Consider the following 288,358-nt stretch of genomic DNA (forward strand, 5'->3'; position numbering starts at 1 on the left):
CCCTCAGCATTCCTTCTAAAATATTTTGTCTTTATCTCCAGTTTAGCACTTAGCATATTTCAGCATGTTTATTTCCAGAATTCTAGGTATTTGTGTTTGTGTGCATGTCATTTCCTTTCTTATGTCCTTAGAAAGTTGACGGCAGGGGCTGCTCTATATTCATCTTGATGTTGCTCTGCCTTCACAGAACCCAATGTGATGATTCACACATAGGAGGCATTAAATGATATTTATTAAATGAGAGAGTAAAGAGAGGAATACATGGAAGGAGGGTCAGATGATGTCAAAAAGGAGGAGCAAGAGAACACCATTACTATCAGCCAAGGGAGTGTGGGTGAGAGTATTATGGGTGAGATTGAGGAATTGCAGTTCAGTCGTGAACAAGATGTTGACACTAAGAGAAAGTGGAACTAAGGTATGTGTGAAACTGAAGAGACAGCTATTTGCTTAGATATTTGGTCACACCCTCTTCTCCTCCTGTTCACTCCTCCCATCAACTTATTCATAAATCAATGGTCATATGCTTTGCTTTTTTTGAATTTAATACTTGGGAAATCCATGAGAAATAATGTCTTACTATAATGTAAAGTAGTGCTCTTATCTGTGAGAAAGCTAAGAGGACAAATATATGTCCTGGGTAACCATCACAATAAAGAATTTAGGAGAATGATCTACTGACTGGTCTCTGTAACTTGTTTCTCTTCATTTCCATTACCCCTCCCAGGGTATCTCTAGATTTTTCACCCATTCCTGATGGTGTTTGAGGATGAGATGGGGAGAATGCAGCTTCTGAATTCCTTGTTTTATTTGCATACCTCCCCCCTACTTAATAGTATACACTTAGCACACATAATGTCCTTCCATGTGTAAAATCTTCTCTGCCTCCCACCCCCAGGAACAGATGCCTCCAGCATCCAGTCACTTTATTTGCCATGTTGCTCATCACACTGAACTGTGAGAGTGTGCTTATCACACATTAGCCTGTATGAAGGTACAGATATTGTTTTAAATCATTAAATCTGACCCAACATCAGAGTGTCTGGCTCATATGGGCTCATTAAAGAGTTGTTGAGTGAATATATACAAGCATGAAGGAATGAATAATATAGTAAAATAATCACTTCTCTTTAGCTTGCTTGAAATTACTTGGCTTCTCTTACCTTTGGGTTTTTACTTTTTGAGAATTGTCAAGGACTTTGGGATGTTATGACTCTCTTAAGTAACAGGCAAAAATGTAATTGTATGAAGATTTAATGATATAATATCATTGCCAGCTGGCTTTAGCACTCAGGGAATTTAATAGAAAATTTGTAACATTGTCTTTAATTTGTTTAAATATTTATGAACATCACTTTTGAGAAAACATATCTGGGGTTATTGTTTTATAGAATTCATTTTGGTGTGGTTTCAATGGTTTGGTAGTTCAATGTGTTTTAATAAATTCTGCTAGAACTATCTGTAAATTCTCTGGAATCTGAGTGGGTGTCTTTTTGGATCTCATTTCTGCTTGTCCCACCTTCCACGGCCCCAGATTAAATCAGTGTGTCTGCCACAAGGATCTTGGGACATTCAGACCAGCAGTCCTCATCAGAGCTCATCATCTTCTGATATGGAGTCTAGATAATCTGTGTCAACATATAGGAGAAATCCAGAGAACAAACTGTCTGCCCAACCTGGATCCGAGAAGAGGCCATTCTGGTCAGCGAAGAAGATCTCCAGCCAGACTTCATCTTCTGGCTGCAGATAGATGACTGTGGACCCTGAAGCCACGTCATGGTTTCCTGTGTTGGCATCAAAGGTCTTTATCCGGTACTGCCCATTGTGTACTAGCCCAATTGCCAGATGCTTATTTGCCAATGTGATATCATAAGAAAAGTAATAGATTCCTGGGAAAGCACAGATGAACTTCCCTGTTGCAGGGTTGTAGTGCTCTCCTTCATTGAAGAGGACCTTGTTAAATATAATTGGTAATCTTTCTTCTGGGTAGCTGGTTGTGATGCCAACAGAAAAGGCAGATTTGAGCACGATGCTTCCACATCTACAAACACCAGGCAGCCCTGGGTCCCCTTGCTCTCCTCTGTCTCCCTTTGGTCCAGGAGGCCCAACAGGACCTACTTCTCCTTTTTCTCCCTCAGGTCCCATGGGTCCTTTCTTCCCAGTCTCTCCTTGGTCCCCTTTCTCTCCAGCAAGGCCCAGTGGTCCAGTCTTACCTCTCAAACCTTCAAAAAGAGTTTATAGTTTAATTAACAGTTTCTGTAAATATAGAGTCACAAACAACATGCCCACATACCCTAAATTGTTTTTCTCAGTCAACTTTCAACAGTATACTACTACATAATTAATATTTAAATAAATCACTGATGCACTAAAATGGAAATAGAAAAATTTCATCAAAATGTCAAGAAAATTTTCCTGAATATGTAAGAAATCATTTAAAACCTGATTAATTTAAAATAAGTAACCGTCATTTTGATGACAGATTACCTGCTGCTAAATTAGACACATATAGATAGTTATCTCTATAGGAGGAATTCAAGGAGCATGATATTATTCCCCAGAGTGAGGTCATGGGGGAAGACAGAACAAGATGAATCCTTAGAGGCTACTTAGTCTTATGTACCATTCTACTTCTATCAGGATTATTAATATTGGGTTGGCCAGAAAGTTTTGTTTGGGTTTGGAAAAACCCGAACGAACTTTTTGGCCAACCCAATAAAAAGTTAAAGTGAGATTAGCTCATATTTATTGAACATTTACAATGTATCAGGGTCAATGCTTTAGGTGCATGTATTATCTTCTTTAAGCCCTGCACAACTTTATGAACTAAGAATTATTATTACTTCCGCTGTAGATGAGAAAACTGAGCCATGGAGAAATTAGTTTGCTCAAGGAAACAGAGCTAGGGAGTGATGGAGCTGTGATCTGAACTCATGCCTGCCTGACTCTGGCATCTGAACATCTGGGGCAGTGGCCAGAGTGTCATTTGTAAAGTGCACCACAGTAAGGGCTCTTCAATATGTCATGATAACCAAACAACAGTGACTGCCACCACTGTGCAGGAGTTCATTTTTGAAGGAGAAAACTGAATCCCAGAAGGGTGAAGAAACTTGCTTCAGTAGCAAGACTAGGACTGGAATCCAAGTCTTAGCCTAATGATGTTTTTCCTTCATCAAAATGCCTCTTACTTTTGGGGCTGAAATAAAAAACCTTTCATTCTTTTTGGCTCTGCAGCTAAATGGTTGTATTATTTTAGGCAAGTCCTTTACTTTCTCTGAGTCTCCATATTTGTAGAAAATACATAAGGGCTGTGAAAGGATTTCAACAAATTCAAAATCATAATACTGGAATATTTTCTGTTTGTTCAGATATTTATATCTACAGGTCAACCATAGGCTAAATGTAGAGAAATTGTGACCATGGGTTGAAAGTGATAAGCAAAATCTATTTAATTTTTAAACCTTATATGTAATAACAGTGACTTAAAAGCATAAAAAATGTCATTCAGTTTTATGGCCAAATCCATTCCATAAATATTTTCTTGAAAAGTATCCAAATGATTGGTAATTTGTAATGCACTTTTGTAGTCAGGGAAAGCATATTGTTGTTATATTGTGTACTTTTACTCTTAACTATGTATTTGTTCTCAGGAACTTTTATTAAGCTAAACCTTTTATCTTGATAGTGCTTTGATATCATTTATTTGAATATTACACATACATCAATGTATGAATTTGATCATTTTTCAGTTATTTGGCAAATTTAGCAATGAAGTGTTCTGGATAATACAAGTTTCAGGAGAATTAAAGCTTTACCCTTAAAACATCAAGTATTTTGTTTCAGTAATTTTAGAAAGAGGTTGTGTAATAATTTATGATGCATAGAAAATGCTAATAATAAATGTAACCCGTTTTTGGTGACTAAGATCAGCATTGTTACTGGTCACAGGACCATCCTCCAGCTCTAGATGACTTTTGTTATTAAGTCGAAATTCCACTAGCCCCAGCCAAAACAAACTGGTATTTATTTCTGGAAATAAGGACATAATAGTCTAATCTTTCAGTGTTTGTTTCTTTTTGGTAGAAATGAACTATGAATACTATTTTACTATTAAATTAACTTTTGAATCAAGGACTACAACTTATACATTGTTATTTTATTTTCAATAGGAGCTAACTTTTGCTGTCTTCACCAGTGACTGATGTATCAATAAAAAAACATTTTGGCATCAGTAACAATTTCTGCCATTAAATTTCATTATGCACTGAAATTTCTTTGCCTCTATAACTTTGGGCAAGTCACTTATTGTCTTAGTTTCAAATGCCCCGTTTGTACTATGAAGAAATTGGATCTAAGCTCACTCTAAAGCCATTGGGAAAGTAGTAAACAGTGACTCAGTAGACTTGACAAGCCCTAATTCAGCCATGGATTAGTTAGGTGACTGTGAAGAAGGGGCTTTACCTCTCTGACTTTAGTTTCCCAGTTCTTGAAATGAAGGTGTTGGACTAGATTGCTTGAGGTTTCATCCTCTTGAAAATTCTTTGAGACCAAACCGTAAATACTAAGATGCAATTTTACAATGCTAGCCATGAAAAGATCTTTATAATCTCAACACTTGGATCTCTATAGCTATTTAATATTTTGAACTGCTGAGAGTTAGATAATCAGGGACTAGTGGTAATAATTTACAGTAATTCTTTCTGTTTGCATGAAGGATTTACCCTTGTGATAAAAGCCAATTAATGAAGAATGGAATGAAGGGATAAATCATTCCCCCTCCCTATTCAGTCAGACATATGCTGGGTAGAGAGGAGAATTATGGAGTGTTAGTCTATGCTTAGATACTGAAGCTTAGAGAGAAAGAATTTCTTCTTAGTTCTCCACAAAACAAGCTTACAAGGATTTTTTTCTTCAGTGCCATTTCTTTTCTCCATCCATCCATCCATCCATCATTTATGTATGTGTGCATGCATACATTTATCTAAACCATCTAATACTGATTGGTCATCCACTACATACCAGGCACTGTTCCAAGGGCTGAATGCCATTGACATGAATGACACCTGTCCTACCCTCAAGTTAGCTGTGATGACATATTATGTTGTGATCTGCAAATATGGGCCATAGCTAAGTTCATGAATATCCAAAGCCATATAATGAAGTAGAATAATCTGTTCATGAGGTGGTTCTAGTGTTATTTGAAGATATTTATATGGATGTGCATTCGCATTAAATTTTAAAAATATGCTACCACAATAATTGCTATAGACCCGTGAGGGAGACAGATATTTTTACAGAAAATTGATAATTCAGTATAATAAACTCTGTATTTGTAATTTAGAGGAGGGAAGTTGGAGAAGACATATACTTGACCTTGCCAGGGGGTTGAGGTGGATGTGGTAGGGATGAATGAGAAGACATATATGGTATTAAAGGGGAACAGGAAGCAGAAGCTTCCAACCAAGTTGTGTCCAGTTCCAGCCACATTAAAAGCTAATTCTCAAAGCCACAGGACTCTGTTATTGTTTGTAAATGAGGTGTGCTTCTCTTCATTGACCACAAAGGCATTCTTACCTTTCTTAGCTGTCATATATCCTTACTTGTGTATATGTATCAATATATATTGGATTTAAATAACTAAGGTTGGGAAAGTCTTTTTTACTTTTGAATCTCAATTTTGTCATTTGTAACATTATTATTATTATTGATTATAATTTTAGCTAATAAGGTTATGGCTGAAATTAAGTACTAAATGTAAAATTGCTGACACACAGTAAGTTCTTAATGGTGATGATGGTGATGATGTTGATAGTGACATATTGTAATCATGTGTTTCCATATTGGCCTCCCCCACCCAAATGTTTGCTTATCAAGTCAGGGACAATGTTTTGTTCATGTTTGCATTCCCTAGAACAGTGTTCTCAACTGGGGGCAATTAAACACTGCCCACCAAGGGAAAGTTGGCAATGCCATAAGACATTTTGGTTGTCACAATTGGTGGGGGATGTCACTGACATCAAATGGGATGCTGCTAAATGTCATTCAATGCACCAGATAGCCATCCCACAGTTAATAATTATTTGGACCCAAATATTATCAGTGTGGAGGTTGAGAAACACTGGTTTAGAACAATACTGGAGAGCAAGAGGTGCACAAAAATATTTGTTGAATGAAAAATGCATGAATGGATGGATGAATGAATGGATTGATGAATATGGGGGATAGCTGATCTCATATATGGTTAAAATTGTAGCAGTTACAAACATTCAATTTGCTCTGAATACATATCCATATACATATCTTTAAATAACACTAGAACTACCTCATGAAATGGATAGCTCATTTCTAGTTTATTATATGGCTTTGGATATTCACAAACTTAGCTGAGACTAATATTTGCAGATCACAGTGTAATAAATAATAACAGCAAACATTTACGGAATGCTTACTACATGGCACTTATTCTGTTGAGTACTTTGCATGTATTATCTTCCTTAATTTCACAATGACACTTACTACCCCCAACTTACAAATAAGGAAACCGAGGCTCAAAGAGGTTTTCTTCTCAAGGATGCTGTTAGTAATTGAAGATGTCATGTCTTTCTGACTCCAGTGAATGTTTCTGTGACTCCTACATTATTGCTTCTAGACACAATAAACTGAAACGGCCAGTAATATCTAACTATGATCCTGGTGTTATTATTATAGGATTTCAAACGTATTCATGATCATGATACAGCAGTAAGAGTGTTCATATGTGCTACCAAGTAGAGCCTTTGAAAGATGAAATGTAAACTCCAAATGAAAAGTTCCTTATCTGATGTTGAAAATTTACCTAAAGATACTTTATCTAGTGTTGATTAAGGGTCATAGATTCAGTAGCTTCTTATTTGCCAAATATTTTCTGCATGATAAATTCAGCAATGAATTGGTATCTAATCTTCTGAATATATATTATGATATTGTTTCATATAATACCAGTAAATCACGTGCAATGACTAGAGATGTATTTCTTAGATCTACTGACTTTTTCTTCCTGTCTTTTGTTCCACATTTTACACTCAGAAACTTGTTTTCAAAGATTGATTCCACCCAAATTTTCCTCTTTTAGGGTTAACACAGCCTTACTAGAGTTTCAATTCAGTTTACTTTGAAGGATTGCAGAATCTGGCAAGCTTCATGGGCCAATTTATTTGTGGGGAAAAAAGTGAAAATTACTGAAAGAGTAGGACACAATTGTGTTGCTGTAAAGAGCAATATGACATCTATATTTCAGCTGCTACAGGACAGATGGGAGAGTGTTGAACTAGGAAAGGTAGGCTATACAGTATTATTGTCATTTCCTTTGTGACAAGTAAGCCTTTTGTGTCTTTGTTAAGGATATGAGTGCAGAGCAGGATGGCCCCTGTGCTTTTGGCTCCTAGTTCCTGCCTCTCCTTCATCTCTCTGTCTCCTCCCCATCCATCTGTCTGTCTATCCATCTATGCTGTCTCACATGCAGCCATTGCCCGCTGGCTGTACCAGCCCAGAGGTCACGGACATCAGATGTTCTAGATGACTCCAGCTCTGCCAGTCACTAGACATGCACTTCCATCTTCAGTAATTCATTTAATCATGCTACCGCTCTGTGTTCTCATGTATAAAACGTGATCACGTCCCCTTGAAAGAGTTGTCACTACGATGCAATGAGAATGCAGGTAGAGGGTTTAGAGCAGTATCTGAAGCATAGTGAGGACTCAGTAAATTGTTACGATTAATGAAGGTGAAGTTGAGAAGGGATTTAAAGGGCAATTCTCATTAGAAAAAGCAACAAAACAAGGGAGTGATTTTCAGGTGGGGGTGACAGAGGGTTTTTTTTATGGAACTTCATTCATTACCTGCAGCCCCCTTTTCACCTTTCTCTCCTTTCCTGCCGTCTCTACCATCTCGTCCTGGAAGGCCGATCCGACCATGGGGCCCAGGGGAACCATTTGCTCCAGGGGGGCCTGGAGGTCCAGGTAAGCCAGGAATGCTACAGATATATCTTGGGGAGTAGCTGTCTCCTTTGAACTGATTACCCCGAGGTTGTCCACTCGCACAAATGGCAAAACTTGTAACATAGAGCAAGACAAACATCTTTGGCTCTGGAAGAGAAACACACGGACATAAATGCACCCTCTTAGGTGGGGTTTTTGGCATAACTGAACATGAGAATGGACATTTGCAAAAATTCACCCCAGGGCTCACCTCTCCATGTGTGTCTAAATACACTGTTTGCCCTAATAATTCCATTGAAAATTATTAGCACTTTATTGATAGAGAGTTCTCAGTGCCCCACACAAGGGTTGGTGGAGATGAAGTCAGTGAAGATTTTAAAAAATCCAGAATAAATCACTTTGTTGCATTTGCATTTTCTTTTCTGCAGGAATCAATGGTGGACTTTGAAAAACAATGTTTTGCTTTTGCAAAAGTACACATTTTTAAAAGGAAAATTAGAGATGCAAATGAATAAGATAAACATTAAAGTTATTCTCACCACTCACAGATAATTACTCTTTACATTTTGACGTATACATCCTTCTGGTGTTTTCTTCCTATGCTACAAAGAAAAGTGATGTTATGACGTTCCTGCAAGTCTTTAACTTTTTTTCACTTAACAATATATCGTGAGCATCTTTCCATGTCAAAAATTATTCATAACATTAAAAAATTGTTGCATTTGCCTCTACTATCCTTTATGTACAACATTCCCCATTATAGACATTTGCTTCCAGTTTTCTGCTAGCATAAACACCATGATAGATAGACATCTTTATATCTAATCTTTGCATGCTTCCACAGTCGTTTTCTTAGAATTTATAGGCTTTTTAAAGCAAGAGAAAGGAAGTGACATTTCCAGGAAAATCATGTTTTTCATTTGAAAATCATGTGTAATGCCAATTAGTGTTAATTGGAGTACTGTGCATGTCCTGAGTGGAGTTGTCTCAAACTTTAATTTAAAATCTGCAGGATATAATGCCCTACTGTCCCATTAAGCTGTTAGCACTGGGGCTCAATTAAAGAGCTGAGTGAAATTAAATCACACATGTTGCCACATGGTCTGAGTGAAGCAGGCAACAGATCTCTTCAGCTCTGATCTAATGGGATTTGGTTTTTCCCTCCACAAAGCCTGGCCACTGAGGATGATGGATCATTTATTAGCATCACATTTGGCATATAGGCTGAGAGGTGTGTAGTGTAGGCTTGGGACACTTGATTTTCTAGGCTAATGTCTTAGAGCTATCAGCATCTTGGGTGGGAGTATACATGTGATTCTGGGGTGGTATAAATGAGCAGTTATTGCATGGTTGGACCTATGCTTTAATAAAAAATCTGTGGAAACAACCTAAAAGTCTATCGACAGATGAATGGATAAAGAATATGTGGTATATATATATATATATATATATATATATGCATACACACACACACATACACAGTGAAATATTAGCCATAAAAAAGAATGAAATAATGCCATTTGCAGCAACATGGATGGACCTAGAGATTATCATACTATGCAAAGTAAGTCAGAAAGAGAAAGATATGATACCATATCAAATACCATATGATATCACTTATATGTGGAATCTAAAATATTTTACAAATCAACATATCTACAGAATGAAAACAGACTCACAGACATAGAGGACAGACTTGTGACTGCCAAGGGAGAGGGTGTAGGGGAGGGAAGGGTTGGGAGTTTGGGATTAACAGAGGCAAACTATTATATATAGGATGGATAAATAACAAGGTCCTACTGTATAGCACAGGGAACTATACTTAATATCCTTTGACAAACCATTATGGAAAAGAATGTGAAGAAAAATGTATATATATGTCACTTTGTTGTATAGAAGACATTAACACAACATTGTAAATCAACTATACATCAATAAAATAAAAAAAGAAATCTGTACAATGCTTAATGTATATGCCTTGTGTACACTTGCCAAAAGGAGATAATCATAACATGTGGGAAAAGCAATTGGATAGAGTTTCTTTTTTTTTTGACAGCCACATCAGAAAATTAACCAGCACACTGTACCACTTTTATAGCACCCATGAGGAAATTGTAACATCTTGGAATTAGATCCAGAAATTTGCCAGAGCATAGGAATGACAAACTGAGAAAAACATAGTGTGCACATGTAGTTCAAAATAAGTCTGATTCCTAGAAATCTAATTAGTGAAAAACTGAAGCAACTTATCCAAATATAGGCTCTGTATCCTTGACCACATCTCCATGTTACCAGTGCCCTTACCCCCCCACCAAAAAAAATCAAAGAGAACATTTTTCTATGCCCTGTCTGCTTATAGAACACAAACTCAAAATTATTTATCTTATTACTCATCTGGGATTAAGGCACGTTCTGAAAAGCCCAGCAGATCTGATAAACATTCCAGCCCTTCCAAAGGTGCCTCAGATGAAAGAAAATGGAAAGAATCTTTTATTCAAACCCTTGTCAGTTAAAACAAGACAGAATGATTAAATTGCTAGATCTTCCACCTTGCAAAAAACTGATTAGAGGAAGCTTTGAGAAGGGATTTAAAAGAGGAGAACAGATACTTATAAGGAGGCTTTTAACCAGACATGGAATGCGATGCTGTAGCTGAAGCCAGGAGCTGGTCCTAAGAGGGACTTGAAACGATCTGGTGAGAAGGTGCTTCAGGCAGTGGCATCTCAGACACTGGCGGAGTTGCTGAGAACACACATGACAATAGTTGGGGATCAGTCTATGAAGGAGCGTGTGGTCAGAGTTGAGGTTATGATGGATAGAGGATGCAAAAATTTTAAAGATGTGCTTGGGAGAAGGATGTTAATATTTCCAAGAGCCAGGCAAAGGTACTCAAAGAAAGAATAAATTAAAACAACTGAAACAAAGATATTCATTGAACAAATGGTTTGCAATTCTTTGACAAATGCACTAGAATATTGTCTGCACAGTAGTTTAAATGCTGAAAGCATTCCTAGTTAGAATACTTTGAAAGGCACTCAGAATGGTTATCCATTAATAATCCTCATCAGAATTGAGGGACGAGGTGTTGTGGCACCTGACCTGTGATGATGACATGATGGTGAGTGGCTTGGGTTGAGGCTTGGGACTCAAATCATCAGGATGACAAAGGGGTGTGGGTTATAATGGAAAACTACAGTGGCATTATCTTGTAATGGTTCTTCATTTCATTTAAAAGTCAAAAGCCTCATGGTACATGGTCTACAAGGCCCTACTTGATTGGTTGCCCACCTTTCTTACCTCCCTGACTTCATCTTCTACTCTCTTCTCACTTCCTCATCATCTGTCACACTGGATTCCTTGATGTTTCTCGAAGATGCCAGATACGCTCTGCCTTAGGGCCTTCACACTGTCTCTTCCCTCTGTCTGGAGCTCTCTTCTCCAAGATGCCTACATGTCTCCCTCCCTCATCTGCTTCTGCCTTTGTTCAAACGCTACCATTTCATTAAAGCCAACCTTCACCTCTTCATCTAACATTGCAAACGACCTTCTCCTATCCATGACGTGCCCTCTTTCTGTTCTATTTTTTTCTATTCTCCATTGTACTCATCATCCTCTAATTTACTAAATTATTCTTAATTTTATTACGCTTTTAAATTTGTAAATATCTCTATCTGATAGAATATAAGCTTCATGAGGACAGGGATCTTTGTGTTAGCCATTGATGTCTCCAACCACGTAGAATAGTGTTTAGCACAAAAAACTCAGGCTGAGGGCAAAGGAGATTTTGGGGGCGGGGAAGGTGTGATTTTTGTGGGAAAAAGACTAGATAGAAATTATGGAATATGAGAATATTACAAAAGAAAGAGGAAAGAGAGAATTTAAAGAAATATTCCTGGGGTCTATGGGTCCCTTTTGCAGTATCTGTTTGAGAAATACAGATAAAGGATTTAAGTTGTTTTAACTTTGTATAGTCTAAAGTGTTTAAAATATTTATTTTTATATAGATAAAACATGCACCTTCATAAAATTTAAAAAAGATGTGCAATGAAAAGGAAAGCTCTTCTCTTTCCTCTCAGTCTCCCAGACATGTAGGTTCCTTCTCTAGAGGCAATCACTGTTGCTAGTTTCTTGTGGGTCCTTCCGCCTGTAGGCATACTGTATGCAAATTCCTGCACCTTGCTTTTCCACTTAGCTTGGAGATATCAGTATATAGATAGAGCTGCCTCATTCATTTTTTGGTCGCTGTGGAATATCCATCGTAAGAATCTATTATATTTAACAAGTCACTTATTGATGGATACTTGGGACATTTTTATTCTTGTGATATTACAAACAATAGTGCGATAGATATTTATATGTATATTCTTTGCATGTGGTTTATGACATGAGCAGCAAATAGCTTTTCCCAGTTTGTTTTTTCACTTCATTCATGTATTTTAAAAAATCTTTTTATCTTGAAGACACTTTTGGAGGTTCAATTTCTTGTGTTTAGAAGGTCTTCCCCACTTCAAGATAATAAAAAGAATTCTCCCACTTTTCTTTCAATTTTATTTTCATTTTTTCACCTTTAAAATTTGAGCCATTGGAGTCTTTCTGATTAAAATGTGTGAGGTAGGGATCCAACTTTATCTTTTCAACACCTTGTATTAAAAAATCCATCCTTCAACCACTGCCCCACTCGTTTGTGATGAATTTGGTTATTCTGACTGGGAATGAACTATGTGAGTCATGGCTCTATACACATTACAATACTTTTAAACAGCTTTTTGAGATTTAATTTACACACCATAAAACTGACCAATTTAAGTATACAATTCAATGTACACCATAATCTAATTTTAGAACATTTTTAAAACTACAAAAAGAAACATACACATTAGCAGTCACTCCTCATACAAAATACTTTGAAATATTACATTGAATTATGTAAATTTATGCAGAATATGTGCTAAAATGTATTATTTTTTTCCACTAGTGTGCTCCTTTGGAGTTAGAAAATCAAAGCTCTGGAAATATTGTTAATTTGAACAGATCTGTCCTGGATGTTAGTTGTAAATGACTCTCTATCCTATTTTTCTGTAAGGATTATAAAGTAACAGATCTTTAATTTTTTTAAATACCCATTTTAAAAATTATAATACTTTGTGGTACTATAGATTTCAAAGCCTTCATGTTAATGTATATTTTGAATCTGTAAGGCAGGGATGTAGTATATAGTGTTTTGTAAATATTTTAAGTCATAAAACCCTTAGTTTTTGCTAAACTAGCTATGGAAAATACTTGGAGAAATACTGAATAAATCAGTGCAAAGATTCAACTTCTAGAAAATGTGCCCACAGTTTGAGAGCTTTCAGTAAATAACTTGTTTTTTCTTTATTATAAAATAAAATAAGCCCATGCATACATGGTCAACTAATACTTGACAAGGGAGCCAAGAATACTCACCAGGCAAAATATAGTCTCTTCAATAAATAAATGGTGTTGGAAAAAACTAGATATTCACATGCAAAAAAAAAAAAAAAAAAGAAATTGGAACCCTATCTCACACCACTCAAAAATATAACTCAAAATGGGTTAAGGACTTAAATGTAAGCCCTAAAATCATAAAACCTCTGGAAGAACACACAGGGAGAAAGCACTTGACACTGGTCTTGGCAACAGTTTTTTGAATATGACACCAAAAGCGTAAGCAACAAAAGCAAAAATAAACAAGTGGGACTACACCAAACTAAAAAGCTGCACAGCAAAAAAAATGATCAACAAAATGAATAGGCAACCTATGGGGGATAAAATTTGCCACTCATGTATCTGAGAAGAGGTTAATATCCAAAATACATAAAGAACTCATATAACTCAAGACTAAAAACCAAATAATCCAATTAAAAATGGGTAAAGAATCTGAATAGACATTTTTCCAAAGAGGACATATGAATGGACAGCAGGTACATGAAAAGATGCTCAACATCACTTATTATCAGGAAATTGAAAATGAAAAAAACCCCAATAAGCTATCATTTCACACCTGTTAGAATGGCCATCTAAAAAGACCAGAGATAACAAGTGTTGATGGGAACATGGAGAAAAGGAATACTGTACACTGTTGGTGAGAATATAAACTGGTACCGCCACTAGGGAAAACAATATGGAGATTCCTCAAGAAATTAAAAATAGAACTACCATATGATCCAGCAATATCACTTTTGGGTAGTATCTATCTGAAGGAAATGAAAATCATTACCTTGAAGAGATGTCTGTATTCCCATGAAAACTCTAATTCGAAAAGGTACATGCACCCCAATGTTCATAGCAGCATTTTTCACAATAGCCAAGACATGGGAGAAACCTAAATTTCCAACAACAGATGAATGGATAAAGAAAATGTGATATATATGTGTGTGTGTGTGTGTGCGTGCGCGCGCGTGCATGCGCGTGTGTGTGTCTGTGTGTGTATAAAATATACAATGGAATATTATTCAGCCACAAAAAAGAAGGAAATTCTGTCATTTGTGACAACATGGATGAACCTTGAAGGCATTATGCTAAGTGAAATAAATCAGACAGAGAAAGACAAATTATCTTGCTTATACGTGAAATCTTAAAAGCTTAACTCACAGAAACAAAGTAGAATTGTGGTTACCGGGGGCTGAAGTGTGGAGGAAACAAGGAACTGTTGGCCAAAGGGTACAAACAAAGGACCTTCCAGCTATGAGATGAATACGTTTTGAGGATCTAATGTATAACGTGGTGTCTATAATTAACAATACTGTATCATACACTTGAAAGTTGCTGAGAGAGTTGATCTCAAATGTTCTCACTACACACAAAAAATAATTACCTGAGGTGATGGATGTGTCAACTAATCTTATTGTGTTAATCATTTTGCAATACATATGTGTACCAAATCTTCATGTCATATACCCTAAACTTACACAATGTTATATGTTAGTTATATCACAATAAAGCTGGAAAAAAATTTAAAATGTAGGTGGTAGACATGTAAAATTGTCCAGCTGCTATACACAACAGTATGGTGATTACTCAAAAAATTTAATATAGAATTATCATATAATCCAGTAATTCCATTTCTGGGTATACCCAAAAGAAGTGAAAGCAGGGGCTCAAACATGTTTGTATACCCATATTCACAGCAGCATTATTCACAATAGCCAAAAGGTGGAAGCAACTCAAGTGTCCATCAACAGATGAATGGTTAAACAAAATGTGGCACATACACACAATGGAATATTATTCAGCTTTTAAAGGAAGAAATTTTTGACACGTATTACAACATGGGTGAATCTTGAAGACTTTGATGCCAAGTGAAATAACCCAGTCACAAAAGGACAAATATTGTATGATTCTACTTATATGATGTGTCTAGAATAATCAAAATTGTAAAGACAGAAAATAGAATGGTGATTACCAAGGGCTGGAGGGAGGGAGAAATGACGAGTGAGTGTTTAATGAAGACAGAGTTTCAGTTGGGGAAGATGAAGAGTTCTGGAGATGGATGGTGGTGATGGTTGTACAGCGTTGTGAATGTACTTAATGCCGTAGAACTGTATACTCTGGCAAATTTTATGTTGTGTATATTTTACCACAAAAAAACTAAGTAAAAAAAGATTAGGGGCTTCCCTGGTGGCGCAGTGGTTGAGAGTCCGCCTGCCGATGCAGGGGACATGGGTTCGTGCCCCAGTCCGGGAAGATCCCACATGCCGCGGAGCGGCTAGGCCCATGAGCCATGGCCGCTGAGCCTGCACGTCCGGAGCCTGTGCTCCGCAATGCGAGAGGCCACAACAGTGAGAGGCCCGCGTACCGCAAAAAAAAAAAAAAAAAAAAAAAAAAAAATAGATTAATTGGGATGTATGGAACCTACTAGTATTCTTATTACTGTGCTTTCAAGACACCATTTACTCAGTCCCCACACCACTTTTATGAAGTTGGTGCTATTATCTTCACTTTATAAATAATAAAATGGAGAGTCTGAGGGTTCAAGTCCACACAGCCCTAAAAATGGCCCAGGCAGGATTTGAACTGAGCTCTTTTGTCTCTAAACACTTGGGTTTTCCCTGACATCATGTGAAGGAAACTGTAACATTACTTCATGGCAAAGGGCTCAATTACTAATTCAAGTTGAAAACGTGTTTTGCTTGGAATTCATTAGGAGGAGGATAGGTAACCATGGAGGCCAAAACAAGACATATCCTTGGCCTGCAGGGGAAGGGATTTCACAACAGCACGGTTTGTCCTCCTCTGGCTGCACTAGGAGTGCACTGTGAGCAAGACGGGATCAGACCTGAGCTGCTCACACCCCAGTGCCTTCTGTTTGTTCTTCCTCAGCTCTCCCTTTGGGGCCCTGGTTTTCCTCCTCAGAACAGCTTCTTCTGTTGGCCATGAAGTCCCTTCCTTCTCCTGTCTCTACTCCACCCAGCATAGCCATACAACCACATTGTGTTATGGCTAACTATTGCTTTTTCTCCACCAAAATGCAAACTCTATCACAAACATTTAGGACAAAGACTGATCTACAGTAGAGGCTCAACAAAAGTTGAATGAAGGAAAATATTCACCAATATTTATTCTTATAAACAGTTCCTAATTTATAAAGCTCCATCTGCTGTATGTAAAAGGCTATGATGGCACAACAGTAATCTGTTCTAACATCTGTCAAATATTTTATCATCTACAGAGCAATGTTAAGCCTGTATCATCTTCCCAAGGACCCTTTTGTGGTAGGTTGGACAGGGAACCAATGTCCAGAGAAGTCAGGTAACTTGTTTATGGTCACAAAGCTAGTGTCAGACCAGAGATTTGAAACCAGGTCTTCAGTTTCATGGATTCTTCTTCCAGAGCCATCTGTTTAATAAACTCAAAAGCTACCATAATGAAATAGGACATTGCAGCCACATCTGCCAAAATTCTAAAAAAAGAGTAAACACCATACCTTGCTCTGGGATGGTGGGTTGCTCCAGAATTCTAAATCCACAAGAGACTGAGGATCTTTCATGGGAGCGCAGAGAAAATCTTGCTTTGGTACCAGACAGAAAAACAGATCCAAGTTCTCAGAGGTTTCCAAATAGTTGTGCTAAAAATAATTCTCTCCATTAGTCCCAAAGAGCCAGAGGCACTGAAAGTCATTCATTGGGTGATGCTCAATCAGGGCCAGTTAAAAACCTCGATTTTGTTTGAGTTAAACCTGAAGGTGCCTGCTTTTCTTGACCGTTAACTGTAGAGGTGCCTCCATCTCTGTGTGTTGTGGCCTCGTTTTCAGATTTGTTTACTTAATTTTTTCCCCTCTTCATTTGTTTTCCACTGAGTGGATGTTTCAGGAAAAAAATTACTCACTGACTGGAAATTAGTTGTTAACTTAGAGAAAAAAGTTATGTCCTTTTTGAGCATTTTCAATGTAGAATCTTCAGATTCTGGCAGTAGGATTGTGTCTCATGAGATAACAAGGAAAGATGTCCCTATTCTGGGTAAATACGGCAGGAAAATGGTCCCTCATCCTATGTGCTACAAAATGAAAGAGGGTGATGAATACTGTACTGCTGTTTTCTTTGTTCTCTGAATAGATAAATGATTGGATATTTTCAGAAGACTAATAGGTCTTTGTTCATATAGAGAATGGATCACAACTCAAAAGGCAGAATGGTTCTCCAGACCCTATGACAACTCATCTTCAGTGCTATCAATTTCTTTTTGTCCTTTTGATATGAACTTCATGTATATCCTTACAAGAGCAGTATGTAATTCATGATGGTGTTTATGGAAACTGAGTGACTGAAAAATTTTGTTTTTATTTTGCTTTCCCCACCATTCTTCTCAAGCTATTAAGAATGCAAATTGAAAGAAATACTTCCAGTTGGGGAAATGGGCACGAATCACAAATTTGACCAAGAATATTCATGGGCTTTATTTTGCCTTAGCTATCACCCTCCCATCTGGAGGACATAGTCTTCTGAATTTATTGGCTGTCAAAAATCTGAGTTCGAACATAGAGTCATAAAAATAATGCCTTGAGCATAGAAGTTGAGGCACAGCTTTTGCTAAAGTAGAGTAGGACCTTAATCAGAGAGAGTTTCCTCATCCTCAAAATAAAATGGCTGTCCTTATATTACTCAGCTATAAAAAGGAATGAAATTGAGTTATTTGTAAAGAGGTGGATGGATCTAGAGTCTGTCATAGAGAGTAAAAAGTTAGAAAGAGAAAAACAAATACTGTATGCTAACACACATATATGGAATCTAAAAAAACAGTACTGATGAACCTAGTGGCAGGGCAGGAATAAAGACGCAGAGGTAGAGAACAGACTTGAGGACACGGGGGTGAGGGAAGAGGAAGCTAGGACAAAGTGAGAGAGTAGCACTGACAATTATACACTACCGAATGTAAAATGGATGGCTAGTGGGAACCTGCTGCATAGCACAGGGAGATCAGCTCGATGCTTTGTGATGACCTAGAGGGGTAGGATAGGGAGGGTGGGAGAGAGGCTCAAGAGGGAGAGGATATGGGGATATATGTATACATATAGTTGATTCACTTTGTTGTACAGCAGAAACTAACACAACATTGTAAAGCAATTATACTCCAATAAAGATATAAAAAAATAAATTGGTTGTCCTTGATTATTTCTAAGTTTTCTCACTGTTCTTAATATTCTCTCATCTTGTGCCTCATGAGGTGGAGCTTAAAAAGTAATGTCAGCCACTCTATACCTTACATACAAGTAGAGATACAAGTCACCTGGAAGGGGATACTTGATATTGAGAGAGGTTACTCAGGTGACTCTCTGCATAAAGGGAAGCACTTGGTAGTGGTTTGATGAAGGTTTTCCTCTCAGGGACCCTTGGCTGGAGAGGGGTTGAGACTATTTACTTAAAACATCCAGGGCCTTCTGGAAAGGAAGGAACCAAGGACCCAGCCCCTTCTTTCCATGATGTAAACTTAAAGAAATTAGTCATGGACGACAGGGTTGGTTTGGTCCAAAGCCTGCTGTGAAGAACGGATACTGTGGACCCCAGAATGGAATTGAGAGGGAGGTACTTGGGAGTCTGGGCCAAAAGCATTAAAGGATTTGGGGGTGGCTGGTTTTGGTGGAGCACATGGATGAAGCTGAAAGTTCGTCTGTCTTCAGTGATTCTGTCATCACAGCTCTCCTTTGGGGAACAGTGGAGAATTAAGAGGGTCATTATATTAAAACTTAGTAAGGCGGTAGTACCGGGGTTAGTGGGAGCATCTCCTACAAATGGACAAGCATCTACTAGATTCTGCACAATTAGAGTGTGGCAATTTGGTGGCAGCTAAAGCAACAAGACTAGGGGACAAAACTTTTGTTTTTCACTTTCTGCCTGGGATAGAAGTAGACATGACCCCATTTGAACCAAGAATGCCCCTAGAATTCTTAGATCATTCATGGAGGGGAGGATTTAGATCTTGACTAGTCTACCTGATAATAAAAAAAATGGGATCCTGAGAACTAATTGGAAGAAAGAAAAATGGCATGACTATATTTGAACTTGAACTGGCACATAGGTCATAGAGGCTGAATTCTTTCATTAGTTCACTCCTAGCCTAACACCACAGAACAACCCACTGTCTTGTGTAAGAAGGCCCTGACTATCTGACTTGAAGGTGATCTTCCCACACTCCCCTCTGAGGTCTTCTAAAAGGCTGGACTAGAATAGCAGTCCTTATAATCTTAATTTCTGGGATGTCAGCCTGTGGATATGTTCATTTATTTGTATACAAGGGATGACTTTATTTTTACTGAAGTATAGTTGATTTACAATGTTGTGTTAGTTTCTGGTGTACAGCAAATTGATTCAGTTATATATATACATATATTCTTTTCTCAGAATTTTTCCATTATAGTTTATTACAAGATATTGAATATAGTTCCCTGTGCTATATAGTAGGACCTTATTGTTTATCTATTTTATGTATAGTAGTGTGTATCTGCTAATCCCAAACTTCTAATTTATCCCTCCCCTCCCTTTCCCTTTTGGTAACCATAAGTTTATTTTCTATATCTGTGAGTCTGTTTCTGTTTTGTAAATAACTTCATTTGTATCTTTTTTTAGATTTCACATATAAGTGATATTGTATGACGTTTATCTTTCTCTGACTTACTTCACTTAGTATGATAATCTGTAGGTCCATCCATGTTGCTATAAATGGCATTATTTCATTCTTTTTTTATGGCTGAGTACTATTCCATTGTATATATATACCACATATTCTTTATCTATTCATCTGTCAATGGACACTTAGGTTGTTTCCATTTCTTGGCTATTGTAAATAATGCTGTTATGAATATTGGGGTGCATGTAAGTGATGACTTCTTAATATTCTCTCATCTTGTGCCTCATGAGAGCTTTTCTCATTCATTTTTCTTTGCATTGGTACAATCTCCATCAAAGAGCTTAGAAATGGGTAAATTTTTCGACCTCCAAAAGAGGTAGATGTGTTCTTATTTTTCTGTCTTAACTTGACCAAGTGTTGACACAATTTACGGGTGTTCATATTTGCTTTTTCTGTGTCATTCATAACTTCCTTAAATTCCCTTTAGTGTTCGATGGCAAGGCTTCTTATATTATTAAAGTATCACTTTATTTTTTCTGTTCTGCAATATTTGAGTTTTTCTTCATTATTTTTCATCTTAGCTAACTTATTATAGTCTATATATTCCTGGATTTACTCTTCTTCACAGAGAGAATAAAATCTTTGAAATTGTCTCCTAGAGCATTCAGACCTCAGATGTTACTAAAGCTTGTTATTGCTTATTTCACTCATCATTTTCACACTTATTTTAGAGACAATAGCAAAAAAAAAAGTGGGTAGAAAAATATGCTGAAGGAAGTATTGGCTTAAAGTGAAAAAGTCGGGTTCCATTTACACCTGCCACTCATGCTGAGGCCAAGGTCTTATTCTGTCTTTTCTAGGCAGACGTTTTTTTCTCCTCTCAGCTTGTGCTTATTTTCCTGTAGCCTTAACTCACTTTTCAACTGAATTCAGTTCAATCTAGATCAATCCAATCAACGCTCATGGAGCGTCTCACAGTGTGCTGGTGAACCAGTTCTCAAGAAACAGGTACAGATTGATAGCTTTGTTAGTTTCCTTGGTGTAAGTACTTCCATCATGGCCAATTTCAAGCTACCAACCTGATATTCACTAAATGCAAAGTTGTGTGGAGTTGGCCCTTGCTAGCTGGTCTAAGCCGAATCAGCACAGCACTGGGAATATATATAAGCCAATTCTCGGTACTAGAATTATTTTTAAAAGAAGGTTCTAGCTTATGTGCTAAGACATTACATCATTTTCTCCTTTAATCCTCACCATAACCTCTTGAGGTGAGTAATTTTATCATCCTCCCTTCATAGATGAGGAATTTGGGCAGGCTGATCCTCAGTTGGCCCCCCTAACCACTGTACCATGTATCCCCATAGGGTGTTTCTAACTTTACAAGACAAGGTTCCTGCATCCACACAACTTGCAGGTGGGTGGATTGCATGCCTGACTCCTCTTCTTCCTTCCCATAGCACTGGGTGCGGGTGGGAATCTAACCTTGTCTTTCTAGCCTCAGTGCCTTGCTTATATCATCTCCTCTTGCTTACAAGTCCCTGTTGGCCATGTCCTTCCCATGCCCTTTTCTTCATATGCTCACTTTTGTCCTCCTTATGCATTGCTTTCTCCAGAAAACCTCCCTGATACTCTCAGCAGGTACAGCCTTCCCTTCCTTCGAACCCTCCTAGCACATTATTTGGATCTCTCTTATGCACCTTAACTCATGGATTCTTAACTAGATCTATTGTATCAGCACACCAGTGGATTAGTTCTAGGTACTGATATTTTTCAAAAGCTCTATGGGTAATTCTGATAAGCAGTCAGAAATTGGGAATCTTTACCTTATCTACTTTTCCTCAAATGATGCCTCCTCTGTTAGTCCTTCCAAGCCAGGGAGTGTCAGTGATATAAATCTGATCTGGTCTTCTCACTCTTTTATTCTGTTCTTTTATTAATCACCTCATTACATACTTATTGAGCTCCTACTATATGCCAGATACTGAGTGATTGATCTTGGTATTCAATGGGGAGCAAACATGGAGCCCTTACCCTTAGAGAGAAAAAGTCTAGTAGGGAAGACAGACATTCATCAAATAAGCATAAGACTATGTTTAGCAGATGTTAATTGGGACTTTCCATCATCTTGGAGTTTCAGTTGAGCACTCAAGGCAGAGAATAATGGGCAATCAGTTCCCATACATCCATTTAAGACTTGCCAAAAACCAGCTATATCTGATACTAGCTATAGTCCACTTTTACCCACATAAGAGAAAACTAGAAATTCAAAAAGGATGAATAGTTGAAGGGAGCCATCAAGGTAGAGAGTCATTAGCTGATAAGGGAGTGCCAAGGACCTCTCCTCTCCCTTCCTATGAGGGAGGAGATGGAGGAATAATACCCCCTCCCCAACTCCCAGACTAGTGGCAAGGACCCCAAGAGATTACTGTTAGTATCAGAGGTGCCTGCAAGAAAGAAACCACCTTGTTCTCCAGTTGCATATTAACTGAACTGTGAAACTGAAAGCCTTGCAGTTCTCATGGGATCAGAGAAATGTGGGGGAGCTTGACCTACCCCTAAAGTTTGATGTCTTATGTGATCATAGAAATTAGAGAATTCTGAAGGCAGAAGGCTGTCTGGAGAAGAGAGAGCAGTATAGAAGCAGCTATTGGAGAGGCAAGGATGTATGAATTTCCCAAGAGGCAGATGACACTGAGGATGGCAACTGGGATTGGGCCATTTAGGTGGGACCTCTTGAGCCAGGAGGGAGTCCTTCTAGGATGAGGAATCCAGTAAGAAGCCATCTAGCATACCACTGACTGCAGAAGCTGAGGATGGTATGGGGGCAAAGCAGGGTATCACCCAAGGACTTTATCACCCATATTAGGAAATTGTAAAGCATGGAGGTCCCTCAGAAAGCCTCTAATGGCCACGGGAAATGTTCAACCAGAAAGAGCCAGCATTTGAATACCTGGAGCACCAAGCAGGTATCGGCAGCCAGAAAAGAACCATACCAGTACCTATTAAGTAAACATACTTTGGTCACATTTTTCTAATTCTCCTCCCTTCTGATCTGACTCTGGACATGCCCAAAGTAGAAGGAGAGGTAGGAGATGGGGGAAGAGTGAAAAGCATAACATATTCTGAGCTGAAGACTTGGAAAAGAACAAGCTTTCTATTGGATGTGATATTGAGGTGTTGATTTAGATTTGTCTTTTGAATGTCTGAAAATGAGTCACAATTGACCAACGAGATTGTTCATGTCACTCAAAGTGACCAGAAAGCTAAGGAATTTGCCTGAGTTGTCACGAAAGGGCAGAGAAAAAGATCCAACAGGATTTGACTAGAAAAAGTGATGGGAGAAAAATGAAGTTATTTCTTATTTATATCATATTTAAGACATAGGCGATCATTTAATAAATTCAGGAAACTCTGGAAAGTGTTTTCTGAAGGGAAAGTACAGGGTGTTATGGGAGTGTTTAAGCAGGGCAACCTAATTGAGACCTAGGGCTTGTCTAAAGAAATGACATGTGACCTGAAATATAAAAGAGGAACAGTCATTAATTAGGAAGAGAAATTAGAAAACACTTCCAGGCTGAGGAAATGCCATGTGCAAAGGCCCTGAGGTGGAATAGGATGATTTTGAAAGGTCATTGAAAAGAGCAAAGGAGAGCATATGCCTGGAGGATATGCCTGGAACTAGCAGGGCTCTGCTGGGCTTGGAAGGTTCTGGTCTTTATCCTGAAAGGCTGTGAGCAGGGTTTTATGGGGCAGGCTGCCAACTCCCCCTCAACCCCAGTCTGTTACAATAATGAAGTTGATACAAATAGAGGTGATGCTTGCTGCCATTTTCCTGCCTCTCATTGAGGTGACTTCAATAAGCTATACAGACTTCATTTGGCTTATGAACTGAATCTGCTTTCATTGTTGAGAAAGATGTAAGCTCTTGTGAGAAAAGTGGTTTGCATATTTTAAAAAAGGTAATTCACACACTCATTGAATGAACAAATGTCATGACCTCTACCTGTGCCAGGTACCACCACAGGCCCTGGAGATGAGGAGCTGAAAGAGGAAGACAGGATTCTAATGCCTTGGAACTCACTCCAGTGAGAATTTCAAGTCATTAGGGAAGGAAGATGCCCTCTGAGGGCATCTGCCTGATTTTTCCATTTTATAGAGAAGAAAATACCTTCAGTGAAAAGTGACTCTTCCAAAGGCCCTATTTATGGATAAGACCAGAGTTAGAACTCAGGTCCCCTGTAAGATTCTCTCCTCTGTACAGCACATCTAGTTACCAGGACCTGATTCCTGACTTCACACAGAGAAGACACTGCAGTATTTTTCATACACGTAAATACCTATTACTGTGGATAATTGAGAGTTAACATGGTAGTATTATCCCAGATCATAATACTTGATTCTCATCTTTCTACCGCAAATATCACTTCTTATATTTTAAATCATAAGAACATTCTTAAAAATTACAGAAAATTTTGAGCATACACAAAAGTAGAGACCAAATGGAAGATGAGTTGCTGTGTACCCACCACCAGCTCAATAGTTACTGAGAGGAATATAATTTCATTGATACCCCTACTCAACTAATCCCTTACCCCTGCATTTTGGTATGTTTAGAAGCAAATTCCACACATCATATGATCTATTTCATAACTATTTCAGGAAAACCTAGGAATTATTATCATCTTGAATAATAAATAACAGAGTGATTGACACCGTGCAGCTTCATCAGCCCTTGAGACTTTTAATCAAAAATAGGCTTACTTTAGAGTAGCTTAAAATGTCTTAAAAGCACTTTACTCACAAACTGCTACACTGTGCACTAAAAGTTGCAAAATGTAATTTTATGTAGTCTCAAGCTTTCTCAGTGAAGTTTTCAGAGTCCACAGGGGAGCTCTCTGATGTCTTGTTACAGAAATTCCAAGAAGTTTTGAGCCCAGTAAAGGCCTGTCTGTGGGTCCGTGTGTTCCAGGAAAGACTACAGTGCAGAGCTGGCCTTTAGTCCTGCCACGTGTCAAGGATGGGTGATACTGCTGCCACGTGTAATTTTTGGCTTTTACTAACATAGCCTATCATACCATACTAAGATTATTTAGGAAACACGAGAGAACTAGCATCATCTTTATTTTTTATTTATGTTTTTATTGGGGTATAGTTGTTTTACAATGTTGTATTAGTTTCTACTGTACAGGGAAGTGGAGCTCCCTGTGCTATACAGCAGGTTCTCATTAGGTATCTATCTTATACACATTAGTTAGTGTATATATGTCAATCCCAATCTCCCAATTCATCCCACCCCTCCTTTCCCCCGCTTGGCGTCCATTCGTTTTTAAAATGTTAGAGAGTCCTGGAATCTTGGGATGCGAAGGCTAACAGAGTGATCTGCGTTGTCTTGGGCACTTAAGAATCAACAGGCACAGAATGAAGCCTGTCAGCCCTGGGGAAGGATCTCAGTGCAGCTGGGCATGGCCACCTCCATCCCCACCATGGTGCAGACGGAAAGGTGAGGTCAGGGGAAAACCTAACCTGGAAGGCAAACCACAGGAACCAAAACTTTGTGTGTTTGCTTTACCACTTCTATGCTTCTTGTAACAGTGACTTCAATTTGCACATTTCCCTGAGAAATATTTGGCATATGAGAGATTCTGTATCTCTGTTTTTTTAAATTTTTATTTTCTGATGTTGTGTGTGTGTTCTTAAAATTGACATATAACGGACACATAACATTTCATTAGCTCCAGATGTACAATATAATGGTTTCATATAGGCATATATTGCAAAATGATCAACACAGTAAGTCTAGTTGACATCTAGCACCATCCATAGTTATAAATTTTTTTTCTTGTGATGAGAACTTTCAAGATCTACTCTCTTAGCAACTTTCAAATATACAATACAGTATTATTAACTATAGTTTCCATGCTGTATATTTCATTCCAGCTTTATTTATCTTATAGCTGAAAGTTTGTGCCTTTTGACCCCCTTCACCCATTTCACCTACCTCCCATCCCTGCCTCTGGCAACCATCAATCTGATCTCTGCATCTCTGAGTTCATTTTAATTTTTTTTTAAGATTCTATGTAGAAGTGTGATCATACTGTATTTGTTTTTCTTTGTCTGACTTATTTCATTTAGCATAATGCCTTCAAGGTCCATACATGTTGTTGCAAATGGTAAGATTTCCTTCATTTTTATATGGCTAAACAGTATTCCATTGTGTGTGTGTGTATATATATATATATATATATATATATATATATATATATATATATAAAATATATATATATATAAAACATTTTCTTTATCCATTAATCCATTGATGGACACTTAAAGTTGTTTCTGAGATGCCATATCATTGAATAATAGAAAATAAATAATAGTTACCATTTATCAAGAGTTTTATTATGGCAGAGCACTGTCCTAAGTGCTTTATATGCATTTCTTACTTATTCTTTACCAAGAGCACATGAGGTAGCTGGTATGATTTTCCCATGATAAGTGAGGGGGCTGAGGTTAGAGAAAGAAGAGCAAGGCTGGTAAGTGGCAGAGATGGACTCCAAAACCTTCACCTTCACTAGTGATCACATTACCCATATGGGTAAAATCCAAGGCCTGTTCAAATTTTGGCTTAGGGGTCTGTCTCCATGACATTCAACACACTTGACGGCAATGAGAATGGGAAACTTCTATTAAAATGTGCTACTTCACTTTTCTTCTCTGTACCTACTCTACAGTTCCTCTCTATTTTTATTGTTAGTATAACATGGTATCTAAGAATTACACTGGGAACAGTTCAATTGACATCATGCAGAGGCAACCAGCTACTCCTGGAGGGGAAAAAGGGAAATGGGCACTCTGATCTGAAGTGCTGAGTGTGAGGTCTCTGAATGAAGCACCCTGAGAACAAGTGAAACTAGATAAGGCACAAAGGAAAAGAGAAAAAAAAAGCAAACTACAAACCCTCTGAAAAAAAATGCCTCTGCATCTCTAGCTATTGCAGATGTTGGCATCTTCAGTGGAGTCTCCTATTGCATGGGGACCTTCAAGATGGCAGAGGAGTGAGACGTAGAGATCACCTTCTTCCCCACAAATACATCAAAAATACATCTATATGTGGAACAACTCCTACTGAACACCTACTGAATGCTGGCAGAAGACCTCAGATTCCCAAAAGGCAAGAAAATACCCATGTACATGGCCATGTGGCTGACAGGGTCTTGGTGATCCAGCCTTTTGTCAGGTCTGAGCCTCCGAAGTGGGAGAGCCGCGTTCAGGACATTGGACCACCAGAGACCTCCCAGCCCCACATAATATTAATTGGCAAGAGCTCTCCCTGAGATCTTCATCTCAATTCTAAGACCCAGCTCCACTCAATGACCAGCAAGCTACAGTGCTGGATGCCCCATGCCAAACACCTAGCAAGACAGGAACACAAACCAACCCATTAGCAGAGAGGCAGCCTAAAATCATAATAACTTCACAGACACCCCAAAACACACCACTGGACGTGGCCCTGCCCCCCAGAAAGACAAGATCCAGTGCCACCCACGAGAACACAGGTACCAGTACCCTCCACCAGGAAGCCTACACAAGCTACAAAACCAACCTCACCCACCGATGGCAGACACCAAAAATAATGGGAACTATGTTCCTGCAGCTGCAAAAAGGAGACCCCAAACAAAGTAAGTTACACAAAATGAGAAGACACAGAAATAGGCAGCAGATGAAGGAGCAAGGTAAAAGCCCACCAGACCAAACAAACGAAGAAGTAATAGGCAGTCTACCTGAAAAATAATTCAGGTAATGATAGTAAAGATGATCCAAAATATTGGAAATAGAATGGAGAAAATACAAGAAACGTTTAACAAGGACCAAGAAGAACTAAAGACCAAACAAACAATGATGAACAACACAATAAATGAAATTAAAAATTCTCTAGAAGGAATCAATAGCATAATAACTGAGGGAGAATGGATAAGTGACCTGGAAGATAAAAGAGTGGAAATAACTACTGCAGAGCAGAATAAAGAAAAAAGAATGAAAAGAATTGAGGACAGTCTCAGAGACTTGTGGGACAATATTAAACACACCAACATTCAAATTATAGGGGTCCCAGAAGAAGAAGAGAAAAAGAAAGGGACTGAGAAAATATTAGAAGTGATTATAATTGAAAACTTCCCTAATATGGGTAAGGAACGAGTCACCCAAGTCCAGGAAGTGCAGAGAGTTCCATACAGGATAAATCCAAGGAGAAACACACCAAGACACATATTAATCAAACTATCAAAACTTAAATACAAAGAAAACATATTAAAAGCAGCAAGGGAAAAGCAACAATTAACATAAAAGAGAATCCCTATAAGGTTAACTGCTGATTTTTCAGCAGAAACGCTAGAAGCCAAAAGGGAGTGGCAGGACGTATTTAAGGTGATGAAAGGGAAAAACCTACAACTAAGATTACTCTACCCAGCAAGGATCTCATTCAGATTTGATGGAGAAAGTGAAACCTTTACAGACAAGCAAAAGTTAAGAGAATTCAACACCGCCAAATCAGCTTTACAACAAATGCTAAAGGAACTTCACTAGGCAAGAAACACAAGAGAAGGAAAAGACCTACAAAAACAAACCCAAAACAATTAAGAAAATGGTAATGGGAACATACATATTGATAATTACCTTAAGTGTAAATGGATTAAATGCTCCAACAAAAAGACATAGACTGGCTGAATGGATACAAAAAGAAGAACTGTATATATGCTGTCTACAAGAGACCAAATTCAGACCTAGGGACACATACAGACTGAAAGTGAGGGGAGGGAAAAAGGTATTCCATGCAAATGAAAATCAAAAGAAAGCTGGAGCAACAATTCTCATATCAGACAAAATAGACTTTAAGACTATTACAAGAGCCAAAGAAGGACACTACATAATGATCAAGGGATAAATCCAAGAAGAAGATATAACAATTGTAAATATTTATGCACCCAACATAGGAGCACCTCAATACATAAGGCAAATGCTAACAGCCATAAAAGGGAAAATTGGCAGTAACACAATAATAGTAGGGGAGTTTAACACCCCACTTTCACCAATGGAAAGATCATCCAAAATGAAAATAAATAAGGAAACACAAGCTTTAAGTGACACATTAGACCAGATAGACTCAATTGATATTTATAGGATATTCCATCCAAAAACAGCAGATTACACTTTCTTCTCAAGTGCTCATGGAACATTCTCCAGGATAGATCATATCTTGGGTCACATATCAAGCCTTGGTAAATTTAAGAAAATTGAAATCATATCAAGTATCTTTTCTGACCACAATGCTATGAGACTGGATGTCAATTCCAGGAAAAAAAGGTAAAAAATACAAACAAATGGAGGTTAAACAATACAGTACTAAATAACCAAGAGATCACTGAAGAAATCAAAGAGGAGATAAAAAAATACCTAGAAACAAATGACAATGAAAACACGACAGCCCAAAAACTATGGGATGCAGCAAAAGCAGTTCTTAGAGGGAAGTTTATAGCAATACAATCCTACCTCAAGAAATAAAAAACATCTCAAATAAGCAACCTAACATTACATCTAAAGCAATCAGAGAACAAAGAACCAAAGAATCCCCAAAGTTTGCAGAAGGAAAGAAATCATAAAGATCAGATGAGAAATAAATGAAAAAGAAATGAAGGAAACAATAACAAATATCAATAAAACTAAAAGCTGGTTCTTTGAGAAGATAAACAAAATTTATAAACCTGTAGCCAGACTCATCAAGGAAAAAAGGGAGGGGACTCAAATCAACAGAATTAAGAATGAAAAAGGAGAAGTAACAACTGACATTGCAGAAATACCAAGGATCATGAGAGATTACTACAAGCAACTATATGTCAATCAAATGGACAACCTGGAAGAAAAGGACAAATACTTAGAAAAGTACAACTTTGCAAGACTAAACCAGGAAGAAATAGAAAATATAAACAGACCAATCACGAACACTGAAATTGAAACTGATTAAAAATCTTCCAACAAACAAAAGCCCAGGACCAAATGGCTTCATAGGTGAATTATAGCACACATTTAGAGAAGAGCTAACACCCATCCTTCTCAAACTCTTCCAAAATATAGTAGAGGGAAGAACACTCCCGAACTCATTCTATGAGGCCACCATTACCCTGATACCAAAAGCAGACAAAGATGCCACGATAAAAGAAAACTACAGGCCAATATCACTGATGAACCTAGATGTAAAAATCCTCAACAAAATACTGGTAAACAGAATCCAACAGCACATTAAAGGGATCATACACCATGTTCACGTGGGGTTTATCCCAGGAATGCAAGGATTCTTCAAAATTCTTGAGACACAGACACAGATGTAGAGAACAGACATATGGACACCAAGTGGGGAAAACCGCGGTGGGGTGGGGATAGTGGTGTGCTGAATTGGGCGATTGGGATTGACATGTATACACTGATGGGTATAAAATTGATGACTAATAAGAACCTGCAGTATAAAAAAAGAAACAAACAAACAAAACAACTAATACTAAACTTTCTTTGGGTTATGTGTATGGAAATATGTTAATATAAATGTTTCAGACATTACAAAAAATACACAAATCAATCAATGTGATATACCATATTAACAAATTGAAGGAGAAAAAAAATATGATCATCTCAATAGATGCAGAAAAAGCTTTCAACAAAATTCAACATCTACTTATAATAAAAACTCTCCAGAAAATAAGCATAGAGGGAACCTACCTCAACATAATAAAGGCCATATATGACAAACCCACAGCCAACATTGTTCTCAATGGTGAAAAATTGAAAACATTTCCTCTAAGATCAGAAACAAGACAAGCTTGCCCACTCGCACCACTATTATTGAACAGAGTTTTGGAAGTTTTAGCCACAGTAATCAGAGAAGAAAAAGAAATAAAAGGAATCCACATTGGAAAAGAAGAAGTAAAACTGTCACTGTTTGTAGATGACATGATACTATACATAGAAAATCCTAAAGACTCTACCAGAAAACTACTAGAGCTAATCAATGAATTTGGTAAAGTAGTAGGATAAAAATTAATGCACTGAAATCTCTTGTATTCCTATACACTAACGATGAAAAATCTGAAAGTGTGCTTCCCTGGTGGCGCAGTGGTTGAGAGTCCGCCTGCCGATGCAGGGGGTATGGGTTTGTGCCCCAGTCCGGGAAGATCCCACATGGTGCAGAGCAGCTGGGCCCATGAGCCATGGCCGCTGAGCCTGCGTGTCCGGAGCCTGTGCTCCACAACGGGAGAGGCCACAACAGTGAGAGACCTGCATACTGCAAAAAAAAAAAAAAAAGAAAAATCTGAAAGGGAAATTAAGGAAACACTCCCATTTCCATTGCAACAAAAAGAATAAAATACCTAGGAATAAATCTACCTAAGGAGACAAAAGACCTGTATGCAGAAAACTATAAGACACTGATGAAAGAAATTAAAGATGATACAAACAGATGGAGAGATATACCATGTTCTTGAATTGAAAGAAGCAACAATGTGAAAATGACTATAATACCCACAGCAATCTACAGATTCAATGCAATCCCTATCAAACTAGCAATGGCATTTTTTCACAGAACTAGAACAAAAAAATTTCACAATTAGTAGGGAAACACAAAAGACCCCAAATAGCCAAAGCAATCTTGAGAAAGAAAAATGCAGCTGCAGGAATCAGGCTCCCTCACTTCAGACAATACTACAAAGCTACAGTAATCAAGAAAATAGGGTACTGGCACAAAAGCAGAAATAGAGATCAATGGAACAGGATAGAAAGCCCAGAGATAAACCCACGCACATATGGTCACCTAATCTTTGATAAAGGAGGCAAGAATATACAATGGAGAAATGACACCCTCTTCAGTAAGTGGTGCTGGGAAAACTGGACAGCTACATGTAAAAGAATGAAATTAGAACACTCCCTAACACCATACACAAAAATAAACTCAAAATGGATTAAAGACCTGAGTGTAATGCCAGACACCATCAAACTCTTAGAGGAAAACATAGGCAGAACACTGTATGATATAAATCACAGCAAGATCCTTTTTGACCCATCTCCTAAAGAAATGGAAATAAAACCAAAAGTAAACTAATTGGACCTAATGGAACTTAAACACTTTTGTGCAGCAAAGGAAACCATAAGAAAGATGAAAATACAACCCTCAGAATGGGAGAAAATATTTGCAAATGAAGCAACTGACAAAGGATTAATCTCCAAAATATAAAAATAGCACATGCAGCTCAATATTAAAAAAACAAACAACCCAATCTGAAAATGGGCAGAAGACCTAAATAGACATATTTCTGGAGAAGATCTACAGATTGCCAACAAAGACATGAAAGGATGCTCATAACTAATCATTAGAGAAATACAAATCAAAACTTCAATGAGGTATCACCTCACAATGGTCAGAATGGCAATCATCAAATAATCTACAAACAATAAATCCTGGAGAGAGTGTGGAGAAAAGGGAACCCTCTTACACTGTTTGTGGGAATGTAAATTGATACAGCCACTATGGAGAACAGTGTGGAGGTTCCTTAAAAAACTAAAGATAGAACTACCATACGACCCAGCAATCCCACTACTGGGCATATACCCTGAGAAAACCATAATTCGAAAAGACACATGCACCCAATATTCATTGCAGCTCTATTTACAATAGCCAGGACGTGGAAGCAACCTAAGTGTCCATCAACAGATGAATGGATAAAGAAGTTGTAGTACATATATACAATGGAATATTACTCAGCCATAAATAGATATGAAATTGAACTATTTGTAGTGAGGTTGATGGACCCAGAGTCTGTCATAGAGAGTAAAGTAAGTTAGAAAGGGAAAAACAAATACCATATGCTAACAAATATATATAGAATCTAAATTTTAAAAAAAAGGTTCTGATGAACCTAGGGGCAGAACAGGATTAAAGACACAGACATAGAGAATGGACTTGAGGACACAGGGAGGGGGAAGGATAAGCTGGGACAAAGTGAGAGGGTAGTATTGACGTATATACACTACCAAAATGTAAAATAGCTAGTGGGAAGGAGCTGCATTGCATAGGGAGATCAGGTCGGTGCTTTGTGACCACCTAGAGGGGTGGGATAAGGAGGGTGAGAGGGAGATGCAAGAGATAGGGGATATTGGGATATATGTATACATATACCTGATTCACTTTATTATACAGCAGAAACTAAGACAATGTTGTAAAGCAGTTATACTCCAATAAAGATGTTTAAAAAAAAAGAGGGACACAATGCATTTGCAGGAAAAAAATTGTGCTACTTCAAAGTTTAACACTAAAGGAACAGGGAATGGTGGTAGAGGAGACTGCATTATCCCTGTTCCTTTCATTTTCATGGAGTAGGGATTTCCCCAAGCACTCTACCTCTTTATTTATTCTTCCCCAGAGAAAGTAGAATGGATGAATTTGGGATATATGGGAAGAACTAGGTATGTTCAGCTCTGTTGACTGGGGATGAAATTCTGCCCAGTTTCAGGGAATCTGGTTTAAGAAGCTCCTTTACCATCACACCAAAGCAATATTCTTAAAAAAGGTATAATTTATAAAGAGTAAAAGTCATTCTTTTTTATGTGTACGGTCGAATGAGTTTTGACCAATGTAGTATAACCATCACACACTAGAGACAGAACATTTCCATTCCCTCTTAAATGTTTCCTCATGCCCCTTTGTGGTAAAAACTCTCCCCCATTCTAGCCACTGGCAGCCACTGATTTATTTCTGTCCCTATAATTTTGCCTTTTCCAGAATCTCATATAAGTGGAGTCACACAACATGTGGGCTCTTGAATCTGTCTTCTTTTATGGAGCGTAAGCTTTTGAGAGTCACCCATGTTCCTTTCTCTGCTAAGCACTATTCCACTGTATAGGCGTACCACAGCTGGTTTGTCCATGTACAAGCTGAGGGACATTAAACTTGTTTCCAGTGGTTGGCTCTTCTGAATTAAAGTTGTAATAAACATTCATGCACAGGTCTTTGTGTAAACGTGTTTCTATTTCTCTTGGCTGAATAGCTAGGAGACAGATTGTTGGTGAATATGTTACATGTATATTTAACTTATAGGAAGTTGCCAAACTGTTTTCCAAAGAGGATATGCCATTTGTATTTTCAGCAGCAATGGATGAAAGTTCTAGGTGCTCCAGATCCTTGCCAGCACTTCGTATTCCTGATTTTGCTTTCAAATTTTCGCCATTCTAATTGGTGTGTGGTGGTATTGTGTTGTGGTTTTAATTGAATTTCCCTAATGATGTTGAGTATCTCTTCATGTACTTATTTGCCATCCATATATCTTCCTTGTTGAAGAATCAGTTCAAATCTTTTGTTCACTTTGGGTTATCTGCTTATCATTTGTTGTAAGAATTTATATATTCTAGATATATATCAGATGTGTGTTTTACAAATAGTTTCTCCAGTCTATGATTTGACTATTTTTTAATTAGTTATGTCTTTTGAAGAGAAGCATTTCATTTTAAGTGCAGTTTATTAAATTTTTTCTTTTATATTTAGTGTTTTTATATCTTATTTAAGAAATCTTTGCTCAACTCAAGGTTACAAATATTTCCTCCTAGAAATTGTATAGTTTTAGGTTTTATATTTAGGTTTATGATAGCTTTTAATTTTTTATATGGGGTGAAGTAAAAGTCAAGATTTTTGGGGGGGGTTTGGGAATTGAGAGACTGAATATACAGACAATGGCCAGACCATATTTACAATAGACTCTGACCTACAACCTTAGGCAACCTACCCAGGAAACCAACCTTACCTATCATAACAGCCAAGGAGGCCAACTTGTTGTTATAAGCTAGATGTGCAGGAAGTCAGACTACTGTCTCTAGTAATAATCCTGGAAGCCAAACAATAACCCCTGCAACAATCAGCCCCACATAGCCAGGACTTGAATAATAACTGACAGCTTTCCTAATTTTTATCTCCACTTCCAGTGTAAGTCCAACCAAAGAAAGCCAAATATACACCCCAATCAATCACATAGGATGACCCTTGTCTGGTTATCCCACCTACAGCTTTCCTATGAAAATTCCCTCCAGTCAGGGCATACCTGAAACCTTCTCTGTCTTCCACTATAAAGCTTTCCCACTCCTCTGCCTGTTTTTGAATCTCTGCCAAAATGCAAGTGTTGGTGGCTGACTCCCTTGCTATAGCCAGCTCTGAATAAATAGCCTTTTCTTGTTCTCATTTAGTTGGTCTTCATTTATTTCCACAATACGGATGCAAACTGCTTCGTTTTATTTCTCAATTTGCATAAAATCTGGCAGAGAAGCAGGGGTATTGTTTATTGAGGCCCCCAATAAGTGTGGGAAAGCCAACTCCTACTTTTAAGGGGTTGCAGTCTGTAGGGGGAAGCTAGTCTTTTATACCTGAGTTACACTTGATATAAACTCAGGGATAAGAATGTGCACCTTACAGTGTGCTCCTTTGGGGCAAGAACCCTGTCTTATTCATCTTTGTATCACTCACTTATAGCCAAGGCCTAAAATCTAGAATTTCTTAATATATGCCAGTTGATATAATGACTAATTCTAATTAGATGCCCAAATAAGACCATGAAAAGCAGTCGACAACGAGGATCGGGTTCTGGAAGTAAACACAACGGGTGTGTATGAACAGCCAAGTAAATAACTCTCCTACTTTCCTACTTTCCTCGGTTTAGGCCTGGATGTCTCATACCTGACCTCTTGCAACAGCCTTTTAATGGCTCTCTCTGCCATTGTGGTTTTTTGCCTTCAAGTCCAACGTCTAGTCTGCTGCTAAAGTGAATTCAAACAATGAGCATTTGATAAATAAATATTGATTAAATGAAAGAAGAATAGCATTCTCCTATTTAAAACTATTCCAATAATTCAAACTACTCTGTGATTTTATGACCTAAAGAAAACAAAAATCTACAAAGGCAGGAAATACACAGTAAACAAACATGTGTTGAACGTCTACTATTTTCCAGGATGGGTAAATAAATAAACCAATATTAATTGAACTCAGACCTCATTCATTGGTAGTTCCCATGTTAAAGTGTTGATGAGAGCTAGATGCCTGGTTTGAAAACGTTTTGAGTGTCTGAATCTTGAACTGGATTGTAAAAGAATGAAAGCATTCACAGCAATGCTGATAATCATAATAATGCTGATAACAAAGACGAGAGCTAACTGGTATTTCACGCTTACTACATGCCCAGCACTGTCCCAGCACCTAACGTTTATTTTATCTTCCTAACAGTTGCATGAGGTTGGTATGCCACATTCTAAGCTCCCTGAGGACAACAATCACGGACTTGTTCCTTCCCAGAAAAGTGCATGGATCAGAGGAGGACCTGAACGCTGAATGGATATTATTATTCCCACTGCGTATCTACATAAGCTACAGCTTTAGGTGGGTAAGGGACTTGTCTGAAGTCACCCAGTTGGTAATTGTTGGAATCAAGGTATGAAGTGTTTGGTTTCAAGCAGAGTGTTCTTAGGTCCCAAGTTTCCACAATAACTGCTTCTCTTAAGATATCCAGCTAGACCATGGATGGAACTTGAGGAATCAAGAAATCCTGTGTGGAGTTTCACTTTGCTGGAGCCCAGCAGGCTGATTTGAGGCAAAGCAAAAAGGAAGGAGGGCCCTCTGAGGTCAGCTGGTCAACTCTGGCTTTAGAGTGGCTCATTGGGGTTATATCCCTGGCCCTGGGAGCAGTTCTCCTTGGACCCTCACAAGACAGGAAAGAGAGGAGTTAAAAGGGAAGGGGGACCTGAGATCTCATCTCCTTGCCTGGAGAGGAAGTAGGCAGCATTTGCGGCCAGCTAACAATATCCTCCAGTTTGTTAAGAGTAATAAAGGATGAGCTCAAAGGCATCCATTATGCAGAACTTGGCCATGTGACAAATACCAAGGAAAATCATAGAAGGTGCAAATGGAAAGTGGGATTATTTGCTAGTACATCAGTGCCATTGGTTGAAATGGTGAGATCCACCTTGCTCTTGGATTCTGGGGCAACTTGGAAGCCAAAAACACCTGCTGTCCTGTGCAGCTGGTTACACAGGGGTGCTCTTTTTCTATGGGCAGTTGTGGTCACTGAGACGTACATATCTGGCCTCTCAGGACATTAACCAGTGGTCAGGACAAGGGACCTACCTGAAGGGTTTCCCCTGGCAGCCCAGAGGAAGTTCCTCAAGGGGCCAAGAGTCAACACCATTTATTGGGATTCCTAACTTGAAGGCAGCAAATAATAGCATCCATTTATTAAGCACCTACTCTATGCTAGCCACAGTAATCCTGACCACCTAGTGAAGTAGGTATTATTACCTACTTATTAAAAATGTTTATTTTTTTATTGTTCTATATGTGTGTCTGTTCATAGATCTTTTCGTTCAAAGATTTGTAATATTGCCCATATGCTGTTGCTGTTTGCTTTTTTTTATTCTCTCATTGATCTATTTTACAGCAGATTTCTTGCATGTTTGTATTCTAACATTTCTTTTTTGTTTTTAACATCTTCATTGGCCTATAATTGCTTTACACTGGTGTGTTAGTTTCTCATGTATAACAAAGTGAAACAGCTATACATATACATACATCCCCATATCTCCTCCCTCTTGCATTTCCCTCCCACCCTCCTTATCCCACCCCTCTAGGTGGACAAAAAGCACTGAGCTGATCTCCCTGTGCTATGCGGCTGCTTCCCACTAGCTATCTATCTTACATTTAGTAGTGTATATATGTCCATGCCACTCTCACTTCATCCCAGCTTACCCTTCCCCCTCCCCATATCCTCAAGTCCATTCCCTACGTCTGCGTCTTTATTCCTGTCCTGCCTTTAGGTTCTTCAGAACCATTTTCTTTCTTTTTTAGATTCCATATATATGTGTTAGCATACGGTATTTGTTTTTCTCTTTCTGACTTACTTCACTCTGTATGACAGTCTCTAGCTCAATCCACCTCACTACAAATAGCTCAATTTCATTTCTTTTCATGGCTGAGTAATATTCCATTGTATATATGTGCCATATATTCTTTGTCCATTCATCTCTTGATGGTCACGTAGGTTGCTTCCATGTCCTGGCTATTGTAAATAGAGCTGCAATGAACATTGTGGTACATGACTCTTTTCGAATTATGGTTTTCTGAGGGTATATGCCCAGGAGTGGGATTGCTGGGTCATGTGGTAGTGCTATTTTTAGCTTTTTGAGGAACTTCTGTACTGTTCTCCATAGTGGCTGTATCAATTTACATTTCCACCAAGAGTGCAAGAGGGTTCCCTTTTCTCCACACCCTCTCCAGCATTTATTGTTTGTACATTTTTTGATGATGGCCATTCTGACTAATGCGAGGTGATACCTCATTGTAGTTTTGATTTGCATTTCTCTAATGATTACTCACGTTGAGCATCCTTTCATGTGTTTGTTGGCAACCTGTAGATCTTCTTTGGAGAAATGTCTACTTAGATCTTCTGCCCATTTTTGGATTGGGTCGTTTGTTTTTCTGATATTGAGCTGCATGAGCTGCTTGTACATTTTGGAGATTAATTCTTTGTCAGTTGCTTCGTTTGCAAATATTTTCTCCCATTGTGAGGGTTGTTTTTTCGTCTTGTTTATGGTTTCCTTTGCTGTACAAAAGTTTTTAAGTATCATTAGGTTCCATTTGTTTATTTTTGTTTTTATTTCTATTTTTCTAGGAGGTGGGTCATAAAGAATCTTGCCATGATTAATGCCATGGAGTGTTCTACCTCTGTTTTCCTCTAAGAGTTTTATAGAGTCTGGCCTTACCTTTAGGTCTTTAATCCATTTTGAGTTTATTTTTGTATATAGTGTTAACGAGTGTTCTAATTTCATTCTTTTACATGTAGCTGTCCAGTATTCCCAGCACCATTTATTGAAGAGTCTGTCTTTTTCCCATTGTATATTCTTGCTTCCTTTATCAAAGATAAGGTGACGATATGCGAATGGGTTTATCTCTGGGCTTTCTATCCTGTTCCATGATCTATATTGCTGTTTTTGTGCCAGTACCATACTGTCTTGATTACTGTAGCTTTGTAGTGTAGTGTGAAGTCAGGGAACCTGATTCCTCCAGCTCCATTTTTCTTTCCCAAGATTGCTTTGGCTATTTGGGGTCTTTTGTGTTTCCATACAAATTGTGAAATTTTTTGTTCTAGTTCTGTGAAAAATTCCAGTGGTAGTTTGATAGGGATTGCATTGATTCTGTAGATTGCTCTGGGTAGTATAGTCATTTTCACAATGTTGATTCTTCCAATCCAAGAACATGGTATATCTCTCCATCTGTTTGTATCATCTTTGATTTCTTTCATCAATGTCTTATAGTTTTCTGCATACACGGCTTTTGTCTCCTTAGGTGGGTTTTTCCTAGGTATTTTATTCTTTTGGTTGCAATGGTAAATGGGAGCGTTTGCTTAATTTCTGTTTCATATTTTTCATCATTATTGTATAGGAATACAAGAGATTTCTGTGCATTAACTTTGTATCCTGCTACTTTACCAAATTCATTGATTGGCTCTAGTAGTTTTCTCATAGCATCTTTAGGATTCTCTATGTATATATATATCATGTCATCTGCAAACAGTGACAGCTTTACTGCTTCTTTTCTGATTTGGATTCTTTTATTTCTTTTTCTTCTGATTGCTGTGGCTAAAACTTCCAAAATTACATTGAATAATAGTGGTGAGAGTGGGCATCCTTGTCTTGTTCCTGATCTTATGGGAAATGGTTTCAATTATTCCCCATTGAGAATGATGTTGGCTGTGGGTTTGTCATATATGGCCTTTATTATGTTGAGGTAAGTATTATCCTCCCTGCCTACTTTCTGGAGGGTTTTTTTTTTTTTTTTTATCATAAATGGGTATTGAATTTTGTCAAAAGCTTTTTCTGCAACTAATGAGATCATCATATGGTTTTTCTCCTTCAGTTTTTATTTTTATTGTTTTGCGGTATGCAGAACTCTCACTGTTGTGGCCTCTCCCATTGCAGAGCACAGACTCAGGATGCGCAGGCTCAGTGGCCATGGCTCATGGGCCTAGCCACTCCATGGCATGTGGGATCTTCCCGGGCCAGGGCATGAACCCATTTCCCCTGCATCGGCAGGTGGACTCTCAGCCACTGCACCACCAGGCAAGCCCTCTCATTCAGTTTTTTAATATGGTTTATCACATTGATTGATTTGCATATATTGAAGAATCCTTTCATTCCTGGCATAAACCTCGCATGATTATGGTGTATGATCCTTTTAATATGCTGTTGGATTCTGTTTGCTAGTATTTTGTTGAGAATTTCTGCATCTATGTTCATTAGGGATATTAGCTTGTAGTTTTCTTTTTTGACATCTTTGTCTGGTTTTGGTATCAGGGAGATGGTGGCCTGGTAGTATGAGTTTGGGAGTGTTCCTGCCTCTGTTATATTTTGGAAGAGTTTGAAAACGATAATGTTTTCAAACTTCTCTAAATGTTTGATAGAATTCGCCTGTGAAGGCATCTGGTCCTGGGCTTTTGTTTGTTAGAAGATTTTTAATCACAGTTTCAATTTCAGTTTTTGTGATTGGTCTGTTTATATTTTCTATTTCTTCCTGGTTCAGTCTCAGAAGGTTGTGTTTTTCTGAGAATTTGTCCATTTTTCCAGGTTGTCCATTTTATTGGCATATAGTTGCTTGTAGTAATCTCTCATGATTCTTTGTATTTCTGCAATGTCAGTTGTTACTTCTGTTTCATTTCTTATTCTGTTGATTTGAGTCTTCTCCTTTTTTCCTTGATGAGTCTGGCTAATGGTTTATCAATTTTTTTACTTTCTTAAAGAACCAGCTTTTAGTTTTTTGATCTATGCTATCGTTTCCTTCATTTCTTTTTCATTTATTTCTGATCTGATCTTTATGATTTCTTTCCTTCTCCTAACTTTGGGGTTTATTTAATTCTTCTTTCTTTAACTGCTTTAGGTGTAAGGTTAGGCTTTTTATTTGAGAATTTTCTTGTTTCTTGAGGTATGATTGTATTGCTATAAACTTCCCTCTTAGAACTGCTTTTGCCACATCCCATAGGTTTTGGGTTGTCGTGTTTTCTTTGTCATTTGTTTCTAGGTAATTTTTGGTTTCCTCTTTGATTTCTTCAGTGATCTCTTGGTTATTTAGTAGTGTACTGTTGGGCCTCCATGTGTTTGTATATTTTACAGATGTTTTTCCTGCTAATTGATACCTAGTCTCATAGTGTTGTGGTTGGAAAGGATACTTGATATGATTTCAGTTTTCTTAAATTTACCAAGGCTTCACTTGTGACCCAAGATATTATCTATCCTGGAGAATATTCCATGAGAACTTGAGAAGAAATTGTAATCTGCTGTTTTTTGTTGAAATGTCCTAAAAATATCAATTAAGTCTGTCTTGTTTAATGTATCATTTAAAGCTTGTGTTTCCTCATTTATTTTCATTTTGGATGATCTTTCCATTGGTGAAAGTGGGGTTTTAAACTCCCCTACTATTATTATGTTACTGCCAATTTCCCCTTTTATGGCTGTTAGCATTTGCCTTATGTATTGAGGTGCTCCTATGTTGGGTGCATAAGTATTTACAATTTTTATATCTTCTTCTTGGATTGATCCCTTGATCATTATGTACTGTCCTTCTTTGGCTCTTGTAGTCGTCTTTATTTTAAAGTCTATTTTGTCTGATATGAGGATAGCTACTCCAGGCTTCCTTTGATTTCCATTTGCATGGAATACTTTTTCCATCCCCTCACTTTCAGTCTGTATGTGTCCCAGACAGCATATATACAGGTCTTGTTTTTGTAACCATTCAGCCAGTCTATGTCTTTTGGTTGGAGCATCTAATCCATTTACACTTAAGGTAATTATTGATATGTATGTTCCTATTACCATTTTCTTAATTGTTTTGTTTTTGTTTTTGTAGATCTTTTCCTTCTCTTGTGTTTCCTGCCTAGAGAAGTTCCTTTAACATTTGTTGTAAAGCTGATTTGGTGGTGCTGAATTCTCTTAACTTTTGCTTGTCTGTAAAGGTTTCACTTTCTCCATTAAATCTGAATGAGATCCTTGGTGGGTAGAGTTATCTTAGTTGTGGGTTTTTCCCTTTCATCACTTTAAATATGTACTGCCACTCCCTTCTGGCTTCTAGCATTTCTACTGAAAGATCAGCTGTTAACCTTATGGGGATTCCCTTGTGTGTTATTTTTTCCTTGCTGCTTTTAATATTTTTTCTTTGTATTTAATTTTTGATAGTTTAATTAATATGTGTCTTGGCTTGTTTCTCATTGGATTTATCCTGTATGGGATTCTCTGTGCTTCCTGGACTTGATTGACTATTTCCTTACCCATATTAGGGAAGTTTTCAACTACAATCTCTTCAAATATTTTCTCAGTCCCTTTCTTTTTCTCTTTTTCTTCTGGGACCCCTATAATTCAAATATTGGTGTATTTAATGTTGTACCAGAGGTCTCTGAGATTTTCCTCAATTCTTTTCATTCTTTTTTCTTTATTCTTCTCTGCAGTAGTTATTTCCCCTATCTTATCTTCCAGGTCACTTATCTGTTCTTGTACCTCAGTTATTCTGCTATTTATTCCTTCTAGAGAATTTTTCATTTCATTTATTGTGTTGTTCATCATTGTTTGTTTGCTCTTCAGTTCTTCTAGGTCCTTGTTAAGAGTTTCCTTTATTTTCTCCATTCTATTTCCATGATTTTGGATCATCTTTACTATCATTATTATGAATTCTTTTTCAGGTAGACTTCCTATTTCTTCTTCAATTTTTTGGTCTGGTGGGTTTTTACCTTGCTCCTTCATCTGCTGTGTGTTTCTCTGTCATCTTATTTTGCTTAACTTACTGTGTTTGGGGTCTCTGTTTTGCAGGGTGCAGGTTTGTAGTTCCCATTGTTTTTGGTGTCTGCTCCCAGTGGGTACTTTTCTTTCAGTGTGTGTAGGATTCCTGGTGGAGGGGACTGATGCCTGTGTTCTGGTGTATGAGGCTGGATCTTGTCTTTCTGGTGGGCAGGACCATGTCCAGTGGTGTGTTTTCAGGTTTCTGTGAACTTATTATGATTTTTGGCAGCCTCTCTGCTAATGGGTGGATTTGTGTTCCTCTCTTGCTAGTTGTTTTGCATGGGGTGTCCAGCAGTGTAGCTTGCTGGTCGTTGAGTGGACCTGGGTCTTAGTGTTGAGATGGAGATCTCTGGGAGAGCTTTCTACATTTGATGTTACATGGGGCCGGGAGGTCTCTGGTGGACCAATGTGCTGAACTTGGCTCTCCCACCTCAGAGGCTCAGGTCTGACACCTGACCAGAGCACCAAGACCCTTTCAGCCACACAGGTCAGAAGAAAGTGGAGAAAAAGAAAGAAAGAAGGAAGGCAAATATAAATAAATAAAATAACATAATTAAAATAGAAAAAAAGTATTAAAAATAAAATAGTAATACAAAAAAAGAAAGAGGGAAAGAAAGAAGAGAGCAACCAAACTGAAAAACAAATCCTCCAATGATAACAGGCACTAAATCCTATACTAAAACAACAACAACAACAACAACAAAATGGACAGTCAGAACCCTAGGACAAATGGCAAAAGCAATGCTATACAGAAAATATCACACAAAGAAGCATATGTATACACACTCATAGAAAGAGAAAAAGGAATAAATAAATAAATAAATAAAAATAAGAAAGGGAAGAGAGCAACCCATTCAATGAACAAATCTACCAATGATAATAAGCTCTAAATACTAATCTTAGTTAAACATAAAACCAGAAACAAATTAGATGCAGAAAGCAAACCCCAAGTCTACGTTGCTCCCAAAGTCCCCTGCCTCAATTTTGGGATGATTTGTTATCTATTTAGGTATTCCACCGATGCCAGGTACATCAAGTTGATTGTGGAGATTTAATCCACTGCTCCTGAGGCTGCTGGGAGAAATTTCCCTTTCTCTTCTTTGTTAGCACATCTCCTGGGGTTCAGCTTTGATTCAGCCCCGCCTCTGCTTGTAGGTCACCTGAGGGCATCTTTTGGGAAGTCTGAGGTTTTCTGCTAGTGTTCATTAGGTGTTCTGTAGGAGTTGTTCCACATGTAGTTGTAGTTTTGATGTATTTGTGGGGAGGAAGTTGATCTCCACATCTTACTCCTCTGCCATCTTGAAGGAGCCTTTTTCTCTTTGCTTTCAATTTTACTCTTTAATTGAAATATATTTGTCATATAACATTGGGTAAATTTAAGGTGTACAGCATGTTGATTTGATATATTTATACATTGTAATATGATTTCCATTGTAGTGATAATTAGCCCCTCTATTATGTAACATAATTTTCATTTCTTTTTTTGTGGTGGGAATAATTAAGATCTAGTCTCTTAGCAATTTTGATAATTATATTACAGTATTGTTGTCTGTATTCACTATACTGTGCAATAGCTCTTCAGGACCTACATTTGTCCACTGGTTGCAGGTTTATACACTTAAACAACCTCTTTCCTCTTCTGCCACCCCTAGACCCTGAGAACCACCATTTTACTCTCTGTGTTTATGGTTTAGCTTTTTTGGATTCCACATATAAGTGATATCACACAGTATTTTTCTTTTTCTGACTTATTTCACTTAGCATAACACCCTCAAGTTCCATCCTTGTTATCTCAATTTGCAGGATTTTCTTCTTTCTCATGGCTGAATAATATCTCATTATGTATATGATATCATCTTTATCCATTCAACTGTTGTTGGGCACTTAGGTTGTTTCCATATTTTGGCTGTTGTGAGTAGTGCTGCAATGAACATGGGAGTGCAGATATCTCTTTGAGATTCTGTTTTCATTTCCTTTGGATATACACCCAGAAGTGGGAATCCTGGATCATCTGTTTGCTTTTTCTTTAACCTAATATAATATCATAAGCATTTCTCTTCTGTTATTCTTTGGAAGAAGCAATTGCCAAACAATATCTGTCAAGAAATTATACCATAATTTATTTAATCTCTACCCCATCTTTATTGGACAATGAAGCTGTTTCCATTTTTTTCCTATTATAAATGAGATTATATTGAAAACTTTTGTGCATAAGCCTTCATCTTTATTTAGGATTATTTCCTTAGGATAGATTCCCAGAAATGGAATTACTGGGTCAAAAGACTTGTATGTTTTATGTCTCTCTTGGTACTTGCTGCCAAACTACTTTCCAAAATGCTGTGTGAATTTATACTGCCCCATCCTTTTATGAAAATAAATGCAAGGGAATGTAAGCCCCTTAACAGTCAGGCACTCCTAGTCCCTGGAACACAGACAGAGCCAAGAAACTCCAATTTGGAGGTGACCTTAAAGGTCAGCAAAGCTGACCCCCACTGATGCTCGATCACAGAGGTGTGTTTTGTGGAGAGCACATCAAATCTTGTTCCACAGTGGTGTTGATAATTGTACACTCTCTGGGTTGGGTGGCCCCAGATTCTCTACACAACCTCAGCCAGGGGCTAAGCCTTGTTCATTTGTAATTTCACAGAAATTTTGCAGCCCTGTCCCATGCTGGACACATAGTGGGTGCTCAGTCCAGCTTGACAGATTGGATATAGGTGATGAGACACACTGCCCAGATTGAAGCCCTCTCATTGTTTCCCTAGGTAGACAGCTCTGGCAGGACACCAGAGGCAGCTTTGTGTTGGGACAGAACAGTTGGTCCCTGGTATGGCCAGAGCTCAAGGGCACCAGAGACCCTCAGTCTCCAAGACTCCTCTTCTATAGGGTCTTTGAAGTGTGGGATGCTCTTACAAAGCTTCCTAGAGACCCTTGCTCAAAGAGTCACATGACCAGGGAGGAATCATGTGACCAGGGAGGTAGAATCCATTTCTATCTCTTCTGCACCCAAGGTGTCAAGCCCTCCTGGCCCTCCCTTCAAGGTACTACCCTGACTCAGACCTACCTGTGACATTTGCCCTGGTCATGTCCTTCAACCTAGCCTTCCCTTGCCCTTCAGGCTATATAGAACTCACCACTTTTCAAGATCCAGCTGAAAGCTGGCTCTGCTAACTCCAGACAGTTTATTCATTCCATGCAGATTTATCCAGCATCCCCTAGGTACCAGCCCCTGGCCATGTGCTCAGGGTGGCAGTTAGACAAACCTGCTCTAGTCCTTGCACACACTTGATTCTCTTAGATCTCTACAACTTTGCATGTTGTTCCTCTCTTTCAACCTTCAAGACCTTTCTCTCTGCTTCTTTACCTGGTTCACCCCCACACTCATTCAAAATATCTTCATTAATATTCAACTCTGCCCAGGCACTGGCCAACATTGAGTCACTTCCTCTTCTTACAACCTTAGAAGGTAGTTACAGTGACCATTATTTTCATTTTATACATGGCAAAACTGAGGCACAAGAGGTAAGTCTCCTGTCTGAGGCCGCACAGTCTTAGACTCTTAACCACTGTATTTTACTGCCTCTTTTAGTAACTGCATACACTAAAGACAGCAAGGGCTACAAAGTAAAAGAAGAGAGGCTGGTGATAGACATTAAAAAGGGGGGACCTACTTTAGTTCAAGGAGTCTAGGAAGACCACTGTAAGGAAGGGACATTTAACAGGATTCCTGAGGGTGAAATAGCTGGGTAAAGATAGGAGAAGAGCCTCCCAGGAAGGAAGAACAGCATGTGTAAAGGTCCTGTGGCAGGAGAGGGCTTTGGGAACTTTAGGAAATGAAAGGTCAGTGGGCTGGAGCTCACAGGACAAGGCAGCCTGTAAGAGAGGAGGTCAGAGAAATAGGCAAGGTCACGTCATTTCAGAGCTTGAAAAATTTGGCTTTTATCCTAAGAGCAATGGGAGCCATCAGTCAGGGGAAACAATGTTCTTTGTTATGCTGAAAGTGATGCTCTGGCTACTCTGTGCAGAATGAGTCAGAGAGGGCTGGGCAGGGGAGGTTGCTGACCAGTTGGGAGGCTGATGCAGCCAAGCGGGCAAGAGATCATCATGGTTGGTCACTATAGTGGCAGGAGATAAAGAGATGGAGATATTTTGAACATATTTTTGTTTAAGTCCTGATGGTGTTCTATGGGACTCTCCTTCCACACTTGTCAACACCAGCTAGCTCCAGCACCTTCTCTCTGCTCCCATGGGACCTCACCCTCTTCTCAGCCTCTTGTCACATGGGCAATGATCTCTACCTTGTCTCCTCTGCTTCCTCTCTGGACTGCGAGGTATCTGTTGTTCATTGTTTTTCTTGCTGCTGCACCCCTACTTCTAGAACAGTGCCTTTCAGTTGGTAGGTGCTTGATAAATGCTTTTAAAATGTGTCAAATGGGTCATTTACTGTGTACCAGTCTCTGAGCAAAGTTTTATGTACATCATCTTGTGTGCTATGCTCAGCAATCCCATATGAGATGGTTACTATTTCATCCTCATTTTACAGATGAAACAAAGTCATAAAGTGTTAATTTCCTTTTTCACACTCATGTAACTATGAAGGATAGAGCCGAGGCTGGAATCCAGGTCTGCTGGTGACAAAGACCATGTGTGGGTCACCTAGCTATGCTTCCTGCCTGCACCTCCCTCCAGATGTGCCTCTTAGGAGAGCAGGATTCTTGCTTGGATCATCACTGCATTAGACATCCTGGCCCAGTGCAAGAGGCAGCAAGTAGGTGTGAATGAAACTCAACCAAATTTAGTATAGACATACAATGTAATATTGTTCAGCCATAAAAAGGAATGGAGTACTGATATGTATTACAAAACGGATGAACTTTGAGAACAGTATTCTGATTGAAAGAAGCTAGACACAAAAGAACACGTATTGTATGAGCCTATTTGTATGATATATCCAGGATAAGTAAACCCGTAGAGACAGAAAGCAGATTGGCAATTGCCAGTGGTTGGAGTTGGGGTTCAGGAATGGGAAGTGACTGCTTAATGGGTCCAGAGATTTCTCTGGGGGGTGATGAAAATGTTTCGGTACCTAGATAGAGGTCATGGCTGTACAACATTGTTATTATACTAGTTGTCACTGAACTGTTTAAGATGGTAAATTTTATGTTATATAAGTTTCACCTTGATAAAAAAATAATACATGGGAATGAAATGTATTGATACTAGCTTCAGGGTAGTAGTTAACTGAGGAGCAAGAAAAGGATCAAAAATGGGGCTTTAGCTAACCTATAATTTTTTATTTCTTTATAAATAATTTTTTTATTTCTTTATAAAAGATCTGAAGCAAAAAAAAAAAACCCAATCTGCTATTACTTGAGTTGTCGCTGGAAATTCTTTTATATAGAGAAATGGAGCTAAGACAAAACAGAGAGTAATAGCCGAGCAAGAGGCAGGGTTGGTCAAATTTCAGCATAATTCTCTTTCCACCAAAGCCTCTGACTTTAATGTACAGGAGGGACTTCAAGCAGTGTGTTGTGGCCACAGTCCCTGTTGCAGAATGAATGCAATGTCAAAGTGAGACCTAACCACAGAGATCAGCTTCCCATAATTAGTCTCTCTTCCCTCCAATGGCAGAGGAGTTTTCTGAGACAGCAGGGCACATCAGAGTGGAGGGCTGGATCTCCCCAGTGGAAGCTAAATCCAATGTCATGAAAAGAGCTGGTAGTGCTCAGGCTTGTAGGGGAGTGGGGTTCAGGCACCAACACTTACTGAGGGGTCCATGGACACTGCCTGGGCCCCACCACCGTGCAAGTGCCAACATGGACTACTTTCAGAGTCACCTCTTGGGTGGGTTGCATTTGCCTCTGTTTTGCAGCTGAGAAAATGGAGGCTCAAATGAGGAACATGCTCAAGATCACAGGGGAATAAGACAGGGCTGGGATTCCAACCCTGTCTGCCTGGTGCCAGTAACCTGTGTTCACTGCAGTGATTCCAGCCTGAGAGCAGACCCTGGCACAGAGAAGGTGTTGGATCAGCACTTGCTCAATGAATAAATGAATGGTAGCAAAACAAGACAAATTTTTAATAGCCTGGTGGTTTGGTAAAGATGCAAAGAATTCAAACCGGCTAAGGGGCAGTTGTGCTCATAGGTTATTTGTGCAAATATTAAGCGGTACAGTCATTCAGTGGTACCACATTTATATTAACAAATATATATGAAGAGTCTGAAAATTTTGCAACCCTTTGTCTCAACAGTTCTATTCTTAGGATTTAATTTGAAGAAAATTAAAAAAATGTAGGCAAAGCTATATGTACAATGATGATGATCACAGCATAATATGCCTTTTTATTTTGGTCTTATCTGTTCTACAGTTATAGATTGATTAAGTCAATGACACATCAACAAAAGGACTACTTTGTAGCCATTAAAATCTATGTTCTGTAAAAACATTTAATGACAAAGACAAGTGTTTATAATATGTTACTTAAACGAAGAAAGTAGGCTACCAAGTACTGTCTCTAGAGTTGGAACATTCATTTTGGCTTACAAAATAATATATTATCAGAAGATGAGACACTTCAATTCTAAAATACTAATGTGGCTATATTGCCTTGTGAGGAGGTTATGGGTGATTTGTACTTTCTACTTTAATTTCTAGTGCATTTTCTAAGTTTTCCATGAGGGACAATAAGCATATTCCTTTTGGTTTTAAAAAGTCAATAAACACTAACCCGCTCTACCTATGCAATGGACAGTATCCTGTGTGGATGAAAAGAATGTCCTTTTTCTAAAAGAAATAAAACATTGATAATATAAAAGATTATTTGTGCATATTTATCTCAGTGTATTTTCTCTTCCTCCTCTCTTTTTTTTTTTTGTTTTTTGGTTCTTTAATGTATAATTTTAGCTCCTTCTCTTCCTGGTACCAGATTTAAACATTTGGTTAAAGTCCCAAATTCTCTTCTTCTACACTTTCTCATTGATGAATTTGACAGCAAAGAGTCTTGAATTTTAGGCATCTGGGAATGGCTGTGATTTTGGATTTGTTTTGTGAAAAGATGTATTTGTTCAGTTGAGCAAGTGTGAAGCAAATGCTTTCAGCATGTTTATTAATCTTAGTGGCCAGAGTGATGTAAGGGTATGCTCACTCATGTTTTATGGTGTTTGATTTCATAAAAATATGTTTGGTTTCAAGGCATTGGCCCCTGTTCTCTGTTTACTAGGAATGAGTTTGGAGTATGGAAGGCATCTTGAATTTTTTCCCAAACTTAGTTTGTTTTTTAATCATCGACTGGAACTTTGTGATGGTTATGACTAACACATTTTGTGAGTTCATGAAAACGTTTGTTTTAATAGGAAAAACCCCGATAAAATAGCACTAGAAATGAACCAGAAATGCCAGACACCATGTTTTACCAAAAAACTCCTACTGGAGGGTTTAGGGATAGATCTGAATGGCTGCTTCTGCTTACCATACCAATAAGACATGGAGCCATCTTCATTTTGGTCATGGATTCTAAAAGGTAAAGAGGAAAAACAAAGGGAGTTTCCAGCAGAGCTGAGGAACTGAAGCCTGATTTATAATAGTTGGGACATAGCTGAAATTCTCTTTGGCTCACACCAGAGCTGAGGTTAATAATGTGCCCAATGGCATAAAATTAGTTTGTGTCTTCAAGAATCATTAGAACATTCTTTATCTTCATCAAGCTTCAGAAGTATGAGACGGCATGCAGCATTGGCTATGTTAATACTTAGTAAGAAGGTCCCAACACAGAAATGTGTGCATAGGATTTTGTAAGGAGAAAATAAAAAGAAAGAAAAAAACACTCTACATTAAAAAAAAAAAGGTCAGAGAGAACTATAAGAAAATGTTTCTTGTTTTTCCTTTTTTTTTTATGATCATGGAACTATATTTGTTGCTCTCTACCTTTCACTATTTCTGAAATTCTTAATGGTCAGACATTATATTTATAATAAGAGACTCATTCATTTATCCAACAGAGAGGTGCCAATCACTAACGTTAGAGATTCAAAGATAATTAAACCACATATCTGCCATGAAGAATCTTATAGCATCCCAGGGGAGAGAGACAAATAGATTTGAAGTGAACAGTTGCCATGAGGGAGATGTGTTTGAGGTCAAAGTGTGAATCAAAAGAGCAGTGGCCAATAAAACTCTTAGAGGAAAACATAGGAAGAACACTCTTCGATATAAATCACAGCAAGATCTTTTTTGATCCACCTCCTAGAGTAATGGAAATAAAAACAAAAATAAACAAATGGGACCTAATAAAACTTCAAAGCTTTTGCACAGCAAAGGAAACCATAAACAAGATGAAAAGACAACCCTCAGAATGGGAGAAAATATTTGCAAATGAATCAATGGACAAAGGATTAATTTCCAAATTATATAAACAGCTCATGCAGCTCAATATTAAAGAAACAAACAACCCAATCCAAAAATAGATAGAAGACCTAAATAGACATTTCTCCAAAGAAGACATACAGATGGCCAAGGGGCACATGAAAAGGTGCTCAACATCACTAATTATTAGAGAAATGCAAATCAAAACTACAATGAGGTATCACCTCACACCAGTTAGAATGGGCATCATCATAAAATCTATGAACAACAAATGCTGGAGAGGGTGTGGAGAAAAGGGAACCCTCTTGCACTGTTAGTGGGAATGTAAACTGATACAGCCACTATGGAGAACAGTATGGAGGTTCCTTAAAAAACTAAAAATAGAATTACTGTATGACCCAGCAATCCCACTACTGGGCATATACCCAGAGAAAACCATAATTCAAAAAGACACATGCAACCCAATGTTCATTGCAGCACTATTTACAATAGCCAGGTCATGGAAGCAACCTAAATGTCCATCGACAGACGAATGGATAAAGAAGTTGTGGTACGTATATAGAATGGAATATTACTCAGTCATAAAAAGGAATGAAATTGAGTCATTTGTTGAGATATGGATGGATCTAGAGACTGTCATACAGAGTGAAGGAAGTCAGAAAGAGAAAAGCAAATATCCTATATTAACACATGTATGTGGAACCTAGAAAAATGATACAGATGAACTAGTTTGCAGAGCAGAAGTTGAGACACAGGTGTAGAGAACAAACGTATGGACACCAAGGGGGGAAAACCGCAGTGGGGTGGGGATGGTGGTGTGCTGAATTGGGCGATTGGGATTCACATGTATACATTGATGTGTATAAAATGGATGACTAATAAGAACCTGCAGTATAAACAAATAAACAAACAAAAAAACAACTAATACTAAACTTTCTTTGGGTAATTTGTATGGAAATATGTTAATATAAATGTTTCAGACATTACATGAAATTTCTAAAAATCTTATATGTTCTGGTATAATGTTATAAGTCATAATTCTAGTTATTACTTTAAAATGTATATCTCAGAAATAACTAAATTGCATTATTATGAACTTTCATCAGATCGTTAAGCGTGGTCATTTTTAAGTCTTTTATCATTTACAGAGAGTTCTGGGTGTACTCTGATGCTTTTGCAAAAATGTTCCTATAAAAGGGTTTCATCTTCAAGGAATTCATGGGAAAGACTCTGACAAGTACAGGTTTCTGGTAACTGACTATACTGCTGAACTGAATGAATAAGCATTTTCAGAACTCTAATGGAAAACTGAAGAATTCATAAAAGTGGTAACAAAAGACCAAGATAAGAAAAAATTAATTACATGGGACTGAGTGAACTGATGAGGATGATTATAATTTTTGTGACTTTCTGCTTGAATAAAAAAAAATCCCAGAAGGACTCAGAGACAACAGATATACAAATCAATTTTCACTGCAAAGTAAAGGAGCTGTTACAGTGGAGGATTCCTGGACTGAATGTCAATATTATGATATAGTATGAGTGTGTTTTGTGTTTGGTAATTGCAATCATTGTTGCTTTTGTTGTGGTCATCCATTTACAATGCTTGGTCAGTTTATTTATCTATTGTAAAAATAAAATACAGTGTGTGTGTGTGTGTGTAAAAAAAAAAAGAACTGACTATATCAGAAATTAATGAAATAACGTCTACAAAGGAATACTTTGGCATATTGAAAATTAATTAAATATTATGTGTATGTATGTGTGTATTTGCACATATACTCTATATCTGTGTGTATATACATATACAGATGTATATATATATATGTGTGTGTGTTGTACATATATATGTTTATATATATAGTCTCTTGGTATGGAACGGAAGATAATTTTCTGCTATTCAGGAAGAATATTGCTTTAAACTAAACAAACAAACAAAAAAAAAGCAGTGGCCATCATACTTATGTGCAGAGTCAAAATTTTAAAATAAATGAATGTACATGTCTTGACCATGAGACAAAGTTTTCTATGTATGAAAGAATATCAACTCTTTGAGTCTGGGTCTGCGTCACTGCATCTAGTTATGTGTGTTTGAGAGCATGGGACCTAAAGACTGAGGTGGTCCATTCTGCAGGGAGCTGAGTGAGGCACACACATGTGCTGGGGTTGAGGCTTGGCAACTTGTAAGTTTGAGGAATGTCATGAGTTAGTCTCTCTGAATCTTGTCTCCATCTACAGAGGCCATAACTTTACTGATGTATCTCTTGAATATTATAACATTGATGTACAGTTACCTCGCTCCCTTGGATCTTGTGTTTCAGATGGATGACCTCCTTTTAAAATTTTAACTATAACAGAAATATATCCTTTTTAGCAGGAAGTAGAGTGATAAAGAGCTCAACAAATTAGTTAGAAATCACTTTTCAGAAAGAGAACACAGGTTCTGCATTATGTCTCCAGGGGTTTTCCAAAGAGATAGAGCATTAATTTGGATTGAGAGTTGTTTGTTTTGGCTGTTGTGGTGGTGTTTGGCTTATTATGGTGTTTGTTAATTTTTAGCATCCCTTCCATGTTGTAAGTGGTTGAGTTTGCTCACATTGGTTATTTCTGAGTCAAAGGACTGTTATTAATTTATTACAGAAATATTTCTTTAGTGTCTTCTATGTTCCTGGCCTTTCTCAGAGCTGAGGGGACAGTGATCAGAAAAAAACAAGATCTTTACCTTCATGGAGCATTAGATAATAAACACGTAGACAAACAAATAAATAAGGAAATGGGTGATGGAAGGGTTGTGTGCAGAGGCTGCCTCTTGTTAGATCCCCATTGCTGGTGATGTTCATTTAGATCAATTTTGGTGTCAGTTGTCTGGACAGGGTGGACAACACCTGGACTTTGGGGTCAGAGTCACCTGGGTCCAAATCAAAGGAATGGTGCCCATCAGCGTTCTTAGCTGTGTGACCTCAGGAGAGTTACATAACTACTCTGAACCTCAGTTTTTCTCATCTCTGCTTTAGGGACAAGGATACTCCCTGTCAGGGTTGTTGTGATGATGAAATGCATTAAGGTAAGTGAAGTACGTGGATCATATTCAGTGCTCAAAAACTGAAATACCTGCTTTTTAAAATTGGAGTATAGTTGATTTACAATATTGTGTTAGTTTCTGCTGTACACCAAAGTTAATTAGTTATACATATTCATATATCCACTCTTACAGGTCATTACAGAGTATTGAGTAGAGTTCCCTATGCTATACAGTAGGCTCTTATTAGTTATCTATTGTATATATAGTAGTGTGATACCTGCTCTTTTTTACGCTATCTGCATCTCCTTTTTCTGGTTCTGTTGGGATTGCTAGAATCCTAACTTGAACAGCTTTTCCCTGTTGTATCATCTCTAGAAAAGTAGCTCTGCAGGACACTTGTGACTTTTCCAGTTGTCGTTTAGCTTTCTTTACTGGTCATAATCTGAATAATGGCCACCCGAGGATGTTCATGTCCTAACTTGTGAATATAGCAAAGGGGCTTTGCAGATATGATTAAGTTGAGGGTCTTGAGAGAGGGAGGAATATCTTGGATTAACTATGTAGGCCACTGATGTCATCGCAAGGGTCCTTATAAGGGGGAGGCAGAAGGGTTAGAGTTACAGAGAGAAGGTGATGTGAGGATGGAGGCAGAGGGAAACAAAATCAGAGGGAGAAGATGCTATAATGGCTTTGAAGGTGGAGGAGGGGACCAGGAGATGAGAAGTGTAGGCAACCTCGAGAAGATAGAAAAGGCAAGGAAACAGCTTCTCCTCTAGAGCCTCCAAAAGGAAAACAGCCCTGTGAACCCATTTCAGACTTCCGGCCTCCAGAACTGTAGGATAATAACCGTGTTGTTTTAAGCCACTAAGTTTGTGATAATTTCTTATAGCAGCAACAGAAAACGAACACAAGCGACAACGGGAGACCCTGCCTGAGTTCCAGGCAACAGGCAGAGTACGGGTCTCTGGGGCTGGGCTTTGTAACATGATTTCTGAAGCTCAAAAGCATGGTTTGAAGCCCAACTCTACCACCTACTAACTGTGTGATCTTGGGAATGTGACAGTCTCTCTGTACTTCAGTGTGCCTTCTATAAAATAGGATGAAATCATACGTTTAGAAAATATATTAGGACATTGGCATGGTTGAGTGCTCAATGAACAAAAATTATTAACATAAATGAATTCTTACTGAAATGAATGGCTGTCTCCCTGGAATAGCGGAGGATGAATGAACTGTTGCCAAGGTGCTGGTTGAAACTCACCAGTTGTTTGAATGTTATGAAAGATGATTTTAGTTAGTATACATGTTCATTTCCTTAGAGAGTCTCTTTCAGCTGGGGCCAATGGTAGTGTCTTTCCCTTCCTGTTCACATATGGAAAGGGGATGCAAATTGGATGACAGATGCTTCTCAAAACTCTGTTTTGTCTTGGTTATAATTCAAAATTCATGTTGAAGCTCTAACAGCCAAATAAAATGTTGCCCTTTGAACTTTTTGCAATTCCATTTGTCTCTGGTAGATCACAGGCTGTTTTGTTTCTGCTCTGCACAGAGTTATTCCCCTGATAATTCTGAAAAACAGGGAGAAAGCACGTTCACATGAAATGGTTGTGATTTTTCTAAGTTTATCTAGTTAAGGTCATACTGTTCTCTAATGGGGTTTTATACTTGAAAAACAGAACACACCATTTGTGTGAATTTAACCTAAGGAAATAGTTCTTAATTCAATAAAAATATCTACATATAAAGATGTTCATTGCAGCATTAAAAACAACCAAAAAATCAGAATAAACTATAATGTTACAAAATAGGAGAATTGTTAAATATATTGTGGGATAGTCACCCAGTTGAATATTATGAAGCTAGTTGAAAGTGTGGTTATAATAGGGAAAATATTTGCAATCCACTGTTAAAAGAAAAGCCAGAAGATGAAATCTGTTCAGTGTAAATATAATGCTTTTTATGATTATAACTCACACATTAACAGCCTAGCAGGAAATATACCAAAATACTGTCATCCATTGTGTTAAGCTGGTGGAATTTTGAATTGCTTTTTTTCCCTTCTATTTTACAAATATTTAGCAATATATTTACATGTCTAAGGGAAAAAATTAGTTAAAAAGCAAAGCAATAAACCAAAGCTTCAGAACAGTATGGAGGATGTCCAAGAAAACTATGAATGCACACTTTCATCTAAATGAAAACGCCTAAAGAGTTCTAATTTCTTAGATCAGTGCTGATGGCAAGAAAACAGGGGTGAGAAATCTTGGCCATTAGCACTTATCAGGGCATGTGGAGACCTTTCTGGCACATACACTTTCTAGCTTAAAGTCAGCCAATTTTGTTTCGTGAAACAAAGAAGAATTTTTCCTTCCAAAATACTTCAGTTCTGATCATGTCAATAATCCCCATTCCAGCACAGGGGCTACAGAAAAAAGAAAGAGGAAGAATAGCTATTATTTACTGAGGGCTGGCTATATGCCAGGCTCCGTGTTGAGTGTTTTACATGTACTGTCTTCACTCATCCTCACAGGTCTGTTACGTGGGTACCATTATATGGGTTTTACAGATGAGGTGCTCAGAAGAGTGAACACTCGTTGGGGCAGAGGCAGGTTCAGACCTGAACTGTTGGACTCCTAAACTCATTATTTCAACCAGGAACTTGACCTAACTAGGCTGCCCTGAGACCTTAAGCTAACTCTGTATAATACTCTGTTTTTAAGAGATGCAACACAGTCTCGCTAGATCTGTAATTCCCTGCCGTGGCTGTGCAAGGGGAATTTTTAAGTTTAGTTTAGTTTCAAATAGGCAACACACAATGGTGTTTGAAAAATTCATATAATAGAAGTATATATAGTGAGAGTAAGTCTCCTTCCCACAACCATCTCTCATTCTCCAGTTTGTCTTTTCTGAGAAAACCATTGCAAAAGGGGAGCACTAAATAAATACAGGTATCAGGGACACATTCTCAAGTTTTAATGACTTAAAACCTAGGTTTGCCCAAGAACCTGAATTTTTTAACAGGCTTCCCTGATAGTTGGGATGCAGGTCCTGGGGTTGAGGATCATTGTTTCAGTGATACAGTGGTGTCTAACCAAAGAAAAAAATAGTAAATAGCAAATTCACACTGCTTATGTCAACAATATTTCACTTGCATACAGCCTTTCAGGAATATAGGTGTTTGATAAAACTAGTTCACCTTTTCTTGGATTTGCAAAATCCAACAATTTTAGAGAGTGGTATATTTTATTTGGAAATGTTTCTCAGCAGAGGTAGATTTGAAAATGATCTCAGGATTCCATGTATCCTGACTCCAGCTGGTGTCCGGGAAGGAGCACTAACCTAGGGGAGAGTGGGTGTCTCAGTCAGCTCAAGCTGCTGTAACAAAATACCACATACTGGGTGGCTTAAACAACGGCATTTATTTCTCACAGTTCTTAAGGCTAGGAAGTCCAAGATCAAGGTCCCAGCCAATTTGATTCCTGGTGAGAGCTCTCTTCCTGGCATATAGATGCCATCTTCTGGTTGTGTCCTCACATGATGGAGAAAGGGCACTCTGGTCTCTCTTCCTTTCCTTATAGGGACACTGATCCGACCAAGGGGGGGTCCCACCCTCATGACTTTATCTAAATTAATTACCTCCTCAAAACCCCACCTCCAAATACCATCACACTGGGGGCTAAGGCTTCAACATAAGAATTTTGAAGGAACATAAACATTCGGTCCAGAACACCAGGCTCCAGTCCACTCTGCCAATGTCCAACCAAGAGTTCTTGGGCTACTTCGATTGTCAGGCTTTAGTTTTCTCATCTATAAAGTAAGCTGATTGGACCAGCTCAAGGGTTTCCAAAGTGATCTCTAGTGGGATCTGGAGCTCTCTCTGGGGCTGAGATGGAGGAAGGAGGTGGTAATTGGGCAGGTAGATGTCTACCTTAATAGACCAGATGCTTCCTCACCCTCATCATTCTGCAAGAGCATTTATCTATCTATCTATCAAATCATCTATCATCTATCTCTCTATCAAATCATCTATCCATTATCTATAAAATCATCTATCATCTATCAAATCATCTATCATTTATCTATCTATTATCTATCTATCTATCATCTATCTGCCTATCTATCATCTATCATTGTTTTAGTATTAGTTAAACTCCAGACTGCTTAGATTTCACCAGCTTTCCCACTAGTGCTCTTTGTCTTTTCCAGGACCCAGTCCAGGAAACCACATTGCAGTTAGTGTTTTATTTGATTTTGCCTTTGCTTAGATTTTATTCAAACTAATGGTTCCAGAATAACAACACAAAATGCTTTATATCCACTGGATTAACTGCTCACTAGGTGTCTCCCACTTATTTGGGCTTAAGGTAGACATGTATGAAGATTAACTGATGCAGGGAGATGAGTAAGGTCTTTGGAGTCAGGCAGAGCTGATCTAGTTTTTGCTCTTGGAGGATATAGGACAATTCACTGAGCCTCCCCGAACTTCAGGATTCTCATTTGTAAAATGGGAGAGTAACACCTAATTTGCCCATTCTGAAGATAAAGTGAGTTTGGCACAAGATGCAACTGTAAGTGCCATTTTGGCTCTGGGGTCTGTTTTCCACATCCATACGGTGCTACTGACCCTCAGTTTTAGGGCTGCCTAGGCCACCACCTGGCTATACTATTGGTGCTGTCCTCCTGACACTCTTGTCCCCATGCCAGCTGAGCCTTTTAAACATGTGCATGTGCCTGGAATAATATTTAACAGCAGGCTGCTCTCCTGCTCCAAGGAAAGGCCCTCTGATATCCGGTGTTTCTTCATACTGTTGAGATGGGATCTAAAACATGCATCCTGATTCATTTATTTGAAACTAGAAAAACATTACACAATTAATACATATTAATCATGGAAAAATTAGACTATATGGATAAACAACAACAACAACAAAAAAGAAAATAGAAATCAGCTGTTAATCAGACCACCCAGAAATAATCCTGTTATCATTTTGGCATCTACATCTGGAAAGATACATATTCTCTCTCTCTCTCTTTTAAATTATACTATTCTATGCATTACTTTTTTTGGGGAATCCTATTGTCATTTACTCTATTTTTACTCATATTTCTGTATAATAAATATAATTCTCTAATGTAATTTAAAAATGATATTATAAGTTTGTATGGAAATTGTCTTAACTAATTTCCTATTGTGGGATGGTTTGGTTGTTTTTAACTTTTGCTTTTGCCAGTAACATTGCAATACACATCCCTCTAGTGAAATCTTTGTGCACTATTCTCCAATTTGGAAATTTGAAGCTGGCAGCTGTCATACTCGGCCCACACCTTCCTTTCCTCTTGCTTCCCTTTGCCGAGTCCCCTGTGTGGTTTGTTATGCGTGTGGTGAAGGGTATGCTCCTTTGAGGGCAGCGAGCACTTGTTATTCATCTTCTCCTCTCTGATACATGGCACCATTATGAGCTCTCCATGTGTTCCTACCGTGTCTGCCACCCTGAACTTGTGCCCCCATTGCTGGTTCTGCTTGGATATTGATGTCTGGGTTCTTAACTCTGGTCCATCCCCTTACTCATTCAGTAGAGATCAGTTGAGAACCTAAGACGTGCAAAGCAGGAATCCAGACACTGGGGAAACAGGGCAAATAAGACAGAAAATGGTCCTGCCCTCAGGGAGTGGTGCTGTAGAGTGGTAGGCAGACAACAACCAAGGGAACAAATGCAGTGTTAACCTCAAATAGCGGGAAGTGCTGGAAAGACTAGAAAGCACTTAGGAGGATGGAAAGTCTTGGGAAGGAGATCAAAGGAGGTTTTCCTGAGGAGGCAATGTTAGAGTAGAGATCTAAATGAGACAAAGGTGTGACCAATGAATCTGGGTGGACGAGTGGTCCCTGTAGAGGAGTAGCCACTGTAAGGATCCTGCAGCAGGAACAATCCTGCCTGTTCCCAGGAAGGAGATGAGATAGCCGCGAGAGAACAAGGGCCAGGGTGTTGAAGATGAGCTAGGTTATGCTGGGCTACATCATGCTAGGTCATGGGGGCCATGGGGAGGAGTTTAAGTTGTATTTGAAGTTCAATGGGAAGGCCTTGAAGGAAACAGGAGAGGAACATGATCTGGTTTTCATTTTCAAAAGATCACTCTGCTCAAAATTTATCCTAAGTCAAAATTATCCAGACGACAAAACACTCAGCAGGGAGAATGATAACTCCTTAGCAGATACTGACTTAGAGGAAGGAACAGGGTTTTCTGAGTTTTAGTTTCCTGAGCTTTCCAACTTTCTTTTTGTGGCAGATACTGTTATAAGATCAATATTTGCTCCCCATCTACTTTTGCTACTACAATTCCAATTTTGTCAGCTGGCAATATATGCCCACTGCCTAGCCTCATTTGCCGGTGGCCTTGGGAGGCATGTGACATGATTATAGCCAATAAGGTATGTGTATATATATATATATATATATATATATATATATATATATATATATAACATTGAATGGAGAATTCTGGAAAGATTTGCTTTCCTGAAAGCACCATACACAGTTGGTACCCACCCTCTCCTTCTCCTCTGCCTGTGATGAGCACAGAGGTGATGTCTCAAGCACAGAGTCATCTTGATGACAAGCATGAGGACACGAGACAACATGTTAAGGATGAAATGGTGGGAAAAGAGAAGCAGGCTGGGTCTCAGGGGCTTTAATGAGCAGCTGAACCCATGCCAGCGACCCCCTGACTTTTTGTTGTGTGAAGAAATAAAAACCCTTCCTAGTTTAAGCTGCTCTTACTCAGATATTCTGTTGATTGCAGCCAAAGCATTCCTAAGTGATGCATTTATCACTGAGGAAAAGTGAGCGCTGACTTCATTAGTGATTCCCCGGAATAATATGCAAATCATTAAAATTCTGAACAACTCAATGTGTTTAAATTGAAATGATTACTGAACCCAACTTGGGAAGCCTGAGTTTTGTGGATTAGGGCCCATGATCTCCATGCTAAACCTAAGTCTACTTGATTTTACCCAAAGGAACACAAACTAGAATCAAACTGAAGGAATGGTTGAACTTCAGATAAATACTTGTTCATAACAACGGATATTAGTTCCTAAATGATGTTTCCAAGGTTAAAAGACAATTTTGAAAAAAATATTGTTTGATATTATTTTGCTTTAAAAAACCTCTGTATGTTTCCACTTATATATTTACTTTCTGCCATGAAAGAGGAGGATTCTATGCACTTTCTGCTCCCTACCACCTCCAACCTCCTGATTTTTGTTAGTTACATTATTATTTTGGGATTGCCTAGAGTGATCATGTTTATATTCTGTTCTGCCAACTCATTCCCACTGTTCGTCCGTCTTGGTTCTGTGATTAAGTGAGTTCAGTGCTTACTGTTGTCCTTTTCTCCATGGCTGGGTGTTTAATTTTGATTCATGCCTTGTACGCTGGATTTCATCATCAGATGTTTCTCAGGAAGCGCTTTGTTACTATAGCCCTTGAATTCCTGCATGTTTAAGAATGTTTCTTAACATTCTTGCATGTTAATGCCTGTTTCTTTTATAGACACAGCAGAATATGACTGAGTAGAAAACTCTTTGGGTCACCACCCTTTTCCTCTTAGAACGTGATAGATGTTGTTCTGTTTACTCGTGTTGAGTGTTGTTTTGGAATGAGAAAAATCTTGTGATTCTTGTTCTTTGCATGAGGCAGATGGAACATTTCCTCTTGAATTTCAGTATCTTCACAGTGCATTCGCCAATGTTGCCAGTTCTGCTTTTTTCCCCTAGGATACGGTGTGTCCTTTAAATCTAGAGATACCTAGCTTTCTTTACTTCAAGAGCTTTTTAAGCTTTTTCCTGTTCCCTCTTTTTTTCTGTTCAGAATACCAGTTTGTGTTCCTCAGTTCATATTGTCTTGTCTGTCATCATTTTCATCTCATTTTTCCTTTCTATTTCATTTCATGTGATTTCCTACACTTGGCCTGTGCTCTCAACAGTATTTATCTATTTTCTGCTGCTTCTAAGTTGATTTTCATATCTCTAATTGCTTTATTTTTATCTTCCATTTATTTCCTGAGCTCTGCCGGTTCACTTTTCAACTGGTTTTCTTATTTCTCTTTTGATCACTTCTATTGCTTCTTTGAACTTTCTTTTCTGAAAAACTATGCTGTCAGTTCGTTTAAGACTGAAGAGAACTAATTTCTTTGTTCTCTGGAATAGATCATTTGTGGCGTGTGTATTTTTAATCTGCCTTCTGTATTTGTTTTTTTCTTCCTCTTGCAATACCCATGCTGGGGCCCTTGCCGCCTGGTTTCTTTCTCAGTATTACTCAAATATGAGTAGGTGCATCCAGCTGTTTGACTAACAGTAATGCAGAGGGGGGCGGGAGCATTGTTAACCGGGCTCCAAATTTGGTTGTGGTCTCTGCCCTCCTACCCAACGAGCCTTGATGAATTGTCTCCTTCAGGCTTTTGTCTCCGGATAGTCAGTATAGCTCATAATGAAACATTTAGAGCTATGACTCCAGGGTTCTCTCTCCAAGCCCTACTCACCCCTTTTCACATCCAGGCTCTCCCAGTCAGAGACTATTTGTAAACAACAAACATGGCGAGTCTTCCTGGTTCCTCTTCATGTATTTGCCACTCCCTTTCCCCTGGCTATCTGCAATGTGGAAACAGATTTTTACAGGGATGTTCTGACTTCTCCTATGTGAGGTCCATAGCACTGGAGCCCACCAGTATCTCCCTTTCTATCCCCTTCTGTAACACCTCCTTCCTCCATCCTCAAAGCTAAGCATGGCCAGATGGATTGCTTGGCCAGCAAAATGTGAGTGGAAGTGACACAAATCACCTACATGCTTTCATTCCCTTCCACGGTGAGCTATGAAGCCTCAAGTTATGATGGTGGTACAGGAAGATGGTGCAGTTGGCCATGTCCCTGAGTGCCTACTCTGTTGCCCCATGTTGAGCACGTAGCTATAGCAATATTGTAGCAACAACAAAATGTAGCAATAATAACAGCAATAAACAACATAAAATCTTTGCTGTCTTAAGCCACTGAGATTTGGGGTTTGTTTGTTACTCCTGCATAAACTAGCCTCTTTGACTAAAACAAGGAAAGAAAAGCCAACAATTTCTGTATCAAATGGTAGGAAGTGCAGACACGGAGGAGGTTGGAAGGGCTGGTTGGAAGGTGTGCATCAGAGCAGAGCATTCATCAGCCGTCCTGGACGCTGACCAGCTTCATGGTTTCCCTGAGTGTTGGAGGGGAAATTTCATAGAATCTCCAAAGGAAGGTCTCTTGTTGCAGAGGGTTTCAGATTTCTTGTGTTCACCAGGAAACAAAACAATAGAACTTTTCTGTTTCTCTCTACTTCTTTTCATATATCTTCTTGTGTACCAAACTTAGTGCCACTGACAGCTTTATTTACTGTCTCTGAACAAACTTGGCTGATTTCTGATGGGTTATACTGATCATCTAACCCTGTAAGGTGATCATGGGAGCTCATGGGAGCTGCTGTCTTCAGGTCTTCCTGCAATTTACGGTCTGTAAATGCTTTCTTCTGTGTTTTTTTTAAATAAGGTATTTCTCCTCTCCACAACTAAAAAATGTGTGTGCAATCCTAGACATTCCCTAAGAATAAAAGCATTACATCTTTGATGTACTATTGAGCCTAGAGACAGTGATCTTAGCTCCAGTCTTTTTTCCCTAAAATCCAGCATGCATGTTAGACCACAATAATATCTCTTTCCTGGAACCAGGCAATCTAGGCTTAAATCCCTATCTTGCCATTCTTTAATGGCACAGCCCTGGAAAAATTGCATAAACTTTCTGGGCTTATTTTTCTCATCTGTAAAAATGTGATAATAAAAATGGACTTTTTCATCCCTTAGGAATATTGAGAACAGCAGATGCGCTGATATCTGGGAAAGCCCCTGGCTCAGGGCCTGGTCCCAAGTGGGCACTCAGGACAGATTTCTTGAAGGCATCTTATAAATTTTGCAAATGGCATATCCGTAATTCATTCATGTACTCAACACCTATAGAGTTATTTATAGTAACATAAAGAAGTGATAGTCAAATTAAGGTACCAATTAAAGTCAAGTGTTGTACGTATCCTGAGATTCCAACAGCTAAATTTACATGCTTACTCTGTGCTCAAGCACCAGGCTAAGGCTTTACATGGGCCATCTCATTCAATCCATACAACTCTCCGGGTATTACTATCATTATCCCCATTCTAGACAGAGGAAACTGAGGCTTAGGAATGTGAAGAAATTGGTTCAGCTCACAAAGCAGCAGAGTTGGGATGGGCAGTGCATGCAGTGTGACTCAGAGCGTGTATGCTTATCTAGAGCGCTTGCAGAGATACCATAGATGCTGGAAGCCAACTGCTACCTCAGGATGGATGGTCACGAAAGGTCGTCTGGAGAAATGGCTGCGTGAGCTCAGCCCTGAAATTTGAGTAGGCGGTGCCCACTCAGAGGAGACCTGAGCACGGGCAAAGATGGTCACAGAACAGAAATGTTGAAAGCATAGAGCTTTTGAAGGTCAATGTTGGAGGAGAAGGCTTGAGTAGTAGGCAGGAATCTGATCAAGACATCAAACAAAGGTGTTCAGACACTGATGAGACCAGTGATAGTTAAACATGAGTCTAATATGACTGGTTTGCCATTAGTGTTTGGTAAATGGATTCTATCCAGGGTTAATTAGAACTCTTTGTAACTCCAGGTGTTTTAAAATTCCCAGCTGGGTGTGGAAGAATAAAATTGCTCTTGTTTCTAGGGTCTATAGGCTCCTTTTTACCTAGGGTCATATCTCATCATGTTTGCATTGCTGGAACCAAATATAGCATCTGACCCATGACTAGCACTCGAGAAATTGTTGGCTGAGTGAATAAATGAATGACTAAGTAGATTAAGGATAGTAGCCAAGATGGAGGAAAACAGCCAGACCAGATTTGTTGGAATGCTCAAGTGGTGGTCTGGTAGAGGATGGGCTGTGCTTGGGGATGGGGGCTGAGTGGTGGGACTCTATCTCACTGTGTGCTCTGGCAACTTCAAAAGCAGTTTGGAGGGCTTCCCTGGTGGCGCAGTGGTTGAGCGTCTGCCTGCCGATGCAGGGGACACAGGTTCGTGCCCCGGTCCGGGAAGATCCCACATGCCGCAGAGCAGCTGGGACCGTGAGCCATGGCCACTGAGCCTGCGCGTCCGGAGCCTGTGCTCCGCAACGGGAGAGGCCACAACAGTGAGAGGCCCACATACCGAAAAAAAAAAAAAAAAAAAAAAAAAAAGCAGTTTGGATGATCTGGGGATTTTGGGGAGCAGGACTATGTAGTTACGTGCCTCAGGTGGGAGATTTTCATGTGGTTTGTTAAAGCAACTCCCTGGCTGTGGGTGGGGCTTTTTGAGGTGGGCTGTTAGGTGTCCTATGATAATTTAGGATCTAGAAGGAAGCTGATTCCAAAGAATGTTGCTTGTTTTGTTTTCTCAGAAAGCATGTTTCTGAGTGAAGCCTTAAGGACTCTTGGGAGTGTTCACAGCCTGGAGGGGGTTGAGATCGTCTTGCTCTTATGCCTGTGAGCCCCTCGAAGGTAAGGGCCATGACTTAGTGCCCTCAAGTGCAGTGTGGCTCAGAACACGTGTGTTTAACCACTATCTATGGAGTCTCTAGTGATACCCATAGGAACTAGGAGCAGACTACTGCCTAAGGGTTGATGGTCACCAAAGGCCTTTTGGAGTAATGGATGCCCAAGATCAGCCCTGAAGTGCGATGAGCAGATTCCCAATCAGATGGAGGAACCCTGAGTGCGGGCCTGGTTATAGAGCAGGTATGCCAGGTAACTGCAGACAGTTCAGCGTGGAAACACAGAGTCTGCGAGGACTCTCTGAGGATCAGAAACTGGGGCTGCCCTGCTCCATGGCCCTCGGCCGATCTCAGACCCACTTGCCGCTGTGGTGGGAAACACCCCTCCACACTGACAACTGCCCCCAGAGTTACCCATGGACCTCTGCTTCCCTGCCCGAGGGGCCTGCTTTGGAGCCTGTTCAGCCAGACTGTGGGCTGCCAGCAGGGCTGGAAATGGGAAGCCCCAGGGGCAAACCTCAACCCATGTGGGACATGGATGGTGGATAAATACCCCAGCCTCCCATCTTGGATGAGACCACTCTGAGGTGTGTTCTACGCAACCCCTCAGGGTCCCCAGAGGGATGGAGCCTCAGCTGCTCACGGTGTTAATCTACTCAGTAATATACCATGTTTTGGGGTTTATTATCCCTATTCTGCCTCACTTTCCCCACTTCCTAATTTATGTCGCCAAATCTTTGTCTTAGGGTTTGCTTTAGGGAAGACCAAGCTGCCAGGCAAGTACTATGATACCCTGTGTTATGTATACAGTTGATGCTCAATAAATATTGCTGGAATATATGAGATTTGCTTAATCCCCTCACCCCACCCCCAAACCATGATTAACACTGGCAGAAGAGTTAGTGCACAATTGTGCTAATCCACTGACCTCTGGATGGGGCTTCTCTGGATCAGTCCCTCTCTGCCCCTGGACCTCCCGTTTGGAGACACTGCTCCCCTCCCATCCACAGATGGTCCATTCTCATCTTCAAACTTGCCCAAGGCTGACTCACGCCCACCTCGGTGCAGATCTGGACTTATGGGGCCCAGGATGCAATTCTAGTGGCCAAGTGTCCACACCTGTCTGCCCTCAGGCTGCAGCCCTCCTGCATGCTTGCTGCCCACCAGGACTGGAGTGACATCTGCCTTGATGAGAGCCTTGTGAAAATCTCAGCTGCACTAAATTACTTGCTTGGCAGCTCTGCTTGGAATTGTCATGTGGCTGTGCCCTGATCAGGAACCACTGTTGTTGAAAGCCCTCATCCTTCTCCCTGACTCACCAGAATCAATCTCCTCAGGGTAGCGTCTGCCCAGGTTCAAGCCCAGATTTATGAGGAATCAGGCTTTAAATTCGGAGTCATACCGACTGAGATTTAAATCCTACCTCCACCATTTACTGGCAGGATGAATTTGGGTAAGATAGCCTCCCTGAGCCTTGTTTGCTCATCTGTAAAATGGTGATAGTAACACCTGTTTCAAGGGGCTAGAGATAATAAATTTAGGGTGCTCTATATTTGTTCAGCACATAGTAGGCCCAATGATTTTCTGCTGTCTCTTCAGTCTCATTTGGATTGTTGGCCCTGCTCGTGGTCCCTTGGTCTTGACCCTGCCTCCTTCTTCTTTCTCCATCTCCACTTCCAGCCCATCATGCCTACTGCAGAGGAGGTCTGAATTATGACCCAGGAGACTGGCCTCTTAATTGGGTCATTGTTCTAATTGTGTTTTCTTCAATTCTGAATCTGTCTCTTTGACATTCATTCATCACAGAGCCAATTGTATTCACCATATTTTCTTATTTTCTATATTCTTGATGCTCTAGCATATATGGCCTCACTGCCCTGGGAGAGACTGCCCCTCCCAGGGCTCACCAGTTTGTGGAGATAGCAAAGGGCTGGACTGGGAGTGTGCCTCTCCTATGCAAAGTCCAATCCAGAGCCCAGACCCCCAAAGAGCTCTTTTACCCAGGTCTCACACACCAAGCCAACATTCTCGCTGCCCTAAATCAGTGACAGGTGCCAGGCACCTGGGGACAGTCCCTATGCCCCAAAACTGGCTTAAATTTTTGAAACTAACCAATCCCCTTTACCCATTCCTGTCTCACCTTTCCAGTGGAAAATGTAATAAAGGCCCTGGTCTAGTGTTTTCTCTCTATCCCTCTGCCTCCTGACCAACCAGGTGCTTCCCCAGGTGGCCCTGGTTGTCATGGTCTCTCCATGTCCTCATCAGGCACCTCTATAAATTAAAATCCCATGGGTCCATGTTGAGATATTCCTACTTTTGGGAAACAGATGGAGTGTTTAAATTGTTATTACTGATTCTAATTATTAATTGGGTACACATTTCTTAACCAAGGCCCTTTAGGGTGCTCTAGGTAAGAAAGTGCTAGAGCCAGGTTTCATGGTTTATGACCAGTGAGACTCTTCACCATCTCACCTGTGATCCCTGAAATGTGAAGAGTGGATTCCAATTCAATTTGGATCAGACACCTATTTTGGGTATTTTTTTGAAAATTATAAAATAAATATCTTTGTTGTGAAAAATTAAAGCAATATAGAAGTATGTGAAGAAAAATGTGAATCCCTTTCCACAAATATCCTCCTTTGAATCCTAGTCCTCAAAGGATCCCATTAACAGACCTGTGTGCACATCCTTCCACACTTTTATTGTAAACTCTACACAAACATGTACACATATTGAGATAATTTTCTTTAAAAAGCGGGATCCATACATATCTGTTTTCTACAACATGTTATTTCACTTCACAGTGTTCAGTGAGTGTCTGTCTCTGCCCCTGCATCTGAGTTTCTGTGGTCTGAGGGGACTCTGAGTCATCTGGGCATTCCCCTACTGCTCTGCGTCAGGCTGTCTAGTTTTGTCAACTCAACGATTCCTTGCAAGCTCTCTGTGCTACAAGCTCAGAGAGGTACCTCCTTTGCCTCAGGTTACACAGCATGGGAGTTACCTGGAGTGATGGTTCTCTAACTCACCCAGTCCTCAAGAATATCCAAGGGACCCTTTTAAAACCACAGATGCCTGGGCCCCACCCTACATGTTCAGAATCAGGATCTTTAGGGATAGGACCTGGGAGTCTGCCTTTTAACAAGCTTCCAGGTGATTCTGGGGAAGGCCCGGGTTGGGAACCCTCTGGCCTAGAACGTGTGTCAGCTTTCCCAGAGGGTCTGATCCCTCCCGCCCTCTTGCAGCCACTGTGGGAGAGTCCTGCAGCGTGGCCCCGTGGGAGGAGTGTCCAGTTAGGGAGACAGTATCTCCAGGCAAACTCACAGTCTATTTCCGGGCTTTTATTGCAATTGTTATGATTACTTCCTTGTTGGAGGTTAGCAAACTCCCAGGCTTTGGCATTCACCTGTTTTCCTGGTTCCTCTCATCCCAACACTTTCACTGAAATCCCTCTTGAAAACATCCTTGATGCTTTTTTTTAGAAAATGAGAATTATTGCAGTTTCTTGCTAAGAGATGGAGAAAGGAAATATGTTCATAGGGAGACAAAGCAGACTCAAAAGGAATTTCTGGCTTAGACATCTCTCCCATTATACCCTCTAATCTGCTCTCCCTGGGAGCCTCATGGCCTCACTCCATGCTCCTAGAAAGAAGGCTGCCTCTAAGCATTCCTGGAGGGCTGAGCAGGGGCCAGATGAACAGGGATGTCCCTCAGGGCTTATGGATTGTAGAAGGCAGGGCTAGCACCCTTGGGCTGGGCTGCTCTCCTGGAGAAATGCCTGTGAAGAAGCTGAAGAAGCACTGGGTCTGGGAGAGAAGGTTTGGTTCACATAAGGGCTCTACCCCTCTGTCCTTATCTGTACAGTGGAGCTGACATGAAGTTTGTATTCATGCTGGGGCCACTGCGGTGAGGAGAAAACAAGGTGATGCAAGGTACGTGCCTCTAGATACACATGGGTATGGACCACAATGGGATGAACGTGCAGTCTCAGTCTCCTGGCAGAAGATGGAGTCAGGTTTCTCCATGTCTGGAGTGGAGAGTTTAGGGATTTTGATAAAAGATTGCTTAAGTGCAATGTGGTATCTATGGCACATTCCCAGAATTTTCAGTTTTCTTTTTTGGAGCTGGCTAAAACTTTCTCTAACAAAGCCATTCTGATTACCATCACTCAATCCAAGGCTAAAAGAATATTCTAGAATACCTGGTTTACTCCTGCTTAAAGTAAGTCCAGGCAATAACCTGGATATCATAAATGCCTTTTCCCTCCCTCCTTCCCTCCCTGGTCCCATGTCTCCCTCCCTGCCTGCCTGTGTTTATGAGGCCATATTGAAGTTGAGAGTTGAAGTGTGTCAGATCTGGGTTCAAATCTTACCTTATCTACTTAATTCCTTTATGCATCAATTTTTAAATCCAGAAACAAATGGGAATAAGAATAGCTACTAACTCAGATGATTTTGAGGACCAATAGCAATAGTTAATATTTATAGAACACTTAGTATGTGCCCAGCGCTTTACCTATGTTAACACACTTAATCCTCAGTTATCTTATGAGACAGGTACTGCTATTATCCCACTTTGCAGATGAGGAAACTGAGAGATTAAAAACCTTGCCCAAAGTCACATAGCTATTAAGGAACAAATTTATAGTTCTCACTACTATTATTCCAATTCATTCTCTCAGATGAAAATTCTGAATACAAAGGATCACCTGTATTAACTATGTTAATAGAACAGAACAAATCTCTCTTCTCCTGGGGATAACTTTGTCCAGGCAGTGATACTTTTTCCTGCTAGCTTTCTTTTTCCCTGCTTCCCCTTTGCAGCACAACCTCAAACCTCACTCCATGGCTAAAGCTCTCATCATATCTTATTTACATATGGTTTATTATTTATAAGGCATTTTTGCATATATTGCATTTGACTTTTAATAATACCTGTAGCTATGAGACATAGTAAGTTTTGTTATTAGCCCCACTTTGGAGATGAGGAAACTGAGGCTCAAGGTTAGGGCAGGATGTCCAATGGGATTCTCAGCTCTGTTCTGACTTGCACTGGTTTCTGGATCTTGAACTGTGATATTCCTACAGAGGACCCTGCCTTTTATTGTATACCCAATATCTGTTCCTACTTCTGGAACAACCTCTCGATTTTCTGTTGGGGACCTTTTTCTCTCTCCACCCATGCTCAGCCTCTCCAGGTTGTTCCATTGCTCTGGTCACAATGATTCATTCATGGGAGGGCTAGTGACTTACAGGAGTCCAGTGAAACTCAACCCTGGGACTTTTCTGCTGGAATTAAACTGCTCTAGGATGTAGGCCTGGAGCTCTTGGGGACCCTTTCTGCTACTGCCAGAAGAGACCTGACCAACCATGAAGCCGCCTCAGAGAAAAGCAGAACAAAAAGATGCATAAAGACTGAGTTCAGACCATGTTCTTAGAGTACCTGGATCCAACTGAACCTGAAGCGGGAGATCTACCTCAGACTTTAGTTATGTGCATTAATGAATTCCTCCTCCCCTCTTTTTGCTTTGAAGCATCTTGATTTGGATGTTCTCTCACTTTCAATTGAGAGAGTGCTAGCTGATAGCCTCCCCAGAGAAACTGCCTCATGGTGAAGAGGCAGGAACAGTGGCTAATTATTTTTTTTCCTATTTTCATTAGGATGCTGGGTACTGATTAGGTGCTCATAAATATTTGTCAGTTCATTAATCATAAGTTTAGTGGAAGATGGGGTAATTGTTGGGAATTTTGAACTATTACTTAAAAATTCTTGCACACTGGACAAATACTTCCTTTCTTGAAATATCCAGGGAAATTTGGAATAACTTTTCTTTGGGGTTCTCTCCAACTTGCTTTATTTCCCACTGAGATAAACTATAATTCACATTGATTTGCACTGGAGAAAGTCATTTTTATTTATAGTACTGTTAGCTCAAATTCCTTCCTAAGAATTTTTACCACTTAAGCCCAAAGATTTGATTTTTCTGAAGTACAAGGTGGACCATCTTACTCCTCTCCCTATAATGCTCTGTGGACTCCTCATTGCTCACAGAAGGAATTCCTACCATGGATCTATAGACTTTAGGGAGTACATTGATGTCATCATCCTCAGTTTGATGTATCAACTTGGTTAGACTTCAGTCCCTGTTTTTTCACCAAACATTCGTCTAGGTTTTGCAGAGAAGGTATTTTATAGATGTGATTAAAATCTGTAACTGGTTAACTTTAAGTAAGGGAGGATTTCCTAGATAATCTGAGTGGGCATGATTCAGTCAGTTAAAAGATCTTAAACGCAGAGCAGAGGCTTCCCTGATAAAGGAGAAATTCCACATATGGACCTCAGTATCAGCTCGTCCCTGACAATTCTACTCTGCCCTTCCTGGAGCTCTCCCTGACAGATTTCAGACTCTCTAGACAATCTCCACAACTCCATAATCCAATGTCTCACAATACATCTCAATATATATTATCTCCTACTGGTTCTGTTTCTCTGGTTGAACATTGACATATACAACTGGTAAACCCCTAACTCCCTGAAGTTGTAGGTAGAAAGGATGTGTAGGGTTATGTGGAGTGGAAGTAAAACCATAATCTTCATAAGGGCCCTGTCACATCACAAAGACTAAGTCTGTGGGATAAAGGCCGAAGTTTTCAGCACGATGCACAGTTCTCCATAACCTGCCCCTGCTGACTCCATCAGCCTCCTTTCCTGCCTCCTCAACTTTCTCACACTTTATAATCCAGGATTACCAATGCTCCTGGGCCTCTCTAGATAGTTAATGAAAATCTATACTGGGAGCAAGGAAGGCACCTCAGAGCTTTCTGGGTGCTCCAGGTAAGGCTTGTCACTCTCCCAGCTCCAAGCCTCTGTGGACCTGTCACAGTTCTTGAAGACCCCAGCTTACTTCTCCTTCCCACTTACAGCCTCACTTACCACCACTCTGCCTTGAAACCCTCGGGGGAGCCTCATCACACCTTTAATGCCAATGCATGTCCTTCAAGCCCCCAGGTCATCACTCATCCTGTGGACTCTCACTCTGATGGTCCCTTTCCCAGCCCAGCTCCCACCCTTTCCAGGGGTGGACCAGAAGTCCCTCCCTGGTGTCCCTTGGAACTGAAGTTCCACTCATATCAGCAAAGTCCTCTGCATCCTCATCTTCCTTTCTGGATATTCTTTCACTTTCTTGTTCTGACTGAAGCCTGGGTCTCCCCTGGGGACATCTCTGTCCCTGCAGGCCACTCAAGTGGTAGCTCTTTCCTACCCTCGCTCCTCATTCCACTGGGCCTGGAGGTGAAGTTGGTCGTCTCTTAGCTCCTCTCTGATGTTACCAGATCATTCATTCTCCTGCCTCCTTATATCCCTCCAGCACTGAATCTCATGTCATTAGTCCATGCCACCCACCAGTCATCTACTAATCTATACCATGCCCCTCATTTTTGGAGATGTCTACTCCTGGCTCCTGTCATTCTCTCCAACATCACTGTCATAATTCTCAGTGATTTCAGTATCTGCTTAGAAAACCCATCACATACCCTGGCTTCAGAGTTCCTGTGGTAGTGTAATAGACACAATATATAGAAATAGAAATTATGTATGTAGTAAAATATATACATATATAATCATACAATAATGTATAGAAATATATAAAGTAAATTATATTTGTAGTAAAACATATTACTATATTTACTAGCTACATTACTAATATGTTACCTTCTCCAGACACTTCCCTTCCAGTCACTGCCCTATTTCGCTGGTCCTTTTTTTAGGGAACTCCTTGAGTAAATGATCTCTACTCACTATCTACAATTTCATTCCTCCCATTCTCTCTCAAACCTATCCCGTCAGGCTTCTGTCCCACCACTCCACTGAAATCACCTATGTCAAAGGCATGAACAACCCCACATGTCTAAATCAGTGGTCACTTCTCAGACTTCTTGGTACTTGACCTGTGGCTCTTCCTTTTTTTCTTCATTCATCCCTGAGAAGCCACTGTCTCTTGGTTTTCTGCTTGCCTCTTTTTTTCTTCATTGCCCCCTTTCCTGGGTCCTACTTCTCTTCCTAATCTGTAAGTGTTGGAAGCCCAGGCTCAGTCCTCAGATCCCTTCTCTTCTCTATCAACACCCTCTCCCTTGGTGATCCCATCCAGTCACATGGCTTGAGATGTCTATTTCCAGGTCAGAGCTTCCTCCTGAACTCTGGACTCACATCCAACCACCACTAGACATCTTCATGTGTGTGTCTACTAGACACCATGACCCTAACGTGTCCAACATAGGAGCTCCTGTCTCCCTCCCCAACTGTTTCCCCTGCTCTGCCCCAGCTCACTAATTGGTAAAAAATTCTTTCAGATGCTCAGACCAAATAACTTGGAAACCCCTTGATGCTCTTCTTTCCCATGAATCCTTCTGACTCTCCTTAAATGTTATCTCAGTCATCTTAAAATGTTATCTCAAGAATCTCACCATTGCTCAGCATCTCTACTGCTGCCACGTTTGTCCCTTTCAACAGTATCTCCTGCCTGAATTATTGTGATGACATCCATCTGGTCTTCTTGCTCCTGCCCTTGGAGAAGGCACTCAACAGAGAAACGTTATGCTATGACTCCCTGATTGATCCTTCATAAGAGGCCCATGTGACCCTTCTTAGAATGAAAATTAAAGGCTTAGAAGGAGCCACAGGCCTGCCCTTCCCCACCATGTTACCTCATAGTCTCCTTCTCTCTTCTTCACTCATTTGGCTTCAATCATACTGTCTCTGTGCTGCTCCTGAAGCATATTCCTGACACAGGATATTTGCATACACTTTTTTTCCAGCCTGGAAAGCTTTTCCCTCAGATGTGTGTCTCTATCTCAAGTTCTGTCTCTGTCTATGTTATTGTGATATTGCGATATATATAATAAGAAGTATGTACTTGGTCTTCCACTAGATTCTGGAACAGGGCTTCTAAAACTCTTGGAATTTCCTAAGTGATGAGAACGTTAAAGGTATCTTTTGTTATGTTAAGAAGGTGATTTTTTGGAAAGCTCCTAAGATGGGGGCTGGTTGCCAGTGGAACAAACCACTTGCATTAGAGGGTTGGAATTGCCCCACCCTCTCCCTCCATCCCTCATCTCCACCTCAGGGGAGTGGACAGGGGCTAGAGATTGAGTTCAGTCCAATGGCTAATAATTTAATCAATCATACCTTTGTAATGAAGCCTCCATAAAAAATCTAAAAGGACAAGGTTCAGAGATCTTTTGAGTTGGGGAACACGTGGTGATTTGGGGAGAGTGGTGCCCTCAGAGAGTATGGAAGCTTGGTGCCCTTCCCACATATCTTGCCCTGTGAAGTTCTTCCATCTGGCCTTTCCTGAGTTATATCCTTTCATAGCAAACTGTAATCTAGTAAGTAAAATATTTCTCTGAGTTCTGTAAGCCTCTCTAGAAAACTAGTCAAACCCAAGGGGGTGGTCGTTGGAACCTCTAATCTACAGCTTGTCTGTGAAGAGCATAGGCCCCAACCTGGACTTGCGATTGGCATCTAAGGTGGGGCAGCCTTGTAAGACAGCCCTTAACATGTAGGATCTGATGCTATCTCTGGGTAGAGAGAGTCAGAGTTGAATTGAATTGTAGGATGCCCAGCTGGCACAGGAGCAGAACCATAATTGGTGTCACAGAGAATTTCTTATTGCAGGGAAAAATCTTCACACATTGCAATTGGAGTTAGAATTGTAATCATCTATATCTATACTTATATCACCTGCCTATACCTACACCTACACGTACATCTACGTACATCTACATCTAAACCTCTATCTCTCTCTACCTTTATCATCTCTTTTTGACCTAAATCAAAGAGTCTTCCAGTAATTTCTCCAGAAAAAAAAAGGTTTATTCGGATTCATCAGAGAATTGCAATTTGTCATCTACAAAACCATGACGAGCTGCATGCAAGTTCCCACATGGCAGGGGAAGGAGAACGCTTTTATAAAGGGGAAAAGAAAGTTGAGGGGGCTCTGGTAAACAAAGAGTTCATGGTTTTATTGGTGAGTCCTTGCCAGGAAGGAACAGGAATGTTTGATCACAGGGCACGAGATCTCCCCCTTCTGGTCTCCTAATTTTATTTAATTGAGGTTTCTGTTTATTATTTTTTTACATTCGTTTGTCTCTATCATACATACCTACCTCTATCTACACTCACATCAATACCTATACCTATACACTGACATCTACATCTATATCTGTACCTGTATCATCATTTTGTTCTATCACTTTTTTTTAGGTTTGCATTCAAATTTCACTTGGCCAGTGAGGCCTCTCCTGACCACTCTTCTTAAAATTGCAAATCTAACCATTCTGCACCTTTTAAAACTTTATTTTCTCCATTACATGTATAATTATCTAACATACTATTGTGAACAAAAAAATGTTTACTGTCACTTCAGTAGTGAAAGAAGGTTGCCTGCCATTCCAGTAAACAAAGGACATTGTTGCCATCAAGCCCTGAGCCACTGCAGCCCCCCAGACAGTGCACCCTGAGGGGATTCAGGATGAAGAAAAACGGAACACTGGCTCTAGATAGTTAAGATGTATATCTAAGGAATGACTTCAAAGAGGCCAGACTCTCGCACCTTCCCATACATAGGAAAGCACCTAAATCATTAACTTGAGATGTCTGTTTTTTCTGTGATTAGCAGTACTCTTTTAATGTTTGATTACATTTTTTTTTTCAATGAAAACTCCTCTCTATCCTGGCTCCTCCCTTACCTCTTTGGAACAGTTCTTCAGGACAATCTGAGAGGCTGTATCCTGGACTATAGTCCTCAGTAAGTTTCCCAAATAAAACATATCTTATAACTCTTAGGTTGTGTGTTTTTTGTTTGTTTGGTTTTTTTTGTCAACTTTGTGTGTTTTACTTATTTATTTTTCTACCATGTTTTTTCCCCATGTTGCATGAGGTGAGATGCATGAGGTCAGGTATTTTCATTTGTACTTTTGGTTGCTGAGTGTTGAGCATCTAGAATAGTGTCTGGTGAGTATTAGCTAGCAATGTTGATAAACAATATTTAATTGGGACCCATGGCCGTTCACATCTAAGTCTTCATTTAGCTAGTTTCTGTAGTAAGCCTCCCTCCACATGGCCACCTGAAGGGTCTCATGCACAGGACACAGACCAGGTAAAGGAACACCTTGTTACAGCTGGTGCTTTGGTCACAAATGCCTGAGAAGGATCCCAGAACCCTGGTGGGCTGAGCTGGGACACAGATATTGTTCGTGTTCTCTGTGGATATCACTCTGATTGCCAGGAAAGGCAAGTCCAGGGAAAACAAAGACAAACAGACAGCTTTTTCCTTTGGCTTCTAGGTCTGGTTTTGAAATAACAGTTCGGTATTTGAGCTTTTTTGCTGGCAAAATAAAATGCCACAAATAGAATGTCCTTAGTCAACTTAATTACATTTTATCATTGTGCTATGATGGGCTTTGTCTTTCCTTAGGCAGAGCAGCATAATGTAAAATGTAATCCATAAGGTGAAGGTTGTCAAACTTTTGACGTATGTCCATTTTATTGTGAATTCTTTATCAAGGGAGCCTGCTATTGGTGTTGAAACTACAATAGTCCTGGAAAGTCTACTGAGTGCTAGAGCGGGGATGATGTGATTTACACAGCCTTGCCACCCCTACAGTCCATTTTCCGAACAGCAGTCAGAGTGGTCTTACAGAATTTAAGTCTGAACCTGTCAGTCACTCTCCTGCTCAAAACCCAGGAAGAGATTTGTGCATCCCTCAGGATAAAGCTCAACGGCCCTTGCAAAGGCCTTAGAGGCTCTGGATCCCCACTCCCTTCTGACCTCACGTGTCCACCTCATGTGCTTCTTTCCAGCCACCTGGCATCCTCCTGTTCCTGCAATAAGCCAAGAGTCATCAATCCTGCTTTCTCTCCTGCTTGTTAACGCCCCAGCCCAGAACACTCTTCTCCCAGATGCTGGTGTGGCTCATTCCTCTCCGCCTTCAAGTCTCTGCTCAAATGTTGGCTTTCCTTGCCCCCAGCCTTCTCTGACCCACCTGTCTAAAGCAGCACACCTGCCCTCTCTTACCCCACTTCCTTCTTTGTGGTCCTCATCACCTCTGACACACACACACACACACACACACACATCTTTGTGTTTTCTTTGTCTGTCTATCCCTCAACTGGACTCTGGCAGGAGGGAATTTGTTTTGATCACGGCTCTGTTTTAAGTGCCTAGAATAGTGCCAGGCACATTGTGGATACTTAATCCTGCCTCCCTGTGACTGTACTCGTTTTGTGAGTGACCAGAAGTTGTAAAAGGCAAGCCAAAGAGACCAGTACTTACTTATTTGCAAGAGATGAGATGAGAGAGAGGGAAAGAGAGAAAGGGGAAAAGAGAGGGGCGGGGGAGAGAGAGAGAGAGAGAGAGAGAGACAGAGATTGAGAAAACCACTGTTCAGGAAACCCCCAAGTTTTACCTTTGTTCTCACAAGAGAATTCTTGTTTGGGGATTCCTGAAACACCGGCTGAATCTAGACACGGTCCACCCATATCTGTGCTTCTCTCACTGTGATGTGGGCGAGGGAAGGTAGGGCCAGGGAAGGAGAGGTCGGAGCTCCCCCCAGAGGTCACTACCTGCTCTGGTTCACCCGCCAGCTCCCCTCAAGTCTGAGCATGAAACTTCCCTGAACTCACCCTTAGGATTTTGAATAATCAAAGGAAGACAGTCGAAATCTGAAACATTTGGGAGCTAAGAACCTGATCTGGCCCAGGAAAGCTGATGCTTATTAAAATCTTCAAAGGCCAAACATGCAAACGGCCCATGTTTTAGATTATCTCCCTCATTCGTTATGTCTGCAACAATTGTCACAGCACTAAAATCAAAAGCTCCAAGAGTTCCCTTTTCCTCCTACACACACCTCTTTGCTGGAGAGGTTCCAGAACATTCTCCAGACTTGTGGGTCACAAAGAGAGCATATGTGTGGTCAGGGGGCCTCTCTGACAGTCTGCACTTTGGCCAAGTTATTTTCAAAACTGAGACGAGTGTAGAGAGGTCATTATAGTTCAGGATTTAAAATAAAAGTTTCAGGAAGGCTCACGTGTTTCGCTTAAAATGCAAAATATATGGGTGATGTCATGCTGGCTATTTTTATATGAGGCCTTTTGGAAATAAACATTTGCTATAAATTTCAATCTGTCAGGGGAAAAGAAGGGAATATAATTTTTTTTCTTGTGCTTACTTACTTTATGACAAGAACTAGTCTGGGTGCTTGCGGCACACGCTTGACCAGCTCACTGTCCTATCTTAAGCAATGACCCCAGTTCCAACCTCCTAGAGAAAAACAAAAAAGCATCATCATGATTCCCTCAATTTCTCTCCTAGCCTGAATTTTTTCACATTCCCAACCATCCTCACTCACTTCCTGCCTGTCTCAGTGGACACAGGTGTGAGTCAAGACTCTTGATTTTTTAAGACCAAGCCTTCCCCCCAGGTAGTTGTTTCGACCCAACTCTTGCCTCACTTAGATGATCTTCTCTCATTCTCGGGTATCTTCAACTTCCACCACTGACTGCTTGCTCTCAGCCTGTACAAATGTTCAAGTCTCTTTCCATCCTTGAAATAACCTTGACTTGGCTCCCTTGACCCACCTGTAACCACCATGCATCTCTGTTCTTCCAAGGAAAATAAAACCTGTAGGTTAATGGCATCTCATAGGACAAAAAAGGGGTGAAGAAAGAATATCAACTCTTCAGAAACCACTTTCTGAAAGAGTCCATATGTGCCCAGCCTTTCTGTGCTTAGGAGTAGGTGGTGATGACTCTTTCCAAACTATACCAATTTGAAGGCTCAAAACTTGTCATAAATTTCCCAGATTCCCTTGGTTTCTAGAGTGGTCTAGCCAAGACCAATGAGACATTAGAGATTTACCATTAAGGGTGAGAGTCTTGGGGGATGTGTCTGCACAAGTGTCTGAATAGGGAGGGGGATATATAAAGACAGTGGGGAGTAGAGATTGTTTCTGTTTTGGTTTTGAGGCTTTATAGAGAGAGTTGTTAATGTCAGGGGCTGAAAGCAGTGTTTCTAGGAAAACTTTTCAGGAAGACATTTCCAGTAAAGACTTGAGTCTTTGGGTACAAGCACAACTACTTTGGGGTCAGGTGACTCAGTATGGAGAGGTGGCTTTCTCTCCATCTCTGCCCAGAACGTAGTAACACTCTGGCTGCATGGAGATGATCAGTTTTGGGAAGACAAGAGATTGCATTCTTCATATGAAAGTTACCATTCTCAAGATGACACCATTAAGGTACATGACTTGCATAGTGGACTGTGATTTGGACCATGATTTGCATAAGGACTGTCGTAGAGGAATTTGGGAGCACATGTGGGCACAGCACAGAGATACTTGGGGGAAGTTGCTCAGAGAGAGGAGAGGGCATGACACTGGATTGTTGATATTATCAGTGTCTTGATCAGTATGCCTGGCCTGAGGAGGCCAGAGGACTGACATGTGATCTCCAAAAGGGCAGAGATTTTTTTCTGTTTGTATCACTCCTGATTCAATAAATAAATATATATTCAGACAGATGTAGAAAAGAAACTTAAGGTTACTGGTGGGTAAGGCGGGGGGAAGGGATAAACTGGGAGATTGGTATTGACATATACATACTATTATATATAAAATAGATAACTAATAAGAACCTACTGTATAGCACAGGGAACTCTACTGAATACTCTGTAATGGCCTATATGGGAAAATAATCAAAAAAAGAGCAGTTATATGTATAACTGATTCACTTTGCTGTACACCTGAAACTAACACATTATAAATCAACTATACTCCAATAAAAATGAAAAAATATACATATATTCAATGAACATGAGATGAATTTTGTTGCATTGGGGACAGAAAAAAGTGGTCAGCCTGCAGAGAGCTGGATATTTAGTCTGACGAGCTACACTCCAGGAAGAAGTGGCTAAGTTCAGACAAGGGTATGAAAAAGAGAGTGGAGAAAGATAATGGCCTCTTGTTAAGAAAGTTTGGCTGTAAAAATAAGGTGAGAATTCAGATGGAAGGCTGAGAAGGTTATGGGATTCATTACATGCTACAATGTGGTACAAACTGTACCATAATAGGTAGGAAATACAAAATAGACTTGAGCAGATCATACATTATTTTGACTAGCAGGTCTTGCATTATCTCAATAACCAGGTGAGAGGGGAGGGGCATGTGTGTTCATTCCTTTTTCCAGGTAAGGATCCAGAGAATAAGTTTAAATATCTTGCTAAAGGTCACAGAATTCATACGTGAACAAGAATCCATGGCTTTGAGTTACATTCTATCATTTTTTTCCCCACCTTACCGTAATGCAGAAATGAGGTTTTGGCTGATGACCAGATTTTGATTCTGTGAACTCTTTTTGGTTTGTTTCATTTCCCATTTTTAATTTTGCAATGGTGATTATGAGGTAATAAGCTTTAGTCATCCATCTTTGACTGGAAAGGTCAGAATGACATGAGGAGATAATTAAAATAGAAAGAAACCCAATTTAAAACTTGGCTGCTCGGGTTAAGATGAAGATAATGTATTGAAACAGTTGAACGTCTCCGTGAAGGTTTCAGTTCACATCTCAACAGCACAGAACAAGTTGCACAAATTCTAAGAATTATATCCCTTGGTAACAAACACTGAAGTCACTTTTTAAAATGTCACCAAATGGCTTTATTGACTCTGTTTTGTAACATGTCATAAGCAGATGGCACTTTGAAGTATATGATGCAGCTTGAAAAACATAATTACTTAGACATTTTTGTCTGGTTTGCTAAGATAATGTGGTGAAGCCCAAAATGAAAGAATCTTGGTGTGTGCTGATCAAGAAAGGCTACACACCATTCAGGGGTTTTGTCCTAATTTCTTGCAGTCAAAGGGTTGATTCTTCAACAGTCAGCTCTTGGCTGAATTTGATTTTATGAAGGTTTTTGCACTTGCCAAATAAAAGGTGCAAAGCAAAAAGAGAAGAGAGCTACTATTTCTTGAATGTCTATTATCTGTCAGACTCTTTATATGGTATCTAATCTAATTCTAAAGCAATTCTATGGGTAGCTATTATTACTCTTATTTTGGATATAAAGAAATTGAGGTCCAGAGACATTCCACACCTAGTTGTGTATAGAGCTGGAATCCACACCTTCATCTGACGTCCAATCCATTTCTTTCCATTACTCTGTAGTACTTTAGGTAGAATCCTGTCCCCACCTACTTCTTATTACTAGTTTTAAAATATTTTCATGCTCACAATTAAGCATTAAAATAAATGCAGCTAAGAAATGTCTATGTAATGTAGTTCTATTTATGTATCAAATTCCAAATTTATTGCTTTCAAAAATAGGAATTTATAGCATATTTTGACAAATACTGTAGACTGGCTAACTAACCATCCCAATACACTTCTTCCCTGCCTTTCTCTATATGGAAGACTGGAAACAGAAGACACAAGCTTCCAGAGTCCCTTGAAGCTAGGGGTGGCCATTTGACACAGTTTGGTCAATAAGATGCACACAGAGAGTCCCAGAAGAGGGCTTTCCTTCCCAAATAAAAAGCCAAGGTTTGACAAGAAGTTTTTTGCCTTCCTGCCTGGAATATGCACTCACTGCCTAGAGAGGCAGTAACTGTCTTGCCATCATGAGGATGTAAACCACATGCTAATGCTGGTGAAGCAGGAATATAGATTTCTTGGTGACATCTGAACAGCTATGCCATCTTTTGATCACCTACCTCTCAGCTTATTTTTATGTGAGAAAAATAAACCCCTTCCATGTGAAAGGAACTGGGCCTTCAGATACTCACAGACAAGTGTAATCCTAACTGATACACATAATAGCCAGAATTTTGAAAGACATTCCTGCTTTCCAACAGTGTTCCATTTTTTATGTGACTTTGGTCCTGATTTATAGTTCTGAAGCATTGGAAGTACAGACTCAAGTTAGATACTAGATTCATTGGAATGGTGTTCATTTAGTTGGGCACAAACTGGAACAGAGTTAAGTCCCCAGCCTGATTGTGGGAAAATGGCCAGCAGAGCCTGTGATCATAGAGACTATGTTTCTTCCAAAAAGTCTGGACATCACTTCACCCAAAGCAATTGGCATGGAGCAGGAGAGGCAGAGTGAGGTGGCTGGACTTAGCCCATCACCACCATTTTGCTTTGCTTGGATGCAGACTTAGTCTTTGGTTGGAAAAACTAGAAGGGAACTTGGGGAATCATCTTGTCCATCTTTTCACCTTGAGGAAGGACCCCTCTGGAGTTATCCCAGACATATATGATAACCAATCCTGTTTTAATAGAATCTGATAAAGCCCAAGAAACTGCCAGCAACACCATAACTACCAGGAGCATCATTTAAATCTGTACTGCTTATTGGTCGATGTACCTGGTTCTAGTATTAATAAAGAAAAATGTCATTAAAATAGCATACATAGTAGTTCTTCTTCTCCAAAGATGACAAATCCTCTGACTTTTCCCTCAGGAGGCCATTTCAACACTTAAAAACTTGCAGTAAATTCTTTTTTTTATTTAAATAGAATGTGCATTGCATGTGGGAATAAAAAGCCCTGTATCTTTCTAAAGCAGAGTAGTGGAGCGGCAAGTTGATTGGTTGTGGAGTAAGGCAGCCCTAGATTCAAGTTGTAGTTCTTCCACTTCCTAGCCGGTGAACTTGATCGTTACTTAACTACACTGAGCCTCAGCTTCTCATCTGTAAGATAAGCAGAGACATAGCCACACTATACTTGGATTGTGGCAAGGAGCTAATGTATGTAAAATGCTGGAATATCATTTGCATTGAAAGTGAGTACACAGGACTTCCCTGATGGTGCAGTGGTTAAGAATCTGCCTGCCAATGCAGGGGATATGGGTTCGAGCCCTGGTCCGGGAAGATCCCACATGCTGCAGAGGAACAAGCCCATGAGCCATGATTACTGAAGCCTGCACACCTAGACCCCGTGCTCTGCAACAAGAGAAGCTGCCGGAATGAGAAGCCTGTGCACCACAACAAAGAGTAGCCCCCGCTCTCTGCAACTAGGAAAAGCCTGCACGCAGCAACGAAGACCCAACGCAGCCAAAAAAATAAAAAATAAAAAAATAGTGATTATACAATAGTAGTTCTCTCCTACCTTGCTTTCCCTACTGGACAGCAGCTCACTGCTTACAATAGCTTTAGAGCTTCAAGGAGCATCCCTGAATTGCCCATAACTCTATACTACCAGTTAATTAAATTCAAAGTCCTAATCTCATCCTCTTTGCTCTTATTTTTCAGTGCTTGGATTCTAACATTGGACCTTGTTTTCAAAACAGTTTTTAAAAATGTGTTAGCAATTTGGAGAGATCACATTTTTAGAAATTAAGCACCAAATATCAGTATTTGAGAATCGAAAACATTGACCTATACATTTTTGGTTGCCATGCATACAAAAGTTGTCAATCCATAATTGGGGTTTATACCATGGTGCTAACAGCAAAATGGAGTAATTAGACAATCATCTGGATTGTTCCAGCCAACAATACTCTGACCACAAATATTTGGTGGATTGGGAGACAAAGACTCCTCTGGTACAGGTTATCTGCACTGTGACCTTCACATTGGATGGATGCTGTCTCAGCCCCAAGTGAGGTCTGCTGCACAATTTTAAGAAAGGAAACATTTCAGACCATGGATTATTTCTTAAAGCCATGCACATGACTCTTGGCTAATAGAGTGTTGGATCAGCCAACTTCTGGCAGCTTTGCATCTTGGCTCCACTGACATATGTGCAATTTCAGACTTGAAGCCACACATGAAGTCATTGGGAAGCTCACACAATTCATCTCTAAAAATCTGCCATACAGTGGTTCTTGTCTTTTCCAGCAATGTAATCCCTAGGAATTGTGATGATTTGAGCGTTTTAAAAGGAATCACTAATTAATCGTCATTCACTTAGGACTTATTCATTTATCTTTGTTAAGAAAAAGGTTTTGAAAAAAAACCGAGAGAATGGAATGAAATAACTGTAGTATAGTTTGGTTCAGGGATTTTGTTTTTCTTGTTCTTATACAATCACTCATGGCATAAGATCCTAACACAGGGAAAAGAACCAACAAAACCCACTTTCAGTACTAACAGAAGCCCCATAGATTTCCTCCACCTCTGCAGTTTGGAGGTGATGGAACCAAGACCTAACAAGTTTCAATGATTTGGTTAGTGTCATGTGGTGAGTTAGTGGCTTAACCACGGCTTTGGTGTTTTTCTTATGATCCATGACTGTGCTAACTACCACTTCCTCAGTGAGGCAATCCCAGACCACCTTAGCTAAAGAAGTATCCCCTTCCCCACGCTTGTAGTTACTCTGTCTCATGACCACATTTTATTTTCTTCATAACATTTATCAGTCTTCCAAATTACATTCTGATTTATAATTCTGTTGACTCCTCCTCTAAAGGTATGAAGGCAGAGACCTGGGCTCTTGTTCACTACTGTATCTAGAATAATACTTAGTACATAGTAGGTGCCCAATAAAAATTTGTTGCTTGAATGGACCAGAACTGGGAGGAAAGGAACTTCTGTTCATTGGGCATCTACTACGCTGGGTATTATGCTGATTGTTTATGTCTGTTACACACGCTTGAGAGGTAAATGACATACCTGGAGCCTTGGAGTTAGAAAGTGGTGAAGCCAGTATTCAAAGCCAGGGATATTTCACTTCAAATCCTGAAGCTGGCCAACACTGGAAATTATTTCCAGTGTTAAATGGTTCCTGCTCTACCACACCTTCCGTGACCTCTCTTTGAGGTATCTGGACTTCCCGGTATGTGTTTTGACATCTCCCTGTTGTCTTGTATGTTTCTGTGCCACCCTAATCTCCAGAGAAATCAATCTGATTATGTTTTATTCAGCACTGTGAATATTCTGTGTTGCTGGTTTCTCTGTGTAAAGTTCATTGAGTAATTTTCTCAGATTATAGATACAGCTCATGCTCTTCTAACACAGTGGTGAATTCCACTGAGTTGTACTGACTTATAATAAAAGGCCTACAAAGGGAAAGAAATCTACCCATCTGCTGACACTGAAGCCCGATGCAATCAAAGGGTTTTATGACAAGAAGTTCAGATGGTCACAGGGCTTAGAAGGTCACATGTACTGAAAGATGAGGAAAACCCTGGGATAGAAACAAGACAGTAAATCACTCTGAAATAATGTTGATTCTGACCACAGGGAAATCCAAAAATTTGAATGGGGGAAAGTGCTCCATCTCTTGTCCTTAACAGAACTTTTCACCTCCTTCAGGTGAAGGTCGTATGGGATGCCTCAATCCATTTTTCCCCAGATTACAAAATATGCTGAGCAGAGTGACTGTCAAACTTTGATGCAGATCTGAATCCTCTGGTGAATGGTTAACACAGGGACCCAGGGACCTGCTTTATTTAGTTAATGAGGCACAGAGGAAAGGCCTGCTGAATGACAAACATAATATCCTTCACTAGCTCACTCTTCCTTGCAGGGGGCAGTATGGGTCTGACCCGGTCAAGAGGATGGGGTTGTGAAAAGAGCACAGGACTTCAAAAATCTGTGCTTCACCCCCAGCCCTGCTAATTTCTAAGTGTATGATTTTGGGTTACATCTTCATGTCTTTGAGCTTCAGTTTCCTTGTCTGAAATCCTCATGGTCCATGGTCAAGAACATTTACCTAGAAGCCATGAACGGATAAGTGACCTGGAAGATAAAATAGTGGAAATAACTACTGCAGAGCAGAATTAAGAAAAAAGAATGAAAAGAATTGAGGACAGTCTCAGAGACCTCTGGGAAAACATTAAATGCACCAACATTCAAATTATAGGGGTCCCAGAAGAAGAAGAGAAAAAGAAAGGGACAGAGAAAATATTTGAAGAGATTATAGTTGAAAACTTCCCTAAAACAGGAAAGGAAATAGTTAATCAAGTCCAGGAAGTACAGAGAGTCTCATACAGGATAAATCCAAGGAGAAACACACCAAGACACATATTAATCAAACTATCAAAAATTAAATACAAAGAAAAAATATTAAAAGTAGCAAGGGAAAAACAACAAATACCATACAAGGGAATCCCCATAAGGTTAAGAGCTGATCTTTCAGCAGAAACTCTGCAAGCCAGAAGGGAGTGGCAGGACATATTTAAAGTGATGAAGGGGAAAAACCTACAACCAAGATTACTCTACCCAGAAAGTATCTCATTCAGATTTGACAGAGAAATTAAAACCTTTACAGACAAGCAAAAGCTAAGAGAATTCAGCACCACCAAACCAGCTTTACAACAAATGCTAAAGGAACTTCTCTAGGCAGGAAACACAAGAGAAGGAAAAGACCTACAATAACAAACCCGAAACAATTAAGAAAATGGTAATAGGATCATACATATCAATAATTACCTTAAATGTAGATGGATTAAATGCTCCAACCAAAAGATATAGACTGGTGAATAGATACAAAAACAAAACCCGTATATATGCTGTCTACAAGAGACCCACTTCAGACCTAGGGACACATCCAGACTGAAAGTGAGGGGATGGAAAAAGATATTCCATGCAAATGGAAATCAAAAGAAAGCTGGAGTAGCAATTCTCATTTCAGATGAAATAGATTTAAAACAAAGACTATTTCAAGAGACAAAGAGGGATGGATAAAGGATGCATGTGAAAGAACCCAACAACACAAGGGAAGGAGGCAATGGTTAGAAATGTGGACTTCCTTCATTATGATAAAGCTGGATCATTTACTCCCAAATCTAGCCCTGCCAGCCATCACCTGTGCTGCCATGGGCATGTTACTTAGTTACTGCTAGCCTCAGTTTCTCATATATGTGAGACAAAAACAATACTTCACTTACATTAACTCTCAAGCTTCATGCGAACCCCACTATTATTACCTTTATTTCATGGAAAGGAAACTGAGGCACAGAGGAGTTAAATAACCAACCCTGGGTCACACAGAGGCCACTCGGCATGTGTCCCCAGATGCTCTGGTTGCAGAGACACTACTCTTTACCAGTGAGCCAACTTCTCCAAAGACCACATGGCACATGGCCAGTAGACAGCCAAAAATATGGCAAATGCTCAGTAAATGTTTCCCAATATTTGAAGAATTTCCGTTCACATTCCAGACATACATCCCTCCACCTTATGATTCACTGCATCACACATATTCCCTGCAGCCATAGGGTTCTTGATGAGGGACCCTGGAAAAGGACATGAGGTCCTGGTGAAGCTGTAGGGACTCGCGGAACAGAGGTTGATCGAAACAGAACTATTTCTTTTAAGTGAGCTACATTCCTGCAATTACTTCTCAGTCCTTATCCACAATCTAATTTAAAATACACGTAAAGGGGGACTTTCAAGATGACGGAGGAGTAAGACATGGAGATCACCTCCCCACAAATACATCAGAAATACATCTACATGTGGAACAACTCCTACAGAACACATACTGAATGCTGGCAGAAGATATCAGACTTCCCAAAAGGCAAGAAACTCCCCCACGTACCTGGGTAGGGCAAAAGAAAAAACAGAGACAAAAGAATTGGAACAGGACCTGCGCCTGTGGGAGGGAGCTGTGAAGGAGGAAAACTTTCCACACACTAGGAAGCCCCTTCACTGACAGAGACAGGGGATGGCAGGGTGGAAGCTTTGGAGTCATGAAGGAGAGCACAGCAACTGGGGTGCGGAGGGCAAAGTGGAGAGGTTCCCGCACAGAGGATCAGCGCCGACCAGCACTCACCAGCCTCGGAGGGGCTGCTCACCTGCCAGCACGGGCAGGGGCTGGGAGCTGAGGCTCGGGCTTCGGAGGTCAGATCCCAGGGAGAGGACTGGGGTTGGCTGCATGAAGACAGCCCGAAGGGGGCTAGTGCGCCACAGCTAGCCGGGAGGGAGTCCGGGAAAAGTCTGGACCTGCCTAAGAGGCAGAGACCATTGTTTCAGGGTGCACAAGGAGATGGGATTCAGAGCACCACCTAAACGAGTTCCAGAGACGGGCGCGAGCTGCGGCTATCAGCGCGGACCCCAGAGACGGGCATGAAACACTAAGGCTGCAGCTACAGCCACCAAAAAGACCGTGTGCAAGCACAGGTCATTATCCACACCTCCTCTCCTGGGAGCTTGTGCAGCCCACCACTGCCAGTGTCCTGTGATCCAGGGACAACTTCCCCGGAGAACACACGGTGTGCCTCAGGCTGTTGTAATGTCACGCTGGCCTCTGCTGCTGCAGGCTCACCTCGCATTCCGTACCCCTCCCTCCCCCTGACCTGAGTAAGCCAGAGCCCCTGAATCAACTGTTCCTTTAATTCCGTCCTGTCTGGGCGGAAAAACAAGCCCTCAGGCAACCTACACCCAGAGGCGGGGCCAAATCCAAAGTTGAACCCCGGGAGCTGTGTGAACAAAGAAGAGAAAGGGACATCTCTCCATGCAGCCTCAGGAACAGTGGATTAAATCCCCACAATCAATTTGATGTACCCTGCATCTGTGGAATAACTGAATAAACAAAGAATCAACCCAAAATTGAGGCGGTGGACTTTGGGAGCAACTATAGACTTGGGGTTTTCTGTATACAACTGACTAGTTTCTGATCTATATTTATCTTAGTTTAGTTTTTAGCGCTTGTTATCCTTGGTGGATTTATTTTTTGTTTTGGTGGCTCTCTACTTTCTTTCTTTTCTAAAATTACTTTTAATTTTTTATAACATTTAAAATTTTTTATTTTTAAAAAACTTTATTTTATGTTTTTTTTTCTTTCTTTCTCTCTTTTTTTCTCCCTTTTTTTCTGAGCCATGTGGTTGAGCGGGTCTTGGTGCTCTGGCCGGATGTCAGCCCTGTGCCCCTGAGGTAGGAGAGCCGAGTTTAGGATATCGGTCAACCAGAGACCTCCCACCTCCATGTAATATCACACAGCAAAAGTTCTCCTAGAGATCTCCACCTCAAGGCTAAGACCCAGCTCCACTCAACGACCAACAAGCTACAGTGCTGGACACCCTATGCCAAACAAGTAGCAAGACAGGAACACAAACCCACACATTAGCAGAGAGACTGCCTAAAATCAAAATAAGGTCACAGACACAGCAAAACAGACCACTGGATGCGTTCCTGCCTACCAGAAAGAAAAGATCCAGCCTCATCCACCAGGACACAGGCACAAGTTGCCTCTACCAGGAAGCCTACACAACCCACTTAACCAAATGTACACACTGGGAGCAGACACCAAAAAAACCGGGACCTACAAACCTGCAGCCTGCGAAAAGGAGACCCCAAAACACAGTAAGTTGAGCAAAATGAGAAACACAGCAGATGAAGGAGCAAGGTAAAAACCCACCAGAACAAGAGGAAATAGGCAGTCTACCTGAAAGAGAATTCAGAGTAATGATAGTAAAGATGATCCAAAATCTTGGAAATAGAAAGGAGAAAATACAAGAAACGTTTAACAAGGACCTAGAAGAACTAAAGAGCAAACAAGCAATGAAGAACAATAAAATAAATGAAATTTAAAATGCTCTAGAAGGAATCAATGGCAGAATAACTGAGGGAGAAGAAAGGATAAGTGAGCTGGAAGCTAAAATATTGGAAATAACTACCACAGAGCAGAATAAAGAAAAAAGAATGAAAAGAATTGAGGACAGTCTCAGAGACCTCTGGGACATTAAACACATGAATGTTTGAATTATAGGGGTCCCAGAAGAAGAGGAGAAAAAGAAAGGGACTGAGAAAATATTTGAAGAGATTATAGTTGAAAATTTCCTAATATGGGAAAGGAAATAGTCAATCAAGTCCAGGAAGCACAGAAAGTCCCATAGGGGATAAGCACAAGGAGAAACATGCCAAGACACATATCAATCAAACTATCAAAAACTAAACACACACAAAAAATATTAAAAGCAGCAAGGGAAAAACAACAAATACCATACAAGGGAATCCCCATAAGGTTAACAGCTGATCTTTCAGCAGAAACTCTGCAGGCCACAAGGGAATGGCAAGACATATTTAAAGTGATGAAAAGGAAAAACCTGCAACCAATATTACCCTACCCAGCAAGGATCACATTCAGATTTGATGGAGAAATTAAAATTTACAAGCAAATGAAAACCAAGAGAATTCAGCACCAACAAACCAGCTTTACAACAAATGGTAAAGGAACTTCTCTAGGGAGGAAACACAACAGAAGGAAAAGACCTGCAATAAGAAAACCAAAATAATTAAGAAAATGGTAATAAGAACATACATATCGATAATTACCTTAAATGTAGATGGATTAAATGCTCCAACCAAAAGATATAGACTGGTGAATGGATACAGAAACAAGACCCATACATATGTTGTCTACAAGAGACCCACTTCAGACCTAGGGGCACATCCAGACTGAAAGTGGGGGGTATGGAAAAAGATATCCCATGCAAATGGAAAACAAAAGAAAGCTGAAGTAGCAATTCTCATATCAGAAAAAATAGACTTTAAAATAAAGACTATTACAAGGGACAAAGAAGGACACTACATAATGATCAAGGGATCAATCCAAGAAGAAGATATAACAATTGTAAATATGTATGCGCCCAACATGGGAGCACCTCAATACACAAGGCAAATGTTAACAGCCATAAATGTGGAAATTGACAGTAACACAATCATAGTAGGGGACTTAAACACCCCACTTTCACCAATGGACAGATCATCCAAAATGAAAATAAATAAGGAAACACAAGCTTTAAATGATACATTAATATGAACTTAATTGATATTTATAGGACATTCCATCCAGAAACAACAGAATATACTTTCTGTTCAAGTGCTCATGGAACATTCTCCAGGATAGATCTTATCTTGGGTCACAAATCAAGCCTTGGGAAATTTAAGAAAATTGAAATCGTATCAAGTATTTGTTCGGGCCACAATGTTATGAGACTAGATATAAATTACAGGAAAAAATCTGTAAAAAATACAAACACATGAAGTCTAAACAATACAGTATTTAATAACCAAGAGATCACTGAAGAAATCAAAGAGGAAATCAAAAAATACCTAGAAACAAATGACAATGAAAATACGACGACCCAAAACCTATGGGATGCAGCAAAAGCAGTTCTAAGCAGGAACTTTATAGCAATACAATCCTACCTCAAGAAACAAGTAGCATCTCAAATAAAAAACCTAAACTTACAGCTAAAACAATTAGAGAAAGAAGAACAAAAAAACCCCAAAGTTAGCAGAGGAAAGAAATTATAAACACAAGATCAGAAATAAATGAAAAAGAAATGAAGGCAACAATAGCAAAGATCAATAAAACTAAAAGCTGGTTCTTTGAGAAGATAAGCAAAACTGATAAACCTTTAGTCAGACTCATCAAGAAAAAAAGGGAGAAGACTCAAATCAACAGAATTAGAAATGATAAAGGAGAAGTAACAACTGAACCTGCAGAACTACAAAGGATCATGAGAGATTACTACCAGCAACTATATTCCAATAAAATGGACCACCTGGAAGAAATGGATAATTTCTTAGAAAAGCAGAACCTTCTGTGACTGAACCAGGAAGAAATAGAAAATACAAACAGACCAATCACAAGCACTGAAATTGAAACTGATTAAAAATCTTCCAACAAACAAAAGCCGAGGACGAGATGCCTTCACAGGCGAATTTTATCAAACATTTAGAGAAGAGCTAACACCTATCTTTCTCAAACTCTTCCAGAATATAGCAGAGGGAGGAGCACTCCCAAACTCATTCTATCAGGCCACCATGACCCTGATACCAAAACCAGACAATGATGTCACAAAAAAAGAAAACTACAGGCCAATATCACTGATGAATATAGATGCAAAAATCCTCAACAAAATACTGGCAAACAGAGTCCAGCAGCACATTAAAAGGATCATACAGCATGATCAAGTAGGGTTTATCCCAGGAATTGCAAGGATTCTTCAACACACGCAAATCAATGTGATAAACCATATTAACAAATTGAAGGAGAAAAACCAAATGATAATCTCAATAGATGCAGAAAAAGCTTTTGACAAAATTCAACACCCATTTACAATAAAAATCCTCCAGAAAGTAGGCATAGAAGGAACTTACGTCAACATAATAAAGGCCATATATGTCAAACCCACAGCAAACATCATTCTCAATGGTGAAAAACTGAAAACATTTCCTGTAATGTCAGGAATAAGACAAGGTTGTCCACTCTCACCACCATTATTTTACCTAGTTTTGGAAGTTTTAGCCACAGCAATCAGAGAAGAAAAAGAAATAAAAGAATCCAAATTGGAAAAGAAGTATTAGAACTGTCACTGCTTGCAGATGACATGATAGTATATATAGAGAATCCTAAAGATGCTACCAGAAAACTAGTAGAGCCAATCAATGAATTTGGTATAGTAGCAGGATATAAAATTAATGCACAAAATCTCTGGCATTCCTATACACTAATGATGAAAAATCTAAAAGAGAAATTAAGGAAACATCCCCATTTACCACTGCAACAAAATGAAAATAATGCTTAGGAATAAGCCTACCTAAGGAGAGAAAAGAACTGTATGCAGAAAACTATAAGACACTGATGAAAGAAATTAAAGAGGATACAAACAGATGGAGGAATATACCATGTTCTTGGATTGGAAGAATCAACACTGTGAAAATGATTATACTACCCAAAGCAATCTACAGAAACAGTGCAATCCCTATCAAACTACCAAAGTCATTTTTCACAGAACTAGAACAAAAAATTCCACAATTTGTATAGAAACACAAAAGACCCCGTATAGCTAAAGCAATCTTGAGAAAGAAAAACGGAGCTGGAGGAATCAGGCTCCCTGACTTCAGACTATACTACAAAGCTACAGTAATCAAGAAAGTATGGTATTGGCATAAAAGCAGAAATATAGATCAATGGAACAGGATAGAAAGCCCAGAGATAAAGCCACACACGTATGGTCACCTTATTTTTGATAAAGGAGGCAAGAATATACAATGGAGAAAAGACAGCCTCTTCAATAAGTGGTGTTGGGAAAACTGGACAGCTACATGTAAAGAATGAAATTAGAACACTCCCTAACACCATACACAATAATAAACCCCAAATGCATTAAAGACATAAATGTAAGGCCAGACACTATAAAACTCTTGGAGGAAAACACAGACAGAATACACTATGACATAAATCACAGCAAAATCCTTTTTGATCCACCTCCTAGAGAAATGGAAACAAGAACAAAAATAAAGAAATGGGACCGAATGAAACTTAAAATCTTTTGCACAGCAAAGGGAAACATAAACAAGACAAAAAGACAACCCTCACAATGGGAAAAATATTTGCAAATGAAGCAACTGACAAAGGATTAATCTCAAAAATTTACAAGCAGCTCATGCAACTCAGTATCAAAAAAACAAACAACCCAGTCCAAAAATGAGTAGAAGACCTAAATAAACATTTATCCAAAGATATACAGATTACCAACAAACACATGAAAGAATGCTCAACATCACTAATCATTAGAGAAATGGAAATCAAAACTATAATGAGTTATCACCTCACACCAGTCAGAATGCCCATCATCAAAAAATCTACAAACAATAAATGCTAGAGAGGTGTGGAGAAAAGGGAACCCTCTTGCACTGTTGGTGGGAATGTAAATTGATACAGCCACTTTGTAGAACAGTATGGAGGTTCCTTAAAAAACTAAAAATAGAACTACCATATGACCCAGAAATCCTACTACTGGGCATATACCCTGAGAAAACATAATTGAAAAAGAGTCATGTACCAAAATGTTCATTTCAGCTCTATTTACAATAACCAGGACTTGGAAGCAACCTAAGTGTCCATTGACAGATGAATGGATAAAGAAGATGTGGCACATATACACAATGGACTATTACTCAGCCATAAAAAGAAACAAAATTGAGTTATTTGTGGTGAGGTGGATGGACCTAGGGTCTGTCATACAGAATGAAGTAACTCAGAAAGAGAAAAACAAATATCGTATAACACATATATATAGAATCTAAAAAAAAAGGTTCTGAAGAACCTAGGAGCAGCACAGGAATAAAGACGCAATGTAGAGAATGGCCTTGAGGACACAGAGAGGGAGAAGGTTGAGCTGGGATGAAGTGAGAGAGTGGCATTGACATATACACACCACCAGATGTAAAATAGATAGCTAGTGGGAAGCAGCCACATAGCACAGGGAGATCAGCTCTGTGCTTTGTGATCACCTAGAGGGGTGGGAAAGGGAGGGAGACCCAAGAGGGAGGAGATATGGGGATATATGTATTTATATAGCTGATTCACTTTGTTATAAAGCAAGAACTAACACACCATTGTAAAGCAATTATACTCCAATAAAGATGTTAAAAAATACTCATAAAAGACACGTTCTAGAACAATGCATTATTTATGAAACTATGCAATCCTTTCATAGAATTACTATTAATTCAAACTCGTAGTTTTACCAATGCAGTCTAGATATTTACACACATATATTGCAATGAATGCATTGTCATTTCCAAAGCTATATGCAGTTATGTGCACATTTATTTAATAAAATAAACAGTAAATAAATCAGCACCCTTAACCAAAAGTAAATTGAGTGCACAGTTTATACCACTACAAGGAAATCTCCACAAGACAGTAAGAGATTTAATGTTTTCTTTTTCCTCTATTTAAAGCCTACAAAACAAAGGAAAAACCTTCAGCTTGAATTATGTAGCCACTGACTCGATGATCATTCTGTTTTTCAGAGGAGGCGATGGAGCTCCTTCTGTTTGCTCCCAGAAGTGTGCACATCAGCCTCTTACTCCTCTTGTTTATGGATCTATAGCCATGAGAGAGCATATCTGCCAAGTCAAGGGCTGTTTTCAAAACTAACCCAAGCAAAGCCGATTCTGACTTTTGCTTTCTCTCTTCTGTTCCACATGAGCTGCCCCCAGAGGAGATGTTTCATTGAGAAACTCCAGGTCAATAAACACCCCCAAACCTCAGCGAAGAACAGAGAAAGAGTAACACCAGCGTGAGCCAAATGACTCATCTCTGGGAGGAAAAGAAGACTGAAGAGGTTCATTTCAATCAGGAGAGAGGGATCTTTACTTACATCGCTTGCAAGACCTTCCAACAGTTTGAGTCTTTGAACTCTACTGCACACAGATGTGGAGTTTTCACTTGAAATCCCCCTCCCTTTGGCAGTGAGGAGGACTCATAGCTCTTTGGGGCTTCAGAGTGATAAGTAATTTCCTGATTCATTTCCAAAGCATCCTCCCAGGCTTCGAGCAAAGGCAGGGGGAGAGGAACCAGCCAGGCCCACGCTGTGTGGAGATGTCACCGCCTACACAGACCTCCCAATGGTTCGATAGAGCCTGAAAGAAGGGTTTGTGAACCTCACAAGCAAAAATAAATCTCCTCCTCTATCAGTTGACTCACTCCCCGAATCACACTTGAGAAACAGCACAAAGAGTCTAGACAATATTTGCTCTAAAAGTGTAAAATTCAAGTTGAATGTCATCTTATATTTCTTGCTGGGGAAAATCAGGGGCACCTTTGATGGGTCTTCAGGGCAGGTTGTGATTGTTTTCTCATGAGCCACTTTAGAGAATATTCTTAGAGACCAGGCCATCCAGCCCCTTCAGTTTACAGAGGAAGATCAAGATGAGTGGTGACAGGCCTTGACCAGGATCACACAGGCTGCGAGGGGAAGGATTGGAGCCCAAAGGCCTCCTGGCAGTCAAACCAGAACTCTGTCCCCTACAGGTAGGTGGAGACAGGCACAAAATTTTGAGGTCTGGCTCTTGATCTTTAGGACACATGTCACTGGATACTTCTGTCCTTAATTCTTCTGTGTCTCAGTTTACCCAGCTGCAAAATGGGAATCCTAATAATAGCTCTCCTTGCTTGGTCATACAATATGATGATCTCTATGAATAAGCATCATCAAGGATGAAAGCAATTACACTATATGATGGACTTTTATCAACCTGGCCCAAATTACACGCTTCTCTTCTCCTTTCCATTCTCATGTTCCACCAACATTATTTTCTGTTCTAGAAGAAACCATCAAGTGACCTTGGTGGAAAAGGAAAATATTGGTTGGAAAATGGTATGGGGCATGGAGAAAACTTTTGACCTTGGAAAACCAGGTCAAGATCAGATGACTAGGTAGAGCAAGGCTTGACATTTGCTATGGAAAGGATACTGGGTCTGGAATCAGAAAATCAAGGCTTGGCCACTCTGCCTCTAACACTTACCAGGAAAGGGAGCCCCATTTAAATATTCCAAACCACAGCGTCATCTCTGGAGACATGATCCCTGTCCTGCTGTGCTCACCTACTTTTGCTGTGGTGAAATTCAAATGAGGTCTTCATTGAGATGGTGCTTATCAGCCTGTGCAGGCTTTGAAATTGGAAAGCAGTGTTTGCCAGCACTCAGCACAGCACTTCACACAGAAGACATTGTTGATGGGGTGGTGCAACCAGCACTTCCCATTTCATCTGTGGCACTGGCTCACAGCCCTTAGTGTCTGAGATCCTGGGTCCTTGGCCTTTTGTTCTTCTCCTTTTAAGGAGTATATTTCACCTTTCTTCCCTGTCATCCCAGCTCTTGGCACTTGTCTCCCCATGCCGGCCACTACTGGTTTTCTTAGAGTTTAAGTGTCCTTCCATTTCTCATGCAACAGTAAGAATAAAAGCAAGGAGAAAACATTTTGCTCAATCACATGGAAAAGCATCTGAAGTCTTGACACAGACTGGATCTTTGTTTTGGAATTCGTCACAACCAAAAACCAAATGAATCAAGGTCAGCCTCATTTTTTAAAATGCTCAAGCCCCAAACCAGATCATGTTTAGTTATTCCACCACTTCCTTTGCCCTTTCATAAATCTATTCTTTAAATGTCATTGCAATTAAGATTTGCACTTGATCATCTATAAGAGCAATTTTCTAAGTGAGCCTCGTTTTAGTCGGCTTGGGATGCCATTACAAAATATCATAGCCTGGTGGCTTCAAAAACAGAAATTTATCTTCTCACAGTTCTGGAGGCTGGAAACCTGAGACCAAGGAACCAGTATGGTCAGGTTCTGAGGAAAGCCCTTTCCCTGGTTTGTAGACTGCCTCTTGCTGTGTCTACTCACAATGGAGAGAAGGAGAGATCTCTTTCTCTCTTCCTCTTTTTATAAGGCCACAGTCCTTTTGGATCAGGGCCCCACCCTTATGACCTGATTTAACCTTAATTACTTCCTAAAGATCCTATCTCTAGATTCATTCACATTGGGGGTCAGGGTCTCAACATATGAATTTTGGGGGGGACACAAATTCAGCCCATAGTGAACCTGGAGAAAGTGAGAAGAGAACTAACATTTATTGAGCCCTTACCAGACATAAGGTCCTGCTTGTTTCTTTTCTCAGTCAATCCTCACAACAACTATGATAGTCAGTATTTCCCTTTCCAAGGTCACAAAGCCAGTAAGGGGCCATGTCCAAATGTAAACTGTAGTAACCAAAGCTCTGCTCTTTCCATGACACATTCTGCCTCCACCTCTTTTTCTCTCCTTGATTCTGAGCCAGAACCTCTATTTCTCTTTCATGCTAATTCCCAGCTCAGTCGCCTTGAGGCAGGACATTGTTACCCACAGCACTTTGAGAAGGCAAAGGGGGTAGAGGGATCTCTGTGTTTTCCCTTGGGGTCCCCACTGAGTTTAGTCTGACAGCTGTGGAGGGCCTGCCCAGAATGTTTTCTCCCTGCTTTCTTCTCAGCCTCCTTTATGTTGATACATTTTTCTCATCATTTCAAGCTCAACTTGTGTTCCTTCCTCAGGGAAGCTTTCTTTGACCTGCTCCTCACCTACCTTAGCTCTCCCTTGCTCTCTCTTACATATTATCCTATACTTCCCCTTCGTAATTTTTTTCCTTTTGTAAAACTTCATGAATGTTTCTTCACAGTTGTAGTAGTTGTTACAATAGCTATAATACTTCTAAGATAATTTGCATAATGTTTGTCTTTCTACTGGTTGGTAAACTCCCTGAGGGCAGGGATGTTTTTCCCAAGTATCTGCAGCAATTAGACCACTAACAGGAGGACCTACAGGGAAGGAAGGGAGGGGTAGGAAAAGGTGAATCAAGGAAAATAAATAGTAGAAAGAGGCTAACATTTTCCTTTACAGTCATGTGACTGGCACATATATGCCTGAGAGAGAGCTCCATCTAATTGGAACCTTCATTAAGTCTTCTGCATACCACCAATTTTACTCTTCTCCTTGTTATTTTGCATGGGGGTTCTAGATTTGACTGATCAAGGATGGAATTCTTAGACTAAGGAGGTGTAGATGAGGAACAGATCTTGTGTCACACCTACTGGCCTGCTTGTCTACCTCTGGACTCCTGCAAGGGCAGCACAGCCTGGCTCTTTGCACGATGGGGATGCCTGTTCATATCCCATCAGACTCAGTCTCTTTCAGGAAAGAAAGGAAGTAAGACCTTGGTGGGACAGGGTATGAAGAGGTATAGGGCCTGCCAGGAGGAATTTGTTACCAGGGATAGACATTCTCAGCTGAAGAAACCACATGCACGAAGACATGAAAAGATGGTGTTTTTTCTTCAGAGAACTACAAGGAGCACACTTTCGTTGGTGGCTGGCAAGGAAATGTGATACTATAAATAAAAGAGTTAGATAAATATTTTGTGTTTTCATTATTATCTATTTCTCAGCATTGTTTGGTGGGTCAGTGAGAGAGTTCATGTGGAATTGTTTTAAAAGCTGGAAAAATCCTATGAAAACTTTCTTATTATAAATTATTTTGTATGAAGATAGCTTGGAAGAGATACCAAGGAATTATGCTGGGAAACCGAATTATTTAAGAATTTCTTTTACTTATAAACTGAAAATTTTGTCTAATTTCCTTCTTTTAATCCCCTTTTCAAGGACTAGATTATAAATTTATAGTATCTGTTAAATATCAGTGAGCTGGGGTATATGTTTTCAGCTTGGCATCATCCATTCCTGGACCTTTCTACTCCCTCTCTTACAGACCAGGGAGTTGGAGCCTGGAACGACATTTCCCAGAATCCCTTGCAGTCAGGGTCCCTGATCAGAGCCAGTCAAGGAGGGCACTCACAGGGATGTGAAAGGCAGAAAGGACTAAGAGGACATTCTTTGGTGGCAGTTGCAGGCAGCGTGAGGACAGTCAACTGATGCAAGGTTTACAGGAGCTTCTATGTGAGATCCTGTAATCACACATTAGTGTGGCTTCCTAGCAATCCTGCACTTCTGGGTTTCCAGCAAAACAGTATGTTCTTTCTTCAATTGTTGGTTCTACAGCCCCCTTTTAAAAAAAAGCTTTTTATTTAGAAATAATTATACACGAATCAACTAGTGTATATAATATACTAATATAATATATAATATTATTATATTTAATATATAATAATAATTTATAATTATAATTCAGAGGAAGTTGAAAAATTGCATAAAAACCAAACCAAACAAAAACTAGCCTCCCTCAAGGGTGACATCTTACATCACTGTAATAGGAGATCAAGACTGGAAATTGGCATCAGTGCAATAGTATTAACTAGACTACAGGACTTATTCAGATTTTAGCAGTTTTTGCATGGATTCCTTTGTGTGTTGTATAGGTCAATGAAATTTGATCCTACGTATAGATTCTCTATAGTTCTCTCAATGATTGTTTAAGGCTTTGATTGTCATCTTGAATCCCTACCTAGAGTGATTTTACCTAACTGAATCCTGATTGGTATGATGGATAATTTCCTGGTGTTATCTCATATTTAAAGCCCTGTAGTTAAGTTTTGTTTCTTACATTTATTTACTCAATTAACATGTTGCTCATTGGGGTACCACCTCATACAGGTCAGAATGGCCATCATTAAAATGTCTACAAATAACAAATGCTGGAGAGGGTGTGGAGAAAAGGGAACTCTCCTACACTGTTGGTGGGAATGTAAGTTGGTGCAGCCACTGTGGAAAACAGTATGGAGATTCCTCAGAAAACTAAAAATAGAATTACCATATGATCCAGTAATACCATTCCTGGGCATACATCCAGACAAAACTATAATTCAAAAAGATACATGCACCTCTATGTTCATAGAAGCACTATTCACAATAACCAAGACATGGAAACAATGTAAATGTCCATCGACATCTTCTTTATGTACCACATAAAGAAGATGTGGTACATATATACAATGGAATACTAATCAGCTATAAAAAAGAATGAAATAATGCCATTTGTAGCCACATAGATGCCAACTAGAGATTACCATACTAAGTGAAGTAAGTCAGAAAGAGAAAGACAAATACCATATGATATCACTTATATGTGGAATCTAAAATATGATACAAATGAACCTACCTATGAAACAGAAACAGGGTCATGGACATAGAGAACAGACTGGTGTTGTCAAGGGGGAGGGGGTTGGGGGAGGGATGGAATGGAAGGTTGGGGTTAGCAGATGTAAACTTTTATATATAGAATGGATAAACAACAAGGTCCTGTTGTATAGCACAGAGAACTATATTCAATATCCTATGATAAACCATAATGGAAAAGAATATTAAAAAAGAATATATATATATAACTGAATCACTTTGCTGTACAGCAGGAATTAACACAACATTGTAAATCAACTATACTTCAATAAAAAAATGAAAAAAAATTGTTGCTCATTGATACTTTTTTCCATCTGTTTTTTTTTACGCATTGTCTTTGCCCAGGGCATTGTCACATTACATCATTTACTGCAACAGATTTTTAGCTATTTCTTGGGCTTTTAATTGCTATATTCTCAAAGTCATCCTTATCATAGTGGATCAAAAATACAATACTATTTTAATCATTCCTAAATAATGGTAATATAATTTACATGTGATGACACAGGAAACAAAAAATTAGAGGTATAGGAATTGGATTGGAGGAAGCAAAGTTATTATTATTGACAGATAATACAATTGTGCATCTAAACAATGCAAACACGTTTTCAAAGACTATTAGAAATTATGTATCTTCAATATGGCTGCCAGAGTAAAAAAATAATACACTAAAAGTAGCTTTCCTATATTCCCAAAATAATCATGTATAGAATAGAATGTTTAAAAAATTATCAAAAATCCTTGTGATAGCAAAATGAGGCTGGCTTCTCTGCAGAGGAAGGGGAGATCAGCCTCTCCCTAACTCCGGGCTGTGTTTTCTCACTTGGGCACTTAATCAGCTTAACTTGTGCAAAGAGACTCACAAAATCTTGGTAAAATATATTTTTTTCCCTTCAGATTCTTACCTCTGATTCAATAACTGCAAATGATACAAATCTGGTCTTGGTGAAGCCAGTTTAGCAACAAACACTATAACACTCTTTGTCCCTAAGGAGCTAGATACATTTCCTCTCAAAGTGCCCTCGTCTGCAGAGATACCCTCTGGCTTCAACTTAAATTTTAAAAAAAAATATTTCCCATAATGCATTGAAATGACTTGAAACCACTTATTTCAGAACTTAATCTTTGCATTACATTCCACATTTAATTGGCTTTCCCAGAATAAATGAAATGTCTGCCTACAGGATTATGCAAGCCTTCATTCTTTCTACAAATGAACTAAGAAGAAATCCTTACTAACATTTGTTAAGTGCTGGCACTGTTCACTGATTATTTCTAGGCGTTATCCTAATTAATCCTCACACTCATATGGATAGAAAATTAAAGTCACTTATCCAAAATCTCGAGGCTACCAAAATGTAAAACCAAGATAAGAATCAGGTAGTGAGGCTCCAAGTATTTTCAATGCCACCAGAGTATACTGCTTTTCTTGTGGGTGATAATACTTTTCTTCCCACAAAAGTTTAAAAATCATTAGAGTCTGAGAGTCAGCCTGGCTCCTCAGGACACTGCTATGCATGAGCCCTAATGAACTGCATTGGCTACATCATCTTAGTCTAAAAAAGTAAATTTGTGGGAAAATGTTATGTAAATAAATGGTACAAGTGGTACTATGTATTGACAAAAATTGTGAAATTGATGTGAATGCTGTTATTTGGAAAACCCAAAGGTAGTGGAAGTCCCAAGTATGTGACTCTGACTTGGGGATGGAACCCCTGTCATGAGGGAGCATTTGAATTTGCCTCCAAAGTGGAGTTAATTCTTTAGAAATTCAGCACTTTAATAACGGCAACAAAATTCTCATCCCTCACCAAAGTTTAATTCAGAAGGCTCTGTTTTCCTCAAGATAATTCTCCTTCAAAGACTAGACATTGCTTTCTTTCTAATTTTATTTTAAGATTTTGATTGAAAACATTCAAATGCAGGCCTGGCTTCAAAGCATAGTTTGTAACCAAGAAGGATTTCCTGGTTTACATTACTTAATTAATGATAATATTGATTTAAAAGAAGAAAGAGTTCCCAAATCTCAGCAATTTCCATTAGTAGTAGATGCAACCCCTATGTAAACAGTTAAACCAAAATGTCCCTTGAAAGAATTCAATCTAAAGTTCTTCCAGTCTCCAGTCTACTCATTTCACAATCATCACCATCTTCTTTGCTTTGCTTTTTTTCCCCCAATTTTTTCATTCTTCATGCTCAGCATCATGACCATGCTGGCTCAGCAAGCCCACAGTAATTGCACATACACTTCTTGTCCTAATCAACAGTGAAGTTTCCACTTACTTGGTGGATTAACCACTATAAATGTATTTAGTGAGGCTGGTGTGTTTTAGTCAGACAACACATAACGGCTCCTTTGAAGATCACAAACAAACCTAAATCACATGTTATTTGAAAGGTGAATATGTTGCCAAACAAGAAAGGAAAAGAAAAAGAAGAAAATGAGAGAAGGAAGATGGGAAGGAAGGAAAGTATGAAAAGAAAGAGGAAAAGGGAGAAAGAAAAACACTGAAATAAAAACAAAGAAAACAGAGGGGGAATGCAAAGCAAAGGAGCAGATCATGTAACTCTAAATAAAACACATGGTCTATGCATTTTTCCATTGGACTATCTATAGAAATAGTATTTCCCTACTATTTTGTTGGTTTTGGATGTACCATAGCACGTCATTCTTCTATTGATGCAACAAACTAATAAACTGACCTAACAAGACCTCAACTGCAGTTAAGATTTACACTTACAAGTGCTTTCTTTGATCAGGGTGACCAGCTGTCCTGGTTTGCCTGGGAATGAGGTGATTTCCCAATGTGGGACTTTCAGTTTTAAAACAGGGATACGTTAGATAAACCAGGAAGGTTTTCATGAGACTGAGGAATTTTCCAGGGTGTGAGACTTATAGATTGTTAACACCAAGAAAATCCTGGGCAAACTGACAAAAGTTGTTCACTTTGTCTTATGTCCTTTGACTATAGTGTAGGAAACTGTTCAGCTAATTTTAGCGCATCTTCTGTGTGCCAGGATCTGTAATAAGTGTTGTACATACTGTAGTGGACAATTTTTTCCCTTCCTATCTAATACCCCAGTATTCTTTGGGTACTGCTTCACTATCTTTTGTGGCTCTAATCAGGCTCTCATGTATAGTGCCCTTCACTCCGGCCATCAGCCTGGAGGTGAGAAAATCAACCAGGCTGGACCAAGCCTAGTAGTTGGCACCTGACACAATGGAAACAGTGATTAGTTAAGGGCTGAACATGTAACACAAGAAAAACAGCCTTTGGGAGAGAGCAGTCCCTTTTGCTTCTGGTGAAGACTGTCATTGGTCATCCTGTCCACCATACATGACAAAGTCAACAGACACAGAAGGAGGTACGGCAGCAGAGAGAGAGAGTGAGGATACAGTGCATTACCTGAGCCCCTGGATCCTGCCATGCATGAAGGTGGCACCATTCCTAGATTGCCCAATTACATGAGTTACTGCATTCTCTCCCCTTTTAAAAACATTCTAGCTTTATCGATGTATAACTGACAAACAAAATGGAAAGATATTTGAAGTGTACATTGTGGTGATTTGATACATATTCCCTTTTTCTAAAGCTACTTTGAGTCGGGTGCCTATCACGTGCAACAGTAGAGTTGTGACTCGTAGGCATTCATGGACTTAGTCTTCTAATCTGGACTCAGTCCTGTGAAACAGGTACAGGCTGAACCATATGAAATCACCAATATTTGACTTCTCTTGACTTCAAATATGGCAATTTCACTGGGTTCAACTTAAGTATTATTTCCATTTTACAGGTGAGGAAAAAACTCAGTGGTGATAAGTAGTATGCCTAGTGTCGCACATTTATTAGATAGCAGACCTGGAATCAAATCCAGGCCTGTTTGATTCTTAAGTACACAAATACATTTCCAGTTGTTTATGCTGCCTGACAAAAAGAAATCTCTTGAGAGCTACCTTTTGCTATCTAACAAATGCCTTGAAAAGACGCTAGGTTATGAATCATACCCTATGTATGAAGTTGTATATGGTGCCAAACGCCTTCTTATTGCTTCCAAAATTCCAGTTTCACTGGATGTTTTATGAAGAGAGGTCTGATACATAAGTGTGTCAAGCAAGATGGAAACCCCATTCAACACTGGTGTGAATTTACATTTTGGTAGGGATAAACCTCCAGGCGACCACATATCAGATTTCCAAATTGACTCCAGCTTTGGTTTTCACTGACAATCAAGAGATTCAATTTTTGACAAAGGAGAGGTTCTTTACCCATTCTGCTCTCTGTACAGGGATTGTTTAATTGTTTCCCATAACTCAAACTTAATGCATTTATAATGCAGTTGTGTCAGCGAGATAAGCATTCTGTGTATTTTCTTTTATCATCAGCATCCCATGCACTTGCCCACTGATGCAACAGAATGATGCTTGCTCGGAAAACATTTCCTTCCATGGTGGTGCTCTACACGCTCTAAAAACCTCAGAGTAGGATTTAGAGAAGTTCCTGTGTCATTTTTTTAGCATTTTTTATATGTGAGGCTATTATCATTCAGGATTGTCTATTAATTTTAACAAATGGTAGAGAAAAGAGTCTTGTTACAGCATGGATGTTATTCTATAGTAAATACCTTTGGCATTATCTGCTGAGCATCTCTTTTGCATGAATTTCCCTCCCTCACTAACTGGTGGCAGGCTATAGTCATCAGCTATTGCAGCTATAATGCTGCAGCATGATAAAAAATCTCTAAAACAAGCATTTCTTTTCTCTCATCATGGTAGGTCTGAAACTTGTCCAAGATCACACACCTGGTAAATGATGAAGCTGAGATTCAGTTGTTCAATGGATATCATTGAGCTCCTACTAAGTGCCAAGCAAAAGAAGATGCTGATAAAAACCAAACAAAAGGCTACTTATGTCTTAGCTGATGACATTGCAAGTGAAAACAATATCATTACAGCTCTGGAGAGAAAATCAAAAATAGAGAATATGTCATGCAGGAAAAATTTGACATGACCTAACAAAGTCAGCAGTGCTGTGTTTGCCAGAGGTTGAGGATATGGACACACTGGCCAGACCAGTAGCTATAGTTAGATCATAACAAGATCAATTAGACAATGCAGATATAAAGGCACTCCAAGGGGAAGCTGGTACTGCATTTCTAATTTCCTTTGCGAGAGAGGACAAAGAAAAGGGAAATATTTAAAACCATTTTTGAGTGTCTATTCTGTGCCAGGAATTGTCACATGAGAAAAATCCACATGGAGATCTTCTGAGAAAAATGCATTTCACATTTCACATCTCTCTGGATATCATTTTCTTTAGTTCTAATGCAAGGATAGTGTCCTTTCTTTTTTAGCATTGTTTTAGTTTGTGTCTAGCACATTGCAGGACCCCAGTGAATGGTAGTCTTCTTGGCAGACTCTGTTAGTTGCTTCTCAATGCCGATTTTGATATTCTTTCTTACTAACAGAGGTCTCATCTGTTTGGGGGCAGCAATGGTACCTGGTAAATACCCATCTTCCCAGACTCCCTGTGGTCACTGAAGGTCATGTGACCCACCCAGTAGGGACAATAATATGTAAACAGAGGTTGATGGAAGATGTTGCTGGGAAACTTCCAAAAGGGGAAAGACAGCTGGTGTCATCTGTTCAGATTTTGTTCTTTGTATTTTGCCTTCATGCAGAAGACAGTTATGACACCGATGTAGACTCGACATCTTGTGATCCTGCTAAAGAGAGTCATATACCAAGATGGAAAAGCAGAAAGGTAGAAGGAACCTGGGTCTCTGATGACCTTGTGGAGCCATTGTACCAACCCTTAGCTGCAAACCTCCAAACTCACTTCTTTTTAGGTGAGAACCACAAGCCCCTATTTAGCCAGGACACTGAAGTTGAGTTTCTGTTATAATACATGAAGTCAGGCATTCTTGATTGGCACAGCTCTACTTCACCTTCCCACCCTGTTCTCAATATGGACTATTTTCAGATTTGTGTATAATACTTCATGGTTGCAAAAGATTTGGCCTCTTTTCTGAACAAACTTTCTGGAATAGTTCATTTTTCTTTCTAAATGAGGCATTATTTGGCTGCAGTATAACAAAATGCTGCTTGAAAGAAAACACCAATTAAACATGTCTTTTTTTTTTTAAACCAGTCATCCAATACACAATCATGATAGCCTACAGAAACAGCTCCAAGCTGGCTGAATGACTGTGCTGAGCTTGATTTTGCCAACCATGGCAACATAAAAGAAAACAAAAATCAGAGCTTAAAATAAAAAAGGACATCCAATGGAAAGTGATGCAAGCAAGGAATTCATAAGGCTTCTTTTAAGGCTTGCAGTCTTTAATCTTATAACTTCAGCAGTGAAATTTGCTAGAAGAAAAGCAAAGAATTTCAGGGCAGAGAATCCAGCTTCAAATCCCCACTGAATCACTTACCAGCTGCAGGATTTGGGGCAAGCCTTTTCATTGGTCTAGGCTTTAGTTTTCCATACTGCAAATTATGATGATAACGATAACAACAACAACATCAGTACCTACTTAAAGAGTTGATATCAAAGTAAGGTGATGTGTGTGAAAGGGATCTGTACGTACTAAAATATTACACAAGCTTTCATTGTTATTGAGAGGTGAAAATACACGTCACGTATGAAATAGCACTGTTTGTCTAGTTGCTTTCTAGCACGGATGCATGGTCTAGAGGTGTGAAACTGAGATGCTAAAGGATATGTGGACTATAAATTCTCTGTTAAAGATGATCACTGAAGGTCTTGCATGGTTATAATTAAATGTTTCTGCAAACGTAGGCATCAGACATGAATGGTGGTGGGGAAAAAAGGAAGAAAATGATAATTTTTTTGAGCACTTAACGGCACTTTGGTGTTTTACATATATGGTCTCCTATAATTAATTGGAGGTGTGAAACTGCATCCACAAATCCTCCAAGGACAGAGCTTTTACATTTTTGTAAGTAGAGTTATCCTGGATGCAAAGTTGGTGGGATGGCATGACTAAGGCAGAAGGTTGAGAAACGATGACTCAGATAGGTAAGTCTGGGTCTGGACCAGGCTGAGGGGAAAGGTCTGGGATCTGAAGTTAGATTATTAATCACTCATGGAAGGATGAGAGCCTCCTTAACCTTGGATTAAGCCCTTTTATCTGGAGGAGAAGAAGGGAAAATAATTTCTAACCATTAAGATGGGCTCCATCAGCTCTCCATACTTACACCTCTTAAGTATAATGAGTGCAAACATTTTGCTGTGTGGCTGGCACTGTGCTGAATACTTTAAATTATTAAGTCACTTATCTCCATAACAACCCTGTGAGGTAGGTACTATGATTATCCATCCCTCTCTATTCCTCTATTTTCCAAATGAGAAAACTGAGGAATAGAGAGTTTAAGTGACTTGCCCCAAATCACCCAGTTGGATTGGAATTGAGGTAGCCTGGCTCCAGAGCCCTGCATTTCATGACGATGTTATTTTACCTCTTAAGGGGAGAAATAAAGCAGAACATATGTCAGACAGCTGGGCTGTGAATCTTGAGGACTCATTTCCTTAAGAAAGTCCAAAGAGTTCATGTGTTTTCTTGGTGAAATAAAGGCTGAAGAATTGCCCAGAGATCCTTTTGGCTTTTCAGTGAATTAAAATGTAACCCTCTACTCATATACAGTGAAGTTTCTCCTTATTCTAATGTGAGATTTAGGAATTTGGGAAGACATCTGGAATTTATTTATGCCATTTGGGTTTTGAAATTCAATATTAACTTCTTATAATGAAAGAGAAGAAGTCAGAGTGGGCCAGATTAGTGAAATCTGACACACAGGACATAGATTGGCGAACTTAGCTTTACTCTCTGGCTGAAATATTGCTCCAAATACCCTGGACCATTCCTCTCCAAAAGAAAAAACACATTTTTGAAATCATTTTGACCTTCTGTATATATGTCAATGGAACAGGCTGTATTTCAGGGTTTTCTTTCTCTTCCAGATAACTTTGTAAATGCTCAGGTGACTCACTTGCCCATGCTAAGATTAAATATGGCACCAAGATAATTAGAAAAGTATCAGGTTGACTGTGTCCGTTTTTCATTCTGATCCTGGGGAGGCAGCATGGGTTTCGGAGTCAGGCAGCCAAGACTTGTTTTGCCAGTTGTGTAATTTCTGGATAATCTCCCCAAACCAGTTTCTAAACCTGGAGGATATCTCAAGCAGAAGGTGCGAGGTGGAAAGCAAGGATAAAAACGGGGGATATTTCAGATGGTTCATTATGACCAAAGTGGAAATTACTTGTGAGGCCAGTTAGGTGATGGAACCTAAGAGGTAAGATCATAAGAAGTCTTGTGTCCCAAGCCAGGTGTTTGGACTCTTTCCTGAAAACAATAGGGAACAACCAAAGGGTTGTTTTAATTGTAATCTTTTAAAACACTGAACAGAATTGTGTTTTTTAAATTATGAATGTAATAACTTATTGTAGAAAAAAATAGATAAAGAAGAAGGGAAACACTTTGAACTAAACTTCGAGAGTTTTGTTAACCTCTTGGGAATGTTTTCCTTTCCTATAGATGGATGTTTTAATAAAATGTAATCAGATTGTAACCACTCTTTTATAATTTTCTTTTCTATTACAATTTTATAAATACCTATGTAAGTCAATGTAGATTTGTTCACATTGTCATTTTAATAGATGTATTGATGTGCCATAATTTCTTTAATATTGTTTTATTCTTGGGTGTTTCCACATGTTGGGATAATAAAGATCCCTGTAATGAACATCTAAACTAAATTCTATTTATTTATTTATTTTTGTGGGTTTTTAATTTTGGCCGTGCCATGTGGCTTGCGGGATCTTACTTCCCCGACCAGGAATTGAACCTGAGCCGTTGGCAATGAAAGCATAGAGTCCTAACCATTGGACTGCCAGGGAATTCCCTGTAACTAAATTATAGCACACGTTCATAATAATTTCCTTAGTATAAACTTTAAGACATGGAAGGATGTGCTTATTTTAAAGAGTGTCACATATATTGCCAAGGTACTCCTCAGTAAAATTGTTTATTGATACCTTAACCAGCAGAATTTGAGGCTACTCATTTCATTCTAGAGCCTAAGCAGGACATGGCAAGTTAATTTCTGATAGATTAGAAACAATGTTCCAAGAAAGCAACAAAGATGGTGAAATTAGAGTAATTACGAGGAATGGGGATTTCAAATGTGGAAAATTGCCAACTTGAAAGAGGGAACTGGTAGCATCTTGAGATATTTGAGAGACCACCGTGTGGAAGGAGGCTTGACCTTGTTCTGGGTAATTCTCAAGGACAGGTCTAGGATCAATTAGTAGAAGTCCCAGGAAGAGAGTCTGCCTTAATAGGAGGAAGTTTTTTGTTTTGTTTTTTTTATAAATTTCATGCTAAAATATGCAAATGGCTGATGTAGTATCTTGGTAAGATGTCTCAGGGATAATTCCAGTTGTTGTCTGTGTCCTTTCAAGGAAAAATAAAACAATTCTACAATGCAACATTTTATCTTTTTCAACATCCATGATGTCCTCTGTGCTAGTTAATACTTACACATTTTAAAAATAAATTGAGTTCATAGAAATTGACCAGAGTCCTACCAGGCTGAGTTTAAATGCAAATGTTAAGTGTGTGAATAACTTTTAGATACAGTCAATACTCATTATTTGTGAATTCTGTATTTGCAAATTTGCCTATTGCTGAAATTTATTTGCAACCCCCAAATCAATACTCATAGTACTTTCCTGGTCATTTGCGGATATGCACAGAACTAAAAAAATATGAGTCACCTGACATGCATGTTCCCAGCTGAGGTCCACCAAGGCTATGGTTTACTTTCTTCTTTCAGCTTTCGTACTATAAACAAGTATCTGTTTCACAGTCTATGTACTGTCATGTTTTTTGCACTTTTTGGTTTTTGTTGGTGATTTTGCTGTTTAAATTGGTCCCCAAGAGGAGAAGTGTTGTCTAGTGTCCCTAAGTTCACAAGAAGGCTGTGATGTGCCTTATGGAGAAATATGTGTGTTAGATAAGCATCATTCAGGCATGAGTTACATTTCTGTTGCCTGCATTCAATGCTAATGAATCAACAATATGTATTAAAGTGTCTTTAAACAGAAACACATGTAACACAAGGGTATGTGTAGGTCAACTGCTGAAATGCTGTGACCAGAAACTTCCAGGAACCTAACTTTGTATTTCCCCTAGGAGAAATGAATTTGCTAATTCAGCCTTTGGAATGACCTTAAATAGGACATAGCTGCTGTGAACAGCAAGAATTGACTATATGTATTCTTAAAACACTGATGGAGTCCTTTTGTTCACAGAACCTAACTCTCAAATGTCTAGTCACCCACCCCAATCCCAAAGCCCTGATTATTCAGAGGATAGCTGGCTGTCCAAATGGAGTGCTTAAACCTTTTCAGTGAGCCAGACCATACTATCACACCTGCCAGACCTTGATGGAGGAGGCCAAACCCAGCCGAGTCAGGGGTCGGGGACAGCCCAAGTCTAGTGACATTGCCTTTTTCTGTGATGAGTTATTTAAATATAGTCTGTCCTCTAATAGTTAGGGCCTGTGTTTTCCTCCTATTTAATCTCCCTTAACATAGAGCACAGTTTCAAGTGACATGAAAATCTGGATGGGGAGTAGCAGTGAACCTTAACGAGCCTTAAAAATAACTGTTGTGAAAAGACCAAAACTCTAATTTGAAAAGATACATGTACCCCAATGTTCATTGCAGCACTATTTACAATAGCCAAGACATGAAAGCAACCTAAGTGTCCATCAACAGACGCATGGATAAGGAAGATGTGGTATATATATATATATATATATATATATATATATATATATATATATACCACAGCCATAAAAAAGAATGAAATAAAGCCATTTGCAGCAACATAGATGGAACTAGAGATTATCATACTAAGTGAGGTAAGTCCGACAGAGAAAGACAAATATCATATGATATCACTTATATGTGGAATCTAAAAAACTGATACAAATGAACTTATTTACAAAACAGAAACAGACTCACAGACACAGAAAACAATTTTATGGTTGCCGAAGAGGAAAGGGGGCATGTCTCCTTCCTGACTGTCCTCTGTGGTTTGTCTGTGAGAACTGCTGATAGCAATATGTCTTCAGGAAATGCCAAAATTGGGCAACGTGCGCCCCGTTTAAAGCAACTGCTGTAATGCCAGATGGTCAGTTCAAAGATATCAGCCTATCTGACTACAAAGGAAAATATGTTGTGTTCTTCCTTTACCCTCTTGACTCCACCTTTGTGTGCCCCATGGAGATCATTGCTTTCAGTGATAGGTCAGAAGAATTTAAGAAACTCAACTGCCAAGTGATTGGTGCTTCTGTAGATTCTTACTTCTATCACATGGCATGGATCAACACACCCAAGAAACAAGGAGGACTGGGACCCATGAACATTCCCTTGATATCAGACCCCAAGCACATCATTGCTCAGGACTATGGGGTCTTAAAGGCCAATGAAGGCATCTCATTCATGCCTTTTTATTATTGATGATAAGAGGTATCCTTCAACAGATTACCATAAATGACCTTCCTGTTGGCAGTTCTATGGATGAGACACTGAGACTAGTTCAGGCCTTCTAGTTTACTGACAAACATGGGGAAGTATGCCCAGCTGGCTGCAAGCCTGGCAGTGATACCATCAAGCCTGATGTCCAGAAGAGGAAAGAATATTTCTCTAAGCAAAAGTGAGCGCTGGACCATTTTAGGGCCAGGCTGCAGTAGGTGGCCATGAAAACAAAACTATTGTCTTTTGTACTGTTGTCATGCTTAAAACACAGACCTTACACTCAGCCCAGATGTAGTGTGGGACAGGACAGGCCTTTCCTGCAGGGGTTGGGGAGGCCAGCCTTTCTTCCTCTGGAGGGAATGGCCTGAGCTGTATTATGGGGCAGGCAAACTGATGTGTATAGTTGTAGGGTATCACTTTTGGTCTTTTGTAGCTTTATTAAACTTGAGCTGACACCTTGTTGATTCTTCATTTTAGGGGGGCATTAGCCTTTGAGTGTAAGAGGAATTTACTCTTTGCTTTCCCTCTTTAGGGGAAAATGAGGTGTGAGAGCTGCCTCAGAATCAGGAAATTATATTGAGGGGAAATGCAAGGAGATACAGGGAATGGATCTGAAGCAAGGTGTTTCATTTCACCATATCTGGAGAAGAGCAAGACCTACTATAGTATTGGCCAAGGCACTGCAATTTATGCCTAGGCTGGGTTGCAGGTTAAGATCCCACTGAGATTACTGACATTTACTTTTATACTGCTGGGAGGGCTGTATGAAAACCTGAAGCTTGGCCTCTTCTGATAAATGCCTGGTACTGGTTCTGTAAAAGATCAGAGATATAAGCTTCAGTAGCTTTGGAACTAAAAGTGGGAGGGGGAGACAAACACAAGCGCTGGTGTTCATAGGGTAGGGCTTTCTCTGTCAAAAGCACAGTGCTGTGCACCTCGTGGCTTCTCTGGGTTTCTGTCCTTGATTTAAGGGTAGTTCTTTCTTGTCCTCATATCATTGTCCTGAGGGAGGGTTGTCAGTGGGGCAAAGGTGGATTCCTCCTGGGCTCTTGAGGCTAGGGCAGATTCAGGACTGAGAATCCTTCTGTATATCATGTGGTGCCCTTCTAGACACCTTCCAGACACGGCTACGCCAGTCTACCTAGCCCTCCAGTATTCAGACAAGCAAGAACTATGAGCGACAGTATAGGATTCCAGGGGCCTTTAATAATAGCTTATTATATGCCAGGCACTATTTCGTATTTATTCAGTCTCCATAATAACCCTCTGAGGCAGGTACCGTTATTTAGGGGATAGTTGCTTCTTAAGCCCTGTAACAAGTAGTAGCATCTTGAAGCACTGCAGAGAAATGGTAACAGGTAATAATCCCATATTCCAAGGCAGGTGGCAAGTCTGGATCTGCTTTGGTCTTTTGACCAAACTTCTTTGAACCTTGTTATCTTCTTTTAAGATCTCTACTATTATTCTTTATCAAAAATGATCATCTTGTACCCAATGAAAGTCTTGTCTAGCCGAAAAAAAAAGAAAAAAAAAGAGGAAAGTGGGGGATGGATAATTAGGAGTTTGGGATTAACATATACACACTACTATATATAAAATAGATAAACAAGAAGAACCTACTGTATAGCACAGGGAACTATATTCAATATCTTGTGATAACCTATGTTGGAAAAGAATCTGAAAAAAAAAATGTATAACTGCTATACACCAGAAAGTAACACAACATTGTAAATCAGCTATACTTCAGTTAATAAAAATAACTGTTGACACTTACTGAGCATTAAGAAGACTGAAAAATGTATGAAGGACTTTGGTGAAAGCTGTTGTGCCAATCTCCAACCCAGCAGATTTCTCTACAGACTAGTAATTAAAGGGTTAATATCTGGCAGAGCAAGGGGCTTCCATCCCCCAGCTCCAACCTCCAGATTGCTGAGCTCCGGGGCACCTAATCTCAGTTAATCTCCAGCACTGCTCTCTACATTGCCCTTCTTATCCACATTTCTTTGATGAGAAAAATAAGCTTTACAGAAGGTGTGAGACGTGTCTAACACACACAGCTAGAAAGTGGCAGAACTGGGGTTTGAGTGTAACAGTTTTCAAGCAGCCAGTCCATGTCTGCAAACTGACAGCTGAATTTGATCCACTGCTTTGTTTGGGGTTTTATAGGTGATCTGAATTAGTTGCTATTATTTAAACATTGGGAAGTAAATAGAGGGTGTCCGAGAAACTGGTACCAGAGCATGGAAGCTCTGGTTTTCAGGTCTTCACTCAGCCCATTGCATTCATTTGCATTTCCTGTCTGGCTCTGGAGGCATTGATTTATGATCATGCTGACCTCTGTAGTCAGCCCCTTACTTTGAATATAATACTGTCATGTATATTATTTCATCTCATCCTCATGCTTTTATGACTATTCTGCAGCTGAGGGAATTTGCCCAAGGTCAGATGTCTAAGTGAGCTGAGATGCAATCTTATTTCTCCAGCCTCTTCTACACCGTCTTCTTGAATTATGCACAGACCCACTACCCATGAAAAGCAAGGTCTGGTTAGGATGTTCCTAATGCAATGGACTCTGGAGATTGCTCTGATAAAAGCGAGGATCCAGCGGTGCAGAGCAGGGGTGGGGTGAGGCAACAATGTCTCTATGGAAAATTGTTCTTTAAGTGTGAAGTTCAAGTGAGCCCTTCATGTTCTGCCATTCCTGCTTTGAGGCCGTAGTTTAAATTTGTGTTCTAGGGCATTGGAAACAGTTCTCTAAGAGTCAAGCACATTTTTTCCCCCAAGAAGCTTGCTTCTCATCACCATCTCCTTGCTTCCTAAGGTCAACATCCTGGTAGTGGGGGCCCCCTTCTTCAGTAGGTGTTCTCTGCTGGAAGAGTTCCTGGAATTCGCTCACTGTCAGGATGACATTTCCACATCAAAGGCCACAGGAATTAGGCCATTCCATGGGAGCCCATTGGACAGGGCACAAACAACCTAAAGATGCCTGTCTCATCCAAACAGCACACAGCACAGCCAAAATGGCATGCACAGCCTCCCGACAGCCATGGCCTTGAGTGTCATGGAATTCTTCTGAGGAAGTCCCCCAGCTGGTCTCCCCACTTCCAGTCCCTCTTCCAAACCATGGCCAGCTTAATCCTTCTAAAACTCTGTTTCCTTCTTGTCTCCCTCACTCAAAAGCCTTTGATGCATTCCCAATTCCTTGAAAATAAAGTCAAAATTACCTCTCTTGTATTCTGTGTCCTTCATGGCTTGAACTTTCTCCAACCCTTATCTAGCTTTCATCTTACTGTTTTCCTTCCGGAACATTCTTCTCTGATCAAACAGGGATACTTGGCCTTCACCAAGGACTCCATCTGCAAATCTTTTTTTCTGTTCTCCACTGGGTGTGTGGGTCCGTATCCTTTCAAGACCCAGTCCAACTTCTCTCTTTTGATGTTTAAGACTTCTTATTCTCATTTTCCTTAGTTGGAAAGTGCATTGTGATGAGGATTAAGTTCACTTAACTAGCTGACAACAAAAACTGCTGTGGAGGAGGAGGAGATGGTGGTGCTTCTTCATGGAGATCCACGAATATTGGGATGTCCCTTGACTGAAGCTTTAGACTCACACAAAACATTGGCTTCCAGTTTCCAAGTGTTGAAATGAATACAAAGCTTATCAACTCAGTATATAATATATTTCTTTTTTGTTACCTTCTAAGTTTCATTCATTCACTGATTCAAACACAGTTTGGATAAACAGTAGTCTCAATCTATGCTTCAACTCATATCTTATCCATACCCTTGCCACATTTTCTACTTCTTTTTCTTTCTTGGTAAATGGGACTAATACCATTCTGAAGGGGTAACTGGGAGGACTGAATGAGATAATGTTCATCCATTATGGTGTCTGGCATGTGTAAGGCACATGCCAGACACAAAATTGGTACTTAGCAAATGCCCCAGCTTTCCTTCTGATGAATCTTGTAATCAATCTGGGACATCACAGACAGGAATCTTGTCCAAATTACCACATGTTCCCTGGACTGATTTTGGTCTGAGATACAAGCTCTACCTGAAGTGTTTGTATTTCATAGGTGTATTGCATGGCTTCTCTTGAATTTTTATTAGACTAATTTTTGAAGAAAATCTGAAAATAAGAGCCAAAAGAAAATGTTCAGCTTATCCTTCCTTTTATGGGCATGTTGGCAATTTTTCTGTTCAAACAAACAGCCTCTGTTATGTTCTTACCCAACTTGATTCTCAAAGAGTCTAAAACTTGTTCTGGAATGAACTTGCTGGCCAGTTTCTTTTTAAAGTATAATATTAAAATATGTTTTAAAAAGGCAACACAAAATATCTCTGGCTCTTTCATGTGGACATTGCATCAGCAATTTCCAGGCCTTTTGATTGGAAGGAAAAATAATGTTTTGCTCACTCCCCCATCTGAGTATAAGGGATAACTGATAATAATATCTACAGGTGGCAGCCCAAATGGAAATCATCTCTTTGACACAGATGATGCAGCTATTTGGAACTCATACTTTTTTATTAAATTTCATTCTCTTCTAAGCGAATATCCCAGAAATCAAACAGCCCTCTGGACCCTATATACCTGGACATACTAGGAGGAAAATATTGCTTGCAAATGGATACTGATCAGTTTTCAGGGGTAATCAAGGGACGTGGAGATTCAGTTTGAGCAAGAGAAGATGGCCAAATGAGCTGGCACAAGTTGGATGATTTGGCAGGCAGAAGTCAGCAAGGATGATAAGTCCAGGGAAGGTGGAAGGCAAGGGCAGATGGCAGAGAGGAACGATGTTGAGAATGACCATTGCTGTCCAAACCCCGCTGCACTTGCGCATGGAGAGTTTTCAGGTTAGTGTCTGCTGTGGGCAACCTCAATTCTGGCTGCCCCTCCGCTATCTTCCTGGGCATCTGTGTCAATGATGACAGACCTCATGCCCACCTCTCTCTGAAATGCTTTGTACCTTGCTCAAGCCCTTCTGCAGCCTCTGATACATTTTCACTTTTTCATTCATTTCATCCAGAGGTCCTGGAGCCAGGACACCACCTTTCACGGCATAGTTTTTGTCATTTTGCAGATTTCGAAGGAAGCACGCAACTCTCCAAGGATTGAATTTGTGCTTTATCTGGAGGCACGGGAGCAGGGTAAAAAGACTGTGGGCTTTGGGGTCATAGAGACTCAAGTTTGAATCTTGGTTTTGTCACTTATTGACTCTGGACAAACCACGGGGCCTCTCTGAATCTAATTTCCTCATCTGAAAAGTTTCCTCATCTGTAAAATGGGAGGCAGCCACTTTACAGGATTTTGTGAGGATTAAGAGCGGCCATCAAGTGACATATTTGACACACAGCAGAAAATGGAACAAATGGCAGTTAAAATGAAAGGAGTGGTGAGACATAAAGCAGAGGGCATAATTGGTCAAGAGCCTGTGATGTATCTGAAATCGTCAAGATGAAATCTATTTGATCAGTGCAAGCACTTTTTCACTATTTCCCCAAATTTAATTTGGAAGTGTACAAGACGTGGTAGACTCAGCTTTGGTTCAAATATGCTTAGGTCTCCCATATTCTAGAAATAACTTGTTTTGCTTTTGCTAACCCCTCACGCTGTCTTCCTCACTCTTCCCTTCTGGGTTCCACCATATTTGCTAAAGGATTAAGCTACGCCTGCTGTAGACTCTTCCTAGCCACTCATTCCTTCCTTTCAAGCCTGATTTCTGTTCCCACCGCTCTCCTGAAAAGTCTCTCTAGAGTTTAGAACATTATCGATGTGCTCACACCAGTGTGTACACATCCAGCCTTGTCAACTCTGCAGCTTTCCACACCATTGGCTAGTAACTTTCTCTAGAACAGCAGTTCTCAACCTTGGCTGTATATTAGAATCACCTGGGGGGCTTTAAAAATTATTTACGCCTGGATCCCAGCATCAGGGATTCTGAAGTAATGGTCTGGGGTGCAAACTGGGCTTTAGGTTTTTTCAAAGCTCCCTTGTTGATGATTAAGGTGCAGCTAGGGTTGAGAACCACAGATAAGACTTTCTTTCTCTTTTATTTATAAAATATTGCAAAGCTCTGTTTCACATCTTCTGAATTTCTTTTGGGGTCTTCCTCAAATCCTGTTCTTAGAGTGTGTTTTTCTGTAATAAAGGAGGCAAGTGTTGCATTAAGGCAATTTATAGTTAGAGTTTTTGCTATAGTGTTGCTAAAGGAAATCTGCCACTTGTGGTTAATCAGAAAGCTTACCAAATGCAGGTTCAAGGTATGGCTGGATACGATGGGGAAAGAATGAGGAAAGGAAGGAAGGAAAGAAAATCTTATGCTTTATGATCCAAACAATAACTCTGTGTATCTAATGCTTTCTCTTCTATTGCATTTCAACAGAAGTACCAGGAATATTAATCTTAGCTATGACTGATTGAGCACCATGGTATATCCTCATAACAACTTCAATGAGATGGATATTATTATCCTCATTTTTTACATCAAAGAAATGGAGGTGGGCAGAGTTAGTTCCCCAAGGACACAAGCCTAGAAAAATGACAAAACTGTGACTTTTAACTCGGGTCAAATCCTCTCTGTATTAGAATCCTAAGTAATTGATGCCAAATCTTGGAGAATTGCTTCCAAAGTCCTACTTGAGGGAGATATTCAAATACCTGAAATCATACTCACATCTCCCATTAGTTTTCCCATCTCTAGGGGAGGACCTTGCAATCCTTGTTTGTGTGCTTTGGTTTTATTACTTCTCATCCTCTGGTCACACAAACTACCTCTACTTCAGCTTGACAATGGCCCTATTGGCATGTGGTGTCCAGAGTCTAGTATAACAGTGATAGCCTTAGGCATATTTCGGGATAATGGCTGAGTCAGTAACAATACAGAAAATCTGTGATGATGGTTACATTTCTATGTTCAGGAGAAAGTGTTGAAAATAAAGGACTAGGTTTTCACAGAGAGGGAGTAATCTGAGGTGGAGATACAGGTTTCTCTGCAGGCTTCAGAGGGAAGTTGACAGTGACAGAAAAGAGGAAATAGTACAATGTAAGGGAAGATGAGGAAACTGAGTATCTGTAGGGGAAAGTAGAAAAAAATTCAGAGGAACATTTCCTTCCTCCTTCCTTCTCCCCTCCCTTCCTTCTTCCCTTTATCTGATATTTTTCTCCCATGAACTTTACAGCTGTTGCTTGAACCCACATTCAGTAACCTTTTTTTTTCATACATAACTACTCTCCATATTTGATAAAAATCTCAAACCATTATTTTTGATTCCCACAAATATAATACATAAAATTTTTTTTCTGAAATACTAAGCTCAGCAAATTAAGTATCTTGAGACTAATATAAACACATACAACTGCTGTTCTACTGACTTCCAGGAAAAAAACAAAAACAAAAACTTCTTATCAAGATGTTCTGGGTTTCCTTTTATTTGTGCTAGGGATTCAGAATTATAATAATCTGCCAGTAATAATTTATACATTCTAGTTGATTGTCTACAAGTAAAATATTGCTGGCTCTGCTTTGTGAGTTCTGGATTTGACACGACACTGACAATACTGTGGATTTCCTTTAGCAACCTCCTAGCAATGCCTTCAACTACAAATTGCCTTCATTATAAGATCTGCATTCTTTACTACACAAAACAATATTCTAAATAAGATTTGAGTGAGCTTTTAATACAATACAGCACTGGATAGCCAGTGAGAGATTAATGAAATGTTGAAAAGAAAGCTGAGATATGGAGAAAACAGGTGCCTGGGGCAGGGCAAGAGGAAAGGAATTAATTTCTTATCCTCCTGCACTTTACCCCAGCACACCAGAGAATACATGGGTCACTTTAAGTCTGAAAGGACTCTGCGTTTGGCTGCCAGGAAGTGAAATTTCACGCTCAATCACAGTAACCAAATTGGGTCTTGTGGTTCACATATTTTGTTTCCCTTTTGCATCAGGGCTTTGACTTTTTAACTTCCACTTAAACTGCTTCATTTTGCACATTTCTTTTAACTTGCCTCAAATCCTGTGTAAAAGGGGCATTCTGACAATTATGAGGTTTGTACTATGTACCAGGCACTGCTTGCGGCACTCCAGTTATTGGAGTGTACATGCTACAGGGTATGAGGTATAAAGATGAACAAACAAAAAATAGAATTTAGACTTCGGGGTTGTTGTGAAGAAGAGGACAAGAGGAAAATGAAGAGAGGGGAGAGGACTTTGGAGAAGGTGATGGTTGGGATGAAAGAGAAAGGCTGAGAAAGTAGAGGAAGAGAGAGGAGGAGAATACATGAAGAGGAGCTTACAGAAAGTGAGAAAAGAGAAGCTGTGTAGAATAATGAACTGAAGGACACAAAGAATAGGGTAGAAAGAGGGAAATGGCTGAATGTCGCGGGCTGGGTGGGAAGAAGTCTAAGGGTAAGGGTGGAAAAGAGAAAAAGAGAGGAGAGGCTGATTATCTGTAGAAGAGGTTGGGTGAGAAGGACGTAATTGTGTCCCCACCCCCCAAATGCAGAAGTCAAAGCCCCAATCCCCAATGTGATTATATTTGGAGGTAGGACCTTTAAGGAGGTAATTAAGGTTAAATGAGGTCATGAGGGTGGGGCCCTGATCCAACAGGATGTGTGTCCTTATAAGAAGAGGAAGAGATTGTGTTCCTGTCCTGCTAGAAAGAAACACAAACCCACCCATTAGCAGAGAGGCTGTCTAAAACCATAATAAGGTCACAGACACCACAAAAACACAACACCAGATGCTGCCTTGCCCACCAGAAAGACAAGATCCAGCCTCATCTACCAGAGCACAGGCACCAGTCCCCTCCACCAGGAAGCCTAAACAACACACTGAATCAACCGTAACCACTGGGGGCAGACAAAAAAAACAATGGGAACTAAAACCTGAAGCCTGTGAAAAGGAGACCCCAAACACTGTAAGTTAAGCAAAATGAGAAGACAGAGAAACACATAGCAGATGAAGGAGCAAGGTGAAAACCCACCAGATCAAACAAATGAAGATAAAACAGGCAGTCTACCTGAGAAAGAATTCAGAGTATGATAGTAAAGATGATCCAAAATCCTGGAAATGAAAAGGAGAAAATACAAGAAACGTTTAACAAGGACCTAGAAGAACTAAAGAGCAAACAAACAATGATGAACAACACAATAAAAGAAATTAAAAATTCTCTAGAAGGAACCAAGAGCAGAATAACTGAGGGAGAAGAACGGATAAATGACCTGGAAAATAAAATAGTGGAAATAACTGTTGCAGAACAGAATAAAGAAAAAAGAATGAAAAGAAGAGAGGGCAGATTCAGAGACTTCTGGGACAACATTAAACACACCAGCATTCGAATTATAGGGGTCTCAGAAGAAGAAGAGAAAAAGAAAGGGACTGAGAAAATATTTGAAGAGATTATGGTTGAAAACTTCCCTAATATGGGAAAGGAAATAGTTAATCAAGTCCAGGAAGAACAGAGAGTCCCATACAGGCTAAATCCAAGGAGAAACATGCCAAGACACATATTAATCAAACTACCAAAATTAAATACAAAGAAAAAATATTAAAAGCAGCAAGGGAAAAACAACAAATAACATAAGAGGGAATCGCCATAAGGTTAAGAGCTGATCTTTCAGCAGAAACTCTGCAAGCCAGAAGGGAGTGACAGGACATATTTAAAGTGATGAAAGGGGAAAACCTACAACCAAGATTACTCTACCCGAGAAGGATCCTATTCAGATTCAACGGAGAAATTAAAACCTTTACAGACAAGCAAAAGCTAAGAGAATTCAGCACTACCAAACCAGCTCTACAACGAATGCTAAAGGACCTTCTCTAAGTGGGAAACACAAGAGAAGAAAAGGACCTACAAACCCATAACAATTAAGAAAGTGGTAATAGGAACGTACATATCAATAATTACCTTAAATGTAAATGGATGAAATGTTCCAACCAAAAGTCATAGACTGGCTTAATGGACACAATAACAAGACCTGTACATATGCTGTCTACAAGAGACCCACTTCAGACCTAGGGACACATAAAGACTGAAAGTGAGGGGATGGAAAAAGATATTCACGCAAATGGAAATCAAAAGAAAGCTGGAGTGCAATTCTCATATCAGACAAAATAGACTTTAAAACAAAGACTTAAAAGACAAAGAAGAACATTACCTAATGATCAAGGGATCAAACCAAGAGGAAGATATAACAATTGTAAATATTTATGCACCCAACATAGGAGCACCTCAACACATAAGGCAAATGCTAACAGCCATAAAAGACAAAATCGACAGTAACACAATCATAGTAGGGGACTTTAACACCCCACTGACAGCAATGGACAGATCATCCAAAATGAAAATAAATAAGGAAGCACAAGCTTTAAATGATACATTAAAGAAGGTGAACTTAATTGATATTTATAGGACATTCCATCCAAACACAACAGAATACACCTTCTTCTCAAGTGCTCATGGAACATGCTCCAGGATAGATCTTATCTTGTGTCACAAATCAAGCCTTGGGAAATTTAAGAAATTGAAATCGTATCAGATATCTTTTCTGACCACAGCGCTCTGAGACTAGATATCAATTACAGGAAAAAAAACTGTAAAAAATACAAACACATGGAGGCTAAACAATACACTACTTAATAACCAAGAGATCACTGAAGAAATCAAAGAGGAAATCAAAAAATAACTAGAAACAAATGACAATAAAAACATGATGATCCGAAACCTATGGGATGTGGCAAAAGCAGTTGTAAGAGGGAAGTTTATAGCAATACAATGCTAACTCAAGAAACAAGAAACATCTCAAATAAACAACCTAACCTTACACCTAAAGCAATTTGAGAAAGAAGAACCAAAAAACCCCAAAATTAGCAGAAGGAAGGAAATCATAAAGATCAGATCAGAAATAAATGTTAAAAAAATGAAGGAAACAATAGCAAAGATCAATAAAACTAAAAGTTGGTTCTTTGAGAAGATAAACAAACTTGATAAACCATTAGCCAGACTCATCAAGAAAAAAGGGAGTAGACTCAAATCAATAGAATGAGAAATGAATAGGAGAAGTAACAACCAACACTGCAGAACTACAAAGGATCATGATAGATTACTATAGACAACTGTATGCCAATAAAATGGACAACCTGGAAGAAATGGGCAAATTCTTAGAAAAGCACAACCTTCTGGGACTGAACATGGAAGAAATAGAAAATATAAACTGTCCATTCACAAACACTGATATTGAGACAGTGATTAAAAATCTTCCAACAAACAAAAGCCCAGGACCAGATGGCTTCACAGGTGAAGTCTATCAAACATTTAGAGAAGAGCTAACACTTATCCTTCTCAAAATCTTTCAAAATGTAGCAGAGGGAGGAACACTCCCAAACTCATTCTATGAGACCAACATCACCCTGATACCAAAACCAGACAAAGATGTCACAAAAAAAGAAAACTACAGGCCAATATCACTGATGCACATAGATGCAAAAATCCTCAACAAAATACTAGCAAAGAGAATCCAGCAGCACATTAAAAGGATCATACACCATGATCAAGTGGGGTTTATCCCAGGAATGCAAGGATTCTTCAATATACGCAAATCAATCAATGTGATACACCATATTAACAAACTGAAGGAGAAAAAACATATGATCATCTCAATAGATGCAGAAAAAGCTTTTGACAAAATTCAATACTGATTTATGATAAAAATCCTCCAGAATGTAGGCATAGAGGAAACTTACCTCAACGTAATAAAGGACATATTTGACAAACCCACAGCCTACATCATTCTCAATGGTGAAAAACTGAAACCATTTCCACTAAGATCAGGAACAAGAAAAGGGTGCCCACTATCACCACTATTATTCAACATAGTTTTGTCAGTTTTAGCCACAGCAATCAGAGAAGAAAAAGAAATAAAAAGAATCCAAATTAGAAAAGAAGTAAAAGTGTCATTGTTTGTAGATGACATAATATATACATAGAGAATCCTAAAGATGCTACCAGAAAACTACTAGACCTAATCAATGAATTTGGTAAAGTAGCAGGATACAACATTAATGTATAGAAATCTCTTGCATTCCTATACACAAATGATGAAATATCTGAAAGAGAAATTAAGGAAACACTCCCTTATACCACTGCAATAAAAAGAATAAAATACCTAGGAATAAACCTACCTAAGGAGACAAAAGACCTGTATGCAGAAAACTATAAGACACTGATGAAAGAAATTATAGATGATACAAACAGATGGAGGGATATACCATGTTCTTGGATTGGAAGAATCAACATTGTGAAAATGATTATACTACCCAATGCAATCTACAGATTCAATTCAATCCCTATTTTAGCCACCAGTGGCATATTTCACAGCACTAGAACAAAAAATTTCACAATTTGTATGGAAACACAAAAGACCCCGAATAGCCCAAGCAATCTTGAGAAAGAAAAATGGAGCTGGAGAAATCAGGCTCCTGGACTTCAGACTATAGTACAAAGCTATAGTAATCAAGACAGTATGGTACTGGCACGAAAACAGAAATATAGATCAGTGGAATAGGATAGAAAGCCCAGAGATAACCCCATGCACATATGGTCACCTTATCTTTGATAAAGGAGCCAGGAATATACAATGGAGAAAAGACAGCCCCTTCAATAAGTGGTGTTGGGAAAACTGGACAGCTACAAGTAAAAGAATGAAATTAGAACACACTGTAACACCATACACAAAAATAAACTCAACATGGATTAAAGACCTACATGTAAGGCCAGACAGTGTAAACTCTTAGGGAAAAACATAGGCAGAGCACTCTATGACATAAATCACAGCAAGATCCTTTTTGACCCACCTCCTAGAGAAATAGAAATGTAAACAAAAATAAACAATTGGGACCTAATGCAACTTAAAAGCTTTTGCACAGCAAAGGAAACCATAAACAAGACCAAAAGACAACCCTCAGAATGGGAGAAAATGTTCGCAAATGAAGCAACTGACAAAGGATTAATCTCCAAATTTTACAAGCAACTCATGCAGCTCAATATCAAAAAAACAAACAACCCAATTAAAAAATGGGCAGAAGACCTAAACAGACATTTCACCAAAGAAGATACACAGATTGGCAACAAACACATGAAAGAATGCTCAACATCACTAATCATTAGAGAAATGCAAATCAAAACTATAATGAGTTATCACCTCACACCAGTCAGAATGCCCATCACCAAAAAATCTACAAACAATAAATGCTGGAGAGGTGTGGAGAAAAGGGAACCCTCTCGCACTGTTGGTGGGAATGTAAATTGATACAGCCACTTTGGAGAACAGTATGGAGGTTCTTAAAAAAGTAAAATAGAACTACCATATGATGCAACAATCCCTCTACTGGGCGTATACCCTGAGAAAACCATAATTGAAAAAGAGTCATGTACCACAATGTTTACTGCAGCTCTATTTACAATAAGCAGTACATGGAAGCAACCTAAGTGCCTATTGACAGATGAATGGATAAAGAAGATGTGGCACATATACACAGTGGAATATTACTCAGCCATAAAAAGAACCAAAATTGAGTTATTTGTGGTGTGGATGGACCTAGAGTCTATCATACAGAGTTAAATCAGTCAGAAAAAGGAAAACAAATTCTGTATGCTAACACATATATATGGAATCTAAAAAAAAATGGTTCTGAAGAACCTAGGGGCAGGACGGGAATAACGATGCAGACATAGAGAATGGAGTTGAGGACACGCGGATGGGGAAGTGTAAGCTGGGACAAATTGGGAGAGTGGCATGGACATATATGCACTACCAAAGGTAAAATCAATCGCTAGTGGGAAGCAGCCACATAACACAGGGAGATCAGCTCGGTGCTTTGTGTCCACCTAGAGGGGTGGGATAGGAAGGGTAGGAGGGAGATGCAAGAGGGAGGAGATATGGGGATATATGTATACATATTGCTGATTCACTTTGTTATACAGCAGCAACTAACATACCATGGTAAAGCAATTATACTCCAATAGAGATATTAGAAAAAATAAAATAAAATAAAGAAATAAGAAGAGGAAGAGATACCACACGAGATCTCTCTCTCTCTCTCTCTCTCTCTCTCTGTCTCTCTCCCTCTCTTTGTCTGACATGTGAAGACATAGAGAGAAGCTGGCCATCTGCAAGCCAGAAAGAAAGTTTTGGCTGGAAACCAACCCTGCTGGCACCTTGATCTTGGAATTCCATCCTCCAGAACCACAAGGAAATAAATTTCTGTTGTTTAAGCCCCCAGCCTGTGGTATTATCCTGTTATGGCAGGCTTAGTGGACTAACACAAGGCGTATGGAGATTTAAAGTTAGCAGAAGCGGCCAGGAGACTCACTGTTCACCCCAACTTGACCATCTCTGGGCACATGGGCAGTAAAATACATTTTACTTTTCTTCCTGAAATTCAAGAGACAGAAGGACTCCGGCTCTGTTGGCAAGGGGATCATGTATTCACGTACATATGTGTCACTAAAAACTGATGGTGGGGTTTTGGGTCTCATTTGTAAAATAGGATTAAACATAGTACCAACCTTACAGCTGTGTTGGGAGGTTTAAATGAGGGTTTATCTAGATGTATACCTCTGTGTAGGAAGAGCTCTCTGTTAGCTATTGTTATTAATAATAGTGTGTGTGTGTGTGTGCAAAAAAAAAGAAAATTTTTTGAAGGGTGAGGGCTCCTGTGGTTTCCCACATAGCAGGAAAATGGGAACAGTTTTTATGTCTCTAGGTTATATTAGGTTGAACCGTATGACATTGTCATTTCTATAGGTCAGAAACACAGCAAGTGTTTTTAAAATTGGAACATGTCACATAAAAATCCAGATATATGGATTTTCTTGAAAAATCTGAAGATCTGGCACCATAGGGTCACACTGCACCTGGACACCCCCCACTGGAGCAGGTGGTGACTGCCCATGTTAGGTGGAGCGTGTGGTGTCAGGCCTCCTGGGTCTCTGCCACATGCTTATTCATTCATGCACAGCAGCTTGGTCCTGCAGATTTAGGATTGTCGCCCCGATGCAGCATATGGTGCAGAGTTACGCTAATGTGTTGCTGACAACAGCCAGAGAAATGGGTATATTTTCTTTCGCAGGCAAAAGCATTAGGTCAGCAATGTAGATTTGTGTAAGCAAATGGAAAGCACAAATCATCCCAAACCAAACATCTTTGGCCTTGAATAATCAAAACAACCAGGGAGAGGCACTCTGGATTTCACTCATCATTTTGCTTTGACAACATGGTGGGAACACTTTCATCCTGGCCGAAATTCTTTCCCTTGACCAGTTTACATTCATGTGCAAGTCCATTCATTGAGTATCTAGTGTGTGTCCATTCCTCTTGCTTGTACTTTTGTTTCTAATCTCCTACTAGATGTCAGTTTGTCCAGTGAGAAGAAATCCCCTAAGACAAAGAGGCTGAGGTAAAAAATTAGCTGGCCAGACAAAACTATCAGGCTCCTAACATTAACTAGTATTTGTATTTCACCTTCTGACTTACACATTTTTCTCACATAATATCTTATTTATGATACCAAAGGGCCCACTGGAGTAAGTACTTATTGTTCTCATTTTCAGTGATGAACAGAGGTTCATAGTATTCAAATAACTTGCCCACAATCACACAACCAGGAAGGGTTAGGACTGAAACTGCCACACAAGGAGATCACGATTCCAGATTCTTCATTTTTTTAGTAAACTAGGAAGAAAAGCAGCACCACAGCACGGATGAAAATAGGCTCTGCTGTAACTAAGTTAAAGAATAATCTGAGTGTCTTAGTTGTTGTTGTTTTTATGAGATTGGCTGACTAGCAAAGCTGATGCAAATTTAGCATTAAGGAAAATAGAGTATTTAGGTCACAGACAGTAATAGCTGCCCTGTGCCCTAGGCTGTCAGACAGTATCCAGAGAAGTAGTTAGTGCAGCTCTGGAGAGTATCTGCTTCTCCCTAAGGCATCACTAATCAAACTCTACGTTCTTTCCTGCTAACCTTAGATTGGGTTCAGATTTTTTCTCAATGCAGGGCTCTGCGTAGCTGTTACCCATCCCAGGAAATTGATATGGAGCTAGCACTAGGTGTGAAACTCATCTGGTATCCGGTGTTCAGGTATAGATGTCATTTCAAAGGAGGCATGAGTATTTTTGGTGAACCACATAGTGTCTGGGGAAATTCCTCCCTGCAAGTTCAGGGATACCCTAGAGAGAGTTAGGAAGAGAGGTGGTGATGGTCTTTAAATATTTAAGAAGCCAGAGGAAAGAAGTGGACTTCTTGCTACTGATAAAAGCAGAACAAGGACCAGGAGAGAACCATTAAAAAAGAGCCAGATTCTGGCATAAGAAAGATCTTTCTGGTGACCAGTGGTATTTTAATGGAAGAGGCTGCTTTATTAAGTATAAGCTTTTGGCTATGGCTGGTGTTGAAGCTAGAGGTAGGGTCTGTAGTGTGGATAAATTCTCAAAGTCTTTTTGGAGACCATTTTATCTCAGACTCGAGGACAAACAGGAGGATGACCAACAATTTCTGTAATATTATAAGGACACCACACATAAATTGTTTTCAAGAAATGAGAGTTTTTAAGTCTCTAAATTATATCGGAATTATATTAAATTGCCATTTTTTTGTTGGTAATAGAATGGTTGAAGGTCAGCAGTTGTATATGGCTCAACATAATTTATACAAAGGCAAGGGAATAGACTCAATTCTTTAGACCTATGTCATATGGAGAAAAGGGATGCATGAGAAACTGTGAAGACTTCACTGTGCATGGCTTTTGGGTTGTTCTGGACTGAATTGGGCTTCCCCAAAAGTCACATGTTGAAGTACCTCACCATGGGACTATTTGGAGATACCAACTTTTAAAGGGGTGATGAAGTTCAAATGAGGCCCTGAGGATGGTTCTTAATCCAATCTGACTGGTATCCTTATAAGAAGAGGAAATTGGGACACACAGAGAGATACCAGGGATGCTCTGCACAGTGGAGAAACCACATGAGGACACAGTGAGAAGGCAGCCATCTGCAAGTCAAGGAGAGAGGCCTCAGAAGGGATCAAACCTATGACACCTTGGTCTTAAACTTCTAGCTTCCAGAACTGTGAGAAAATAAATTTCTGTTGTTTAAACCACCTAGTCTGTGGTATTTGGTGCAATGGGTATATGGATATATGGAGGGGAGCAGTAGGGGTGCAGGGAATGAGGAAGGTGGGTAAGAGACAGATTTTCAAAGCTCCCCATGACAATGCCAAGGAATATGGTCTTTACTGTGAAAGAAAAGAGGGGATGCTAATGCTCTGAGGAACTGATATGAACACCTGTGATAAAATGGGTTGGTAATTCAAAGAATCCCTAAACTGAGATTCTACTGATGTTAAATTAGATTTTAGAGTGGCCAGGGGTCAAAATTACTCCTAAGAAGTCTTTTCTAAAAAAATTAATGATGTAAGAAAGAAACTGAAACAATCACTTACCAGTTTAAGAGAATAAGCTGCTTTGAGGTGGCAAGGTCACCAGCTAAAGTTTTAATGACAGCTCTCAAATATCATTAGTGTACATCTGGCAGGATGCGTTTTAAAGCAATGACATCAGCTATGGTTTTCTGTTATTGGTAGTATAAGAAGGCACTAAAAGTGTAAATATTTAATACTGGTTTGTAATTAGCTTTTGATTGATTAGGACTAACTTCTTTCCCTTGACTTAGAGGCAGAGACAGACAAATGCATGTTCGACTTTGAGCTTCCTTCTAGCTCTGTGGCCTTTGACAAGTCACATTACCTTGCTCTAATCTTTCAAATGGGATGAAGTCTCCCTCGCTGCTGCCTTGCAGATGAGTGATGAGATGGGGTAAAAAGCCATTCCATGAGATTATCAGTATGTCAAACAGAATCACACTATGTTCATGGTGGGAAAAATCTCTATTTAAAACAAATGTTATAGAAAACAGCCTTGTGGTTGCCAAGGGGGAGGAGGGTGGGAGGGATGGGTTGGAAGTTTGGGATTAGCAGATGCAACGTATTATATATTGGATGGATAAACAGCACGGTCCTATTATACAGCACAGGGAACTATACTCGATATCCTGTGATAAACCATAATGGAAAAGAATATGAAAAATGTATATATATATATATGTATATGTATAACTGAATCGCTTTGCTCTGCAGCAGAAATTAACACAACATTGTATATCAACTTTACTTCAATTAAATAAATTTAAACAATGTTAATTGGAAATGTCTACTGAAGAATTAGGTAAGAACAGAGCTCTGGTAGAGAATAAGGAATCCTTTCCAGGACTCCATGTGGCAGGGTGGAAAATGTATGGGTTTTAGAGATGGGAACAACTTTAAATACCTGCTCCATCCCTTAGTGCTCATAGGACATTGGATAAGTGACTCACCTCTCTCATCTGAAAAATGGGGACACGTAGTAAGTACATGTAAAGTACTGGCACATAGTAGGTTCTTAATAAAAAGCCTCTACTAAACTCTTGTGGCAAACTGAGCAACTTTGGAGAAGCCATTTCATCAATTATTGGGACATGCATTCCACTGACCATTATTGAATACCTATTGGGTATGCAACAAAATAACTTAGGGAAATATTTATTTGTGTGTGTTCTCCACTCCCAACTTATCCCAAGAATGTTGCCCGGCTTTTTGTACTTCCTTGTTTCAAGGTTGTATAGGCAGAGCAGAAAGCAGAAGTTTCTTGAAAATAATACTTTTTCCTTTCTTTTCTGAAAGTCCAAGCCCAAGAGTATATGGTGGGAAAGGGGAGAATGCAGGGCCTTTGATGGGAGATTTCCCCAGACCTGGAGGGACTGGAGGTCAGATATTGTGGATCTGTGAGAAGTGGAAACGCTCACTCTTTGTGACCAGACCTCAGACTAGGATTGCTCAGACCCCAGGTTCCTGGCTGGACAGTGACTGACAGTTCCCAAGCAGGGCTGGAAAGCACAATCCACAGACATCAAAAGGACAGGCAACTTATAAAAGTGGGCATAGCTGACGTGAAGGAAGACCTTGCCAGTATCGGTATCTGTGGGAGTAGGAGCCTGATCATTTCTGAAAGTAAAACTTTCTGCTGCCATTAACTCTTAGAATCAAATTTAAGTTGTATTAAATAAAATGGAGAAATATGAAATTTCTTGCAGACCTGTGTCTGTAGATTGATTCACACCTACTATAATGGTAAGGCACTGGAAAATCTAAAGATGAATTCATTCCTACTCTCTGAAACTCACCCTATGTGGGAACGGGCGGAAGTCATATGAGCCCTGCATGAATCACTGTCATTCAAAGCACCACAAGATCCTGATGTGGTATCGCGCTGCAGGAAGAGTTTTCAGTCACAAGAGGTAGACAGCTGAATTTTGCAAAAGGCAGCCAAGAGGATGGATAAAAATTTCCCCTGAAGGGATATATTAAAATACACTCTCCCCCAATCACTGTGTGCCGCTACCACTGTTATGTAATTGCCATAGTTGTAAACTCATAAAAATTTTGCAGACTCTGAAGTTCTTTAGGAAATATGCCTGCTTGATATGAAGTCTGGAAACTGGTGATGGAATAGGGAACTGTATGGTTAGTGATTTCCATAAAAGTGCTTAGAGTTTATCTCCACGGAGATTGAAAGCTGAGAAGTCTCTTAGAGGTCAACCAGCTCCTCTTGGACCTTCCATTCCCACCCCCTGTCATCTTAAGGGTTAAATCTGGATTTAGTGAGGCCTCAAGGTTGTTGTTTTGAAAGACCACTATGACAGTCAAGGCTTTGGTGTAGCAGGTTTAGGAGACTGGGTCCAATGAGCATCTTCATCCCTTAGCTGCTGTGGCACCAACTACTGCCATCTCCCACCTGGACAAACATCTCTTCCTAACTGGAGGTTTAGTCTCTGCCCCTGCTGTACAGACCGATTAATCATCTTAAATTATTATTCTAATGAACCACCAGGGAGTTACATTCTTGTTACTTTCTTTACAAAGTTTTAATGATTCCTCCATTAAAAATATCCAAACTTTGTGGTTTGGCATTCAAGGCTTTCTAGGATCTGATTCCAGCCACGTTTTTTTTTCTTTTTTTAACCAAGTCTTTTTTTTATTTTTCCAGAAAATAACATAACTTTTTATTCATTATACATTTCTATAACAATATAACACTATTTTCCAACATTTTCTAGCTTAATGCATTTTCTTACATTTCTTTTTTAGAATTTTCTTAATTTTTTTTCTATTTTTAAATTAAGATACAATTGACATATAACATTATATTAGCTTCAGGTGTACAACATAATGATTCAGTCATTGTATATATTGTGAAATAATCACCACAATAAGTCTAGTTAACATCCATCACCAAACGTACTTATAAATTTTTGTTCTTGTGGTGAAAACTTTTAAGATCCAACCAAGCCTTTTGAGCTCATTTCCCTCTCTTTCTATGCACACCCTCTGTTCTACCAGGGAGGCTTTCCTGCTACTCCCCACATTGGTCTCTTTCATACTTTTGTTGATATTCTTTTCACTGCCTGAAATTCCCCTCCCATTAATCCTTATCCATTCTTCAAGGCCAAGTGACACATTATCTCCTCTGAAGAGTCTTTCCTGGGTAAGGGATACAGAGCATCACATGGACTTGAGTTTGAGACCATACTCTGCCCCTTACTTCCTGGAAGACTTCTGGCAGGTTACAGCTTTTCTCTAGGGCTCAGTTTGTTCATCTGTGAAATGGGCAAGTCAACACCCACCTTGTAACCTTATAAAGGACACATGGATTATCACATTGTAAAGTACTTAGCACAATTCCTTACACTTGGTATATGTCAAAAACTGTTACCTATTACTCTGATTATTCCAGGGACCCAAGGTCTCCTTTTCTCTGAATTCCCATTCACTTTGAACCCCTCTTATAACCTTCCTTGTAAACCTAATTTTGCATTTTAGACATAAGAGCACACATTTTATTGTCTCCACTCAATTGATGGCTCCTTGAGATGGGATCATGTTTTATCCTACCTTTTGCCCTTGCTTTGCCCTCTATACACAGGCCCTCAAACCATAGGCAGAGGTTGGCCTTTTGGGTGTGAAAGCCAAGAAGGACAAGAATTTGCTTTGCTGTTACTTTTCTCTTCCTTCTAAAAATTGACAATAGTTTTAAGAAAAAAGTCAATTTCCTTTGACAGGAGAATCCCAGTTTGGGGGCTTTGGTTTCATAGAAATATGGAAGACAATTCGTGAAGTGACTGGTGGAGACTGATAAATTTCAAGTAGATCTCGGGAAACGTCATTGGCTTGAAGGCCGTATAGCCTCAACTCACTGGGCCAACCCAATCATTTTCCAGCATGCATTCCGAGTCACATGGTTTGTATGATACTCTTCGGGGAAAAGAAGTCGTTTCATATTCTAACATGTTGGAAACATTAGAGTCTAATGACCCACTCATGGAGAGACAGAGGACATGTTAAGGAACTAAAACGTGAGAATTCCTGCAGTAAAGAAACAAGCATCTAATAGCTAGTAAGAATAACTAAAATTCATGGAGCTCTTATATGCCAGACATGTTGATAGTAGGCCCTTTTCATGAATTCTCTAATTAAATCCTCAAAATGCCCCCACATTCTTATAATAATCTTCATTTAACAGATGAAGAAACTGATGATTGAATGGGTCCAAGTTCACATGGCAGTTAAGGGGTGGAGCAGGGATCTGAAGTCAGATGTTTGTGACCCGAGAGCCTGAGTTCTGGTCCTCTGTGGTGTATAGTTTTTCACTTTCACAAATTTGCCCAGGAAATACTTTTGGTTATCTTCTTATTAATAACCCATGAAGCTGGTATTCCTTGAAATGCACTTGGGGAAATAGCACCTCAACATCCACAGGGAAGCAGCCATGACCTTTACATCTCTGTGCCTTTGTCCCCTGGCTTCTGCCTGGATGCTCTTGACCCTTTTGTCTCTCCCATGATATTTTACACCTCCTCCAAGGTCTAGTTCAAATGCAACTAGATGCTGTCTTTGATTTCAGCAGGCTGATTTGCAAAGCCCCTCTTTGTGTTTGCCATGAACTTTCCAGGCTGTTACCATTTGGTCTCTCTGTCAAGGGTCAAGTTCAAAGAGCCTTGATAAAGGTTCTGGCACTGAGTAGACACACAATTAAGGTTTATTGAGTTGCGATGGTGTCTTTTTCCCAGGCGCCCTAGGGGTTGATTCCGGAGTCTGGGGCTTCTCAGGTCCTGATCTACAGACTTGGGGTGTGAGCCTGTAGCTGGCAACCTGGGCTAAATCTGGTTGAAACTCTTTACAGGTTCAGACAGCATGGCTTCTGCACTCCCTGGCAGCTCATTAGTTAATACTCTCCTCTCTTGTCCCTCACAGATGTTGCCTTTCTCTCAGCCTCTCTGAGGTGAGGAGGCATGATTAGGTCACAATGGGCTGATCATCTGTGTCCTTTTCGGTACAACCCTGACCTGTCCTTTCCAGGGCTCTGTCCAGGTTTCATCACAAAGCCCCCAGTGACTGCGCCTCAGATGAGTCAGCTGGCTTGGGGCTTCATTAGAAACTCTAATTGCCTTTTTTTTTTTTTTTAACATCTTTATTGGAGTATAATTGCTTTACGATGGTGTGTTAGTTTCTGCTTTATAACAAAGTGAATCAGTTATACATACACATATGTCCCCATATCTCCTCCCTCTTGCATCTCCCTCCCTCCTTTTTTGTTTTTGTCCTCTTTGGGGCCTCCTCGGGCCCAGAGGTGGGGCCTGGAGGGTCTGGCTTCTAGAAATGCTGCCAGCTGCCATGGGAACCCAAGATGGGAAGTGCACACTCCATCCCTGGCAGTCACCTCACGCCACACTGCACATTTCGTGGCCGCACCCATCCCCAGGGTGCACTCAGGCGCCACGCAACCCCTGGCCATCCCAGCTCTCCGGCTGCCTGCGATGAGGTCACAGGGTGGGGTCCTGGAGATCCCCCTCCAAATAGGGTGGGGGCTTCCCCAACTGGCCTGGGAATGGCCAAGAGGACGAGAAGGAGGAGATGCTAATCATCTTGTCTGTCTAACCCACCATTCCCTTTCTTGAGGTTGCATGGCTGGCTTGGACAGAACAGGAGGGAGAGAGGGAGAGCAGAGAGGGTCTGGGAAGGAGCAAGACAGTGAAGCCACAGGCGGGGTCCCTCACTTCCTCCATTCACAAATGCGGATGGAGAAAGGAAGTAATCCTTTCTCCCTGCGACCTTGCCATGAGTTGATGGAACTGCCTTCTCAGTTTTCTACAATCACACCCTTCTTTCTGATCTGAATTTCTCTCCTTTCCCTGAGATCACAGAAGGCAGGGGACGTCGCTGTAATCCACTTTATGTCATCAGAATTTGACACACAAGGAAAAACAGTCCAGAAACAGATCAACAGCTGGTACAGCAAAGCAGGTAGAGCCCTTTGCACCCCAAGAGCCACGTCTTCGGGGCAGCATCTCACTTCCTCACCCAGGCCTAACTGGCTTGTTGCTAGAGTTTCTGCAGCAGTGGGTTTCACAGACTGAGGTTGCTTATATGTCCCAAACCACTCAAGCTCCAGCAAACCTACAGGGTTTTCTGAGTACATGTGTGTGTGTGAAGAATGAATGTGAGCTCTGCTAAAATCGCACCCTGCTGGGGGGATTTGCAGATCTCTGTGGATATCTAGTTTTTTGCACCTGGAATTCTGCTTTGGCAAGAAAGATGGCAACACTGATAACAGAGACTTTCTCAAGGAAATAATAACGACACAGCAGACAGTTACTTGCCCCTCCACCTAAAACCACAGGATGCTTCTCCTATGACCCATGCATAGAAAAACCAGGACTGTCTTAGGCTCTCTGCTCCCTACCTGTTTCTGAGGCACAGTCAAGAAGACACAGCCACCCTATTCAGATGAGGGCATTGCCAGCCAATGAAAACTTCACAGATTTTGAATTGAACTTTTTCACTCTGCCCAGGACACAATATCTATAACGGTCCTCTCATGTCACTCCAAAGGAAAAGTCAAACGATTTATTTAACTTTTAAAAAACATAGGCTGCAAAACAAGTTTATAAGAAGTCAGGGTAAGCACACTTCAGAGACCTTCTGGAAGGATGTTAAAATCTTCCATGGGAAAGATTTCTGAGTTAATAGAAAGATCATAGCTCCGGAAGTTGAGCTGCATATCATGGGATAAGAAAACTTAGGTAATCTGACCTTTGCAATAAATGAGCCCATCACCACACAGGTGAATGCTAGGCGCATCAGATTGGAGATTTTGAAGATCTGCACATACTTTCTGAGAGAAATGCCATTTTTCATACAGTCAAAAATAGTTCACAGCTGTTCCTGCGACAAGCGGAATAGAAAGTAGGAGAAAACACTACTGCTGAGGTTTTCCAACCTCTGACTTATCATATGTTGACATACTTTCTACAAGTTCCCCATTTCTCTACAAGTAGCTGTCTTAAGTCTTTCCAGTAAATATTGTTGACAAAGGCCAAATAGAAGGGAAAAAAACTGCAGTGAAAATAGAAGCTTACCTTTTCTAGGCATTGCTGACATCAAACCTTGCCCCAAATCATGAGGGTTTCTTGCTTTGGTCGTCCCATGAGTTTAGAAACCATTAAAAAAGTTTACAGCAGAAATATGTGTTTATCATTCAAAGCAGCTTGAAAACAACACAAAAAAAACTTGATGAAAAATAAAGTGCCCGTCTGCGCGTGAGAATGCTTTTGAAGCTTGGAGTTTATGCTGCTGTGCAAAGTTTTGCAACTGTCTTTCTCAGTTTAAAAAACCTCCCTCTCCTCCCCGGCACTTGCCAACTTCTATAATTTAAAGCAGCTGTGATTCTTCCCATAATACTCACATTTCAAAGAGCTTAATATATACTCTTGTTAGGAATCAGTGGGAGTGGGTGACGTCCTTCTGCAAACCTCAGGCTGAGGCAAATGAAAAGCAAGGGTTTCAGATATCTAAACAGTTCTGTTTCTCTCTTTTATGCATCGCTCTTCTCACCGTGTTCCTTCAAGTGGCTTTTGCCTTTTAAAGTGATGCCTTAAGACCAAGTGGTATCACTTCACTGGAAGCAAAAAGCACATAGGAAAGTTTAGGTTCCTACTTATGGAACAGTAATGCTAGTGAAATTGTGTTTAAACATCACTTTTGCGGATACAATTATTTCCATACAATTCCTCCCTAATGTTTCTGTTTGAAAATTTAAATTAGTGTACATTATGTTTTACTAAGAGGGGAAAATATCTAAAATGATGTTATTTACATTGGTCTTATTTTAACCTTCATTCTGTATGCAAATCATGACCTCAGGGAAGAAAATTTGCTTTGCAGTCTTTCTGTGTACCTGAAGAAATCTTCTGACATTAAGTCTGTAACCAATGTTAGTAATTTTTACAATTTCCACCACCCTTACTAAACTGCCATTAATCTCTCTCTCTCTCTCTCTCTCTCAGACACACACACACACACACACATATTTGTGAATTGACATTTCAGCAAACGTAAAATGTGGTCAACTGAAAATGGTGATTTAAAAAGTATTTATAGTCTATCTTAAAGCATGTCTTGCTCAGCGCCTGATAGATGGTAAGTGCTTAATAAATATTTACTGGATGAATAAAGTATTGTGTAGGCTCAGGTCAACCAACAGTTTTGACAATTTTCGTTTGCATATATGTTCCCATAGGGAAGGTTAATATGTCAAAGGTTGTACAGAGATTAAGCATACGACAATGTTACCTCCACCAGATTTAATGAATGGTTATGGTATAATAAAATTCCCTAAATGAATACAGAAAACATTCATTAAACAAATAAACCATTCAGTGGAGAATAGAAATGTTGACACAGGCACAATCCATTAAGTAAGCTCACTGTGTAAGCTTACATAAATAAATTTTGAGACAAAGACCTCGTTCATTGTTTCAAAAACTACAGATTATTTTCCACTGTGTTTTTGAGTCATCTTAAGTAACTATTATTATGCTATGGACAGAGGGTAATACCTCTGAAATAGTGCAAAGAGAAAAAGGGTCAGAAACTACAGGGAAATGGTCAGGTTTCAGATTTCCTTTGCTATAAAAGCAGAGAACAAGGTGGAGCATATTTTTCGCTCTGGCTTCTACTGAGGAGACGTCCAGAGGCACAAGCACAGGTGGTGTCATAAACCTGGATCAACCATTCCAGATATATCTGGATCAATCTGTTCCAGATTCCAGTAACACATCTCTAATGTGTTACTTAATTTCTTTAAGTGTTGTTTTCCTTAATTGTGAAAGATTAAATACAAATATATTCAAACAACTGATTTGCATATATACACCTAATACTGCATTTTCCAATAATATTAATAAGCACCTCACTACGTATAAGGTACTTAGCAAGACCTATTTATCAGTCACCTTGATGTAACACAGCACCTAGCATTATTTCCCCTGACCAGTACCAAAATTGGTAATGGACACGGGATGCTGCTCTAACAAAATCCTAAACTTGGTGGCATTGGCATAAGAGTCAATAGTCAAGGAAACTGATACCAAATGCTGGAAAGGTGAGATGCTACATTTTGCAGTGACAAAACATTTGGTTAAACTGACAGCTACCACAACTTGGAAGGCTCCATGTGCCAAGTAACCTTGTAGATCTAGAAGGAGAAAATGCGGGGAAAATCATTAGTTGTGTGTGGTGGACACTATTGACTGCACTGGCAAGTGTTTCAAGAATGAGATGAGCCCAGGAAAGAAATAGCTAAATTACAAAGAGAAATAAAAGGGAATAGAGACAGTACATAAATTTGATGACTTGCAAGAGACTGCCAATTTTTTTGAGGGACTTATATTTTTAAAAATAACCATAAGCCTATCTGAAAAATGTCATGAAAGACTGAAAACCACTTCTTCCACTAGCAAGAGGTGGACTGTTGGCTGCATGGAGGGCCAGCTCTTCAACACGCAACTCAGAGGTGGACAAGGGGACCCTCTCAGAAGGAATAACTTCTGGCCATAGAGAAAAACAGACAAGGAGTTCCCCAAGACAGCAGATCCGGTACCTTATGAAGAATCTTCTCTACCCACAAGGCAGAGGGTGGGTGTGTCAACCTGGCCATATGCAGTATCAATGACTGCTGTGTGTCTCCCATTTTTTCCTTTTCTGGACAGGATTTTTTATTATTGTTATCCTATTGCTATTATGCCATTTGTACTTTGTGTGTATTTGTGTTTGTGTGTGTGTGAGAGAGAGAGCACACTTGTTACTCTGGTTTATCGATCACTTTCTTTTTGGTTCATAGGACACTGGATCAAGAGATGCCTCATCCAGACTTACACAAGAACAAGAACTTCACAGAACCAGAAGTCCTGGACTTTGAGCTGGTTGCAGTGACCAGATGGGAGTTCCTTTGGGGAGGGGTAAGTGTGCTCTGTGTTTGAAAAGAGGGAAGGAAATCTCGATATATTTGGTGACCAGTGGGTAAACTATAGAGGATACTTTAAGTGTTAACTGGTGTCTACATTTTCCTCATCATTTCCCAGCCTCTCTTGTAGTTTGGTTGACCATGTGACTGATTTCTGGGTAATTTGAGCAGAAGTAATGTAGGTTAATTGTGGGCTGAGGTAGGTAGAAACTGGTATACCTATGCCACATTCTTTCTTTCTCCCTGTCTACAGGGCAAGAAGCAAAAGACTCAGAGGTGTTGAAGCCCTATAATAGAAGGAACTCCACACCTCAAGGCACCTTTTAGAGACCTGCTACCCAGGAAAGCTGTGTGACCTGCATCAGACATTATTCAGTAATATGCAAACCTATATTGAGTTCCCCCACTGAGTTTGGGGGTTTATTTGTCAGAGTTAGCTAGCATCAGTTACTCTAACACAGATAGCTATCTTGAAAGATTCTTGGAAGATTGATTGAGATAATAGAGGTAAAGAATGCAGAACAGGGCCTGACACAACAATAAGTGCTCGACAAATGATAGTTACTTTCATATTAACCGTAATTTCTCACTTTCTTCCTCTTGGAAAATGTGTCTAGCTAAATGTCAGTTGTGAGTACTTCTGTAAATTTAGGTTTTCTACATTGTGTGCTAATTGGCAAGATAAATTGGAAACCATGGAAATATTAGAGAGAGAAATAGATGTTGGAAACAAAACTTATTCCCTCTCTTTCAAAATATATGCATTTATTAAGAAAATTGTCCAGTGGTTTACTGTCAGATTTCACAAGCAAGCAACCTTCAATTCAGGGGATAAAGAAAGTTATAAATTCCAAGTTACAAGTTAAGTAATCTCCTTAACCTTTAACTAGGAAACTCCAAAACAAAAAACATTTGTTTTACTATGTATACAGAACAAAGCCATCATCCTGACATTGACTGTTACAGGCTACTTACTCCTCTGTAGAAATGGGTAAATATCTCATTAATACTAGTTGAGAGCTAATTTTTCTGAAAATTGCCCCCTACTCAGGCCATGTGTTTTTTTATACTGTCTTTGAACAGAGGTATAGAAAGCCCTGGTTGATATATTTTGTTTCTACCTCAGGTATTTTGAGCAATTCCCAATAGACATGTGGCTGCCTTCATTCCACAAACTCAAAAAGAGGCAGGCCTTTTTCTCTTCTACTATTTTAAAGCAACAGCAACAATAATTACAATTTGTTGAGCACTAACTACATACTAGGCACTGTTTCATGTGCTCTGTAAATGTATTAACTCACTTTATCCTTTCAATAATCCTATAAGGTGGATACTAACATTATCATCATTTTATGGCTGGGGAACCTAAAACACAGAGAGATTAGGTGACTAATTCCATTCACACAGCCAGTAAGTAGCAAAGCTGGGATTTGAACCAAGTTGTCTGGTTCCAATACCTGAACTTTTAAATGCTGGTTAAAACACATTCTTCATGCCAAATAAAGAAAATATGCTTACATCATGTATTTTCCTTAGCATCCATTGCATTGGAGTACTGATTACTTCTGAAAGACACTCTAAACTCTTAGAGGCAGCAGGTTGTTTTTCTTGGAAAACATGTACTTCCCTATCTGAATGTAATTACAAAGTTTGAACATTATTCATATATTAAGCTTTGTGTTCTTATAGTTGACTTTATTTCTTCTCCTTTGCATGCATCAAAGCAGCCAAGTTTCCAATTATATCCTGAAACCCAGGTGGTTTCATCTGGATTTTATAATAAAGCCTTTGCTGAGTTTTATCAAACATGTGAAGACATCGAGGAAGGGGCCAAAAAAGAAATGAACCTTGTTGGGAAACTTCATCTTCCTCTTAGAAGACATTATTAAAGGTTGGAGATTGGAGACCGAGTGAAATGTTATTTATTGGGAGTGGTAGGAAATACAGTCATCCCTCAGTACCCATGGAGATTGGTTCCAGGACTCTGGCAGATACCAAAATCTGAGGATGCCCAAGTCCCTTATATCAAATGATGTAGTATTTGCATATAACCTACCCAAATCCTCCCTGTATACTTTAAATCATCTCCAGAATACTTATAATACCTAATACAAAGTAAATACTATGCGAATAGTTATAAATCAGTGTAAATGCTATGTAAACAGTTGCTGGTGTGCAGCAAATTCAAGTTTTGCTCTTTAGAACTTTCTGGAATTAAAAAAAACTTCTATCCATGGTTGGTTGAATCTGCAGGTGTTGAACTGGTGGATATGGAGGGCTGACTGTAATTCAATCCTAACTTCAAGGTGCAACCACACAGGAGGTGCTGATCTTCTCCAAATTGTCAGGTAGTACACAGATGTGTATTTTGTGCTCATCACTGTTGGGTACTGGAGACACAGATGGAGGAGAAGACATTTCTTTGAGTTTGCAGTCTCTGGCTAACTCATCATGGATTTTGGTCATGGGGAGCAAATCTGAGCTCCCTTTTTACTTTCTTAGCGATAGAGGGGAGCAGATCAGCCTATAGAAAATAGTCAAAATTAGGAAAGGAGATGACTTATTTGTAGATCCAGGATCACAGGTTTGGAAGAAGATTTGAGGGTGTTTTAATTCACTCTCATACTATTCATGATCCATCTTCATAGCCTTGACAGTTGGCTACTCCATTCTGCTTGATGATTCCCAGGGGAAGGAACCACAACAAAACATAGAAGAATCCTCTAAGTAACAGTGACTATTCTTGCTCCATTTTCCACCCATAAAAGCCTTTACAATATGTGAAGGCAATTCTCTGCCTCCCTCCTCCACCACAACTTCCTCTTCTGTTTTCCATGCTCACTGATTCTGGTGCTTTCAACTGTTCTTCATGCAACATGATGGCAATTAGGTCACCATCTTGGTTGGTTGCCCTCTAGTGAATCAATATCCAATTAATGGCTAAATGACTCATGAGCACTGTTGTAAGGTTACCAAGAAATCAACAGTTTGAGGTACAGTCTCTCAAATCTGCCTTAAAATGTACCTCAAAATGAGGTACAATTTCATTTTCCCACCCTTCGCCTCTGTATGTATGGCTCACCTATATCACAGCATTTTGAGGTGCTTCACTCAGCTCCTGACTTTCTTCCCTTTGCAGGGTCTTCTTTCATGAGTTGGTCATTCACCATTTCGAATCTGCAGAACAAACCCAGCTCTCTCCCCGGGCATCACTCCTGTTTTTCTGATGCCTGTGAAGTCTCACTTCAAGGAGACAGTACATTCCCTTCAGGTTTAATATCTCTAAAGCAAATCTGTTTTCACTCAAACCCACTTCTCCTGAGTTGCCTAATTCTGTTATTAATACCACAATCCTTGACATTCACAGAAAGATAGACAAGATGAAAAGGCAGAGGGCTATATATCAGATGAAGGAAAAAGATAAAACCCCAGAAAAACAACTAAATTAAGTGGAGATAGGCAACCTACCAGAAAAAGAATTCAGAATAATGATAGTGAAGATGATCCAGGACTTCGGAAAAAAAATGGAGGCAAAGATTGAGAAGATGCAAGAAATATTTAACAAAGACCTAGAAGAATTAAAGAACAAACAAACAGAGATGAACAATACAATAACTGAAATGAAAACTACACAGCAGGAATCAATAGCAGAGTAACTGAGTCAGAAGAATGGATAAGTGACCTGGAAGACAGAATGGTGGAATTCACTGCTGTGGAACAGAATAAAGAATGAAAAGAAATGAAGACAGCCTAAGAGACCTCTGGGACAACATTAAACACAACAACATTCGCATTATAGGGGTCCCAGAAGGAGAAGAGAGAGAGAAAGGACCAGACATAATATTTGAAGAGATTATAGTTGAAAACTTCCCTAACATGGGAAAGGAAATAGCCACCCAAGTGCAGGAAGAGCAGCAAGTCCCAAACAGGATAAACCCAAGGAGAAACACGCCAAGACACATAGTAATCAACTTGGCAAAAATTAAAGACAAAGAAAAATTATTGAAAGCAGCAAGGAAAAAATGACAAATAACATACAAGGGAACTCCCATAAGGTTAAGAGCTGATTTCTCAGCAGAAACTTTACAAGCCAGAAGGGAGTGGCATGATATACTTAAAGTGATGAAAGGGAAGAACCTACAATCAAGATTACTCTACCCGGCAAGGATCTCATTCAGATTCGATGAAGAAATCAAAAGCTTTACAGACAAGCAAAAGCTAAGAGAATTCGGCACCACCAAACCATACAACAAATGCTAAAGGAACTTCTCTACATGGGAAACACAAGAGAAGAAAAGGACCTCCAAAAACAAACCCAAAACAATTGAGAAAATGATAATAGGAACATACATATAGAAAATTACCTTAAACGTGAATGGATTAATGCTCAAACCAAAAGACACAAGCTTGCCGAATGGATGCAAAAACAAGACCTATCTATATGCTGTCTACAAGAGACCCACTTCAGACCTAGAGACACATACAGACTGAGAGTGAGAGGATGGAAAAAGATATTCCATGCAAATGGAAATCAAAAGAAAGCTGGAGTAGCTATACTTATATCAGATAAAATAGACTTTAAAATAAAGTATGTTACAAGAGACAAGGAAGGACACTACATAATGATCAAGGGATCAATCCAAGAAGAAGATATAACAATTATAAATATATATGCACCCAACATAGGAGCAACTCAATACATAAGGCAACTACTAACAGCTATAAAAGAGGAAATTGACAGTAACACAATAATAGTGGGGGACTTTAACACCTCACTTTTAACACCTTTTACACCAATGGACAGATCATCCAAAATGAAAATAAATAAGGAAACAGAAGCTTTAAATGACACAATAGACTAGATGGATTTAATTGATATTTATAGGACATTTCATCCAAAACCAGCAGATTACACTTTCTTCTCAAGAGTGCACGGAACATTCTCTGGGATAGATCACATCTTGGGTCACAAATCAAGCCTCAGTAAATTTAAGAAAATTGAAATCATATCAAGCAACTTTTCTGACCACAACACTATGAGATTAGAAATAAATTACAGGGAAAAAAAAATGTAAAAAAAACACAAACACACAGAGGCTAAACAATATGTTACTAAACCAAGAAATCACTGAAGAAATAAAGAGGAAATCAAAAAATACCCAGAGACAAATGACAATGAAAACACGATGATCCAAAACCTATGGGATGCAGCAAAAGCAGTTCTAAGAGGGAAGTTTTTAGCTATACAAGCTTACCTCAAGAGACAAGAAAAATCTCAAGAAAACGATCTAACCTTACACCTAAAGGAACTAGAGAAAGAAGAACAAACAAAAACCAAAGTTAGCAGAAGGAAAGAAATCATAAAAATCGAGCAGAAATAAATGAAATAGAAACAAAGAAAACAATAGCAAAGATCAATAAAACTAAAAGCTGGTTCTTTGAGAAGATAAACAAAATTGATAAACCATTAGCCAGATTCATCAAGAAAAGGAGGGAAAGGACTCAAATCAATAAAATTAGAAATGAAAACGGAGAAGTTACAATAGACACTGCAGAAATACAAAGCATCCTAAGAGACTACTACAAGCAACTCTATACCAATAAAATGGACAACCTGGAAGAAATGGACAAATTCTTAGAAAGGTATAACCTTCCAAGACTGAACCAGGAAGAAATAGAAAATATGAACAGACCAATCACAAGTAATGAAATTGAAACTGTGATTAAAAACCTTCCAACAAACAAAAGTCCAGGACCAGATGGCTTCACGGGTGAATTTGATCGAATATTTAGAGGAGAGCTAACACCCATCCTTCTCAAACTCTTCCAAAAAATTTCAGAGCAAGGAACACTCCCAAACTCATTCTATGAGGCCACCAACACCCTGATACCAAAACCAGACAAAGATACTACAAAAAAGGAAAATTACAGCCAATATCACTGATGAATATGATGCAAAAATCTTCAACAAAATCCTAACAAACAGAATGCAACAACACATTAAAAGGATCATACACCACGATCAAGTGGGATTTATCTTAGGGATGCAAGGATTCTTCAATATACGCAAATCACCCAATGTGATACACCATATTAACAAATTGAAGAATAAAAACCATATGATTATCTCAATAGATGCAGAAAAAGCTTTAGACAAAATTCAACACCCACTAATGATAAAAGCTCTCCAGAAAGTGGGCATAGAAGAAACCTACCTCAACATAATAAAGGCCATATATGACAAGCCCACAGCAAAAATAATTCTCAATGGTGAAAAACTGAAAGCATTTCCTCTAAGATCAGGAATGAGACAAGGATGTCCACTCTCACCACTATTATTCAACATAGTTTTGGGAGTCCTAGCCACAGCAATCAGAGAAGAAAAAGAAATAAAAGGATTACAAATTGGAAAAGAAGAAGTAAAACTGTCACTGTTTGCAGATGACATGATACTATACATAGAGAATCCTAAAAATGCCACCAGAAAACTACTAAAGCTAATCAATGAATTTGGTAAAATTGCAGAATACAAAATTAATGCACAGAAATCTCTTGCATTCCTATACACTAATGATGAAAAATCTGAAAGAGAAATTATGGAAACACTCCCAATTACCATTGCAACAAAAAGAATAAAATACCTAGGAATAAACCTACCTAGGGAGATAAAAGACCTGTATGCAGAAATCTACAAGACACTGATGAAAGAAATTAAAGATGATACCAACAGACGGAGAGATATGCCATGTTCTTGGACTGGAAGAATCAACATTGTGAAAATGACTATATTACGCAAAGCAATCTACAGATTCAATGCAATCCCTATCAAATTACCAATGGCAGTTTTTATGAAACTAGAACAAATCATCTTAAAATTCGTATGGAGACACAAAAGACCTCAAATAGCCGAAGCAGTCTTGAGGGAAAAAAGTAGAGCGGGAGGACTCAGACTCCCTGACTTCAGACTATACTACAAAGCTACAGTAATCAAGACAATATGGTACTGGCACAAAAACAGAAACATAGATCAGTGGAACAAGATAGAAAGCCCAGAGATAAACCCACGTACCTATGGTCAACTAATCTATGATAAAGGAGGCAAGGATATACAATGGAGAAAAGACAGTCTCTTCAATAAGTGTTGCTGGGAAACCTGGATAGCTACATGTAAAAGAATGAAATTAGAACATTCTCTAACACCATACACAAAAATAAACTCAAAATGGATTAAAGACCTAAATGTAAGACCGGACCCTATAAAACTCTTAGAGGAAAACATAGGAAGAACACTCTTTGACATTAATCACAGCAAGATCTTTTTTGATCCACCTCCTAGAGTAATGGACATAAAAACAAAAATAAACAAATGGGACCTAATGAAACTTAAAAGCTTTTGCACAGCAAAGGAAACCATAAACAAGACGAAAAGTTACAGGTTTCTGGTAACTGACTATACTGCTGAACTGAATGAATAAGCATTTTCAGAGCTCTAATGGAAAACTGAAGAATTCATAAAAGTGGTAACAAAAGATCAAGATAAGAAAAAATTAATTACATGGGACTGAGTGAACTGATGAGGATGATTATAATTTTTGTGACTTTCTGTTTGAATAAAAAAAAATCCCACAAGAACTCAGAGACAAAAGATATACAAATCAATTTTCACTGCAAAGTAAAGGAGCTGTTACAGTGGAGGATTCCTGGACTGAATGTCAATATTATGACATAGTATGAGTGTGTTTCGTGTTTGGTAATTGCAATCATTGTTGCTTTTGTTGTGGTCATCCATTTACAATGCTTGGTCAGTTTATTTATCTATTGTAAAAATAAAATACAGTGTGTGTGTGTGAAAAAAAAAATACCACAATCCTCTCAGGTTCTCAAGCTTTTAAACATATATTATTGCTTTTACTCCCTCTTCTACTTCCCTAAGACATCCCATCATTAAATCCTGATTGTCGTTTCTTTATTACATCTCTAAAATATGACATCCTGGAGCACTTATTTATTGCAATTTATTTACCCCAGTGTCTCTCTGGACTGTTGTCTATGGAGTCATATTCTGAAATGTTCCACGGAGAGGGACATAATGGTAAAATAAGTTTGCGTGATACTAGTTATAGGTGGGAATCTCTTAGTCAGCTTGGCCTGCTATAACAAAGTGGTGGCTTAAATAACAGACATTTATTTTCTCACAGTTCTGGAGGCTGGATGGCTGAGATCAGAGTGCCAACATGAGAAGTCTCTTCCCATCTTGTAGAAGTGTTTTCATGTTGTGCCCTCACATCTTAGATGGCCTTGGCGTCTCTTCCTTTTCTTACAGGGCACTTATCTCATTCTGATGGCCTTCCTCTCATGACATCGAAATTTAATTATCTCCCAAAAGCTCCATTTCCAAATACCATCACATTGAGTGTTAGGATTTCAACATGTGAATTATGGAGGAACACAATTCAGTCCATAACATTCTGCCCCTGACCCCACAAAATTCATATTGTGCTTACATGCAGAATACATTCATTCCTTCCCAATAACCCCCAAAGTCTTAACTCATTCCAGGATCAACTGAAGTCTAAAGTACAAATTCTCATCTAAATACCATCAAATCAAATGTGGGTGAGACTTGAAGTATGACTCATCCTAAGGCAAAATTTCTCTCCAGCTGTGAACCTGTGAAACCAAATACGTTAGGTGCTTCCAAAATACAATAGTGGAACAGCATAAGATAGTCTCATTCCAAAAGGGAGAAATAAGAAGGAAGAGGTGATGAACACAAGCAAGTCCAAAACATAGCATGTCAGTTTGCATTAGCTCTTAAGACTCTAGGATAATTCTCTTTGGTCAATGCTCTGCCCTTCAGACCCACTGGGGTGGTTGTCATCGCCATGTCTTAGTGGGGTAACACAACCCATGTGGCTTTGCTGCTGGTGGTCCCACCCTGTGAAACAGAGGTGGAGGCAGCTTTGCCTCATGAACCTGTGCATTCTGGGCCTGCCATGAGAGTGGCAACACTGATGGTCTTTGAATTGCGTTGGAGATTCTTCTTCCCTTTTCTTGAAAGATAACACATGTTTACTAATACTAATCCTATTGTGAGCCCACCCTTATGACCTCATCTAAACCTAATTGCCTCCTAAAATCTCCATCTTCAAATACCATCGCATTGGGGGTTGAAATTTCAACATATGAATTCTGGGTTGACACAGTTCAGTCCATAGCACTCTCTAAGAAGGGTGTATCACTTAGCTATTTCTATATAAAAACAAAACAAAACAAAACAAAAAACCCCCACAGCTTTTAAAACAGCTTTTTAGTGGCTTTTAAAACAGCAGTCATTTATTATTCCTCATGAATCTGTTGGTCGACTGGACAGTTCCACTGATCTTGGCTGTGCTTAGCTAGGCAGTTCTGGTCTTGGCAGGCACTCCCTTATATGTCTTGTAGTCTGCTGGCTGTTGGCTTATCTTGGATGGCCTTGGCTATGGCACATGACTCCTTTTCATGGCTCTCATTCTCCAGAAATATAGTCTGGACATGTCCTCAGGTAATTATAAGAGTCTAAGAGAAGAAGTTGAAATACGCAACTCATTTTTCAAGTTTTTGCTTGCATCAAGTTTGCTATTGACTCATTGGCCAAAGCAAGTCACATGCTCAAGCCCAGGGTCAGCATTAGAGTCTACCAATTCAGATATGGATGCAAGAATGTGCAAAAGTTTGTGTCATGGGTGCTATTAATCTTCCACTAAGGGGAAAAAATATTCCATCTTTTTTCCTAAAGAAACACTTGCTTCAAAGAACGCCTATTTTGAGGCACACATTACGGTACAAATATTGTGCAAAGCAGATTTAGGAAGAGGCTGTTCTAAGGTAATTACACTTATTGGGAGAAAGGAAATTTTCCATCCCTCTGCTCACCTCTTATCTTCAGTCCTTAGGAGAGAAAGAGATAGTACTACTTTTTCTTTCCATAATCTTCCTTTCCTTGTCTAGTGTCCCTCTAATGGAGAAAAAGTTGGTCCAAGACTTGGTCTGCTTGGTCCAAGACTGAAATTTCCTGGCCAGAGTTCACTGGGTGGAGACACATCCTTGACGGCCTGGGGCTTTGTTGTCTGAGCTCTCTTCTGTTTCTGTGATAGATCAGGGCATGACTTCTGCTCTCAGGGCTGGGCAAAGACAACTATCCTGTTTACCCTTTCACTTCCTCTTCCTCTGGTGAGGTGTGTGGTTTTCAATTTCCTATTTCCATGTAATAACAGGAAAGTCATCTACCCAGAGATAGGTCCACCATTCTTTCACTCTGTTAGACTTTTGGACCAAACAATTGCTTAAGTAAGTGGGTTTGGCATTGGTTTGTGGATCTGGGGGTGGAAGATGGAAAGTAGCAATACTCATTTGGAATTTGAAGCATAAACCTTGTGCTTCAACACTAAGCATGAGAAAAGATCAGCTTTCCATCTCCTTGACTAGGGTGTGGTGTGAATGGGCATTTGCAAAGCTATTTAATAGCATTATTTTATTCCTCACTTGGCCACTAATTTTTACATACATAGTTCTCTTGTCCCAGCAAAACCCTGCCTACAAGGACACTCAATGCTTTCAAGCTGTAGTCATTTATCTCACTCACAGGGTATTTATCACTTTCTGCTTTACGTCAGTTCTTTATACGACTGTTTTTTTTTTCTTTTTCATATTAAAGCATAAGTTTCTCAAAGGCTGGGATTATGTCTTAGCCTTCATTGTAACTTTCTATTATCCCCACGGTGCCTCACATAATACCTTGTATTTATGAGCATACGAAAAAAAAAAAAGCTACCAAATAAAACCACACAAGGGAAAAACCATTTGGAAGGTTATGTTGTAAAAACGTGTTCAGAGTTACCAAGCAAATTTAAGGTGGGCATTATATGCTTTCATTGTATGCTTTCATCCATTTTCAAATGGATGAAATCCATTTTCAAACAGACGTGAAGTACTACCAGATATAATGCTTGGGACTGGATGTTACCATACTGTGAACCCTGTGAGGGAAGAGAGAGACTGTGTGAAATTGAAATTATTACATTCTGATGGTAGTTCATTGCCAGAATGAAAGAGGAAAACGGGAAGAGAGTCAAGAAAACATTTTTGCTTGGATTTGGCTTCAGGGATGGACAAAATCCCTGGCTCAACTTTTATTTTGCTTTCATGGATGAACTTGTACCTGATTGTGGAGTGTGATTCTTTCAATTCACAAAAAGTGAAAATAAAATGTTAGGGTAGATCTTCAGATTTATTTCAGAATTGGCCAGAACTTGAAATAATATATTTTCATTGATGATAGTGGTTCTTTAAACTTGCCGTGTGCTTTCTGTCTTTCTTCTTCAAACCAAAATATTAGACTGGAAGAAAGTTAAGAGTTCAGTAATATAATGGATATAGTGTTACATACGTTTTAATGTTATCAAAGTTTATAATAATTGTAGCATGAATGTGATGGGATCTCACTGCGTAATTTCTACTCTTGGTACCTGACTTATAAACAAAAACTTAACCTCAAACATACTGGTGAGAAATGTATATTTACTAAAGTTTTTGAGAGGAGATAGAGGAGATTGCATCACACATGCAACAGCAACACTTAATCCAAATTACAAGACTGCTATGTTTAGACAATTGTCAATAACAGAATTCCTCCAGGCTACCTCTTTTTGGCCCACTCTGATGCTACCAGCCTTCTTGGCTTTTGCTCTATGACTTAGATTCAGCACTGCACCCAGCCATGTGGACTAAGAGCAGAGCCTGGGGCCACCAGGGTTGGGATGTTTTCCAAGAAATTGTTTCCAGGTATTTGGTCCCCTCCTTTCATGAGCCCCTCCTTCACCTTACAGCTGTTTCTAGGGCAGCATCCTTGAACAGAAGGATCATAAAATTAATTTATCAACCAAGATTTTTCAAAAACCAACCAAGGTTTTTCAAAATCAGAGGATCAGAGGTAGTACATGATACTCCCCATGACAACTACTGATGCCTGGTTGAGAGCCTGAGCTCTAGATCCTAAACCTTCCTCCAAGGCAAATGTTCTTTATGTTATGCACAAATTCAATGGCATGCCTATATCACTCCCAGGGTATGATTTGAAGGATTTAAGAGGCAAGGCCCTCCATCTAAAAATATCTTCTCAAAAATGCTATTTGGGTGCCTTGTCTTTGAAATGACTCCCATAAATTGCAAGTCATTCTGGAAGGATTTCCTGAGCTTCCTAGACCAGCTTAGAACCCCTCATTATTGCCCTGAGCCATTAGCTCCTGGAGTGCCCTGTCTGCTAACTGTTGACATCCCATTCCAGTGAGGACAGAAATGATAGTTGGTTTTGTTCACTAGAGCAAGTCACCCACTAAATACTGAACCATTTAATTAGTTATTCTATCAGTCTTTTGCATGTCAGAAAAAAATGAACTTAATACCAGAGTTGCTTTTCTAATAATTTAGGAAAACCAGCCTCCCTAAGTGTATATGAGTATTATTTGGAGGAAGGAGAGAGAAAGGAAGCATTCTTGACTTTTAAGCAGGAGTTTAGGTTTAAATACCAGCTGTCTGTGCACTTGTCCTGTAACCTTGGTGGAACTCTGAGTCTCAGCTTCTTCATCTTCAGAAGGAAAGTAGCCATTATCGGACATAAGCTGATTGAAGAATTAAATGAGATAATGCAAGTGCAATCTAAAATGAGCTATATTTGCTCATAGTTTGCCCTATGCACTTCTTCCATTGCCTGTTCCAGAGTTATACTCTTTCGTAATAAACTGGTAAGCTAGTAAGTAAAATATTTTTCTGAGTTTTGTGAGCTGCTCTAGAAAATTAATTAAATCTGGGGAGAAAGAGGTCATGGGAACCTCCCATCCACAGTGGGTTGCTCAGAAGCACAGGTGATAACCTGGACTTGTGACTGGTGTCTGAAGGGTGGAGGGACAATCTTTTTTTTAAGGCAAATCTATTTATTATTTTTGGCTGAGTTGGGTCTTCACGGCTGCGTGTGGGCTTTCTCTAGGTGTGGTGAGCAGGGACTACTCTTCATTGCAGTGCATGGGTTTCTCATTGCAGTGGATTCTCTTGTTGTGGAGTACTGTCTCTAGGCACGTGGGCTTTAGTAGTCATCGTGCTCGGGCTCAGTAGTTGTGTCTCTAGGGCTCTGGAGCACAGGATCAGTAGTTGTGGTGCCAGGGCTTAGTTGCTCTGTGGCATGTGGGATCTTCCTGGACCAGGGATGGAATCTGTACCTCCAGCATTGTCAGGCGGATTCTTAACGATTGCAGGAGGGGTAGTCTTGTGAGGCTGAGCACTTAATCTGTGGTATCTGACACCATCTCCAGATAGGTAGTGTCAGAATTGAGTTAAACTTGTGGGAGGCCCGGTCAGTTTTTGCTGAGAATTGGAGAATTGCTTGAGGTGTAAGAAAAAAACACTTATCATACAGGCTAATCCCTGGAACCTGGGAATGTGATGAGATATATCTCTGGTGATTGTGTTTTACAATGTGACACAGTTGACCTGAAGAGAGGGGATTATTCAGGTGGGTCTCATCTGATCACAGGCACCCCCCAAAGGGGAGAGCTTCTTCTGGCTGGTTGGTGGCAACACCAGATGTCAGAGAGATTCCAAGGGTGAGAAGGATTCAATGTGCTGTTGCTGTTTTGAATTTGGAGGTAGCCCCGTGAGGAGAAATGCAAATGCAGAGAGTGGACCTCAGGTTACAGCCAGTAAGGAAGCTAAGCTGTCAGTCCTATGACCACAAGAAAATGAATTCTGCCAACAACCTGAATGGGTTTGAAGCAGATTCTCCTTCAGGACCGTCAGAGAAGAGTGGCCAGGCCAATACTTTGATTTTGGGCTTCGAAGCCTCTGAATATGATATCCAGCTGACCCTGTACTGCACCCCACCCCAACTTCTGACCTACAGAACTGGGGGCTAATAAATGGGTCTTATTTTCAGTCACTAAGATATACGTATATGTATAACTGATTCACTTTGCTGTACACCTGAAACTAACACAACCTTGTAAATCGACTATACTCCAATAAAAGTTAAAAACATAAGTTTATGGTAATTTGTTACATAGAAATAGAAAACAAATACCCAAGGCTCTTGCTAAAATGATCATTCTGAATCTGTAGGTCTGGCACGGAGCCTGAGGTTCTGCATTTCTAATGAGCTCCCAGGTGACTCAAATGCTGCTGGTCTGGAGATTAAATTTGGTAGCAAGATGCGAAAGAACACAAACATTACAGTAACGCTGGTCAAACTCTCTTTTCCACCAGTATCATACCATTTAGGAAATAAATAAATTGTTATTATTAGCTCTACTTTTTTTCCTGGCAGTCTTTTTTCCTAGGATTGTTCTTGTAGTTTGCTTATTTTACAAGTTCAGTTGTCTCTCCGTATCGTAATGTGCTGGAGTGGAGAGAATGGCCTTCATCTAGGGTCAAATCCTGTCTACCCTTCTCACTAGTGATGTGACCTTGCGTAAATTATCTAATGTCCAGGAGCTTCAGTTTCCCCACACTAATGGGCCTACTACAGCCTTCCTCACAGAGAGCGATGGTCAATCTTGTCTCAACTTGGCTATGGTGTCAACTGTTTGGTCAAACACCAGTCTAGATGTTGCTGGAAAGGTGTTTTGTAGATAGGATTAGCATCTATAATCAATGACTTTTAAGTAAGGGAGACTAGCCTCAATAATATATGTGGCCCTCAACAAATCCAAGGAAAGCCTTGAGAGTAAAAGCCGGTATACTAGAGAGGAAGGAATTCTGTCTCAAGAGTGTAACATAGAAATCCTGATGGAATTTTCAGCTTGTCAGTTTGCCCTACAGATTTTGGATTTAGCAGCCCCCAATCACATGAGCCAATTCCTTTAAAAATATATATATATGTATATATATGTACTAGATCTCTCTATATCTACCTGTCTATCTATATCTATCCATCTATATCTATCTATCTATCATCTATCTAGCTATCTAACTATCTATCTGTCTCTTTGAGTTCTGTTTCTCTAGAGAATCCACAGGAGTTAAGAGAAATAGTGGCATATTGGAGGCATTAATAAATGTTTATTATTATTATGTATCTCTCCATGTTACAGTAGATGGAGGAATGTACAAAGGAAGAGTTTCTTATGGATTCCCATATTTCATCCCCCTTATTTGGTCACATCTGTTGACCATGTTCTTAGTTCTTTTTCCTATTCCAAGGGTGGGTGGTGGTAGAGATTCAGCAGGTTTCAATATATTACAGACAATGGAGATGATTATCATTGACATGAGCAGCCAAATTGGGGATCAAGTTATAATCATTCTGTGAAGGGAACCCGAAAGCAATTGCTGAGGGTAGATGGGCAGGAAGGAAGCACTTCTCCTGAAATCATACCAGGACCATAATGATGATGGTGCTGGTGTTTCCCCTTTGAAGTCGTGTCTCTGATTATCCACATCTGCCTTTTAACAGACCTGTCAGCAGCATTTGCACACTGAAGAAGTCAAGAGTAGGTTGGTGGTTCTGGATGTGGATAGAAGGATCACTTCATGTAGGAGAAACTGGAAGTGCATGGATTGAAAAATAGTAGCAGTTTTCTGTATCTGTATGGTTTTGCACCATAAGAAGTGACTTTCATTTCTTTATGTTGTCTCACTTTTATAAGTAGTGCATTGCTATCTCCATTTAGATATGAAACCATGGAGGCTCTAAGACTTGGGGGTTTCTCTGTGCAAGTCTTCTCAGCAAGTCAAATGCAGAACCTGGGTCTGTCTGGTTTTAGGACAGTCCCTTTATCTCTGCAATAGCCATCTTGCTATCCTATCTGTGCAATCCAGCAGGTTGCAAAAATCACTGACATCAGAAACTCTTCTTTGATCTTCCCTCCTATGGTGAGTGTAGAAGCCTAATGATTAGAGAGAAACTCTTGGGGCATGGGGCCCTTCAATGTTGGAACCATTGTAATGTGACTCAGGGCAGGAAGGAGGGGGTGGAGTTGGCAGGAAGGATAGGGACCAACAAATGCATAATATGGCTAAGGTTATTAGTGCTCAAGAAATGAGGTCAGTTACATGGGGAGCAGGATTATAAATTTTTTTAATGTGGACCAGACAAGAAGTTTTGGAAAGAAATTAATTCTCTTGGTGGTGAGGCACATTTAATTTTATACATCCCAGAGAGGCTCAAACTCTAATGCTTTTGGGGGCCAGAAGATAAGTGAATGAGCTGGCTGTGTACAAGATAGTAGAGAGTCAAGGCTACTCTGGAGAACTGGGGAATCCAACCAAACATGACGTCTACAGGTCACGTTATTGAGGACATGGTGTTCCTATCTCCATCTCTAGGACCAAACAGTTCTATCCTTCCTGGTCATAAGGCAAGAGCTCAGGTTCACATTCCCTGGGGAAACTGGAAAACCACCAGCTGGAGACCAGCTCTCCCCTCCAAGTGGGAAAGGGAGACAAGCCTATGACATCGAGGGAAACATAGTGTCTGAGGCCCCTCTCAAATGGGAAGAAGTTCAGGATCTAAGCAATGGATGAGGTCCCCAGGATCCCAGTGGAAGATACGATATTTTGAAGGATTTGCAAAGGAAGCAGCAGGAAAAAATCAGAGGTCAGAACTATCTTCAAACAGGGAGGGAGCCCACATGAATTGCTAGTGATTCACAGTACAGGTTTGCAGTGGAGCCTGTGTCTAAAGAAGTCTGAACTCTGAATTCCTAACTTAAGCAGACCGTGGACCATAACATCATAAGGTGGGCCTCCTGTGCTACCTGACCTGGCTGGCTCTCCAAGGTGACTTATCCTTTTGCCAATTTTGGTTTTCAATGAATAATCTTTGATTTCAAAAGTATTGTTCACTGGATTTGAATACTTGGGTTTTCAACTTTTTGTTTTCCATGAATAACTTCCCTTGATTTATCTGAAGTCACATAGATGTTAATTAAGGGACAATGGCTGTGCCTGTAAATGCTGATGCGGGGAATACCGTGCTGATCTAAAAGGGGAAAAGCTCAAGTTCATTCTTTGAGAAGAACTGCCGGAAGAAACCCCATTGTCATTAGTCAAGGGACTACAACATGGAGCTGGGGATTTGGCAGTGATCACAGCAGGCCCGTCTTCCCAGCGGCACTGGTGGAGAGGGAGGTTAGGAGACACCAGTCTGTGTGTGGAAGCCCATGAATTCATGTGACATTCTATTTACACTGCTGGAGAGAGCGGTCTCTTAAACTCAAATTTGGCTAGGAGCTTGGGATTCTTTGGTAGGCTTATCTCGATATAACTGTGATGAATCAGGGACCCCTTTGAACTTTTAAATGAGAAATATTAGTCACTTATTTGTCTTTTCACTCATTTGGCAAACAGTTATCAACCACCCACTGCATGGCAGGCTGTGTCCTAGGCTTTAATTAAAGGAATTCACAAAATAAACAAAGTTCTGCTCTTCCAGAATGTATGTCCCAAAGGATTGGGGCAGACCACAGAGGCCAAGTGAACAAAGACAGTAGTATTTCACCAGTTCTTAGATGTGCATTTTTAAAGTTGCAATAATAAGAGCTGGAAATATGTCTGCATACTTACATATACACACACTCAATGTATCCTGGTACCTGTAACAACCACAAACAAGCAAACAAGACTTTGCTTTGTAGTAATTACTGATTTCAATGGTATAATTACTCCCACTGCAGCCAATTTTAAGCTACCAATGTGATGTCACCACTGAATGTGGAGTTGGGAACAGGTACAATAAATGCAAGTAACATCAAGAGCATAGATAATAATAAATGTAGTAAAATATTGAAGGTATTATGAGTTTTTTATATTTGTTACCTTTATTTTTACTATTATTTATTTAGCTATAAGTTTATATAATTTAATTTTAATAACAGCTATGTTAACAATGGGCTCACAGAGTGTCTGGAAATTTAAAAATGAGATCTCATGAGCCAGTATGGCTGTGTCTGGCATGCCACTGACACACATACATACACACAAGTGCACAGTCACATGCATACACACATACATGTACATTTTGGGAATCATGTGTGTGCACTGCCTGAAACCTCCAACTCCAGTCTGGGTGGTTGTTCTTGTTTTTTCCCATTCCATTTTTTAAAATTTATTTAATTTTTAAAAATTGAAATATAGTTGATTTACAATATTGTACTAGTTTCCGATGTACAGCATAGTGATTCAGGGTTTTTTTTTTTTTTCTTTTTTTCAGATTATATTCCATTATAGTTTATTACCAGATATTGGGTATAATTCCCTGTGCTTTACAGTAATTCCTTGTTGCTTATCTATTTTATGTATGGTAGTTTATATCTGTTAATCCCGTATTCCTAATTTGTCACTCCCCTCTTCCTCTCCCCTTTGGTCATCATAAGTTTGTTTTCTATGCCTGTGAGTCTATTTCTGTTTTATATATAAATTCATTTGTATTATTTTTTATATTCCTCATGTAAGTGATATCATATACTGTTTGTCTTTCTCTGTCTGACATTTCACTTAGTATACGATATTCTCTAGGTCCATCCTTGTTGCTGTAAATGGTAAGATTTCATTCATTTTTATGGCTGAGTAATGCTCCATTGTATATGTATACCATATCTTCTTCAACCAATCCCTGTTCCATATTTAAATTTCCCTTCTTTCTTAGTGAGAAGCCTGGATACCAACAACCTCAATGACATATTAGTCATTTGCTCAATCTTATTATACATCTAAAGTAGGTTTAAAATTGCTTTACCCACACCACTAAGCAAAACAAATCTACTAAGAGGAATTCAGTTGTTCCCCAGTCCTCAACCCCATTTAAGACTAAGAGTACACAGTGACACACTGTGTCATAGCTACTCAAATTAGTTATCCACCTACTGAACCTCATCAGTATTCATTTAAAATACATTTGGGTTTATTTATTTTAGTTTATTTTCTGCTTTAGGTTTTCTTTCCTCCTTTCCATCCTTGTTGATTTAAGATTATTTTTAAAATATGTAGAAAATAAACTTTCTTCTGAAAGTCAAATCTATGCAGAAGGTTTACTCAGAGAAATGTCACCCACTCCTGTATTTCCTCCACCCTGTACTACCTCCACCAACATCAGTACTTTCTGCTTTATCCTTCCTGGGTTTCCTTTTGTAAAGTTAAGCAGGTATATGTTTCTTAATTCCTCTTCTCTTTTACACAAGGATATATTTTTTGCATGTTGCTTTCACCATTTAACATTATTTCCTGGAAATCACTCTATATCAGTTGTTAGAGTGCTTCCTCATTCTATTTTTCCAGATGCATAGTACTCCATTGTATCTATGTATTATAGTTTATTCAACCAATATCCTATATTTGGACATTTAAGTAGTTTCTAATATTTTTAATTATAAATAAAGCAATGAATACTCACATGCACATGTATCTGCATATTGTTGAAAGTGTATGTTTGGGGTAAATTCCTAAATGTGGGATTACTGGGTTGATGGGCTTATGTTTTATGTTTCGTTTATTTTGTTAGGTATTACCACATTTCCCTCTCTTGGAGCAGTAGCACTTTGCATCCCCTCCATCATTGAATGAGTGTACTTGTTCTTCCAAAGCCTATCGTATTTCTATGCTTAAAGTGAAAAATAAAATTTCAAGTGAACTGGATTTGAGATCTGGGAGTCTTGGATTTGAGCCAAACCTCTGATTTTTACCACCTGTTTGAGTTTAGGAACTCCCCAGTTTCCTTAGGTAGAAAATGGAGATGGTGGTTGCAGGATTAAGGAGAGGGTGCAACGTATCAGACAAAGCTTTGGAACCTGAGAAGATGTGTACAAAGGTTGCTTGCTTATACTGTGCTTTTGCTTGCTTTACATTAATCTTGATTAAGATAAGCTTCAAAAACAAGAACTCTGGCAACTCAAGGTTCCAAGTAGACAGGAATCTCCTTCCTTATGGTTTTACTCTCTGTAGACCATAGGGCTGCCAGATAAAATACAAGAAACACAGTTAAATTTGAATTTCAGGTAAACAATGAATAATCTTCAGTATAACTGTGTCTCAAATAGTGTATAGGGCATACTTATACTCAAAATGTACATATATATATATATATATATATATATATATATTACCTGAAATTCAACTGGGCACTCTGTATTTTTATTTGTTAAATTTGGTAACCCTATGAAGGGGATGAGAGAATAAAGGTATCTAAGTGAAATGTCCTGTCCTTGGTCCAAGAGGGTCAAGAATCGAAATTCAATATCCATCAATGGATGACTAGATAAACAAAATGTGATATATACATGCATGCAGCGGAATACTATTCAGCTTTAAAAGTGAATAAAATTTGCATCCATGCTACAGCATGGATGAATCTTGAAGATATTATGCTAAATGAAAGAAGCCAGACAGAAAAGGTTACATACCGTATGATTCCATTTATATGTGGTACTTAAAAGTAGTCAAATTCACAGAGACAGAAAGAAGAAAGTGTGGTTGCTAGGGGCTGAGGGAGTGGGGAACAGGGAGTTATCATTGAATGGTGATGGAGTTTCAGTTGGTGATGATGAAAAAATTCCTGGAGATTTGATGGTGGTGATGGTTGCACAACAGAGTGAATGTACTTAATGCCATTAAACTGCACACTTACACGTGGTTAAATGGTAAATTTTATGTATATTTTACCATAGTAAAAAAAAATTCAGTGTGAGTTACTTGCCCTTTCTGGTTCTCAGCTTTCTCATCCACAAAATGGACCACTAGACCAGTGAGGAAAGATGGAAATAGAGTGTCCTTGCCTGCTTCAGAGTCATGCATGGTCTTGTTGAAAATACGAGCTCCTCACCCACTCCCACCCCTGCATCTGGGCTTTTAATTCAGTACAATTCATATATGGTCAGGGAACTGATAGTTTTAATAAGCTCCTCAGGTACAACGTAAGCAGCAAGAGAGTCTCATTCACCAGAAGAATCTCGGCACTTTAACAAGGACTTCAGGAGCTGAGATAATTAATGGATCTCACTGAGTTCCTGTATTCACACCAAGCATCCTCCTTCCGGAAGAAATATCTTTAGATGTTTTTGAAAACGTTCAAAGCCATTGGAAATCAACCCAAACAGAAACTCAAAGGTTTAAATAAAATATGTCTAGGTTGATTTCCTGCCCTGGCATAGATTTTATTAATCCATTTTTTCCCCTTCATCTTGCAACTTTCCTCTCATATACTTTCCATATTTCCCCCCATGAAGTTTTCGGCTTTAACTTTGAACTTTGCTCTTTGAGAAGCATCACCACACACAATATTGATCTTTGTCTTATTTGTCCCTTTTATTGGAGAAAGAATGTCATTTCCAACAAGATGTTAATCTGTAGATTAAAGGGGGTTACAAATTGTCTTCAGAGAAAAGGTCTATACTATTCATTACTGGAAGGAAGAAAGAACAACAAGTTTTCAGACTTTTAAAAGTCACTTTTCACACACACACACACACACAAAAAAATCCCTGTCTGCATTTTGGAACTCCAAAGCTGTCTCACTGGTTCATATTAAAACACTTAATAAAATCACTACTGTATAGGCTTCCGTGGTCCAAAATGGGTAATCAAAGCAAGCTGCCCCATCCAACAGACCTTTTTTTCTTGTTTTACAGGATCTAACATTGTCTGCCCTGCCTGGTCTATAAACAAGGCTAATGAGGTCAACCTGGAAGTAAAAATTCCAAAGGCGCTGCTAATTCTATCATTCATCACTGAAAATAATCAGAAAAACCCGTTTGTTAAGAACTTAAATGACTCTGGGAAAGGAAGTATATGATATAATTGTTTATACTCGTCAGTGGGTGTAAAATAAGTTTTTCTCAAGGGCAGGTGGAGAGGGAGCTGGGAATGTTTGTAGCGTGTAAGAATATCAATTTTGGAGACAGGTTTTGCTCAACTTCTGGCTCTGCCTTTTACTAATTGTGTCATTTTAATAAAACTACTTAACCTCTTTGTAAAAAATAGATAAAAATTCCTGTAGCTGATGCCAGAGGCACAAAGGTAGATGATGATGATGATGATAATAATAACAACAGCAACAGATATTATTTAGACGGCAAGTCCTTATGTAGTCCCTACTCTGTGCCAGATGCAGTTTGGAGCACTTCATATTTAATAAGCAAATTTCCCTTACTACACCATGAGGAAAGTTCAGCTCTTATTATTATTTCACAGATGAGGAAATTGAGGCACATTATGAGGATTAAGCAGTGTCACTAGAATAGGAGCTCCCTGAAGGTAAGGATGTTTTCTCCTGCTCTGTTTTCTTCACTGCTGTGACCTCAGTCCTTAGAACAGTTCTTGGTACCTAGTAGAGGCTTAATAAAGCTCACTGAATAAATGCATGCATAAGCACCCAGTAGAGGACTTGTCATATGTTCAGTGCCCAATAGCTGGCTGGCCCCTTCCACCCTATGTCTACAGTGCCCCAGTTGGCAGGTATTTGTTGAGTGGTTACTGTGTGCCATGCACAGACCTAAGCCTTTTACATGTATTACTTCGTTGAATTTTCACTGTAATTCCGTGCAAGCAGTACCGTTATTTCTCCCATTTTGCAGATGTGGACACTGAGGCCGAGAGAGATTCTTACTTGCCCAAGATCATACTCTTAATCAGAGGCACAGCCAGGACTCAGAATCAGGTCCTCTTGACCTCAGATTTCATGTTCTCCACTACCATGCAGTCATACAGCAAAGTTCTTATTTTTGAGATTTAGAAAATCAAAAAGAACTTGATAGAGATGACAGAGACACACATGGCTCAGCATTTATGGGAGAAAATATTTAGCTACTTTTCAATTTGATAACAGTAGTTTCTCTCCCTTTTCTTTCTGCAGCTCAGCTCTGATTTCAACACTGAGCCCACTAATGACTACGTGTGGTCCCTGCATAAAGTACCAGGTTCTTCACAAAGTCGCCACCACTCACTGGCATGTTGCTGGTGGTCAATAGACGTTTGCTGTGTGAATGGACCTATTCAATCAGTGACCTGATTTCTCAGTTTCTCCACATGTAGCCAATGTGAAGTTATGTTAGCCTCTAAAGTATCATGTGCATCCATCAGTGTGAGCAGGACAGGGCCTTGGGGACAGCAGGATTTTTAAAATTAGCATTCATTGGAAGAATGACAAGTTTATAAGCTCTCAGTATTCAAATGTGTAGTGAGAGTAATCAAGTTCTTTCATTTATTCATTTATTTGTTATTTATTGACAAACAATACATTTCAGATTCTATGCTTCATAGTAGAAATAGAGAGCTGAATAAAATATTATCCTTGTCATCTACTTGCTTAGAGCTATTGTGAGAAACAGTTATCAAAACAATCAACTTTAAAAATAGCCACAAAATTGAACTTAAAAGAAAAAGAACTTTTAAAAGCTCTAAAAAGGAGGCATGTATATACTGTGATAGAGTCCAGCAATTCACTTGCTATTTCTTCATGAAACTTCCCCTTAATTGTATTTTTAAAGCACTTTCTGGGCAATAGCTCATTAATACCCAGAATGGTTGCATCAAGAACATCTAGAGAACATTTCCAGCTCTGTACTCTGTTGATTGTGCTCACAATTAATTACACAAAAGAGGAGGAATTGAAAACATATTCAATACTTTGGTAAAAACTTTTCTAGATATTAAGATATATTTTCCCCTATCTGAGCATCCTACCAGCCATCCAAATATCTCTTCATCTGTCAGCCCGCCCATCCATCCATCCATCCATCCATCCATCCATCCATCCATCCATCCCATCTACCTAACTGTTCATCCATCCATTCATTTTATAAAGCAAGAGACTGAGGCCAGAAGAGATGAAGTGAATAGTGCCTGGCACATAGTGAATTTGCAATAACCACTGGCTATTAATATTCTTCACTTCTTCAGTCAGCTTTTACTGAGTATTGCCGATTACTGTGCTAAACCCTGAAGATGCAGAAATACACCCAGAGCTGGGAGGCAGATATGCAAAAACTTAGAGATAGTAGAATAAGTTCAATAAGGAGAGGCATCTGTGCTTAATGAAGGGTCTTCAGAAGAGCTAAGTACTTCTACTTCTCTAAGACAATAGACTTATTTTCTGACAAGCCTACCATATAAGTAAGGTTTAATAGAAAGAACTCAGGCTTTGGTACTAGGAAGAGCTGCCTTTATCCTTTATTGCCCACATGATCTTTGGCCTCATTTCCTTCATCTGTGCATTCTATTCTGGAGGTTCTAGAGAGAACCCATTACCTTGCCTTTTCTACCTTCTAAAAGCTGTCCTGATTCCTTGGATTATGGTCCCTGTTCTCCATCTACAGTGTCAGCAGCGATAGCTTCAGTCCTTACATTACCTCACTCTCTTCCTTTCCTGCCTTTCTTCCATTTGTAAGGACCCTTATGATTACATTTAGGCTACTCAGAAAACCCAGGATAATCTTCCCATCTCAAACTCCTTAATTTAGTCACATCTTCAGAGTCTCTTTTTACCAGGTAACATATTCCCAGTTAGTGGGGGATTAGGTCATGGACACCTTTGAGGGGCCATTAATCAGTCAACCTCACTGAGTAACACCACATGAAGTATCAATAAGTACCAAGGGACAGTTGGGAGGAAATGGTAAAGATCCAGGTGTGAGAGAAAACAGTGACAGCTGGGCTTGGAAGAAGTGGGGAGTTTGGACATTCACGGCTAGAAAGTGAGACACTGGGGCAGTAGAGCAAAGTAAGAGAGACGTTCAGGGTGAGGTGAGGTGGTGGGGGAGAGCCACCCTACAGGGCAAGTGCCTGGACTGGCTGAAGATGGATGGAGGGAGGACAGAGCACATCTGAAGGACAAACAGGATGAGACAGGATGAGAAAGTGGTTGCAGGTGTGAGAAAGAGAAAGCATCATGGGAGGGATATAACTGCATTTGGCTCAGTAACTGGGTTTTAATGGACATCTTCAGGAAGACAGGTCACCCCTCCTCTCATCCTCAGCAGGGAGGCCCCAACCAGTAAATCATAGTAACAAAAGTGCAAAGGGAGAAAGGAGGCATTAGCAAAGGAGGCCTCTGCGGTCACTTTCAAATTGAAAACTAATGACAGAGACAGAGGTTGGAACTCAAAAGAAGAGAGTGTAGAAACAAAATTCATTTTGACATGAAATTGCAGATGGGAAGCCAACCAAGCACATAATTCTATTTGAACAAATAGAAAAGGAAGAGCCTGTCTAAATTCGGGCTGTGTGGAGACCCTCAGGCCACGGCCTCCTGTTAGGGAGCCTGGAATTAGTATTCCAAGTGTCATAAAATGATTATGGAACCTACATTCCATCTCTCATCATCTGTGCAACCTTGTTCAAATAATTAAATCTCCCAGGGCCTCAGTTCTCAACTGGAAAATGGGGGTAATGGTATCTAACTCACATGGCTGTTGTGAGGATTAATGAGGTTAAATGAGAGAACATATGTAAAGGGCTTATCACGTTATTGGACATATAACACATGACAGTTGACACGTAGTCAGAGCCTGACTACACTTCCTTACACTGTATGATTACTCTTCCATTCTTTCTGGGTCCCTTCATCTCTTGCTTGTTCTGGTAACAGTTTCCTTAATTCTGTGTCATGCAATTTATACCAGTGCAGTGTACAACTCCTTTCTCCTCCACCCAGTAAAACACTGGATCATCTGGTGAAAAGTCTTCAGAAGCTCTTTGTTGCCTTCAGGTTAGAAATACAAACTTCTAGGCCTATTATTTAAGGTCTACCACTGTTTGACCACAGCCTTCTTTTCCTACTCACTGCCCCTTAAACATGAATCTTTGACTTCAGCCCAACGAATAAATCCCTGTTGGGATCCCTTCTCACTCCAACCTCCATCCTGCCATTAAGTCAGCCTTGTTCTAATCTTTGGTCACACCTTGATCTCTGTCTGGAATGTCTTCTTCATCAACAAGTCATTCCACTTGTGATGTAGGCTGACAGAAGAGGAGAGGAGGAAGGGGGTTATTAGTGATGAAACCAATAATGACAGGAGAAAATGTGGGCAGGGTATGGGGGCATATGCTGGTGGAGGTAAGGATAGAGGGAGGTGTTGGGGTGGAGGAGAAAGAGTAAGAACAGATTCAGAAAGCAGGAAATTGTTATCCTAAAGGCAGATGGAAAACCTTCATATTGAGGTGGTGGAGATTGAGTGGAGATGGGTGAGATACAGATAAGTTACCATTTCCAGTCCCAATAATCCATGAAATAAAGGGAGACGGAAGAGGACATCAGCAGCATCTAAATTCCTTGGGATGGCAGGAGAAGTATATAGTCATCTGGCCCCTTCCTGCTCCGTCAGCCCACCTCACTTTACCTTCCGTGACACATGGCTGCCTATAGTATCCCCCGACCCTGGTTACCCACACCCTGTGTTGTTCACTGCTTTAAGTTACTCATGGTCTTTTTCTCATCCCGGAACACTCTTTCCCTGCTTTGACTGTCTCTCATACATTAAAATGCAGCTCCAAGTATAATCTCCAAGAAGCCCTATTCAATGGATACAGCTTTCCATCTCCCTTCCCTCCCTTCCATCTCTGTACTAGCTCTGCCCCTCCTTGCATATCTGTTGTTACAAACATCCTGTTTTCTGCACTCCATTTATTCACTTGTCACTAGCTCCATTACTGTAAACTGTCAAGTGTAGGAGATGTGGTTTACTTACTTATAAATGTTCAGTGCTTATTCTATCATGTAGTAGATATCCAGAAACATTTATTAAGCTAAATCAAGTATCTTAGGAAGAGTTGTTGACATGGTAGGTAGGGAAACAAAATGAAAAACTTTAAGGTAAAAATCTAAGAATGACAGTGGTTTTAGTACATAAAAGGAATGGAGGTGAACAGTGTAGTGGGTATAAAAAATATTGTTACCTAGATCAATAGAAAATGTTTAACAAAAACTATGTAATGGCCCCAGCCAACCAGAAGCTATAAATCAAGAATGATTGCTGATGATTTTGTGTAAGTCAAGCTATCATTATGATTAGGATCTAAAGGTGTTGCCATTTCACCCAAGTCCTGAAAGATAAGAAGGGAGGCAGTGTGGTAAAGAAGTAAGAGAAATAACCTTCTCAACAAGACAGTTCTTCTGTGTCTGGTAGTTTTGCCATATAAAAAACCAGCCACAAATAACAAACGTGTTATTCCTCACAAATCTTTGGGCCAGCTGGGTGGTTTTCTGCTCAGGGCTGGCTGGGCTGATCTCTCTGTTCAGCTGGCATCATGGAGGGTCTATAGTGACTCCATTCAGATGTATAGTGGCTGGTAGGATGCTTGGTTCAATGGTCCTCTATTGGTTGCCTCATTTCTCCTTCTATGGTATCTTCTTCTAGGAGGCTGGTTTGGGCTTCTCCTCATGGTAGTCTCAAGGTTCCAAAGAGCAAAAGAAAGAGAAAACCCCAGTGATCAACTATCTGCTTATATCACAAGTTCTATTGTCTTGCAGCCAAAGCAAATTACATGGCAAATTTCAATGTCAATGAGACAAGGAGTTGAGGGTAAGAGTACAGGGAGACGTGAATCATTCAGGAGCAATTACAACAACAGTCAACCACACTTTGGGAAGTCCTCATGGGGGAGGCAACCCTTTTTGGAGAGCTTCAATCTGATGTGATGGAAGTGAGAGAGGGGTGAGGGCCATGAGGTGAGGGTGGAAAAACAGGCGTGAAGTAGGACCATGTGCTTTGATTTGTCAGGCCAAATGTAAATGGAAGTGATGTGACTTCCAGGCCAATCAACTAATTGCCCATGTGAGATTCAACCACCTAATTTTCTCCTACCTTAGAAATAGCAGACAGAAGAAAATGTTGAACCATCACATGGAGGAAAGCCAATAGAATGAGTCACCCTGACCCTCAGGGCACTTTGTGTGAAAGATAAACATGTTTTTGTTGTTTAAAGCCTTTGAGGCTTGGAGATTGTTTGTTATTACAGCATATCCTAACCCTTGCTGACTAGTATAGAAGTAAAAATCATAGATCAGTTAAAACTGCACAGACGGATGACCAAAGAAAGCAGGAAAGTGTGTCCAGGACTGAGTCTGGGGTAATTGAACATTTACAAATTAGGGAGAAAGAGAGAAGCTAGCAAAATAGCCATTAAAGAGATAAATCTTTTGGGGGTCAGAGTCAAAATGGCAGACTAGGAGGATGCAGAATTCGCATCTCCACACAACTAGGGCACCTACCAGGCACCAGTGGGAGACAATGGGCACCTAAGGGGATGGGAGGAACCCTCAGTGACAGGGTAGGACATGGGGCATGGGGAGGAGTGAGGGGGGAGGAGAAGTGGATGTGGGATGGGACTGGTGCCCCTGAGGGGCAGCTGGGGGAAGGGAAGGGATCCCACACCCGAAGGGGGAAATTCAGGGACCCCCTGGGAGGGCAGAGAATCAGAAGGGAGTGTGGCCAGTTTTCCCCTGCCCACGTGGGCCCCCAGGAGCCTGCTGAGATCTGGGCTTGATCCTCTGCCCACTGAGGCCCCCTCCAGCTGTGCCAGTCCTGAGGGAGTGGGAGGGAGGGAAGGGGGAGCAAAAGTAAAGTACAGACCTACAGGACAGGCACACCTGAGCGGTAGCTGGGGGAGAGGAGGAGTTCCTACACCCAGTGGGACCCACCCATGGTTAGGGGTCCAGCGGGGATGGGGGAGACCCTGGGGGAGACCCATGGCCGGGGGGCATGGAGGAACAGAAGGGAATGCAGCAAGCACTTTCCCTGTCCATTTAGGCACCAGGGAACCTGTTGGGTTCCCAGGTCTAATCCTCTGTCCTCGGAGCTTCCCTCCTACTGAGCAGAGCCCAAGCCCCGCTCCTACACTCCCACCCAGGGCCCCACCTCTATACTCGGAGACCCCCTTCAACTGTGCTGGACCTAAATAAACCACACCCACAAACCCTCACCCAGGGCCTTACCTCCAAACTCCTGAACTCCTCACTCCAGAAGCCCTCCTTTGGAGGTGCTGCCTCTCCCCTTCCGCACACAGGTCCTAAGCAGAGGCCCTGTCCCATGCTTGAATGTCACCCCCCACTCGCCTAAGTTCTGCCCCACCCTAAACCCTGCCCCTGCCTAGTTCCACTCCCGCCTAAACTCCACCCCCCCATAGCCAAGGTTTTTTGTTTTTTTTTTCTGTTGTGGTTTTATTTTACCTTGTTGTAGTTGTTTCAATTATATTTTTATTTTTCTTAATATATATTTTTATCTTTCTAATTTTATTTTGTTTTTATTCTTTATTATTGTATAGCTCCTTTTTTTTTCTTTTTTTTTTTTGCCATGCTACACTGCTTGTGAGATCTTGGTTCCCAGGCCAGAGGTCAGGCCCAAGCTCCTGTGGTGCGAGCTCCCAGTCCAAACCACTGGACTAAAAGAGAACCTCAGATCCCAGGGACTATTAATCAAAGTGAGGCCTCCTGGAGGTCCTCATCTCAGCAACAGGACCTGGCTCTATCCAACTGCCTACAAACTCCAGTGCTGGATGCCTCAGACCAAGCAACCAGGAAGACAGAAATACAGCCTCAGCCATAAAAGAAAAAAAACAAAAAAGAAACGACAAAAAAAATATGTTACAGAAGAAGAAGCAAGGTAAAAACCTACATGACCAAATAAATGAAGAGAAAATAGGAAACCTACCTGAAAAAGAATTCAGAGTAATGATAGTAAAGATGATCCAAAATCTCAGAAACAGAATGGAGAAAATACAAGAAACATTCAACAAGGATCTAGAAGAACTAAAGAGCAAACAAACAGTGATGAACAACAGAGTAACAGAAATTAAAAATACTCTAGAAAGAATCAATAGCAGAATAACTGAGGGAGAAGAACAAATAAGTAAGCTGGAAGATAAAATGCTAGAAATAACTGCCAGGGAGCAGAATAAAAAAAAAGAATGAAAAGAATTGAGGACAGTCTCAGAGACCTCGGGGACAACATTAAACACACCAACATTCACATTATAGGGGTCCCAGAAGAAGAAGAGAAAAAGAAAGGGTCTGAGAGAATATTTGAAGAGATTATAGTTGAAAACTTCCCTAATATGGGAAAGGAAATAGTCAATCAAGTCCAGAAAGCACAGAGAGTCCCATACAGGATAAACCCAAGAGAGAAACATGCCAAGAAACATTAACATATTAATCAAACTATCAAAACCTAAATACAAAGAAAATATATTAAAAGCAGCAAGGGAAAAACAACAAATAACATACAAGGGAATCCCCATAAGGTTAACAGCTGATCTTTCAGCAGAAACTCTGCAAGCCAGAAGGGAGTGGCAGGACATATTTAAAGTGATGAAAGGGAAAAACCTACAACCAAGATTACTCAGCAAGGATCTCATTCAGATTCAATGGAGAAAGCAAAAGCTTTACAGACAAGTAAAAGCCATGAGAATTCAGCACCACCAAACCAGCTTTACAACAAATGCTAAAGGAACTTCCCTAAGCCAGAAACCAAGAGAAGAAAAAGACCCATGAAACCAAACCCAAATCAACTAGAAAATGGTAATAGGAACATACATATCAATAATCACCTTGAATGTAAATGGATTAAATGCACCAACCAAAAGACACAGACCCATTTCAGACCTAGGAACACATACAAACAAAGTGAGGGGATGGAGAAAGGTATTCCATGCAAATGTAAATTGCAAGAAAGCTGGAGTAGCAATCCTCATACCAGATAAAGTAGACTTTAAAATAAAGACTGTTACAAGAAATAAGGAAGGGCACTACATAATGATCAAGGGATTGATCCAAGAAGAAAACATAACAATTATAAATATTTATGTACCCAACATAGGAGCACCTAAATACATAAAGCAAAGGCTAACAGCCATAAAAGGGGAAATTGACAGCAACACAATAATAGTGGGGGACCTTAACAGCCCACTTACACCAAAAGACAGATCATCCAGACAGAAAATAAATAAGGAAATACAAGCTTTAAATGACACAATAGACCAGATAGATTTAATTGATATTTTTAGGACATTCCATCCGAAAGCAGAAAAATACACTTTCTTTTCAAGTACACATGGAATGTTCTCCAGAATAGATCACAAATATTTTGGGTCACAAATCAAACCTTGGAAAATTTAAGAAAATTGAAGTCGTATCAAGTATCTTTGCTGACAACAACTCTATGAGATTAGAAATCAATTACAGGAAAAAAAACCCAATAAAAAACACAAAAACATGGAGGATAAACATGTGCTGCTAAATAACCAAGAGATCACTGAAGAAATCAAAGAGGAAATCAAAAAATACCTAGAAACAAATGACAATGAAAACACGATGATCCAAAACCTATGGGATGCAGCAAAAGCAGTTCTAAAAGAGAAGTTCATAGCAATTGAAGCTCACATCAAGAAACAAGAAAAATATCAAATAAACAATCTAACCTTACACCTAAAGCAACTAGAAAAAGAAGAACAAAGAAAACCTAAAATTAGTAGAAGGAAAGAAATCATAAAAATCAGAGCAGAAATAAATGAAATAGAAACAAAGAAAACAATAGCAAAGACCAATAAAACTAAAAGCTGTTCTTTGAGAAGATAAACAAAATTAATAAACCTTTTGCCAGACTCATCAAGAAAAAAAGGGAGAGGATGCAAATCAATAAAATTAGAAATGAAAAAGGAGAGGTTACAGCTGACCCTGCAGAAATACAAAAGCTCATAAGAGACTACTACAAGCAACTATATGTCACTAAGATGGATGATATGAAAGAAATAAACAAATTCTGGGAAAAGTACAACCTTCCAAGATTGAACAAGGAAGAATTAGAAAATATAAACAGACTAGTCACAGGTAATGAAGTAGAAAATCTAATTAAAAATCTTCCAACAAACAAAAGACCTGGACCAGATGCCTTCACAGGCGAATTCTATCAAACATTTAGAGAAGAGTTAACACCTATCCTTCTCAAACTCTTCCAAAAAATTGCAGAGGGAGGAACAACCCCAAACTCATTCTACAAGGCTGCCATCACCCTGATACCAAAACTAGGCAAATATATCAAAACAAAATTATAGACCAATATCACTGATGAACATAGATGCAAAAATCCTAAACAAAATACTAGCAAAGGGAATCCAACAACACATTAAAAGGATCATACACCATGATCAAGTGGGATTTATCCCAGGGATGCAAGTATTCTTCAATATACACAAAACAATCAATATGATACACCATATTAACTAATTAATGAATAAAAACCTTATGAACATCTCAACAGATGCAGAAAAAGCTTTTGACAAAATTCAATACCTTTTATGATAAAAACTCTCCAGAAAGTGGACATAGAGGGAACCTAACTCAACATAATAAAAACCATATATGACAAACCGACAGCCAACATCATTCTCAATGGTGAAAAACTGAAACCATTTCCTCTAATATTAGGAACAAGACAAGGATGTCCACTCTTCCCACTATTATTCAAAATAGTATTGGAAGTCTTAGCCACAGCAATCAGAGAAGAAAAAGAAATAAAAAGAATACAATTGGAAAATAAGTAAAACTGTCACTGTTTGCTGATGACATGATACTATACATAGAAAATCCTAAAGACGCCACCAGAAAACTACTAGAACTAATCAATGAATTTGGTAAGGTTGCAGGATACAAAATCAATGCACAGAAATCCCTTGCATTCCTATACACTAACAACAAAAGATCAGAAAGAGAAATTAAGGAAACAATCCCATTTACCTTCACAATGAAAAGAATAAAATACCTAGGAATAAGCATACCTAAGGAGGCAAAAGACCTGCACTCAGAAAACTATAAAACACTGATGAAAGAAATCAAAGATAACATGAACATGGTGGAGAGATATACCATGCTCCTGCATTGGAAGAATCAATTTTGTGAAAATGACTCTACTACCCACAACAATCTACAGGTTCAGTGCAATCCCTATCAAATTACCAATGGCATTTTTCACAGAATTAGAACAAGAAATTTTACAATTAGTATGGAAACACAAAAGACCCCGAATAGCCAAAGCAATCTTGAGAAAGAAAAATGGAGCTGGAAGAATAAGCCTCCCTGACTTCAGACCCTTATCTTTGATAAAGGAGGCTAGAATATACAATGGAGAAAAGACAGCCTCTTCAGTAAGTGGTGCTGGGGAAAATGGACAGCTACATGTAAAAGAATGAAATTAGAACACACCCTAACACCATACGCAAAAATAAACTCAAAATGGATTAAAGACCTAATAAACGTAAAGCCAGACACTATAAAACTCTTAGAGGAAAACATAGGCAGAAAAATCTATGACATAAATCACAGCAAGATCCTTTTTGACCCACCTCCTAGAGAAATGGAAATAAAAACAAAAATAAACAAATGGCACCTAATGAAACTTAAAAGCTGTTGCACAGAAAGGGAAACCATAAACAAGACAAAAAGACAGCCCTCAGAATGGGAGAAAATATTTGCAAATGAAGCAACTGACAAAGGATTAATCTCCAAAATATACAAGCAGCTCATGCAGCTCAATATGACAAAAACCAACAACCCAGTCCAAAAATGGGCGGAAGACCTAAATAGACATTTCTTCAAAGGAGACATACAGATGGCCAACAAATGCATGAATAGATGCTCAACATCACTAATAAATAGAGAAATGTAAATCAAAACCACAATGAGGTATCACCTCACACTGGTCAGAATGGCCATCATCAAAAACTGTAGAAACAAGAAAGGCTGGAGAGGGTGTGCCGTTAAGAACGTCCATACAGCCACTATGGAGAACAGTATGGACGTTCCTTAAAAAACTAAAAATAGAACTACCATATGACCCAACAATCTGACTACTGGGCATACACCCTGAGAAAACCATAATTCAAAAAAAGATATGGACCACAATGTTCATTGCAGCTCTATTTACAATAGCCAGGACATGGAAGCAACCTAAATGTCCATCAACAGATGATTGGATATAGAAGATATGGCACATATATATAATGGAACATTACTCAGCCATAAAAAGGAACAAAACTCAGTTATTTGTAGTGAGGTGGATGGACCTAGAATCTGTCATACAGAATGAAGTAAGTCAGAAAGAGAAAAACAAATACTGTATGCTAACACATGTATATGGAATTTAAAGAAGCAGTACTGATGAACCTAGTGGCAGGGCAGGAATAAGGACACAGATGAAGAGAACAGACTTGAGGGCACAGTGGGGAAGGGGAAGCTGGGATGAAGTGAGAGAGTAGCACTGATGTATATACACTACCGAATGTAAAATGGATGGTTGGTGGGAAGCTGCTGCACAGAACAGGGAGATCAGCTCGGTGCTTTGTGAGGACCTAGAGGGATGGGATAGGGAGGGTGGAGGGAGGCTCTAGTGGGAGGGGATATGGGGATATATGTATACATATAGCTGATTCACTTTGTTGTACAGCAGAAACTACCACAACATTGTAAAGCATTTATACTCCAATAAAGATGTGAGAAAAATTAAAAAATTCAAAAAAGAGCTCCTGAAAATTAAAAAAAAAAAAACAACAAAGAGATAAATCTTTGGGTGACAACTCCACATCCTTATGTTTTTTCTGTAAATTAATGTATGATAAGGACTAATGGTTTTCATTAATATAGAGATACTGCCAAGGGAAGCAGATGCCACCTTTGGGTTTTCCTGGGTCACTTCACACCCTGAAGCTGCATTTACCAAGGAACCAGTGAAAGGGTGTACAGACCAGTCCACAAACAAACAAGCAAAACTCTCATGTAAATGCAAATCACAACATCTTTTTATCTAAATGGGGCATGCTTAAGCTGAAAAAAAGGGCAGCAGAGGTACATTCCGGCACTGGTCATTCTTTGCATCTTTTTCCATGTTTTCTTGAGTTTTTCCAGTAATCTCCTGAAGGACACAGGCTTGTATCTCACTGGCCTTTCTGAGTACCCTTCCCTTATGTGACTTCTAGTTTAAAGCAGCAGGGGCTAAGAGTCTGGGGGTTGCTTGTTTCCTGGGGTCATTTGTTGCAGAAAATTTATTTTCTGTCTTCAAAGGTATCCTGTGCATGTTGAATATCAGCCTTTCCCTCTGTAGTGGATGTCTTCAAAATGTAATTGTGCTTGGCATTGTAGTCTGTCCTTGTGATTCTCCTGGGCCTGGGGAGAAGCTGCTAGAATTTTCAGCTTTGTTAATTTCTTAGATGGGGGATGTGCTGACCTTCCTTACGCTATGTCTCCTTGCTGTATAATTTTGTTCTTCTGAGGAACAGCACAGAGGGGTATGATCTAGCTCAACTTTGAACCACTCAGAACAAGCTTTGCCAAGCTCTCTCTAATCTGTGTCAAATTGCACATCGAATGCAGGTAACAAGGGATGATGACACTCCAGAGACATACCTTCCATCCTTCCCTTTAAGTTCCAGTGTCCCAAAGAAATCTGGGAGATTTGGCTTTGCAGTTGAAGCTAGACTGGTCCCTTACGGGCAGTTAACTCAAGATCAAATTTTTAAACTTCAAGATTCAACTTCCTTTGACCTAAACTAGGCAGTAAAGCTGTTTTATCCTCCAGGGTACCCCCGTGGCGAGAGAACTCTGCAGAAGACTATCTGCATAATATCCTGGATCTCATGATTTCTCTGCTTCGAGTGTTCTCCAACACCATACCTAGTCAGCCCTGGCTTGTTCTTTGACAGTCACCCCAAGGACCCCCTCCTCCAGAAAGCCTCACTGGCACCTCCTCCCATCCCTGTCTGAGTTGGGTGTTCCTACTCTGTGCTTCCATAGCCCCTGTGGTCTACTGCCTTCATGGCATTCCCCATCCTTTGTTCTAAGTACTCAGAAGGAGCTGCTTGGGTCTACATGGGCTGTGTCCTGGGCCAGGTCTTTATGCATCACATCTCATCCAAAGCTCAAGGTCAGTGCCATTGGCCTCTGCATCTTGCAGATGAGGGAATGGAAGGTTTCAGGGATTAAGGAACATGCTCAAGGTCACAAGCATGGTTAACAACTGGCACCTTAGATTCAAATCAAGGTAGCCAAACTCTACATGGGCCTCCCCACGACTCCCCTGACTCCATCTAGTCAGGGACATGGCATGTCCATCTTTGTGTCTTGGGCACCCAACAGAGGGCTTGGCACTTTCCCCATATGCCAGGCACTACTGGAAGAACTTTATATCTACAACATTTTTAATCTTGACAACAACCTTATGAGGCAAGTTCTCTTATGATGCCTCTTTTATAGATGAAGACCCTGAGGTACAGAGAGGTCAGGTAACTTGCTCAAAGTTGCACAGCTGGAAGGTTGGAGTTCTGATCTACTGTCCCAGTCAGTCTATAGAGGGTAAATGCTTATCATGAAATATAAATGAAATAATGGGTGGGTGGCTTTCTGCACTTGGTTCGATAGCAGTGTATGTTCTTCTTTATCCTTGGGTGTCCTTGGACTAAAGAGTTACTGAAGTGGAAGCTGAGATCCACGTCCCCTTTCTCACAGTTTCAGCCAAAGTTCCTGCCTGGGCATGTGGAAAAGAAGAGAAGCCAGCGTGTTCCTTTCTTGTGTCTTTTAGGCAAAAAAGGCAGCATCATGGCCACAGACATTAGAAAACTACTGCCATACCTCACATGTGGAGGGACAAGAATAGAACTGGGAGGGAACAGAAACTGCTGAGGACCTCACAATGGGAGACATCTTCTCTGGGGAAGATCAAAACAGCACAGTCTACAGAAATCTCATATATTGCTCAACTTCATCCTCTTTTTATGAAGAAGGAAAATTGGGCCCAGAGAGGGTCTGACTTGGTTTTATCACACAGCAGCTAAGGAGTGTTATGAGGAGCATATGTCCAGGTGGGAGGAAAAAGAGTTCAGTTGTACTTGAAAGAGAAATGCAATGTGTCTTGAAACTTTGTATGTGTCAAGCACTGTGTTAGGCCCTAGAAAAACCTGATTTCATTTAATCCTCAAACAAACCTAGGAAATCTGGAAGATCACCTTTCAGATGAAGAACCCCAGACTTTGAAACCATTTGCCCAGGGTCATGCAGCTTGTGCATATTTGAACCAGGGGATTTTGAAAATGTCTCTTTTGTCTAGAGGTTCTTAAATTTCTAAAGGTGGAACAATTATTTGGCCTGAGACCAACTGCTCAACATTTGCACTAGCCATAGTAAAGAATATTACTCAAAAGGCAATTAGTTTAGTGTTGCTATTATGATAAAGAAGACTCCTTCACCTCTTGACTCCTTTTCCTTTCTGAGTATTTCTTTCAAGAGCTAAACACATTGACTGCTTATTATGGATTAGAATCCTTCACTTAATCTGGATGTCCAGTCCATCTCAAACACAGATGAGGGAGAATACCTTGTTGAAGCTCACAAAGTGCGCAGTCCAGGAAAACCAGTTGCATAATGGAATGACTAGCCCCTCCCTAGAATTTCTCTCTGTGACTCTGGAGATGCCTAGGGCCCTGGGTCCACTGGGCATGCTCAGAGCATGATTTCCTCCATAGTATAGGCTGCTTCACTTTCCCTGTCTGCAGACCCCTTTTGCTCATCTGCAGGTGGGGAAGGGGGGCTGCGGGCTGAGGTCACACCTATTGCCCATCTTCTCAGGGCATCTCTGTCCCCATTCTCCAGGTTGGGACAAGTCCAGCTCCAGTGCAGGAGGAGATGGATGTTCCTGGGCTGGGTTGGTGGGCTCTGGCATTTTCCCAGAGTAGCCAGCTGAGGCAAGAATCCACTCTAGGTTGCCAATTTAGTATGAACTCATAGCAGGAATGCAACAATCTCCAAAATTCAAGGAGAGGGGCCATTTCACTTTATGAGAAAGGAGGAAGGACATTTCTCTTGGCATCATCCCTAAATGGACCTAGAGACAGATCTGCTCCAGGTCACTGCTTGAAAATCAAGGTTCTTACTCACATTGTTGTACCATAGAGTGTCTTCAAGCAGCAAGTTGATGGAAATAGTGAAAGAAATGGAATATTCTCTGAAGGGGAAGCAGGAATTTTGAGATATGCTTTCTGTCCACCTCATCCAGGATTTATTGAATGTTATCTTTAAATCACTTAACTTCTTCATGTCTCAGATTCCTCAGATATTGAGAAGAAAAGAATTCATAGGCCCTTTTTGGCACCTCATAAAGACATTGCTAGAGGCCAATTAGTTTAAACCTGAAAACATTTGTGATTCTGGTACAGTGTATGATAGAAAAGAAAAGGGATTGGAATTCCCTCATTTATATAATGAACATTCACAAACTACCTACCAGGTACAAGGACCTTTTTCTAGGTACTGAATCATTACTTGTATGTTACGTTATGTATTTAAATTATTTTGAGATCTTTAAACATGTCTAGCTCAAGCTGCTGTCTGTCACTCACTCATTGGAGGGAATTCAGTGCCCCAAATGACATCATCTCTGCCTCTCGCTTTTATCCAATTACAGCAGTAACCTGGATAATATAAAATCCCTTCTAAGTCATCAGTCATAGCTGACAGCCTGGGCTGATGTCTTGAAGCACATTTTTCCATTTCAGTGAAGTTAGGTTCATGCCAGAAAGCTGCTGGTGCACAGGAAATTAATCTGTGACTTGTCATCAATGACAAAGCTATGGGCAACATGAGACACACACCTTCTCCTCCTGTCCCATCCTCTTATTTTGGAGAACTGGTCTCAGGGCTCCATCTTCACATGCATCTCAGGTGATGGGATGTGTGATCTCTCCCATTGTCACAGCATCCCTCTCCCACACAGCACGTGTGTGTGCATGCTCCTGGTGACACACTCCAGTGGCTGAAAGCGGGTGTGGTTTAATCTTCATTTTCGTCCGAGACCTGCTGTAAAAAATTGAGCGCTAACCAAGATCTCTGGAACACCACTCATCATTCTCACGGATGCTTTTTTCCATTAGCGTCATCAACCATTATCCACTATGGAAGATCCAGCCACTTGCCATAGAGCTCAAAGAGTCACAGTGTTTTTCTGATGGGTTACACAACTTCTTGAAAGTTAGTTGTAATAAATTGGATATTCTTTTTGCCCACTCAGCTACAATTATGCTTCTACTGGTGGTCTGAATTGTAGATTAAGGAGCCTTACATTTTTTGATAAAGGTTTGCATCAGAGACTGAATGTAAGTCTTTACAATTGAGCTGAGCAGGCAACATTCTAAAATTGCGATACTGGTCCCAAGACACTTTTCACTCAGATCCTCAGGAAGACAGCAGGTATGCAATCACTCATCCACTTAAGCCTGTCAGGAAGGAAATTGCTTATGAGAGGAAGGGACCTGTTATGTGAATTTCCATAAGATTGCAGACCAAGACAATAATGTGTCACTACTTTTCAAATATTGGGGAAAAAATCCACCACCACCCTATCATTTCTCTGGCTAAATGCAACCTGCTCTTCTATCTATCCAATTCACTGAAGAAATTGTATTTAGCTGCTTAGAAAATTGCAAGACAATCTATAAGAAATCATGTATTGGGTATTATGTTTGCTCTGTGGATACTGGCTCATGCTCCATGCATTTGTTTTAGCTCACTCTGCCAGATAGGGTTTGAGCTGTATAGAGAGGAGAGAGGGTGGAGGGAAACATACTCAATTAGTAGTTTCATTCACCTATTTAGGGAAGGGATTGTCCTAAAGTTTTTGCTTGCAGTGCGTTGATTCTCCTTTTCAGGTATCAGTGTCTCTTACTTTGGGAAATCACTCTTCCCCACTCCATGGTCTGGGTATTCTGCCCTCTACTCCAAGATGCCAATCGGTTTCATGCTGGCCCATCATAGTACCATATTCCCCTGGCCACAATGATTGATTCAGAGTTGGACATACGAGCCAAGCAGAGCCAGTCAGGGTCTTCATTGGGATTCCTGTATGGGCATCAGGTAAAGAAGTCCTCCTTCCACTAGCGTTAGTAATTCAGGAGTCTGTGAGTCCAAAGTGCTGTGTGGCTATCTTATCAACCATGTGAAGAGAACCAGTGTGAGAATAAAGCCAAGAAGAGGCAATTAGATCTGAAGGGTGGCGAGAAGGCACAGACTTGATCATCTCCCTTCTGTACTGACTTTATCAGCCTAGACTGGCTTTAAGCCATACAGAGAACCCACCCTTGGACTGATGGTTGGTTATGAACAGCATACAAAATCAACTCCACCTTCTATTAACATGGTTTGAGTTAGATATCTGTAATTTGCATATACCTCAAAACATTACTTATGTGCCAGGCAAATGGCTAGACACCATTCTCTCTGGATCTCTCTTAATCCACATAGCATACACAGGCATGAGAGAACATTGTCCCCATTTTACAGATAGGGAATGTCATTCTCATTTTACAGAGGTTCAGAGAGCAGTGAGAACTCACCCATGTTCCCATGAGTAGTGATGGTACACCCAGCTTTATGCCCAGGCTATCTAAGCTCTCTCCACCATGCAGAGTGGCTCTCTGAGTCATTTATCCTCACTGTTTTTCAACGTTATCTCAGGAAATCTAAATTGGCACATGTAAACGTGGAAAAACCACAAGGAAATGGGAATGAGGCTGCCATAGTAGAGGCACACCTTGGAACATGAGCTGTTCTGAAGAGAAACCCGCTTCATTTATGGACATTGACATTAAGTTTCTCCTGGGATTTCTTTCTGTATTTTACATGAAATTAATGAAAAATGCAACTTACACTTTTTGAATTAGATTGGGGTAGCCTCACCAAATCTGTCCTGAGGAGTTATTATCAGATGAGAAGGAGAAACCATTTGGGACTAAAAACCACTCCTGATTTTCTTCAGTAACTGGATTAGGACAGATTAGGATTAGATTAGATTAGATTAGGAAAGAGTTTTTACAACAACTCATTGATAGCTCTCGGAGGACCTGTCTGTAACTTTTCGCTCTTACCTGATGCCATTTTTCTAGCATCTGGCCAGTAAACATTAATCTGGGCATAAATGCTAAAGTGGATGTGTAGGCATACATAGCAACCCATCTACTCCCAAGTCTTATGTTCAATAACGATCACAAAAAAAGGATGAGAGAAGCTTCTAGATTCTTAAATGGCTCAATGTGCTAATTAGCAGGCTATATTAGGCACCTAGGAATAGGGATCATGATAGCTACTTTACTGGGCATTAGGTACTAGATAGATACCTGACATTTTCTAACATACATATAAAAACTTTTTAAGGTAAATATTCTTGTCCCCATTTCATGGATTAGGATATTAAAGTTCAGAGAGCATAAAGAACTTTCCTGAACTCCCCCAAATGAGGAAGGTAGGGTTCAATTCAAGATCTCTCTGATTTCAATGCCTGAGGTCTTCCTGCTTTGTCATGTGACCTTTCTGCCCAAGATCTGGACTCTACTCCACCAAGTTCATTATTGAAAACATGATTTCCACTCCCAGTGTATGTACTGACAAGGACATAAGTGTGAGGGTACCTAGCTGTGAGTTTCATCACCTGCCAGGTGTCAGGCTGGATTAGGCTACCCTGGCTGTCTGGTCAAAGTCAAAGTCAAGATATTTGTCCTTAGACATACATAGGTCCAAGTCCCAGCTCTAGCTGTTTGGCTTTGGGGAGCATCTGGCCCTCTCTGGGCATTGACTTTCTCATCTGTGAAATGGGGCTAATCAGCTGCTTCATGAAGTTGAGGAAAGAATTAAATGAGCTGGCACATAAAGTCCTTAGCACAGGACCTGCCTCAGTGTAATAAACAGTCTGAATCCATTTTTGGTATTTGACTGTTGACAGCTCTTAAACTTTACCCCTCCCTTCTCCCACTTCTGCCTCACATCTGGGCAAGTTGATTAGAAAGACAGGGTGGTTCCTCCTTTGGAATTGATGGGAGATTCAAACTATTTAAGCCCCTGAAATCCCCAACCAGCCCCACCCCTTAACCACAATCGAAACCTCAAGCCAGTCTCCTCTCCTTGCTGTTTCAAGCCAGTTTCAGGCCAGCCTGGGAGGCTTGTTCTGCTTTCCCTGAAAAGCCTTATTATGTAAGTAATAAATCTTTTCATACTTTTGGGATGGGTGAGGTCCCTCCTGTTTCTGAAGGGTGTCCACAACACACAGAGTATATTAGCTATCATTATTATTACTGTTATTAAAAAGTTGAATTTCGGGGTTTTACATTTCATGTAAGAGCCTCATCATTGATAGTATTAACTTGAACCTGTACATTTAATTGACAGTAGTCACTCTAGAGGGAATGGGAGTTAGTAGGGTTTTTAGAAAGACTGGTAGGAAAGTTGCTTATTCCAGGTTTGCACAGCTGTGAATCCAGGGTGAGTGGGAGGTGGATGTCCCTGGGACGGGATGAGGGCTTTGGCATTTTCCCAGAGTGGCCAGAAGGTGACTGAACCAAGAATTCACTCTAAGTTGCTGATTTAGTAGGAAAAATGAAGGCCGAGACTGAAGAAGAGGTTTCCATTGTCATTTCTGAGGAGGACATGGGAGGGGTAAAACACCAAGGCCAACAACCTTTTGGGAGCTGAGTTCATGGCCATCAGATGCAGAATGTTTTATTCATAGGCTCTTATCAAGGTAAGCTAGTTGGTTCCTCCTTAACCCCCTCACTAAACTGAGTGTCTCCTTACTGCATACCAGACTAGCTTAAAGCAAAAGCAACTGAATTAATAATTTGCATGCTATTTTCTCAGGCAATCGATAAATGACCAGCTATATGTTGGCAACTTAACACCTCAGTCTCCTGAAGGGAATATGGCCTGAACCCATCAGTTCTTACGAAGCCACAGGGACCGTTAAGTCTGACTAATTTTCCTTCTGTAGAAGTTAGACCCTGAAACATCCTGAGATGACGTGAATCTGCTCCAAATCACCTGGCCAAACAGTGAATACAATCTGTCCACTGGACAATGTTTTCCTAATGTGAAGATTGTTGAAACACAAGGAATATAATTTATGTTTTTAGCTCAGTCAACACGGTAGCATGAGCAGATTTTATAAGCTCTGTAGAAACAAAGGTATGATGTTTAGATTCAGATTGAGAGAGCCAAAAATATGAAACTTGGATGCTGTGTGCTACTGTCTGTGTACAAGGACTCATATTTCTTGAAACAAAGAAATAAAGGGTACCCGTGTTCAGAACCTGGCAAGCACACCCAAGTGAGATCTTTCAGGGTGAGTCAGCTCTCCCCATACATGAATGATGATCTGTTACTCAAATGGGATCAAGAGACAAGTGCTCAGGAGAAAGCCTGAGGGAGCAGAGACGTGTCATGACTTGCGGATACCACACCCTCCAGGACACTTACAGCAGTGGTGTACCTCAGTAATAGATGTAAATTGCCTTAGCACCTTTTCAAGAACCTGGCTTCTATGCAAAATTCTTTCTATCTGAAGTAACTTTTTAAAAGGCTGGTTCACCCTAAATTGGTTTTGCAAAATTTACTTTATATAGTATGATCATAAAAGTAGTTATTCATAAAAACATTAGTTTAGGGGTATTTTTCCCCAAAAGATTTTTTTTTCTCACTAGGGAGGAAACCATTGTGAAGGTAGTGTGAGTTAAACATTTTATGCTGTTAGTTGCCTAGATGTTTCTTTTTGACAATTGACTGTCTCACCATTTCCTCACCCTCCAGAATAAAGATTTTATTTATTTATTTACTAAAGTATAGTTGATTTACAATGTTAATGACTGCTATACAGCAAAAGTGATTCAGTTATACATATATATGCATTCCTTTTTTAAACATTCTTTTCCATATGGTTTATCATAGGATATTGAATATGGTTCTCTGTGCTATGTAGTAGGACCTTGTTTCAGAATAAAGAGATTCATGTTTTTTAGCTCCTAAATCTTCCCCCCTTCCTTCCTCCCTCCCTCTTTCCCTCCTTCCCTCCCTCTTTTCCTTCCTTGCATCCTTTTTTCCTTCCTTATATCACTCCTTTAATAAACAATAACTGAGGTTCTACTATGTGTCAGACTATAGTTTAAACTCAATTAGTTGGTTAATCAAAACGACACAGGACTCAGTTTACCACTGATTAGCTAGAAGATGAGGAAAAATAGAACCAATCTAAAATAGAATCCGTTCATTGCCTTAAGAGGGAGAGGTGAAATAGTGAAGTGATCAGGATCACGGCCCTTGTTATTGGACACCCCTTGTCTACACCCCTTGTGCTCTCCATCCTTCTCACACCAGTCATCTATAATCTTCATGTCAATTTCCTGATCAGCCACTTTAATCTGGCTTGGATAATCATCACCCCAGAAGGGCTCTTGCTAGTAGTCACCAGTGGCTTCTAAGCTGCTAAATCCAAAGGATACTTTTCAGCTATAATCTCGCTTGATGTCAGAAGAATTTCATGTTTTTGAAACAAGCTCTTTGTTTCGTTTTCAATGATACAATACATTCTTTGTTTTCGATAATCTTTGCAGGCTTATCCTCCTCTTTTTTTCCTGACATTAAACTCCAACATAGATCATTTTCTTAAATCATTTCCTTAGTCTCTCCTCAAACAACTTCATCATCTTCATGGCTTCAATTTCATCATCTGTATGTTGGTGACTTATGCATTTATATCAGTCAAGGCTTTCCTTCCATCTCTCCACTCAACCTCTGCACCACGGTAATTCAAAGGCATCTTACGTTCACCAACTCCAAAGCCAAACTCACAATTTCCTTTCTGTCTTCCCATCCAAGATCCTTCCTCTCTCTTGTTCTCAAGAACAGAACAGCAGAATCTTTCCAATTCAGTTGGAAATCTAGGGTCTCACTTGACAGTCCTATATCCACTCAGCAAGTCCTATAATTTTATCTCCTAAATATCCCTCACAACTGTACCCTTCTATTGTCCCTACCAACACTCCCGTTCTTTTCCCAGTTAGCCCCAAATCATTGTTTAGGTTGCAGCAGAAGCAACTCACCTTGAGGAAAGAGCCTTTTCTGACTTCCCAGACAAGGAGAGGTTCAAATGTTGTCCATTTCACAGCATGGCTGCCCCTTTCTTCACTTATCATGGTTTGCAACTATACATTGAATTTTGTGATCATTTGATTAATATTTGTCTCATCCATGATAGTAGAGAGCTTGTCTGACTTTACCCTCATGGTATTCTCAGTACAATTTTTCCTCAGTATCTGCAGGAGATTGGTTCCAGGAACCCAGGTGGATACCAAAATTCACAGATGCTCAAATTCCTTATATAAAATGTCACAGTATTTACATTTGACCTATGCACATCCTCCCATATACTATATACTTTAAATCATCTCCAGATTACTTAAAATACCTAATACAAGGTAAATGCTATGTACATAGTTGTACACACAGCATAAACACTATGTAAATAGCTACTGGCAAGTGGCAGATTCATGTTTTGCTTTATGGAACTTTCTAGAAATTTTTAAAAAATATTTTCTACCTGCGGTTGGTTGAATCCACTGATGCAAAACCTGTGGATACAGAGGGCTGACTGTATTCGAGAACTGTACCTGGAACCTAATGGTCAGTTAAATATTGCTGTTTAATGGGAAAAAAATTCCTGGCTCTGTCTTTCATTGCCTGTGTGGACTTGAGTGTATGTTTTGCCTTCCTCAAACCTCTGCTTCCTTGTTTGCAAAAGGAAGATATAATTCTTACACTTTTAGGGTTGACATGGTGTTTGCATGAGATGGCGTATTAGAAATATTTCTTAGTGAAGTGGCTTGTTAAGTACTCAGGAAATGGCTGCCCTCCCCACATACAAGTTCATGACTTGGAGTCTTTGGGGAAAGAAAGTCCTATTGGAAGACAAAATGCATTTTAAATTATTATTTTTTTATTTAAGATTTTTTTTTTGATGTGGACCATTTTTAAAGTCTTTATTGAATTTGTTACAATATTTCTTCTGTTTTATGTTTTGGTTTGGTTTTATGGCCATGAGGCATGTGGGATCTTAGCTCCCCGACCAGAGATCGAAACCACACCCCCTGCATTAGAAGGTGAAGTCTTAACCACTGGACCGCCAGGGAAGTCCCTAAAATTATTTTTAAAATATGTTGTGGGCAACTGGATATGGGGTCATGGGCCACCAAACAAATTCAGAGCAAGCACCACCCAGATGCAAGGTCAGTGAGGATGGTGGCTCCAGAAGCAGTGTTAAGGGATGCTTGGGTCCTACTAGTGTTCAAGTACCTAAGAATAAGCAAGACTTCCTCCCTAACTAACCAGTTTTGCAGAAAACACTCAGGGATGCATAGAGATTATATTGCATTTCTTAACAGGCAGGCATACTTCCTGGGGTCCAGCAACAGCCAGAAGGGTAGGAGAATATTGACTCTTGTCCCTCAAACAACACCCAGTGAGAATGGCAGAACCTTGCATCATATACGGCATTAGCATCCTCGTGGGGGAGTGGGATGCTGTCCCTCCAACTAGGAATATGCTGCCATTCCTCTTGCTTTGAAAATTTATGCCATGCAGAAACTTTCTTTGACCTTTACCACTAAACAAACGTGGTGGCCTCTGTTGTGTTGGGCTCTTCTGCTGATTATGCTATGATGAGTTGTGCACAAAGATGGGTAGGATTAGGTCCACATTGCAGGAGTAAGTATTCTAGGTGGAAGGGACTTTTGTATACATAAAAGCACAAAGGCAGGAAGGTAAAATGAAACATGGTCATCCTTGGCATTGGAAGTGTAACATTCATGAAAGAAATAAATGACTCTAAATCAGGAAAACAAATTTGGCACGAGATAAGGAAGGGTCCTGAATTTCTGTCCAGGAGCTTTTATTTTATCTATCTATCTATCTATCTATCTATATCTATTTATTTTCTGCAGGCCATACAGAGTCATTGAAGACTTAAGCAGATGACTGTCAAAGTGGCTTACATTTAATAAGATTACATCAGTGTAACAGAGTGGTTAAGAAAAGAACTCATTCTTTGGAGTCAGACTACCTGGGTTCAAAACCCAGCTCTAATACTTACTTGCTGGAAGACTGGGGCCATGTGCTTATAGTCTCCGTGCCTCAGTTTCTTCATCTGTAAAATGGAAATAATAGTTGTACCTGTCTCATAGGGTTATTGTCAGGATCAAAAGAAATAATAGAAGTAAAGTGCTCAGAGGGATAATTGCCTCTGAGTGAGCACTCAAGAGATATGTCTGCGATGGTGGACACTGAGGCTTTCTAGAAAGAGGAGATCCATGTTGCAAAACAGATGAAGGAAAGACAAACTTAGGGAAAAAGTGGGTGACTTCAGCATTGGCTTTGTTGAGCTTGTGTTCCCTTCACGATAAGCACATGGTAACTTGATTCTAACACTGAAGAGTAAGTTTGGGGCTAGAACTGCAGATGTGTAGAAAGTAACTGCAAAATAATCATATTTGAAGTTTTAGGTGTTTTACCTAGTTTGGGTCATTTACTTTATAAAAGCTCTGTAGTAGAGATAGACTCTCTCCACGAGCTGTGAATTCCATATTTGCGAATGTGCCTACTTGCTAAAATTTATCTGTAACTCCCAAATCATAGCATTTTCCAGGTCATTTGCAGATATGCACAAAGCAGTGAAAAGTTTGTCTCCCAACACACATTGCCAGCTGAAGCTGGATGAGTTGATGCTTTACCTTCTTGTTTTAGCTCTTCTACTATAAACAAGTTGTTCTTTCCATGGTCTGTTTAGTGCCATGTTTTTCTGCATTTTTGTACCTTTTGTGGTGATTTTGCTGTTTAAAATGGCCCTTGGGCATAGCACTAAAGTGCAGTCTAGTGTTCCTGAGTACAAGAACACTTAGGATGTGATGTGCCTTTTGGAGAAAATACATGTGTTAGATAAGCTTTCTTCAAGTATGAGTTACAGTGCTCTTGGTCATGAGTTTGGTGTTAATGAATCAACAAAATATCAGTAATATACTACATAAGGTACTCTAGACTGAAATGTACATGAAACAAGGTTATGTATTGATCAGTTGACAAGAAACTTGTGACCAGAGGTTCACAGGAACCTAACCCTGTATTTCCCTTAGGAGCAATTGTTCAGTACTTAACCAGATTAGTTCTTATGATGACATCACAGGAAATAAATCCTGCGGATAATGAGAATCAACTCTAGATATAAGAATACAAGTTGCAATAGAAACACAGAGAAGGAGAAAGTGATCAGTTCTCTTTGAGAAGGTTCAGTGTCGTTAAGGAGGTGTGCTTCCTAAAAATTATCCAGAAGTTCATTAGGAAAATGATGTCCAATTGGCTAAAGGCAGTAGGAGGAAGAGAAATGACTAATATCCCAACTTTCCATCTTTATTTATTTATTTATTTTTTGCGGTACGCGGGCCTCCCACCGTTGTGGTCTCTCCCATTGTGGGGCACAGGCTCCGGATGTGCAGGCTCAGCAGCCATGGCTCACGGGCCTAGCTGCTCCGCGGCATGTGGGATCCTCCCGGACCGGGGCACGAACCTGTGTCCCCTGCATCGGCAGGCGGACTCTCAACCACTGTGCCACCAGGGAAGCCCCCAACTTTCCATCTTTAAATTGAGCTCTTTCCACACACTAGATTTTCCAGTCATAGTACAAAGTTGCATGACATTGAAAACACGTGTTACCCAGTTGCATGGAGAGTGCTAGCACTTTAGGGAGTAGTTGAGAAGTTGCGTCAGCGTCTTCAATCCCATTTGCCTTTAATCCTGTTTAGCCTGAGTTGTTGATTTTTCACAAAGCTTCTCTGAGTCTCTAAGATACCACCTCTAAGATGGCATTCCCTGATCATTTTCATAGGAAGCTATGGTCTTATGAATGATTAAAAATTACTACATTATTGATACAATGTTACAATTGATACTTATTGATAAGACTCACATTTGTACAGTTCGACATTTTCCAAAACAGTTTGCATCCTAGCAACTTTTTTTTTCTTTTCTTTTCTTTTAACATCTTTATTGGAGTATAATTGCTTTACAATGCTGTGTTAGTTTCTGCTTTATAACAAAGTGAATCAGTTATATATATACATATGTCCCCATATCTCTTCCCTCTTGCGTCTCCCTCCCTCCCACCCTCCCTATCCCACCCCTCTAGGTGGTCACAAAGCACCGAGCTGATCTCCCTGTGCTATGCGGCTGCTTCCCACTACCTATCTATTTTACGTTTGGTAGTGTATACATGTCCATGCCTCTCTCTCGCTTTGTCACAGCTCACCCTTCCCCCTCCCCATATCCTCAAGTCCATTCTCTAGTAGGTCTGTGTTTTTATTTCCGTCTTACCCCTAGGTTCTTCATGACCTTTTTTTCCCCTTAGATTCCATAAATATGTGTTAGCATACGGTATTTGTTTTTCTCTTTCTGGCTTACTTCACTCTGTATGACAGTCTCTAGGTCCATCCACCTCACTACAAATAACTCAGTTTTCTTTCCTTTTATGGCTGAGTAATATTCCATTGTATATAAGTGCCACATCTTCTTTATCCATTCATCTGTTGATGGACACTTAGGTTGCTTCATGTCCTGGCTATTGTAAATAGAGATGCAATGAACATTTTGGTACATGACTCTTTTTGAATTATGGTTTTCTCAGGATATATGCCCAGGAATGGGATTGCTGGGTCATATGGTAGTTCTATTTTTAGTTTTTTAAGGAACGTCCATACTGTTCTCCATAGTGGCTGTATCAATTTACATTCCCATGAACAGTGCAAGAGGGTTCCCTTCTCTCCATACCCTCTCCAACATTTATTGTTTGTAGATTTTTGGGTGGCCATGTTGACTGGTGTGAGATGATATCTCATTGTAGTTTTGATTTTCATTTCTCTAATATTTAATGATGTTGAGCCTTCCTGGCAACTTTGAGGATAGTTAGACTCTTAATTTACAGATGACAATCCGAGTCTCAGAAATGTTAATGACTTGTGTGGGGCAAGCAGCTCATAAATGCAGTAGCTGAGACTTGAACCCAGGCCTTCTGGCCCCAAAGTTCATGTTATTCCTGTTACTTAAGTGAATTTCTAGTTGGGTTTCAGGGTGATCCAGGTTTGTGCTGAGATGCCTCAAACTGTGATGGGAGGTTGGTGATGACCAAAAACATTTGACTACACATTCTCAACTGCCACTTTAACCCGACCAGCTCTGCTTTTATTTTTATTTTTAAAAATTATTAATCTATAAATTCAGGTTTATATGTTTCATTATAATGAAAGGTATAAAACTTAATTTCCTCTGCTTTCAGAGGTTTAAAACTTGTGGAGCCTCAGCACTGAAGATACACTGGAGAGGGAGGAATGATGTGAATTGAAGGAAAGTCTTTGATCTGGGAGGAACTTCCTTGGTGTTTATCCAACCTCTTGATTTTGCTGATATGGAAAAACAAGAGCAAGAAGGGAAGGCTAGTTCTCCAGATTGTGTCATAAAAAGAAGATCGTTTGTTCAAGTTAACTCAGGGTGGAACATAGCTTTCTGGGATGACAGCTTAGCATGAGCATGGGCCATAGGCTTTGAAGCCAGAAGGACTGGGTTCAATTCCACCTGTATGACCCACTGTCTCTCAACAGCCCTGGGCAAGTTACTTAATTTCTGAGCTTCAGATTCTTCATATATTAAAATGTGAATGGAAGTACCTGTTTGGGGGGGCTTAAGGGAACCCTTAAATAACACCCCTGTCACCTCCACTGTGTTTGGAGCCCCTTAAAAGACAGCTGCAAGAATCACACAGGTGGAGATCAAAACCTCAGTTTTATTAGCATCAAGGCTGAAATGAAGAAATGTGGTGTGACTCTATACCCACGTGAGCTTCCTAAAATGTCCTCCCTGAATTCTATCTCCTTTGCTATTCCCAGATGGAGTCCAAGAACCACTTATGTCTTAGGAGGGGGCAGAGTGCTCCCCTGGAAGCTTGTCAAATCCAGGATCAGAGAGTATGTGTGTCCATGAATGGGAGTGGGGCAGGGGGCTGCTGTTAAATTCTTTCTCTTGGGAGCGTACATTAGGGAAGCCTTTCTTTCTCCCTTGGGGAGGGGATATGAGGGGTGGAGAAAAGCCCTGTGTGTTCAGATCGTTGTCCTTTAAGGGCCTTTAAATGAGCTGCTACATGTAAAGTTCTTGTTTGATGCCATCTGCACTGCATGTTCTTGATATAAAGAAAGTACATAGTGTTGGCAGAAGCAAGCCCACAAACCCAGACCCTTAGTCCATTATTCTTTCCTCTACGATTAAACACGTGAGTATATTACCCAGGGTTGGGCCATCTTCAGGGTGGTTTAGAACTACGTTTCCTACCACACTCCATTTTCTGTAGCACAATACCTGGTGGCAACACAGAATCAACATAATACACACATAGTAGTTCCTTAGTTTGTCCACCTAATGGGACCTAGAGATTCAGGGGTGTGTGCGTGTGTGTTTGTGTTTGTGTGTGTGTGTTGCATCTGGTGAGGTAACAGGAAATCATCTAGCCCAGTAAAATAGGCATCAGAATACATAGGAGTCATTTATTTAGCGCCTGATCCATACAGAGCACATGCTGAGAACATTACATGCATTATCTGTAGTCCTCATAATAACTCTGCAGGATGGATGGGTATTATCCTTGAGAATGAGGAAACTATCAGAAATTAGGTTTTCAAATCAGGTCCAGCTTGTTTCAAAGTTTCTCCCCTTTCACCACTGCCTTCTGCTATAATAGGTCATCTTTTCCCTGCTTTGAAGGAGGTGTGTGTGGAAAGAGAATGACTGTTCTTCAGATTTAATAGGAAAACAGCAGCAAACTCTACCTGAGTATAAAGCGCAGTGGAGCCGACAGCCCCTGCATGTAAAACCGCCTTTGAGAGAGAGTGGATTCTGGACACAATGGCAGAAACCCAGAGTTCCCGCTGCAGGATGACTTTCACTTAGATAAAGAAAATCCAGTGTCCAAGGCCACAAGGCATCTCCCTGTTTAATGACTTGGTGAGAAAAATGAGGCTGATCGGGAAAATTACCTAGACCTTGTTTTTTTAAAAGATCAGCTTGGTGCTTTGTGACCACCTAGAGGGGTGGAATAGGGAGGGTGGGAGGGAAGGAGACGCAAGAGGGAAAAGATATGGGGATATATGTATATGTATAGCTGATTCACTTTGTTATAAAGCAGAAACTAACACACCATTGTAAAGCAATTATATTCCAATAAAGATGTTAAAAAACAAAAACAAAACAAAGAAAGGAACAGCTGCAGAAACTGCCTGGCCAGGTTTGCCGTGGCTCTGGCTGGATGGCTGATGCCCAGCAGGCAGCCTGGGCGGATTCCTGCCCCTACCTTCCCACAGTCTGCCTTTGATGTGAGTTTCTTTCTCTTGTCAGTGCATTTCTCTTGTCAGTGCAAGTCTTGATGTGACTTGCCTTCAAGTAGATCCGGCCTAACTCGGATGTAAGCCTTCTTTTCTCTCTCCCAAGCCCCCTTTATGTCCTCCCCTGGTGTGACCAGAATCAGGTCATCAGAGCCATGGACGACACTAAGTCAGGGAGAAACTTTGGGGAAGAGACAGAGAAGGGGTTTGAGCCGGGCCTGGGTCCCAATCAAGGGCTTACAGACATCAATCCAACATCCTTTTCCTCTTGGCAGGAGACATTTCAACCTCTTTTCTTTTTTGAAAAAATAAGTAATTAATTAACTTTAAAATTGTAGTTGATTTACAATGTTATGCCAATATCTGCTGTACAGCCAAGTGACTCAGTTATACACATTTAGACATTCTTTTTTCTTTTTCTTTTTTGCCTTACGCAGGCCTCTCACTGTTGTGGCCTCTCCCGTTGCAGAGCACAGGCTCCAGACGCGCAGGCTCAGTGGCCATGGCTCACGGGGCCAGCTGCTCCGCGGCATGTGGGATCTTCCCGGACCTGGGCACGAACCCGCGTCCCCTGCATCGGCAGGCAGACTCTCAACCACTGCGCCACCAGGGAAGCCCTAGACATTCTTTTTTTATATTCTTTTCCAGTATGGTTTATCACCGGATATTGAATATAGTTTCCTGTGCTATACAGTAGGGCCTTGTAGTTTATCCATCCCGTATATAATAGTTTACATCTGCTAATCCCGACCTCCCAGTCCTTCTCCATCCCCACCCCCACCCCACCCCCGGCGACAACAAGTCTGTTCTCTATGTCTGTGAGTCTGTTTCTGTTTTGTAGGTAGGTTCATTTGTGCCATATTTTAGAAAATCAGGCTTTTAATAAGTGTTGTTAAGAGAATAACAATTACATGACATGTTGATAAATTGTGACATTTACTGTCCTGTCCTTGGGTCCCCACGTATACCAGTGGCCAGTAGGGTGTATATATTTCTAAAATATTTCAAGTCTGTGCGGAGCACAGACTCCGGACGCGCAGGCCCAGTGGCCATGGCTCACGGGCCCAGCCGCTCCGCGGCATGTGGGATCTTCGCGGACTGGGGCACGAACCCGTGTCCCCTGCATCGGCAGGCAGACTCTCAACCACTGCGCCACCAGGGATGCCCTGGTTCTTTCTTATTTTGTTGTCTGAAGACTGCTGCACTGCTGACACCACAGAAATAATTTTATCCAGAAGTGGGAGGAAGGATTCCTCTGCCTATTGGTAATTAAGAGGCTTGGTTCTATTGGGAATGAATTCCAATTTGGAGGGGAGAGAGATTTGAGAAGAAACCACTTTTCCAGCTGTCGTATGAGGCAGGCCATGGTATCATAGGGGGCATTCTGCTCTTCTGTCTTGTTCCCCTCTGTACCCCTTCCTTCTGGTCACATTTCTTTCTTCAGACTGTGACCTTTGAGATACTACAAAAATAAAAAATGTTCTTGCTTTATTTTCTTGTTATGATATGATATTTCTATTATTTTTAAAATTCTTTCTTACATTCCTCTCCTTCCTATTGGGTTCAAATCCTTTCTTTTTGAATGTGGTTGACACAGATTGGCTTACCCAAGCTCTGAAGTCAACCTAATTTTCTATGACTGCCTCCATTATAGAGCCTGTAAAGGTGAAATAGTTGATTTTCCAACCTTCCTGTAGCTCCAATAATAATTTGACTCAGTTCTGGCCAATGAGAAATAAATTAAAAATTGCAGAATCTATCCTGAACTATTCCTCTTTTTTCCTGTCTTGAATGAAGATCTGATGTCTAAGCCCGAAGCTACCACCTTGTCACCACGAGGTGACAAGCATAAGGGAAAGACCAAGAGAATCTCAGAGAGACTACTGCTGATATCATATCGGATAATAATTGGTAATTTTTAATTTTCTGTTTATCCAAGTGCCCATTTATGCTACTTGCTTAATAGACACACACACACGCGCACGCGCACGCCCGTGTGCATTCACACCCACCCCACCTCCCCACACACACTGGGCACTTACTATGGCTGGCCTCTGCTCTAGTAATTTGAGATTCATTAGTAAACAAAGTAGACAAAGATTCCTGTCCTCAATCTCATTCTTTCTCTTCTCAACTTCTGGAACTCTCATTAGATACCTGTTCAATCCTGTACTTCTCTCCTTCCCATCTTTCAGCTTCACTTTCATATTTTCCATCTCCTTATCTCTTTGAGCTACTTTCTGATTGATTTCCTCATCTCTATTCTATTGTTTTCTTATTCTCTCTCAACTGTGTTTAGTTGAATTTAATTATTTAATGAGTTTTTGGTTCATCTTCTGATGAAATTCTGGAAATTCTTCATTTCTAGGTTATTTTAGAGTTCATTTTGAAATCTACAGTTGCTCTCAGTATCCATGGAGATCCTGGAATTAATATTCAATCCAAGGTTGGTTGACTCTGGAGATGTGAAACTCACAGATGTGGAAGGCTGACTGTACCTGCTATTTTATTCAAAAAGTTCTGCTTTATATTACCTTATTTCTTGACTTGACTATTTAAACATGTTTTGCCTATTTATAAGTCCCTTTCATGTTATTCTATTATCACTAATTGTTTAGTTGTGAATTATCCTACTTACTGAATCAACTGGCCCACGCTTTCCTTTAACATTTGCAATCTTTGGGTGCTTTGTAAATTTTAAAAATATGAATTCATCTTTAATGGGAGTTGTCTCCCATAGGAGTCTCTCTTGTACCTATTATAGAATGAATCCTTTGCTTTTTTCTCTGCAGAGGCCCAAAAGAAGATGAAATATATATATAAGTAAATTTTAAAAAATGTCCTAATGGAAGGCCACACTAAAGGAATTTTGTATTACTTATATATATATTAAGATATATAAATATATATATATATGTGTGTGTGTGTGTGTGTGTGTGTGTGTGTGTATAATCTATACTACCAGGCATAATATAGTGAGTATTTTTAAGAGTAATTCTTGAGGGGACTTCCCTGGTGACACAGTGGTTAGGAATCCGCCTGCCAATGCAGGGAACATGGGTTCGATCCCTGGTCTGGGAGGATCCCACATGCCGTGGAGCAGCTAGGCCCGTGTGCCATAACTACTGAGCCTGTGCCCTAGAGCCTTTGAGTCACAACTGCTGAGGCCCGTGTGCCTAAAGCCCATGCTCTGCAACAGGAGAAGCCACCACAATGAGAAGCCCGCGCACCGCAACGAAGAGTAATCCCTGTTTGCTGCAACTAGAGAAAACCCACGCATAGAAACAAAGATGCAATGCAGCCAACAAATAAATAAATAAATAAATAAATGTTCCTTTAAAATAAAAAGAGTAACTCTTGGAAGCATTAGTAATAGCTGGCTTGAGGATTTTGGAAGAGAGCATTAGTGAAGGACTGAACTCTACAAGTGCTATATTCTGCTATCAGTGTATCTTAATAGTGAAGTTTTTGTTATTATAGTCCATGAACAGACATTTTTCAAGAACATTTGCAAAGATGTCAAGTAATTGTGTAGATTTAGTAGGAGAACTGAAACAAATGTGAGAATTGAGGCTCATGAAATTGTAATCATTTATCATGTCAGGAAGTGGGATGGTTTTAATATGGAAAAGTCTTTTAGAAACTGGGAAGCCAGGGACTCTAATGAGGTTTCCAAGCCTGGCTTTTTAAAACCATCCTGTAAATCTAAAAAAAAAAAAAAATTGTTCTGAGGAACCTAGGGGAAGGACAGGAATAAAGACACAGACGTAGAGAATGGACTTGAGGATACGGGGAGGGGGAAGGGTAAGCTGGGACGAAGTGAGAGAGTGGCATGGACATACACACACTACCAAATGTAAAATAGATAGCTAGTGGGAAGCAGCCGCATAGCACAGGGAGATCAGCTCCGTGCTTTGTGACCACCTAGAGGGGTGGGATAGGGAGGGTGGGAGGGAGATGCAAGAGGGAGGGGATATGGGGATATATGTATATGTATAGCTGATTCACTTTGTTATAAAACAAACTAACACATCATTGTAAAGCAATTATACTTCAATAAAGATGTTAAAAAATAAATAAATAAAACCATCCTGTAATCCAATGACGTAACATATTGACTAATACCCTTATTGCCATTAAGTGCTGGAATCCGGTTAATCTAAGAAAAATTTAAAAATACACTAACAGCAACATCCCTGTTCTTATAGTATATAAAATATAACCAGCATTAATTCAGAATTCTGTCCTTAATACTTGCATTTGGTTCTAATTGTGCTCTGCTAAGATTTACAGGTCAACTTCATTACTTACCTGCTGCATTTCCTTTGCCAAGTAACCATCTGAGACTCAGTTTCCTTATTTATAAAGCCAGGATATTAATTGTAGCTACTGTTAGGGCTGTTGGAGGATTAAATGAGATGAGTTTCATGGAGTGCTAGCACTGCATCTGGTCCCCTGAGAAAGTAGTTATTATTATTTTTATTTTCAATCTTCCTAGCTAGCCCAATTGTCTAAGGTTTTCCTTCCATGTAAATTTCACATCAAAGACATAATCCAAACTTTTAAATACCAAGAAGATTTATTTCCTGCAAGAGCCACAGCAAAAATCCATCCTGTTCACTCAGCATCTCTTGAATCATCATTGGCAGCAACCCACAATTGAATAATTCTGCTCTGGGCATGGTGCACATTCTCAAGTACAGAGAAAACATCACGACAAGAGAACCAATGAGTCTGCAAGTTCCCTCACCCCAGGCCTGTAATTCATCTGTACCATGAGAGGATATGGCCTCTGAGCATTTGAAAGCTTTCTGAGGAATGTAGAAGTAAACAGAGTGCAGATTACTTTTTTAAACTTGTTGACAACCCGGAATGCGGAGTAGTTGTTGCCAACGGCCTGTAGAGAGAAAAACTGAAAATGTTAGAGCCTTACACTGTCTATAGTTAGACGCTGCAGACACAGAGTGGGGGATTTTAAAGAAGGCCCTAGAACACAGTGTCTGCAGAGGAGTGTAGTACAAAGGTCTCAAGGTTTGGGCTCAAATGACCTGGATTTCACTCTCAATGCTCCTGCTGAATAATTTCTTGGTCATGATCAGTTATTATCAGCTCTGTGAATATTAAGTTGTGATCTCTAAAATGGGGACAGTGAGAATCTTAACTAAAAGGGCCATTCTGAGGATGAATTTACATGGACTAATTCCATTCGTTCACTCATTTGTTCATACACTAGTAGAGGCCTTTACTAAGTGCCTCTGCAGGTGAGGCTCTGTGCTAGGGAACTGGAGAAATAGAGATGCAGGAGAATTGGACCCATCTGATCCCATTGCAAATGAGACTTTAAAATTCTCTAAGTGTTCTGCTCTTTTACATAAATGTTCCTACTCGTGATCCCAGGATGTGAAATAAGTCAGAAGTCAGCCTCTCTAGTAGATGTAATGTTGACGGGTCTGGAGTCCCATCAGATCAGCATCCCCTTGACTCCCAAAGCTGCTCCTGAGTCAATTTCCTGGGGACTCCTGAGCGGCCTGGAAGAGGTGGAAATCCACTGCCCCACAATGGGAGCTGCCTTTCTGTGTTACTCAATGAAGTTTCTCGTGTTCTGTGCTCCTCAAGCAGGATTGGCTTTCAGAGTCTAAAGAATCAGAGGCAAATCCTAGCAAGAGTGGCCTGCCATGGGGGCCACGAGAATGTCTCCAGACCCTCGACCACTGAGAGCTGAGTCCTATGAAGACCCAGCTGCTAGGCTTGAAATCCACTGTCGCGTTTGTGCCCAGGCTGTGCCTTCCACGGCTGTTGCTGCTAAGAACTGAACATGGTACTGGAGATACTAGGAAGACTAAGGGACTTCTCTGATGGGCAGCTTTATCTCAAGGACTCGCTGGTCCCTTGGCCAAATCCTCTTTCAACTTGATGGCAGACAGTCTATGATGCCTCCACTTAATCTCATCTTCTTCTCCCCTTCACCTAGTCAGATTCTCATCATATTCTGATGGCCTCTCAGCCTTTCCAGGCTCCCTTTTCATTCTCTTTTACTGGCACTTCCTCCAATAAAATCCTGGCACTTTTAATCCTGACTTGTCATCTGCTTCTTGGAGGACCTAGACTAACACACCTGCCAGTTGCCTCATCCTGCTTTCCTCTGGGAATTCAGATTACGTGGCCCGGCTGCTGCTTGTGGATCCCATGAGAACCAGTCCAGAACAATGAGCATCTGTGAAGCTGGGCTGGAGTATGAGGGCTGTAGGGCCGAGTCAGCGAGGGTTGGTGGTTCCCTCAGGACAGCAAGTGGAACAAGCCCACCTCTGAAAGAAGAGAAGCACAGGAACTGGCGAAAGACCTAGTCAAGTCAGTAGCAAGGAGGGAAGCAGAACAGAATCAGGAGGGATAAATGGACCTAGGAGGGCAGTTGAAAACGAAGAACATCAAGTGCTTAGGGAAGCTCACTTTTTAGGTGGTGCCTGATGTCCATGATCAGGACGGTTCTGGAAACTTAAATGGACCCCACAGGGGTTAATATAAAATGTTTGGCACGTAGATTTTGATACGGGGTGGTGGTCAAGATCAGGGAAGCCGAAGGAGTTGGTGAGAGTTCTGAACAATGAGCCAGACTGGGGGTCAGCAGTGCATGACCTTCACCAAGCCTGACCTTTCTCCTTGACCAGACACTCTGACTGGAAGGAGGCAAAGGTCCAATAAGCCTCTGGAGATGGAGATGACCTGGGGATCCTGGCAGACAAGTGGCAACGTGCCATGATGGAAAATCACGTGTAGTAGGACCAGCTACGGCATGATCCGAGGGCCAGCGTGGCCAGTTACCAGCTGGGAGACTTCAGGTAAATTTCTTCATCTTGCTTCACTTCACTTACCCCGTTTATAAAACAAGGATAATAATACCAGCCTTGAAGGTCATGGTAAAATGAGAGATAACGTAAATATAGTGCTTAGTATAATATTTGGTGCATAATTGCTGCTCAAAATATGGGGCTTATTATTAATATCAGAAACCAGTAAGTTTGCATTAGCAGAGATATGTCAGACCAAGTAGCAAATGAATAGCCCCAGAATTCTGATAATTAGAAGAATGAGTCATTCTGAGTCCCAAGTAGTTTTTCTATACTCTATATTCGAGCAGAATTCACTCTTAGAATAAGATCTATCCTATTACTCAGGAGTTTCTCATTTGCAAGGCTTTCCTTCCACCTTTCAAAGTCAACTAAACTGACTGTCATCAAAAAGGAAATTTATTGTGTCCAGCAACTGAGAAGTTCAAAGGGTGCACTTGGCCTCCGGGTGCTGGACCAAGTGTACAAATGATGCTCTGAGGTCTGTCTCTCTTTTCCTTGGCATTGCTTCACTTGCCTGAGGAGGCTAAGATGACTGAGGGCAACTCTGGGACTGTAGCATCTTTCCAGACCATGATCCCAGGGGAAAGAGGGCATCTCTTTTCAGAAAATCCCAGCAAAAGACCTGGGGAGTAACCGATTGGCCTGGTCTAGTTCAAGTGTCCATACCTAAGCCAGTCACTGTGGCCAGAAAGTTGAAGTATCTTTGATTGTCCAGTCCTGGTCAGCTGCTCATCTCTGGAGCCGGGGATAAGAACAGGTGAGGAAGGTTTCCAGAAATGGTTGTATAGACAAAATCGTATGCCCAAGACATCTGCTCATAAAGGGGCTTTTTTTCCTTCCACCATTTTTCTTCATTACCAGAAATTCCCTAGAGGGCCATATCCCTCTTCAGAACTAGAGACATTCTCACAATTGGCAGTTGGTTCTATTCGACCTTACAGATTGGGAAACTGCTAGAGACACCTTTAGAAATTTAGACAGAAGAATAATTCAGACCCTATCCTTAGAGATGGACATTGGTGTGGTAGTTTAAGTCATACATTATTTCAGATAAAGGACTCAGAATGGGAATCTCCCTTCTAGTTGAAGGAATGAAAATTGCCTTCTCAAATATTCTGGGACTTAAGTGTATAAAGTGACTGTCGACTCACATCTGTTCCTAACTTTTTAGGCTCTAAAACAGTCTAAACATATTGGAGGGTGGTTATGTATTTTTCTTTTTTTTTTTAATGTATTTTTCTTTGCCTCTCATCCTCTTTCCTTTTCCTGCCCATGTTCAATGATGTATGTCATGAATCACATGTATCCCCAGGAGCCAACTTCTCCTGGAGGGGATGAGATTCCTTCCAACAAGGGTGCTGGGACACAGCTGTGCTGTGTCAGGCTATGACACATTGGCATGAAAAATCTTCCGGACCATACAGATGCTGCTGGCTTCAACCGTTTACTGCCTTTGGCATTAGTTCTTTCTTAAAAGCTGATTATGTAACACTTCATTTATTTATTTACAGCCAATAAATGCTAACCTTTATAAACTAGAAAAAATGTAAGTATAAAGAAGAAAATACAAGCCACTCATAATTTTATCCCGTCCCCAAGAACCTGCCACGTTTAATATTTTAATGTATATCATCCCAGCTTTAACCTACATAATTCCCTTTTATTTGAGGGATAGGTTTCTAAAGAGCTCACCTAATTTAAAAATAGCAAATCTTGAAACTGATTCTTTCATAGGAATTAAATATAAAGCAGCTGGGTTTGTGTTCTTGGTGCATGTGGATCTACAACCCTTATGCCGAATGACACCTTTACCATGTACATCTTGTAACCAAGTAACCAGACTTTTTTTCTTCCAGTTTTTCAGTATCCTTTGCTGGTTACAGGATGACTTTGGTAAACCATTTCATGCTTTTCTCACTCCAAAACTCACACTACAACATCTCATTTCAGGCCATATTATGACCTTCTTTGTAACACCTAATTGCATCTAGTATTTAATACCAAAGTTGATTATTCAGAAAGGTTTTCCCATTCAAGTATCACTTTCTAGTGAAAGTTTGGTCAACATTATTTGAGGATATAAAATCAAAACAGTTATAAACAGCAAGGTCCTATTGTAGAGCACAGGGAACTATATTCAATATTCTGGGATAAACCATAATGGAAAAGAATATAACAAAGAATGTATATATGTATATAATTGAATCACTTTGTTGTACAGCAGAAATTAACACAACATTGTAAATCAACTATAGGTCAATAAAAAAATAAAATAAAAATAAATTTTTAAAAAAGAATGAAACTTTAACAGTGTGGTGGTCCAAGAAATCCCTCACCTGAGGGCCAGAGCAGACATCCATGTGGACCCCAAGATGGTGAAGATTCCTGGTTAGCAGCAAAGGGGGCCTTCCCCATAGCACAAACATCAATGAACATTCTCTCAGACCTTTAGATTTCAAATTCTTTGAATCCTGACAGTTTTTTAAAAGCTCATATGGTTTTATAGTATTTTGATTTTATCCTGAGATTCTAAACATTTCTATATCCCACCACTGTAGATCTACAAAAGCTGTGACCTTCTCTTTGTGTTCGTGTGTGTGTGTGTGTGTGTGTGTGTGTGTGTGTGTGTGTGTGTGTGTAAACCTTCGCTCACAGAAATAGGGTTCACAGCTGACACTGTTTGGAAACTCGCTCTTTCAACTTAACAACAAATCATTGTTTACAATATGTGACACACAGAAAATAATTCAGAATCAGCCAGAACAGAGACTATGATTTTCATCACATCTTTTAAAGTGTTCTCACCACGTGGAGACAGATATCTAAAGGCACCCAATGCCTGTGATAGGTCATTTATCTAAAGCTCTGTAGTAAAGTGTTCCTAGTTCTTACTCTAGTCTGTGGACTCCAAAATTCTTAGCAAAACCCAGGTCTTCTTAAAATCCCTCATTCCAGTGGAAATTAACAAAACGTCCCTCACTGCTTCTCTAGGTGCAGGGTTAGAGCAGCAAACACGATCTGGGCTCCCTCTGAGCACACTGCTTCTCTAGGTGCAGGGTTAGAGCAGCAAACACGATCTGGGCTCCCTCTGAGCATGAGTCTTGAGGGAAGACAAGTGATAAAGCAAAGGCAGTTGACAGACAGCTGCTCAGCCTGAATGAGAGGAAGGCATCCTACTTAACTCAGTGCGGCAAGGCTGCCCCATGGAGGAGACGTTTCAGCTGAGACCTGAAGTATCACTCTTGGGAGGGAGAAGCACGAGTTTTTTGGAGAGGAAGAGAGCAGTGTTCCAGAATGACAGAATGGAGAGTCTGAGAATCTGGAAGGAAGAGGGAACATGGTAATTAGAGTTTCTGAAGGGCATCCAATTCCATAGGACCCAAAGCAGAATGATGGGGAATCTGAGGGAACATCTTGGAGACAGATTTCAGGTTGATGTAAAGGGACATTCAGAGAAGCCAGAGTTGACTGGTGACATCATGGCCTTTCTCAGTGTTTGTCCCAGGTGTGTATAAGCAGGGTGGGACTGCTGGAGGGGGAATCAAGCTTTGGGATGGGGTCAGAGAGATGACCCAGATACTCTCTGATCCTATAAAACATACTCTATCTGAAAACCACAGACACAGCTAGAGTCTCTTCCCTTAGTTTTATGACTTGGTGTTTTTACTTTGGCCAAATACCAAAGAATATTATTTAATCCCTGTAGAACTGTGCACAGAACTCAGCTTGTGCTCAGCACAGATCTCGTTCAACCGCCATTCATCTGAAGATCTAAAGAACATTTAAATTGCTCTTGGGCATTCACGTAGCAGAAAATAGAATTTTGAAAAGTGTTGAAAAACACATTTAAAAAGATAAAGTCCATGACCAGCATTGAATTTAGAACTGGAAGGGACTTGGGCAAACAAGTTGACATCTTCACTTTACAGATAATAAGTGGAAGCAAAGACAGACACAGTGACCTGGACCACGTCTCCTGGACAGTGAGGTCCAGACACAGGGCTGGTGAAGCAGGCCTCGTGACTCCCAAGCCACTGTCTTTCCATTTGACCTGGGCACTTCTAGGGGGCAATTCCTAAGAAATAACACCCATGTATTTCACAGAAATTCAAATGAAGTTCAAGGAGTCAAATCTCTAAAGAGCTGTATGTGTCAGAGGCCTTTGTTCATGCTCTGCCCCGGTCTGGGATGCTCTTTTATAATCATCCACTTGGCTGGCTCAGCTATAATGGTACATCCACAGGCAGATCTCCAGTCTAAAAGTGATCCCTTATTATTACCTCCTATAGTGCCTATTTTTTCCTTCAAATGCTTAGCCAAGTTCATTGGTGCATGTACCAATGACCCAATGGTACATGCACCAATGCAGAATTTACAGTAAATTCTGTGAAGTCATGGACCAAGACTATTTCCCCAACTCCTCCACATTCAGGGATAGCATGGTGCCTGGCCATGATGGGAGGGCTCGGTATTCTCCATCTGCCCCTCTGCGCCCACCCCATCTTCTCCATCCTGTTCTGGAGCTGAGAAGCTGACTTTCATTACTTGCATCAATAGGTTTCCCTTGACCTCTCACTTCTGGTCAGGTTCTGCCAATGGGAGGGGCAGGCAGGAGAATGGGGAGGTCTGTTTTCCTTCTTCTGCACCTTCTCAAGTAGGTCCAAGGGTGCTGGCAAATCTTTCCACCCAAAACACAGATTCAGTCTTTGGTTCTCTCTTGAAGTTAACCACTTCCTACCCCAGCCCCTCCTGGGTGCTGAAGGTGGTAATGGCTCCCCTCTGTGGCTAGTTCTGGTTAGTGCATCACACCATTGTTTCATTTTAATCCTATCTAAGTCTTTGGACATATAAGTACTTATTAAATTTTTCTCAAGGGCTCCATCTGAATGTGCTCTCCCTGACTTGCTGAAACTCTTAACGGTTGCAGTAGTTTTTTGATAAAATTTAATTACATATAATAAATGGGGAAAAAAATCATACACATTCCATAGAGTTCCAGAGAGGAGAACAAAGACCATTGCGGTGAAACTTCAGTGAAACGTAGTGGCATGTTTAAAGAAAAAGACATGAGAGACATGTGAAGGCCGATCATCAAGGAGAGTGAGTGGGTCTTATAAGTGGGAATTCAATAGATGCTTGTGAAGTGAAATAGTTTTAATCATTTCCATGCCACGTAGATCACACATCAAGGGAATGGGGCTGATTGCATGATCTTGGTGTAAAAAGTGAGTCTTTGGGGCTGGGCTACCCACAGTGATATGGGAACCGCCATATCACAGATTTCCTTTCCTCTGGTGAAAACAAAAAGCCCTGACTAAGACTATTTATAAGAGCTCTTTCAACTCTAAAATTTCCTGATTCAGCATTCCCATGATGTGGGCTGGCTATGGCATGGCCTAGAATTCTTAGGAAGGATGGAAACAATCTCAGAAGGAGGGTCTTTTGTTTGAAGACATCTTAGCAGTTGTTAAAGCTGCTGTCTTGTCAGATCTCTTCATGAAGAGGTCTGCGTCTCCCCTCGAGCTTGGACTTTAGGTCAGACAAGCTCATCCATGTACCACGTGGCCAGTGTCCACCCAAACAGAATGTTGGATTCCTTGTAGGCAGAGACTGAGTTCTCCAACATGGAAACTGGCACATCGAAGGCGCTCAATGAACATTCAGAAAATGGAGGAAATAAATGTTTGTGGCAGAATTTCCTGGCTCCCTTTGGCCACTGCCTTCAATCCCATTTTGATTCTGTATTTTCCTGTCTCTTAACCCCTTTTGACTTAATTTTCTGTTCCTGGTTCCGTATTTTCTCCTTGGAACCAATGATGGCTTTGGCTGCTCCAGAACTGGCCTTTGATAAGTGCCACCTGTGGAGTCTGCATTCACACACTGCCTCATGTGCTTCAGGAAACTACAGCCCAAACATACCCTTTTAGATGCCACACGAGAAGCAAGTTATGTGCCAAATGGGTCTCCATCGTTCAGCCTCATCTCAGTTTTGACCTTTACTGCATCCCTAACTCACATTTCCTAAACTCCCATCGGAAATGTTTATCATTCACTGAACAATTAAATTACTTAGATCATTTAAGTGCCTTCAGCAACAAAAAGCCATAATTAACCTGTCCTGAGAAACTGTCACACACTTTGACTGTCACAGTAGTTTCTCAATACATTTGGTAATAAAGAGACTGCTATGCATTCATCAACTTCTGTTTCCTTTTCCCTCTTGGGCACATAGCTAAACTGCATCTCCCAGACTCCTTTGCAGTTAGGTGGGGTCATGTGACTGAGTTCCAGCCAATGGAATGTGGGCACCAGAGATGTATGCCACTAACAAGCCTGATCCCTAAAATCTCCCACGCTAACCTCAGTGCTCTCTCTCTTTTTCTTTTTTTTAAAAAAATATTTATTTATTTATTTGGTTGTGTTGTGTCTTAGTTGCGGCTCGTGGGCTCCTTAGTTGCAGCTTGCCAGCTCCTTAGTTGTGGCATGCGGACTCTTAGTTTCAGCCTGCATGTGGGATCTAGTTCCCAGACCAGGGATCGAACCTGGGCCTCCTGCATTGGGAGCGTGAAGTCTTAACCACTGTGTCACGAGGGAAGTTCCCTCTCTCTCTTCTTTTGTTTGCTCTTTGGAGTCAGGGTATCCAGTGACAGATCCTGAGGCCTCAGGGTTGTTGGAGCCAGTAGATGAAGGAGTCTGAGTCCCTAGAAATGATAGCAGAGCCACTGATGAAAGAGCCTGGGTCCTTGAATGCAACAGAGAGGCCTCTACCAGCTGACTTTCACTGGAATTAACAAGAAACAGCCTTGATTGTATCAAGCCACTGAGATGTGGGGCTGTTTGTTACCACGTTTGCTCTCTGACTAATTCAATACATTCACTTGCCCCAAACTTTGAGGCTTCAGATCAGCCTCCTTGAATCTTTAAACTGGCACTTCTCATGGGAGAAATTTGACCAGTTTTAAAACAGAATTCTACCAAGAACTACATGTTTAGACAGAAATATTCCCCTTAAATATCTTTCCAATGATATGTGTATGTGTGTGTGTGTGTGTGTGTGTGTGTGTGTGTGTGTGTGTGTTCAAGGTTGAGAGAAATTCTTTCAGTAAAGTAAATAGATTGGCTTTGAGGTTTAATAATCTGGTATCTGTTGTTATAACTAAAATGACCAAATAGAAAAATATCATCTTAAGGGGAAAAAAGAAGCTATCTCCATTGTCTCTGGTGGTCAATGATTACTGTGACAAAATTATTGTCTGTTCTCCCAGCCTGTGCTGTTTTTGGCAGAAGCTCCAACTATGACCTTTCTAAATTAAAGTTTTCCCTTGGAGAAGGATTTTAAGAGAGGAATTTAACAATGAGGAAAGAACCGATAGGTTTCTGCCCTGTAGAGTGTGCCAGCTACATCATGTCTGAATCCTCAGATAGGGCATGCTCCCCCTAATTAGCCAACAATCTCATGCATTTCAGTAATTTGGTTTTCCAACAGCTGCTGCCCAGGGCATGTGAAATGAGGAAAGCTTCAAGTTGTTTCTTAGTTGTTTTGATCATTTCTCTAAGAGATATCATCAAAAATATAATAGGGGAAAAACCAAGGTAAGAAGAACTTCATTTTTTCCTCTGTGTTTTTTTTGCTCCAATTGATATCTGCCTTTTCTTCTGCCATGTGCAATGGGCAATGAACTGGCCAATATTACTACAGCTGAGATAATCAGCCAAAATATGGGAAACTCCAAAACCTTGTATCTGGGGAGAATTCCAAAAGCTACTTGGGATTGTTTACCATGAGGTTTCTTGTTAAATCTAAATGATTTAGTACTCTATAAGACCAGTATGGCTAAATTAAATTGTAAATTAGTCCATTGCAAAAAGCTGGGAAACACCCTTTTTATCTGCTTCCCATTTGAGCATTCATAATGACATTGAAAAAGTGAGTATTATCAGCAGCAATACTTGATGTCAGTTCTTCATAGACCCAAGGTTCCTAAAGGATAATTTTCATTTCTCCAATGTCTTGAGATTGTCTGGGGGCAAGGGTGGTTGGGATAGAGGCAGACTTGGATGGAAGTATAGATTTTGCCATTCTCATTTAGTGTGACTTTGGGAAGGTTACCTGTGCTCTCTCAACCTGCTTCCTCTTTCATAATCTAGTGATAGCAGAACACACATTGAGGTCTACTGACAGGTTTATGTGGGTTAGCAAAGGAACAGTGTCTGGATCAGTGACTGGCACTTAGCAGATGTTCAATAAATACTGTCTTCCTCCCAGAGACTGGCAGTGGAGACCCTGATGATCTCTGTGTTATTCCCCTGAAAACTCTAGAAAAACAGCTTAGATATGCAGGGCAGGGAGTGGTCATCTGGTAGGAGAACACAGTGGTCAGAGACCCTAGAGAGGGGGATATTTCAATCTCCTCCTTTCACGGAGGAGGAATTCAAGTCTTCAAGAGGGGAAGTGGTGTGTCTGATGCCGCCTACCTAGCAGGCAGTGGAGCAGGGACTCGGGTCTGCTCCTTTGTGCTTTTTACACCTTTTATTGAGCATATACTAAATGCCAGATATTTACAGCAGCCCCATGAGAAGGGCTTTATCATGACTCCCATTTTACAGCTGAGGACGCTGAGGCTCAGACAGGTAAAGTTACTTGCCCGTATTCATTCATCTAGTGCTTGGTAAAGCACCCCTGGTCCACTGGACCCCGAAGACTTTTTTCAACACATTGTTTTCTGCCACATAAAGAGACTCAGTGAGTCACCAGTGCATCGCATTTCCAGAGGTCAGAACTCCAGCCAGACATCCAGAGATGAACTAGAGGTATAGAATCAGTAAGCCAAGCCTTTTCTGCTCATTTATTTCACACCAGATGTAAAAGTTCAATAAGCAAGGACATCTCCAACCAGCATAGTCTTTTTAGACTATGTTTTCCTGATGAGTTGCAAAGGGGCTTCAAGCCCAGATTAGTTTGACAGAATAACAGAGCTAACCAGCTTCATTCCCACAAACACCATTTCCAAGTCTCTATGAGGTAACTTCAGTTCACTATCCAGTTGAGACTGGAATGGACAAGCTCTGGGGAGTCCTCCACACCCACGGCACAGCCGGCATCTGGATGCCCAGACGGAAGGGTGGCCAGTTAATGCCATATTTTAAAGAGTTTTCTGTGAGCAGTTGTGGCACCAGGGAAAGATCCTGGCAGATGACAGCAAATTAGAGGAGAATAGACAGGGGAGGAATATTGTTTGCAGCCTGGGCAGCTTTTGCATTAACATTGTCTCTTCTTTTCTGCCCAGTTTCAGACCTGTGACTTTCTAACAAAAGGATTCTGGCCCAAATCTGCAACCTAATATTGTGGAAAAACCATGCACAAAAGGAGGGTCAGATGGTACCAGCCCACTGCACCATTCCCAGCCCTTGTTTTCTGTCGAGAAGCAGAGCACAGTAATAAAACACATGGCAGCTTTGCCTCTTCATAGCAGAGGGGACTTGGACAAGGTTCTTACCTTTCTTGACCTCAGTGTCCACATCTATGATTAGCAACAACAACTGTACTTACCTCAAAAGTTCTTAAGGGAATTAGATGAGCTATAAGCATGGACCCCTTAGGACAACCCCAAGTCCATGATAAGTGCCATGTGGATATGATGTACCCCTTCTCATTGGTAATAAAAGTACACAGGGGGGATAAAAGTACATAGGGTTTTTGTGAGGAACAAATGGCTGGATGTTTCTGAAGGACCTAGCACAAGGCAGGTGCTGGCACGTAAGTACTAGGTCTCATACAGAGTCTGATCAGAGATGTCTCTGAGAGTGCTGGTTTGGGGAACCTGGAAGCAGATGCCCAAGTCTTTTCTCAGCCAATTACCAAATAAATATTATACAGATCAGGTGATTAATGAATGCAGGTTATTTTCCCAGGAGGTGGTATTTAAGGAAAATGAAAAAGTCAGGGAGGCAGCAAGGTAGGCAGAGGTCAGGAATCCTGGCTTGGAACGATTCAACCATTCAAGATAGACGTAACCTTGGGCAAATCTCTCCTCCACTTGGACTTCAATTCTCTCTTCTGCAAAAGGAGAGTCTAGGTGATGTCCCAAGTTCCTTCAAATGCTAATATCAAATAACATTCCTTTTGGGCATCGCTCCCACCCACGGCTGGTGGGAATGAAAAATGGAAACAGTTTAGCACTATCTAGTTCAGATGAAGAGGTTCAGACCCACCTCCATGGCGGCATGTGTTGGTAACTTTATATTTGTTCATTCCACAAATGTCTTTTGAGTCCTTGTTATGTGTCAGTCACTGTTCTAGGAGCTGGGGAGACACTGATGAACAGAACTAATAAAACTTCAGCTCTTAAGGAGCAAGGTAGACAAACAAAAAATTAAGATAGAATAAGCAAGTGAGTGCTTAAGAGAAGCTGAAGAAGAGGGAGAACTGTGATTTTAGACGGGGTTGCTGGGGAAGCCCCTCAGAAGGTGGTGTGGATGTGAGCAATGCCTGGCGCATAGGCAGTAGGTTCTGAGTACGGAATAGATGAACACATGCCTGAATGAGCAGAGCCTGGATCTTGAAGACTGATTTGAATGCATATGTGGATAGTCAGTATATTTTTGTCTGAAATGAATTAGCTCTGACAGTTTCCAGAGCAAGACTGAAATGATTACATTACCATTATTTTAAATCTGAGAAGCACATGGGGAATGAGAACCACATTTTCCTCCCAAACTAGGCCAAAAGGTGAGACCCAGAGCAGTTATTTGCACATTGCTGCCCCCTCGTGGTTGTATAAAATATAGCCACAACTTCACCTTTGTTTACTTCTAGGGTAAAAGAGGTCGATGGGAATGCACCACCATCACTAGAGTAGAGAATTTTGAATAGAAGGCCATCAGTTGTGGAGTTTGGTCAGGGTAAGTTGATTTTAAGAGTTGCTATAACAGGTAAGAAGTGACAGCTGATTCATAACTGCATAGGTTTAGATGGGAACACAAAACCATCATGGTGATGTAAGTACCTGAAGGGGTACAAATAACCAATTATCAAGCAGCTGACATTGTAGAAATGAACACTTAATAAACAAGAAACTCATATTTTATACATACTTTTGGCAAGAAAGTTAACAATGGAAATGAAGATTGAAAATCTAAGCCCTTCAGCATCTCCTTCAAACTAATAAGAAAATAGGTGGATTTAAAAATATGAGAAAATCGGGCTTCCCTGGTGGCACAGTGGTTGAGAGTCCGCCTGCTGATGCAGGGGACACGGGTTCGTGCCCTGGTCAGGGAAGATCCCACATGTCGCGGAGCGGCTGGGCCCGTGATCCATGGCCACTGAGCCTGCGCATCCGGAGCCTGTGCTCCGCAACGGGAGAGACCACAACAGTGAGAGGCCCGCGTACCGCAAAAAAAAAAAAAAAAAAAAAAAGAGAAAATCAAATGCCATTTCATAATCTTCTTGGCATATTTATCAGGAGAGAAATGGATTAATTCTTAATTTAAGGCAAAAAATGAAATTAATAAAAAAACTATCAGTGTGGTGGCCATATCTTTCAAATTCCAGTGTCTGAACAGAATGACCTAAAGGGGCAAGTGGCTAGAATATATGAAATAAGGACTCTTTTAGATAAGTCAGGAAAATGACAAGGCATCTTATTTTCATTGTGATAGAGCAGGTCATGTCCGCTCAAATACCACCCTTCACGAGTTTATAGGGATCGTAATGGAACAGAGTTCTTAGGAGCCTAAGATATTTCCCAGTTCCCAAATTCCAGGAATGTTTCCTGGGGAGCCCATGTGTGGACTTCAGGGTCTCTTTAAACTTCTGTTTGGGAGCCCTATTCCCAAAACATTTAGGGAAGTGTCAGATCCAAATAGTTGGGAAACTCTAGGCCACTTGCCTGAGGCAAGTTCTCTATCAAATGAGAGACTGGTGTCTGCTTATCACTGTGATTCTTCTACCTGGAACATTGTTTCCTTTATACACATTTTCCTTATTTTACCTCTTATCAAGGTGACCAGTAATCAGGTTATTTCTGTTACTAACTGGACTTGTGACAAGTTTTCCAGCCACTCTGAACCTCTGTTTTCTCATTTAACAAAATAAGAAAGGATAATCTACTAGATAAGGTTAATGAGAACATGAATAAGGATAGGCATGAGAAAGAAAGTACTAGAGATAGATTAATAAATACTTTTAAAAGCAAGCTTGTTAAATGGTGATATCTATATAAACTTAGAAAGCATTCAAGATTCAAGAGTTATGTGAAGTCTTATCTGGTGAATTATTCCTGACCTTAGGTTCTTGGTAAGCTACAATCTATCAGATAATGAAAATTTCTTACTGATGGGCTTTGTCCATTTTTTTTTCCACGTGTTTTTCTGTCAGAGAGTACTCTGAACGCCATTAGAAAGAAAATTCTGCTGTTTCTTTTGTGTTTGAACACGGCTGACCCCATTTCTGTTCACATTTAGTTCTAATTAAAAATAATATTCTATTATAAAGGCCAATGTTTCCTGTATCGTATACTCAGGAAAACTGCCCCGGGTCTACATCTTGGGGTCCTTGTTTGCAGAATGGACTGCTTTTCTTCTTTTCCTTTAAATCTTTAAAGTTCTTATTTTTATTACTACAACAGTAAAATGTGATTACTGTAAATAAAATTGAAACAGTACAGAAACACGTGGCGTATAAAGAAAACATTGTCCATAATCCCAACCTTCTCTCGTAGGTTCAGCATATTATCATGTTCATTTTATTTAATGAATGAACCGATTGTGTGTGTGTGTGTGTGTGTGTGTGTGTGTGAGATTTAATAAAAATGGTACCATACTAACATGTTCTGCAATTGGATTTTTTTTTTAACTTTACATATCTTGGATAATTTCTACATCACTCTGCCTCTTCTCTGTCTCCTTGTCTCTGTAATTTTTGTGTATTCCACAGTGAGGTGTACCTGTTGTAAATGAGGTTTCCCTTCCAGGTTGCCTGCTGCCTTTGATCAAGGGGAAATCAAAGATCTCATTCATGCAAAGATCTCAAAGCCTGGAGAAAAGGAAACAATAAGTGCCCTCATTTGAGACTGCAGAGCAGTGGGCAGTGATGGGAAGCTGAACCTGTGGAGGGTGGAGGATTTGGAGGCATTGTGGACAATGTTCCTTAGCAGCTGAACGATGAATGGCACTGTGTTAATCTCATCTTACCCGTATGAATCATAGACTTTATTTATTTTAAAAATTTACATATTAACCACTTATTTCTGATTTGCACATAGTTTCCTTCCAAGGAGGAGTTAAGGCAGAGGTATGTCAATTATTGGTATGAAATGTAGGTATATAAACTTTGAAGGTAGTTGGCAACTTATTCTCTTAATATTTAAAATATGCCTACCACTCAATACAATAAAATTATAGTAACATTTTTAAAATGATTTACAGGATTATATTAGCTTCAAGTGTACAGCATAATGATTCAGTATTTTTATAGATTATACTCCATTAAAAGTTATTACAAAACAATGACTATAATTTCCTGTGCTGTACAATATATTATTGCTTATCTATTTTGTATATAAGAGTTTATATCTCTGAGACACCTATCTTGCCCCTCCCCTTGTTCCTTCTTCTCACTGGTAACCACTAGATTGTTTTCCAGATCTGTGAGTCTGTTTCAGTTTTGCTGTATATATTCACTTGCTTCATTTTTTAGATTCCATATATGAGTGATATCATAGAGTATTTGTCTTTCTCTGTCTGACTCATTCCACTAAGCATAATATTCCCTAGGTCCATGTACATTGCTGCAAATGGCAGAATTTCATTCTTTTTTATGGCTGAGTAATATTTCATTATATATATCTATATATCTATAGATATTATATAATAGTACTATTATATAGTATTTATATATCTATAGATATCTATATGTTTTATATATATATATATATATATATATCTCACATCTTTTTTATCCAATCATTTGTTGATGGACGCTTGGGTTACCTCCATATATTGATATTAGCTATTGTAAATAGTGCTGCTATGCACTTTGGGGTGCATGTATCTTTTCAAATTAGTGTTTTTGTTTTTTTCTGGATATATACCTAAGAGTGGAATTGTTGGGTCACATGGTAGTTCTATTTTCAGTTTTTTGGGAACCTCATACTGTTTTCTGTAGTGGCTGCACCAATGTATATTCCCACCAACAGTGTATGAGGTTTCCCTTTTCTCCAAATCTTTGCCTACATTTATTATTTGTAGACTTTTTGATGATGGCCATTGTAATGGGTGTGAGGTGATACCTCAGTGCTTGTTTGACTTGCATTTCTCTAATAATTAGTGATGTTGAGAAATTTTTCAAGTGCATGTTAGCCATTTGTATGTCTTCTTTGGAAAAGAGTCTATTCAAGTCTTCTGCCCATTTTTTGATTTTTGGTATTGAGTGGTAAATAGCTGTTTATAGATTTTGGATATTAACCACTTGTTGATCATATCTGTATCTCTCCTTTGATTCTAAATGATAATCTTGCTGGATAGAGTATCCTAGGTTGTAGATTCTTCCCTTTCAGCACTTTGAATATATCATGCCACTCCCTTCTGGACTGCAAAGTTTCTGTAGAGAAATCAGCTGATAGCCTTGTAGGAATTCCCTTGTATATGACTCTGTTTTTCTCTTGCTGTCTTTAGAATTATCTCTTTAACTTTTGCAATTTTAATTATGATATGTCTTGGCGTGGGTCTGTTTGGGTTCATCTTGTTTGGGACCCTCTGTGCTTCCTGTACTTGGATATCTGTTTCCTTCTTCAGGTCTGGGAAGTTTTCAGCCATAATTTTCTCAAATACTTTTGCAATTCCCTTCTCTCTCTCTTCTCCCTCTGGGACCCTTATTATGCACATATTCGTACACTTAAAATTATCCAAAGCTCTCTTAAGCTGTTTTCATTATTTTAATTTGTTTTTATTTTTGCTGTTCTGATTGGGTGATCTCCATTATTCTATCTTCCAGATCACCTATGCATTCTTCTCTATCACTTGGTCTGCTATTCATTCCTCCTAGTTTGTTTTTTATTTCAGTTATTGAATTCATTCACTTCATTTCTGATTGGGTCTTTTTTTTATATTTTCTAGTTCCTTGTAAAATTTTTCACTGTCTTTATCATTCTTTACCTTAATTCAGTCAATATTTTTATTACCCATGCCTTGAATTCTTTATCTAGTAAATTGTTTATTTGTTTCATTATTTATTTTTTCAGGGGTTTTCTCTTGCTCTTTCAATTGAGAGCACTTCTTCTGTCTTTTCATTTTGCTTAACTTTCTCTGCCTTTATGAATTTATATGAAACAATATCCCATTGTGGTGTTGAAAAGGTGTTGTTATGTGGGAGAGTCCCTATACTGACTACATGTGCCCAGTGCCTTTGGTGAGAGGACTGGATTTGACATGGACACAGCAGTCACATCTTTCCTCGGGATGTGCTGACAGCTATCACCTTGGTAGGGGGTGGGGCTGGAGATTTAGGGGCTGGAGCTCAAGCGAGTGAAGTGGAACTTCCCCTCTGCTCAATGCCCATCAACACCCTATTTGGGGTGGGGTCTGATCCCAAGTTGCTGGAGCAGAAGCCCTGCGGGTTGGGCCTGAGCTGATTCTGTTCCCTTTAATGTGTTTTAACCCCTCTCCCAGGATTGGGGACCCTTGCCCCAGAGTAGAGGAGTGCTGAAGAAAATGGGACCCATGCAGGGCCCATTCAAGGCTACATCGTCTGAAGAAGATTCCATGTATTTTCTTCTGGTCTAGCTCTTGTTTTGAATCCAAATGTCAGCTGAGCCAGGCTGTCTTTGGAGATCCAAATGAAATGACTCGAATCCCACTCTGTACACAGAGAATTCTTTTCCAGTCTCTGAAGGGATTTTAGGGTGGGGTGGGATGGGCTACTTAAAGGCTTTTCCAATCATTTCTAAATCTTCTACTGCTCCTATGCTAGCTTGGTTTATAAGTTACCACAATGCTGGCCACAGACAGGGTTCTGAACTGTCCTTGAGACGCTGTCCGTGCAGCACCTGCAATTATTTCCCTCGCTCCGCTCCGGCACAGCATCACGTGGAAGTCCCCTTTCCTTCACAGCTGATCACTGCCCCCAGCCTTCACCCCCCCTCCCTGATGGGGAGCCACACCATAAGGCAGGTAGTGCTGGCGTGGATTCCCAGGGCCTGAGTGGTGGTGGAGTGGCCGCTGTCAGAATTCTGGGCTTCTTCTGATGAACTGGTTGAATAAGCGCCAACAGTGGCCACAGCAACCCTGCCCAGGCCCTGCCCCAGGACTGGGTCTCCTCTGTGTCTCACAGCTGAGTCTTCTCCTCAGACCTGGCTGTCCCACATCCAGGGCAGCACTGTGACGGGGAGTGAGTGGAGCTGGAGTGCACACCCAGGCAGCCACGGGAAACCTGGCAGCCTCTAGAGAAGACCTCTAACCACGCTTTCCACCCCGCCTGGGGGTAAGCCAGTGAGTGTGCCCCTCATGAGCAGAGTCCAGGCTTCCCACAGCCCTCCTGGTAGTCTCAGCCAGCGGTCCTCCAACCAGCTAAGGAGGCTTGTCATCCTCATCGTAGGAGACCAGGACTGGAGCATCCAGTCTGTGGCTCTCACCCCTCACTCCCCAAGGTGGGGCTCTGCACATATATTCTCCCTTTTCCTCTGAGTCCCCTCCAGGGGCACAGGTACTGACCTGATCATGTTTCTTTCCTTCTTACCCAATTACCTGTGGATCTTTCTTACAGCTTTGGTTGCAGGAAAGTCTTCCTGCCATTTTCCAGTTAATTTTCAATGAGAATTGTTCCACATGTAGATGTATTTTTGATGTGTTCGTGGTGGGTAGGTGAATTCCATGCCTCTTACTCTACCATCTTGATAGATTCTCCCAGTAGAAGACCGAGAATCATAAACTTTAGTCGGCAACCCTATGAAGTAAGCGCTATTATTCCTAGTCTACATATTAAAACATCTAAGCCTTGGGCATGTTATGTGAGTCCACCAAGTTTACACAGCTAGAAAATGAAGGAGAAAGATTTAAAACTCAGGGCCATCTGATTCCAAAGTTCATGTTCTAAAGTCATTTTAAATTTGTCAAAACTATGCATACTCATATTTCTACCTTTATGTCTCTAAATAAACTACTTACATTGTCACTTGTTGATCTGTTTTAATCTTCACCCTCTCACTTCCAGTCACTGGATATAGGTATTTACCTCTCTTCCCAGCTCCTGCCTCTGCTGTTATCACATTTCTCCTATCTCACCATTGCAATTCTATCATAATTTGCTTAGAAACTAATATCAGTATTCAATGGATATTTTACAATGACTGTGTAAGCTCTGTTGACAGTTAAGCCATGGAATATATTCTAATGCTGTTGTAAATAATACCTTCTCTTGGATTTCATTTTCTATTTGTTGTTGGTAATTAGATATACAATTGATTCTTGTGATATTGACCATGTACCAAGCAATCTTGCTATATTAACTTATTAATTTCCACAGCTTATGTGTACTTCCTGTGGCTTCTCTACATATCTTTGAATACTGGTAGTTTTTCCCTTGCTTTCTAATAGCTACTACATTTTTCCTTAAAGTAAACTTTCTTGAGGAATAATTCATATACAATAAAATGAATGACTTTTAAGCATACAGTTCAATGAACATTGACAAATGTGTATAACCAGGAGGTTATTACACCAGACAAGATATAGAACCTTTCTTATCCCCCTGGCTGGTCAGTAACATCCCATATCTTTAATCTCAGGAAATCATTGATCTTATTACATTTTTCTCTTCTAGAATTTTCTACTTTTATCATCCTTTTCATTTATGATGTTGGTTTTTAACCTTCTCTCTTTTTGTCCTATTATTCCTGCTAGGGGTTTATCAGTTGTATTAATATCTTCAAATAACAAACTTTGGACATTGTTGAGTCTCACTGTTGCATGTTTCTTTTCTATTTCATTGATTTCTGATCTTTGTTATTCTCTTCTTTGGATTTAATATACTGTTTGTTTTTTTTTTTAACTTCCTCAGATTGATGCTAGATGACTGAGTTTTAACTTGTTATCTTTTACTAATAGACTATAAATTACCCTCTAAACACAACTTATCTACATTCTAGAAATTTTGATATATTGTATTTTTATTATTAATTTCAAGATATTTAAAATTTTTCATTGTGATTTCTTCTGTGACTTCAGAGTTAATTCAAAAGAATACTTCCTTATTTTCAAATACAAGATTATTTCCTAGTTATCTTTTTTTTTTTTTTTTTTTTTTGCGGTATGCAGGCCTCTCACCGCCGCGGCCCCTCCCACCGCGGAGCACAGGCCCCGGACGCGCAGGCCCAGCGGCCACGGCCCACGGGCCCACCGGCTCCACGGTATGTGGGATCCTCCCGAACTGGGGCACGAACCCGCGTCCCCCGCATCGGCAGGCAGACCCTCAACTACTGCGCCACCAGGGAAGCCCTCTAGTTATCTTTTAAAAATTAATTTCCTGCTTAATTCTGCTGTAGTTAGACTATATTCTGTATGATTTCAATCTTTGAAAAATTTTGAGACTTGCTTTATTTTAATGTATTGGTAAGTACCCCACATGTATACTTGACAGCTTGTGTATTATGCAGTTATTGCTTGCAGCATTCTGTGTGAGTAAATTAGGTTGATTGTGTTTAACATGTTGTCAAATCTTTTATATTTGTATTGTTTTTATCTACTTGTTCTATTGATTAAGGAGAAAGCTGTATTAATATCCACCATTTGACTGTGGATTTGCATATTTTTCTGTTTGGATCTGTTTATTATTACTGCTTTAGATGTCTAGAGGCCATTTATTTCATGTTTCTTTATAGATACTACATCTTCCTGGAAAATAAAACTTTTATCTCATAAAATGGTCCTCTTCCAAGTTAGTAATATTTCTTGCCTTAAGTTCTACTGGGTCATACCAGGTATTTACTTTTTAAATCCAATTTATTGAGGTATAATTTCATACAATAAACTCACATTCTATAAGTATAAAGTTTAATTAATTTAAAAAAGTTATATAGCTATGTCAGCACTACTGTGATAAAGATATAGAATATTTCTGTCACTCCATAATGTTCTATCTTGCCTCATTGGAGTCAATCCCATCTAAAAACTTGTCCAACCCTATTCCTTTTTCTCTTCTTTACTATTTTCTTTCAAATGATTATTCTAATCTTCCCTTCTATGAACATGTTATTAAAATTTACTTACTGTATTGTAACTTACTGCACTATACATATTATAATTTTTATACAAAACATACATAATGAGTTTTACTAAAGAATGTAATAAATTACTGACATATACTTTTATTGGTAACTCTGAGATTTACAATTTTTATTTTTTGGACTTTCTATTTTTTTAAATTAATTTATTTATTGTTTTGTAATAACTTTATTTAACATCTTGAATGGGGTAAAATTGCTTTACAATGGTGTGTTAGTTTCTGCTTTATAACAAAGTGAATCAGCTATACATATACATATACCCCATATCTCCTCCCTCTTGCGTCTCCCTCCCACACTCCCTATCCCACCCCACTAGGTGGTCACAAAGCACTGAGCAGATCTCCCTGTGCTACGTGACTGCTTCCCACTAGCTATCTATTTTACATTTGGTAGTGTTTATATGTCCATGCCACTCTCTCACTTTGTCCCAGCTTACCCTTCCCCCTCTCCGAGTCCTCAAGTCCATTCTCTATGTCTGCGTCTTTATTCCTGTCCTACCCCTAGGTTCGAGAGAAACTTTTTTTTGTTTTTTTTTGTTTTAGATTCTGTATATATGTGTTAGCATACGGTATTCCTTTTTCTCTTTCTGACTTACTTCACTCTGTATGACAGACTCTAGGTCCATCCACCTCACTACAAATAACTCAATTTCATTTCTTTTATGGCTGAGAAATATTCCATTGTATATATGTGCCACATCTTCTTTATCCATTCATCTGTCGATGGATACTTAGGTTGCTTCCATGTCCTGGCTATTGTAAATAGAGCTACAATGAACATTGTGGTACATGACTCTTTTGAATTATGGTTTTCTGAGGGTATATGCCCAGGAGTGGGATTGCTGGGTTGTATGGTAGTTCTATTTTTAGTTTTTTTAAGGAACTTCCATGATGTTATCCATAGTGGCTGTATCAATTTACATTCCCACCAACAGTGCAAGAGGGTTCCCTTTCCTTCACACCCTCTCCAGCCTTTATTTTTTGTACATTTTTTGATGATGGGCATTCTGACTGGCGTGAGGTGATACCTCATTGTAGTTTTGATTTGTGTTTCTCTAATGATTGGTGATGTTAGGCATGCTTTCATGTGTTTTTTGGCAATCTGTATATCTTCTTTGGAGAAATTCCTATTTAGGTCTTCTGCCCATTTTTGGATTGGGTTGTTTGTTTTTTTGATATTGAGCTGCATGAGCTGCTTGTAAATTTTGGAGATTAATCCTTTGTCAGTTGCTTCCTTTGCAAATATTTTCTCCCATTCTGAGGGTTGTCTTTTTGTCTTGCTTATGGTTTCCTTTGCTGTGCAAAAGCTTTGAAGTTTCATTAGGTCCCATTTGTTTATTTTTGTTTTTATTTCCATTTCTCTAGAAGGTGGGTCAAATAGGATCTTGCTGTGATTTATGTCGTAGAGTGTTCTGCCTGTGTTTTCTTCTAGGAGTTTTAGAGTGTCTGGCCTTACATTTAGGGTCTTTAATCCATTTTGAGTTTATTTTTGTATATGGTGTTAGGAAGTATTCTAATTTCACTTTTTTACATGTAGCTGTCCAGTTTTCCCAGCACCACTTACTGAAGGGCTGTCTTTTCTCCATTGTATACTCTTGCCTTCTTTATCAAAAATAAGGTGACCGTATGTGCGTGGGTTTATCTCTGGGCTTTCTATCCTGTTCCATTGATCTATCTTTCTGTTTTTGTGCCAGTACCATACTGTCTTGATTACTGTAGCTCTGTAGTATAGTTTGAAGTCAGGGAACCTGATTCCTCCAGCTCCATTTTTCTTTCTCAAGATTGCTTTGGCTAATTGGGGTCTTTTGTGTTCCATACAAACTGTGCAATTTTTTGTTCTAGTTCTAATAAAAATGCCATTGATACTTTTATAGGGATTGCATTGAACCTGTAGATTGCATTGGGTAGTAGAATCATTTTCACATGGTTCATTCTTCCAATCTAATAGCATGGTATATCTCTCAATCTGTTTGTATCATCTTTAATTTCTTTCATCAGTGTCTTATAGTTTTCTGCATACAGGTCTTTTGTCTTCCTAGGTAGGTTTATTCCTAGGTATTTTATTCTTTTTGTTGCAATGGCAAATGGAGTGTTTCCTTAATTTCTCTTTCAGAGTGTTCATCATTAGTGTAGAGGAATGCCAGAGATTTCTGTGCATTTATTTTGTATCCTGCTACTTTACCAAGTTCATTGATTAGCTCTAGTAGTTTTCTGGTAGCATCTTTAGGATTCTGTATGTATAGTATCATGTCATCTGTAAACAGTGACAGCTTTACTTCTTCTTTTCCAGTTTAGATTCTTTTTATTTCTCTTTCTTCTCTGATTTCTGTGGCTAAAACTTCCAAAACTATGCTGAATAATAGTGGTGACAGTGGACAACCTTATCTTACTCCTGATCTTAGAGGAAATGCTTTCAATTTTTCACCATTGAGAACAATGTTGGCTGTGGTTTTGTCATATATGGCCTTTATTATGTTGAGGTAAGTTCCCTCTATGGCTACTTTATCGAGGGTTTTTATCACAAATCGTTGTTGAATTTTGCCAAATGCTTTTTCTTCATCTATTGAGATGATCATATTGTTTTAATCCTTCAATTTGTTAATATGGCTTATCACACTGATTGATTTGTGTATATTGAAGAACCCTTGCATTCCTGGGATAAACCCCACTTGATCATGGTGTATGATCCTTTTAATGTGCTGTTGGATTCTGTTTGGTAGTATTTTGTTGAGGACTTTTGCTTCTAAGTTCATCAGTGATATTGGCCTGTAGTTTTCTTTCTTTGTGACATCTTTGTCTTGTTTTGGTATCAGGGTGATGGTAGCCTTGTAGAATGTGTTTGGAAGTGTTCCTCCTTCTGCTATATTTTGGGAGAGTTTGAGAAGGGTAGGTGTTAGCTCTTCTCTAAATGTTTGATAGACTTCACCTGTGAAGCTATGTGGTCCTGGGCTGTTGTTTGTTGGAAGATTTTTAATCAGAATTTCAATTTCAGTGCTTATGATTGGTATGTTTATATTTTCTATTACTTCCTGGTTCAGTCCCAGAAGGTTGTGCTTTTCTAAGAATTTGCGCATTTCTTCCAGGTTGTCCATTTTATTGTCATATACCTGTTTGTAGTAATCTCTCATGATCCTTTGTATTTCTGTAGTGTCAGTTGTTACTTCTTCTTTTTCATTTCAATTTCTATTGATTTGTGTCTTCTCCATTTTTTTCTTGATGAGTCTGGCTAATGGTTTATCAATTTTGTTTTTCTTCTCAAAGAACAAGCTTTTAGTTTTACTGATCCTTGCTATTGTTTCCTTGATTTCTTTTTCATTTATTTCTGATTGGATCTTTATGATTTCTTTCCTTCTGCTAACTTTGGAGTTGTTTTGTTCTTCTTTCTCTAATTGCTTTAGGTGTAAGGTTAGGTTGTTTATTTGAGATGCTTCTTGTTTCTTGAAGTAGGAATGTATTGCTATAAACTTCCCTCTTAGTACTGCTTTTGCTGCATCCAATAAGTTTCGGGTAGTCGTGTTTCCATTGTCATTTGTTTCTACGTGTTTTTTGATCTCCTCTTTTATTTCTTCAATAATCTCTTGGTTATTTAGTATTGTATTGTTTAGCCTCCATGTGTTTGTATTTTTTACAAATTTTTTCCTGTAATTGATAGCTAGTCTCAGAGCGTTGTGGTCAGAAAAGATACTTGGTATGATTTCAATTATCCTAAATTTACCAAGGCTTGATTTGTGACCCATGATATAATCTATCCTGAAGAATGTTCCATGAGCACTTGAGAAGAAAGTGTATTCTCTTGTTTTTGGGTGGAATGTCCTATAAATGTCAATTAAATCCGTCTTGTTTAATGTATCATTTAAAATTTGTGTTTCCTTATTTCTTTTCATTGTGGATGATCTTTCTATTGGTGAGAGCAGGGTGTTAAAGTCCCCTACTATGATTGTGTCACTGTTGATTTCCCCTTCTCTGGCTGTTAGCTTTTGCCTTATGTATTGAGGTGTTCCTGTGTTGGGCAGTAAATATTTACAATTGTTATATCTTCTTCTTGGATTGATCCCTTGAACATTATGTAGTGTCCTTCTTTGTCTCTTGTAATAGTCTTTATTTTAAAGTCTATTTTGTTTCATATGAGAAATGCTACTCCAGCTTTCCTTTGATCTCCATTTGCATGGTATATCTTTTTCCATCCTTTCACTTTCAGTCTGGATGTGTCCCTAGGTTGGAAGTGGATCTCTTGTAGACAGCGTATTTCTAGGTCTTGTTTTTTTTATCAATTCAGCTAGTCTATGCCTTTTGGTTGGAGCATTTAATCCATTTACATTTGTGGTAATTATATGTATGTTGTAATTACCATTTTCTTAATTTGGGGGTTTTGTGTTTGTAGGTCTTTTCCTTCTCTTGTGTTTCTTGTCCAGAGAAGTTCCTTTAGCATTTGTTGTAAAGCTTGTTTGGTGGTGCTGAATTCTCATAGCGTTTGCTTGTTTCTAAAGCTTTTGATTTCTCCATCAAATCTGAATGAGATCCTTGCTTGGTAGAGTAATCTTGGTTGTAGGTTTTTCACTTTCATCACTTTAAATATGTCCTGCCACTCCCTTCTGGCTTGCAGAGTTTCTGCTGAAAGATCAGCTGTTAACCTTATAAGGAGTCCCTTGTATGCTATTTGTTGTTTTTTCCTTGATGTTTTTAGTATTTTTCTTTGTATTTAATATTTGATAGTTTGATTAATATGTGTCTTCGATTGTGTCTCTTTGGATTTATCCTGTATGGGACTCTCTGTGCTTCCTGGACTTGAGTGACTATTTTGCTTCCCATATTAGGGAAGTTTTCAACTATAATCTCTTCAAGTATTTTCTCAGTCCCTTTCTTTTTCTTTTCTACTTCTGGGACCCCTAAAATTTGTAGGTTTTTGTGTTTAATGTTGTCCCAGAGGTCTCTGAGACTGTCCTCAATTCTTTTCATTCTTTTTTCTTTAGTGCTCTGTGATAGGTATTTCCACTGACTTATCTTCCAGGTCACTTATCCGTTCTTCTGCCTCAGTTATTCTGCTATTGTTTCCTTCTAAAGAATTTTTAATATCATATTTTTGTTGTTCATCATTGTTTGTTTGGTCTTTAGTTCTTCTATGTCCTTATAAAACATCTCTTGTATTCTTGATATTCTATTTCCAAGATTCTGGATCATCTTTACTATCATTATTCTGAATTCTTTTTCACCTAGACTGCCTATTTCCTCTTCATTTGTTTGGTCTGTTGAATTATTACCTTGTTCATTCATATGCTGTGTGTTTCTGTGTCTTCTCATTTTGCTTAACTTACTGTGTTTGGGGACTCCTTATTGCAAGCTGCAGGTTGTTAATTCCTGTTGTTTTTGGTGTCTGCCCCCAGTGGCTAAGTTTGAGTCAGTGGTTGTGTAGACTTCCTGGTGGAGGGGACTGGTTCCTGTGTTCAGGTGGATATGGCTGGATCTTGTCTTTCTGGTGGGCAGGACAGCCTCTGGTGGTGTGTTTTGGGGTGTCTTTTTTTTTTTTTTTTTTTTTTTTATGCGTTACGCGGGCCTCTCACTGCTGTGGCCTCTCCCGTTGCGGAGGACAGGCTCCGGACGCGCAGGCTCAGCGGCCATGGCTCACGGGCCCAGCCGCTCCGCGGCATGCGGGATCCTCCCAGACCGGGGCACGAACCCGCGTCCCCCGCATCGGCAGGCGGACTCTCAACCACTGCGCCACCAGGGAAGCCCTTGGGGTGTCTTTGACCTTATTATGATTTTAGGCAGCCTCTCTGCTAGTGGGTGATTTTGTTTTCCTGTTTTGCTAGTTGTTTGGCATAGGTTTTCCAGCACTGTAGCTTGCTGGTTGTTGAGTGGAGCTGCGTCTTAGTGTTGAGGTGGCGTTCTCTGGGAGAGCTTTTGCCATTTGATACTCTGTGGAGCTGGGAGGTCTCTGGTGGACCAATGTCCTGAACTCAGCTCTCCCACCTCAGAGGCACAGGATGACACCTGGCCATAGCACTAAGACCTTTTCAGCCACACGGCTCAGCAGAAAAGTGAGAAAAAGGAAGAAAGAAAGAAGAAAATAATTAAACAAAATAATTTAAAAAAACATTATTAAAATAAAAAGAATTAAAAAGTCATAAAAGAAAGAAAGAAAGATAGAGAGAAGAGAGCAATCAAACTAATAAACATATCCACCAATGATAAAAAGCACTAAAAACTATACTAAAAAAAAATCAAAAAAACGTACAGACAGAACCCTAGGGCAAGAGATAAAAGCAAAGCTATACAGACAAAATCACACAAAGAAGCATACACATATGCACTCACAAAAAGAGAAAAAGGAAAAATAATTATATATCTATATATAAAAAAAGGAAGAGAACATCCAAATCAAGAAACAAATCTACAAATTACAATAAACTCTAAATACTAAACTAAGATAAACATAAAACCATAAACAAATTAGATGCAGAAAGCAAATCCCAAGTCTACAGTTGCTCCCAAAGTCCACTGCCTCAATTTTGGGATGATTCGTTGTCTATTCAGGTATTCCAGGTACATCAAGTTGATTGTGAAGATTTAATCCGCTGCTCCTGAGGCTGCTGGGAGAGATTTCCCTTTCTCTTTGTTTGCACAGCTCCTGGGGTTCAGCTTTGGATTTGGTCCCCCTTCTGCATGTAGGTCACCTGAGGGGGTCTGTTCTTCACTCAGACAGTAGGGGGTTAAAGTAGCAGCTGTTTAGGGGGCTCTGGCTTACTTAGGTTGGGGGAGGGAGAGGTAGGAATGTGGGGCGAGCTTGCAGTGGCAGAGGCCAGCATGACATTGCAACAGCCTGAGGTGTGCTGTGCGTTCTCCTGGGGAAGTTGTCCCTGGATCATGGGACCCTGGCAGTGGCGGGCTACACAGTTTCCTGGGAGGGGAGGTGTGGATAGTGACCCATGTTCACACACAGGTTTCTTGGTGGCTGCAGCAGCAGCGTTAGCATTTCATGCTGTTCTCTGGTGTTGGCGCTGAAAAGCATGGCTCCCGCCTGTCTCTGGAGCTTGTTTAGGCAGTACTCTGAATCCCCTCTCCTCGTGCATTCTGAAACAATTTTCTCTTGCCTCTTAGGCAGTTCCAGACTTTTTCCTGGACTCCTCCTGGCTAGCTGTGGTACACTAGCCCCCTTCAGGCTGTGTTCACGCAGCCAATCCTAGTCCTCTCCCTGGGATCTGACCTCCAAAGCCGGAGCCTCAGATCCCAGCACCCACCTGCCCTGGTGGGTGAGCAGACAAGCCTCTCAGGCTGGTGAGTGCTGGTCGGCGCAATCCTGTGTGGGAATCTCTCTGCTTTGCCCTCTGCACCCCTGTTGCTGTGCTCTCCTCCATGGTTCCAATACTTCCCCTCCACTGCCCCCTATCTCCACAACTGAAGGGGCTTCCTAGTGTGTGGAAACTTTTCCTCTTTCACAGCTCCCTCCCAGAGGTGCTGGTCTCATCCCTATTCTTTTGTCTCTGCTTTTTCTTTTTCCTTTTACCCTACCCTGGTTTGTGGGGAGTTTCTTGTCTTTTGGGAAGTCTGAGGTCTTGTGCCTGTGTTTAATAGGTGTTCTGTAGGAATTGTTCCACATGTAGATGTATTTCTGGTGTATTTGTGGGGAGGAAGGTGATCTCCACGTGTTACTCTTCCGTCATCTTGAAGGTCTCCCTCTACAATATGTTTTTATGACATAAAATGCAATATAATTATTGCCTTTTTCATGTCCTAGTCCATAGAAGGATGATAGAACACTTTAACTGCATTTATCTACTTTTGACATATCTGTTATTGTTATTGCATATTTAAATTCTCTCTATAGATCAAACTCCATAAGAAATTTTATTATTATTTATTCTTATTTATCCATTTATTCATTTAGATTCACACATGCTAATTATTTTTCCTTCCATATAACTTTTATTTGTGACCATTTTCCTTCTCTTTAGTATCTTTTTTTGTCTGTTGGTGACAAAATTCTCTTTTTTTGTCTGTAAGTGTTTTTGTTTTACCTTTGTTTTTGAAGAATATTTTCCCGGGGTACAAGAGCTTGAGTTGTCAGTAATTTTCTCTAGCACTTCAAAGACATCATTTTGTTTTTGTTCTTTTTTTGCTTCTATTGTTTCTGGTGAGAGTCAGCCAAAGATAATTTTATTTTAGATCCATTTTCTTTTTTTGATATTTTCTCTTTTTATTTGTTTTTTTAAAATCAATTTTATAAAGATATTTTCATTGGGATATATAATGTCTTTTGAAACTGTGGCTAAGCATCTTTCCATAATTTTAAAATGCATTTTTAGCCATCAAGTCTTCAACTATTGCTTCTGCCCCATTTGCCTTTCCACCAATGTTTTATTTTTATTTTTTTATAAATTTATTTATTTTATTTATTTATTTCTGCTGTGTTGGGTCTTCATTGCTGCATGTGGGCTTTCTCTAGTTGTGGAGACCGGGGACTATTCTTTGTTGTGGTGAACAGGCTGCTCCTTGCAGTGGCTTCTCCTGTTGAGGAGCACAGTTTCTAGGCACACGGGCTTTAGTAGTTGTGGCATTTTGGCTCAGTCTTTGTGGCTCGAGGGCTTTAGAGCACAGGCTCAGTAGTTGTGGTGCACAGGTTTAGTTGCTCTGTAGCATGTGGGATCTTCCTAGACCAGGGCTCGAACCCATGGCCCCTGCATTGGCTGGCGGATTCTTAACCACTGTGCCACCAGGGGAGTCCTCCACCAATGTTTTAAAATGGGTCTGACCTGCACTTAATATGATGACAAATGTTTTTGTTTTTGTTTTTGTTTTGCGGTACGTGGTCCTCTCACTGTTGTGGCCTCTCCCGTTGCGGAGCACAGGCTCTGGACGTGCAGGCTCAGCGGCCGTGGCTCACGGGCCCAGCCGCTCTGCGGCATGTGCGATTTTCACGGACCAGGGCATGAATCTGCGTCCCCTGCATCAGCAGGCGGACTCTCAACCACTGCGCCACCAGGGAAGCCCAATTTTGACTTAACTTGTTATCAAGTCTTTCCAAAGCATGACCCCAGCTCTTATGGGAAAAAAAAAATTGGGGGACCTCTGTTTTCTTTTTTCTCTCTGTTTTCTATTGTTGCTGTAACAAATTACCACAAAGTTAGTTGTTTGAAACAACACAAATTTATTACCTTCCAGTTATGGTTAGAAGTCCAACACACTGGGGTAAAATGTATCTCATTGAGGTAAAATCAAAGTAGGGCTGTGATACTTTCTGGAAGGCCTGGGGAGAATATGTTTCCTGGCTGTCAAATTTCCTTGGTTTATGATCCCACCTCCCCCATCTTTAAAGCCAAAGGGGTCAGGTCAATTCCTTCTTTTCTTTCTTTTTTTTTTTTTTTTTTGATGCTTCCAACAATCACTTTAATTACTTGTTTATGTAACAGATAATAGCCTTGAATCCTTTAAGGTTAGAAGACATGAGCATTCATTCATTCTCTCACTTATTCTACAAATATTTCTTGTGTGCCTACTGTTTGCGAGGCACTGTGGACACAGCAGTTCATAAAACGTACAAGGTCATCTGTAGCCTACAGTGAACCATGGGATCCAATACTAAGGGACCATCAATGGAAGAAAATTCTGTTTAACAAGTATTCACAAGAATTTTTATGCAAATGTGACTTTCTTATGGTTATAAGGAAAACAAAGCCAGCAGTCAACATTTCAGCTGATATTCTGACCAAGATATAGAAAAGCTGGATTTAAACCACCTATGGTCCTCAGACCAGAAGTAAAGCAGAATTCATGCACAGTAGACAAGAGTTTATCCTAAAGAGAGAGGGCTAGACTTGTTCCAAAATATGGGGATTTTAGACATCTCAATTCCAAAAAAGCATAGTGATCCAAACAGGCATTTTAGAAATAAGATGTATGTCCACACAACTGTAATTCACAGCTTTAAAGCACTTGCTGCCCCTTAAATATATAACGGCTGTGATTTGACACAGCTCCAGCGTTACCAGTGAGAGGCTCTGACGTGACATGCTAACGCAGAACAGAATCTCACTGCCCTATCGCTGTCACCCAGAGGGGTTTCCTTAAAATGCCGAGTAGCCATCTTCAGTCCTGAAAATAGGAGACTGCAGCATCCTGCCCTGCACTGGCTGCAGCAAATCGTCCTTCAATTACCAACGGTGTGCGTTTTAAAACGAGCAATCTCTGAGCAACTTCTAGAAACAAACGTCTACTCTATACGTTAAATGTTCTTACTTCCTATGGCATTTGGTTTTTCTAACAGATGTACAAATGGGTTTGTGAGTGTGTATTCCCAGCTGAGGTCTTCAAACCAACCACACCTTTCTCAACCTAAAAGTCATGGAACACTTCTCTTTCCATAAGATGTTTTTCTTTAGAGAGGTAAAGTTTAATCAGTTATACATTTATCAAGTCTAAAGTGTACGATTCACAAATGAGACTGAATCTTTACAGCTCCCAGAAAAGAAAGGAGAAGAAAGAGTTTGTGTCTCACTCTCCACGAATCCTGACCCATCCCTCCATCCAAACAGGGAGAAAGAGATCAGGAAGATGGCACTTAGCACCTTCTAGGGGAAATGTGCGCAATCCGGTAGTCTGACCACTTCATTCTACAAATGACTAAACTAAGGTTAGAAAGGTTGAGTTGTCTGAGCCCATGATACAGGCTAGTGGCAGAGGCTGAATCAGGACTCTATTCCCGGTTTATCACTTGTTACCAAGAGCTGGATTACCCAAGCTCTTTGGTAACAGTTCTTTCAATACCTTGAAAATGATCTGTGTCTTCATTTAATTCTTTTTTTAAACATCTTTTTTGGAGTATAATTGCTTTACATTGTTGTGTTAGTTGCTGCTGTATAACAAAGTGAATCAGCTATACGTATACATATATCCCCATATCCCCTCCCTCTTGCCTCTCCCTCCCACCCTCCCTATCCCACCTCTAGGTGGTCACAAGCACCGAGCTGATCTCCCTGTGCTATGCAGTTGCTTTCCACTAGCTATCTATTTTACGTTTGGTAGTGTATATATGTCAGTGTCACTATCTCAATCAAAAAGAGTCATGTACCACAATGTTCATTGCAGCACTATTTACAATAGCCAGGATAAGCAGCCTAAGTGTCCCATCAACAGATGAATGGATGAAGAAGATGTGGTACATATATACAATGGAATATTACTCAGCCATAAAAAGAAATGAAATTGAGTTATTTGTAGTGAGGTGGATGGACCCAGAGTCTGTCATACAGAGTGGAGTAAGCCAGAAAGAGAAAAACAAATACCATATGCTAACACATATATATGGAATCTAAAAAAATATATATGGTTCTGAAGAACCTAGGGGCAGGACAAGAATAAAGATGCCGACATAGAGAATGAACTTGAGGACAGGGGGAGGGGGAAGGGTAAGCTGGACGAAGTGAGAGAGTGGCATTGACATATATACACTACCAATTCCTTCTTATGTTGCTATCTCTCTAGGGCTAATTTCTGACAGCCTCTTCCACTTTTGAGGACCCCTGTGATTACATTGGGTCCACTGGATAATCCAGGATAGTCTCCCTATATCCATTGATTAGCACCTTAATTCCATCTGCAAGCTTAATTCTCCTTTGTCATTTAATCTAGCATTTTCATAGGTTGTGGGGATTAGGGTGTGCACATCTTTGGGAAGCTATTATTCTGCCTACTACAGAGCTCACCCTTGTTTTACCTGGATTTACATTCTATTAGGAAAATTATATAATTTCCTGTGTAAATCAGGTTTGGGAACTGTTATGAAATGAATGTTTGTGTGCAAATCACCCCTTTTCCAACCATCAAATTTATGTGTTCAAACCCTAACCCCCAGTGTGTCTTTATTTGGAGAGACAGCCTCTAAGGAAGTAATTAAGGTTAAATGAGATCATAAGGGGGGGCTTTGATCCAGTAGTATTTGTGTCCTTATAAAAAGAGACATCAGAGATCTCTCTCTCCTTCCCACCCCCTCCCTCTCCCTCTCCACATGCCCACAAAGAAGAGGTCATGTGATCACAAAACAAGATGGTGCCACCTACAAGCCATGAGGAGAGACCTCACCAGGAGCTGAATTGCCTTGATCTTGGAACTTCTAACCTCAAAAACTGAGATAAAATAAATTTCTGTTGTTTAAGCCACTCGGTCTATGGTATTTTGTATGAAACCAGAGCTAAGACAGGAACAAACACCTCGGACCCTTGGTCAGTGTAACACTGAATGATGGGTGGTTTTGACCCAGAAAGGATTAATGCTTACCATGGCCTGCCCTCTGTTTTTGTTATCTGGATACAGCCCATTTCTACTATTAAACTATATATCCTTGAGACACAGCAGGAACTTATGTCTGATAGATTTTTCAGCCAACCCATAGCACTTATCACGATGCCTGGTACATAGTTTGCGTTCAGTAAATATTAACTTATTTTTAAGTTGAACCATTGCTTTTGGGAGTTGAACTATTGCAGAGTTAATGGTTTAACCAGATTGTTTTAGTTTTAGTCACTTTACTCCCCCAAAGCTAAATATGTTTATAATAACATACTGCTCACAGAGCTTCTTGCCAAGTAGAGGCACTTCATCCTTTAAGAGGAAAAAACCCTAACTCACTTTTTAAAAACTTGTTTTGGAATTTTTAAGAGGTGTTCCAGTGCTCTGTGGTCAGATTGTACTCATGTCTTCAACTGTAGTGCTGCACTATAGCCCCAGAATTGGCACTGATGCATTGTTGAAAATATTATCAGTGGTAAGGGACCTACTACTGAGAATTTTATTAACACAAATGAGGGCCCCTAGGAGGATCTCTTGGTAAGAAGTTTACTGACTACAAGCCTCCTCTGTCTAGACATTTAAATAGTCTGGCCTTTTAGATTCATTAGATTTGTGACTTAAACCACTGAAATACTTTCCTGTTACAACAATGGAAGAGTTTCTGGATTTTGCTTCTCCTGTGACTTCTTGCTGGAGCTGATAGGCACTGTCAAGCAATGTGTTTGCAATTATTACATGGTTGGGGGCTTGCTTCGTATGTGTGTGTTTGAGCACTGAGTGGTGACACACCATTTCCTCGGTCTTGGAAGAGCCTCATATTTTTTCTTCTTCAGTGCTGAGAATTCCAGAATAATCGACCAAGAATTAGATGGAAGCTTAGGGATTATCCCATCCAGCCTCCCACCCACCCACAGTGTGTTTCAAAGATTCTTAAAATGCAAATCATATAACAGATTGACCAAGGATGTTCATATATACATGCACACACACACACATTTCTGAAAAATGTTTTCAGGAAACAATACTTACCCTTACCATATACAATATATACCAATCAATCTTATTCTAATTTCTTCTATTGTATTCTGATCATATGTGTGTGTGTGTGTGTATATATATATATATATATATATATATATATATATATATATATATACATGATATAAAATGTATAAGATATAATATATATTGATGCTGGTTGGGTACCTACTAAATTACTTTCATATCTCACTAACATGTTGCAATCTGCAGTTTAAAAACACAAGATTACAGAATTACTGGCAGATGTTTGGTCAACCCATCTTCATTTGAACAGTCCTATTATTGAGGGGTTTAATACTTTATGAGCAAAATTCACAGGTGTAATATTCATTGAACAATTGGTCTTTAATAGTGTCTACGTCCCTGGTCTAGGCAGTTTGTGCTTTCAAGAAATGTTCCCTCCAATCAGGTTTGAACCTGGGCATGGCCTGAATCTCAAGATGTGTGGCCAGTAAGACTGGCAGGATTCTGCAATACCTTTAGGGCTCTTCCTTATTCTAAGTAACTTCAGGATCCTAAGGTGCTACTACTCTCAGTTGAAACTCTGTTTTTCTAATACAAAGATCCCTTCAACTATGTGGCCAATCTGATTAAATAAATGTTAGGGATGTCGATGACATGCTCCAGTGTCTACTTATAACATTATTAATTTAGTTACTATATATATTTATTTATAAATCACATTAACATACGTACAGTATTGTACCATATGAACAATAGTACATAAAAAGATACATTAGTTAAACATTTTTTCTCCTATCACATTTCATGAAACAGCTTTATTCAGTGCTCCACTTGCCTCCTTAATGTAGCTTTTTGGTCATCTCTAGACCCACTTTGTGTGTTCTCTATGGAGGATGTCCAGAGCACACCAACTCCATTGCCACCTAAGTTATTTGAGATTCAAAGCTTTTTGGATCCATGATGCTGTTACTGTAAACTTTATTCCAAGCAATTAATATCCTTTTGCATTGTTTTCCTTTCATTCTTCATGTGTAATATTTACAGGGTAACAACTTACTAAGTTGTTTTTATAACAACTGTATGGAAACATAATCACAAACCATATGATTAATCCATTTAAAGTGCACAATTCAATGGTCTGAGTATATTAGAAGGGCTTTGAAACCATACGCTCAATATATTTTATCATTTTCCTCACCCCAGAAAGATACTCCATACCCATTAGCAGTCATTTCACAATTCTTCCCACCCCGCCCTGGCCCAGGCAAGCACCAACCTACATTCTATCTTCATGGACTTGTCTATTCTGGATACTTCATATAAATGTCATTAAACAATATGTTTCTTTGTGACTGGCTTCTTTCACTTAGATTATGTTTTCAGAGTTCATCCATGTTACAGCATGTATCAGTATTCCATTTCTTTTCATTTAAATTTGTTTTAAAGTCACCTTTAAATGGTTTGTTTAAAGTGATAACCTATGCTTCAATCTGGAAAATCATACCCCCTCCCCAGAAATAATGACTAAGTCTCTGTCAAATTCCTTTTCTGTCTTTTAAAAATTTAATGCTCTCAGGTGACCTCCATCACTTTGAAAATCAGTGCTAATTGAGTCCATTTCAGGCTAATGTATCTTGAAAAATAGTTCTGCTTTGTTCCAAATAAAGTCATGAAAAGAACTCCTGTAACATGAGAGACCTTGCAAGCCCTTGAAAATAGGGCTTCTTTTGTTCTGAGGAAAATCCCCATATCTTTAGATATGTGTCGTATATAGTGGAAATCAAAGCGGTTGTATGATCTTGAAGTCAACTCGGTGACGGAAAGTGATATTTCTTGAATGCTAAACAAAAGCCAGGTACTGTGCTTGGCACTCTTTCTATGTTATCTGACTTAATCTTCACGACATCCTATGAAGCAGAAAATACTTTCTTCATCTGATAAATAAGGAAACTGAGTGTGTGGTTTGAGAAGTGGGTCAGGTGCCTTTGGTTCCTCTTGCCTGACCTTTTCCTGCACGTTACTTGCTTCACACAGTGTGCACTCCATCCACCATGAAGTCCACCATGAACACAGCAGGACTGTTCAGGGTAAAATAACAGAGGAAAAAAATCCATTTTTTCCCCTATCTCAAACTCCACCCCCACTGCAAAACATGACTGTGGATCCCTGAGGCTCTGATATTGAGGAGGGACATACACTGGGGGAAAAATATGATGTACCTAAAGATGGTGGAGAATAACAGTAATAATGAAGAAGAAGAAGATGATGATGATGATGTGATAATGGTGGTGATTATGATGACAATACTAACAGATGTTTATTGAGCATGTACTGAATGCCAAGTCATAGTGTCATAACTTAAGGTGCCTAATTTCACCTGTTCCTCAAGACAAGGCTTATGAGGTAGGTTCCACTATCACTCCTGTTTACAGGTGAGATTATCGAGGTTTAACTATGAGAAACAACCTGCTCCAGACTACATAGCTAACAATAATGGAGCTAGGGTTCCATCCCCTGTTTATCTAATTCCAGATCTTCTCACTCCTACTTCATGGGGGAGATATAGTATTAGAAGGAACTAACCAAAGAGGATCTCCCTACAATTAGTCATTTTTCTCAAGAAGCTAAAAAGGAGATCCCACTATGTGAGCAAGCAGATCCTTGAGAAGCAGCTTTGGTAAATTAACTTCTATCTTCCAGGCCAGCAACCTCTTTTTTTTTTTTTTTTTAATAGTAAAACAACATATATCACTCGGCATTACTCTTCTTGACAGTAGGAGATTACATGCTGGACTTGACTGGAGTTTTTGTTGAGGAGAATTTATTGCAATTTCGAAGAAGTTTCTTAAGAGAAATGGCTGTTTTGCATTTATTACACAGGACCTAAAAATATGTCAGGCTTGATCTTCTATGAAATCACCTTGTATAAACTTCATGCTTCTCTTCCACCCCTCCGACTCCCAGCTTCTTCCCACCTTTGCACACAATGGCTGTGGCCAAAGCTCCCCCCAGACAGCCCAGCTTCCAGCGACTTTGACCCACATTTTGTAGAGCTTCTTTTTGTCTGCAAAGTTGAATCTCTACTGTCCTGAAAGCACAACTTGGAACTCTCCTTCTCTACAAATCCTTGTTAAGAGCCTGTCCAGGGATCCCTATATAGCTTTGATGCTACAGCAACCGATCACCCAGTCACCCTGCGGAAATGAAAGCCAAGATGCACAGATCATAATAATGCAACAGTAAACATGATAAGAAGTCCTGTTTGTTGAGTAGTTATTGCTTATTATGAGCTGGCAAATGGGATAAGTGTTTTCATATGTTGCCTGTGATTTCAAAACAATACCTCATTTACCTTAATACCCAAATGATGACAGTTTAAGTCCCATGACTTGATTTCTGGGAATTAGCCCTTCTCAAAGTGTCCCTGGCTGTTTCCAAGAGGTCCAGGTTGACTTACAGATGCTCAGGGACATGACCTTGATTTTTTCCACAACATATTTCCTGTGGTGTCTCCATGCTGATTTCTTTGCTTCTAGCGTCTGGTGGGATGGCCTCTCTCTGAGAAGAGTGGTTGCTGGTAGTTATTACTCTTTCTCCCATTTTGGCCTCAGAGGAGGTTGGCATTGTTCTTCCTTTTGTTATCCCCTCTGAATCACAGGGCAGGGCCATGTACAATACCTGACAAACAACTGAGATCAGGCAGTGGAACAAGATTGGACTGAAGTTTCAGGGGTAGTGAAAGGGCTGTGCAAGGCTGGTTGTAACCTGTAATTCCTCCCAACTGGCTTCTTCTCATTCTAGGTTCCCTTCTTAGAACATTTCCTTGACTGGTGGCCCATCCTCCACATGCCTCAACCTCTAGTTAACTTCCTACCACTACAAACACTCCAGGAATCTTCACACTTCAGTTTCTGAGCCGAACTTATTCTCATCTAATCTGAGACTTGTGCCTGGTCCTTGTTGCTCTTCTCAGCATCAGTATCTTCTCAGGATTACTGACAGTGAGGACCTCAGTTCCCTAAAAGGAAAACTACTCTCCATAGATGTAGAGTCTGGCCTGATGGCTCAAAAGGGATTCTCCCACAAGAGTCTAACATCAGCACATCACTGAAAGCTGTAGTTCTTCAGTGGAAAATAACAACACAGTGTTGGGGATGGCACAGCTCCTGTTCTCTGCCTTCATGCTTCTATGTGGAGAAAGCTCCATTATGGTGACGCTACTGTCTCTTGTCCCATTGTCTGGGACAGAGGTGTGACCTATCCGATTAGTGTGCCTGGAGGAGTTCAGTCTGTCTGTCTCTGTGACTGCTTGTTTGCAGAAGTGAACATTCAGGAACAAGACTTCACAGGGAGAACCCTGAGGTGGGTCAGCTTAGCCATTGTTTCTGAGGTGGTAAGTTTGCCTAATTCAGGGGTGAAATACTAACAATAAAGATCCTATTTGTATTTCTATTCACTATATTCCTAGGATTTTCTACCAATTGGCTTCCAAACTCAAAAGTGGAAAGGGGTATGTTACATACATCTCCCTAAACCTAAACCTAAACCCACGTGTTGGAGGACAGTAGCCCAAGGTTGGTGGATTCCACCTCAGTTCAATTCCTGTTCAGTCTCATGGGGTCCAGTTGCATCCCTGGTCATGTACCATTATGTCAGTCAATATCTGCAGGTGTGGAGAAGAGCTCAGGATAGTCCTGGGCTCTGAAAATACGGTACTCAACTTGAGAAAGCCCTCGATGATGCTTCTGTGGTATATAAGCAAAATACGTTGTCTCCATTCCACAGCATGGACCAAGTCTGTGTCTGGGTGACTTTCCTCTCACACACAGTGAGTTCTCTGCTTAGAACCCCTCAGTGGATCATCACATTCTACACTGGGGGTCATCAAGGTCTGGGATGTGTGGTCTCTGTAGCAACTGCTTAATTGCCACTGTTGTGCACCAACAGCCATAGATGATGCATAAGTGAGTAGATGTGACTATGTTCCAGTAAAACTTTATTGACAAACCAAACAGTGGGTCAGATTTGGCTCCTGGCTATCGTTTGCCAACCCCTGTTCTATGTTACCGGCTCCAAGCTCCTCAGCTTAGCATTCAAGGTCCCTCATTTAGCCCCTACTTATCTCTTTAGCTTCACATACTGCTCACTTTTCACCTTCCCAGTCCTTCTGCTTAGAATCCAGAGATACCCAACTGGTTAGAATAACTCCACCTCCCCCACCCCTTACATGCACATACACACATGCATAAACACACACACACACACTCACATTCACACAAGCACAGGAACAGGGGAATGCTCTGCTGTTCTGTGATTCTGTGATTTTACACTTGCTGTTCCCTCTGCTTGACAAGACTTTCTTCTTTCTTCACCTGGTCAAATTCTACTCACCCTTCAGACTGGATTCTAGGATGACTCTGTCCCTTGAAAGCCTTCTTCGAGCAACCCATGGCTGGGTTGTGTATCTCACATCTTCATTTCCATATAGTTAATGAATAGACGAGATGTTTTCCATTTCTGAGTCTGTCTTCCCTGGCTATTCAGGGAGCTCCTGGGGACAGGGACTCAGTTTCATAATTTCCACATCCCTGGGGCATCAGAGAGTATCCAGCATGGATCAGCTGCTGAATTTGTGCAGAACTGAACTGATGAAGCAAGAGTGATCCAGAGAAAAAGGGGCAGGTATTCCTGCAGATATTATAAATGGGACATTCAGGGGTAAGGTGAACTGACAGGCTTATAAACAAATGGGATAAGATAGAAAAAGCCAGGGTTGAGGATTGTAGTATGGCATGAGAATATTGACACAATAAACAATGGGATCTGAAGAATGGATTGACAGCTTTGACATTCTTTACTTTCTGCCTGAGTCCAAAGGCAAAAGGCATAGCTTCCATGTACTAGAAATTCACAATGCAGTTGGCAGTGCAATATTAAAGAAAATGAAATAATCAGAAAACCATGGGAAAAAAAGCACATTTTCAAATGCTCGGTTACATGGGACAGAGAAAATTTGGAAGAGAGGATGATCAACAGAAGCTAGAATAGTTTTAAAAAAAAAAAAAGCCTCTGGTAGTGGTATTAGGGAAAGAATACCAAAAATATCATGAAATTTATAACTTTTAACTTTTTTACTTAGAAAACTTTTTAACTGGTGTATCATACCCCTCAAATTACAAATAAGTGCACAGCTCAGTAAATTTTCACAAACAGAACACATTTCTGTAATTAATACTCAGATTAAGAAACAGAATATCATCAACATCTCAGACTCCCCCTTTCAGTCACCACCTACTTCCAAGGGAAACTACTATCCTGATGCCTAATAGCAGAGGTTAGCTTTGCCTATCAGTGAACTTTAGGTACATAAAATGATACAATGATACTTTTGTGTCTCTTTTCTTTTGCTCTTCATTATATTTTGAAGTTCATCCAAGTTGTTATGTTTGTTAAGAAGTTGTTGTGTCTAGAAGTTATGTTGTTATGCTTAGAAGTATTTTGTTCATCCTCATTACTGTTTAGGATTCCATTGTATAAATACATCACACTTATTTTTTCATTCTTCAATTGATGGAAATCTGGGTGGTTTCCAGATTTTAGCTGATTTCTAACACAAGTCTTTTGAGAGACATATGTATGAATATCTGTTAAGTACATACCTAAAGAATGAAATTATTGGGTCACAAATTATATATATATTCAACTTTCATAGATAATGCCAAACTATTTTCCAAAATGGTTGGACCATTTTATACTCCCACCTGCAGTGTATAGAACCCCAAACACTCCATATCTTCTTTAATTCTTTGCCTCATCAGTTTCTTTCATGTTAGTCATTCTGGTGGGCGTGTAGGGTACCTCTTTGTGGTTTTAATTTATATTTCCTTGGTGACTAATGAAATTGAGTATCTTTCCACAAATTTATTGACTATTTCTATATCCCTTTTGGTTAAAATATTTAACCCTTTTTGGGGTTGGGGGTTGTCTGCACATTCTTTTGCACACTGATACATAGGATATATATATAGGGACATATATATTCTTTTTTTAAGTTTTATTATTAATTAATTTATTTTTATAAATTTATTTTATTTATTTTTGGCTGCATTGGGTCTTCATTGCTGCTCATGGGCTTTCTCTAGTTGCGGCGAGCGGGGGCTACTCTTTGTTGCGGTGCGTGGGCTTCTCATTACTGTGGCTTCTCTTGTTGTGGAGCACGGGCTCTAGGCATGTGGGCTGTAGTTGCAGCATGCAGCTTCAGTAGCTGTGGCTCATGGGCTCTAGAGCACAGGCTCAGTAGTTGTGGCTCATGGGCTTAGCTTCTCCGTGGCATGTGGGATCTTCCTGGACCAGGGATTGAACCTATATTCTCTGCATTGGTAGGCAGATTCTCAACCACTGCCCCAACAGGGAAGTCCTATATTCTTTATATATGTTGGGTATATGTCCTTTGTCAGATAGATAAATTACAACCTGTCTTGCCTTTTTATTCTCTCAAAAGTGTTTTTAATGAACAAAATAAACCCCCATAATTTCTAATTCTCCCTTAGATCTTTGGATTCTTGCTGCTTTTTAGTTAATAGGCTCAGTGAATGAGAAGAAAGGATTCTATTAGGTGTAGAAAGCTTGAAAACAATAATAGAAGGAAACTTAGAGATCGCCTGATTCAAATCCCTTGGTTTTTCTCTTGGGAATCTACAGGCCAGAGAAGATGGGTAACTTGCTCTGAGTCACTGACTCAGTTAACAGAATTAGGGCCTGGGGCTCTTGTCTCCTAGTCCAGTGTTCTTACATGGCCACGTTCACTCTTTCATTCGAGTGGTGGGAACAAAGTGAGTGTCTATGGCAAGTGACAGCACAGTTGTTAAGCTGTATCTACATCAGTGAGAGTTTCATCAGCCCCAGGGCCAGAAGACAAAAAGAGCAGACCCTTCTGGACCCAGCTTCCTCTACACCCTTAACAGGATCTGCACTACATTTAGGAAACTCTTGATACGTATTGCTAAGCCCTGCTAGGCTGTGTGCAGCCTGATAGCTATGTCTCCATTCTAAAAATTAGTGAAGAGTTATTTACGTTGGTAAAATGCTTGGCACAATAAAGAGAGATGGCAGGCTTAACTCTACCACAGTTTTACTCTAGTAAGTAATTGTGCTCTAGCCCAAACCCTGATTACCCAGAGTGGTTAGGAAATGATAAGGTCAAAGCAACAATTCATCTCATCTTAAGGGGCTGATGAAACAGCTTGTCAAGGCCACATCCCTCACTGGCCAAAGCCAAGTGTACCTGTTGAGTCAGCACTCCACCCTTGGGAAGGGACAGGTGGACAGCCTGGCTACTGCTGCTGCGGAGTCCTACAGAAACAGTGCATCTCTCTCAAGTGGAGTGGATGTTAGCAGGGACCTCAATGACCATGTGCTCCACTCGTAATCCTGGTACCCTCTGGGGAAATTTGACCCCTCCTTCACCAGTCAGATTAAGCTTAAAACAACAACAACAACCTAGTTTGATTGAGATTTCACTCCTAGCTCTCATCAGCATTATTTATTTACATATATACAAGAAGTCAGAAGGATACACCCACAGGTATCTCTGGATGGTGTTGCTATGGATACTTTCTATTTTTTTCAATCTGAAATTTCTAATTTTTCTACTAGGTTGAGCCATAGGAAAATATGCTGGCTTTATAGGTCAAAACTGGCTGAATACTAGCAATTTCAAGGGTTTGACCTTATGTAACAAGCAAGTATTACTGTGGAATTTTAAAAATGAAAAAGGCTTTCATTATTTATTTATTTTTATATTAGAATAAAAATAATGCTAATATCTATCACTTTTCTTTTTATTGCTAAACTCTCCACTGCACTCCCAGCTTACTGTTTAATCTGCCTAACAATGCTATAAGAGGAGGCTATTATGAACCCTATTTTATAGATGAGAAAACTGAGGTTCAGAGAGGCCCAGTGAACCAATTACTCCACTAGCAAGGGCAGGGCTGTGAATCAGAGCTCAAAGCCCTTGCTGTTAATCATTACCCCATCCAGCGTGATTCTGTACCCTCTGATTTCCACTGAAACTCTAAGTCAGAAAGTAAAGGCAAACCTCCTAAGGGAGAGACCCAGCGTTTGTGAGCAGGGCTATATATTATTTATGTGGGATCATGCTATGTCCCCAGGGTAGATACCCAGAAAGGATTTGCTCAGCAAATACAATAGTTAGGGCTTAAAAAAGCAAAGGGAGAGAAGCAAAGGGAGAGACACATGTCCCTGTCTTTAGCTTTTCCAGTATGTTCCCTGGCTCATAAGTAACACACGGGTCTCCTAAATCCCCATCTCCCACCTCTGTCCCCATTGCCTTCCCAAGGACCACTCCAACACTCACCGGAATCAAAACAAAGGGTGCATGTTAACCATGGGCCAGCAGAGGGAGAACCAACACTAGACTCTTCCAAGGTTGAACATAAACCTCTTCCCCCTAGAAAACTGCAATCTCTGTTTAAGCTGCCCAGCCTTCTTCTTGAACATTTCCTGGGACTGTGTAAGTTTCTGGAGACAGCACGTTACTTTCATGATAAAGGCAGCTGTTATCTATTGAGCATGTACTGTGAGCTGGGATCATTGTTAAGATACTTTACAACCAACCAGTATTTAAAATCCGATCTAGCTGACATCAGAGATCAAATGTTTTACCTCAGACCTGCACCCACGGTCCTTGGGTTTCGGAGGGGCTGTGAATCCCCCCAAAATTGTACCTAATTTGTGTGTGTGTGTGTGTGTGTGTGTGCATTTGTCTGTGTGCCTGTGTGTATATGTGTGTATATAGGCTTATGTAATTTTATTTTATTTTATTTTTTCTGAGGAGAGAGACCTTAACCTTCATGAGCGTCTCAAAGAGGTGAAAGACCCAATAAGATTTAGGGTCCATCTTAGGAAGAGAGGGTTAAGAAAAAGCTGTCTTGCTGACATGAGAGAGATGTGAAACCATTCCTTGTTCTTAAGCCTCTGACACTATGACTGAATGGGATGGGGTTCAGGCAAGCGTGTAACAGTCAAGAACATTGATCAAGGAAGGATGAAGTACAAACTCTTAAATCTGTGTTATCTAAGCCATGTTGGAATAGAATGAAACACCCTGTACTGGTGAGATAGTGAAACCAGTTTTATCAGAGGAAGCTCCTAGAACACAGTGTGGGTGGGCATGGGGGAAGGACAGACAAGACAATGTATGTGTTTGTTTCAGAAACAGAACAAGAGTAAGGAAGTGGGGAAAAATTTCAAGGTTATTCCAGGAGTATAATCTATTCCTCTTAGATAGCACTTTACAGTTTACAAAGTTCCTTCAAATACATGCATGCCAGAGGTCCTCAAAACTGTTCTGTGGAGTCAGCAAGATGGACTACCAAACTGTTTCTAATTTGTGACCAAATAAAAGTAACCATTGGACACCATGTTGGTTTCAAACTCAAGCTTTCAAATGTTGTAGTGTGTTGGAGGGGCATAGCTTAGTGATGAAGAGCTTGGGCTCTGGAATGGACTGCCTGGCCCCATCCCAGCCACCTGGAGAGGCAATGCAGGCATCAGGAAGTACTACCTGCAAGATGATTAATGCCCCAGGAGTAACCCTCAGGCAGGGGAAGGAGAAGCAGTTGTGAATAACTACTCCAGGTGTCTTGCCCCTTGGTGATAGAATTCTGAGGTGAAATGCATGGTTTCTCAGAAGGTTCTGGGCAGGGCTGAGCCTCTGGTGGCCCACAGTGGTAGCTGTGTCAACACCTTCCATCAGCTTTCCTTCCTTCCCTGTCTCTCCTCCCCAGTCTGTCTGGGATGGCCTCTGAACTTGAATCTTCCTAGCGAAGCAAATGCCCAGACAGGTTCAAATGTGCAATAAACTTCTGGGGAGAGATGCCTCTGTTGGATAAAGAGGAGGCGAGGGAGTGGGCAGGGAGTCTCTGGGTGGAAATGCAGACCTGCCCCGGGGAAGGAGAGGGGAAGGAAGGAGGGCTGGCTAGGAAGATTCTGGGTCTGCAGTGCAGCATAAGACAGCTCTGACCAGGTGGATGGGGAGTCCATGAGCCAAAGTCACTCAGCTGAGAGAGAAGCCCCAGGCCACATAGTCAAGGGCCTTTGTAGGATGCCACTGTGTTCAACCTGTAGCTGGTAAAAAGTGTGGCCTCACCACTGACGCGGAGGCCGATCCAGAAGGGTGGGGCCTGGGGCTTCCAATCAGACAAGCACCCCACCAGAAGGGATCGGAGAGGTCCTTTTCACATGTATCCTTATTTCTGGGTCTTATCCTGTAGACTCACATAGAGACATAGCTCACTAATTAATTGATGCATGGATGAATGAAAATAGAGTTTAAGGTCAACACCCACAGAAAGAAAATGAATAACTCCCGTGCAGGGCCCCTTCCAGTAGCTGTGAACTTACCCTTCCAAAGAGCCCAGACCCTTACCACATCACATGGGAGCCTTGAGGAAAAGACCAAAACCAAGACAGAACTGAGCAGAAAATGGAGAGGCTGACTTGGCTGAGTGACTTGTATCCCTGGGGGCAGTAGCAAGCAGTGGAGAGAGGTCCTTCACAGGCACCGGGAAGGCGGGCTCTGCTGCCAGCTCAGCCAGGGATCAGGCTCTTGACCTCTGCACCGGTGAAATTAGGACTGATCATTTGGCCAGGTTAGGACCACAGAAAGTGAAAATCCAGCTCCAGTTGAGGGGTGGGACTCTGGCAACCTGCCAGGGAGTGGCAAAACCATGGATCCAATTTTCATGCATAGGCCAGTTACCATAAAGTGCCCAGGGAAGGTGAGGTGTGGGGAACTCGTGGAAGCTGCCATAGAACCTGGAATAAAAATTTCTAACACTGTGTGAGTGGGTGGTTGCTTCTACTGGAAAGGGATAGCTTAAAGAAAGACAAGACAGTCATCCCCAAGTATACAAGGGCGATTGGTACTAAGACCCCCTGGGATATCAAATTCCTAGGATGCTCAAGTCCCTTACATAAAATGGTGTAGTATTTGCCTATGACTTCTGGACAGCCTCCTGTATACTTTAAATCATCTCTAGATTACTTATAATACTTAATACAATGTAAATGCTATGTAAATAATTATAAATACAATGCAAATAGTATATAAATAGTTGCCAGTGGGTGTACAGCAAATACAAGCTTTTTCTAACTATCTGGAATTTTTTCATTTTTCCAATTATTTTTGATCTGTTGTTGGTTGAAGTTGGGGATGCAGAACCCAGGATTCAGAGAATCAACTGTATTAAGCACACAGTTCTAAATTCCTTGCTCAACATAAAGGGTTAAAGTCATCAAGACACTAAAGACTCTATTATCTTTTGGAGCTGCAGGACTGAAGTAGCCAGAAACCAAGCCCAGGCCTGGTCTTTCTTAATGGTTAAGGTCAGGCCTGTCTTCTCCAGATCTAAAGGTTTTTGATTACATACTTCAAACAGCACTTCAGTAGGCTGACAGTTATGACTCTAGGAATCCCATGAATAATTAGCCAAAGGTCCCCACAACGAATACCATTTTGACTGGCATAATGGTGCTAAGGGTTGGCATGGTTAGCTAGGTTAAGCTCACACATTGTAAGAAGAGAAGGAGGGTGTCTGTCCCCCATCTTTGCCTGTACTTTCCCAACACACATCTCTTCCATCATCCAATCCAGTGCTGAAGAAAGTCGCTTGATCACGGATGCCGGAGCTGAATGCCTTCTGAGTAACAAAAATCTGCTTCCTACACACATTTTCAAAAAGATAGAGCAAAGAAATATCACATTCCAAGAAATATAGTCCAGAAAACAAAGGCATAAAACTAACCTCAGTCTATACTGCATCTCTCAAAGAATATTAAAGAAAATTTCATTTATATGTGACCACATATATATTTTAAATTATTTCCTTCCATTCCTCTTGCTCCTAAAACTGTCTAGAGAGCTCATTTTCATCTCTTCCACCACAATCCACACGTGTCCTCCAAATGGTCTTCTCCTTCCTTCTCCCTGTTTCTTTTTGCTCCTTCTCTCCCCCACCTACAGTAAATCTTGGCTCTTCCTGGAGTAGATAACTCACTTCTACCTTTCTGCTTCTCCCCACAACTGAACTATAATATAACTCAACTATAAAATAAGGCTGGGGGGTGGGGGGAAATTCCCCCTGGGCACTGCCATATTTTCCTGAGTGGAGAATGGTATGGCAAGAAGAGAATGATAATTTGGGCACCTTTTACACATGGCATAAAAGACATTGGTGTTAAACCAATGGTGAACTTTGTCGTGACACTTCACTTCACTGAGCCTTGTCTCATCTTTAAATGGGGATCCCTAAACTTTCCTTTCATTTAGTTTGAATATTAAATGAGATAATATGTCTGTCAAGTATTTGGCGTAGTACTTGGTATGTGGTCAACAGATGGGAACTGTGATGGAAAGTTGAAAACCTCCTTCTAGCCATACTTCACACAAGTGTTGATCGCATGTGTATTCTTTTTCTTCCCAACATTTTATCTAAAGTTTTTCAAACATTAAGAAAAGTTTTAAAATTACAGTGAATACCTAATGTACCTACCAACATATATTCTACAATTAACATTTCACTATACTTAATTTGTCACCTATCTGTCTATCCTTCTGTTCATTCAACAGTTCAGGTTGTTTTTGATACATTTCAAAGTGAGTGGCAGACATCAGAACTCTTCACACCAAATACCTTATCATGAGTGTTTTTAAAGACCTTCTGAGAAAAATATTGTAAAATAACATTTTGACTTTGGTAGGAGTGCTGATAGGTTACCTTTTCTGCCAAAATGTAGGCCAGACTCTCTCACACTTTCCCTAGCTTCAAAGCAGCATTTCGCAAAGTGTGCTTCATGGAAACCTAGTGCAGAGCTATATGAAAAAAACCCTAAATATCTGTAGTGAAAACGTTTCAAAAACTTTGGAGTAAATAAAATTTGCTTTGCAGGACTTCTTAGAGCCTTTGTTAGGCTAATATGATATATTAGGTATTATATCCAACTTATTTGACCATAAGAGCTCAATTTTCTTCTGAGAAACCTGTAGCAGAATGAGTTCCACAGAATACACTTGGGGAAAGGATACCTCTACCTAAGTCCTAACCTCTTCCCTCTCTTCCCCATAGTTTACACACATTGCATGATTTCTAGTTATTGGTCCTATCCATTGTTTTCTGGAAAGTTCCTCCAAGTCTCCTAGATCATTTCTGTCTCTAGTGACTATGTTTCACTCAAATGAGTATGTCTCTGAAACACATTCTCTTTGTTAATAGTGAAATTGCAATTAACTATGGACTACTGCTTGCAATTATAAAAAGGTAAGTTTAGTACAATTGAAAAGAAAATTTAAAGTATGTTGGGGAAAACAGCAAATTTTAAAACAGCTTTTCTATGGTAGAAACAAGATGAAAATTTAACAGTTTGAAATGTTTTTATAAGCAAATATAAATAATAGATTATACAGGAATAATAGGATATTCTTGGAATATACCTGAATATCAAGTTTAGAAATATGGAGGTCAGCTTTGCTCTTCGTGAAACTATCCTTTGTTATCAAACACAGAGGGATGGAATGTAAGTTGTTCAATATCTCACACCTACCATTTAAAATGTCATTTAATCATGAGGTCCGTTTGGAAGCACTCTTGGTCCTCCAAGTTCACCTTCCCCATCAGCTGCTCAGAGGAGATCATAGGTGAATGAGCTCTGAAAATTGTGTAAGTCACAAAAATGTTGCTGTTTTTATTATCATTATCATCAGAGAAGCAGGATAATAGGATCTGAAATGACCTTGAAAATATGTCCCACCTTAATTCTTCTCTTCTGACAGGACCATGCATGGTAGCAATGACCTGGCTTTCTAATTTGTTTCAAGAAGGATATTGTTTTCAAGGCCCCTTAGCCATCTGCCACCGTATCTCACATATAGCATCTTGCTACCCTCAGAAGACACAAAGTACTTTCTAAATGCTGGCATTCTTTTAGCATTTGATGAAATGTCTTTGATGTGTAAGATTTAGGAGAAAGGAAGTATAGCCAACCTTCAGAGTCGTGTCTATTCTGTGAGAGGGGCCAGAGACTCTTACTTGCAAAACCACCTGACAGACAACTGAGCAAGTAAAGATCTGATTCTCTGGTGCTGACCCACATCACATCAGAAGGAGCCCAAATGGTGGTGAGGGGAGTAGAAAGAAAGTACCATGAAAGAGAAAGCAAAGCATGGACTTAAATATGTAATTGCATGGATGCCTTGCTCTAAAATATAAGGAGTGGAAGGGCAGTTTTAGTATGTCTAGTGGACCCATGACATGCAGAGCTCATCCTCCTGGTCTACCTCCAGTTTACTTGCCCAGCTTCAGCTTCTGCCACTCTCCAATAAACTAGTGAAGACGCCACACAATCTCTCACTTCTCTGAGCTTTCGAATACACTTTTTCCTTGACCAGTGACACCCCTCCTACTCCACCAAGCTACCTCCTCCTTACCCTTCAGAGGTTTTCCTGGCATTACCATTTCTATGAAACCTATCCCTGCTGATATAGGAAGCCCCCGTCCAGATCCTATACCTCGTAAGAATTTCTATCATAGCACTTTCTGTGTTATTTTATGACTGCATATTTATTATTCTTCTGACTATTAAAACCTGGGAGGTATTTAGTAAGTGTTTGGTGAATTCATATATGAGTGAATCCAAGAGGGATCGCTTTGTGCATAGATCTGTCAATATTTAATTAAGATTATTCAGGCCTAAAGGCAATGAGCAATGAGCTCAATTTATTTTTGAAATAAATGCATTAGGAAAAGAGCATAGCACAGGGAACTATATTCGATATCCTGAAATAAACTATAATGGAAAAGAATATAAAAAAGAATGTATACATATGTATAACTGAATCACTTTGCTGTACAGCAGAAATTAACACATTGTAAATCAACTCTACTTCAATAAAAACATAAAAAAGGAGGGGCTTCCCTGGTGGCGCAGTGGTTGAGAGTCCGCCTGCCGATGCAGGGGACGCAGGTTCGTGCCCCGGTCCGGGAAGATCCCACATGTCGCGGAGTGGCTGGGCCTGTGAGCCATGGCCACTGAGCCTGCGCGTCCAGAGCCTGTGCTCCGCAACAGGAGAGGCCACAATAGTGAGAGGCCCGCGTACTGCAAAATAAATAAAAATAAAAAATAAAAAAGGAAAAGAACATGATAGTAGCTTTCACAGCAAAATATTGTAATATTCTGTATTGCAATATTCATATTGTAATGATGTTTACAAATTAATAGTATCTGTAAATTAGCAGGCTCAAAGCTCCTCAAATCCCACCACTTCCTAGATACACTTCCTAGATATTATTCTTAAAATAATCTCACTTGATTATTGCTTTATGTTAGTTTTATTCAATATTTATGGGTGAATAAAAAGAAATGAACTTGAGTTATTTGTAGTGAGGTGGATGGACCTAGAGACTGTCATACAGAGTGAAGTAAATCAGGAAGAGAAAAACAAATACCATATGATAACACATATATATGGAATCTAAAAAAAAAAAAAGATTCTGAAGAACCTAGGGGCAGGACAGGAATAAAGACACAGACATAGAGAATGTACTTGAGGACACAGTGGAGGGGAAGGGTAAGCTGTGATGAAGTGAGAGAGTGGCATGGACATATATACACTACCAAATGAAAAGTAGATAGCTGGTGGGAAGCCACCGCATAGCACAGAGAGATCAGCTCGGTGCTTTGTGACTACCTAGAGGTGTGGGATAGGGAGGGTGGGAGGGAGATGGAAGAGAGAGGAGATATGGGGATATATGTGTATGTATAGCTGATTCACTTTTTTGTATAGTGGAAATTAGCACACCATTGTAAAACAATTATACTCCAATAAAGATGTTAAAAAAATATTTATGGATGAGATTGATACTGTGTTATTTATCCCTTATGTGTATATGGCTTGTTTCATCTTCTTGGTCCATTTCTTTAAAACCCTACAATTGGATCGCATATTTGCTTACAGCAACTTAATGACATGAATTCTCAAGCCAGGACAAACTTTCTTTTATCTCTGTGCTTTACAGCTATATGACCTTGGATATGTTCCTTAAATTAATTAACTTTGATTTCCTATTCTGCAGAAGTTGGGAGAAGGGATTCCTATATTACTGGGTTGTTTTGATGATTAAATAATGAATAAAAAGCATGTGGTAGATAGAATATGTTAAATAAATGTTAGCTCTGTTCTTTTCTGTTCTCTACATAAACAAGATGTGGTGTCAATGACTCTTCCGTAAACCAATGGGCTTGTTGGATAGAAATCTCTACAGGGAAATTAACATGACTTGCCCTTGATAAGGGGTAGTATTTTCTCAACCAAGAAGGATGTGATATCAAATTGGTTAATCTTTTTCGGGGAGGGGGAAGGGTAAGCTGGGATGAAGTGAGAGAGTGGCATAGACTTATATATACACTACCAAATGTAAAACAGATAGCTAGTGGGAAGCAACTGCATAGCACAGGAAGATCAGCTGGGTGATTTGTGACCACCTAGAGGGGTGGGATAGGGAGGGTGGGAGGGAGATGCAAGAGGGAGGAGATATGGGGATATATGTATATGTATAGCTGATTCACTTTGTTATACAGCAGAAATTAACACACCATTGTAAAGCAATTATACACCAATAAGGATGTTTTAAAAAATGAAAAAAAAAGTGCTTTGACAAAAAAACCCAAAACAGTATAGTAGTAATAAATGTTCAGATGAATCAGAATATTCAAATAAGCAGAGAACAAGTTAAAATTATGAATATTCTGAGAGAGAACTCCTGTTAAGATTTGCTGCATGATCTTCTGGAGTGTTTCTATACATATATACATATATGTAATTCTATGTACTTTTTCACAGCCAAAATAGAACTCATGGTATACATACTGTTTGATAACTTCCTTTTTGCAAACACTCACTCTGTGTTATAAATACCTTCCCATCTCCTGCAAACTGTTTATTGCTTGCATATAGATTAGGGGGGATTTTAATATTTGTATGGTGTTGCTTAATTTGATGTTCCAAATTTTCTGTGATATTAATGATGGTGATGATTCTTAATTAAAAAAAATAAGTGAAAATTCAAAGTTGTCACTGTCTCTTTCCTGCTTGACCCTTCTGTCCATTTGGGGACTCTTACTGGATGAGAATTGTAATGTTCAGAAGAGACCCAATTTGATACAAACAGAACCAACAGCTGGATGGCTTTTTTGCTTCTAGCTACAGTGATAAAAAGGACACTTAAAGCTTGAGATCTATGTGTGTACTATATTTAAAAATAAAATGAAAGACATACTCAAACAAGCTTTAAAGAGATATGGACCCAGAAAGTGCCTTTCCTAGATTTCAGTTCGAACAAGAACCAGTAAGTCAGCCTGTGAAAAGTATTTAAATTGCTAGCTTTGTTTCAGCTTTTACTTTGCAGGATTTTTTTTTTTTTTCTAAGTGACCTGATTTCAAGGCACACTGTTCCCAGTGTGGCCTTCTCTGCCATGACATCCAACACTAACCTTGTTATTTCCATGTATATGTACTTCTAGGCAGCAAAAGCTGTTGACATACTTCCCTGTGCAAGGCCTAAATGGAACAGGATTGAAAAGCTCATCAGATCATTTTATCTTCAACCTTGTTCAGAGTCTGGAAACTTGTCAAGGTGTATGGATTCTGGATGATCTGTCTTCTCTCCTCCCTCTCCAACTCCCCCCAACAATCTCTGATCTTCTCTGACTACCTAAGTCCTAGGAGACCAGTTCTCAGAAATGAAAACTCTCTGTGGTATGAGCTCCAGGGGGTGTTATAAATCAGCCTTGTAACCCTCTTCAATCTCTGAGGGCACAGTCTGTTGCTTATTTTCAAGATTTTTCAGCCAACAGGTATTGATGACAACCCTTAGCCAAACTCATAAATGATACTCAAAGTTATTAACCGGGCATTTAGGGTCTTTCATCATGAGGCCTCATCCTTCCATTTCTTTTGTTCATGTATGCCATCTCTGTCCCACTGAACAACTCACTGTGCCAGGCTTTTTTTGTTTTGTTTTGTTTTCATTGCTTTGTTTCCTGATGATTTCATCTCTGCATGCTGCCCATCCTCCCAGTCCAAAGACCCCACTTTCCTCCTCCTGAAATTCATGCCTCATGACACAATGACAGAACTTATTTGTCTACTTAATTCCTATGTCCTTTCATATTTATTTTTCTGTAGACATATTTTTGATTTCTATTTTGCATTACACTATTTCTGTCTATATCTCAGTATCCTGTTAGCCTTAAAGCTCCTCAAGGTCCCAAACTGCTTTAATTCATGTTCATGTCGTTTAACACAAACATAGTGCCTCATCCACAGTAGGTACTTCTGGTTTTGCCATTATCAAGCTAGGTATGGATTAGGGAAATACTAGCTGCTTTAGCAAACAGACCCCAAGATATATAATGTATCAAACATAATAGGAGGTTGCTTCTTATTATTCACATTCCAAAGCAAGTATTATTTACCAGTGGGTGGCTGTCCTCCATACAGTGATTCAGGGATCCAGGCTCTTTTAGATTTGTAGTTTCATAACCTTCAGTTCATGGTTTTCAAGTCCAGTCATCTCCATCCTCACCAGCTGAAAGAAGAAACAAGTATGGAGGAGACATGTGGTAGGTTTTCATGAACTGGGCCAGGAAGTGACAAAGATCCCATCCATTTGCATTCTATCATCTAGAACTCAGTCATGTGCCCAAACCATCTACAAGGGCAGCTGGCAAATGTAGTCAATGTGCACAGAAAGAAAAAAAAAAAACAAAAATATGGACTAAATGATCCCTAGGTTCCTTTTACTGCTAACTAACGGGACATTTGATTCTGCTCATCAAACTGTCCTAAGTTAGTAAAGAGGAACTCGTGCATTTTAGGGAGAAATATACATATACACATATATATATATATGTGTGTATGTGTATAAAGAACATTTTCTCCATTAATTCACTTAATCTGAAAATTTGATTCCCCATGCAATTTGATTAATGGAGGTTCTATGGAACTTTGTGGGTGAGACTTAAACCATTAAGTTAGTAGAATACCTAGGGCATGGGGGAGACAGGAAAAAACATGCAGATTAACATCTGTGACACACTAACACTTGGGTGCCAGTTTCTACCTCTGTATATGTAAAATGATAGGTTGGATCTGACACCCTCCAAAGTCCCTGTCAGCTCTAATATCTTATAAATCTAAATGACAGAATAAAACACTAGTTTGCATAACAATGTATATGCCACAAAGAAACAACTGCATTCTTGGCCAGGCCCACTCTTAGGAGGATGCTTTTTGGATGAAATAAACTGTTGATCCAAGGTAAGAAGATGGAATTAGGTGAGGCCCAAAGTGTGTGCAATCTCTTATAGGGTAAACTTTCAATTCAGATTTTGATTATTCTTAGAGAAAACAAAAACATAAACTGAGGTAGATTCATCCATGCCACTGTCCAATAGCAGAGGAAAAAATACTTATGGTTAAGGTAACTACTTAATTTAGTTGTATCTAAACCAGTGAGAAACTAAAGTTCTCTTTATATTTGTAACATTGATAATAGTGACAATAACAATCATTTACCAAGGGCCTATTATATCTACTTAACACACATTTTTCACTTAATCTTCATAGTAACCAACAAAGAAAGGTATTATTTGCCCTACTTTAAAGATGGGAAAACTGAGGCCCAGAATCCACAAGGTCATTCAGTTAGTAAAGAGTAAATCTAGAATTGAACCTGGTATCCTTGTCTCTACAGGTACAGGCTTGCTCCCTACAGAAAACTTTGCCTTGGGTGTGGTCAAGGGCATCGTTCAAGTTCTACCTAGCCTTTGAAACTCACCTGTTCTAGGAATCTGGCAGGTAGCCAGCTCTTCAAGCTCTAATCACCTAGACACTGTCTGTGCCACTCACTTGAAATTTATTATATAAAACTCTGAATTGCACTGATAGCATCTTTTCACAGAAGGCATTCCCCAAATATTAGTTGATTGACACAAATATTACACCAGCTATGTATTAGTCAGTGTCGGCTAACTGCTATAAAAAATAATCCCCATATCTCAGTGACATAAAGCAATAAAGTTTTATTGCTTGCTCATGTCATAGTCCAATGCAGGTCAGTGGTGGGTCAGGGAGGGAAGATAAGGATGGGGGTTCTCTGCTCCACACAGTCATTTGGGGATTAATGCCCTCCCTTCACAGATGCCTTTGCCTTCTTCAAGAGCCCTGGAGTCCTCCACTCAATCCTGCCAAGTGATGAAGGAAAAGCAAGAGTATAGAGATGGCCCATGCCCGTTTAAGACCTTTTGGTTGGAGACGAAACATTGCTTTGGAAAGGTCAAGTCATCTAGTAAGGAAGAGGAACAGGTGATCCTAGGCTGGATCCTCTCAAGTCCATCAGCTGGGCTGGCTGGTTGCCTGCTCAGGAGTTGGTCAAATCTTTGCTATGTGGCATAATTTTCAACTTTGAATCATTTACATGGATAGCCAAATTTGAATAAAACTGAACATCATCCAAACAAACCAAAAAAAGCAAACACTTCATATTTCTGGAAGTCAGTTTCCTCATCTGAAATGGAAATGACAGAGCAGTTGTAAAGATTAGTACACAGGAGGTGCTTAATCAAAGTTTGTTGAGTTTGATTCTCAGCTTTTCATAAGCAGTAGGAAACCTTCATTCATTTCAGTCACATTGAAAGGACTAATCAAGAGATTTTCAGGAGGTCCTAAGTATAGTTGGAAGAAAAGATAAAAAATAGGGGAAGAAGAAGGAGAGACAATGAGACAAAAAGGATAGAAAATGTAGCTAACAAAGGTGTTGGTGGCACCGACTGTTTTCAGTGTGTCTCTCCCAAAGCCTGATCTTAGGTAAGGTTTTGGAGTGACAAGGACCTGTTTCTCAGAATATCCATCATGGGTCACAAACAAGGTGGAGGCAGCAATCAAGTTGGTACTCGTGTCTTCTGCAGGTAATTAGATGAGAGACAAAATTGGGAACACGCATCAGGCCTACAGGAAGACAGTCATACTATTCAATTTTTTTTTATAAGAACAGTAACACATAGATCATCATTAATCCTCACCTTCATCAGAAACTGCTCTGACCTAGTTTCCCACGTGAATCATTCTCTTTGAAGGCAGACCCAACCCACTGCAGACATTCAGGACTTTCTCCCCATCACTCCCAACCTTTCATCTTTCACCACATTTTATCTTCTGAGCATAACGATGCCCTGTTTTGATTCCTTGCAAAGACAAGGTCCTCAAGCCTCTGTCGATTTGCAGACACTGTTCCCTGTGCCAGCGAAGGTATAACATAACAATTATAAGCCACCACACAGTTATCCCTATTCTGCCTACTTTTGGACTTGTTATGTAGTAAAAACAAAACTCTTGATATGTTTAAACCACTGTTTTTGGTTTTGGACTTCTATTACATGTCACCAAATATAATTGCCATTGATACAAAACACTAAAAAAATATAAACTATACGTTTATTTTAATTGAATGAGAATGACATTACTCGATGAGAATGCATAATAGTATATGAATGGTGGTTAGGCAAAATCTTCCTGGGTTAGAGGGGGTGTCTCTTAAAAAAAATTTTTTTTTATACAGCCGGTTCTTATTAGTTACCTATTTTATACACATTAGTGTAAATATGTCAATCCCAATCTTCCAATTCAACCCACATCAACACCCCAGCCCTCCGCTTTCTGCCCTTGTTGTCCATGTATTTGTTCTCTAAATCTGTGTCCCTATTTCTGCCTTTCAAACCGGTTCATCTGTACCATTTTTCTAGATTCCATATATATGTGTTAATATACGATATAGGTTTTTCTCTTTCTGACTTACTTCACTCTGTATGACAGTCTCTAGGTCCATCCACATCTCTACAAATGACCCAATTTTGTTCCGTTTTATGGCTGAGAAATATTCCATTGCATATATGTACCACATCTTCTTTATCCATTCGTCTGTCGATGGGAATTTAGGTTGATTCCATGACTGAGTAATTGCAAATAGTGCTGCAATGAACATTGAGGTGCATGTGTCTTTTTGAATTATGGTTTTCTCTGGGTATATGCTCAGTACTGGAATTGCTGGGTCATATGGTAATTCTATTTTTAGTTTTTTAAGGAACCTCCATACTATTCTCCACAGTGGCTGTATCAATTTACATTCCCATGAACAGTGCAAGAGGGTTCCCTTTTCTCCACACCCTCTCCAACATTAGTTGTTTATAGATTTTCTGATGATGCCCATTCAAACCAGTGTGAGGTGATACCTCATGGTAGTTTTGATTTACATTTCTCTAATAATTAGTGATGTTGAGAAGTTTTCATATGCCTCTTGGCCATCTGTATGTCTTCTTTGGAGAAGTGTTTATTTAGGTCTTCTGCCCATTTTTTGATTGGGTTGTTTGTTTTTTTAATATTGAGCTGCATGAGCTGTTTATATATTTTGGAGATGAATCCTTTGTCCACTGATTCGTTTGCAAATATTTTCTCCCATTCTGAGGGTTTTCTTTTCATCTTGTTTATAGTTACCTTTGCTGTGCAAAAGCTCTTAAGTTTCATCAGGTCTCATTTGTTTATTTTTGTTTTTATGTCCATTACTCTAGGAGGTGGATCAAAAAAGATCTTGCTGTGATTTATGTCAAAGTGTGTTCGTCCTATGCTTTCCTCTAAGAGTTTTATAGTGTCCAGTCTTACATTTAGGTCTTTAATTCATTTTGAGTTTATTTTTGGGTATGGTGTTAGGGAGTGTTCTAATTTCATTCTTTTACATGTAGCTGCCCAGTTTTCCCAGAACCACTTATTGAAAAGACTGTCTTTTCTCCGTTGTATATCCTTGCCTCCTTTGTCATAGACTAGTTGATCATAGGTGTGTCTCTGTGCTTTCTATCCTCTTCCATTGATCTATATTTCTGTTTTTGTGCCAGTACCATATTGTCTTGATTACTGTAGCTTTGTAGTATACTCTGAGGTCAGGGAGTCTGATTGCTCCAGCTCTGTTTCCTTCCCTCGAGACTGCTTTGGCTGTTTGGGGTCTTTTGTGTCTCCATACAAATTTCAAGATTTTTTGTTCTAGTTCTGTAAAAAATGTCATTGGTAATTTGATAGGGATTACATTGAATCTGTAGATTGCTTTGGGTGGTACAGCAATTTTCACAATATTTATTCTTCCAATCCAAGAACATGGTATATCTCTCCATCTTTTTGTGTCATCTTTGATTTCTTTCATCAGTGTCTTATAGTTTTCTGAGTTCAGGTCTTTTACCTCCTTAGATAGGTTTATTCCTAGGTATTTTATTCTTTTTGTTGAAATGGAAAATGGGATTATTTCTTTATTTTCTCTTTCTGATCTTTCATTGTTAGTGTATAGGAAAGCAAGAAATTTCTGTGCATTAATTTTACATCCTGCAACTTTACTAACTTCATTGATTAGCTCTAGTAGTTTTCGGGTGGCATCTTTAGGATTCTCTATGTATAGTATCATGTCATCTGTAAACAGTGACAGTTTTATTTCTTCTTTCCCAATTTGGATCCCATTTATTTCTTTTTCTTCTCTGATTGCTGTGTCTAGAACTTCCAAAACTATGTTGAATAATAGTGGTGAGAGTGGACATCCTTGCCTTAATCCTGATCTTAGAGGAAATGTTTTCCATTTTTCATCACTGAGAATCATGTTTGCTGTCATTTTGTCATATACGGCCTTTATTATGTTGACGTAGGTTCCCTCTATGCCCAGTTTCTGGAGAGTTTTTATCGTAAACTGGTGTTGAATTTTGTCAAAGGCTTTTTCTGCATCTACTAAGATGATCATATGGTTTTTCTCCTTCAATCTGTAATATGGTGTATCACATTGATTGATTTGCACAAATTGAAGAAAGATTGCACCCCTGGGTAAATCCCACTTGATCATGGTGTATGATACTTTTAATGTGTTGTTGGATTCTATTTGCTAGTAGTTTGTTGAGGATTTTTGCCTCGATATTCATCAGTGATATTTGTCTGTAATTTTCTTGTTTTGGAGTATCTGTCTGGTTTTGGTTTCAGAGTGATGGTGGTCTCACAGAATGAATTTGGGCGTATTCCTTCCTCTGAAAAAAAATTTTTTTAACGTTTTTATTGGGGTATAATTGCTTTATAATGGTGTGTTAGTTTCTGTTTTATAACAAAGTGTATCAGTTATACATATACATATGTTCCCATATCTCTTCCCTTTTGCGTCTCCCTCTCTCCCACCCTCCCTATCCCACCCCTCTAGGTGGTCACAAAGCACTGAGCTGATCTCCCTGTGCTATGCGACTGCTTCCCCCTAGCTATCTACCTTACGTTTGGTAGTGTGTATATATCCATGCCTCTCTCTCGCTTTGTCACAGCTCACCCTTCCCCCTCCCCATATCCTCAAGTCCATTCTCTAGTAGGTCTGTGTCTTTATTCCTGTCTTACCCTTAGGTTCTTCATGACTTTTTTTTTTCTTAAATTCCATATATATGTGTTAGCATAGGTTATTTGCCTTTCTCTTTCTGACTTACTTCACTCTGTATGACAGACTCTAGGTCTATCCACCTCATTACAAATAGCTCAATTTCGTTTCTTTTTATGGCTGAGTAATATTCCATTGTATATATGTACCACATTTTCTTTATCCATTCATCCGATGATGGGCACTTATGTTGTTCTGCTTTATGACATAAATCACAGCAAGATCCTTTTTGACCCACCTCCTAGAGTAATGGAAATAAAAACAAAAATAAACAAATGGGACCTAATGAAACTTCAAAGCTTTTGCACAGCAAAGGAAACCATAAACAAGACCAAAAGACAACCCTCAGAATGGGAGAAAATATTTGCAAATGAAGCAACTTAAAAAGGATTAATTTCCAAAATTTACAAGCAGCTCATGCAGCTCAATAACAGAAAAACAAACAACCCTATCCAAAAATGAGCGGAAGACCTACATAGACATTTCTACAAAGAAGATATACAGACTGCCAACAAACACATGAAAGAATGCTCAACCTCTGAAAATTTTTAGAAGAGTTTGAGAAGAATGGGTGTTAGCTCTTCCCTAAATGTTTGATAGAGTTCACCTGTGAAGCCATCTGGTCCTGGGCTTTTGTTTGTTGGAAGATTTTAAATCACAGTTTCAATTTCATTACTTGTGATTGGTCTGTTCCTATTCTCTATTTCTTCCTGGTTCAGTCTTGGAAGGTTATACCTTTCTGAAAATTTGTCCATTTCTTCCAGGTTGTCCATTTTATTGGCATAGAATTGCTTGTAGTAGTCTCTTATGATGCATTGTATTTCTGTGGTGTCCACTGTAACTTCTCTTTTTTCATTTTTCATTTTATTGATTTGAGTCCACTCCCTCTTTTTCTTGATGAGTCTGGCTTAAGGTTTATCAAGTTTGTTTATCTTCTCAAAGAACAAGTTTTTAGTTTTACTACTCTTTGCTATTGTTTTCTTTGTTTCTATTTTATTTATTTCTGCTCTGATCTTTATGATGTCTTTCCTTTTACTAACTTTGGGTTTTGTTTGTTCTTCTTTCTCTAGTTCCTTTAGGTGTAAGGTTAGTTTGTTTATTTGAGATTTTTCTTGTTTCCTGAGGTAGGATTGTATTGCTATAAACTTCCCTTTTCAAACTACTTTTGCTGTATCCCATAAGTTTTGGGTTACTGTGTTTTCGTTGTCATTTGTCTCCACGTATTTTTTGATTTCCTCTTTGATTTCTTCAGTGAGCTCTTGGTTATTTAGTAATGTATCGTTTAGCCTCCATGTGTTCGTGATGTTTTCTTTTTTCCCTGTAATTTATTTCTAATCTCATAGCGTTGTGGTTGGAAAAGATGCTTGATATGATTTCAATTTTCTTAAATTTACCAAGGCTTGATTTGTGACCCAAGATGTGATCTATCCTGGAGAATGTTCCTTGTGCACTTGAGAAGAAAGAGCAATCTGCTGGTTTTGGATGGAATGTCCTATAAATATTAATTAAATCTATCTGGTCTGTTGTGTCATTTAAAGCTTGTGATTCCTTATTAGTTTTCTGTCTGGATGATCTGTCCATTGCTGTATGTGAGGTGTTAAAATCCCCCACTATCTTTGTGTTACTGTTGATTTCCTCTTTTAAATGTTAGCATTTGCCTTAGTATTGAGGTGCTCCTATGTTGGGGTCATATATATTTAGAAGTGTTATATCTTCTTCTTAGATTGATCCCTTGATCAATATGTAGTGTCCTTCCTTGTCTCTTGCAACATTCTTTATTTTAAAGTCTACTTTATCTGATATGAGTATTGCTACTTCAGCTTTCTTTTGATTTCCATTTGCATGGAATATCAATTTCCATTTCCTCACTTTCAGTCTGTATGTGTCTCTAGGTCTGAAGTGGGTACCTTGTAGACAGCATATATATTGTTCTTGTTTTTTATCCATTCAGCAAGCTTGTGTATTTTGGTTGGATACTTAACCCATTCACCTTTAAGGTAATTATCGATAGGGTATGTTCCTATTACCATTTTATTAATTGTTTTGCATTTGTTTTTGTAGGTCCTTTTCTTCTCTTGTGTTTCCCACTTAGAGAAGTTCCCTCAGTATTTTCTGTAGAGCTGGTTTTGTGGTGCTGAATTCTCTTAGCTTTTGCTTGTCTGTAAAGCTTTTGTTTTCTGCATCAAATCTGAATGAAATCCTTGCTGGATAGAGTAACGTTGGTTGTAGTTTCTTCCCTTTCATCACTTAAAATATGTCATGTCACTCCCTTCTGGCTTGTAGGGTTTCTGCTGAGAAATCAGCTGTTAACCTTTGTATTTTATTTGTCAGTTTTCCCTTGTTGCTTTTAATAATTTTCCTCTGTCTCTCATTTTTGTCAGTTTGATTACTATGTGTCTCAGCCTTTTTCTCCTTGGGTTTATCCTGTTGGGACTCTCTGCACTTCCTGGACTTGGGTGGCTATTTCCTTTCCCATGTTAGGGAAGTTTTCGACTATAATCTCTTCAAATATTTTCTTGGGTCCTTTCTCTCTCGTTTCCTTCTGGGACCCCTATAATGTGAATTTTAAAGTTGTCCCAGAGGTCTCTTAGGCTGTCTTAATTTATTTTCATTCGTTTTCTTTATTATGTTCCATGGCAGTGAATTCCACCATTATGTCTTCCAGGTCACTTATCCATTGTTCTGCCTCAGTTATTCTGCTATTGATTCCTTCTAGTGTATTTTTCATTTCAGTTATTGTATTGTTCATCTCTGTTTGTTCATTAATTCTTCTAGGTCTTTGTTAAACATTTTTTTTCATCTTCTCAATCTTTGCCTCCATTCTTTTCTGAGGTCCTGGATCATCTTAACTATCATTATTTGAATTCTTTTTCTGGAATGTTGCCTATCTCCACTTCATTTAGTTGTATTTATGGGGTTTTTATATTGTTCCTTCATCTGGTACAGAGTCCTCTGCATTTTCATTTTGTCTATCTTTCTGTGAATGGCATTTTCGTTCCACAGGCTGCAGGGTTATAGTTCTTGTTTCTGTTGTCTGCCGTCTGGTGGATGAGGTTATCTAAGAGGGTTGTGCAAGTTTCCTGATGGGAGGTACTTGTGGTGAGTAGAGCTGGGTGTGGGTCTGGTAGGCAGAGCTCAGTAAAACTTTAATCCACTTGTCTGCTGATGAGTGGGGCTGAGTTCCCTCCCTCTTGGTTGTTTGGCCTGAGGCAACCTAGCACTGGAGCCTATAGGCTCTTTGGTGGGGCTAATGGTGGACTCTGGGAAGGTTCACACTAAGGAGTACGTCCCAGAACTTCTGCTGCAAGTGACCTTGTCTCCCCAGTGAGCCACAGCTGCCCCCTGCCTTTGCAGGAGACCATCCAACACTAGCAGATAGGTCTGGTTCAGCCTCTTATGGTGTCACTGTTCCTTCCTCTGGTTCCTGATGCACACAATTCTTTGTGTGTGCCCTCCAAGAGTGGAGTCTCTATTTCCCCAGACCTATTGAAGTCCTGCAATCAAATCCCAGTAGTCTTCAACGTCTGATAATCTGGCAATTCCTCCTCCTGTTACCAGACTCCCAGGTTGGGAAGCCTGACATGGTACTCAGAGCCTACACTCCAGTGGGTGGACTTCTGTGGTATAATTGCTCTCCAGTTTGTGATTCACCCACCCAGCAGTTATGGGATTTGATTTTATTGGAATTGTGCCCCTCCTACCATCTCATTGTGGCTTATCCTGTGTTTTTTGATGTGGGGTATCTTTTTCGATGAGTTCCAGTGTCTTCCTGGTGATGATTGTTCAGCAGTTAGTTGTGATTCCTGAAGGAATCACAAGAGGGAATGAGTGCATGTCCTTCTACTCTGCCATCTTGAACCAATCTCCTGGAGGGGGTGTCCCTTGATGTTGGAAGGAGTTGAGTGCTTTCTAGAACTAAAATAATTCAGTTGCAATTACTTGGAGCAAAGGGGTATGTTGCATGTGAATAAAGTGTAGAATTAGGCAGATCAGCAGAATTTTGGAGGCTGGATGCTTCCATCTGCCCCTAGAGTCTCTCTCCAGTCTTCTTCACCCTGTTCTCTGCCTTGGGAAGCCAATCTATATGAACTACATCAATGTGGAGAGTTTGCATGAGATCAGATGGAAGAGGTAAAGGACACTGGGATATTTATTACCCAGTTTCCTCCTGGTGGAGTTTCCCTTGGCTGGCTATATGAATGTGTGTGGGACACAATGTGTGTCCCTCTATCAAAGTAGCATCTCTGCATGACTTTCTCCTTCTGGGTTCCAATAGCTGAAGGGTTAATCTGAGATCTGTGGAAAGAGTTCAAAAAGTCTGTAAACTTTAATGGAGAAAATAAAATTACATCTTTATATTCACTAATCTCTGACCAAAATTTACCATTTCCTTCAATTATCGAATTAAGCAGCACATCATAATGGCACTGGCAATGCCTGTGACTACTACCAGGTATATTTCCTATCATTTTACAGAAGGTGCAGATATGCCCAAATATTTTTATGCTCGTCACTACTTTGAAATTGTAGTGATTCTTTGACTACCGCCAGATCTTTTAAGGTAATGTGCCAAAAAAGAAACATTTATATTAATACATTACAAACTTATTTTATTTAAATATTTTATTCATCATATTTTAATAGAACTGGCTCCTTTTTTAACTCTATGTATTTTATTGAATTCATTTAAAAACTATCTTGAGTTGGGGGTCTTCAGGGTCCAGCAGACAGATAAAAGTTTAGGAGTCTATGCAGTAATCACTTCCCATCCTTGTTCCATTGAGCCTGGGGGTGGTGCCTGTTCCCCTCTCACTAGCATAGGGGACCTGCATTTGTCATTTCTCTACTCCCTGAAACCATTTAAGTAATCCCTTTATTAAACACTCCTTAAATTATCCTAAGTTTAACGTGTCACCTCTGTCCTGCTGGGATGCTGACTGATACAGCTTGTAAAGGACTTTGACTTCATAGTCAAGAGTAGCTGTGGGACCTTGGGCAGGTCACTTGACTTCTGTGAGCCTCTGTTTTTCTAATTTGTAAAATGGAGGTAATACCTAACCCACTAACATCAAAACATTCAGGTTATTGTCAGGACAAGTCAATGTAATATGTTTGATTATTAGTTGACGCACTAAAATTATTGCATAAGCCCTGTCATTTACATCTCAGCTTTCCTTTCCTTCCTTCTCTCTGTTCTGTTTGACCAGCAGGTTGGCAGGACCAAAATATATTGCTTCAGCCTGAAGATAGGGGTCACTGCAGAGGGCACTAGCACTAGTGTTGCTTCTATTGTTAAGGCTTTGCAGCTGAGTCAGGGGAAGTATTGTTTTTAGTCTTTCCCTCTTCAACCAACTCTAGATGAAGTAAGTTCTCATTTAAGAACCTATACAATATTCCTCAAACAGGGGTAATATATAGACATTACTTCCAATAATATTTTGTTTCATTTTGTTTTGTTTTTGGGGGGGGTTATGCGGTCCTCTCACTGTTGTGGCCTCTCCCGTTGCGGAGCACAGGCTCTGGACGTGTAGGCTCAGCGGCCATGGCTCACAGGCCCAGCTGCTCCGCGGCATGTGGGATCTTCCTGGACCAGGGCACGAACCCGTGTCCTCTGCATCAGCAGGCAGACTCTCAACCATTGAGCCACCAGGGAAGCCCCCAAGAATATTTTAATACATAGTGATTTCCCTGTGTTGTTCAATTATTTTAATTGCAATATTATTTAAATGTGTTCAAATAAATTGGATATATACTCTTATGCTTATAGTTCTTGTACAGTTATTAATCAAAAACAAATTTGCAAATTAAATACAGAAGACGATTAAGATGATAAAGTGAGCATATGCTATAATGCCCTTTTCCTCCTCTAAATATATAGAATAAAATTTCCCATAACAGTGCTGTGAAACAAGAGGGACTCTTTTCCAGAGACCAGAAATTATAAACAATTTCTGAAAGGCTTGAGGCAGATGAGATATGAATAATCGATGAAGCTGTAGCCCTAACCCTGCTGTGGGGAGCTTGTTCCCAGTTGGGAGTGGCTTCAGATACACTGTCTAAATGCTGAGGATTGGATACTGGAGCAGGAGGGAGATCTAGGGAGCTCTTTGTGGTCAAAGTGGCTTCTACCAGAGTAGGAGAGTTCAGATGGCTTGCCCCCTCCCCCTCACGGCTACCATGCACACCTCACACTCCAGGGCAGCAACTGAAAGGTCTGTTTCTAGGTGGGAGCAGTAAGCGAAGGCATTGGACCTAAGAGGTAGAATAGGCCCCTGGGTGGCTTGTGATATTCAAGGGAAATAAGGAGTCTCTGTGACTAGAAAACTAGCTACTGACCTTCCAGCTAGCAGTACATCCACCTTTGGTTTATCATCACTGGCAATAGGCAGTATAATCCAGCTCTCAAATAGTCAAGCAATCAAAGATACAGAGACCAGCACAGAACCAAGATTCATGCAACATTTAAGAAAGTCAATCTAACAATTGAGTCAACAAACTCAACCAATATTAGTTGTGAGAACTAAGGAAATCAAATTAATGTAGCAAATACAGAGAGATGAGAAAGGACATTGGATTCAAATAAAGAGACTCAACTAGAGATCTAGATTATAGAAAGTTGTTGGAATAAAAGGAGAGATTAGCAGATGTACTATATAGCAGAATGTACAGAACTGAGAAGAGAACTCATAACTGGAAGATCATTGAGAAATTTTCTCAGAAGGCAAAGTAAAATGACAAAAAAAATACATCAAAGAACAATTAAAAAATAAGAAGTTCTAAGAGGGGTTCTGGAAGAAAAGACACAGAGAATAGATAGAAAGAGATAGTCAAAAAATAATGAAAGAAACATATTCAATTTCAGGAAGACATGAGTTAAAAAGGACTATTAGGAATTGGGCAGGAGGCATATAAAATGATTCACATCCAGAAATATTGTAGAAAAAATTTAGACCACAAAAAATTAAGAGGAAATTAAAAAACCTTTCTGATGAGGGGGAAAAACAGCTTCTCTACAAAAGGATAAGAATCATATTGGCATAAGTCTTCTAATTCACAACACTGAATGCAAGAAGAAAACATAACAGTATCATCAGCATTCTATACCCAACCAAACTACTGTTCAATTCAGATGGGAGGACAAAATAGACACATTTCAGTGACTGGAATGTTTTGCCATCCTTAAACGCTAACTGAAACAATTACTAGAAATTGCAGTTGGTAAAATGTATTAAAATAAATCTAAGAAGAAAATATGGGGTAAAAAAAAGGAAAAGAGAAAACAAAACCAGTAAAATATATTAAAAAGAATAAAAATGTTTTGATTATTAAAATAGCTGATAAATAAATCTCAGAGTTGGTACTGAAAGCAGATCAAGGAAATGTGGGAATTTAAAATTTGGTTAGGTTTTGTCCTATTTGGGAAGAAATTATAGACACCAATTAACTCTAGATATTGATTAAAAGAACCCAAAATCCTAAGCATAGTTGGGAGCTAAGAACTCCCACGTAGCACAAAGGACTTACCTGAACACTATGCTAAGAGATTTGAGCAAATGTTAGTCTGGTTTCTACCTGCACTAGGCAGTGTCCCTAAGGGTGACCTCTGGGCTGAGTCTTCATTCAAGAAAACACAATGCTACCAAACTGCAGAATGAACATTATCCCAAGCCTTACTGACAAACCATTTTCAGTAATTCTCCACTTTCTCCCCTCCTGTAATTTCCCATTTCCCTGTAACCCCCTTTATGTTCTCCTATAGCCCAATTTCGTTCCTTCTCTGTTTTCCCTTGAAAACCTCGGTCACCTTTGTTTTAGTTGCCATTCAGCTCAGTCTGTACTGGAGTGTCTTTCCCCTATGGCAGCCGTCTGAATAAAATCTGCCTTGTTGTCTTTAACAAGAGCCCAGCCCAGTTTTTTGGACAGTGTTAAAAGTTTTAGATAGCAATTAGAATGGTAAAAGTAAAATGTATAGTTTCTGAGTCTGAGGAGACCTCAAAGAAGGTTTCTTTCAGGAGGAGACAAATTTAAGCCAAGACCTGAAGGACAAAAATGGGGCAGACTTTCCAAAACCTGGGGTGGGTGTATTTTCATACAGAGGCCACAGCAAATACAAAGGCCTTGAGTTGGAAAAGTGCTTAGCAGTTTGGAGCAACAATAGGGACTAAATGTGACAAAAATGAAAAGTGGGAGAGTGTGAGGTGAGATTAGGGAAGGAGGTGGGGTGGTTAGTAAGTTACTGGGCTGCTTGATTTTGGCAGCCCAAAATCAAGAGATCTAGGCACCCCCATTCCTGCCTAGATCTCTGCAATAATTCTGAATGCTTTATAGTTCATCTGTGTCCTTGTCTCTCTCTCTCCCCAGGCAAGAAGCTTGATGAAAGCAAGGACTGTATCTCATGGTATTTCCCCAGCACTTCACAGTTCCCTAGCCGGTTCACAGTAAGTGCTCAATGAATCGATGGTTGTCAATTCCTGAGCTTTTCTTCTCTCTCCCCCATGAAGTCTATAACTCTGCCAGATTTGAGATTTAAAAGGAGAGAAGAAACTGTCTTATGTTTCTTTACAGAGTCCTGAGACAGTGTAGAAATAAAGGCTACAGCTGCAGGCAAGTTCCTGACAAAAGGTCCAGGCTTCGAGAGGGGGGGCACTCCCCAACACATTACTTGACTCTGACCCCCTTACTGTCCCCACGCCCCCATCACCTTAACACACAGGCAGCTTAGACCTGAGACGTTGAAAAACAGGTTCCTGAGTTTACAATCCTAAGCATCTTCCTGGGATATGTGCCTACACATTGCTGGTCATCCCACTGGGGCTGTCCTGCAAAACTGAAGATTGACACATAAAGCTCTACAGATTTTCATCAGGATACAATTAGGTGTCACTGGATGGGTAATGGGTGGCCCTTCCATGTAAGAGAGGTTTCTCAGAGGTTTCCCTGTTCCCTTTGATAAAGCAAGATAAAACGAACTATTGACCAACTCAGTGTGTTTATATTTTCTTGGAAGAAAGAAACACTAGGAGAAGTGACTTGCTCTTTTTCTGGGAGCACTCAGATGGTACTGTTGACTGGACTCACCTTACAGGGGGCTGGGGAAATAGCTCTGCCTCTCCCTCCCCATTACCATGGAGCTCATGAACTTATTCTTTGAGAACTGAAGTCTTCCGTGACTTACCCTAGAAATAAACAAAAGTTGTTGTGACTGACATGGCTTTACAACCTATAAGAGAAAATTTTTATTCTGTAGAGAGAAGTCTTCTGTTCCTTGAGAAAATCTAGAGTGATAGACAGGGGTGGTTTAGTCTAATTCTCTCCATATTAGAGACCAACGTTGCGTAAACATTGATGTCAGTGATTGCCTCAATCCTATTTCACACTGAAGGTGATGCAAGATTATTAGGAAAAAGGTCTCTTGCTTGGGTGTTTTGAAAATTAAAAAGTTTTTCAGATGATTCTGCTATATTCCCATAGTTAAAACCATCACTTTTAAAAAAAAGAACAGAATGTATCTAATTTCTCTTGAGTTTGGTATATAAGTTTGTGTGTTTATGTGTTTGAGGAGTAAAGATGTGAAGGTGGGTTCCAACATGTGTTTCTCACTATTTTTGGAAGGCGGTTTTGAGAGGCACTGATTCCTGGAACAAGTTGAGGTTATAAACTTCCTTACTCATCCTATTAGAAACTGGTTTAGACATATCCTTCATGAAATCTTTTCTGATTCACCAAAGGAGACTTGATCCTTTTTCTCCTTTGACCCCACTCCACCAGGAACAAACATTTATTCAGGTGCTTACAACCCTGCATAGTAATTTATGTTTATCTGTACCCCCCATCCCCAGCCCCATCCATAAAGAACTTCTCCATGGGCTGCGTAGAATTCTTCCTCTCTATAACCCTAGATGTCTGTAAATGTTTGCTGAATAAAGGAGATTGAACAGACAGGGCAACAATTCCCAACTGAGGGACTGTTGATCCTCCAGACTTTTATAAAGGCAATAACTAATATTCACAATCTATTTTAAACGTTAAATAGTTTTTTTTAACATCTTTATTGGAGTATAATTACTTTACAATGTTGTTACTTTCTGCTGTATAACAAAGTGAATCAGCTATATGTATACAAATATCCCCATATCCCCCCTCTTGCACCTCCCTCCCACCCTCCCTATCCCACCCGTCTAGGTGGTCACAAAGCACTGAGCTGATCTCCCTGAGCTCTGCGGCTGCTTCCAATTAGCTATCTATTTTACATTTGGTAGTGTATATAGGTCAATGCCACTCCCTCACTTCATCCCAGCTTACCCTTCCCCCTCCCAGTATCCTCAAGTCCATTCTCTATGACTGCATCTTATTCCTCTCTTGCCCCTAGGTTCATCAGAACCTTTTTCTTTTTTTTTTTTAGATTCCATACATATGTGTTAGCATACGGTATTGCTTTTTCTCTTTCTGACTTACTTCACTCTGTATGACAGATGCGAGGTCCATCCACCTCACTACAAATAGTTCAATTTTATATCTTTTGATGGCTGAGTAATATGCCATTGTATATATATGCCACATCTTCTTTATCTATTCATCTGTCGATGGACACTTAGGTTGTCTCCATGTCCTGGCTATTGTAAATAGCGCTACAATGAACATCATAGTACATATCTCTTTTTGAACTATGGTTTTCTTAGGGTATATGCCCAGTAGTGGGATTGCTGCATTGTATGGTAGTTATATTTTTAGGTTTTTAAGGAACCTCCATACTATTCTCCATAGTGGCTGTATCAATTTACATTCCCATCAACAGTGCAAGAGGGTTCCCTTTTCTCCACACCTTCTCAAGCATTTATTGTCTGTAGATTTTTTCATGACGGCCATACTGACTGGTATGAGGTAATACCTCACTGCGGTTTTGATGTGCATTTCTCTAATGATTAGTGATGTTGAACATCCTTTCATATGTTTGTTGGCAATCTGTATGTCTTCTTTGGAGAAGTGTCTGTTTAGGTCTTCCACCCATTTTTAGATTGGATTGTTTGTTTTATTGATATTGAGCTGAATGAGTTACTTGTAAATTTTGGAGATTAATCCTTTGTCAGTTGCTTCATTTGAGAATATTTTCTCCCATTCTGAGGGCTGTCTTTTCACCTTGATTATGGTTTTCTTTGCTGTGCAAAAACTTTTAAATTTCATTAAGACCTATTTGTTTATTTTTGTTTTTATTTCCATTTCTCTAGGAGGTGGATCAAAAAGGATCTTGCTGTGATTTATGTCATAGAGTGTTCTGCCTGTGTTTTCCTCTAAGAGTTTTATAGGGTCTGGCCATATATTTAAGTCTTCAATCCATTTTGAGGTTTTTTTGTGTGTGTGTATGGTGTTAGGGTGTGTTTTAATTTCATTCTTTTACATGTAGCTGTCCAATTTTCCCAGCACCACTTATTGAAGAGGCTGTCTTTTCTCTATTGTATATTCTTGCCTCCTTTATCAAAGATAAGGTGACCATATGTGTGTGACTTTATCTCTGGGCTTTCTATCCTGTTCCATTGATCAATATGTCTGTTTTTGTGCCAGTATCATACTGTCTTGGTTACTGTAGCTTTGTAGTATAGTCTGAAGTCAGGGACCCTGATTCCTCCAGCTTCATTGTTCTTTCCCAAGATTGCTTTGGCTATTAGGGGTCTTTTGTGTTTCCATACAAATTGTGAAATTTTTTGTTCTAGTTCTGTGAAAAATGCCATTGGTAGTTTGATAGGAATTGCATCAAATCTGTAGATTTCTTTGGTTGCATAGTCATTTTCACAATGTTGATTCTTCCAGTCCAAGAACATTGTATATCTCTCTGTTTGTATCATCTTTAATTTCTTTCATCCATGTGTTATAGTTATCTGCATACAGATCTTTTGTCTCCTTATGTAGGGTTATTCCTAGATATTTTATTCTCTTTGTTTCAGTGGTAAATGGGAGTGTTTCCTTTATTTCTCTTTCAGATTTATCATCACTAGTGTATAGAAATGCAAGAGATTTCTGTGCATTAATTTTGTATCCTGCTACTTCACCAAATTCATTGATTAGCTCTAATAGTTTTCTGGTAGCATCTTTAGGATTCTCTATGTGTAGTATCATGTCATCTGCAAACAGTGACAGTTTTACTTCTTTTTTTCCATTTTGGATTCCTTTTGTTTCTTTTTCTTCTCTGATTGCTGTGGCTAAAACTTCCAAAACTATGTTGAATAATAGTGGTGAGAGTGAGAAAACTTGTCTTGTTCCTGATCCTAGAGGAAATGGTTTCAGTTTTTGACCACTGTGAATGATGTTGGCTGTGGGTTTGTCATATATGTCTTTTATTTTGTTGAGGTAGGTTCCCTCTATGCCCACTTATTGGAGAGTTTTTATCATAAACTCATGTTGAATTTTTGTCAAAAGCTTTTTCTGCATCTATTGAGATGATCATATGTTTTTTCTCCTTCAATTTGTTAACACAGTGTATCACATTAATTGATTTGCATATATTGAAGAATCCTTGCATTCCTGGGATAAACCCTACTTGACCATGGTGTATGATTCTTTTAATGTGCTGTTGGATTCTGTTGCTAGTATTTTGTTGAGGATTTTTGCATCTATGTTCATCAGTGATATTGGCCTGTAGTTTTCTTCTTTGTGTCATTTTTGTCTGGTTTTGGTATCAGGGTGATAGTGGCCTCATAGAATGAGTTTGGGAGTGTTCCACCTTCTGCTATATTTTGGAAGAGTTTGAGAAGGATAGGTGTTCAATGGAGGTCAGTTGTGAAGCCATCTGTCTTGGGCTTTTGTTTGTTAGAAGATTTTTAATCACAGTATCCATTTCAATGCTTCTGATTGGTCTGTTCATATTTTCTATTTTTTCCTGGTTCAGTCTTGGATGATTGTGCTTTTCTAAGAATTTATCCATTTCTTCCAAGGTGTCCATTTTATTGGCATATAGTTGCTTGTAGTAGTCTCTTATGATCCTTTGTATTTCTGCAGTGTCAGTTGTTACTTTTTTTTTTTTTAGCGGTACGCGGGCCTCTCACTGTTGTGGCCTCTCCCATTGTGGAGCACAGGCTCTGGATGCACAGGCTCAGTGACCATGGCTCATGGGCCCAGCCGCTCCATGACATGTGGGATCTTCCTGGACCGGGGCATGAACCTGTGTCCCCTGCATCAGCAGGTGGATTCTCAACCACTGTGCCACCAGGAAAGCCCCATTACTTCTTTTTTATTTCCAATTCTGTTGATTTGAGTCTTCTCCCTTTTTTTCTTGATGAGTCTGGCTAAAGGTTTATCAATTTTTTTATCTTCTGAAAGAACCAGCTTTTAGTTTTATTGATCTCTGCTATTGTTTTCTTTGTTTCTGTTTCATTTATTTCTGCTCTGATCTTTATGATTTCTTTCCTTCTACTAACTTTGTTTTGTTTTGTTTTTTCCTTCATTGTCTAATTGCTTTAGGTGTATGGTTAGGTTGTTTATTTGAGAATTTTCTTGTTTTTTGAGGTAGAATAGCATTGCTATAAACTTCCCTCTTAGAACTGCTTTTGCTGCATCCCATAGGTTTTGGGTCATCGTGTTTTCACTGTCATTTTTTTCTAGGCATTTTCTGATTTCCTCTTTGAGTTCTTTAGTGATATCTTGGTTTCTTAGTAGCATAATTTTTAGCTTCCATGTGTTTGTATTTTTTACAGTTTTTTTTCCCCTGTAATTGATATCTAGTCTTATAGTGTTGTGGTCAGAAGAGATACTTGATACGATATCAATTTTATTCAATTTACTGAAGCTTGATTTGTGACCCAAGATAAGATCTATCCTGGAGAATGTTCCATGAGCACTTGAGAAGAAAGTTTATTCTGTTGATTTTGGATGGAATGTCCTATAAATATCAGTTAAGTCCATCTGGTCTAATGTGTCATTTAAAGTTTGTGTTTCCTTATATATTTTCATTTTGGATGATCTGTCCATTGGTGAAAGTGGGGTGTTAAAGTCCCCTACTACGATTGTGTTATGGTCGATTTCCCCTTTTATGGCTGTTAGTATTTGCCTTATGTATTGAGATGCTCCTATATTGGGTGCATAAATATTTACAATTGTTATATCTTCTTCTTGGATTGATCCCTTGAACATTATGTAGTGGCCTTCTTTGCCTCTTGTAGTAGTCTTTATTTAAAGGTCTATCTTGTCTGATATGAGAATTGCTACTCCAGCTTTCTTTCAATTTCCGTTTGCATGGAATGTCTTTTTCCATACCCTCACTTTCAATCTGTATGTGTCCCTAGGTTTGAAGTGGGTCTCTTGTAGACAGCATATATACAGGTCTTGTTTTTGTGTGCATTCTGTCAGTCTGTGTCTTTTGGTTGGAGCATTTAATCCATTTACATTTAAGGTAATTATCAATATGTATGTTCCTATTACTATTTTCTTAATTGTTTTGGGTTTGTTTTTGTAGGTTTTCCTGTCTTGTGTTTCCTACCTAGAGGAGTTCCTTTAGCATTTTTTGTAAAGCTGGTTTAGTGGTGCTGAATTCTCTTAACGTTTGCTTGTCTGTAAAGTTTTCAGGTTCTCCATCGAAACTGAATGAGATCCTTGCTGGGTAGAGTAATCTTGGTTGTAGGTTTTTCCCCTTCATTACTTTAGATATGTCCTGTCACTCCCTTCTGACTTGTAGAGTTTCTGCTGAAAGATCAGCTGTTAACCTTATGGGAGTCCCTTGTATGTTATTTGTTGCTTTTCCCTTGCTGTTTTTAATATTTTTTCTTTGTGTTTAATTTTTGATAGTTTGATTAATATATGTCTTCACATGTTTCTCCTTGGATTTTTCATGTATAGGACTCTCTGCACTTCCTGGACTTGATTGACTATTTCCTTTCCCATGTTAAGGGAGTTTTCAACTATAATCTCTTCAAATACTTTCTCAGACCCTTTCTTTTTCTCTTCTTCTTCTGAGATCCCTATCATTTGAATATTGGTGCAATTAAATTTGTTCCAGAGGTCTCTGAGACTGTCCTCAATTCTTTTCATTCTTTTTTCTTTATTCTGCTCTTTGGCAGTTATTTCCAATATTTTATCCTCCAGGTCACTTATCCATTCTTCTGCCTCAGTTATTCTGCTAATGATTCATTCTAGAGCAATTTTAATATCATTTATTGTGTTGTTCATCATTGTTTGGTCTTTAATTCTTCCAGTTCCTTGTTAAATGTTTCTTGTATCATCTCCATTTCAATTATGAGATTTTGGATCATCTTTACTATCATGACTCTGAATTTCTTTTCAGGTAGACTGTCCATTTCCTCCTCATTTCTTTGGTCTGGTGGTTTTTTACCTTGTTCCTTAATCTGCTCCATATTTCTCTGCTTTCTCACTTTGTTTAACTTACTGTGTTTGGACTCTCCTTCTTGCAGGCTGGAGGTTCTTAGTTCCCATTATTTTTGGGGTCTGCCTCCAGTGGGTAAGGTTGGTTCAGTGGCTTGTGAAGGCTTCCTGGTGGAGGGGACTGGTGCATATTTTGATGGGTGGGGCTGGATCTTGTCCTCTGGTGGGAAGTGTCATGTCCGGTGTTGTGATTTGGGGTGTCTGTGAACTTAGTATGTCTTTAGGCAGCCTCTCTGCTAATGGGAGGGGTTGTGTTCATGCTAGTTGTTTGGCAAGGGGCGTCCAGCACTGGAGCCTGCTGGCATTGGGTGAAGCTGGGTTTTTGTGTTGAGATGGAGATCTCTGGGAGAGCTCTCTCTGATTGATATTACATGGGGCTGTGATGTCTCTGGTGGTCCAATGTCCTGGACTTGGCTCTCCCACCTTGTAAGCTCAGGCCCGACACCCAGCTGGAGCACTAAGACCCTGCCAGCCTCATGGCTCAGAAGAAAAGGAAGAAAAAAAATGTAAAAAGAAAGAACAGATAGAACCCCAAATCAAATTGTAAAAGCAAAACTAAACAGACAAAAATCACACAAAGAAACATACACACACACACTCATAAAAAGACAAAGAACAAACAACCACAACAATGCAAAACTAAACTTAAAAAAAAGAAAAAAAAAAAAAAACCCGAACAGACAGAACCCTAGGACAAATGGTAAAAGCAGACCTAAACAGACAAAATCACACAAAGAAACATACACATACACACAACAAAAGGAGAAAAAAGGAAAATAAATTATAAAAAAGGAAGAGAGGAATGAAACCAATTAACAAATCCACCAATGATAACAAGCACTAAAAACTAAACTGAGATAAACATAAAACCAGAAACAAATCAGACATAGAAAGCAAACCCCAAGTCTACAGTTGCTCTTAAGTCCACTGCCTCAGTTTTGGGAGCATTTGTTGTCTATTCAGGTATTCCACAGATTCAGGGTTTATTAAGTTGAATATGGGGATTTAATCTACTGCTCCTGAGGCCACACAGAGAAATTTCCCTTCCTCTTCTTTATTCACACAGCTCCTGGGGTTCAGCTTTGGTTTTGGCCCTGCCTCTTTGTTTAAGCTGCCCTCAGGCATCTGTTCCTGCCCAGACAGAAGGGGGTTAAAGTAGCAGCTGATTATGGCTTTCTTGCTCAGTGAGGTTGGGGAGAGGGAGGGGTACTGTAGTTATAATTGGAATGCAGGGCAAGCCAGCAGCGGCAGAGACTGGCATGACATTGCAGCAGCCTGAGGCATGCTGTGTGTTCTCTTGAGGAAGTTGTCCCTGGATCACAGGACCCTGGAAGTGGCGTGCTGCTCAGGCTCCCTGGGGTGTGTGTGTAGTGTGACCTGCACTTGCATACAGGATTGTTGGTGGCAGCAGTGGGAGCGGCAGCAGCGTTAACAGTTCATGCCCGTCTCTGTGGTCTGAGCTGATAGCCAAGGCTCGCACCCATCTCTGGAGTTTGCTTAAGTGGTGCTCTGCCTTCTGTGGGCACACGGAGCAGGAATCCCCTCTCCTCGCACACCTCCAAACAATGACCTCTTGCCTCTTCAGCAGGTGCAGACATTTTCCTGCACTCCCTCCTGCCTAGCTGTGGTGCACTAGCCCCCTTCAGGCTGTCTTAATACAGCCAACCTCAGTCCTCTCCCTGGGATCTGACCTCCAAAGTCCGAGCCTCAGATCCCAGCCCCCACCCGCCCTGGCAGGTGAGTAGACAAGCGTCTCAGGTTGGTGAATGTTGGTTGGCACTGATCCTCTGGGCAGGAATCTCTCTGCTTTGCCCTCTGCACCCCTGTTGCCATGCTCTCCTCCATGGCTCTGAAGCTTCCCCACTGCCCATTCCCTGTCCCCACCCATGAGGGGCTCCCTAGTGTGTGGAAACTTTTCCTCCTTCACAGTTCCCTTCCAGAGGTGCAGGTTCTGTCCCTATTCTTTTGTTTCTATTTTCTTTTGCACTACCCAGGTAGGTGGGGAGTTTCTTGCCTTTTGGGAAGTCTGAGGTCTTCTGCCAGCATTCAGTAGGTGTTCTGTAGGAACTGTTCCACGTGTAGATGTATTTTTGATGTATTTGTAGGGAGGAAGTTGATCTCCACATCTTACTCCTCCACCATCTTGAAGGTCAAACCTAAATAGTTTTTTTTAAAATATATTTTATTTATTTATTTGGTTGCATCAGCTCTTAGTTGTGGCATGCAGGATCTTTCATTGCTGTGTGCAGGCTCTCTTGTCATGGTGTGTGGGCTCTAGAGCACGTGGGTTTAGTTGTCCCACAGCATGTGGAATCTTTGTTCCCCTGACAAGGGATCAAACCCACGCCCCCTGCATTGAAAGGCAGATTCTTAGCCACTGGACCACCAGGGAAGTCTATAATTAGTTTTAATGAACACTGAACATCTGCCATTAAGAATTTAGCTCTGGCTGCATGAAATTCCTCTTTGCTTGGTGGTTACTTTATCAACTCTGCTAAGACTGCTGTCAGATAGGATAATGTTTCCTATAAGTGAATCAAAAAAGAAATTATTACTTAGTCAATAGGACTTCCCTTCTTGGTTGACAAAATCATTGAAAACTTTATGTCTTTGTGGGGAAATTGAAAACACTAAGAAGAAATGGACAACTGGAACTTTGGAACATATTTGCTACCCAAACCTGTAACTGAGGGAGACTTAGAGCTAGGGAGGAATGGTTGCTTTGCTGACTATCTCTGAAGCCAGGCAAAGGAGACTTCTGGGTTACAGAACAATGGAGGCTTCCCAAAGGGAAACACATAGAAACAACCAGGAGAGCAAATAAAACTATGCAGGATCATGCCTCTGATGTTACTAGGAGACAGAGATGCCATGGCCTTTAATTTACCTGCAAGTAGAGGAAAGGATGAATTCCAAAAGAGCGGGCATGAGAGTTTAAGAGGAAGCTTAAGAGAAGTGTAGAGGACAGCAGGGAACCTTGATAAAACACAAATGAAAGAACCCTGTAAAAATATAATGTCCAAGTTTAAATGCTAAAATACAAAAACAGGCAACAACTTGGAAGTTCACACCACTGGATACAGGGAAGGGTTTTGAACACAGGAGAAAATGGAAAGGCATAATATGAGAAGCATTACTTCTGGGGGAGATACAGATATACAGAGAAGGGGACAAATCAATGAAAGAAATGAAGAGTAATTAGGAAAGATTAAGAACCCTCTGAGAGAAATAAACCCTCCTTTCCCCATGCCATTATAACCCAAATTATCTATAAGAGAAACTGCACAAAGGAGGAAAGAACCGAGGAACTCTTAAACTAGGAACCCTGTTCATGAAGGAAATAAGAATCCAGAAAAGCAGACCACATCCATATAAAATTACTGTAAAAAATTTGAAAATGAGAATCAAAGCATTTCTGCTGATGGAAATTCTTACCAGAAAATTCAACTAAGCAGAAGAAAACTCTAAAACAACTGTAAATAAACACATCAAAGTGAATTAATTTAGGGATATGAAATAATACCTTAAATTAGAAATATAAAAACTAAGACCAGAAATAGACTCCCCCAAATCCCCCCAAAACCACTTAGACTTGGGGGAGAAATAGAGAAAAAGAGGAAATTATATCAGTAATGAAGACTAAATTAAAAGTACCCAAAAGAATGATAGAGTCAAAACTTGAGTAGAGGGTATTGAAGAAAAATAAACAATCAAAAGAATAAAAATGAATTAAAATGAGGTAAAGAGCAAAGTAAAAAGAATCAGAGGAAAAGTGGTTGAAATGCAAAGCAACCGGCAAAGGAGGTCCAACATATCTATGATTGGAACCCCAAAGATGAGAATCAAAACAATGGACCAGAACTGATATTTAAAATTGTAAGTCAAAAAAAGTTCCATAATCTACATGTAGATAGAGTTAAAGGGTACTAGGAAAATTTAACCTGAAACAATCAACTCTGAGACATGGACTAGTAAAATGAACAGAGTTCAGAGAAAAAGAAGAAATCTTCAAGCCCTTTAGATAAAAAGATGGATTGGATCTTATATTTACCAAAGGGGAAAGGTGTGTGTGGGGGGTATAAATTAGGAATTTGGAAGTAACATGTACACACTATTATATATAAAACAGATAAACAACAAGGACCTACTATATAGCACAGGGAACTATACTCAATATTTTGTAATAACCTATAATGGAAAAGAATCTGGAAAAGAATACATATATATGTATGTATAACTGAATCACTTTGCTGTACATCTAAAACTAATGCAACATTGTAAATCAACTATACTTCAATAAAAAAAAGTTAATTTTTAAAAGTTGGAATTACTTAGAAAGACAAGAAAATTAGATTGCCTTTTGAAAACAATATACAAAGCAAAGCAACAGTGGAGCAGACTGATCTATTAGAAAATAGGCTTCATTCAACAAGGAGATAACGGACAAAATGATTGATAAAAAATAAGATGAAGACATAACATGTTCTAACAAAGAAGAAAGAATGCAACTGGAAAAATGGGAAGTGACTTCCACTTCTGGAATGATGGAGAAGACATATATTTCTATATTCCTGCCACTAGACAAAGCTAAAAACCTGAACATTATGTGTGTATATCTATCTATCATCTATCTATCTATCTATCTATCTATCTATCTATCTATCTATCTATCATCTATCTATATCTCTAGATATTAAACATAAGAAGACTTAAAAAGGTGGAGAGAAGAAGGAAAACTTTCTAAGAAACTCAGGACCTAGGAAGTGACATGGCGGTGAGTTTCTTGGTTTTCTTTTTGCCTCATCTCTCTCAGATTGGATACAGGAGAAACCACAAGCCAGAAATGCCAATTAGATGAAAGTATTCTGAAGAAAAGGCTGCTCTTTCTAACAAAAGGGCCAAATGCAGAAAACTTTTAGACAATAACTGCTTTACTCAAGCCTAATATCAAGAAAGAAATGCAGTCACATCACTATCCCCCAAAGAAAAAGACAAGTTGGAGCCTACATGACGTTTTTCAAGTGCTGCAAGAAAAAAATTTTCTTTCCTTTCAATCCAGAATTCTGTATCCTGTAAAAGTATCCTTCAGGAATTAATGGGAAATGAGGATATTCTTATGAAGGAAGACTAGGAAAATTTGTCACCAGAAAGACGGCTAAAGGAAGTTTTCTAAACAGAAAGAAAATGATAAAAGGAGAAATGTTGAACATTGGAAGGAAGAAAGAATAACAAAAAGGGTTAAAAGATAGGTAAATACAAAAGACTTTCCTTGTTCTCTTGAGTTTCTGTGGAACTGCCTGATGTGGTTCTCAATGGATGTCAGAGAAATATATGACAATTTTATTAGAAACAAAGCAGGTAAAGAGACATAAAGTGAGGCAAGCTTTCTTCACTTCACTCAAACTGATACAATGTCATCACTAACAGACTGAGGTAAATTACATGTATAATTTAATAGCTAGCACAACCACCAAAAATACTATAGGAAGAACTATAGTCAAAAACTTCTGCCAGGGCCTTCCCTGGTGGCGCAGTGGTTAAGAATCCGCCTGCCAATGCAGGGGACACAGGTTCGATCCCTGGTCCGGGAAGATCCCACATGCCACGGAGCAACTAAGCCTGTGCACCACAACTACTGAGACTGTGATCTAGAGCCCACAAACCACAACTACTGAGCCCGTGTGCCACAACTACTGAAGCCCGTGTGCCTAGCACCCATGTTCTGAAACAAGAGAAGCCACCAAAATGAAAAGCCCACATGTAGCAACGAAGACCCAATGCAGCAAAAAAAAAAAAACTTCTGCCAAAAATTGGGGAAAAAATGTTTAGTCAGAGGGCACAGAAAGTGCAAAGGCCCTGAGCTGGAAAAGTGCACCAAATCATACCAGCACTATAGGTAAATGAAATCAGAATTCTAAAAAATGTTCAAAGGATCTATGGGGATAGGAAAAAGAAAAGAGAATTGAAAAATAGAAAGAACAAGCAAACACCAAAAAACAGTATGGCAGACTTAAGTTTTAACATATCAATTATTAAAGGTAGTATTCTCAAAATGACAAACTAGAGACGGAGGACAGGTTAGTGAGTGCCAGTGTTCAGGGATTTGGGGAAGGATGGGAGTGGGTGTGACTATAAATGGCAACACTAACAAAATCTTTGTGGTATGGATTCGTTCTCTACCTCGATTGCAGTGGCGGTTACACAAATTCACACCTATGAAAAATGATGTGGAACGGTATACACATCATACCAATGTCAATTTCTGGTTCTGATACTGTGCTGTAATTTTGTATGTTGCGAATATTGGTGGAAACTAGGTGAAGAGTACATGGGAATTCCCTGTAATATGTTTGCAGCTTCCTGTTAATTTTTACTCATTTCAAAATAAAAAGTTGAAAATAAATAAAAATTTTAAAATGGAGAAAAAAGAGAAGTAGTGGAAAGCATAATAACTCTTTTAGATATAAAAGGATACCCTCTAAAACTGAGTAAAAGGATACCTCTTAAGTAAAGTGTCAATTCCAATCTCGCAATTCCTCTACTCCCTTATTCATACATTGGTTCTCTATGTCTCTGTCTGTATTTCTGCTTTGCAAATAGGATCATCTATACCATTTTTCTAATTTCCAAAAGGGAGGGGATATATGTATATGTGTGGCTGATTTGTTTTGCTGTACAGTAGAAACTAACACAACACTGTAAAGCAACTATACTCCAATAAAAATTAATAAAAAAAAGATACTTCTTAAAACAGACATAGAAGATAGTGAAGGTTAAGTAAGAAAATAGAAAATTCATGGAACTAAAAAAAGTATTAATACCAAGAGAACCACTAGACTAAAAATGAAAAATTTTCTAAATACTAAGAGAGGAAAAAAGGCAGCACACCAAGTAGAAAAGGAAACACAGTTAAGTATAATGTAATATATACATATATCACAATATTAGATAATAAGACAAAATTGAACAAACATTTTAGTCATATCAATAAATGTGAATGGGTTTAACACACCTATTAAAAGGAAATTATAAAATCAAGTTGGTTCATAAAGCATAGCCCAATTCCATACAATATACAAGATATACTCTTTAAATGAGTGATTCAAAAGAACTGCGAATGAAGGGATGGACAAAAATTTACTGGACAAAAGGAAATGAAATGAAGTCAGGCACCTATACTGTGGGGCAGACTGCCTAGTGTGTATCCCCCTCATTCCCTCTCAGACCCCATCTCCTAGTAAGAACCCCTCCTTTATTCTGTTCTAGTCCCGCCATCCTTGCTGTTCCTCAGAAATTCCAAATACCCTCGCATATCTGAGATTTCTGCCTGGATCACTCCTTCTCCAGATACCCACTTAGTTTGTTTCTCCACTTTTTTGTATTTCTTCCCTAAAGTCTCCTTATCAGAAACGATACCTAACCTCTACATAAAGTAGAAATCCCTATCACTGAAATGTAAGATGGAAATTTCCATAACACTTACCACCACTTGACTAGGGTATGTATGAGTCTGCTCGGGCTGCTGTAGCAAAATACCACAGGCTGGAATGTGGCTTAAGCACAGAATGTATATCTCATATTTCTGAGGGCTAGAAGTTCCAGATCAAGGTCAGCAGGATTTGATTTCTAGAGATAGTTCTCTTCCTGGCTTGTTGATGGCTGCCTGATCCCATCATTCCTCACATGGCCTTCCCTGTAAGCACATGTGTGGGTAGGGAAGGGGAGAGAGAGAGATATGCTCCCTTCCTCTTCTTAAGATTCCACCAGTTCTATAGGATTAGAATCCTACTCTCTGATCTTATTTAACCTTAATTACTCCACAAAAGCCCTATCTCCAAGTATAGACACATTAGGGCTTAGGGCTTCAACATATGAATTTCGGGGCGGGGGGGACACAATTCATTCCATGGCATGACCTAGTTATCTTTTTATCATATGTCTGATGTGGGTTTCATGAGAGCAAGAACCTGTCTATATTCTGTTCACTGCTGTATTCTTAGTGCCTCGAATATGACCTGACATAATCAGAGCTCAACAGAATACTAAATTAATGAATACATGAAAAAAAAATAAGTGGATCATCTTTGGTGTGCTAATCCTAGCTTGCACTTGCTGATCTTCCCTTTTTCATCTATAAAGTGGGGTTCATAAGTATACCTGCCTCACAACTTTGTTTTAAACATTAAGTGTGACATGAAAAGATGCTCAACATCACTAATTATTAGAGAAATGCAAATCAAAACTACAATGAGGTATCACCTCATGTTGGTCAGAATGACCATCATTAAAATTCTACAAATAAATGCTGGAGAGGGTGTGGAAAAAAGGGAACCCTCCTACAATGTGGGTGGGAATGTAAGTTGGTGCAGCCACTGTGGAAAACAGCATGGAGGTTCCTCATAAAACTAAAAATAGAATTACCATATGATTCTACAATCCCATTTCTGGGCATATATCCAGACAAAACTATAATTCAAAAAGATACATGTTACCCCTATGTTCATAGCAGCACTATTTGCAATAGCCAAGACACGGAAACAACCTAAATGCCCACTGACAGATGAATGGATAAAGAAGATGTGGTATATTATATACAATGGAATACTACTCAGCCATAAAAAAGAATGAAATAATGCCATTTGCAGCAACATTGATGTAACTAGAGATTATCATACTAAGTGAAGTAAGTCAGAAAGAGAAAGACAAATACCATATGCTATCAATTTTATGTGGAATCTAAATATGACATAATGAACCTATCTATGAAACAGAAGCAGAATCATGAACATAGAGAACAGACTGGTGGTTGCCAAGCAAGAGGGGTTTGGGGGAGGGATGGAGTGGCAGGTTGGGGTAAGCAGATGTAAGCTTTTATAAATAGGATGGATAAACAACAAGGTCCTACTGTATAGCTCAGAGAACTATATTCATTATCCTATGATAAACCATAATGGAAAAGAATATAAAAAAATGTATATATGTATAACTGAATCACTTTGCTGTACAGCAGTAATTAACACAACATTGTAAATCAACTATACTTCCATAAAAAAATAAACATTAAGAGTGACAGTTCATGCACAGTGCTTCAAATTGTACATGGCATATGATAAGAGCACACTATAGATTAGTTATTGCAGTTGTTATTACTGTTGTCGCCAATATTATGATTGTGTTGAGGTTAATCCTCAACTGCACTCCCCAATCCCCCTTGGAATGGTACTGAATGGTGGAGGCAGGGAAAGCCAGTGCCAGCACACTCTAGAGGGATGGTGGTTACTGATCCCACAAGATGTCACATATGGGTGCTCTTGGTTTTAATTTGTACTTTGATATGAAATTTGAGACATTTCCCTGGCTTCAGAACAAAGAGAATCATGTCCTTGGTGTTATAGCCTACGTAGGTACTTAATTTCCTGCACCTCCTGTTTCAGGTTTTACAGTGTTGTTATGATCTGACCTCTTCACAAGTTGCCGTTTCCAGGGGATGTTGGGGACCCTCGTTTGAGATTGAAGGGGAGAAGGAACGTGCCTTTTGGGTCAGCCCTTCATCCAGACCCACCCCAGCTGGAAGACTCTGGTAGTTCATCCCATGACAAGGTCTACAGCCAGGCACCCCTGGGGGGCACAGAGGAAGGAAAACCAAGTGATGTGCTTGTCCAACCCTCAGACTCAGCCAGCTGCTTCTCACACTTCTCTTTGTTTTATCTCAGGAAAAAGAAAGCATTACCATGTCTTCTTGTCACCACTGCTCTGTCTGCCAATCCTCACCACCTCACATAAACACTTCACAGAATTCTTGCTCAGAAATCTGCTCTGGGTGGATCTGGATTCTGTGAGCTTTTGGGGAAAAACTAGTCATTGTTGAGAAGCAGGTGAGGGTTGTGTTTGTGCTCCATGACCCATCGTACTTGCAGAACTTGGATGCCATTCTGTTATGCCGGAGCTGCGTGGTGGGGTTGTCACCAGCACCAGCTGACAAAATATCTTTCTAGAACATTCAGGTCCACGGTGTTTCTCTATTTCACTCAGCTATTCCCAAGGGCGTTACCTCTTTTTCTGCATGGAAGACGGCAATGACTTCTGGACCGATGCCTGGTATACACACAGACAGACGCGAGATGTGCTTCGGCGTCAGATCCCAAAGCTTCCTTGACAGCCACTCAGCTGTCCCATTTTTGCTTTTGGGAATAGAAATATTGATAAGGCAATAGTTATCTCCTGATGACGATTGCCTCCAGGAGAGACAAACCTCGAGGAGGAGTAGCTTAAAACAGAAACAAAACAAAACAAAAGACATCAGAGAAATCAATGTTTGCTCCAGCTATTACTCCACACTGCCAGAAGATGGGGCCGCATCTATTTTTTCTATATGCTTTTGCAAACTACAGCCATTGTAGAGAAAATCTACATTGGTAGGTTCATTCCACAGTGAATGATTGTAGTCTTGGCTTTATTTTGCTCTCTGCCATCCTCCCTCCCTCCCTCCCTTCCTTCCTTCCTTCCTTTGTTTCATTCTCTTTTTTAAAAATAAAAACTGCTTTATTCTTAGGAAACTATTAAAGAACCCTCTCCCTCCATTTCTTTAAATACACATAAAGGCCACTCCTCAAATTTGAAAATGAATAAAATAGGAGTCATGGCCTTTCCACTAGGGTGTCACTTCCTTCAGTTTTCTACTCAGAAAATAGAAGTTCAGTAACATCTGCTATACTTATATGGTAGGGCCTTATTCTAGGCCATTGAAAGCTTCAGAAGAAAGGTGGAACTCTAGTCAACAAAGAGGTATTATTTGTCCTCAAGACCCCCGCCTGGGAGACCTCAATCATGTAACTCCTGAGTCAGGAGGTGATAAAACAAAAGGTACTGAAGCTAAGGCGGCTGTGAGTGTTTGGGGGGAAGGGGGAGATATCTCCAAGGATGAGCAGAAGGAGGTAGAAAATGGGCTAGAATTGCAGAGAAATGCCATGGGTTTTTTTTTTTAGATGTTGGGGGTAAGAGTTTACTAATTTATTTATTTATTTTTGCTGTGTTGCGTCTTCGTTTCTCTGCGAGGGCTTTCTCTAGTTGCAGCAAGCGGGGGCCACTCTTCATCACGGTGCGCGGGCCTCTCACTGTTGTGGCCTCTCTTGTTGCGGAGCACAGGCTCCAGACGTGCAGGCTCAGTAGTTGTGGCTCACAGTCCCAGCCACTCTGCGGCATGTGGGATCCTCCCAGACCAGGGCTCGAACCTGTGTCCCCTGCATTAGGAGGCAGATTCTCAACCACTGCACCACCAGGGAAGCCCGCCATGGTTTTTTTTTTTTTTTTTTCAGCTTTATAATTTACTGTATTCATCCTCTGAAATACTCTATTGTGTTTTTTTTTCTCTGTTAAAGGCCTAATTTCCCTGTTCATTCAACTCCTCTGCCCTAGTTTTTTTAAAAAAATTAAAACCCGATTGATTGGAATCAAGTGCAGCCATCATTTCCATAACAATATCAACAGTTTCAAAATTAGGCTCACAACTTCCGAGCGAAATTATATCATGGCTCCTGGAAAATCGGCTTCAGGGAACAGCTTTTGCTAAATACTAATGTGGTTTCCAATCAGGCCACAGCACACAGAGAACCGTTGTCAACAGGGGGGAAAATGATTTGTTGGGTTTGACTGAGCCGCAGGGCCAGGCCCTCTCATACATCTTGGCAGCACTGGGTACAAGGAACTTACAGATTTTATTGTGTGATTTAGTTCCTGATGAAGGTTCCTAGGCAAATGGTCTGACTGTGGTTAAACCTTGCTTGTCTTGGAATCAATTTCAGTTGGGAACCAGTTCTCTCTGAACAGAATTGCCAGTTTCCTTTGTTTATATTTTCTATTTAAGATTCTCTGGTGTCTCTTAGGGTCAGTAAAGTCTTGGATTTGCATAGCTATGTATAAGATACTCACTGGCTAGAAACACCTGCCTTGTGTGTCTTGGTTTGTGGGCAAGCTTAGGGAAGGCTCTTGTGGGCTCAATTCAATGCCAAGAGTTCTGAGCCATGTTGTGGTTTGCTGGAGAGGTCAGCATTGTCGCCAGAAATACTTAACCCTCAGAAGGTCAGATCGGGTTAAATCCCTGCAAGCCCAGTTTCCTTCTAGACTTCAAACAACACAGAGAGATAAGAACATACACCATCCATGAATATTACAGACATTCCTATCCAAGCTTTTCATTCTTAGATGAGATGAAGGTTGACCAGCTGACTGACCCATCTTCACCAAATAGCTCTGCAAAGGCCATAAGCCCTGCTTTGTCATTTGGGCTATCTTCTCATCACAAAGCAGGCAAAGTGTGGGCGTGCACCAGTTCCTCACCTTTCTCCCTGGACAAACTACAAACCCCGTGTAATGGTTAAGTCACAATGCGTTCAGCTCACATCTTGACTTTATTCACCACATGTGGCCTTAATGTAACTGCTTAACCTACCCTATAAAATGGGAATAATCAAAGTGTCTGCAGTGAGTACAATGCCTGGCATATAGTAAGGACTCAATACATGCATTACTCTCCTTTATCTTCAGCAACAGACAAAAAAAGGAAAAGCTGGAAGAAACTTTAGAAATAATCTATTCCAATAATTTTCAAATATTTTAAAGCCATGGAGAATGCTTTGTAGAAATGAAATTGTGGGCAGAAATATAAACCTAAGAAATAGATTTAAGACGAGGAACTCTGAAGAAGGTGTGAAGACCTGGAAGATGGGGGGCCTATCTGCTTGGCCCTCCTTCCTCTCTGTCTCCCCCAGAACACTCTTAAAAGGTCTCTAGAACTCTAAGAATTGCAATGTTTATAGTCTGGCAATCACTCATTTAACCCAATTCCACATTTTAAATAACAGGCCAAGAGAAGGAAGGAGATTAATGTATGGTCATATGGCTAAAAAAAGACCTAGTCCGACTTGACCAGTTTTTATTACATACTTTTGAGTTAGGCACTGGAGATAAAAATGGGATATATGGGTCTTCATCTACTCTATTTTCTGAAGGAAAATCAGGGTTTATGATCTTACAACAAGCACAATATTTTGATTCAGTACTGTCCTGGAAATTTAGAGATGTTTGGTTACAGTCAAGCAAAGATCCACTCTGAGTGTATAAGCTAGTAGACCTAGTATAAGCTGAGACCAGAGAGCCTCATAAAAGATGACTAAGGCATCTTTGGCTTCAAACCAAATGTGTGGTCCCAACACAATTAGAAGATTCAGAAGTGGTAATAATCTGGGAAGGTTGGAGTGCATGGGGAATGCTCCATGGAGGGTATTATTCCTATGGTAGCCCTTGAAGATAGGTCAGAGCATTGGCAAGTGGAGAGAGAGATAAAGGCCATTCACTCCAGAGGAACCCTATGGAAAGTGGTGTGGAAAACACAATACATGTTGAAGAAAGTTGAAGAAACAACTAGCTTGGTAGGAGATGAAGATTCTACTAGAGAATTTGAGGTAATCACATCGTAGATACTGGGGAAGGGGATGGACTTTATTAAATGGGGCACCCCTGCTGAGTATAAGCATGGAGAAGCCAATGTGTGCAAAGTAACATTCTTGGAAAATTAATCACATCATAATAAGTACAGGATGAAGGGAGGAATCAGGAAAACAAATTGGGGAGCAATTACAGTAGTTCAGACATGACATCATGAAGGACTGGGCTTGGGGGTGGCAGTGAGACCCAAAAGGAAGGGGAGGGTATGAAGAGCTACACAAAGAAGGAAACAACAAACTTTAGTGACTCAGCAGATGCTGTGGATGAAGAGAGAGAGGAGCTCAGACTGAGGGCAAGATATGAAGCTGGGGTGGGCAGCCTGTGTGCTGAAAATGAGAGTCTATAAAGAAAGGCACTTAGGAGGCCCTGGTGAGTTTTTGGCTAGTTGAGTGTGCAGGGACGGGGAGATGTTAAGTAGACCTAGAGAGTATCCATAGTGCCAGTGGTTAAGAGGTCAGCTCCAGGGGTCTATGGGTTCCACCACTCCCAGTGGTGTCCCTTTGGGCAAGTTATTTAAATTCAACTCTCTTAAGCAACAGTTACCTCATTTGATGGTTGTGAGGATGAAATAAGATAAGGCATATAATGTGTATAGGACAATGACTGACCCTCAGGTGCATGCTCTCTACCTCTGTGTCTGTCTGTAGCTGTAGCTCTAGCTCTTGAATTATCCTGGAAGAAAGATGTGAAACACTCAAATTTAGCGAGGAATAAAGATAAAGATATTTAATTCATTTTAGAAATGATAGTTGAAGATGTTAGTTATCTCTTGAAAAAGAAGAGAAAGGGATACCAGGAGGAGAAGTCTCTGGACACCCAGGGGGTAGTAGAGACGGGACTCTGGACCAGTCCACACAGTTTATTATTAAGGTGCTTGGACTCTCAGTCCCACTGGGGAGTCCCCGCTCTGATGGACCAGGACAGACAACAAGCACGACAACTTGGGAGTCTGGCCCATCTGACGCCAAGTGCAAGGCAGATGAGCAGTCACATGGGCCCTTTTCTCTTGATCCTATCCTCTGATCCTTGCCTCTCCCTGAGGCCTTACCATCCAAATGGTCATAAAAGTCGAGGGAGGACAAACTCAAGAGCAGAGCCTTTCCCAAACACCTAACCCTACAGTGGAAGTCAATGCCATCGTTATTATGACTGATTTTGGAATTAGAGAGCGAAGGGAATTAGGGGAAGAAGAGAGAGAGAGGGAGGGAGAGAGACAGAAGGTCAGGGAGGGCAAACAGTATAATTTTATAAAGTTAAGACTCTAAAATCGGTCTTTTATTTTCTTTCAAATGTTCTCCTGTGCCCCAGTGACATTGCGAAATTTTGTCCTTGGCGTGAGCGATTCAGAACAGCCTTTCTGGCAGGGTGAAGTGGTAAAGGTGGAAGAAGTGAGCTTCTCCCAGTGAATCATGTCACAAATGGAGGCCACAAGCCACAGAGGAGAGGAAGCCTGCAGTCTGAAGACAAAGAGACGCAAGTCTAGTAAACGATGCTCTCATTTGGACAAGAAGAGGAAGTGGAGCCCAGTGGTAAGGCTGGAGAGGAGTCGGCAAGTGAGGACCACAGGGTGCCTGAAGCCGAAGGCGAAGAGGACAAAGAAGAATTTGATGGAGAAGGACGGTTCTTTCAAAGACCTTCCCATCTCTGACCCTCCCCTGAATTAGGTGTCATCTGAGGTTAGTGCTGGACATTCTAAAGCCAGTTGGATCCCGGGGGGAGCTCACGGCCTTATATAAGAACTAGGGCAGCCACAGATAAAAGCTGATGATTTGGACATAAGCAATCAAGACCAGTGCGGGGCAGACACCGGACTCGAATTCCCAGACATGTTCTAAAGTGACCAGTACCGGTGCTCTGGTTCAGGCCCCACAGTAGCATGGGCCAGGGCTACTCACCACCCATCAGTGT

The 288,358-nt window shown here is 39.8% G+C and overlaps 1 protein-coding gene and 1 pseudogene across 2 annotated transcripts; one reads left to right on the forward strand and one right to left on the reverse strand.

The window, feature by feature from the left end:
* Positions 1-1,238: 1,238 nt before the first annotated feature.
* On the reverse strand, positions 1,239-137,658 carry C1QTNF7 (C1q and TNF related 7). Of its 2 annotated transcripts, none has more exons than XM_065877875.1 (3): positions 137,446-137,658; positions 7,875-8,120; positions 1,239-2,219 (listed from the first exon to the last, which is right to left on the reverse strand). In XM_065877875.1, the coding sequence occupies exons 1-3, from the start codon at positions 137,465-137,467 to the stop codon at positions 1,588-1,590; spliced, it is 900 nt and encodes a 299-aa protein (XP_065733947.1). In that variant the 5' UTR covers positions 137,468-137,658; the 3' UTR covers positions 1,239-1,587. The 2 variants fall into 2 exon arrangements, with proteins under 2 accessions (XP_065733947.1, XP_065733948.1); XM_065877876.1 differs by lacking the exon at positions 137,446-137,658 and adding an exon at positions 16,697-16,712 and having other exon boundaries at positions 1,458-2,219.
* LOC136123484 (peroxiredoxin-1 pseudogene) lies at positions 112,455-113,052 on the forward strand (annotated as a pseudogene).
* Positions 137,659-288,358: the final 150,700 nt, after the last annotated feature.

Source organism: Phocoena phocoena, chromosome 5 (assembly GCF_963924675.1).
Source record: "Phocoena phocoena chromosome 5, mPhoPho1.1, whole genome shotgun sequence".
Lineage (NCBI taxonomy): Eukaryota > Metazoa > Chordata > Mammalia > Artiodactyla > Phocoenidae > Phocoena > Phocoena phocoena.

Excerpts from the sequence above, each read along its gene's own strand:
- C1QTNF7 (XM_065877875.1), bottom strand. The coding sequence starts at position 137,467 with ATGTCAGCAATGCCTAGAAAAG. Across the intron at positions 8,121-137,445 it reads GTCAGCAATGCCTAGAAAAG|AGCCAAAGATGTTTGTCTTG; the intron begins GTAAGCTTCTAT and ends TTTCTCTTCCAG. Across the intron at positions 2,220-7,874 it reads AGGTGAAAAGGGGGCTGCAG|GTTTGAGAGGTAAGACTGGA; the intron begins GTAATGAATGAA and ends CTCTTTTTGAAG.